The 288,358-nt window shown below is 42.1% G+C and overlaps 2 protein-coding genes, 1 long non-coding RNA gene, 1 other non-coding gene and 2 pseudogenes across 10 annotated transcripts; 4 read left to right on the forward strand and 2 right to left on the reverse strand.

The window, feature by feature from the left end:
• The first annotated feature begins 44,727 nt into the window (after positions 1 to 44,727).
• LOC120892608 (uncharacterized) lies at positions 44,728 to 206,889 on the forward strand. 7 transcript variants are annotated; one of them, XR_013433607.1, is made up of 13 exons: positions 44,728 to 45,165; positions 64,429 to 64,525; positions 83,976 to 84,127; positions 87,850 to 87,923; positions 104,499 to 104,595; positions 105,091 to 105,170; positions 114,060 to 114,155; positions 115,248 to 115,415; positions 135,287 to 135,399; positions 198,772 to 199,627; positions 199,960 to 200,151; positions 204,125 to 204,389; positions 206,503 to 206,889. It is a non-coding gene; the product is annotated as an uncharacterized LOC120892608 (long non-coding RNA). The 7 variants fall into 7 exon arrangements; XR_013433603.1 differs by having other exon boundaries at positions 204,125 to 206,889; XR_013433606.1 differs by lacking the exon at positions 64,429 to 64,525 and having other exon boundaries at positions 204,125 to 206,889.
• Trnaa-agc (transfer RNA alanine (anticodon AGC)) lies at positions 96,338 to 96,412 on the forward strand. Its single transcript has one exon. It is a non-coding gene; the product is annotated as a tRNA-Ala (tRNA).
• On the reverse strand, positions 112,559 to 113,086 carry LOC144374112 (coiled-coil-helix-coiled-coil-helix domain-containing protein 2 pseudogene; annotated as a pseudogene).
• On the forward strand, positions 157,115 to 167,311 carry LOC144374111 (potassium voltage-gated channel subfamily A member 6-like; annotated as a pseudogene).
• Positions 206,890 to 222,725: 15,836 nt separating the features above from the next.
• Positions 222,726 to 268,519, forward strand: LOC110597374 (single-minded homolog 2). Its single transcript, XM_078037063.1, is given in 10 exon segments — positions 222,726 to 223,865; positions 232,625 to 232,707; positions 242,886 to 242,994; positions 246,029 to 246,120; positions 248,032 to 248,231; positions 252,432 to 252,541; positions 262,211 to 262,358; positions 263,740 to 263,908; positions 264,578 to 264,986; positions 266,949 to 268,519. Coding segments are annotated over 10 exon segments (1,935 nt in total). The 5' UTR covers positions 222,726 to 223,690; the 3' UTR covers positions 267,389 to 268,519.
• A 1,916-nt stretch (positions 268,520 to 270,435) lies between these two features.
• Positions 270,436 to 277,902, reverse strand: LOC144374103 (biotin--protein ligase-like). Its single transcript, XM_078037049.1, has 3 exons — positions 277,809 to 277,902; positions 275,249 to 275,462; positions 270,436 to 273,740 (listed from the first exon to the last, which is right to left on the reverse strand). The coding sequence occupies exons 1-3, from the start codon at positions 277,870 to 277,872 to the stop codon at positions 273,569 to 273,571; spliced, it is 450 nt and encodes a 149-aa protein (XP_077893175.1). The 5' UTR covers positions 277,873 to 277,902; the 3' UTR covers positions 270,436 to 273,568.
• Between the last annotated feature and the right edge of the window lie 10,456 nt (positions 277,903 to 288,358).

Here is a 288,358-nt window from a genome sequence, read left to right on the forward strand (position 1 = left end):
AACAAACAAGTAATGTATACAGTATGTTCGCAGGTAACTGCCAGGAGATGGAAAAGGGCCAGAATAGATGGAATGGGACTGTAGGGCAACTGTGACCATAATCAGACTGTATGGCAATGTGACGGGGAAGAGACTCTGCCTCTGAGGGAGGAAAGATCCAGCCATGTGTTGGTACTTGAACGTGGGGAACTGTAGGCATAGAGGGCAGCAAAGGAAGGGCAGTGTGGCTGAGCAGAGCAGGCTAGAAAAGCGAGTGAGAAGAGCTGTCTAGGCAGCCTGGACAAGTGGAGACTGGGAAGAATGGGTCATGACCCTGTGCACTTAGAGCCACGCAGGACTTTTCAATGGTTTGCACAAATGTCAAGAGACCAGGGACATCTTCCAGGTGGCTGATCTTGGCATGTGTTTTTCAACAGAGACAGGGAAGCCTGAGGAGCAGGTAAGCCCTAGTCTGTAAGGTCAGGTGCATTTGGACACATGGATACAGATATAGAGCTCATGCACAAATCCAGAGACTGGGAAGGAGACCTAAGCCAGTGATACTAATACCCTCAGAAAGCAGGGGCCGGGGGTGCAGTTTGGTGGAAGAGGATACTTAGCATGCATGAGGCCCTGGGCTCAATCCCCAGCAACAAAATACAAGCTCCCAGCAACTGGAGAGGCTGAGACAGGAGGACCACCAGTTTGAAGCCAGCCTCAGCAATTCAGTGAGACGTGCAGCAATTTAGCAAGACCCTGCTTCAGTAATAAAATGCCCCTGATTCAATCCCCAGTACAAAAGTCAAAACTAAACAACAACAACAACACAACAAAACACCCCACACAACAAGCAGAAGGCTTACACAATCACAAAGCCCCAATCCAATCTCTTGGACCAGAGTGATTTCAAGGAGGGATTTACATAAGCATCATTTTTCCCATTCAGACATACAATCATCTCTTCTTTTTTTTCATAACCCTGAACACCTCTATTTCTCTATTCACCCACCAATTTTCACCAGCAGGGACAATATCATTGTGTGGTTTAGAGAGCACAAGGTTCAAATAAAAAAGCCTAAATTTAATTATGTGTATGTGGGGTTTTTTTCTGTTTTCTTCTTTGCAGTGCTAGGGATGGAGCCCTTGCCTCCAATGCCTGAGGCAAGTGAAGTAAGCCAATCCCTAAACACTAAAGGTCAAATGTTTTCTCTGATGCTGATCCCTAATGGAGGTGGGGTTGGGAGAGCATGGGAGGAATGGAGGAACTTTGGATAGGGCAAAGGGAAGGGAGTGGAGGGGAGAGGGCATGGGGGTAGAAAAGATGGTGGGATGAGATGGACATCATTACATTACATACATGTATGAAGACATGAATGGTGTGATTCTATTTTGTGTATAACCAGAGAAATGAAAAATTGTGTTCTATATGTGTACTATGAATTGAAATGCTTTCTGCTGCCATGGATAACAAATTAGAATAAATAAATTTTAAAAATATAAATAAAGTATATGCATATCTTGTCACCCCTTGCTATTGTCTATTGTTTTTATTATAGTTGCCATCCTGGTGGGTGAGAAGGGGGGGTGTCTCCTTGGGGTTTTGATTTGCATTTTCCTAAGGATTAATGATATTGACTATCTCTTCATGTAGTTAGCCCTTCATATACCATCTTTGGGGAAATGTCTTTTTGGAAATCTATATTCATATATTCAAAAAATCAAATATGTCATGGCATCTATTCTTGATTTTTAAAAATTTTAAATGAAAAAACAATTTAAAAAATAAGGTAGTTTACAGAGCTTAATGGGAAATCATACTGCATAAAAAAATATTAGATATTTCTTTAATTCTGGGAGCAAATGGGTATCTTCCTTCCAAATTTAAAGAAGTTTAATTTAAGAAGTTTAGGCAATGCAGTAACTACCACAGGGTAGTTCCATTTGAGATAGTATCAAGCTAGTCCAGAACCCTCTCATGGGTTAATGCTTAGGAAGAGGGGTGTGGATCCATGTGCATACCATGAGATCCTGGGGACTGTGAAAGGGGGTGAAGAAAATGGAGATATCTGGTTTCCACATAGCTTTTGTCTTCCTGTCTCAGCACATCCTTTCAAGGTACTTTGTTATTCATATGGGCTAATCAGGGCGAGTTTCTCTTCTTCTTACCAGGCCTGTCATCCCAGTTAATCAGGAGACTAAGGCAGGAGGATCATAATTACAAGCTAGCCGGAGCAACTTGGTGAGACCCTATCTCTAAATAAAGAAATAAGGTCTGGGGATGTAGGCAGTGGTAGGAAGAATGCTTACCTAGCATGTGTAAGGCCCTGGGTTCTATCCCCAGTACATACAGATGCACAAATGCAAAAAAAATTAAATTATCATTAATTATCATTATTAATAGATAATCTGATGAAAATGTCAACCCCCACAAAAAAAACTGCATAAAAAAATTGTAAGAGCAATTAAATAAAATAGTGGTTATAAAAGCCTATAAAAATGAACAACTTTCAAAAAAGAGAAGTAAACACTTAAAAAATAAATTTCACCAATATTTCCATTCACAATAGAGATAAAACTACAATATAGAAGCAATAATTTCAAGATTTGTTAATAAGACATTTTCAAGACCTATTTGAAGAAATTATAAAATATTACTTAGGACTGCTTTTAAAATGAGATACATGATACAAATATATAATAAAACTGAACGGTAGGGCTGGGATTGTAACTCAGTGGTGGAGCATTTGCCTAGCATGTGTGGGGCACTGAGTTTGATCCTCAGCACCACATAAAAATAAATAAATTAAAGATATTGTGTCCATCTACAACAAAAAGAATTTTAAAAAAATAAACAAACTGTAGGTATATCAGCACCCAATTTAAAATTTTAACATCTTTATTATGTATAACAACCTAATGTAATGTTCTTTACACCTGAATTTCATATGAAATAATAAATATATCAGAATTTTCATTAATATTTTGAAACTAAAGAAATATTAAGAGATAACACCAAGTATATATTAGATAGTTTTAAAAAGATGGAACTGGGAATTAAACCCAGGGGTTCTCTACTACGGAGCTACATCCTCAGCCCTTTTTATTTTTATTTTTGAAATTAGGGGCAGGTGTACCAGGTTGCCCAGGCTGGCCCCCAATTTACAATCCTGCCTCAGCTTCTGAGATAACATACATTATAACCCTGCACTACTGCATCAAGACCTGCAACCTATTCTTCAACCTCTTTGTTTGAATGCATTGCTTGATGAAATATTTTTTTTTAATTTTTAAGTAATACAGGTTCATTCATGAATTGTATGCCTATTTTACCTAAGCTATTAATGGAATCACATCTTTTCCCTTGCTTTCTTTGTTCTCCATTAAGCTTCTAGTTTTTGAGACAGCTTCCATGATTTATTATTTCCATTTTGCAAAAGTGTAATAGACATATCATAAAAAAAGCACGTTTTCTACACTTTCAAAGCCTAAACACACCTAGGACACACCTAGGATGGATGGAATTCATGTGTCTCCAGCACAGTGCTAGCTCTGGTGACTAGTCAGCTTACAGATCTTGTTTACAAATTAACATTTATAGCCCCATGGAGTTTGCAATTACAGAAAATAAAAAAGATACAAAATTTAAAATAGTGCTCAGGAGTTTCCGCTTCCACCCATGTAGAAACAGGCAGTACAGGGCTGGGGTCCTTGAGAAAAGGGAACCAAATGAGGGCAGAGGTTGGAAGGCTGGCCTGGATGCATGTTCTGGTCACAGCTCACAGAGGGGAAGCAAGAGGAGCACATCAGTTTGCTGAGTTGAGGAGCCAGAGAGTTAGGTTAGACTGACATGGCTGGAGTTGAGGAGTCCAAAAATTGGAAAGGAGAAATGTACACCAAGAAAGAGCTCCAGAAATCTGAAAGGGGTTCCTGAAATCCATTGCTAAAAACTTAGTGTTGTGTGTGTAGGCTGAAACTTCACCCAGGAAGGAATACCACATATTTGTAAGTGCTGGAGAAACATGAATTCCATCCAAACATAGAAACAACTTCACTGACCACCTGAGATATCAGTAAAAATTCCAGAAGGGTCACACCTACGTGGTACGGCTAAAGCAGCCCTAGAATAAAGGCTCTTCTCATTCGAACACAGCTTAAAAATAATTCTTGAAAGGATCAAGCTGATCTGCAAGCAATTTAAGTGTTAACCAAAATGAAGTCAACACTCTTAAAGGAATCCACAAATGCAGACGCTCAACAGCATGATATCCAGCATCCAGTCAAGGTCACTAGTCAGTCCAAGAAGCAAGAGAATGTGACCCATAAGCAGGAGAAAAAGCAGTCAAAAGAAACAGATCTAGAAATGGCAGGGACAGCTGCAGCATGGAGGTGACCGGAGCACTTCTTAGGGACGCTCCTTCCAGACCTGATGTGCGTGTGTTTCATTCGCATATCTAAGTGGCAAACATCTGCCCCTTGGAACCCAATCCAGGTACCCTAGTTCTCAATCCTGGCTGCATGTTGGAAGAACCTGGGGTGGATGGGACTTCTAAAGGTCTGTGTGGGGATGCAATCTGACCAAGGATTGCAGTCACTGAGGCTAGAGCCCAAGGCTCCCCAGGAGACTACAATATGCAATGGGCTGGAGGAGCCCTGTGTTGGAGGTCAGGCATGGAGGCCCATGCTCTCGGAGCAGCTCTGTCACACCACACTCCCCTATGGAGCCAGACTCTGGGGAGCAAGGTTATCCTAGCCTGGGCCACTCCGTGTTGCAGGGCACAGGTGGTTTCCATGTGTTTCCTGGCTCTGGGCCTTTCATGGAACAGGTGCTCAACAAATGTTTGCTGCAGGGTCAGAATGAGAAGCAGGGCCAGGAGGAACCCACTGAGGTCACCGACCTGTGGTTAGCACAGCAGAATTGGCCATTGTTTTCAAAAACAGATGAGGTTAAATCCTAAATTAGCTCAACCCATTTTTAGTTAGTGATTGCATGTAAGTCACCAGGGCTGCCTCTGTGGAAAACAGAAAGATAAATCATCTCATCTGTAAAATGTGGATGATAACTCTCACCTTGAAGAGTTGATGGAAGGATTCAAACACCTGGCACAGGGCTTGGCCCATAAAAAGTGTTGGGCAAACAGTGGACATTACAGTTCCCTCAAAGCATGAGAGGAAGAGGTCAAACAGAGAAATTGAATCAACAAATATTTATTGGTCACTTGCCATGGGGCAGGCCTTGTGCTGAGGACTGGGGGCTACTATTCCCAGGCCTCTCAGTTGAAGGTGAGAGAGACTGTAAACAAAACAGAAAGTTACGGGGGGGAGGAAGAAACTTAGCTAAAGGGTCTTCAAATTTCTGAATTTATTTTGTAATATCCTAAAAATAAATTTCATTTTGTCCTTCTAGTTATTACATTCCAACTAATGAGGGTTTGGTTTGGTTTTGCAGTGCAGGGCAACTGAACTTGGGGCCTCACATATGCTTTACCACTGCGGGTTCTTTACCACCCAGATGAATTCCCAGCTAAGGGGTTCTCTTTATTTTTACTGGTATTGAGAAAGATAAGAAGGCAGGTGCTAGGCTCAGCAGTGCACTCATGTAACCCCAGCTCAAAAGACCAAGGCAGGAAAATTACAAGTTTGAGACCAGCCTCAGGAATTTAGCAAGACCCTGTCTCACAAGAAAAAAAAAGTGGGGGATGGGGATGTAGCCTAGTGGCAAATCACCCTGGTTCAATTCCTAGTACCAAAAAGAAAGAAAGAAAGATTAAAAGCAGCATAGAATATAGTTTCCTATGAAGCACACTGTTGTATAACTAGAAATCATTTCATTATAACACTATAATATTCTTTGAATCTTTAGGTAAATCATTAATGGCTCCACCATACTTTAAAGGACTTAGAGGGAAATCTTCAACAGAGGGAACTCAGAAGATGTAATTAGATCAAGACCAGGAATTGAATTGCAAATGGGTAAGAGTAAAGATCTGATATTTAAAAATAAATATTTGACTTATTAAGAAAAAAATGGCATTTAAAAAGTCATCCTACATGGTGGGAGATCTTTGCTGGGAGGACTAGGCCTTGTAAAATAATCTGAAGGCATCTCAGGTTTTCCACACTTTAAGAATGTTTGATGTGGCTTTGACATGAAAAACTAATCAAAGAGCAAATTATTTTTCTCTATACCTATAATACAGACCAGTTGTCTCTTAAAGAGATAAAGAGATTTAAAACCTCAATCCAGATCCCTTCCTCTGCTAAATGTCCTCCAACAGCCTTCCCTTGCCCCCAGCATTTTTATAACTAGTATTTCTAATATTTTTACTTACAACTGTCATTTCATGTTAACAATAGCCAAATATTAATTTAGTAACATTTATTTAACTATCTCCTATAATAACCTAATATTAAGCTAATGCATAATATAAGCCACCTTCACACATAAATTTTAGAAATCGACATAATACTACACTATGATATAAAGAAGAAATAAAGGAACATGTGCTTCAGTAGGTTGATTCTCTGGCAGGCACGTATACTAGAAGCTTCTAGAACACAATAGTGAAGCACTTAGTGTGTGAGCCCACAGACAGAATTTTATCATGTGCATAGTGACCAACATAGTTTATTCAGATGGGTGTTGTGTGTTGGGGACTCAAACACTTTGAACAGGAGAGTGAACAGATCTTGGTAAAGTTCAAAAAAATCAGAAATACAATCAAGTCTCAAGCCTCTACTTCTATGATACCAGCATTCCTGGTACCTTCAAGTACATTAAAACTCCTAAGATACTCAGTTTTGTACATAAAATGGAGTGAGGGCCTCAACTTATACTGCCCAATATGGCAGCCTTGGGTCACTAGCCACCTATGGCTATTGAGCACGTGAAATGTGGCTGACTGCTCTGGCTGGTCTAGACCTGGGACAAAAAAGAGAGTACAGTCTACCTCATTAATGATTTTACATTGATTTAAGTTCAAGTATATACATTCAGAAAATATTTTAGATATACTAGGTTAAATGAAATATATTGTTAAGATTTGTTTTACCTGTCTATTTTTAGTTAAGTAGTTATTTGAAAAATCTTGAAATCATGTATGAGTTCACATTGATGGACAGTGGTTCTGATGTTAGCTGAGCTTAGTGGGACTCTGGATCCCAGGTCATCTCCAACCAAAGCATCCTCGGATGGCTCATAACATCTAGCCCAGGGCCAGAGGTGCGGCACCACCCATGCTGAGAAATGTTACACCTTGGAGCTGCCTTTTCCTCCTCCGCCTTTTCTCACAACTCCTGCCTCACACCTGTGTTTCTGAAGCCCTGAATTCCTTGGGGGACTCTGAGTTTGCTCCAAAGTTGCTTCCCTCTTGGACAAGGTTTTGAATCCCACTGGTGAAACCACAAAGAATGAGGCCCCCTAAGAAAAATCCTCCCCCCTTCCCAGGACCCTCTACTAGTTGAATGTAGTATTAATCAACCAATGCATTGTTGAGTTACTATCAGGATGTGAATTGAGCATTATTAACAATTACCAAAAAACTTTCTTCTTGGGTTATTTCCCCACTTACTTTGTGACCTCACTGAAAGCTGAGACTTTAGATACTATGATTTCCAGGTGTTTAAGAAATCGTTATGGTTGGTTTGTCACAAAGCTATCAAAGTAACATTTTTTAAAAAATAAAGACCACTTGCAACACTCCCTCTTTTTAGCCAGACATTGGGCTTCATTGCTCCCCTCCCATCATGAGGTTAGTTCTCTGAACCTCACCTCATTCTTTCCTAACTCTTAAGGATTCTTACCAAATGCAATGGGTAGAATTATTTTCAGATGATTTCAGTTCACGAGTTCAACATTAACGGAGCGCCTACCTTATGGTTCTCAGTTTTAAACAAAACCCAGCCTCCCCAGCTTCACACGGCGAATTAACTTGTATGAAAACACATATAAGAGAGCACAAAACCAACCTATCGGAAGAAAAAAAAATTTTTTTTTTTAAACCGGACATGCCACAACTCATGTCAAAAGCTCAAAGCCCAAGCAACTCGCGTACAAAGCTAAAGGAGGTCCTCCCCGTGAAAGTTAACACCCAGATTTCCACCAGAACCGGGATAACGGCCGGGGGCCCGAGGGGGAGGGGCGGCGGGCGCGCCCCGCGGACGTCCACCGCGCACGGGGCACCGCTGGCTCCCGGCTCAGGGCTGGAAGTGAGAGCGCCCTTCCTTCCCCACCGCGTCCCTACCTTCCCGGCCTCGGGTTACGCCACAGCTGGCAGCCAGACTTTTTCAGGAGGAACACCAAGGCAGCGCACCGCGCGCTCGACCTTCCAGCCTCGCAGGGGCGGCGTTCCGGGAGCAGGAGGGAGGCCGCGGCGCAGACGCCCAGCCTCCGCCGAGCGACCTCCCCGCCCCCTCCAGCTCCGCTCCGCGCCGGCAGATGGCGCCCCCGGGGCTAACTCTGCCGGGGAAGAGGAAGCGACGCAGCGAGAACAGGCTGTGTGGACCGACGGGGGACGGAAGAGACTGTGTGTGCTCGCCGGCAAGGCCCTCTCACCTTCCCTCAGCCGAGCCCAGCCGGCTCCAGTCACTTGAGGAGCGCACAGGGACGCCGCCGCGTAGCTCTCCGGAGTGGGGCGGGCCGCGGGGCGAGAGGGCGGGGCCGCGCCAGCAGGAAACCATTTCCCGGCCCAGTACACCCTTTCCCTGTCCCAGACGCGACAGCGGTCTGCTCCGCTCCGGGATTGGGCGAGCCTACCTGTCAATCAAGTGCTGTGCTGGATGTTGAGGGAGCTGAGGCTGCGCTATCCTAAAGACAGAGGTTGAGGAGCCCTGGGCCTGGTGGTGTCTAGCGGTTTGCCTCCCGGACCCCACTGGCTCTGACCTTAACGCTCTTGCTTAGCGCTGCTGCAGAAACTCCACAGCAAAACCCGACTGCGTCCGGTCCGGAGTTCAGCCCTAAGTGCCTTTGTGGTTACCTCCTGATTTGTGCACCTGAACAGGATCCTCCCAGCTGAAGATTCGTAGCGGGAGGGAGCGACAAAGAAAAACAAACTCCTGGAAATGGAAAACCTTTTTTGTAAGACTTATGCTTAATTTGAGCCACAACTAAAATAAACTGAGTCTAAGGGTCCTCAAGGCGCCCTTGTGCGTGTTTTCCACTCTCAGCTTAACAGCCCGGTTAAAAGGACTGTTACCCTCCGATCTAGATCTGCCCATTCTTAACAGCCTGGCTCCAGCCACCTGCTGGGACATCAGTAAATTGCCCCCGCCCCCCATGGACACACGCACACCCCACTACTACAGTCCCATCACCTCTACCACCAAAAAAAAAAAAAAAAAAAAAAAAAACCTTGCTTCATTCCTTCCTAAAGATCTTTGTGATTTAGTTAAGGTGTCGCTGTTCGGGGAAGCCTGCAGGGTTAAGAACCTTTCTAGGAACAGGTATTGCCCCATCTGAACTGTAGCCGTTCCTAGATTGTAAACTCCATTAAGTCAGGAACAATGTCAGTTCACTTTTCCCCAGTGCTCAATTCATGACATGTGGTCAATATTTTTGTTGAAGGCATTAATATATTTTCTTTTCTTTTTGATCTTGGACCTGACTGTAAGTCTCAAAAGTTCACAGTTTTCTGTGTTCAAAACTATTCACTTGAGTGCTAATGGATATATGTGGTTAACTTGCCTTATGTAGGATCACAAGGAAAAGCACAGATTAACTATGGCCCCTACCTAGTCTCAAATTTGCTAGGACAAGTAGACTATAAAAATGGAAAGTAACTACTATCTGTCTATATTCCATCATTAGTATCCAAATTGAATAATGCCTGTGAATTTTGGATTTAAGGGTTTAAAGTTGAGGGTTATCATACCTACCATGGACTGAATTATATCCCTGCAAAATTCACATGCTGAAGCCCTAACCCCCAATATGATGATATTTGGAGATAAACTATATTTGGCGATAGACCTTTAGAAGATATGTAAGGTTAGGGCGGGGCATAATGGCATTGGCCTGTAATTTCAGCGGCTCAGTAGGCTGAAGCAAGAGGATAGGGAGTTCAAAGCCAGCCTCAGAAACTTTGCAGGCCCTAAGCAATTCAATGAGACCTGTCTCTAAATAAAAATACAAAATAGGGCTGAAGATGTGGCTCAGTAGCCAAATGCTCTTGAGTTCAATCCCTGGTACAAAAAAAAAAAAAAAAAAGGAGGGGAAGCCAGCGGTATAGGGATGTGGCTCAGTGATTAAGCGCCTCTGGGTTCCATCTCTAGTACAAAAAAAAACCAGTAAGGTTAAATAAGGTCATAAGGATGAGAACCTAATCATATAGGATTAGAGACTTCCGTCTTTAAAAATAAAAATAAAAAAAAAAGAACCAAACATGTTCTCCACAATGTGAGAACACAGACAGAAAACAATCTTCTGAAGCCTGGAAGAAAGCCCTCACCCAAAATCAACCATGATCTTGGACTTTCAAGCCTCCTTAACTGTGAGAGAAAAAAATTCCTATCATTCAAGCCATCCAGCCTGTGATATTTTGTTATGGCAGCCCAAATTAACACATGGTTTTCTTGATACACTTTATGAAGTTTATGGGTTGAGATACTATTATCAATTTTGAAGAAACCATTGTCCAGAAGTTAAAACTAGTTCTCCAAAATAGTGAACTTAGCAGAACGTGAGTCAATTTCAATTCTAGTCCCAGATTCAGCAAGTGATGGAAGCAGAAGGTATGAATACAAAAAACAAGAAATAAAATACAATACTTAACTTCACACTAATTAACCCAGAAAAAAAGTGTAAATCATAAATTTAGGTTTTATTTTGGAAGAGAATCTGTATTTTGAAGGAGCCAATGATCTAAGTAGACCCTTTATAAGATTTTGATCCAGATCTGTTGGCTATTATATGCCATCTATTTAAGCAATAAAAGATGTTTTGGGGCTATGTATGGGGTGGACTCTCAGTGTAGAGTGTATGCTTGGTTGCACAAGGGCGTGGTTTTGTTCCTCAGCACCATAAAAGAAAAAAAAAAACAGCTCCAAATGAGCCAGAGGCTCAAGGCCAGTCACCAGGACTTGGTGAGATCCAATCAAAAAAATATTTTGTTTTAAAAAACACTAGAGGCTGGTCACAGTAGTACACATTTGTAATCCCAGTGGCTTGGGAGGGTGAAGTAGGAGGATCACAAGTTCAAAGCCAGCCTCAGCAACTTAGCGAGACCGTGTCACAAAAATTTTATAAGGGCTGAGAATGTAGCTCAGTGGTAAAGCACCTCTGAGTTCAATCTCCAGAACCAAATAAATAAATAAATAAATAAATAAAAGAACTGGGGATGTAGTTCAATGATGGAGCACTTTGCTAGCATGTGCTAGACCCTCAATTCCCTGTACTGCCAAAAACAAAAAGACAGATGTGCATGTGCACACACACACAAGCACACATACACACACACACGCAATATATATATATATATATATATATATATATATATATATATATATATATATACATGCAAGAGGAGTTGAAGAAAAGGAAACAGTGAAAGAGAGAAGCATATATTGGAAGGATAGATAGTCAGAAAGTCTTGTTTGAATTACATTTAGAAGAAATAAAGTCGTGTTCTTATGGGGTAGAAGTTGTCTAAGAGACTTAGTTTCACACACTCTTATCTTCCCAGCTTCCAAACAGGCAAGTGGCTTAAGAATCATCCTTGTTAATTAGTGCTGAATGGACCAGAGACTAACTAGAATTAATCAACAACAAACTTGGGTCAAACTCAATGACTTGGGCTGGGGATGTGAATCATCCTTGTTAATTAGTGCTGAATGGACCAGAGACTAACTAGAATTAACCAACAACAAACTTGGGTCAAACCTCAATGACCTGGGCTGGGGATGTGACTCAAGCGGTAGCACGCTCACCTGGCATGTGTGTGGCCCGGGTTCGATCCTCAGCACCACATATAAACAAAGATGTTGTGTCCGCAGAAAACTAAAAAATATTTTTAAAAAATTCTCTCTCTCTCTCTCTTTCTCTCTCTCTGTCTTAAAAAAAAACTCAATTACCTACCCAGGTGTGATGATACATGCCTATGACCCCAGTGATTCAGAAGGCCAAGGCAAGAAGATCATATATTCAAAGCCAGCCTGGGCAACTGTGTGAGACACACAAATCAAAAAGTGGCTGAAAATACAACTCAGTGGTAGAGGATGCTTGGGCTCAATCTCCAGTACCACACACACACAAAAAAAACTTGATGACCTATGGACTGGATGTAGGTAGCAAATGTCTAAGATAAAGACATGCAGACAACTTCCTTCATTAATCCCAAAAGAAAGTATCACAGAAAACAAGGAAGTGAAAAGTGAACCTTCATGTCTCAAGACCTTTCCCAGGAAATTATTGAGGGCTTATAGTCAAAACTAATTGGAGAGAATAACTGTCAGACATAAGTATTTAGGGAAAAAAAAGTCCTATGTACCAATTAGCAAGGCTGGACTATAAGGTATAGAAATTACAGACTCCTGGTACTAAATTTAATTTTTAGATTCAGCACTGTTATGCTTTTATGGTAATTAATATAATAAAAATGTGTTAAGGGTTCACTCAGTAGTAGAGACTACAGTAGGTACTGGATATCTAAAAAACACTTAAAGTACTTTATAAGTGCTCGCGCCAGTGTCAGAAATTGAGATTTAAGTAGACATTATTATAACAATAAATAACAATATATGTGTATAAGGAGGACATTAAGACCCAAGAGAACAAATTGTGATCAAGCTAGTGAGACAATTAACTAGGCAAAAAGAAAGATTTTCTACTTAATAAAAGGCACTAAACAACACTATTTGCTGGAGAAGAAGATGATTAGAATAGTAAGCAATAGGTTATGGAAGTCAAGAACCTTAATGCTTATCCTAAGGACAATGAAAAGTCATTGAAGGGCTTTCTTTCAGTCCTTTAAAACTTCTCAGGACTGAGTATGTAGCTCACTGATAGAGAGCTAGTCTCATGTGCACAAAGGCCCCAGGTTCCATCTCCAGTATTACCAAAAACAAAACCAAAAAAAGTCACTCTGTTATTTTTTGGCCTCCAATGTGTCCGCTGAGAAGCTAATTGTAATTCTTGACATTATTTTCCCTATATCATGTGTTTTTCTCTGGTTGCTTTTAAGATTTTATTTCTTTATCTTTGTTTATCAGCAGCCGTACTGATAATAGTAGTTATACAGTTATCAACACTTACACTGTCTGTAGGTATTATTTCTCTTTGCATTTATGCTGCTTGGGATTTACTTAGTTCCCTGGATCTCTGAGTTGGTGAGTTTAACTTATTTTCTTTCCTTCTTTCTCTGCTTTTTTCCTCCTTTATTTCTTTTATCAAATTTGGAAAAAGAGTAGTCAATATTTTTACTGTCTCTGAATTTTTTTTCCTGCTTCATTCCCTCTCTTTTCTTCTTCTGGGACTATAGTTACAATTATACCAGATTTCTTACTTCATGTCATTCAGGCCCTGTTCTCAGCCCCACACTCCCTTTAAATCTTTTTCTGTCTGTGCTTCAATTTGCAAAATTGCTATTGAGAACCAATGTCTAGTAATCCTTGAAAAATCTAAATGTTGACATTTTCCCAAAGTACAGATGCCTTATAATTAGTGACTGTGAATTCTTTGGAGGAAGATTTGGAGACATATTAATCATGAAAACAAAAATCACAAGATATTATAACAGAGAAAATTTAATTTGGGCTGTTAATGGACAGGAAAAAAGGGAACATGGAGTAACCCAGAGGTGATAACTGCATGGAGCAGCTACCACCCCTATGGCCAGGGAAAAGGATAATCAAAGTTGGATTATCAAGTCTCAGAAGCTCAGAGGAATGAACCAGAGGAACCACAGCTCATACCCCTGAGAAGAGGCTATCAGGCTACTATTTTTTTTTCTTTTGATCCTGCTACTTCTGGGAGGGATTTGATAAGGCTAGTAGTTTGCAGGGAGGGGCAATGCCAAAAGAAGCTCAAGGCTAAATTCAGTACCTCCTTGCTGAAGCAAAGAGTGCTTGCTAATGGCTTGGGTAACAGTGACAGGAACTATAAGCAAAGGAAGTCCCTTCTCCCCTTTCATTTTCCAGTATCCCTCTAGGGTCCTTCATTGCTGGAACTTAGGAACACCAGCTAACATAGGAAATTTGTAGATTGTAGGTCTGTGCCATGGCATTCTACAGGAAAGTATAGAGAGGTGAGCTAAGAGAATTTGCAGCTAAAAGACAATAGTTTAAAAAACAGGCCCATTTCAACATTTGTGCAGAATTAATAGTGGTGCCATTGCTGGCCTAAAATAAAGTCAATGCTTTTATAGACTTTGGGCCCTTTTGAAAAGGATCTTAGGACACCATGTCAATTTTCTGCTATATTATGATTTTTGTTGGTAATCATCAAAAGAAGTAACTTTGCTGGAGCTCACTTATATACCAGCCATGAAATCATGAACAAGGGCAGATTTGAGAGATAGCTAAGGATAAACAGATCCTGTTCCAATGTTAGGTCTCCCACCATCAGGCACATGAATTATGTAAAGCTGGCAAGAATTCAGCCTTCTCCCTATATCTCTTTCCCATGCATTGCCTAATGTGGCTGTAGCAAGGGGAGGACCAATTTCCTGTTCTAACATTGGACCCTTGTCATTGAAAACCAGCTCCTTTCCTTTGTTCTCTCATTCTTGCTTCAATTCAAACTCTTTTACCCACCTCTGTCATCTCTAGTTTTCTAGTGCAAGTAGATGACAAAATAGCACTTAGTGTTCAACATTTGACCCTATAATATTCTTTTTGCAAATGAAGATTTTGAACATTGAAGGGTTTTGTTGAATATTTTTTTAAATATGCATGTAGTTCTTTTTGAAACTAATAGCTTTATTAAAGTATAGGGAAAGAGCAAGGACACAATAATAACAGACTTTCTCTTCCTTGTAGTTTTTTTTTTTTTTTGAAAGAGAGAGTGAGAGAGGGGGACACAGAGAGAGAGAGAATTTTAACATTTATTTTTTTTTCTTAGTTCTCGGCGGACACAACATCTTTGTTGGTATGTGGTGCTGCTGAGGATCGAACCTGGGCCGCATGCATGCTAGGCGAGCGCGCTACCACTTGAGCCACATCCCAGCCCCCTTTGTTGAATATTTGTAAAACTTTGGATGTGATCATTTTTCAAATTTGGGAGCTTGTTGGACCACAGAAGTTTCACCTGAAAAAGTCACTTCTTGGGGCTGGGGTTATAGCTCAGTAGTAGAGCACTTGCATATGTGAGGCACTGGGTTCAATTCTCAGCACCACATAAAAATAAATAAAGAAAAGATATTGTGTCCATCTTAAAAATAATCTTTAAATATACAGGGCACACATAAATTATCATGAGAAATAAACACATGCATACACATATTTAATCCATTCTTTCTTTAATTGAAGTTACATATAATAATTTATAGTATATAAATACACACAACATATAAATGCCTACTGTAGGCTATTCTGGACATTGGGGCTAGAACAGTGAACAATTAAGAGTCTTCAATAAGACAAGGGCTGGGGATATAGCTCAATCGGTAGAGTGCTTGTCTTGTATGTACAAGGCCCTGGGTTCTAGATAGGGAAGAGGGGTGGGAGGGAAAGGGAGGGGGCAGGGGATTAGCAAGGATGGTGGAATGTGATAGACATCATTATCCAAAGTACATGTATGAAGACACAAATTGGGTGTCAAAATACTTTATATACAGAGATATGAAAAATTGTGGTATATATGTGTAATAAGAATTGTAATGCATTTCACTGTAATTTTTTTAAAAATCAATAAAAAAGAGAGTCTTCAATAAAACATATTCAGTTGCATGTGGTGTCAAAAGGCATGTAATCTGACTTGTCCATTAGCATAATACTTAACCACTCGTCCAGCAGCTGGTTCAGTTATCTGGGTCTTTCCCAGTTTCCTTAAAAGCAGAGCCCAGGGTTCAACTGTAAGAAACATGGAGTATTTTATTTTATTCATGTGTTTTGGTACTAGGGATTGAGCCCAGGAGTGTTTAACCACTGAGTCACATCCCCAACCCTTTTAATTTTTTGAGACAGGGTCTCGCTAAGTAGCTTAGGGCCTCGCTAAGTAGCTTAGGGCCTCGATAAATTGCTGAAGTTGGTCTCCAACTTGTACTCCTCCTGCCTCAGCTTCCTGAGCCACTGGGATTACAGGTGTGCAGCACCATATCTAGCAACATGGAGTATTTTAAAGCGACAGCTATAAAGGGAGCAAGACAGACAAGGGGAGGGCGCCAAGCAAACACCTGATGTTAATTAAAATCAAGACTTGGCCTGGTGTGGTATGTGGAGGGAAATATTGTCTCTGAAACACAAATTGAATTACAGAGTTTTTTTCTGCCTTGAGTCAAGGCAACTGGCCTTTTGTAGTTCCTTATCTGTCAGTCTTCTGGAGATGGAGGCACCCCTGGGCTCTGGAGCTCTCAGCAGCCAAAGGCAAGTCTCATAAACAGACATCATGCCATAAAAAAAATCTAAAATCTGCCAAGCACAGTGGCACACACCTGTAATCACAGAAGTTCAAGAGGCTGACGCAGGAATATCACAAGTTCAAAGCCAACCTCAAAGGGCTGGAATTGTGAGGCTGTGGCTCAGTGGTAGCATGCTTGCCTAGCATGTGTGAGGCACTGGGTTCAGTTCTCAGCATCACATATAAATGAATAAAATAAAGGTCTATCCATCTAAAAAAATTTTAAAGAATTTGGGGAATGTGGCTCAATAGTTAAACATCCCTGGGTGCAATCCATTGTACCAAAAAATCTCCAACAAACAAATTTAAAATCTGGTTATGCATTTGGGGTTGCCCTTTTGCACCTCTGTTCTTGCCATGAGAAGAACTGTTCCCAGGTAACTATTGCCCTGGCAGCCTGAGACTAAGAATAAACACATATGGAGCAAATTTGAGCTCCACTTCTTAATAAGGAGTCAAGAACAGGTGAACCTACAGCTTGAGGCAGAACCAGTCAGCCAAATCTAGCCAAGATCAGCCAATTCCCAGATATAAAAGCAATAATAAATGAGTTTGGAATAATTTGCTATGCAGAATTATGTGACTCTAACTCACTGATTTATACACTGAGAATTTCTGGAGTATTCTAACCTGGTAATGTTATTGCACACTTCATACACTTACTAAAACTCTCTTGGCCTTTCCCGCCATTCATAGTGGAAACTGTGTGGCGGGCAAAGCTTTGTGAATTGGGTCTCATAGTGTCCTAGCTGTTATGAAGTTCTACCAGTCTCATGAATTTGATTCTCCTCAGGGCTTGCTCTAAGAATCTTTTTTTTTCTTGCCTTATTGGAGATTGAACCCAGGGGTCCTTCACCCCTGAGCTACATCCCCACAGCCCTTCTTGGTTTTTTTTGTTTGTTTGTTTTTAATTTTGATACAGGGTCTTGCTAAGTTGCCAAGGTTGGCCTCAAACTTGCAATACTGCTGCCTCCACCCCTCACGTGATTGGGATTATAGGCATGTCCCATTGTGCCTGGCTAAAAATCAATATTCCTCAAGCCCATGGCTCAAACCCACTATGCTAGTCAGCTCATTGTCACTGTAACAAACATCTGAGATAATTATCTCATAAAGAGAAATGTTTTTTTCTTGGCTCACAGCTGTAGAGGTAGCAGTCCATGATCTTGGCCCTGTTTCTTTTGGGCATGTGGTGGCACATCATAGTGGGATCATGTGGAGAAGCAAAACTACTCACCCTCATGGGTAGGAAGTGAGAGAGAAATAGGAAGGGCTGGGATCCCACTATTCCCCCAATGACCTTAAAATCTCCTAGAAATTCCTCTCTCTCTCTCTCTCTCTCTCTCTCTCTCTCTCTCTTTTTTTTTTTTTGTACCAGGGGTTAAACCCAGGGCCACTTAACCACCAACCCACAACCCTAGTCCTTTTAATTTTTTAAATATTTTATTAGAGACAGGGTCTTAGTGAGTTGCTCAGGTCCTCATTAAGTTGTTGAGGCTGGGTTTGAACTCATGATCCTCCTGCCTCAGCTTCCAAATGCCTAGGATTACATGCATGTGCCACTGCACCAAGCTGAAGGTCCATCTTTTAAAGGTTCTAAACCTCCCAATAGTGCCATGCTGAAGACAGGCCTTTAACACATGTACCTTCAGGGGACACTGAAGATCCAAACATAGCACTCATCAAGGTGGTGTTTACAGACAGAAGTTGCTGAATTTTGAAACCTAATAGCCAACCGATTGCAACCACCTTCTTTCTGCCACAGGCCAGAACAAAACCATTGCACCTTCTGTACTTTTCTGTTCTGGAAACCAATGGACAACCTCTCTTTTTTTCTCACCATTCTGACAAGGTCTATAATTATTAAATTATCAAATTGTGGGACCATTATTAACCATGGTGAAAGCAATTCCAGAGGAGTAAATCAGAAATCAAATTAATAGATTCATCAAAAATGACAGGTGAGGGTTGGGGGTGTGGCTCATCTGGCATGCGTGCGGCCTGGGTTTGATCCTCAGCACCACATACAAACAAAGATGTTGTGTCCAATGAATACTAAAATAAATAAATAAATAAATATTTAAAAAATTCTCTCTCCCCCCATCCTCTCTCTCTCTCTCTCTCTCTCTCTCTCTCTCTCTCTTTTTTTAAAAAAATGACAGGTGAGGAAGAGGGTACATTAGCATAAGGTTTTCTGTCTAAAACTTGTCCCTTGACTCTCTCCCTTCACAACCTGGACTCTTTTAATTTCATTCTTCCTCTCACAACTAAAATTAACAAAGTGTTCTACATTTTGCAAAGCTCTTTTTAGGCAGAAAAAAATTCATTTAATTGTCACTTCTAAAAGCTAAGTAAGAAAACCACCTGACATTAACAGGTAATTTACATAAATTATCTTATATTTTGTTCTCAAAGTCATGAAGTATGTTTTACAAAATGCTAGGTGGTCTCCATTTTTTCCAGTGGAGATTAAGAGACTTTGAGTGATATGCCTAAGGTCACCCAGTGGGTTAACAGAGTGAGATAATCAGGAACCACCAGGGTAGGACACAAGGCTGGAACAACTGAAATAAACCCATGGGCACAATAACTTGTCACTCTTCATAGCATATGTCCTTTCCTCTACCCTTGTGTAGAGGAAAGACTCGCTTAAAATCCTCATAAAAACCACAGAAGATAAATGCTTGCACATGATGAAATTGTAACTGGGGGACCACTCTTTCTCCCCACCAAAAAAAACCCTTTAGCTTCCCTTATTTCTTGTCAACATAAAAATCACTAATTTTGGAGTTCATACAGCAGGCTGAGACATTATTAGTCTCCCACTAACTTTGTTGTAGTTAACACCTCTGATATGTGGATTATGATGATAATGGTTCCTTAGGTCACTTTTTAGGGACTTGAAGGCTACTTTTGCTGAAGAATATTGACTCTTGGTTTGGGCCTGCAGATATCTGGTGGGTGATTGGAATGGGATCTCTGTCATTATATATGTCTGTCCCTTTTGCTCTCTTAACTTTTGGATTAGGCTGTGCCTGTAGACATGTTGATTGCTTGTTGGACCTGGTGTTTTCTTCTACCACACCCTTGTGCCTTTATAGTAGGTATTGCAGCCTAAGCACCCAAAGTCCTTCAGCCCTATCATAAGACCCAGATCAAGGTACAAGTCTAAGATATTTGCATAGGATAATGATGCCAGCCACAAGAACCCCAAGAAAGTTGATTATGACTTCCTGGTGGTTCAAATCTTATATAAGAACAAACATCTTTTGGAACTTTGCCCCTGGCTAACGGAAATTACCAAATCCTAGCCCACCCCAGCGAATCAATAAAAGCTTGTATCTTCCTTTGTTTAGAGAGCAGCCTGGTCCTTTGATCAATGCTATCTCCCTTTAGCCAAGCCCCAATTAAAGACTTGCCTCTATATTTATGTTCACTTGACTCTTTCATTTCTATTGTCACCAAGTCAAAAGTTTCTGTCTCTGGTATCAGAAGAATTGAACCAGGAATGAGGACTCCTTGATCTTGATTAGTATTCTTGCCTCTGCATAAAAGGATGTCCTCCCAACCCAAGGTGTCCAATTCTCTTCACTATTCAGTAGTCACAGAATCTTATTTCCTTACTTCAGAGGACAGATTAAGTGAGATTAATGTGCCAGAAGATCTAGGATTGGAATCCAAACCTTGTGACTCAAGTTGAAGGCATGTTCCAGAGTACCAGGCTGCCCCAGTTCTTGGCAGTTCTTGCCAAGGGAAGAATATTTGTTTTACAAGGTCAGCCACACACTGTAAAAGAAATCTTGCCTGATGACCATCCAGTGTATCCTCATTTACACATCTGGAGTATCCCTAAAGACTCCCATCAGCTTTGGAGCACACCAAGTTCTGTGACCTTTGTCATGTCTCCTTGGAGTGTCAAAGTGATCATGTGTTCCACTCAAAACAGAATTTGGACAAAATGGGGACCAATTTCTGTGCTGACCTGGTCAGTTCTGCACCCAACCACTTGCTGAAAGCAGCCTGAATGCCTGCTGCCTGTACTTGCTCACAACCCCTGTTGGCACTGTATTGCATCCATCTCAAGGAGCCAGCAGGCTACAGGCCAGAAGATCCCATTAAGGAACATGAAATGTGCCTTACTGCTTCTTTGTTGCTGTCAAGAAGATGAAACTAACTAATAAAGAATTTTTGGAAGTAGAGAATAGTGACTGAACCAAAAGATCAATAGAAAGCATCATTTTTTTTAAAGGTGATAAAATCCAAATTTTAAGAAAGAAGTTTCAAGTTGTTGCTCAGTTGGCTTTATGAGTGATGCCTCTTTCCTTTCTCAACACCCCAAAGTCTGAAAATGTTATTTCTGAGTATTTCCAAGTATTAGCAATATTTTTGTGGGTCTATTTAGCAAACCATTAGAAATTACAATAGAACTTTAAAATTTGGAATTGGAATTTCCTTTTTTTGGTACTAAAGATTGAACCCAGGGATTCTTAACCACTAAGCCACTTCCCAAGCCCTTTTTTGTACTTATTTCTTTAAGAGACAGGGTCTCCCTGAGTTGCTTAGAGCCTTGCTTTGCTGAGGCTGGCTTTGAACTTATGATCCTCCTGCCTCAGCCTCCCTTGCCGCTAGGATTACAGGTGTGCTCTACCACACCTGGCCCCGAAATTATAATTTTCAACTATACTGTTTTTTTTTTATTACAATGCCAAAGGCTACCTTTTTACATCTAGACTGCTGAGCCAGCTCTGTTGAGATTCTCCTTTGTGAATGTTAGGGATATGATGATCCACCATTCAAATACTCCTTCAATGCAGGATTATTGTCCCAGCTGCTAGGAATGCTGTTGGCAGATAATTCTTCAGCCATCAGCTTCTTCAGGGATTGTCTCATTAGTAGAAATTAGCCTCTCTCAAGGTCATATTGTTTCAGAGCTAGCCATTTCCAATAACTAAAGATGAAAGAAATAAAATCTGGCCCCTTAGCCCAACTTGGGAAAACTCTGAAGGGCTATTTTCACTCCAGAACATGTCATTACCACCCAAAGTGGGGGTAATGACAAAAGTTAGGTTTCCTCATGGTATTTGTTGTATATTCTGTGCATCTTGACAAATGTATGGTGATATTATATACAATATTATAGTATCATGCAGAGAAATTTCACTGCTCTAAAAATCCTCTGTGCTCTGCCTACTCATCTCTCTCTCATCTCCAAACTCTGGCAACCACTGATTCTTATTACTGTCTCCATATTTTGGCTTTTCTCGAACATCATATAGTTGGAATCAAACAGTATGTAGCCTTTTCAGATTGGCTTCTTTCACTTAGTAATGTGAATTTAAGATTACATCATGTCCTTTCATGGCTAGATATCTTATTTCTCTTTGGTGTCAAATATAGTTGCATTGTTGGGATATTAAAATTTATTATCCATTTATTGACTGAAGGACATATGAGTTGCCTCCAAGTTTTGGTAATTACGAATAAAGCTGCTATCTGTGTGTAGGTTTTTGTGTAGTCATAAATTTTCAAATTATTTGGGTATCTACCAAAGAGTGCAATTGCTGGATCATATGGCAAGAGTATGTTTAGTTTTATAAGAAACTCCAAACTGTTTTCTATGGTGTTCCTTCCAATAATAAGTGAGGGCTCCTGTTTTTCCACATCCCTTCTAGTACTTCATCGTATCTGTGCTTTGAATTTTGTTCATTCTAATAGGTATGTAGTAGTATCTCATTGTTATTTTTATTAGCAAGTCCCTAATTCCTTAATATGATGTTGAACATCTTTTCATATGATAAACAGGTGGCTTATTTGCCATATTTGGTGAGGTATGTACTAAAGTCTTTGACTCATTTTCTATTGAATTTTTTATTCTCTTATTATTGAGTTCTTTGTATATTTTGGATAAAGTCTTTTATTAGATATTTCTTTTGCAAATACTTTTTTTCAATCTTTATTTTCACAACAATGTCCCCCATGAAGTAGAAATTTTTTTATTTTAATAAAGTCTAGCTTTCATTGATCATAGCTTTGATGTTGTATCTAAGAAAGTCTGTCCTGCTCAAAGTCATCTAGGTTTTCTCCTATGTTGTCATTGAAGAATTTTATAATTTTCTGTGTACTTTTAATGGCCCATTTTTTATTTAATTTTGAGAATATAAAGGTCTGTGTCTAGATTTATTTATTTATTGTGCATGTGGATCTTGTTTCAGAACCATTTTTTGAAAAGACTATCTTTGTTCCATTGAATTCCCTTTGATCCTTTGTTAAGGCTCAGTGTGGGGTTGTTTCTGAGCTCTCTGTTCTGTTCCACTAATCTTTTTGTCTATTCCTTCATCAGTACCACACTGTCTTGATTACTGCAGTTTTGTAGTATGTTTTGAAGTTGTGTAGCACCTGTTCTCTCTGATTTCATTCTATTCCTTCAATGTTGACTATTCTGGATTTTCCTCTCCATATAAACTACAAAGTTAGTTTGTCAATAATAACAAAATAACTTGCTTTAATTTTGGTTGAGGTTGTGTTGAATCTATAAATCAAATTGGGAAGAAGTGTCATCTGGGTAATATTGAGTCTTTCTATCCACATGTACCAAATGTCTCTCCACAGTTTTCTCACATATACTTTGTTAGGTTTATTCCTATATTCCTTTTTTTTCAGGGATGGGGTGTTAATGTAAGTGTGTAATGTAAATTAGTTCCAGAAGCATGTTTCATTTGTTTGCTTTTGTTTTTTATTTGTTTTATGCTTCTTTTGGGTTTCTACACAGACCTGTCATCTCGGAACAAAACCAGGTTAATTTCTTCCTTCTCAATCTGTATACTACCTCTTCTTTCTTTCTCTCCTTTCTTCCTTCTTTTCTTTCTCTCCTCTTACTACATTACCTAGGATTTCCAGTAGAGTGTTAAAAAGTGGTGGTGAGAGAGACATTCTTATCTTGCTCCTAATCTGAGGGTCAAGTTTCAAGTTTCTCATTATTAAGTATGATGGTAACTGTGGGTTTTTGTAGATGTTCTTTATCAAACTAGGAAGGACACCTTCTATTTATAACAAGTGGATTTTGGATATTTTCAAATGTTTATTCTATATCTATAACTGCCTACAAATCAATAAGGGAGACCCAGAAAAGGAAATCCTGCTGACATCTTGTTATCATACTTCTAACCTCCAGAACTGTGACAAAATAAATTTCTCTTATTAAAGACACCCAGTCTATCCAGTCTATGCTGCTTTGTTGTGGCCGCTCTAGAATGTAATCTTAAATTCTTTTCAGCTTGTGATGTACCAATTCATTCATTGGTACATTGTTAATGTCTTAGTTGCAGCAATATGTTATCTTTGTTCATGTCAACATATAACATCAAATCATCAGGAAATTTAAATACAGCTGGGTGCAGTGGTGCATGCCTGTAATCCCAGTGACTCAGGAGGCTGAGGCAGGAGGATCTCAAGTTCCAAGGCAGACTCAGCAACTTAGCAAGGCCCTAAGCAACTCAGCGAGATCCTGTCTCTAAATAAAATACAAATTAGGGCTGGGGATGTGGCTCAGTGGTTAAGCATATGGGTCTAATTTCCAGTACCAATAAATAAATAAATAAATTTTTAAAATTAAATACAGACATTCTAATAAATTCTACCTCATAGAAGTCCCACCATAAATATTTTATAAGTGTATTAGATATTTATAAATGCAAATGTTACATCATTAAGAATATTTCCAACATTCATGGATCAGAGCAGAATTACCTGTCCAGGAGCAGTGGTGTGAACCTTTAAAACCAGTGAACTTGAGAGGCTGAAACAGGAGGATCAAAAGTTCTAGGCCAGGCTTAGCAATTTATCAAGACCCAGTCTCTAAATAAAGAATAAAAAGGGCTGAGGAAGTAGCTCAGAGGTAAAGCACTCCTGGGTTCAATCCCCAATCACCCCTCCCAAATAGAATTACCTGCTTACCAATGATTATGTGTAATGATCAGTAAAATATTCTGCAGACTAACATTTGGGTATATATATTCCAATCCATATTCTCAGTTCCTGTACACTTCCATTGCCAGGTTCTGTCCACAATTTCACATAGTGATGCATCCTATAACTCTGAATCTTCATTTGAGTAAGCACTGTGGACAATAAGGGTTTCCCTAGAAGCCACTGCTAACCAGGACAGCAAGTAATACTGTTTATGGAGCTCACTAAGGGGCACATGAATACACCTCACTAAATGCAAACTAAATGCATCCCCAACTCAACTTTCCTTTATTTTTTTAATATTTATTTTTTAGTTGTATTTGGACAAAATACCTTTATTTTTAAATTTATTTTTATGTGGTGCTGAGGATCGAACCCAGGGCCTTGCATGTGCCAGGCAAGCGCTCTGCCACTGAGCCACAACTTTCTTTTAACTGAATCCCCAAAGTGCTTTTGAGCACCCTGCACAATTCAAGAAATGTGACAGGAGAATTTCAAATGGAAAGAGAAATTAGTCTTTTATTTTTCAAGGCTTACCACAATATAGAACTATAAGAATACTACTGGGGTTCTTCCTAAAGTTCTTGAAGTCCTGAAGCTTGTGCTTTAATAGTTTTACAATAAGTCAGCCTTTGGCATTGTAAGAGTCTCATGCCTGATGCTAGTCAGGAATTTACAAGATGGTCCTCTGTGTTAGCTTTTTCTCATTATAACAAAACACATGCACACTTAACTTACAAGGATGGAAGTTTTATTTTGGCTCATGGTTTTGGAGGTTCCCATTCACGACTGAGCAGTCAAACTTCTTTGGGCCTCTGATAAGGCAGCATATCATAGCAGAGAAGAATGTTCACCTCATCAGCCAGGAAACAAAAGAGAAAGAAAAGGCCATGGTCTCACAATCCCCTTCAAGCTCATGCCTACAATGACTTAAAAGCCTCCCACTAGACCCCAAGTCTGCTGTAACTCACAATAAACAACACCAACCTGGGGACCATAACTATAACACAGAGATCTTTGGGGGCTTTATACAAACTATAATATACTCTCACCTGTTTTCTCCTACCATCTCATGATGGTCTTTTCTCACTCAGATCAATGTTATATTCCACTATAACAGTATCCAAATCAATGGATATGTCAAGAATTTGTGCCTTTGTCTTTACCCACAGCCTCTTTCTGGTTGGGTTTATCAGTCTTCCCTCTGAACCTTTCTAGTTTTCATCCTGATCATCCCTCACAATTCTCAAAATAGGATGTGACACCTTTGTCCCTCACTTTCACACTTGAACAGACCCTGACAGGAGAAGAATCATGAAGGAGTCAGAGTCGCCGTGACCAAGGATGGGAAACTAGAAACAAAACAGAAACAAAACAGCTCAAGTCAGGAGGAAATCCTGGCTGGGTTTAAAATATGATCTTCTCTTATTTATTTTATTTTTAAATTAATCTCATGTGAATAAAAAATAATGTAGTCAGGATTTACATGGAAAATAAGAATCTTTCTCACTCCAAAGACCTAATCCTTTATCCCAAAGTTAATCATTAACCACAGTTCAGTGATTTCCTGTGTGTGTATTTGAAGGATTAGTTTTAAGGGAGAGATGATCACTCTGGTTTGAGACATTAAGTTGAGAATAATGATGATATAGCTTGGTGGCAATGTTCCAAGAAACAGTTAGATATTTTAAATAGGCAATTGGAAAAGTGAGAACTAACAGGTAGATCTAGACTCTTTTATTTTTTTGCATTGCTAATGGTGTGTGTGAGAGAGAAATGAGAGGTAGTGAGGAAAAGAGGACAATTCTTATCTATAGGGAACACCAACATTTAGGAGACAACCAAGGAAGTAAGTCCCTTGAAGAGACAAAAGCAATAGTCAGTGAAGTGAAAGAAATTGAGAAATGCTTCTTTGTTTTAGTAGCATTGGAAACTTTGCGTCCCTGAGAAAATACAATATACAGATAGCTAGGAGCCAGTACTTCTAGCAACAAGAAAACTTAGAGCAACCATACTGTTTTGTGCGATATTTTATGGTAAAACTTTCTGTTCCTTGCCCTTGGTCACTAGTCCCCTATTAATTTCTATGTGCTAGACTTTGAGCCTTTTTTCTCTCTAGAGATGTGAAGACTATAAGCTCTCCTCAATCCTCAGCTTTTCTTTACTTTTTCTTTTTTTAAGTATTTTTTTTAGTTGTAAATGGACATAATGCCTTTATTTATTTTATTTTATTTATTTTTATGTGGAGCTGAGAATTGAATCCAGTGTCTCACACATGCTAGGCAGGCACTCTACCACACTGAGCCACAACCCCAGCCCACCTCAGCTTTTATTTTCTGTTCTACCACCATTGCAGAACGTCCCTCCTGTTTCATATGGTAGAAAGACTCCTAAGGTGGACACATATGGTCCCCAGCTCATAGTATTCAGAGCTGTGCATAATTACCTGCTTTGAGTGTGAGCTGAACTTAGTGATTTGATTCTATGGCAAAGATTATGAGATGCCACTTCTATGATTGTAACAAGGGTCATAAATTTGGTTTTCCTAGCTGATTGTCACTATTGCATTTTGGGTTGACTTTTAAAAAATGTTTTTATTAGTTATAGATAGACAGAGTACTTTATTTATTTTTTAATGTGGTGCTGAGGAGTGAACCCAATGCCCCACACATGCTAGGCAAGTGCTGTACTACTAAGCCACAACCTCAGCCCCGGGTTGACTGTTTTGATGAAGTAAGCAGCCAGGATGGAGAAGCAAGGAACTGAGGTCAGCTTCTGGCAAAGAGCCAACAAGGAACAGAAGCCCTGAGATTAATAGCCCAACAGGAACTGAATGTCGCTAACAACCACTGAATGAACTTAAACCTTCAGATGAGAGTACAGACCTCAGACCAATAGTCCAGGAGAATAATGCTGAGATCCGAATTGAGACAGTGGCTGAGGGAAGAGAAGAGCAGTATATACAAAACAAGACTAGCTGGACTTGATGATCAACAGGATGGTGGGGAATGACAGAGAGGAGTTGACCAGGGCCCCTAGGTGGAGAGTGGGAATGTTTGCTAAGCAGTAGTGCTTAGGGATGAGGCAGGTTTGGGGAGATGGATTGGACTGTATGATTATGTTCTTAAGCTAGAAAGAAAAAGTTTATATTTTCCTTGTCTGTTCAAAAGCATATCTGCTGGGAAAATGTGCAGGGGTAAAATAAATCTGAAGCTGGCTCATGGGTGCATGAAATACAATCTACATCTACAAAATAGGTAGGTCATTTAAATTGACTTAAAGAGAAGATGGAGGGAGAGAGGAAGAGGGAAGGAAGGAGGATAAAAGGAAGAGAGGAAAAAAATGAATATCGTCTTTAGACAATGGAGCTGAGCTCTGTGGTACACACCAGAAATCTCAGCTACTCAGGAAGCTGAAGTGGGAGGATGTCAAGTTCAAGGCCAGCCCTGGACAATGTAGTGTGACCCTGTTTCAAACTAAAATAAAGTTTCAAAAGGACTGGGAATAAGCTCAGTGGTAGAGTGCTTTCAATGGTAGCATGAACAAGGCCCTGGGTTCAATCCATAGTACCACAAAAAGAAAAAGAAGAAAGAGAAGGAGGAGGAGGAGGAAGTGGAGGAATAAGAAGAAAATAGATAGAAGTGAATGCAAATACAGCATAGTAATTTAAAGCAAATGGAACAGGGGGAGTCTGGGCAATACTCAGTTGAAGAAGGCAGTAGCTAAAATTTTGTTGTTGTTGTTCATTGAACCCAGGGCCTCACAAATGCTAGGCAAGCATTCTACCACTGAGTCACATCCTTAGCACTTTAACAATTTTCTTACATTGAGATAGAGTCTTGCTAACTTGCCTAGGCTGACCTCAAACTTGGGATTCTCTCTGCTTCAGCTTTCCAAATAGGTAGGATTTCAGGCATGCTCTACCTCACCAGGTAGTAGCTAGAAATTTTAAGGGAATCCTGTGCCCTTGCCACTAGAGGCCCTGAGCCAGCCTGAACTCCCAGCTACAAGGATAGACCTATTCTATAGTAAGAGGCTTAGGACATTTCACAGTAGCAGTATCACCCAGAGCAGGGTTATTGTGGAAGAATCTGCAAACCAGACAGGTAAGAAAATGCCAGAAAATAGGCCCAATTTTAGGAGAAGCATTCAAGTAGGTTCCGATAAACTTCTATGGTGCAAAACTGCCTTGGCATCACTGGTTGAGGAAGGAGAAATGGGAACAGAGCAGACCTTGTAAAATTAAGTGAACAGCACTTACTGCACTCAAAATACACTTGCTTCTGCCACCTCCTCATCCCACCTCTCCTTTCAAGTGTGAATAGCATCTGTGCTCTGCAACTGAGTCCTGGCCTTAGCAAAATGTATTAGGAGTGAGTTGCTGGTATACTTAACAACTAGATCCTAAGGACAGGGTTGGGGAGAATTACTGATTTGCAGCACTTGCAGTTATCCATCATGTAAATAATCCAGACTTCCGCTTGATGTCATAGAATACAAAGTGGGGAAGAGATGTGCACAATTAGCTTTTATGAACTGGTGAAAGCCAGCTCCAGCATGTCAGGGTAAGGCACTATAAAACATTTTGCTGAACCCAATCATCTCTTGGAATTCACATTGCTTATTCTTCATGTATTCTAATGGTTATAGTGAACATCTGTTGCTCTTTGCACAGTATACCTCAACTTCTTTGGTTACTTCTCTTCCCTTACTGCTAGGAACTTCCCCTCACACACTATTTATGGTGTTTCTCAGTGAAACCCCTTGACCTTTGGGGTAGATTCAAGACTCAGGCTAAGATCAGTAAGTACTGTTTACTTAATTTTACAAGGTCCAAATTCTTAATTTTACAGGGTCAGATTCTCTCTGCTTTGTAGAAGAAGACTGAAGTCAAATCATCATTTAATGCAAGCTTCCCAAAAGAGGATATCTGAGATATGTTGGCTCCTGCTGTTTGTGACAACAGTATGTTCCTAAGTTCCTTCCACTCTGTGAGCTACTATGATTTTTTTCTATAAGTAAAATGTTATTGTGAAAATAAATAAAATGGTATTTTAAAATTCTAGCTAGAATTTCAGTCAAAGGTCATGTCTTGTTAAAAAGGAAATCAGCAAGTACCAACTATAAGCTCCCAGCAAACTACAAGTTTCTCTATATAATTAGGATTGAAAGTGCATGTCTTGTGTTTGCACTCCTGAAATTATTCCACATTCCATGCTTGCAAAAACATTGAGCTAGATAATGCACACTCTCAAATGAGGTGTTTGGACTGGCATGCCACCAGTTGGTCCAGCCCGCTTTCTTCCCCTGTTGCTGCATATAAGCAGAGAGGGATAGGAGTCCTTTTGGCTGCTGTCTCAAACTTAAAGCCTCACTTTAAGCTATAGTTGAGAATGACTTTTGGATTTCATGAGCAGTGTCACAGACAATTTATTTCTTTTTTTTAACGTTTATTTATTTATTTATTTTACATGGTACTGAGGATCAAACCCAGGGCCTCACAGCTAGGCGAGTGCTCTACTCCTGAGCACAATCCCAGCCCCATTTCATTTTCTTTTTCTTTCTTTCTTTTTTCTTTTCTTTTTTTTGTTGTAGATGGACATAATACCTTTATTTTATTTGTTTATTTATATGTGATGCTAAGGACTTTTTTCTCCAATCCAGGGCCTCACATATGCGAGGCAAACACTCTACCACTGAGTCACAATCCTAGTCCCGGCAATTCATTTCTTATGGAACGACCATGGATTTGATTAAAAGGACAATGTGTTATGTTAAAGTAACATTGAAAAATTGAATTTGCAACTGTTTCACTGATTATGTTGGCTGTTGGCCATTATAGCCATGTCCTGCGTTTGATAACCCGGTTGTGTGCTTCACACATTGATGTATTCTGGTTGCCTGTTGACAGTTGAGTAGCAGCATATTCCCTCTGTCTTCTTAAATCTCACCAATTAATGGCTTTTAGAAATGTGAATGTAAAACTTTTCAAGTTTCTACCTTTAAATTTATTGTGTAAATATAAATTTAGCCTCTTTTGTCAGATACTCAAATGTTTAATATAAAACAGTAATTAAAGTATATAAAACATAGTGATAGGAGGAGAAATACTGATGACAAAAAAATTACGACAAAGTTCTCCTTGTTTCTACTTCATATCTATTTAGGCATCTAGTTCAGGCTGCAGACCCAGTGCAGACAGCGCTGTCTCCTCTGTGTATATCCTTAAAGCCTGGGCCAGGGGAGCAATATCCATCTACTTCTGAGTGGAGGACCACTCTTTCTCCTCTGGCTATACCTGTGCAACTCTCCACACTATGGAAGGGTTTCCACAGACAAGTCCATCAATATGTATGGGTGACTCTAGCAATTCTCTCACCTATGTAGTTCCTCTCAAGGGACAAAGCAGAGGAGCCTGCCTACCCATTTCCACCCCAGCATAGACTTTGCTGTTCTTTTGGAGCTGGGTTCTTGATGGCTCATTCATACTGCCATTGCCCAAGACCACAGCTGCAGTCACTTGTGCTGGCTCCTCTAAGTGGACTATTCTGGCTGTGAGCACATGCTTTAGTGCTTCCTTGAGTAAGAGCCTTCTTCCCCTCTGTCAATCACTTGACTCAATAGGAAAAAAGGAAAGATTCCATCTTTTCATTACTTATAATTGTCAAACACACCACTGAATATTACTGAAAGAAGTGACTGTTATGATTCTAGATAGGCATGACTGTCTACTGCCTTGACAACCACCAAAAAAGAAAGAAAAAAGTCTGGTTCTCCTTTTGTGCCTCTTTCTTAGTAAATGATTTTACTCTCCATTAAGTAGCACCAGTTAGAAATTCCAGAGTAATTCATATTCAAATTATCTTGCCTCTGGGAGGTCAGTTTACTGCCAGATCATCTCTTGAAACCACGTACTGTTTGGTATCTCCTCTAATAAAATACTAGTCCATGCTAGCCTGACCTACATCAAAAAAACTTTTCCAGAAGCCAGGTGTAGTGGTGGTACATACCTGTAATCTTAGCAACTCAGAAGGCTGAGGCAGGAGGACGGTAAGTTTGAGGCCCATCTCAGGAATTTAGTGAGACCCTCAGCAACTCAGCAGGACCCTGTCTAAAAAATAAATAAATAAAGCCAGGCAGGGTGGCTCATGCCTGTAATTCTAGCAGCTTGGGAGGCTGAGGCAAGAGGATCACAGGAGGCTCAGGTAGTGGTTTGAAAGGCTGATGCAGAAGTTCAAAGCCAGCCTCGGTGAATTAGCAAGACCTGAAACTTATTGAGATCCTGTCTCAAAAAATAAAAAGGGCTGGGATATAGCTCAGTGGTTAAGCTCCCCTGAATTCAATCCCTAATACCTCAAAATAAAATAAAGAGGTCTGAGGATGTAATTCAGTGTTAAAAATGCCCTAGTTCCAATCCCCATTATTCAGGAAAAAGAAGAGAGGCAAATGGGGAGGGGGGAGACTGACTTCTCACTTTTACCTTGAATTCATTATCCACACAGCAACTAGTGATCTTTGTAAATATAATCAGATCACTCTCCTGTTTACAACCCTTTGACTTACTCTGTTGTTAGAATGATAAAAACAAGACAAATCCCTCACATTCACTAGATGGAACAAAATGGATGCCCACATACCAACTTTCTAAACACTAAAAGGCCATAAAAACAAGCTGATGATCAGATTTTAAAAAATAGTATCTTCCTCTGTGACAAAGAGGAGGATGTATCTTCATGACTGTATAGAAGAAGTCCATGTTTCCATTTTGAATTCTCAGACATGAAGTTCCTGAGCCAGGCAGAGCTAAGCACCAAGCCCCAACTCTCTCTGCTTTCCTTTCTACCCCAGGTTCTAGACACTCTCACGGGGTGTCACCTGCATATATGCAGTCACCCAAGTCTACATGTTTCATATTTCTGATATAAGTTGTCCTTTGAACAACTTTTTTTTAGCTGTAGATGGATACAATACTTTATTTTTGTTTGTTTTCATTTTTTTTAAATATGGCTCCAGGGATTGAACCTAGTGCCTCACACATGCTAGGCAAATACTCTACCACTGAGCCACAATCCCTGCTCGCTTTTGAAAAACTTCTGAATCCAGAAGTGTGTATTCTAGTAACTAGGTCAACACTCAAGAGAACAGACAAGGGACAGGCTCTGGGAGCCAGGCACAGGGACATTTGCTCAAGGGATTTCAGAGTACCTTGAATATGTTCTAAAGAGTAGGGTGGTACAGGCTTTAGGTGGGCATGTCCCTCTGATCTTGAAAATTCCTTACCTCTTTGGAAAAGTGAAGCTAGAGAAGGGCCACTGTGGATTCAGAGCTGTTTTTTGCATTCTTTCATGACCTTCTGCCTTTTATTCATATTGAGCTTTTAGTTCTTTAAATCTCCATGTTCCCTTCTGTTATAGGGCCTTTGTAGAAGGGGTTACCCCCTCCTTGGCAACTCATTTTTTTCAGGTCTCAGCTGAAACATCTTTTCCTTGAAGTTGGTTTCTGATAGTCCTCATATCACTCAAGTGCCTCCATTCGGTAGGCTCGTAGAATCCTGTACTATTTCATAGCACTAATAACAACGCTAATAGAATAATTATTACTTGCCTAGTACTCATATAATTATTAAGTTATTATATAAGTAGTTATTACATAATGAGAAGTTTAATGCTTTTATCCTCTGCTAGAATGAAAATCTCCAAGAGGGAAGGGACACTGTGTCTAATTCATCACTGTCTCCCCAATACCTAACATGGTACCTTACATAAAATAGCCAAATATATTTGTTAAATGAAGAAAAGCATGCTTTGTGTGACTGTCTCCAGTCTCAGGTTTTCCCTGCCTTGTTATAAGGGAAATCCCTTTTAAGATTCACAATCTTGGTCTCGGCCTCTGTGAAGCACCTGCAGATCCCCTGAACCTTTCTTTCTAGTGGGGGTCCTCATGGACATTGGCATTATGGCCTGTCCCCTTCTAGTTCTAGATGTTTGCTCATGGCATGTATTTTTAGAGACCATTCATTTAAAAGGATTATTCAAATGCTTTAGCTCTATTTAAAAAGAATCTTTTCAGAAATAAAAGTTAAATGCAATTATTTATTATTATTATTTTGGTATTGGGGATTGAACATGAGGGTTCTTTATTACTGAGCTATATACCCAATCCTTTTTATTTTTTATTTTGAAACAGGATCTAGATAAATTACCCAGGCTGGCCTCTAACTTGCAATTCTCCTTCGTCAACCTCCCTAGTAGCTGGAATTATGGGCATACACCACTGTGCCCAGTTGCAATTATTTCAATAGATCTTTCATCAGTTAAAATATCAATGTTAGTATTTTAATGTCATCTCTTTATATTGTATGTTTTAAAATATTAGATGCAACTGTTTTGCAGCTTTGGAAATAAGTTAAAAATGATGTTTGCAATTCTATTCAGTTTCTAAAAATAACTGCATCAAGATATATAATAGTATTGTTTAGTTTTAAAACATGTTTTCTGTGATTCTAACAGTGTATGTTTACTATAGAAAATTTGGAATGAGCACAAAAATATAAAGAAAATAAAAATTATCTATAATTCCAATACCTTAAGATATATACTGATGATCTGACCACCTCTCAGAGGCCCCACCTCTTGAAACTATCACGGTAGGGATTGAGTTTCATCATAGGAATTGGGAGTGGGGCACAAACATTCAGACCTTGGTGTTATATACTGTTCCCATATGTACGTACTCTAACAGAGGGACCATGATTATTCTTTTGATCTCTAAGTAAGAATGTCAATTCAGATTCTAGGACCTATGGTCCTTGAAGTGTTTAGGTATTCCCATGTTCCCAGTGGACAGTTATCTGAGTAAATGGCTTTAGGTCTAAAGGTTCTGAAACAATCTTTGGGGAAATACTGAGGAAATTGATACTATGCACATTCATCATGGTATTTCAAGTCCATCTTCATGGGAACCTATCTTTCTTTGAGTTCATGGTTTTAGATCTAAAAACAGATTCATGTTTGGAAACTTGTCAAGGAAACATTATTTTAATTGAGGAGACTGCTTCACTCTCCTGGTTATAAATCCTAGAATTCATCAAATGGTACAAAATGAGTAGTATCCTCATTAACTGCCCATTTATTTTTCCCTCAGGATCATCATATTAATTATCTTCATATTATTTTCTGTAGTTCTCTTTTTCCTCACTGCACCTGGGACTTTATAATAATTGTCCAACTTGACTTCTGACAGTGAATAACCACTACGTGGCCTTGATCACTTTAGGACCCTGTTATCCCTATTGCTATCAGTGAAACTCATTCTTCCATGGCTTCTTTTACCATCAGTTCTGGCCTACAGGGAGTCACTAGTCATCATCTTAGAGATACTGGTGCTGCAACAATAGCACATCTTTTTCTTTTTCTTTTTTTTTTTAACCATAGTGCTGGGAACTGAACTCAAGGCCTCATGCATGTTAGGCAAGCACTCTACCACTAAACTATGTCCCCAGTCCAGCATAACGGTGCATTTCTAATGGCCTTGAAATATGGTGTAAATAATGGCCTTATGTAAACTAGTCATCTGGTGGGGTTTCCATCTTTATAAAGTAAATATTCTTCAGCATAATCAAATTCCTGATCCTTAAAATTTATTCTTCTACTCTCTGCCATGGCAATGGTGACATTTTAGCCTCACTTGATATGGCTCATCAATTATTTCATGCTTCTGGAATCCATTCACACTAACTGTTGGGGGTCTTGATATGGTTTTAGATCCTTAGTACTGGGAGGGTGTTTCCGAATATACTTCTCCCTTATCCAATCTGATGTTCCTTTCATTATCATTAAGCACTCTCAAAATTTAATTCTATACATTTTTTTCCAGTTTATGCTGGCTGGGTATTAAAGATCTTTTGGGATATAGGTCCTTTCCTGAATGACAATATCCAGCATATTGAGACTTAACACTAGTTAAGGCCTACGGAAAGAGAGAACCTGTGAGTAAATCTTGAGGGCAAAGAGGAGACACTTATTATTTTAATGAAGAGACATGTCTGAATCATCTCTGAGTAATGGGGGACCATTTCTGGAAATGTCCCCATCTGATTGTCAAGCCCCATTCTTTCTCAACTAAGACCCTGCTCTTAGCTTAATATACCTGTCTTGACTGGAGTTTAGTTCACTCTGACTGAATTCATTCTTTGGCTTATTATGGACTCCTACTTCAGGAGATTTTTTTCTCTTCTTTTTTGTGAGGTACTAAGTAGTCACTTTGAGCTTTCAGTTGGAGATTAATCACTCTCAGCTTTTCATTAACTTATTTCCAGTCCATTCATCCAGCTAAACAATAATCTTAATCACCATGAGCTATTACAATAAAATGCCATAGACAGGGGCTGGGGCTGGGGCTCAGTGGTACAGTTCTTGCCTCATGCATGTGAGGCACTGGGTTCAATCCTCAGCACCACTTAAAAATAAATACATTTTAAAAAAGATATTGTATCCATTTAAAATTAAAAAAAATATATTTTTTTAAAAAGCCATAGACAGGGCTGGGGTTGTAGCTCAATGGCAGAGTGCTCACCTTACGCATGCTAGACCCTGGGTTCAATCCTCAGCACCACAAAAAAATAAATAAATAAAATAAAGGTATTGTGTCCAACTACAACTAAAAAATAAATATTTTTTAAAAATGCCTTAGACAGATTGCTTCACAAAGTGAAATTTTTCACAGTTTCAGGGTCTGAGAAATGCAAAATCAAGGTGCTGGCTCATTTGGTTCCTGGTTAGGGCTCTTTTCCTGGCTTGCAGACCACCATCTTCTTGCTTTGTTCTCTCACATTCTTTCCTCAGTTTGTTCACAAAGAGACACAGCTCTCTTCCTCTTTCTGTATGGCCATGAATCCCATTATATTAGGGCTCACTGCTACAATCTAATTTAACCTGAATTATCTCCTAAAAGCCCTATATCCCAGTACAATCACATTTTTAGTCCAGAGAAATACCCAATTCCATTGTTCTTATAATTTTCATTTTCCCTATATGTACCATTCCACTGGTGTACCAATCCCATTAACCACCCATAAAAATTTTAACACTTAGACTGTAACCTTGTGATAGGAGCCCTCAATGTCAGGTAGGCATCTAATGGTCATATGCAAAACCTCATCTTATTGCTTGCTCCTTCAGACCTTATTCTTGCCCTCAACAGTTATAGGTTGGGTTTCCTGGGAAGGTGACGACAAGACATGAACAGGTAGTGTGTTTGGAGAGTGCCCTTTGGATTAAACGCTTGTAGAAGAGTGGGAAAGAAAAAATGATTGGGGAGAGAGATTGTGCAGGTCCCATAGGGAGTTTTGGAGGTTCAAACTGACTATTATAGTTGTCCCAAGTTGGGCAAGTTGGCCAGTCTCTTATATTCCCACTTTGATCCCCAATCGATATGTGGACCAGGCTGGGAGAGGACCTTAGCAAAGGTGACAGTCTGCAAATGCAACAGTTTTAAAGGCACCAAAGACTCGGTCAACAGCAGGCTCAATAGCTGGGACAAATCCTTACTCGAAGGGGGATGGTGGTAGCATATCACCATGTTCATGAAACATTTAAATCTCTTATTGTTTTTGTTTTCATATCAGGGAGAAAACTTCCACTCCCATGAGGAAAAAAAATGGTAAGAGCTTAATCCCTTACTTTCTAGGGAAGTAGGAATAATTTCACTAACAGTTGAGATCAGAAGAAGGAACCAAATTTGAAACACTAAGCCCATTCTGGGCTTTTTGTTTTGGTCTCACTTTGTTTCTCTCTGTTTTTTTTTCCCCTCTTGTCTGTAGGATTTAACAAATTTTCTGTTTTATGTGGCAGGCCCAAAATCTATGAAGTTGTCCAGTTCTGCTTTTGACTGGGTGATATATCTGGTTGTGGGTAACAAGTACATTTGCTAAACCTTACCTCTTTGTTTAATTGGCTTTATGCAATGTAATTTTTTATAAATTTTATTTATTATAAAAATTTCAAACATGATCAAAAGCAGAAAGAATAAATCAAGGAATGCTGCTTATATTTAATACCCAATTAAGTATATATCAGGATTTTAAAATATTTTTCAGTTTTAGGTGGACACAATATCTCTATTTTACATTTATGAGGTTCTGAGCATAGAGCCCAGTGCCTCATGCATGCTAGGTGAGCACTCTGCCACTGAGCCACAACCCTAGCCCCCTTTATTTTATTTGTATGTGGTGCTGAGGATTGAACCTAGTGGCTTCCACATGTGAGGCGAGCGCTCTACCACTGAGAGGATTTTTTTAAAAATATTTTTTTTATTCGTTGATGGACACAATACCTTTATTTTATTTGTTTATTTTTATGTGGGCTGGGAATCGAACTCAGTGCCTCACACATGCTAGGCAAGTGCTCTACCTCTGAGCAACAACCCCAGCCCAATATCAGGATTTTTATACAAGCCAATATTTTGATTTCTATCTGTCAGATTTTTTAAAATCTTATTTTTCATTTGTTTCCATACTTGGGAATGGAGGAAAATTATATTATCTTAAATACAAACACAAAACAAAACACCCTGAGAAACTTCACATGAAATCTGGATTTGTGACAGCTCTTTGGGTGATTAAAAAAAAAAAAAAAAAAAAAAAGGTCTGGCAACACTGGCTAGGGTGGCGACTATCAGCTGGCTCTGAGAAGCAGCTGCTGGCTTTAGACAGGTGTGAGCTCTCCTCTTTGAGATCTTAGTGTCCACCCCTCCCAGTGTGGCAGCCTAGTGCCAGTTCACCATTCATCACAGAGCTTAAATTGTTGCTTTTATTATGTCTGTCCCTCTTCCCACTTTTGTATGTTACCTCTCCGGCTTCTGAAGGCCCTAGCTCTGTAGACAGCTATTTTAGTTTACCTCAAGACCAGATCAGGTGATGCACAATCACAATGTCTAAGTGTTTGCAGCAGCTTTACTATAAGACAAAGCTGGAATACAAACATCCATCAGTAGGTACACTGACAAACTGTAGTATGATCATACAAAGGAGTACCATAGCAATACTGGAAAGGAATGAATGTTTAATACAACATGGATGAAACTCAAAATAATTATATTGAGTAGAGAAACAATACAAAAAAGCAAAACCAAACCAGACCTAATACATGTTGTACTTACTAATCCATTTTTTTTAATTCTAGAAAATTCAATTAACCTATAATAACAGAAAGCAGATCAGTGGACAGACAGTGGATGAGTGGTTGTCTGAGATGAATAGAGGAAGAGAAATGGTTTACAATGGCCAATGAGGCAACTTTTAGAGACGATATATTTGTCATCTTGATTGTGGTAATAGTTTAATGGTTATACATACATGTTACAGCTCATCAAATTATAAACTTTAATTATATGTAATTTATTGTGTTAATCCTATATCGATAAAATTGCACTAAAAACAACAAAATAACAAATGTCTGTCATAAATGGCAATAGCTACTGAATATACATCTACCTAAGTGTCATTGACAGAAGGTATTTATATTTAATTTTATTTATTGATTGTTTACATTGATTTAGAAGGAAAGGTCTGCAATTCTGATCCTGATAACTTGTTATTATATTTTCTTTCCTAGGAACACTAAGATTAAAGAGAAAGCCTAAAAGCTTTTGGAAACAGATAACAGTGGCTGCCTCTGGGGAGAATTAAGAACAAGAGTAAAGATATGGGCAAGTGTTTTAGTCATCTTTTTTTTTTTTTGCTGCTGTAACTAAAAGACCCAACAAGAACAATTAGAGGAGGAAAAGTTTATTTGGGGATGTACAGTTTCAGAGGTCTCAGTCCGTAGATGGTCAATTCCATTCCTCATGTATGTATACCTGTTAAACCATTATCACAATCAAGATGAAGGCTCTCATAATCCAATCATTTCACCTCTAAGCCTTCTTGCACTGTCTCAGAGGTTTGAGCTTTTGGGGGACACCTAACATCTAAACCATAACAGCAAGTAACTTTTTATTGTTTCAATAGGTCATTCATATGCATGTGATATTTATAATAAAAGTTCTTTTTACAAAATAAACCTGGTTATAATATATATGCAATGAAAGATCATAGGAAAATCATTTAGTATGTTTCCATAAAATATTTTACCCAGAGATGATTTACATTGGGTGGAAGGGTAAACATCTGATAATGATGAGGAATTAAGAAACTAATCATCTATTAAATCCAGGAAAACAGGTTGAACATTCCTGCTGTCAAGCTCAGAGAGGGTTGTTGGAATGCTTTTGTTGTAATTGTTCATCCTCTCATTTATCATACGGTACACAGTAACAGATTTATTTTATTGTTTGTTAACACTTTTTAATCCAGGGCTAGGTAGAGTACTTGTGTATGAGGCCCTGAGTTCCACACCCAGCACTGCAAGCAAGCAAACAACAACAAAAATCAATCCATACTTTCATTCAGTTTCACTGAGTACTAGACAATGCCTTGGGACTTCTGAATGAAAGTAGACTCAAACTTAGTTATACTGACCAACTAAACTTAATGTTTCTTTTTTTCAGTGATAATGGGGGTTGAACCCAGGAGCAATCTACCTCTGAGCTACATCCCTAGCCCTTTTGAATTTTTATTTTGTGACAGGGCTATGCTAGGCTGTCTGTTAGATTGGTTTCTCTGTGTGTATGGAAACAATGTCTTAGACATTTATTTGATCAAGGATGATTTCCAAAAGTGGGCTAGGCCTTTTGAAATTAGGTGAAAATTCCAAGGACACCAAGAAACTTGGACTAAGCAAATTGTTGTTCTACTGATTCTTTAATCTCTACCTTAAATAATGTGTAGAAACCGTTAGTTTCTTCCCATGTTAGTTCCAGTCTTATGCCTATGAATTTTTTTTTCTTTCTCTTTTTCTTTCTTTTTTTTTAATATCTGCATAGTTCTGGTCCTCTACATTTTTAGGGATAGAACTTTGTCTACAACCATGTTATTGACTCTAAAAGGAAAGGTAATTTGGATACATCTTATTATAAACTTTGGGGCAGAATTAATTTGTCATCTTTGGAAGGAATTATGTTCTGAGTTAAAAAAAAAAAGGAAAAAAAATTCATGATTTAACCCAATTATGGACTGGTAGTAGGACACCATGGCATATTACTGCCACCAACTGGCATCACATCTTAATTGCAAGAGTAGAAAAAGGAAAATAATTTCTGATTTTTAAAATATAAGCAACATCAAATTTCCTGTAACCAAGTGAAAAAATTTTAAGTAAGAATACTTCATTTGCGAAATAAAAATGAGGAAGTTGTCATGATCCCTAAAACACAGGGTTTGTGAAAGTGATAAAAGTGAAGGGATAAGGAAGTAGGGTCAGATGACAGAACACGTTTCTTTGGTCTAAATATTCAGTAGCTGCATCTGGAACTATATCTGCAAAAAAGTAGTGGAAAGGAAGAATAATTCATAAAAATATTTCTTTAAAATGCCTTTATGTGAAAAGAACATAACCATTATCATCATCAAAGTTGACTGAATCTTGGGCTGGGATTGTGGCTCAGTAGCAGAGTGCTTGCCTGACATGTGTGAGGCACTGGGTTCGATTCTCATCACCACATATAAATAAATGAATAAAATAAATGTCTATTAACAACTAAAGAATATTTTTAAAAAGTTGAATTTTAAGCAGAACTGAATTGTTTTGTGAGCTAACATTATCTAGAGAGGAAAAAGGCAAAAGTTTAGCTAAAATTTCAAGGAATCATACTCTCTATAGAGTCACAAACTAGTTCTTTGTGTTATTAAACAAAGTTCCTCATGTTATTGGTTAATTAGATCGAATACATTGTTAGACACATTTTGATTTGGTATATATGCAAGGAAAATATCAAAGGCAATTTAAGACAATAGTATATAAAAAGTCTTTTTAAAATAAACTATAGAAACTCCTCTTCAATGTCTACCAATTTCATAGAATATGGAATGCATTTTTTTGTTTGTAATTTTAAATGTCAACTTTGGATGAGGTGGGCCAAGAGACTGAGTTGAAATAAAGGTCTAATGGCATGTATTTTAAAAGGCATATCCTTCTTTTTGATATTTCAAGCATATCTATGACTTGTTAATGAAAAAAGCCGTGTTTGAAAATCTTTGCCAAGGGATTTGAAATCTTAAGAAATTCTTAAAAGCAGAGGCTTCTGGGAAATATGTAATCCTGCAATGAATTCATCATGTTATGGAATCTCTATTACTTTACCAAATAGCTAAAGGATGAATGAATCTGCCTTTTGTTTACATTTATGATTGATCAGACCAAATCAGCTGATATGAAGAATTTGTGACAAAACAGAGATAAACTGGAGAAAACATCAAGGCATTCCTTGAATGACATTACATATTTTAGATGATAGTTTATAATCCATAAGAAACTACAGAGACCTTTTGTGTAAGTATATAATATTGCTTTTTTTTAAAGGAGGAAAATGAAGGATCTGAACTGTTCAGATGACTATTACAATAGTGGTGTAAGGCAATGGGAAGAGATGGGGAGTGAAGGGCTTTGATGAAGATGGCTGCAGAAAAAAAAACAAGGGATCTGAATGAATTAGGATATGATGGGACTCAGGTTAAAAAAATATAAGTCAAGTATGGCCTTATAATTTAGACCCTGGGGACTACATAATTATTTACAAACACCAGTTCAATTTGTGTGAGGGCAAAATAAAGTGTTAGGTTTCTACATACTTAGAAAGTTGACTATTTATGCTCTTGGATAATTTTTAAATTTTTTTTAAAGTGCTAGGCTGGGAATATAGCTCCGTGGTATAGCACATGCCTCAAGAGGCCCTGCCTGCATGAGATGAGGGGTAAAGGGCTGAGGGGGAGGAGAGAAGCTAAAAAATACTTAGCAAAATATTACCACTGTAATAAAACAATGGATTTTTTTGATGGTGGTGGTAGGTGGGGACTGAACCCAGGGCCTCACACATGCTAGGCAAATACTCTACTGAGCTATACCCCTGACCTGTTCATTTTAAATTTTTGGACAGGGTCTCCCTAGGTTGCCCAGGTTGGCCTTGAATTTGTGATCCTCCTGCCTCAGCTTCTGGAGAAACTACCATTACAGGTGTGTACCACCATACCTGGCTACAGATGACATTTTAATATATTAAATAGTTTAATACTCAACAATCTATTGCTATTTCCATGTTACAGATGAAGAAACTGAGACACAGAGATCTGCCCAAAGTCATACAGCTTTCCAGAACAGTCTGGTTCCAGAGTCCATGTTCTTAATCACTGCACTATGCTGAAATCGCAGTGTTATTAGATTAGAATGTTCAAATAAGAGAGATAAAATGTCAGTTTATTTATTTTTCCAGTATTGATGATTGAATCCAGGGGTGTTCTACTGCAGAACTATATCCCCAGCCCTTCTTTCATTCATCTGCTTTTGAGGCAGGGTCTTACTACATTGTTGAACCTGGCCTAAAACTTGTTATTCTCCTTCCTCACCCTTCCAGTAGCTGGTATTACAGGCAGGTAACACTGAGCCTGTCTTAGAGAATTAATTTTAAATGCTTAATTTTGCAATGGAGCTTCCTGGAAAGTACCTGTAAGGAAAAGGTAGGAAGATTAAAAAATTAATTTTGGGGAGACTTTCAAGAGAAAGAATGTATTACATAACAGAGAGCTAGGGGTTGAACTACAGGATGGAAGACTGAAGTGGAGTTAGAAAAGGAATCAGAGACCAGTAAATCAGGTAAGTATAGATCCAGGGATTGAGAAGTAAGTGTTAACTGTGAAGGAAGGATGATAGTAACTGGAGGGAACTGACAGCACTGTTTTTTTTTTCTTTAAGACAATGGAAAGTTGAAAAACAGAAGGAAGAAGCCAGAGAATAGAATACTGAATACTGAGGATGTAACACTATAGGAAAATAGTAATGGTACAAGGAACTTGAAAAGCAGGACACACACCATTTAGACAGGATAGACTGTGGAGAGAAGGGCAGAGGGAATGCCTTAATTCGCTGAGAAATTTTGAGATCCTGATCGGAATCATGGTTACAAATGTCTGAAGATGGAGAGAATGTCAACCCATTGTTGGAATTGCACAGCTTTTAGCCCAGGAAACTAGATGAAGTCATCTATTAGCCTAGTTTGGGACTGGCACTTTTAACAAGGAAAGCTAGAAACAGGCTTTGCAGAGTAACAATAGGAAGTCAACCAGAGACTAGTAAATATATATCTATAAATAGTGTTATCTAAAAATCTCTGCAAGTCCAGTCACAGATTCATACCGGACTTCCTTCAGTGAAAAGCCACCACACACCACCTTCCAACGCCTAACAGAAACCAGGAACAAGGATGATAACTAGAGATTAGCCCTCAAGAATATAATGGAGTTGAGCGAGTATAAGGTAATACTGGAAACAGAGCAGTCTATTCTGTTGGAGAATCGAGTCACAAATGGGCTGATGACCTGGGAGAGTAAGGATTCACTTTTGTTGAAAAAAGTTGAAAGCAGGTGAAAGGTAGAAGCCATGGTCAGGGATAGGCAGGTAGAGAGCAAAAGGAAGCTGTGAGATCCAACAAAACAGCTGGGTCAAGATTTCACGGTAGTGACTTTGTCCCTAGCCCACTGGAGGGCTAAGAGTCTCACGTCCATTTCAGAACCACTGACAATACTACTAGGTTGCAGTAGGAGAAACCGAATCCCAAAGCTGAGTCTCTATTTTCCCAGTCTAGCTGCATTCCCGGCTCACTAACTAGCCAATGCTGCCGCCTTATGCAAAGCCGGCACCAAAGCCCGCACCACGGAGAGACTGCTACACAGAGGCAGGACGTCGCCTATCGGCCTGGAGCGGGCAGTGTTCCGTCCAGAGCCGTGGCGAGGGAGGTCCCAAACAGTTCTGGGAACCTACTCCCCTTGGCTCGAGGTAAGCACCTCCCCAACAATAAATCGCTCGGAGTTCTCCCTAAGACCGGGAGGGGCTGGAGCAGGGCTCCGAGAGATCGCTCCCTTCCGTTTCCGCAGCAGGCCAGGCGGGCGGCGGGAAACTGGAGCTGAGGGAGGGAAGAGCTAGCCCCCGACCTGGGGAGGGGCCTGGGTGAAGAAACGGGGGCGGGCTCCGAGCAGCTCTAAAAATGGCGGGCGGCAGCTCTGCGAGTGGGACGCGCAGGCGCCAGTGTTCCTCCTTCCGCCCGCCGCGGGTGGCTCACGAACAGTCCACAGCGGCCTCATCCAGAGCTCTCCGCCACTCGCAATTGGCGGAGCTGGGCAAGCGCTCCATGTGGGGGCGGAGCCGCCACGCAGCGGCCACGTTTCCCGCCCCACTGGTGCGCGTGCTCGCAATCCCCTCAGGAAAGCGTTTGCGCGCGCCCCCCGCCGAGGCCCCAAGCTCGCGCCTCAGCTCCCTCCCCTTTCCAGGCAGGCCAGTCCCGTCAGCAAGGCAGTGAGCACCGCGGCCAGCAGAGGGCGGTCCGGACCCAAGTCTGCAGCGGCGCCATTGGCGTGTGGAAAATGCCACCAGATGGCGGGTTAGGATTGCAGCTCCGTTGAAGGCGCGGCCCCCGCTCCCGAACCCCCGGCGACCACCCCGTAACAACCCCCCCACATCGGGAATAACACACGGGAGACTTTTGGGGGGAAACTAGGTCGACGGCCGTCAGCGCCCGGATGGGCAGCTGAGGTGAGTGCGGGCGGCGGCGACGGCGGCGGGGGGCGGGAAAGAGGGGGAATGCGGCGGCAGCTTTGGCTTTTCTGGGTCTTTTAGTCTTTCAAATGAATTTTAGTACTGTCTCCTTACATTTAAACAGTGTTATTGGCATTTTAATGTTATTGAATCTGTAGATTGCTTTTGAAAATATGGTCATTTTAATAGTATTAATCTTTCCTAGGAGAATTAATACATAATCGGTGATATTTATTTTACTTCTGATGTAGTAATTGCAACATAGTTGTTTCCATCTTGTAAAGCCTTATTCATTTTCATTCTTTGGTGTTTTATAATTTTTATTGTTAGAGTTCTATCATCTCCTGAGTTAGATTTATTCTTGTTTATTTTTCAATTGAATGAAATGATTTTTTGATTTCTTTTTTGGCAGATTTATTATGGGGATATAGGAAAGCTACTGATTTTTTTGTGTTCATCTTGTATGCTACTTCTTTTGAGTGTTTTTTTTTTATCAGATCTACAAGACTTATGCTGGAGATTTTTGCATCCTCTTTGTATAGAATCAGGTCATCAGTCAGCAGAGATAATTTGACTACTACTTTTCCTATTTTTCTTTAGTTTTCTAATGTTGCCTGGTTGCTCTGGCTGGTATTTCAACAACTGTAATGAATAGGAGTGATCAGAATAAATAACCTTTCATTGTGTCTGATTTTAGAGGAAATGCTTTCAGTTTTTCTCTATTTAGTATGAGGTTGACTTTGGGTTTGTTGCATCTAGCCTTCATCATGTTGAGGTATGTTTTTCCTATCCCTGATTTCTCCTGTGTTTCTAACATGAATGAGTGCTGAATATTTTCAGATCCTTTATTTTTTTGTATCTATTGAGAGAATGTATTCTTAATTCTATTTATGGTATGAATTATATTTTTTACTTGTGTATATTAAACCAACCTTGCATCCCTGAGATTAATCCAGCTATTCATATGGTCTACTCTTGTTAATGTGTTTTTGAATGTGGTTTGCCAACATTTTATTAAGGATTTTTGTGTATATGTTGATTTAGTACATTGGTCTGTACTTTTCTTTCCTTGATGTGTTTTTGTTGTTGTTGTTTTTTGGTCTTTGTATCAGAGTAACACTGGTTTCATAAATGAGTTACAGATTGAGTCCTACCTTTCTATTTCTCAGAATAATTTGAGAAGATTGGTGTTAATGGTTCTTTTTTGGGGGGGGTATATGCACTTCTTTGTAGTAAATTTTGAAGGAGGTGTATGTGTTTTTTTATTTTTTTTAGTTGTTAGTGGCCCTTTTTATTTTTTTATTGATACATGCTAGGCAAGCTCTCTGCCACTGAGCCACAATTCCAGCCCTGGTGTTAATGCTTCTTAAAGGCCTGGTAAAACTGCCAAGAATCCATCTGGGGGGGCTGGGGATGTGGCTCAAGCGGTAGCGCGCTCGCCTGGCATGCGTGTGGCCCGGGTTCGATCCTCAGCACCACATACCAACAAAGATGTTGTGTCCGCCGAGAACTAAAAAATTAAAAAATAATAAATAAATAAATAAATATTAAAAAAAAAAGAATCCATCTGGTCTTGGGGTTGTCTTCCTTGGAAGGCCCCCCCTTTTTTTCTTTTTATTTGGTATTATGGATTAACTCAGGGGTACTCAACCACTAAGCCACATCCCCAGCCCTTTTTTGTATATATATTTTTAGAGACAGAATCTCACTGAGTTGCTTAGTACCTTGCCATTGCTGAGGCTGACTTTGAACTCACAATTCTCCTGTCTCAGCCTCCCAGGTCGCTGGGATTATAGACGTGTGCCACTGCGTCTGGCTTCTTAGAAAGCTTTTAATTAATGCTTCAGTCTCATTGCTTGCCATTGATCTGTTTAGATTTTCTATTTCCTCATGGCTTAATTTTGGCAGATGATATATCTAGAAATTCATTAATATCTTCTTGGTTTTCCTGTTTATTATAATATGAATTTTCAAAATAGTCTAATGATCATATGGATATCAAAAGTGTCTCTGTTGATATCTCCTTTGCCATCTCTAATTTTGTTGATTTGGGTCTTCTCTCTTTTTGATAGTTTGACTAGAGGTTTCTCAATCTTGCTTATCTTTTGAAAGAATCTGCTTTTGGTTTCATTGATTTGTTGAATTTTTTATTCTTAATTTCATTAATATTAGCTCTGATCTAAATTATTTTTTTCTACTGGCTTTAAAATTGTTAAAATGTTGGCAATGAATACTATAAGCTTCCTTCTTAATCCTGCCTTTATGGTATCCCAGAGATTTGGGTGTGTTGTATTGCTGTTCTAATTTGATTCTAGTATTTTTCTTTGTCTCATTTTTTCAATGATTCATTCTTTATTTAAGAGAGTATTGTTCAATCTCCATGTATTTATGTGGTATCTATATGTTTTCTGACTTCCATTTATTATGATATTATAAGTCATGAGATAAAATTGATTTTTTTTTATTTTAAGAGCACAAAGCAAGCTAAGACTTGCTTTGTGCTCTTAAAATAAGATCTGTTTTGGGAAAGATTCCATAAGTTGCTAAGAAGAAATTGTAGTCAGCTGATGTTGGTTGAAATATTCTACAGATGATTATTAGTTCCATTTGGCTTATCATATTATTTATGTCAGAAATGTATTTATTGATTATATGTCTGGAAAAATCTTGTTTTTGGAGGGGTGGGTTGGAATCAGCAAGTATTAATCATACTCTGTAAATTCATGAAGTATTTATTTCATGTAGAAAGGTGTATTTACATTTGAGGTAGAAATATTTGTAATTGTTATATTTTCTTGTTGGATTTTTTCCTTTAACAGTATGTGCTTGATTTTTTTGTGATTAAGTTTTGCCTAAATTTTTTTTGTCAGATATAGCATCTCCTTTTTTTTTTTGAGAGAGAGAGAGAGAGAGAGAGAGAGAGTGAGTGTGGGGGGGGGAGAATTTTTAATATTGATTTATTTTTTAGTTTTCGGTGGATACAACATCTTTGTTTGTATGTGGTGCTGAGGATCGAACCTGGGCCGCATGCATGCCAGGCAAGCGCGCTACCGCTTGAGCCACATCCCCAGCCCCTTGTTTTGTTTTTTTAAAGCTCCATTTGTAGAGAATATTCTTTTCTGTCCTTTAGCTTGCAGTTGGTGTATATCTTTGCCTATAATAAGATGAGTGCCTTGGAAATTTCATATGTTTGATGTGAGTTTTTTTGTTTGTTTGTTTTCATTTTTGTTGTATTCTCCTTGTAGTACTGGGGATGGAATCCAGGGCTTTGTGCATGCAAGGCAAGCACTCTACCATTGAGCCATGTCCCCAGCACTGAGTGTGATTTTTTTATTATTATTCAATGAGTCAGCTTTTAATTATAGAGTTTAGACTGTTTACATCAGAGTTACTATGGTAAGATATTTATTATTTCCAATTTTTTTATTTTGTTTTATAGTTTTAATTCATTATTGAATTTAATTTGCTTAATTGCTCTTCTGGAGAACTATACATTTGAAAGTTCTGGGGCTTGTTTATGATTTCTCTTTGTGTAGTATTTCTTTAAATAATTTCTGTAGTGTATGTTTAATGGTCATGGAATTTTTAAATTGTATCCTTATCATGAAAAGTTTTTGTTTTATCTTTGATTTTAAATGATAGATAATCTAATAACCTTTGTTGGCAGTTGTTTTCTCAGTATTTCATTCCACACTATCTTGTTTTTGGGGATCTCAGTTGAGAAATCTGAAGCAACTCTTACTGTTCTACTTGTGTCATCTGATGTTTTTCTTTTTTGTGTTTTAATAGTCTTTTGTTATTATCTGTATTAGACATTTTTTGTGTTTTAATAGTATTTTGTTATTATCTGTATTAGACATTTTGATTATGACATGGCTTCGAAAGATTAATTTTTTATCTTGGCTATTTAATGTTCTATATGCCACAATATGCGAATGTACATCTCATTTCTAAGGTTTGGAAAGTTTGGGGGTATTATTTCATTGCAAAGGTTCTTAATACCATTAAGCCTGTTTATCTCTGCTCTTTCTATCCCAGTGACTTCATTATGACTGTGAAGTTTTGTTTCTTAAATCTTGTTCCCAAGTTGTTATATATTTTCATCACGTTACTTTCCTTACCTTAGATATGTGTCTCTTAAATATTCCAGCTTAAACTCACTGTCAAGTTTCAAGGTTCTGTTTTCTCCATAGTCCAGTTTGTTGGTGATAATTTTCAAGTGATTTTTTTTAATTCAATTTCATTTTGTCTTTCATTTTCAGAAGTTCTGATTGGTGTGTCTTCAAACTCTATATTTCTTTAAGTGGTCATTCAATTCTTGTAATTGCTCTCTTAATTTTATTTCTTAATTAGTTTCCCACATCCTCTTTTACTCATTTATCACTTTAATAATCAATTTTTAAAAGCTTTTCTTTGGAATTTTATCCCCTTCTCTGGTTGTGTATCCTTTTTTGAACGGTAGTAAGTTTTGGGGGAAGACTATTTTCCTGTTTACTCATGTTTGCAGAGGTCTTGTATTTGCACATCTATTGAGATGAATTCTTTTTCCTCTCCTGTGGATAGCCTATGGAGTGTAGTTGTAGATTTTCTTGGTATCTCTAAGCTTCAACACATAAGCTCAGTGTAATTCAGTTGTTTCATCTGCCATTATCTTCCAGTTTGGTGCTGTAGAAATGCTAAATTAATTCATTCTTGTAGAGCTGCTATAATACTATGGGCTTTTTACATCCTTCTTTTTGGAGTCTTTCTCTTATATGTTGTAGGGGTAGGGGCCTGATGCTCTCTTTATTTGTTGGTACCTGGGATTTAGTCTTTGATTTGACATATTTGTCTACCCTATTCTATGTGTTAAAATATTGTTGAAGTTTAATTTGGATTGGTTTATGTATGGAGGAAGATGTACTGTCATGTTCCTGAATTGTGGGTGTATTTCAGTCTCAGAGTCTCTACTCTGTGAACCTGTAGTGTACTAGACATTTCCTAGCCCTTCTCAAAGGTAGGAGAAACAAGCAAAAGCAACAATCATAGTGATCAATATTCAAAATAAAGATAAGTGTACATTGTCTACTGTGGCATGTACACTTTTAATTATTGCAAAAAGAGGAAGGGCAAGGTTAGCATTTAATAACAGCAATAATAACCAATAACTATGAACCAGATCTTGCATCTCCCAGTATGAATAACTTGAGAACAATATGAATGATGAGGTAATAATTATATAAATTATTGTTAAAGACAGTATAATTATAATTCATTAAGAAGAAAGAAAATAGGGACAATGTAAACAAAAGTTTAAAATACTCAAAATTCAAATAGGGGTACAATAGGAGAGAAGAGATATCAACTGATGGCTGTAAAGGAGGAGGAATAAAAGGGAACTGAAAGAAATAAATAACAAGAAAAAGAGAGAATAAGCAAACTTGGCTGTTAAAGAGGGAAGAAAGGAGAGAAGGAATAATAAGGACCAGAACTAAAAGTCAAACCAAAACACACAAACAAAAAACTTTACTCCTCTACCGTCATAAAAAGGTGGAATAACCTATTTTGAGGGGGAAAAAAGTAGAAAAATTATAAAGGAAGAAGTGGAAAAGTGATAAAAATGAAGAGAAAAAAATAGGAAAGTGTGTATCTGTGTGTCCGTGAGTCATTCAACACAACTAGAACATACACTCCCAGAAGAACATGTACTTTGACACTCATGCTCAATTCAAAAAGGAGAAAAAAAGGAAGAAAAAGAATTCTGTTTCTTCACTAATTTAGTCTTTCTTCTTGTGTTGCCCTTCCCCTCCACAGTAGGCCAATGCCATGCCTTTTTGGCTGCATTCCACATGTGTTCTTTCCTATCCTTTGTTTAGAACATCTGAATTTCTGTTTCTTTGATTTTAGTATTAAGATTAGGTGAATTCCTTGTGTCACCCTCCTTGCTGGGAAGCAATGTTGTGCTGCTTGAATCCCCAGTCACAATATCTGGATACTACACCCTTCCTCTACTCTGTCATCTTTCACCTCTAATTAGTGATTGTGATTTTAAATGTCAATTTGATGTTAATATTACTTCCTCAGCCTTTTGGTAAGTTACCAAGTATTTATTGATTCACATTTTTTAAGGTATAGTTGGACACAATGCCTTTATTTTATTTACTTATTTTTATGTGGTGCTGAGGAACGAACCCAGGGCCTTGTACGTGTTAGGCAAGTATGCTCTATCTCTGAGCAATAACCCCACATGTTTTTAATAAACAGAATTTTATCTTAAATAAATAATGAATGTATATGATTTTTAAAAATAAAACAATATTTTGATCAACATCAACCCACTATCCTGCCCTCTTCACCTGTAGTCCTCCTGCTTAGAGGAATTCTTTTATTTCTTTAAACCATCCCCCAGTATTACATGATTATTTACTGCATTTTGGTGGGGGGCGGGTAGTGCTTGGAGCCCAGGACCTTATGTATGCTGGTACATACATACCCTAACTTACTCCTCCTTTTGACAACATCATGATAATATTTTTGGTGAACAAAAAGTATATCTAATTCTTTTGTAAAACATACGCAATATAGAGAGGGTAAGATTTTCCCCTACTTCAAAGTCAGTTGTTTGTGGCCATTGTTAATAAATTACTGGATATTCAATGATTTGGAACATGTCCTAAAAATATGTGAAATTTTGTGGAATATAAAGACAATAAATATACATCTATGGAGTATTGTGGAGGACAGACTCAAGTGTGCCTCCTTCTGAGCATCATCTACTGATACTCATCTTTTTGTGTTGTCCTCTTGAGTAGGTTAAAGCCTGTTACTTGCTTTTAAACAACCAACATAATATAGCAAAGATGATAGGGCAATTCTGATTAATAATGTTGTGAAAAATTTTTCTGCTAACCTACTTTCTCTAGGAATTCTCCTTGCTGGCTTGATAATGTGAAAATATTGGAGAAGTGTATATGACACAGAACCATGTATAATTTCTTGGCCCTTAGGGGCACTTCTTTAGCCATAAGTGGGCAGAATATCAGTGGCTTCGATTCTATAACAACTGAGAAATTAATTCTGCCTTTGACCTTAGCGAACTTATAAATTGATTCTTTCCCAGTTGAGCATCCAATTGAGAATGCAGAGAATGCAATGCAGCAAACAACTTTTTGTATCCCCACCCATGTCTCTGTCTCTGCATCTTTCTCTCCCCCTCCATACTGTGAGGTTTTTTTTTTTTTTAACTCATTCTAGATTTAAAAAAAAAAACCTGTATTGAGTGATTTCTCCTAATTGGAGTAAAAGGCCTGTGATGAGATTTTTTTTTCAGACAATGTTTTCTTTATCTGTAAGAAAACCCATGAGGTTTAATACAAGCTGTTTCAAAAAATGGCAGGAATTCTTACACAATTGAAGCTCTCTTCTATGACTGTCCTCTAGAAATGGAAACCTAAAGTATAATATTATAAATCAAAGAATATGTTCCCTGAGTGTTTCTCCCACCTTCTCTTCAAACTTCGACCACCAACACCATTATTTCAAAGTTACACAGTACAAGCCAGTCTCATCCAAAGTCCTAGCTACTCTGCAGTTTGAGGTGGAAGGATCTGCTGGAGCTCAGGACTTCAGGGCCAGCCCCAGTAGCAGAGGGTGAACTTACCATTTTACCATAAGAGTTGTCTGATCCTGTGATGAGATTTTGAAGTTTCCCCAAGGATGCAGTATTACTTCTAATTTATTTTCTCGGTAGGGAAAGGAATTTTCATTACATGTCCTTTAGCTATTCTTTCCATAATGACCCTTTTCCCATGGATCAGTAAAGCTGATGTGGGGATTCTGACATTTTCAAGTATGTCTTTTGCAACTATATATTCAGAACTGAGGAAATAACCACAGAATGTGTCTATGGTTTGGGGTTCAAGTTCATTGGATTTGAATTACAATTCCATCAATCATCCAGCTACTATAAGTCCATAATTTAAGCAGTTGATTACAATGGCATTTTGAATCTCCAGAAACTGTCAATTCAGACAGTGTCTCTTAATACATGAAAGGTCCTAATGTTTGCTTTTTAACAATGGATAGTACCTCTAATTAATGGCTATAAATTATTTGAGGGAAGGATTAGAGGAAGATATATGGCATGTAATTGCAGCTGTTGTGCTGGGGTCCTTCTTCAAAATGCCTGGTCTAAGTCATAGTAGAATCTGTGAATTGACCTAGGTCTGAAAACTATGAGAGGTTGTAACTCTTCACTGTTGTCTCCTAAGTCATGATTCTAGCTACTAGACCTAGAATTTCTCTTTTTATATAGTATATACAGTACTCTAGATTGCTCGCCTATTTTGTTACTAGGGGCATTGTTAATTATCTATTGTTGAAGATCTTTGTATAATGACATAATAATTGTGTGTGTGTGTGTGTGGTGTGTGTGTGTGTTGCCCTTTAGAGATTATATATCCACTTTGCTTTTGATGGTTAAGTATGGCCAGTTGGAATGTTTTCCATTGGAATTCCATTATCTCCATTGAAATCTAGAAACTCTTCTTAATGACCACATCTCATGTACATACCTGGCTTTTAAAAAAAAAAAGAAAAAAGAATAACCACAGAGCTTTATAAAGATGTATATGTATTTTCTTTCTTCACTAATAAGAGTTTTCATTGTTTTTGGTCCCTCTCATAGAGCATAGAGAGGAGTAGGAGCATAAATATGCAGTTTGTACATGATACATCAAATCCAGCATTCCTAATTCTCTAAATCATTGATCTGTGTCACTGCAGGGAAGCTCTGGCACCTCAACTGTTACATCCACTTCCAGTGCACCAACTAGAAAATATAGCCTTTACCAGCTACACGAACTACTGCGTTAAATCTGGAATTTTTAGTAAGCACATTAATATTAATGAATTTAGCATGATGTACTGTTATATTCTACCCTTTGTGGTCAGATACATTTAGAATCTACTCCCACATGTGTTCCTCAGTTATCTTCTGGGTTTGTAAAGTATTTATTTCTTCCTGGATTACCAATATATACTTTTCCTCTTAGAACACGCTGATTTGAACTCAATTATGGATCAAGTGTCAGCAAGAGCTGGATTACATCTGCTCATATAAACAGAATTTTCAAGCCAAGAAAGGCCCATCTTCTCAGACACTGGAAAGGAACTTTATTCCATTGGTGTGGGAGGCTCAAAATTACTTGGGAATGAGGGAGAGTTGTTTACAAAGGTTAGTTTCATCTGAGATGAAACAAAATTCTTTGTTCCATGTTTCAGGATCCCATTCTTTGCCAATTCAGGTCATAATTTTCTAGATGGGAGAATTTGGTGAGACTGAATCAATTACTCAATAAAAATTTTAGGAGTTGGGGATATAGTTCAGTGGCAGAGTCCTGAGTTTAGTCCTCAGCCCTAGGGGAAAATTTTTTTTCCAGCTTGATTTTTCAGCAGTTTTAAACCCCATAACTATAAAGGAGGAAAAGATTCTTCTAAGACAATCATGGAAGTTCTTTGGTTCTCAGATTGTGATTTAGGCTGAGATTTAAGGGACTTGAGCTTGTCATTTGCTCTCTGTAAATGCTGTAATGTACTTAGTGGGATCTATGTTATACTATTGCCCTAACACTTGTTATTACTGCCATAATATTCAGCTACACTAGCCACTAAGCTCCCAAGGTATGTGCTTGAGTGGGCACTTCATTACAACCAACCACAGATGACAACTTGGTTAACACTTTTTTGTGGTATGAGGGATTGAAATCAGGAGCACTGAACTACTGAGCCACATTCTCAGCCCTATTTTGTATTTTAGAGACAAGGTCTTACTGAATTGTTTAGCGCCTCACTTCTGCTGAGGAGATCCTCCTGTCTCATCCTCTGGAGCTACTGGGATTATAGGCATGCTCCATGGCACCTGGATTTGGTTAACTTTTGAAGTTACTGTTTCTCTACTAGCATTCTGTTTTCCCTAGCAAGAAGCATAGTCTTGTCTTTAACCCCAAGGGTATGACTCAGCTCCTCAAATCTTATTTCTACTGTTTTATATCCTGGAAATAATTATCAGTTTGAATTTAGTAAGGAGCCAGTCATTTGAGTTAATAAAACTTATTATAACTAATCACTAAGTTATAGAGGATTAACTTTATATATAAAAATAAAGATAATTCTAAAAGGCTTGAAGCACCTTTCTCAAGGAAAGTCAAACTTGAAAGGAGGAGCCTCAGCTCCTTCATGGTGAATTTCCAACTCTGTTGGGAAAAGATGAATTGCAGTTCCTTGGATGGTAGATTGCACTAGGTTGCCTTGGCAAAACTGGGTTGCATTTGTGGGCAATAGGGAACAACACTTGCAGTAGTACACTTGTTAAAAATAGTGGATAGTTGTAGAGAGATGGGATACTTGCTGCCATCATGAGACCTGGAACATACCAGTGACCATGTTCATGGGATATCAAACAGATAATCATCGGGGCTGAAGTTATACCTCAGTGGTAAAGCACTTGCATGCATGAGGCCCTGAGTTCAATCCTCAACACTATATAAAATAAAAAAAATAAAAGATATAGTGTCCATCTACTAATCTATCTATCTGTCTACCTACACACATTTTTTTAAAAGGATAATCATCAGTCTCAGGCTAGGCAGAAGGTCAGTGAAGGACTGTATACTTATGGCAGAAAACTGAGGTAGACCATTGTAGTATTTCCTTATATATACTCCTCCTGGATAGACCATGCAGCAAGAGCAAAAATAATAATAATAATAAAAACTCAGCATATCAGAACCAGGAAGAGAAGTTTCTTTCCTTTTCTACTATCCTCCCAAAATTATACTGATAAAATTTATATACTTCTTAATGTAAAGGGAAAATGTCCATTATAACAGAACTGATACTGAAGGATAATTTTGGAACTGAAAAACAGTAGATTGATAATAAATTCAGAGGCTTTCCTTATATGTCTAGGATTTCTTGGCTATTTGTTTAAAGGTATTGATTGCTGATTTGGTGATCCCTAAGAATAGTTTATAAACATTTTATCTGATTTATTTTTGGTCCTCAATGTTGTAAGGTTTTTACTTTTTCCTTGGAATTAATGAATTTTACCTGGGTATGTTTAGAGTGTATGATTTTCCAATTAATTCTGGCTGTAACTAGATGAATCTTGTATATGTTCAGATTCTTGTATATGTTCAGATTTAAATCTTTCATTGATCAGGGTATTCCTTTTAAAATGATTAATTTATTTTTCTTCCTTTGTTCTTTTTTTTCTAATTCTCAAATAGTTAGATCTGCTAAATGCATCTGCCAAATCTTTCACTCCTTTATTCATAAATTATTTGTATTTTTGTTTTATGTGTTGGCAATCCTCCACCCACTCACACAAGTTTCATGCCATTACATTTGTTCTTGGTGATTATTCTTTCATTTCAGGGCATATTTAAATTGGAAATTCTTTTTTTCTTAAACTTCTTTTTTTTTTAAGCTTCCAGTCATTGTTTTTTATGCTTTAATTTCCTCATCGGTTTCATATACAATTGATTTGCTTTTTCACTTCTTGATTACTGAGTCTTTTAGGCACATTATTTTGTTTTGATTCCTTAAGGAGTCATATTGTCAAATTACCAGGGCCTTTTAACTGACCCAAAAACATATGCAGTGAATGTTGCTGTAGTCTCTATTCCTGTATCATTCTAATCAATTCTGTTAATTGGTGCTTTCCCACCTAGTCTTAGGAGTGGGAAGCAGCTAATTCATCCTGTGACCCTGTGGTTTCTTTTGGGCTAAGAATTTGCAGTAGGTTTTAGTACCACACATCTCAGGAATTCTGCTATTCTAAAGAAGATTCAGCAATCTCTGAACATGCCACTTTTTAAAGAAATGTCAACAAGAAATTCTTGTCTTTCCCTGAACATTCTTGGCTGAGAAGAAATCTTCATTTTGTGCTGTTTCTCTTTTCTAGAGATCCTTGTAGAACCCATATCTTTGCTTGCATCCTCCTTGTTCATTGCAGTTACTTTGTTTTGAATGGGAATGTGATGAGAAGAGCATCAAAAATGGAAATTCAGGTTGTCATTTTGCCAAAATGCCTATGATGAGACCTGTGAGATAAATATTGTAAATATTTATTATTTACAATATTACAAACTGAAGAGAAACTATAAAACCTGACATCAATATTAAAATACCTTTCTCTGCCATTTTTATGTAAATGGCTATTAGACCACTTAGCTTTAATGTTACCATGTTAAATGAAAAAATAATTTGTTGATAATAGCTTGGTATTTCATAAAAATAATAGAAATGGGAAAAACTAAAATTAGTATCAAATGAAAGTGTGAAATATAGTGGTCATGGGGCTTTATTTATTTTTCTGGAAATTGGTGTGAAATGATATTATAAACTGATTGTAAGGTAAAATGAAAATACATCCTATCGTATGAAGGACCACACTATTCATCTAAGCTTAAAAACTAAGTAGTAATATAAAAGGACAACAGTAAGATCACTTTGGTCAGAAACGTCAGTAGTACAAATGAAAAGAAATAGCATTGTGTATAAGAGCAAATATCAGAAGAGCTACATTAAAATATTAAAAATATATTTAAAATAAGTGTAAAATAGTAAAAACAGACAAACTCAGACTTGCTTGTGTTCCCCTGTCCCACCCTTTGTGGTGCTGGGGATCAAATCCAGGGACTCTAACATGCTAGGCAAGATTGCTACCACTGAGTTGCATCCTAAACCCAAAACTCAGTCTTTGAAGAGCTATAAAAATAAAGAATGTTTTAGGGATATAGCTCAGTTGGTAGAGTGCTTGCCTCACATGCACAGAGCCATGGGTTCAATCCTCAGCACCACAAAAAAATAAATAAGTAAAATGAGAGTTATTTGTATGTTAAAAAAAGTTTTAACTTACACATCAAGATAAGCCTCAGGTAGTAATAAGATAAGTCTCATGAAGTAATAAAAAAATTCTCACTATGTAGAACTTATGCATTTACACACAAAAAAATGCTTGTGATTTGCAGGGGGGAAAATTTCATACATTTATTATACAATGATTCTCAGTTTAGAAGAGAATGGGAATGTTTTCTCTGATACAAGGCTGATTCATAGTGGGATAGGGAGGGGATGCATGGGAGGGATGAACTCTAGATAGGGCAGAGGGGTGGGAAGGGAAGGGACGGGGCATAGGGTTAGAAATGATGGTGGAATGAGATTGACATCATTATCCAAAGTATACATATGAAGATACAAAGGTTTGAATATACTTTGTATACAATTAGAGATGTGAAAAATTGTGCTCTATGTGTGTAATATGCATTTTAATGCATTCCACTCTCATATATAACAAATTAGAATGTTTTAAAAAAAGGATTACTGTGGTTAGGTCTGCTTCCCCGCTTCCGGCGCACCTGCCTCGAAACATGGTCTATTTGTACCCCAGAGTGACTTCTGTCTCCTAGGCTCAGGCAGTCCTCGAGCCTCAGCCTCCAAGTAGTTTGGACCATAGGTGTATGCCATCATTCCTGACCCAGATTAGAGTTTACATGTGACTGTATTTTCTTTGCCATCTGCTTGTCTTTCTACAAAGCAAATGAATCTATAATATAGGATACTAGTTCTCTGTGCCTTTGTGTGTTTAACCAACATTCTGTCAAATGCTACTGAAAAATATATTTACCTAACAGTTTAAGAATATCAACTTAGTACACTGCATAGATAACCAAATTGAATTGATCTCTAAGCCTTATGGAGAGATTAAAGGCAAGATTTAAAATTCATTTTTAACATTGACTATTTTGTACCATATATGTAATTTTTCTTCCTTGCTTTAATTTTTGTTGTTGTTGTTGTTGTTGTCTTCTCTTTATTTTCTTTCTTAATTTAAAAATGTTATTTTTTGAACTGCCTCATATTCCTTATGGAGAAAAACAGAATATTAATTTCTGCACTGTTCTCTAGTACATAAGAATCATGATTATAACAAATGTCATGATATTTGTCATTTATAATCTGTAATTTTGAGTCTTCTAATGGTCTTCTTGTTGAATATCTGTGGCTGAGCTCTCAGAGATTTTCTTTGTAGTAAAGTCTTATAATAAAACTCTTTATGTTGAATTGTGGATATGAAAACTATCAGTATCACAGCTTGAATTTTTCATACGTTTTTCTATTCTGGAGGTATGTATGTGAATTTGCTTTAAAATTAGTATCATACATTTCTCTTTTCACTTAATGTCACAAATAACCTTCATTATCATTAATGCTAACTGTAGATTCAGCTCATTTGTATTACTATTTACATTTCATCCTAATGTATGAATATATTAGTTTTATGAAACATTCTTTTATAAATATTTAAATTGATTAGCTTTTTTTTACTAAACAAAAATATCCATGCAGGAAGGAATAGTCTCTATGTGGTAGGAAGGCTGCCACAATTATTGGAAGTTGGACTGATTTTGGCAGAGATAACAAAAATATACCAAAATTTAATTTTTCTTCTTGGTAGTAGAGAATTTCTTCACTTCTCTAATATCCAAATATTTAATATGGCTACTGATGTTTTGTCAATGAAGTACACTTCAAATCTGAGTCACAAAAACTTACTATGAGATGCTTTTTTAAAAATGATTTTTATGTTCTGTCAACTGGATATTGATACTGAAGGCTACTTACTTAGGATTATAGAACCTTTGTCATATTAAGGTCCCAGAGTAATTGTGTGTTTGTGATTTATGATTTAGGTATTCTAAAGTTATAGGATTCTCTTTGAAGATCTAGGACTATCGTATCCAAAATGTTTTTTGAAATTATCCTGTGTACCTTTCCTACTCCACAAATAAGGGCAACCCATATTGGAATATTATTTTTCTTAAGGTGAAACCCTAGACCATTTATTTAGATCTTTTTAAATAAATGTGGAATTTGTAAAATATAAGTGTGTATATGTAAGTATGTATGTAGTACTGGATTTGATTGAGCCTTGTATATGATAGACAAGCACTGTACCAGTGAGACACATTTCCAGTCAAATTATAAGTAACTATTTAAAGGTCTGATGTTTCGTCTCCATAAGCACCACTTTAGCTGTATTTTCAAACTTAGATGTTTTTATTATCTTTAGTTTAAAAAATTTTCTAATTACCAAACATTTGGGGATATTTTGTTATCTACTTCTGACTTGAATCTGTTATGGCCAGAGAATATGTTCTTTGTTATTTCAGGCCCTTAAGTACTTAAAAGATTTGATCCATAACATGTTTTGGTGAATTCTATGTGTGTTAGAATTTATATTCTGTAATCATTGACATTATTTTTTATTCATGTCAATTTGGTCACATTTGTCTTATTCAAAACTATATACTTACTTTTTTGGTCTGTTTGCTTCTTTCTTCAGCTACTAAGAGATGTGTATTAAAAATCTCAGTATGATTATGAATTTGTCTATTCTTCTAGTTCAGTTTTTGTTGTATATGTTTTGAGACTTGTTATTTAGTGTATCCAAATTTAGCATTGTTATATCTTCCTAAAGAATTTATTATTATGGAATATTCCTCTTCATGTTTGATAATATTCCTTGTCTTTATTTCTGTTTAGTGTAGCCATATTCTTACAATTACTGTTTGCATGGTATATATTATTACCCTAATATTGAAAGCTACTTGTGCTCTTGTATTTAAGGAGTATCTCTTGTAAATATCACGTGGTTAGATATTTTTTCTCTTTTAAATAGCAGTGTTCTTTATAATGACAGTATTGATAAACTACTTAAATGAATATGTTATATTGGGCTCAAATTCAGGGCCTGGGAAGAGATATAATTGGACTCTAATAGTTCTCAGACTCTTAAAAAAGAGGAAATTTTTTAAGGGAGTGGTGCTGCTGTAAACACAGCCTAAAGAAGCAGAAAGTTGGTAAAAATCTTAATATAAGTGACTTCCAAGGAGTAATTATTGGATGTATGAGGCTAATATCATTTTTCCTTCTCTATAATTTACTTGTCTGCGTAATGGTTGGGTCTTGTTGACCAGTCTAAAGAAGAGTGTTTAGTCCATTTTCTTGGTTTTATTTATATTTTTTGTTGAGTGTTTTGTTTTAAAAGTTATTTTGCCTTTATTTGGAAGATTTATTTTGGGTAGATTCTGTATTAAAAAAAATCTATATGGACATATTTTTTTCTTTCTTTCAGTATTTTAACTAGATCGTTCCATTATCCATGAGCTTGCATTATTTTTTGGTGTGAAATATACCATCCTTCTTGTCAGTCGTTCCCACATATATATCCTCTGGCTCCTTTAAGATTTTTTTTCTTTTCCTGAAGATTTCCAGCAGTTTGATTATGAGGCATGTTTATGGTTTTCTATTCTTTTTCTCTCTTTAAACTTTTATCCCACACAAGGTCCTCTGTAACAGGCTGCATTATCTACCCACCTATGCCCATAGTAATACTTCTCATACATATATGTCTGTAGTTTCTGTCTACCAACGCTTCTTTATTGCTTTATATTCTCATGTTCTTTTGTCCCCACACTTTTCTGGTAGCTTTTATATTTAATTTAATTAATTAATTTGCAGTGCTGGGGATTGAACTCAGGGGTACCCCCATCCTTATTATTTTATTCTGAGACAGGGTCTTTCTGAGTTGCCCAGCGTGGCCTTAGACTTTCGATCCTTCTGCCTCAGCCTTCTGAATAGGTTGATTACAAAAGTGTGCCACTGTGCCTGGCTTCTGAGAGCTTTTAAATAGTATGATTTTTTTAAACTCCTAGATGAATAATCAATTATGTTAATATAATTTATTAATAAATTGATGTTTGCCTTCTAAAATTGAAGTACTTTCTGCATAATGTGTTCTGTATATCTGAAACTACTTCTGTACTTTGTTCTTTTATGTTACTTGTCTGTTATTTTCTGATTTATATTCAGTACCTTTGTAGTAAATTTTAGTACTTCTAATGCAATTTCCAGCACACAGGTTTTCTCAGAATGTTTTGAGCTCTTCATGTATAACTGGTGGGAATATAAATCAATACCGGGGAATGAAAAATTCTGTCACCATGTTCAGAATGCTTTCACAATGGTGGACCCACATAGAAATGTAGAAACAGATTCTTCCTCAGCCTTGTGCCACACTTTTTTAACAAGGTCTCACAAAGTTTTTTGCTTGGGTGCTAAATATTTAAAGTTTCTGCATTTACTCCCTGGTTCTCACCATTATCCTGAACTAGTGATGAGACCCAACTCTCAGCAGAGCTGAACTTTCAACAGATAACCGTACAATACTTTTTGATTTTTGCCCTCTCCTACCACCATAATATTTTTCTTAGTTTCTGTTCATTTTTAAAATAAAACCTCCCAAACACTGTGTGATAATATAGGAAGATAGGATTATGTACAAAAAAAAGTCTTCTCTTTTTACTTAGAAGAAATGAAAGTGATTCTTTTCAATAAAAGGTAATAAAAGAAGGTTAACCCAGCCAGAATGGACTACATTAAAAAGACTAAAAATACCTAGTATTGATTGGGACATGGAGCATCTGGAAATCTCCTATATTGTTCCTATTCTGTTGGTGGAAGTATAATTTACTATACTTGTTTCTGGGAAATTGCTTGTCATAGTCTGCTAACCCTTGACATGTATATTCTGTATACTAACAAGTCTACTGCTGATTATATAGAAAGTAGAAAAGAATGTGTATGTTCATCAAAAGATGTGTACATTTAAAACAGTTTGCTTGTAATTATCCTAATCTGAAAACAGCTTTATGTCCATTAACAGTAAAATGGATAATAAATTATTATCAATTTATAAAGTAAAACACTACTCAGCAATACAAAAAAGGAATTACTAATATGAAAAATAACATAATTGGATCTTACTAATATAACTTTGCTGAAAGGAAACACAAAAGATGAAACATATCAAACTAATTTTTGGTAATAACTGTCAGAATAATAATTACCCTTTGGATTAGAAATGATTACTTACAGGAAAGTATCAGGAAGGAACATGTTTCAATTCTGGAAATATTTTCTTTTTCTTGTTTATTACATAGCTGTATTGGTCAGTTTATTAAGGTGTAACTTAAGATTTATGCATTTTGCTGTGTACAAACATACTTCAGTGCACAAATAAAATTTTAAAAAATGTATTATGTTTTATATATTTATTCTGATTCCCATCCTCAACTCCCACCAAAGAATATCCCAAACAGTCTTGCTAACTAGAATGCCAACTAAAATCTCATTAATTTGCCTCAGAAGCTGAGAAGACAATACAGTTTTGAGATAAAACTGAACTTTTTGGTGGTGTTGTTTTTAAATTCAGAACATATTTATGTCATTTTTTTATATCCTGTAAATTTTTCAAACATTTTCCTTATTAGTGCTTGTACTTCTCTTGAATTTATTTTTGGCATTTTTAGTTGTGAACAAACCTCTCTTCCTTTTATGTTGTCTAGTTATTGTAATGCTCAAGCCTTTTTTTTTATCAATGGTCTTATCAAATTTTTCTATTTTATTAGTCTGTTGAATCACTGTAGCAGAGCCTTAAGTTTCTTATTTGTAGCAAAAGAGACTTGTTTATATTAGTGGTTTACTAATATTTGCGTTAACAAAAGGTTCAAACCTGTGTTGAATGGCTACAAGGGGTATCCTTGCTTTGTTGCTTGTTTAGTTGAAATGTCTTAAATATTTTAGTAACAAATGTATTTTAGTCTTTGTCTTTATTTTCTCTGAGTAGATTCCATCTTACTCTGGTTTTTGTAGAAGTATTTTTTATTGAGATTGACTTAATTTTATCAGACAGTTTTGAAATCTAAGAAGTGCAACCATTTAATTTTTTCATAAATTTGATTTCGAAATATTGAACCCTCCTTTTATTTCTGAAAAAATTCATTTTGTTACATATGTTCTGCACTCTTTAGTAGGTTTCCTGATACTCAGAAAACATTTATCTGTAAGGAGTGAAGTTGGCTTAATTTTGAGGTTGTTTTTATAATATAGTTTTTGAATAATTATATTTGCTTGACTTCAAGGGATTGGTAAAGTCGAGTTTGTTTGGTGTATTGTGAATGAGAACTAGTAATGTACATTTTATTGACCTTTTTAAAAAAGAGTTATCTTTGCTTTTATTTGGCTACAGAGAAGTAGTGTCAGATAAGTAGTTTTCTTATTCAAATAGACCCACAAATACAAACTTTTTGAAAATTTATTTGCTATGATATCAAAATTTTTTGAAGTTTTCATTTTTATATTTTTTTTCCACAGTCTGTGGTGGACGACTGGATTGAATCATATAAACAAGACAGGGACATCGCACTTCTGGATTTAATCAACTTTTTTATCCAGTGTTCAGGATGTCGAGGTACAGAATATTAAAATAAACGATGTACATTGAGCCTGTCAGCCCAGCAGGGTGACTTTTTACTTCACCTGCACTACTCAAATATAATTCATTCTAGAATTATGTACTAATTTTTTTCTGATAGAGAAAATAATTGGTAAATTATTTAAGGATATTCATTTTTGTTCTAGTTCCATTTTGCTCCTATAAAATAATGCGTTTCTGAATTTTTTTGAAACTTTAGGGAGGAAATATGAATTTTATGCAATACCTTTTTGAATTGAATTTTTAGATCATAACATTTTCTTGTTTTTACTCATTTTTGTACATAAGCTTCATGTTAGAAAGTGTGGTAGTTGCTAACATTCACAATTTTGTGCATTTGCAAAATCCATAAAACAATTTAATTAAAGTGATATTTTTATCATTTTAACAGGTATTTACTAGATATTTTTCTCATGTAGAATAGTTATAGCTTAGATTAAAAGAGTCTAATATTTAAAGGTGTCTTTATTCTAAGGAATAATAAAGGAAATATATGACTAGTTCAGTGAAGTGTTACGATTATAAAAACCAGATATTATTTAATGACTGTTTAGATATGTCAAACCTTGTGCTTTTCTAAACTACATTAGTTGATTTAATCTGTGTTAACAGTCTTATCAGGTAGTTGTGATTCTTATTTTATAGATCAGAATCTGAGATTAAAGGTGTTAGGTAAGTTTATCTGGATTCATACAGTTAGGGCCAAAATCAAGACTCAAGAGTCAGGAAGTTTCATTTATTGTCTATATCCCTAACCCAAAAGATCATGAGAATAATAGGGATGAGCTTCTGATCCAGCTGGGCTGTACCTGTATATATTAATGTGGGAAGATGGTAAAACAACAAAATAATACATCCTAGAGGAAGCAGACCCTGAAATGAATATAAGGATGTTTGAAGAGAACAGCAAAAAGTAGCAGTGTACAAAAAGACAAGAAGCCACAATTGACTCCAGGACAGAATTCAATGGCTGAACCTTAGAGTTTAGAGACTGGCAGGGAGTAGGTAGAGATTAGGCTATTTAAAACTAAGAAAGTTTGTTCATTTTACTCTGGTAAAATTGGTGGAGCAACCACTGATAATATGTTTTTCATATATTATCTCTTGCACTCCAAGAGTTCTGGGTTTTTACTTTAAAAATAGTAAGTAGTCTTTAAAATTTTACTCCTGCAATGTATTCCCATGGCTCTTAAAATAATTTTTAAGTTATATAATAAAAAGTCTTTACACTTTTTGTCTTCTCATTTATCTCTGCATAATAGATGGCTCCTGTCTAAATTATTATATGTCCTCCAATCTATTTTTCTTTCTAGCCTTCTAATTTCCACACTTATAGGTTGAAATGCATACAATTTCTTCTAAATACCTATAACACAAAACATATTAGTGTATAGAGCTTTCATGCCCCCTCTTTTTTTAGGGAAAAAATATATTTATTTTTTGTTATTTTATTTTTTTTTGTTATTTTAAACAGTACTATATTTCTCAAAATTTTCAGCTTAATGATTTAAAAATGGTATCAGTGTGATTTTTTAAAATATGATGTGAAATTTATATGACAGCCATTTTTAAAAATTGATTTTTTAAAAAAATAAATGATAGTGGAATGCATTACAATTCTTATTACACATATACAGCACAATTTTTCATATCTCTGGTTGTATATAAAGTATGTTGACACCAATTTGTATCTTCATACATGTACTTTGGATAATGAGTCCATCACATTCCACCAACCTTGCTAACCCCCTGCCCTCTCCTTTTCCCTCCCACCCCTTTGCCCTATCTAGAGTTTGTCTATTTCTCTCATGCTCCCCCTCCCTACCCCACTATGAATCAGCTTCCTTATATAAGAGAAAACATTAGGCATTTGTTCTTTTGGGATTGGCTATATAATAGCCATTTTAAAGTATACAGTTTATATCGTGCAGCTGTCTTAGTGTGGGTGGCTTTAACATCATGAAAGATTGGTTATCTTATAAAAAGCAAAAATTTATTTTTGGAAGTTTAGGATAAGAGTGCCAGTATGGTCTGGTCCTTGTTTGGTTTCCCTTCCAGGCTGTAAATTACTGATTTCATGTTGTATCCATGATAAAAAGAGGGTGAAAGAACTATGCAGGGTACCTTATAATGTCACTAACTCTCATAACCTAATTATTTCCTTCGTCCCTGTCTCCTAATACCAGTGCACTGGGACTTAAGATTTCAGCCTAAGAATTTTGGGAGGACACATAAAGATGTTTCGTACTTACCGTATATTTTTGAGGATTAGATAAATTGTAGCCTGTATCAGTAGTTCATTTTTCTTTCATGATTGATTAATACTCCATGTTATATATGAATTTCACAAATTGTTTACCAATTCATCTGTCTTTAGATATTCAGGTTCTTTCTACTATCTTTGCTATTGTGATTACTGAAAGAGAAAGCATTCATGAACAGGTCTTTGTGGTATAACTACACACTGGGCTTTTGTGGCACTTTAAACAAATAAAATGGGGAATATCTGTGCTAACATGCATTAATAAATTTTTAAGGGCAAAGTGCAAAAGAAAATCTGAAGTATACATCCTTTTTTTCCTAAGAAGAGAGAAATTTAGATATACACATGTATATGCTTATATGACTGAAAAGAAATATAAAAAGAATAAACCAGAGATCAATGAGATTGGTTACAAATAGGGAGGGATTGTGGGGGAGGGGGAAGAAAGGGAGGGAGAGTGAGAATGAGAATTAGCTGGAAAAATATAGAGGGAATTGGGGTGGGGATGGATACTTAATTTGAAAATACCTTTTTTTTTTTTTGGTACTAAAGACTGAACCCAGAAGTGATTTGCCACTAAGCCACATCCCAAGCCCTTTTGTTATTTTATTTTGAGACAGGGTCTTGCTAAGTTGCGTAGGGTCTCAGCCTCCTGAACCACAGGAATTATAGGCATGCACCACCATGCCTGGTTGAAAATGCTTTTTGAATAGTCCTTAACTTTGAATGCTATCTCAAAATTTCACACACTCAACAAAAATAAAATGGAAATCAAGAAAGATGAAGGTGTAAGTTCTAAAATTGAATGCAAACGAAACAAATTAATCATATCATTCCATACAGTAATTAAACTGTACTAAAAAGAGAACTGAAAACTTCTATATAATAGGCACAGTATAGTGAAGGTCAACAAAGGACAAATGAACTATATTTCTAATATGTTGAGGTAAGATTTGTATCATACATACAGACCTTTTTGTTATAAATTAAATTTCTAAAATGCAGGTTCAAGTTTTATTGTATCAGTTATTCCCCCTAAAGCTGCATAAGATCAAATGACTAATCTATGTTTACATAACTTGTCTTGATGGAATAGGGACTATTTAACAAGGGGACTATTTATCAATAAGGACTATTTAGGAAAGGGAAGAGTTTGGGAGAAAGGGTAGAAGGGAGGATTGGATATGATCAACACATGATATAAATACATGTATGGAAATATCACAATGAAACCTGTTAGTTTGTACAATTAATATGTTAATAAATAAAATTGGCTTGAAATAGGAAGAGAGTAAGGGTATCGAGAGGCTTTTTTTTTTTTAACCATTAGTTACAGACTAGAAGGATACCACAACCAATGACAAGGCAAATGGAACATCTTACCATGACTGAAGAACATGGGCAGTATTGTTTTCTCATCTTGGATCTTGAACCCTAGGATACAGTATTGGTTTCCAACTTTAGCTATCTTAGATTGCATCAGCACCACTGATTGCCTCCCTAACTGCCCATTTATCTTTAGTCTTTTCACAAAAGTCTCTTCATTTGAACCATTTAGAAAGAATTCTATTTACTGTGGGAGCCCTCCATCAAAATGGGCCAACTAACTCAATAAAAGATATATTTAGTATTAATGAATAGGGAATGATGACAAAGGAAAAGTTTAAAACTGTTAATCTTGTGTTGTAGTCTTAAGTTGTATAACTTTATAAATGTTTATAGAAATAAATTTATGAGGGGGCTGGGGATGTGGCTCAAGCGGTAGCGCGCTCGTCTGGCATGCGTGCGGCCCGGGTTCGATCCTCAGCACCACATACCAACAAAGATGTTGTGTCTGCCGAGAGCTAAAAAATAAATATTAAAAATTCTCTCTCTCTCTCCTCTCTCACTCTCTCCTCTCTCACTCTCTCTTTAAAAAAAAAAAAGAAATAAATTTATGAGGAAGCTAAAAGGGCTTTTCATAGAACTATAGGGATAGATTAATAGAATTATGCTTGCCTAAATGAATGTGTTAGCCATGTTCAAAAGTATTATACTTTATTAAATACATAATATTGATGAATATATGCATACATTCTGGTTTACACCAATACATAACATTTCAAAGTGTTTATGTGGGGTAATGATAAATATTTTTCATTGACAAATGTCTTTTTATATAAAGTATATGTTTGAGAATTGATGATTAGAAATAACCTTTCTTATTTGGTTATCACAACTAATATTTCTGTTTTGTAGTACTTATATTGACTTCCAAATGCTCCTTAGGAGTGCAGGATTGCCAGAGAATTAAACCTAGGAGCAGTTAGTCAGTTCCTTGAACTTTCCTAATTTGTGAGCCCATTAGTGTCACAGGAATTTTTTTGTGGCACCTCTAGGCCAAAAGAAATACAATGGTTCCTTTTATAAAATAGTTATATCCAAACTAGTTATTTATGTCCTCACAATTTAATAGCTGCTGTTAAGAAAAGTGATATGTATATAATTGAGATAAAATAAAAATTATGTTACTCTTAGATAACCATAATTAATAATGTATGTGTGTACCTATTGGACACCCAATCTTTGGATTCACCCTCAATTTTGCTTCCATATTGGTTTTCTGGCAGTACTTATGAAAACTAAGATTCCTAAACATAGGATATTTTCAGAAGGAACTTAATTAGGTTCTAGTTAATGAGAGTAGTAATGGGCTACATAAAACACTTCTAATTCTGATTTTTCCCCTTATTTTATGTCCCTACTGAAATACTATGATTTATTGTCTTCTCCCAAGTAAATAAATGGCACTGGTATCCTTATCTGTGTGTGTGTATATATGTGCCTGTGGCTTAGAAACTAACAAGTGTATATTTAATGGGTTCATTATGTATTAATCAGTATTCTCTTTTGAATTTAATGAATCCTTATCTCTAAACATGTACAAGTACATTATCATTTTTCTTAAGTTTCTTTAAGTTGTGACATTTTATACATACAGAAGATATATAGAATATGTAAGTATAGGTTTTATAATTTAATATATTATGAATTCCAGTGTTACCAGTACTCCAGTCAAAGAAAAGAATATTGCCAGGACTTCACAAGAACCTTCCTTTCTGTGTTGTATGACCCTCCCCATCACAACTGTTTCCATTTCCCACAGAGATAAGTGTTACCTTGATTTTATGAGAACTATTTCTTGGCTTTTCTTTATAGCTTTATAATTAGTAGTTATGTCCTTAAATAAAATAGTTTTGCCTGCTCTCCTTATTTGGATAGTTAACTATACCTACTCTTTGTGTTACTTTTATGTTTCCTGTACTGTAGTTATTTATGTACAATAATATGATAAAGACAATTCTTTGTTGTTTTGGTTTCTCCTGTGTATCATAGAACATTTAGCAATATCTTTTACCTGTAACTCTTAGTTACCAATAACACATTTCTCTCTTTCTTCTCTCCCTGAGTTATGACAATCAAAAATGTCTGTAGAGGTTGCTAAATGCCCCTGGAGAGGCAAATTGCCCTATTTTGAGAGCTTCTATAAAATATCAGTTTTATAAGCATACCAGTTTATTTATACTTCTACCCTTGAAAGAAATTAAATTGTTTCTAGCTTGTAGGTAATATAAACAATATTACTATAAACTATCTTTTATACATGTTAGTTAGTATCCCTGTACAAAATGGTGTGATTTATATACCATGGAGTCAAAGTTCTTGCTGGGCTTGAAAATATAATGGCCATACTTTGTTGAAATGGTTGTAGTTAATTTTAATGCTCTAACTAGTCAATGTCACTGAAATCAGATGGCTTCATATCTTTGCTCAAACATAGTATTGACAATATTTTTAGATTTGTCTTGTGAGGTAGCTTCCAAAGTCTCATGTTATGTTTTTCATTTTTATTTCCTCTCCTGCTTTTGAGATTGTGTACTGTTTCATATATCAGTTGATTATTTTACTCTTGCAATATTGGTCGTTTTTTTTAATTGATTTGTAAGATTTTTCTGATAAAACCAGTCTCTTGATGAAAAAAAATATATATATATCTATACACATATACTCACATGCATATGCTGTCCTTTCCCACCTTGCAGTAGGTTCTTTTTTTCTCCTCATTCTCATAATTTGATATATTATTATTTGAGGGAAGTGGTTTCTATCTGTTTTGTTCTCTGTTATATCTCTAGCACCTATAAATATTTGTTGAAAGAATGAATGAGCCTAAGTTCTTAATTTTAAAATGTAATGAAATTTGTTAGTCTTCTCTTTTATGTGCATTTTGTGTTTTATGTGGGAAATTCTTGTTGTTGTTTTTTCCCCCTTTTCCCTTCATCTTTTTGTAGTACTAGAGATTGAGTCCAAGGGCATTCTACCACTTTTATGTCCCTAGTTCTTTTTTCAGTGTTTTTTATATGATAATGTCACTAAGTTGTCGAGGAATAGTATTGAACTTATGATGTTCCTGCCTCAGCTTCTCAGGTTGCTAAGTGTATAGGTATGGGACCCCACATTTAACTTATTTAAGAAATTCTTTACATGATAGTCAAGAAAATATTCTCCTGGTTTTTAAATAAAAACTTCTAGTTTATATAAAGTTTATTTATATTCAGTTTAACCTTGGAAATTTAGGTTTTTACTCCATCTGGAGTTGTAGATTTTTTAAGTGTGAAAAGTCCCCTAGTTTTTTTACTATTTGTACAATGGAACCATTAGCATATGCAAAGTATTTGCTTACAGGAAAGTCTTCTGGATTCTGTATTCTAATAATTAATTTGTTACTTTAAAAAAATCCCTTGACTAGAAAATTCTTGGTGTGCATGTGAGATTGTGTGTTTTGTAATTAGTTCTACCAATAAACTTGGTAAAACTAATTAGAAAACTTGTTAGAATCTGTGTATCAGAGTTTCTCAACTGGGATAGACACTATTGACATTTGGGGCTGGATTATTCTTTTTTGTGGAGCATTTCTCCATCATAGGCTCTACCCACTGAATGACAGTGGAAAGTCTCCTGTACCATCATTGTTCATGTCAAAGTAGTTCACAGGTGGAAGTGCAAAGATTAATGGTACTTTTATACATCCGTGGTTGATATATTTACATTTTTATGAAATCAGATCTTATAATTCACAGTCATTTTATTTCTCCATTTAGGTTTTTTTTTCACTATGTTAGAGGGTTTTTTTGGGGGGGTTGTACATCTGTAATTAAATTTATTTTTGGATTTTGACCATTTAAAAGCATTCATTATTAATAGAACCTTTTTTTTTGTCAAAAGACTTAATTTTTAGAGCAGTTTTAGGCTTATATAAAAAATAAGCAGAAAATATAGATAGTTCTCATTTATCCTCCTTCTACCTCCATTTCCTGTTTTAAGATCTATCAATTACTGTGGTAATTGATGAAATCATATCAATACATTATAATCAGCTGAAGTCCATGGTTTACATTAGAGTTTACTCTGTGATGTAATATTCTGAGTTTTCACAAATTCATGATAATCTATATACTGTTACAGTATCATATAGGATAGTCTCACTGACCATAAAATCCCCTATTGTTTTACAGCTCTCTTCTCATTCCCCCATAAAATTTTTAAATTTATCATGAAGTTTGATTTGTTAATATATTTTGGGGGATTTAGTATGTGTATCCTTTTTGTTTGTTCATTTGTTTATGGTACTGGGGATTGAAATCAGGGCCTCATGCTTGTTTGGCAAGTACACTACCAGTGAGCTACATTCCAGGCTCTTTTTAAAAACTTTTTAAAATTCTGGATCTAGGTAGGGTCTCCTGAGTTGTCCAGGCTGGCCTCAAACTTCTGATTCTTTTGCCTTGCCTTCCCAAGTACCTGAGATTGTGGTTATATACCACAAATCCAGGATATATCTATATTTTATCAATGAGATTACCTGTACTTTTCTCTTTTTATTCTTTCCATTTTTAGTATCAAGGCTTTCTTATCTTAACAAAATGCATAGTACACATCTATGGATTATTATCTTTATTAATATGAAATGACCTTCTTTGTCTCTTTACCAAGTTTGGCTGTATTCTGTTTCATCAGATATGAATATAAGTACTCCTCTTGCTTTTTTTCATTCCATCTTCTTCAAACATCATTTTCCATCTTTTCACTTTCAATGAAGTTAGTCTTTCCTAGTAAGGTTACTTTTTTTTTTTTTACAAGCATTATATTACTTTTTTGAGTCTAGAGTAATTTAAATTTTTTTCTTTTTGTTGGTTTTTAGATTCCTTTTGTTTTTTTTTTAACAGTTCTGAAAATCGGCTTTATTTTAGAAACCAGTTTCTTAAAATAAACCTTGTTTTTAAAAATCACTTTACAAACATTTTGTATCTTGTATTTATTAACTTAGTGACTTTGGACAAGTGGTTTAACATCTGTGCTTCATCTGTATGGTATCAATACCAATGATCCTTTCTCAGTACTGGCATGTAGTTAAAACAACGTGGAGAATCAGAACTCTTACAAACTTAAAATTATGGTCGAAATTAAGTTAAATAAAATCAAGGAAATAAAATAAGTGTTAAATTTATTTAACAAGAATTTTAATGTGCTTTTAATTTTTTTAAATCATAACCTTATTTGCTACAATTGTAATGTCCCTCAATTTATATAAATTTTCTGTTTTTCCTGTTGTTTGGATCCTTTATCTTTTAGATCCCCTATTATATTTTTTCCCCTTAATTTAGTCTCCTTTTCTGGTATAGGATATTATCTGATACATTTATGAATAAAAGGATATCAGGGAAGTAAATATTTGAGATTTTGCATGTCTACAAAAATATGGATTTGGCCTCTTATTTAATAGTTGACTGCAATCTAGATTTAAATATTACAAATTATTTTCTTCAGAATTTGTCTCTATCTTCCAGTACTGCTCCTGAGAAGTTCTTCGCTATTAAGATTTCAAGGGCTGGGATTGTGGCTAAGTGAGAGAATGCTTGCCTAGCATGTGTGAGGCACTAGGTTCGGTTCTCAGCACCACATATAAATAAATAAGATAAAGATTCATCAACAACTTTACAAATAAATAATTAATTAAAATATTTCAAGCCTCTCTCCTTCCCTCCCTCCCTCCATTCCTTCCTTCCTTCCTTCCTTCCTCCCTTCCTTCCCTCCCTCCATCCCTATTGAACTCGGTGTGGGGGGGTACTTAACCACTAAACCACATCCTTAACCGTTTTGATTTTTTTATTTTGAGACAGCATCTCACTAAGTTGCTGAGGCTGGCCTCAAACTTGGAATCCTCCTGTCTCAGTCTTCCAGCCACTGGGATAACAGTCTTGAGCTGCTCTGCCAAGCAATAACCCTGTTTCTTGTCTTTAGAAACTTTTACATTTTGCTACTTGTTCCTAGTATTCTGAAATTTTTCGGTGCTATACTCTGGTGTATGTTTTTTCCAGATTGGTGGGTATCATTGTGGGGTTGTCTGGTGGTAAACTAACGTTTTCATTATAGGTCCTCAGATGTTGGCTTTGGTAATATTTTTTTTTCTCCTGTAAAAGATCAGCTTCTTTGCAGAAGCATGTAAAATGGCTGTCTTGACATTTTGGAGTTGGGTAGGGTGAGGATGTGCTTGACATTCTGCACATCACATATAATTGTGAATGTGAATCACATATGTGTGTGTGTATGTATGTATGCATATGTATTATGTATATATACAATGATTCCAAATCTCTGGTTTATTTTCCTCAAGAAATAAATGTCTGGACTTCCAAAATAAGTATGTGGTAGAAAAATTGCCAGGCTGCCTAGGTTTGGTGAGGACATGGGAATTTAATTGAATATTTTACAGACTATATCACTTTCCATCTTCTGTGGAACAGAAGCAGTCTGTTTCTGCATTTTACAGAGCAAAATGGCTTTTTGTTTCACAGATAATAGCTGTCATGATTTTTCTACCCCTTTCTTTGATTTGAATGTTCCCTCCTCGTCTCCTTGCTATTCATATATTTGTGATTTGAGACTGCAGGTATTTTCTGGATTCTTTGAAGATGAAAAATCTTTTCTCCTTCCTATTTTGCTTCAAATTTAAAGGGATAAAGGGATTAGTTAAATCTTTTTTTTAAAGTTTTTTAGTTGTAGATGGATACGATACTTTTATTTGCTTGCTTATTTGTTTGTTTGTTTATTTGTTTTTATGTGGGTGCTGGGGATTGAACTCAGTGCCTCAGGGATGCTAGGCAAGTGCTCTACCCTGAGCCATAACCCCAGTCCCAATTAGTTAAATCTTTATCATTTGAAAATGATGAAGTTTATCATAGCCCCCTTTTAACCAACGCTTTTTATAGTAAGGCTTATGCAAAATTAAGTATTATCAACCCTCTCCTAATAATCTAATGTGTCCCATTATCAAACATTTTTAGACACTAGATAAAGTAACATGTGCCTATAGTCCCCTCCCCACTTTGGAAGATCACTTGGACCTATGAGTTTTAGACCAGCCAGGGCAGTGTAGTGTTTTTTTCTGTTTTCCTACTCATCTACTGTTTTTCTTCTATTTGGTCCTGAAATACTTTTACACAGTATTTTTTTTTAAATTTTTATTTGTTTTAATTAGTTATACATGATAGTAGAATGCATTTATGTACTTTGATATCTGTAGATGGGATATAATTTCTCATTTTTCTGAGTGTTCATGTTATAGAATCATATTGATCATGCAGTCACATACATACATAAAGTAATAATGACTGTTTCATTCCATTATCTTTCCTATCCCTAAATCCCCTTTCCTCCCCTTTTTTTCACTTCCCTCTACCTAGTCTAAGGTAACATTTTTCTTCTCTTATTGTGAATTAGCATCTTTATATTAGATAAAACATTTGGCCTGTGTTTTTTTTTTTCGGATTGGCTTATTTCACTTAGCATGATATTCTCCAACTCCATCTATTTACTAGCAAATGTCATAATTTCATTCTTCTTTAAAGCTGAGTAATATCCCATTGAGTATATATACCCCCTTTTTAATCCATTCATCTATTGAAGGACACCTAGGTTGGTTCCATAGTTTAGCTATTGAGAATTGAGCTTCTTTAAACATAGAGTGGCTGCATTACTATAATATGTTGATTTTAAGTCCTTTGGGTATAAACCGAGGAGTGGGATAGCTGGGTCAAATGGTGGCTCCTTTCCAAGTTTTCTGAGGAATCTCCATACTACTTTCCATAGTGGTTGCACCAATTTGCAGTTCCATCCCAGTATTTTTAATATTCTTCACACAATATCTATCTCTTTTTTACTTTCATCATTTGTTATAATCACATCCTTCTTTATACCCTCAATTTCTTGCCTCTGTCTCCCTTCGTCATACTCCCTAGAAAACCCTGTATCACCACATGCACCACACTTGCATCAGAGTACCTGAAAGTGACTGGGGAGGAAACCTAACTATAATGGCTGGATTTTCTGTTAATCTGTCAATGGAACCTTTTTAATGCTGCTAGTAAACCCTATGATATTTCATTCTAGAGTTATTTGCACTTCCTTACAAGGGTATGCCTTACCTCAAAACTATAAAACCTCCTGTCTTATCTTCACACTTAGTTGATTATCTTGTTCTTTAATGGAAACAATCAGAAGAGTATTATTCAAGGATTAAACCTACCTGTCTGGCTACAATAGTTGTAATATCTATACGTTCTGTTTTTTCTCTTACTACAATGCCCTCTAAGGCCAGTCCTTATATTTGTACAATGAATCTAATCCCCATTCACTTTAGAACATTGTTTTTCAGATTGTTCTGTCTCTCTTTTCTGACTTCAATTTGTCCCCTGGGATTAGATAAGTTTTATCATTATGCTAACATGGTGTAATGGCTCCCATCTTTTAGAAATCCTTTGCATTAATCTGGATTCCTTCCAAATAACAAAACCATTTAGAAATATAGTTACCTATTTACATGCGCGCGTGCACACACACACACACACACACACACACACACACACACCCCAATACATACATACTTAAGTAAATTGACTCTATGCAGTTATGAGCTGGCAAATTGAAATCTGTAGAAAAGCCAGCCAACAAGTTGGAAACTCAGTCAGGAATTATACTGCATTGAATCAGATCTGTAAGGCAGGCCAGAAGCTTAGTATTTTATGCTGCAGATGTCAGAAATTTCTTTTGAGAAGTTTGTTTTTTCTTTTAAACCTGCATCTAATTGTGTGAGGCCCACTCACATTAAATCTCCTTTGTTTAAAATCAGCTGAATTTAGATATTAATCATATCTACAAAATACCTTCAAGGTAATAAGTCGATTAGTGTTTGATTAAATATCTGACCAAGGTAATCTAGCAAAAATTGACATATAAGACTGATTATCACAAATCCCTTGTTTTGTCATGCCCCTCAGCTACATTCTCATCGCTCCTTTTCTGTGCTACAAATCACAAAGAATGATTTATATGTACTATTTTACTCAGTATCCTCATAACTCTCTTTGTACCTACTCCTGTCAGGTTTCTGTTTCTAACACTGCACTGCCTGTGTTGTCGCCTGGTTAACAGTTACCTTCTCTGATTGGTAGATCCCCCCTTTTATTAAGTTGCATTATAATATACATAACAGTAGGATTTTTTGTTACATGTTCATGCACGATTGCCAGTATCTCTTTCCCTTTCCTTTTCCTTCCCCTGGTCCCTTTCCTGTGTTTACTGGTCTCCTTTCTAATTTCATACAACCTCCACCACATTTTTTTCTTCTTTTTTTTTTCACAAGCATCTACATAAGGGAGAAAACATCAGACTTCCTGAGTTTGACTTATTTCACTCAACATGATGTCCTCCAGTTCCATTCATTTACCACCAGATTACATTATTTCATTTTAGTCCCTGAATAAAACTTCATTGTGTATATATACACATTTTCTTTCTCCATTCATCTGCTTTTATTCTGGTTGTATAATTTGGCTATGTGAATTATGCTGCTATAAACAAGGGTATGCATATCTTGCTGTAGTAGATGACTTTAATTCTTTGGCATAAAAATCAAGAAGTGTTATTGCTGGAACTTAGGGTGGTTTCATTCCTAGTCTTTTTGTTTTAATTATTCGTTTTAGTTCCATATAATATTAGGATATATTTTGGCATTAATCACAAAAAATGGAATATAACTTGCTTTAATTTAGCCCCTAGTACTTTTCCCCTTGACCTTTCCCCCTCTTTTTGTTCCCCTCCCTATCTCCTACTGATCCATCTGTAATTTATAGTTTTTTTTTTAAAATTAGTGTCTTATAGATGTACTTGATGTTGGGATTCACTGTGGTATATTCATGTATGTATACATATGAAAGTTCAGTCGATTCATTCCACTGTTCTTCCCTTTTCCTATCCTTCTTTCCTTTGATTTTTGGAGACTGGCTTATTTCACTTAGCACGATAGTCTCTATTTTCATCATTTGCTGGCAAATGCCATAATTTCATTCTCTATGGCTAGTACTCCATTGCATGTATGTATATGTGTGTGTATGTATATATATATATATATATATATGATTTTTCTTGAGCCCTGTTGAAGGGCTTCTAGGTTGGTTCCATAGCTTGACTATTGAAATTGTGCTACTATAAACATTGATGTGGCTGTATTCCTGATGTATGCTGGTTTTAAATCTTTTAGATATACATCAAAAAGTGAATAGCTGGGTCATACGGTGGTTCTATTCCATAGTCTTTTGAGGAAACTTCATACTGATTTCCATAGTGGTTATACTAATTTACAGTGTTACCAAGAGTGTAAAAGTATTCATTTCCCCACACATCTTTTCCATTTGTTGTTTTTTTTTTTAATTCTTGATGGCTGCCATTCTAATTTGAACAAGATGAAATCTCAGTGTATTTTTGATTTGCATTTCCTCATTGCTATATTTGTTGGCCATTTGTACTACTTCTTTTAAGAAGTGTCTGTTAAGTTTATTTTTTTCATTTATTGTTTGGGTTTTTTTTTAGTCCTTTATATATTCTAGACATTAAATCTTCTGTCAGAAGAGTAGCTAACAAAGCTTTTCTCTTTTCTCTTCACACTCTTGTTTTCTTTGTTGTGCAGAAGCTTTTTCAATTTGATGCTGTTCCATTTATTATTTCTTGGTGTTATTTTCTGAACTTTAGGAATCTGTATAAAAAGTCCTTGCCTGTACCTCTATGAGAATGTTGACCCTACATTTTCTTCCAGCAGTTACAAAGTTTCTGGTCTAATTTCTAGTTTTTGGTTTCTTTTGAATTGATATTGGTTCAGGGTAAGAGATAGGAATAGAGTTTCATTCTTAGACATATGGATATCCAGTTTTCTTAGCACCATTAATTTAAAAAGGCTATCTTGTCTCCTGTGTATGTTTTTGCTATCCATGACTATATCTTTTTGGGTTTGTCTGTGTCTTCTATTTTCTTCCATTGGCCTATGGGTCTGTTTTTATGTCAGTACTATGCAGTTTATATTACTATAACTCAGGTATAACTTGAATTCATTTATTGTGATTCCTCTCCAGCATTGTTTTTTTTTTTTTTTTGGCTTAGAATTGCTTTGACTATTCTGTGTCTTTTATTCTTCTAACTGAATTTTAAGACTTTTTGTTTTTCCTAATTCAATAAATGATGTCATTTGTATTTTGGTTGGGATTTCACTAAATCTCTACTTTGATTTTGATAGTATGACCATTTTAACATATTAATTCTTCCTTTCACTGGAGCTCTTTCTACCTTGTGTCTTCAGTTCTTCAGCGTTCTATAATTTTCATTGTAGAAGTCTTTCACTTCCTTGGTTCGATTTATTCCTAGTGCTGGGGTTTTTTTGGGGGGTGGGGTGGGGGGGAGTATGGGGAGTATTATAAATCAAATTATTTTCCTGAGTCTCTGCATATTCATTATTGATATATAGGACGGGTTATGTTGATTCTGTATCTTTAGCAGTTATCTTCTCATTGCCTAGGTCATTGAGCAACTCACAGATGTCACCTTTCTTTCTTCTTGGAACACTGTCTTTGCATGTTTTCTGGAAACAAGTATTATCCTATAGGTTTTAACTAAACTGCACATATTGAATTATCTTTAAGACTCAGTCTTCAGGTTTTTTTATTAAGTAATGAATAAAGTGTAAAATAGTTTGTGTTAATTTTTTTCTTTTTTTTTTAGTTGTAGTTAGACACAATATTTTTATTTATTTTATTTAGTGCCTCACCAATGAGGTACAGCCCCATCCCTTCTGTTAACTTTTTGTTCACTGTGACAAAGTACCTGAGAAAGTCAAATACAAACCATTTTGACTTATGATTTTACAGATGTGAGTTTATGTTCAGACAGTTCAGTTGTTTTGGAGCTTATTGAGGCAGTACATCATGGTGAAAGGGCACGATAGAGCAAAGCTGCTCATCTGCTGGCAGCTAGGAAGCATAGACAGAGTGGGGTGCTTGGAGAAGAGTGTTGGGGAAAAAATATACCCTTCAAAGTTATTCCCCCAGTGACCTACCTCCTTCAACTAGGCACCATCTCCTAAAGTTTCTGTCACTCCCAAAGCTACAGACCAAGCTTTCAACACATTACCCTTTGGAGGAACATTTCAGATACCAACCATAACACAGTTCCATGGTTTAATTATTTTTCTGAAAATATAATCATTCTGAGAGGCATAATATTCAAGAGTTCATATTCAAAGTAAAAAATGTTACATGGTGACATACTACTTATCTATCCCAATCTCAAATTCTTTTCCCTGAAGAAAACTAAAATTTCTAGTTTCAAAAATATTTTATGTGTATAATAGCAAATACAGGTTCAGTGAGAGGCAGTGTGGTATAATGATTGGGAGCTTGGAATATGGAACAAATCTGCTTGTAATCAAATTTTCTACCAGTCACTGGCTGTGTAACCACTGTCTCTTAGCTGATCTGAATACATACGTGCAAAGAGCTTAGAAGACTGTTTGGTATGTGAAAATAAATGACATATTTATTCTTTCTGCTAAATGATTTTGTAATATAAATAACATCAGGCATTTTGGCTCTCCCCCCTTAAAACACACACACACACACACACACACACACACACACACACACACACACACACGGCAAGCTTTTTTTAAAAAAAATTCTTTTCTTTCTTTTTTTCTTTCTTTTTTTTTTTGATGTTGATTGACCTTTATTTTATTCATTCTATGTGCTGCGCTGAGAATCTGACCCAGTGCCTCACTCATGTTAAGCAACTGCTCTATCACTGAGCCACAACCCCAGCCCCAGCACAGGATATTCTTTACAACAAACAAATCATACCTGATATTTTTTCCTTTGGCCAGTAATTTTTCATCAAATATTTTTGCCATCCAGTTTTATAGCTCTAAATACCAATGTCTTTGATAGCAACTTCCAAACGTTTTACCTACTGGACATTGCCACTTAAATACATAATTAGCCGGGGTGGGGGCACTTTTTAGGTACCTTTGTTGCTTCTATTTCTCTGATTTCCTTTATTATAATTTTTAAATTTCCTTCATTATAATTTTTAAAATTTGTTCACCTACAGTGTTAAAATATACATTATATGTAACCATTTTTTCTACCTCTTGCTGCCACCTTAATCTAAGCCATCATCACTTTACTTTTAAATTATTGTTTAGCATTTTAAGCAAAAGATTTTCAGCTCTCCTTCACTCTTCTCCTATTTGGTTTTTTTTTCCTCCACTTTTACTCTGAAGTAGAGTCAGGTGCTTTGTTCTTTTTGTATCTCTAACACATCAACCAATGTTTAGTATATATTGGGTTGATATGTGAGTGAGGAAGCACTAAATAAGTGCTTTGTTAACTATGTGGAGTAAAAAAAGAGTTTTGTTTACCAATCTGTCACAAACTAGTACTTTTGTAAAATGCAATCAAATTGAATTTAGGAAAAATGAAATATGTATTTATTAGTGTCATTTTATTAGCTACAACATACTGTCAGATTGCTATCAAAATTTCTAAGCACTTTCAAATTTGTACTTACAGTATCCTTATAAGAAAACTTTTTTGGTAAGCAGCTGTTTGCTGACCATACTCTCAGCACAGTACTAGATAATGTTCATCATTCTATAACCCACAGTTAAAAATGTAAAAACTAAATGAAATATTACTCTCCTTGGTAGAGAAGAAGAAGGCACTTCAAACCCTCTGTCATAATATGAAGGCTAAATCCCGTTGGATTACTACTTTATTAAAAAATTTTTTTGGTAATACTAGTAAAATTTAATAAATACTCTATGCATTAATCAGTTGTTTTCAGGGGACTAAAGAAAACATAATTGTCAAGTTGTATCTATCTCATAAAAGTAGAAGACTATTCTCGATCTATTTGTTTATGTGTTGATAAGAAAAGTAAAACTTTTGGTGAAGTCTTAAATTTACAGATTTAGAAATATTTTAACTCAAAGAGTAAATTATATTATATATGGCACTTTCCTGAAAATGTTTGCTCATTTTGCATTTTTTGTTTATTGTCGTAAGTTGATTATTTTCTTGTTTATATATCTGAGCTGAGAGGAGAGTCATTTCATAACAGAGTTTAGTATCAGGATTCATAAAAAGATACATAGCTGAAAGCAAAAATGACTAAACTCAAGAAAATCTGTGCCTCATTTTCCACTGGTAATTCCAGGCGGAGTTTATGTGTTAGTTTTAATACTTTCCAAATCCTTGATCTTCAGTTCATTTTGCTTTAGAGATCCAGAAGTTTATACTGAACCCCTGTTGGTTATCACTTTGTGTGCTCAGAATGCCTCACTCAGATAGTTTGTCCCAGATCCTTCTGTCTTTGAGCTATTTTCCTTTCTAATATAGATTAATTAAAAAAGACTTTTTTTTACCTTTATTTGTAGAGTCACATATTCTACTGTTGACAATGTATAAATAAACCTGCAAAACACTAGCTTGTATTTTGAAACACAAGAATGTTTCTCAGTGTATTATTTGCAATATCATATCTCAGGAAAAGAAGTATTAGATGCATATCTAAATTGTCATTAACTTAAATGTGTTTGTTTTCAGGATTTTTGTTTTATATTTTGGTTTTAGGGCAGCAACAGTGTTGACATGAAACTGGCCAAAATATACAGTTTAAGAAGAACATTGGGAGTATGCAGATAGATCAATAATAGATTAATAGATAAGTAAATAGACATCAATCCAGCATTATGTATGTTATATATGTAATTAAAAGGAAATAGAATTTTAAAAGAAATGTATGCTCATTTTTAGTTAAATTGATATGTTAGCAGATATGTGAATCAGTTCTAAAGCACTGGACAGCTCATTTTTTATTAGTGAACATTTATATTTGGGGATGAATTACCTAAAAGGAACAAAAAGGGAAGTTATTTACCAACACAGAGTGTCTTATTTCTTTACCAGTATTTCCCATACTCTGTCTCAACAGTGAAGACAAGTATGAATGAATAGACAAATAAAAATTTGAGATTCATGTTCATACTGTTGAACAGATGATTTACAAACAGAAGTTTGAAAATATTTAATAGGATTTACAAATACCAGGTGAACATTTAAGAGTACATTAACACTGTGACTGAAGAGAGTATCTTAATTGGAAATTCACAGAATGCATTTTTTAAAGAGTTCAATATGATCAGTGTTTTTTTTTTTTGAGTTGAAAATTGTGCAGCTCACTGAAGTGAGAAAAAGAGGGAGAAGACCATCTTTGGTGTTACAAGGATCATAAATTGTAAACATTTAAGGGACCTTGATGTATGTACATAAAGGCATTAAGGAAACATTTGTACACACAGATCTGGTGGTCAGAAGAGAGATATAAGCTTGATATAAGCTTGATTAGTATGCCAACGCTAAGGTGTTTGTATTTGGAAGTAGAGGGAAGAGATTGTTTAAGATGCTGCTTAAATCTTTCTGGCTGATAATTAGGATGAAGCTCTTTTTAACTAGGCAATGTTAACAAGCCCAACAGATTTTTTTCTTAAGGAAGAGAAAATTATGTTCAAGACTAAAAAAGATGAGTTTATTTCTATAAAATTACCATTTTGAAAAGTTTAAATTTCCCTGAGTTATAAAACAAATTGTACTTTTATCTTTTATTCATTTGCTTTATAAATTTGTAATCTTTTGGATGAAAGTATGTTTTGTAGGTGAATATTATAATATTTCTTATATTTCATAGCCATGAAGCTCATGACTGCTCTGGTGAATGTTGCCTTAAACCTCAGTATTCATCAGGATAATACACAGAGACAGTATGAAGCTGAGAGAAATAAAATGATTGGGAAAAGAGCCAATGAAAGGTTGGAATTACTAATTCAGAAACGTAAAGAGGTAAGTAAATTTCATTGTAACTGATGGAATATGTAGTAAATGTAAGTAATTTTTCTTTGTTCTCTGCAGAAAGGTTTATATTGATTATTATTATTAGTTGTTCAAAACATTACAAAGCTCTTGACATATCATATTTCATACATTTGATTCAAGCACATTATGAACTCCCATTTTTACCCTGTATACATATTGCAGATTCACATCGGTTACACATCCACTTTTTTACATACTGCCATACTAGTGTATGTTGTATTCTGCTGCCCTTCCTATCCTCTACTATTTTTAAAATTTATTTTTAATTTGTTTGATCTCAGAGTTCTCAGATAAAACTGGAATGTTCATTGCTGATTGGCTAAGTGCCTTCTGAGGTAGACAAAGATCATAGACAAATCAATTTTCAAAAGAAGGCTGTCTGAAACTTAGGCAGCTCAGAAAGGTTGTCAGGGTATAGACTCAGAAAGCACAGTAAATAATTAAGTCATAACTGTAGGCCAGAAAAGTTGTGTTTCTAGGAGACAGCCAAAGCCTGCTTATATATAAGGTATTACTGTAAATTAGGTTGGTCCAGATTTTGTTTGTTGTTGTTCATTTGTTGTTTTCTTTTGTTTTTTGTTGTGCTCATGATTGAACCCAGGAACTCATGCAAGCTAGGCAGGCTTTCTACCAATGAACTATACCTCCTTCCATTGGGCCCAGTTTTAGACTGTTTTTTTTTTTCTTTTGGGTACTGGAGATTAAAACCAGAGATGCTTTACCACTGAGCTACATTCCCAGCCCTTTGTATTTTTTTTATGTTGAGACAGGGTATTGCTAAGTTGCTGAGGCTGGCCTGGAACTTGTGAGCCTCAGCCTTCCAAACAACTGGGATTACAGGTGTGAACTACTGCACCTGGCTTAGAATAACATTACACATATATTTTGAAACATTTTAAAACTGGATTTTTAATAGGAACATTTTTATCATTTAATTGGAAGTAAAATTTTTAGATTTGTAATAATCTACCTTGTAGCTTGAGAAAAGAGTATCATATTGCTGAAAAGGAATTGTGTGTGTGTGTGTGTGTGTGTGTGTGTGTATGAATAATGTGTTATTCATGGGTAAGAAAAAGCAATGTATCTCTAATATATTTTTTAAGAGAGAGAGAGAGAGAGAATATCTTTTTAATAGTTTTTTAGTTTTCAGCAGATACAACATCTTTATTTGTATGTGGTGCTGAGGATCGAACCCAGGCCACACGCATGCCAGGCGAGCACGCTACCATTTGAGCCACATCCCTAGCCCTCTCGAATATCTTTATTATCCATTTTGTATAAGTTTTATAGGACTGCTGGAATGATGTACCACTATCTGAGTAATTTGAACAAGTGAAATTTATTTTCTTGTACTTTTGGATGATAGCTGTCCAAAATCAGGGTGTTGACAAGACCATGTTCTCTCAAGGCGTTAGGGAAAGATATGTTCTAGGCTTCTCTCCTAAGAGCATGACTCCAGTCTTCATGATGTTCTTCCTGTGTATGTTTGTCTGTCTTTACATCTGTTCTATTTATAACCAGTACAAGTCATGTTGAATTAGAGGCCTGCCCTACTCTAGTGTGACCCCATTTTTAAGAATTGTTTTGTCACAACCTTGTTTCTAAATAAGGCCATATTTTGAGTTACTGTGCATTACAACTTAATTGTACAAATTTTTGAAGAACATTTTTTAACCCCTAACACATTATGCTTGAAATGTTGTGGAGGTAAATATTGGAACAGGGCTTTATTAAGTATTGCCAACTAAAATGTAGGACTCTTCTCTTTTTTTAATGCTTTTATTAATTGTTGATGGATCTTTATTTATATGTGGTACTGGGAATCAAACCCAGTGCCTCACATGTGCTAACCAAGAGCTCTACCACTGAGCTACAACTTCAGCCCATAAAATGTAGGACTCTTATGAATCAGTTTTCTATAGTAATTAATAAAGCAAAAGGAATTTTTATAATTTACAATAAGTTACCATAATTTGAATGATTTACTCAAAAAATACAAATGGTGCCCTATATGATGAATTACTTAAAATTATTCTTACCTTACAGTAGAGCAAAAGCCATATATATTTAGAATAAAACTCTGCTTCAAATTTTATTTTTCTTTTTTTTTCAGGCTAGTAGTACATATATTCTCCTGATGCTGGACAGTAGTGGTTCACATTCAGCTACACAATCATAATACTCTCTGAGGTATACTGTATTGCCAGTAGTTTTTTTGGATATTGTGTTGTCAGTTTTTTTATCCCATCATGGCTACAAAATTCCCGTCTATGTGTATACATTAGATGTTCAACACTCTATTATAAAATAGGCTTTGTGTTAAATGATTGCCCATCAGCAGGCTACTAGTTTAAGTGTTGTGAGCACATTTAAGGTAGGTTAGGTGATGCTGTGATATTTGATAGGTTAAATGCATTGCTGACTTAACAATATTTTAAACTTAAAATGGATTGATCAGGATATAATACTATCTTAAGTTAAGGAACATCTTTCCCTGTTCTCAAACTTAGTAAAATCTGAAATAGCATACAGCAAAGAATAAATCTGAAGGAATTTTATTATCATGTTTTTAGCAATAGCAAATATGTCACTGGAAATTATTACACAGCAAATGATAAGATAAATTGGAATAATAAATACCATATCAAGGGCTGGGGATGTGGCTCAAGCGGTAGCGGGCTCACCTGGCATGCGTGCGGCCCGGATTCGATCCTCAGCACCACATACCAACAAAGATGTTGTGTCTGCCGAGAACTAAAAAATAAATATTAAAAATTCTCTCTCTCTCTCTCTCCTCTCTCACTCTCTCTTTAAAATAAATAAATAAAGAAAGAAAGAAAGAAATAAATACCATATCAAGTGTCATGTTATAGCACTGCTTTTGAGTAGTAAATAAACTTTATCTCTAATCACTGATGTTGCCTGAAACTTATCTTTCCTGTAGTAGTTAATTTTGTTCCATTACACCACTGTTTTCTCTTATGCCTCCTAATTGAGGAACTTGGCCTACTTTCAGTTGTGAATTACTCAGATGGAAAGTAATATTTGGATACTTTAGATGGAGAAGGAAGTTCTTATAGAATGACAGATATATTGATCACTGATGATCCCTTATCTAAGGAAAACAACACCAAGCCAAAGACCTGATTTGGTGAGATGTGTAGAAATTTAGGCCTAATCACAAAGCAGATGATACTTTGGAGATAGGAGCCTGATCACTTTACCTTGTTAGTCATTGTGTAGTATATATCTATTTTTTCTTCTTGTTTCTTTTCTCTTTAATAAATGGGGACTGAATCTAGAGGCACTACTGAGTTCTTTTTCAATCCCCAGTAGTTCTTATTTTTTAATTTTTAGACAGGGTCTCACCAAGTTGCGGAGGTTCTTGCTAAGTTGATACAACTGGCCTCAAACTTGAATTCCTCCTGCCTCAGGCTCCTGAGTCCTTTAAATTACAGATATTCACTACCATTCCTAGCTAATCCGTGTCTAGATAGAGACAGCAAGAGATTTAAGGTGATAGAGCTGTAGAAATAATGCAAGTATACTGGTTATTTCAAACATCTATTGCATAATGAGAGAAAGGATAGATAATAACCAGGATTTTAAAACAGTTGGAAATGTTCATTCCAAATAAAATGGCCAGTTTTTCAATTTGCATTTTTTACTGTCTTTTCTCCCCCCACCAGCTACAAGAAAACCAGGACGAATTCGAAAATATGATGAACTCTATTTTTAAGGGCATATTTCTTCATAGATACCGGTAAGGGATTTTTAAAGTCATTTAGAAAGTCTTTACCTTAGATAATTATTGCTTATTTGTAACAGACTAACTGTAAAGCCATAATACTCTACTAATTATTACTTTTGTTTTCTGGAAAACAACTGTGGCTATAAATGCTATGTAAATGACATGTGGAGAATATGCACTTATTACTGCCACATTCTTCCAAACTCAGACTGTCTACTGTTGGAGGCAGCCTATGGACTTGGCATTTGTACTGATATAATATTTATGTAATTATTAAATTAATGTAGCCTTAATAAGATATGTTTTTCACATTTGAAAAAAATTAAATGCTTTACTTCTTGATCTGTGTTACTTACTGTCTTGTTTAATAATCAAATTAATGACTAATCTTTTTTGAACATGTCTGTTAAGAAGAAAGAGGACAAGAATAAGAAAGGAATTGTTAGCGAAATATTTTTTGTCATACTACATTACGAATGAGTTTAGTTTGTCTTTCTGTGAAGTCATAAAACTTTGAAAATACTACATTATAAAAGCATATTTGACACAAAATTAATAGATTGTATGTGTACCTGTATTTCTGTTACTTAAATGCAGTATATGTATAGGTAGATACACTCCAATGGAAGCACTGTTTTCAGATAGATTTGAAACTGTAGTTGATAAATTCATATAAAGCAGTAGTTTAACGTAAGAAATTTTGTGTGTAGGTGTGTGTTTATATATAACTTTGAGATTTTAGCAGAATTTAAACATTTTAACTCAAAAGTATATAAATATCTTTTGAAACAGGACCAAGGCCTTAGTTTTAGTATGGATTCTCTGGTTAGATCTTTATATCCTCTTTTTTGCATAAACCTTGTATATAACCCAATACTGACCCATTTATTTGAAACAACAACAAAAAGAGCTTACATGTATGTGGCATGCAGTCATGTAGTCTTTAGTTCTTTGTGAATGTATAATTGAGGTAAAACTGCACATTTAATTGTATAATTGAATGGGTTTTGACATATTATGTACCTGAAAAGCCACAAGATAAATAATAAGTCCATCAACCTTTGAAGATTTTTCTTGGCACTTTGTAGTTCCTCCCTACCTACTTTCTCAGCACTTTACCCTTGCATCATCCTGTTCTGCTATTTGATTCATGGTTCTCTTTTAGACTTTTGCAGCAATAGAATTATACAATATATACTTCTCATTAGTCTTGTTTTTTTGTCTAAAAAAATTAGTCTTTCACCATTAAATGTATTGTTTACTGTAAGGTTTTCATAGATGCCATCTATTAGACTGAGGAAGTTTGTTTGTTTCTGTTCTTCAGAAAGTTTTAATTCAGAATGTACATTGGATTTTATGAATTGCTTTTCTGCATCTAGAGATCATTGTGTAATTTTCTTTTTGAATATTGTTAATGTGATGAGCTGAGCTGTTTGACTTTCATATGTTTACATTTATTCATGGGTCAAAACCCACAGTCATGTTGTAGTTTTTTTCTTTTTATTTTTAATGCTATATTTTTAAATATTATTGAATGTGGTTTGCTAGAATTTGTCCAAGAAGTTTTGCATCTTCAAAATATATTAATCTCTTTTTATTTTAATGGATGTATCTGACTACTTTAGGTATAAAGATAACAACACTGAACTTGTAGATTGATTTGCATTTGAGTAAGATTTTTTTTAAATGAAGTAACTTTTTTTTCTATAGCTTTATTTTATTCATTTATTTTTTATGTGATGCTAAGGATTGAACCCAGGGCCTCACATGTGCTAGGCAAATACTCTACCACTGAGCCACAGCCACAGCCCTTGAGTAAGATTTTTAAATTAGGTAATATAGTATTTCTACTTTGTTCTTCCTTTTCAAAGTTGTTTTGAGTATTATAGGTCCTTTGCAGAATACAAATTTTGGGATAAACTTGTCCTATTTTACACAAAAGCTTCTGAAGTTTTCATATGAATTGTAATGAATCAATTCTTTTCTAATTGTTTTCATATTTTATCTTGTAACTGCGATTTTATTATTTTGTGTTAGATTGTTCCCTGCTATTACACAAAAATACAGTTTTTAAAATTTGTACAAAGTAATTTTATCCTAGCAGTTTTGGTCAGGGTGTGGTGAGTTTTGTTTTATTCTGTTTTTTTTTTTTTTTTAGGTTGTTTAGAACTTTTCTACATGTGAGATACGGTCATTTTTGAATAAAGAGAGTTTTACTTTTTGCTTCTGTTATCTCTTCATTCTTTTCTTTAAAAGTATCTTTACTTCTAATTGATGCATCGTAATTATACAAACTCATGAAGTATAATCTGACACTTAATACATGTGCACAAATGTAGATAATGTCAGGGTAATTAGCTTATCTGTCACTTAAGGCATTTATTATTTCTTTGTGGTAGGAATATTTGAAATTTTCTCTACTACCTATTTTGAAATATTTTCAGTTAATTGTTGTGAACTATAGTTAGGCTGTTGTGCTGTAAAACATTAGGAGTTATTTTTCCTATCCAGCTGTACCCTTCTACCTGTTAATAATTCACTCTCTGTCTTCTTTTCCCCATGTCCTACTCAGGCTCTGGTAACCACCATTCTCTTCTCCACTTCTTTGAGATCCAACTTTTGTTCTATATATGTCAAAGAACATATTCTTTCTGAGCCTGACTTGCTTCACTTAATATAATGTCTTCTACTTCATCTCTCGTCTCACAATGGACAAGCTTTCATCCTTTTGATGACTGAATAATATTTCATTGTATCTACATATCACATTTTCATTATCTATTATTTTGTCAGTAGGTGCCTAGGTTGATCCTTTATTGGCCATTTTTTTACTGTCTTTGTGAAAAAGTCTGTGTCTTTCAGTCTTTTGAAAACTGGATTGTTTTTGTCTTGAGTTTTTGATTAACTGGTATATTCTAAATATTAGTCCCTTGTCAGATACATGGCTTGCAGATATTTTCTCTGTTCTGTCAGTTATGTCTTCATTATTTTGATGGGTTTCAGTATCATGAAGAAGTTTTAGTTTATGACTTTTTTTAAATGAAGTAACTTTTTACTTCATTTACTTTTTACCAATTTATCACATATATTGTTTCCTGTGTTTGTGAATTGATAGCAAAAAAATATCTTTTCCCAGACCAATGTACTGAAATATTTCTCTACATTTTCATCTAGTAGTTTTATAGATACGGGTCTTACATTTAATTTTTTTATCATTTTTTTGTAGTTTTCTTTTATATGGTGAAAGATGGGGATCTAGTTTTCATCTTGTGGATATATATATCCAGTTTTTCTGGAACAGTTCAAGGAAGAAACTTTCCATTCCTCAATGTACACTATGGATACCTTATCCAAAACTGTCCACTGTTATTTGTGGATTTATCTCTAGGAACTCAATTCTTTTGTACTCTATGTTATCACCATGTTGTTTTGGTTACTATATCTTTTGAAGTCAGGTATTATAGTACCTTCAGCTTTTTTTGCTCAGGACTGCTTTGGCTACTTGGCACCATTTGTGATTGCATAAAACTTTTAGTTATGTTCTGAGAAAACATATTTGCTTTGTTAGGAATAATATTGAATTTGTAGATTGATTTGAGTACTGTGGATATTTTAATAATAAAGATTTTTTTACTCCATGAACAGGAAGTGTCTTTCTATTTACTTTTGTCCTCTTCAATTTATTTCATCAGCATTTTGTTATGTTTGTTGTAGAGATTAGTCACTTGTTTAAACTTATTCCTAGGTATTTTATTTTTACTTCTTTTCACTTAAGTTTGTAGGTATTGCGAATGGGACTATTTTATTGATTAGTTTTTTAGCAATTTTGTTTTTGGCATGTTTAAATAAAAAAAGCTACTGATTTTTGCTAATTGTTATATCCTACAACCTTAATGAAATTTATCATTTTTAACAGTTCAGAAGAATCTTCAGTTTTTTCTATATATCAAATCATGTCCTCTATAAACAAAAATAATTTACTTTCTTCTTTCCTATTTGGGTGCCCTTTATTTCTTTCTCTTGCTTTATTCCTCTGCCTAAGATTTCCAATATTGTGTTGAATGAGAACAGTGACAATAGACATCATTATCTTTTCCTTCATCTTAGAGGTAATGATGTCAGCTTTTACCTATTCAGAGTATTGGTTACAATTTTGTCACATGTGGGCTTCATTATCTCAAAGTATCTTTATCTAATTTTTTGAGAGTTTTTATCACAAAGGGACATTGAATTTTATTGAATACAGTTTTTCTATTCACTGACCTAATTAGATGATTTTGTCCTTTCTTCTATTAATGTATTACTGTGCTAAGTTTATTATTTTGAACCTCCCTGTATCCCTGGGATAAATTTAATTTGATCATGGCACAGGATCTTTTTAATGTACTTTTGTGTTTGATTTGCTAACATAGTTTTGAGAATTAATGCATATTTGTTCATCAGGGATATTGATCTGTAATGATCTGAGTCTTGGGGGGATCAGAGAGAGAACTCGCAGCAGTTGATCACAGAGCCACATCCCCAGCCCTATTTTGTATTTTATTTAGACACAGGGTCTCACTGAGTTGCTTAATGCCTCAGCCTCCTGGGCCACTCAGATTACAGATATACACCACCACGCCTGGCTATAGTCTGTTTTTGCTGTTGTTTGTTTTTGCCTGGTTTATTTATCAGAGTAATGCTATCTTAACAGAATAAGTTTTCAGGGGTTTCCTCCTTTTCATTTCTTTAAAGTATTTAGAGGAGAACCGGCATTATTCCTTCTTTAAATGTTTGGCAGAATTCAGGCATGAAGCCATCTCATCCTAGGCATTTTTTCTTTGGTAAATTTTTGTATTACTGGTTATTGATTACTTCTGATTTTTGTCGTTGTGATTCAACTTTGTTAGGTCATATGTATCCAGAAATTTATACTTTTCTTCTAGGTTTTTCAATTTATTCCTATATAGTTATACATCATAATCCTTAATGATTCTTTGTATTTGTATTCCCTGATGTTATTTACTTGGGTCTTCTGTTTCTTTTTTGTTGTTGCTATTGTTGTTTAGTTAGTCTACATAGTAAAGATTAGTCAGTTTTGTTTATCTTTTAAAAAAATCCCCTTTTTATTAATCTTTTGTATTTTTTAAGGCTCTCTTTTATTTATTTTTGCTCAATCTTTGTTATTTTTTTTTCTTCTACTAACTTGGGGTTTGGTTAATTCTTTTCTAGTTCTTTAATTTACATCCTTAATTTGCTTTTTTGAAATCTTATTTTTATAATGTAAATACTTGCTACTATAAAAATTACCTATTTTTTCTGCTTTTACCATATTGCCATAAGTTTTAGAACATTATTTTTATATGTTTGCAAGAAATTTTTAAATTTCCCTATTGGTAATGAAGAGAATATTTTCTAATATGCATGTATTTCTATAGTCAGTGTCTAAAATTCTTACTGTTTTTCTAGTTATATTCCATTGTTTTCAGAGGAAGATACATGCTTTGGCTTCATTTTTTTCAAATTTGCTGAGACTTATTTTGTGACCTAACATGCCTGTCCTGTGCTTATCATTCAGAATTGCATTATTCAATCTCCATGTATTTATATAGTTTCTGTAGTTTTCTTGGCCAATGAATTTATTTTGTTATGATCTGATATTATGCAAAGAATTATTTCAGTTTTTGAAAAATGTTTTCAAAGACTTGTTTTGTGTCCTAAAATAGGGTTTACCTTGGAGAACATTTCATGAGCATCTGAAAAGAAAGCATATTCAGCTGTTGTTGGATGAAATATTCTGTAGATGTCCCTAACTCCATTTGATCTATAGTAGGTTTTATTTGTGTAGTGTCTTTGTTGATTTTATAGTTGGATGATGTATCTATTGGAGAATTATATTGAAGTTATCATGATTGTTGTATTGGAATTTATCTGAGTCTTACTGTCAAATATTGTTTATTTTGTCTCATTCAGTGCATAGGTATTTGGGGGATAATATTTTCAATCTTTATTTTTTCTTGTTGGACTTTTTTCTCTACCAGTGATCTTTTTAGCCACTTTTTTTTTGGATTAAAATTTGCTTCTTTCTGATGTGAGAGTTACCACCCCTGCTTCTTTCAGGCTCCATCTGCATTAAATATAATTTTCCATCTTTTCATTTTCAGTCTGTGGATGACTAATATACTCTTCTAATGAGATTTATTCCTTTCCGAGATCTCCTTATTAAAACTTCTATCATCTTCTGTGTGTAGAATTTTCTATTTTTCTATAGTATTTGCTTAGTGGTCATGATTTCCTTTTGTTTATGCTTATCACATAAATTTTTTATTTCTTCTTAGAGTCTGTCACATAATTACTGGAAATAGCAATCTAGGTTTATAATTACATTCTTTCAGGGCTTGAAACAATTTGTTACAAGCCTTCCTGGCCTTTAGAGTTTTTGCGGAGAGATTTGCTGTCATTGTGACTGGTTTTCCTTTATACATGACCTTGGCATTTCTGTCTTGTAGCTTTTAAAAATTCTTTACTTGGTCTGTATTTTTGGTATATCAGTGTCATATATCTCTCTTGTTCTATGAGCCTTGTTAGGTCTTTTAATGTCCCATATTTCTTAGATACTCTGCTCATGTAAAGTATTCTCATTAATATTTTCTCTTCAAGGCCTAAAACTTTGTTTTCTACATCACCTAATCTATTAGTAAGACTTTCAAATGACTTTTTTATTTGATTGAGATTTTTATTTCCAAGATTTCTGTTTGGTGCTTTTTATGAATCTGTATCTTTAAATTGAAATGCTCTTTTATAGCCTACCTTTCTTCCTTTAGTTTATTTGATAGATGTTCTTTTACTTCAGTTATCATTTTAACCAATTTTTGAATTTTTAAAAACTATTTTTAGATGTTGATACCTTTATTTTATTTGCTTATTTTTATGCAGTGCTCAGAATCAAATCCAGTGCCTGACACTTGCTGGAGGAGCGCTCTACCACTGAGCTACAACCCCTGTCCAAAAACTTGTTGAATTCTTCATCTGACATTTTCTTGACTTCAGTGTCTATGAAATCAGTTATTGGAGAGGTGTGAATTTTGAAAACTATCTTATTACCTTGTTTCCTCACATTTTTTGTATTTCTGGGTTGATATTTTCACATCTGCTAGGATGATTATCTCTTCCAGTGTTATGTAAGGAACTTTTTAGTGAGCTGTTTCTCTTAATTGTGTGCCCTGAGTTTGGAATATGTCTATGTCAAAACTCACACCCAACATTGTTTTTATATTCAGTCCCTCACCCTGTTTTGAGAGGAGATACAATCAGCTGTGATCAATTCAGAACAAAGCCATATACTAATAAACCTTCAAAAAATATTCTGAACATGTTCTTCTCAATCTCTTTTATCTAAAATTGGAAATGTGGAGTAATTCTCTAGCATAAGTTAAGAAATTAGGTATTAAAGAAAGTACATTGCTATTAAACTGTGGGGTCATGATGAGGAAAGAGGGAAAGGAAATGGCAGTTGAGAGACAGGAGTAGAAAACACAAAAAGAAAAAGAGGGAGAGAATATAAAGTGAACGAGGAGAAAGAGGAATGAGTAAATTCATTTAATTCATTAAATATATATATATATTTATATATATAATTGTGTTAATGAATACAATATTAAATAATAGGGAGAAACCTAGCAAATCAATATAAAAATTATATCTGTGAAATAAAAAAAACTATTTTTAAATTATTTCTTACTAAACTAATTGAGATGGAGAGATTTCTTATTGGGCCTTCTGGATTTGAATTTCATTGGGTTTTGGCAGGCTTAGTAAATGCCCTCACCTCCTAGTTTGCCTGTAAGTTTCTCTGGATGTGGAGGTAATAACCTCTCTAGCCCACCTCGGATCCTGTTTGGTATGCTGTTGTTTGGTATGCTGGGTGTGCCTATGGCTTTCTGGAGGGTGAGAGAAAGAACCCCTAATTGTCTGTAGTTTAGCATCCAGTCTCTTCCTGGTTGGGACTGCAGTTTTATGTGCCGGCCTATAAAACTTCGAGTCATTGGCCCTTATATAAAGAGTTTGTCGTATTTAGATGCAATGCTATCTTAAATCAAAATGACGTGTTATATCTGAATTTACAAGAGAATGCATATTATATCCCAAGAAGATAATTAGCTCTTTTTCTTACTGGAATAAAAAAATTTCTTGTCTCTTTTAATATGTAAAAACTAAATACCTTTATTATTTTTTTCCTTGTACCAGGAATGGAACCTCTGAGCCACATCTCTATTCCCTTTTTTAATTTTTTTTTGAGACAGGTTATCACTAAGTTGCAGAGGCTTGATTTAAATTTGCGATCCTCTGGGGCTTGGGTTGTGGCTCAGCGGTAGACTGCTTGCCTAGCACGTGCGAGGCACTGGGTTCGATCCTCAACACCACATAAAAATAAATAAATAAGGGCTGGTGGTATAGCTCAGTTGGTAGAGTGCTTGTCTAGCATGCATAAGGCCCTGGGTTCAATCCCCAGCACCACACCAAAAATAAATGAATGAATGAATGAATGAAGGAAGGAATTTTTTTTTTAAAAAATTGTGATCCTCCTGCCTCAGCCTCACAGGTTGCTGGGAATAAAAGTGTGCATCACTGCCCCTGGCTAAAAACTAAGTAACATTCATGTTTTGAATTTTCCAGGGTTTTATCACAGTAGAGTGTTTTAAAAGAGTTAAATAGATTTGTTGAAATCTAGAATACTTGGTCTAAAAATGTATTTCTACTTCTAATCTCTTAGAAAGGGTCTGACTTTGACATGAATCCTATATCATCAAGTCCTGAATAAGTAATCCTCAAAATAACCAAGGGTACGAAGAAAAAACTATGGAAATTTTTATTAAAAAAAACAAACAACAACAACAAAAAAAAAAACCCTGACATTCTATAGCTCAAACTGCCAGGTATTCATAAACATGAAGATCCACCCCTATTCCTCCACCCCACCCCCCAATACTGGATATTGTTTACCTAGGGCAATACCCATGGTAGGCAGTTGCTCTACTACTAACTTATCCTCTTTTTTTTTTTTTTTTTTTTTTACTTTGAGATAGGCTCTCTTTAAGACATCCAGTCTAACCTTGAATTTGAGATCCTCCTGCCTTAGCCTCTCAAGTAGCTGGGATTGTGAGCATGCACCACTGTGCCAAGCAGCAGCATAGAAATTTTATAACAATTTAAATCATTGTGTTAGCGTAATAGCTATCAGAAGCCTTTTTTATATATACTTTTATTTATTTTTATGTGGTGCTGAGGATCAAACCCATTACCTCACACATGCTAGGCAAGTGCTCTACCAATGAGCTACAACCCCAGCCCAGAAGCCATTTTATTTTTTAAAATGCAATTATAAGGGGCTGGGGATGTGGCGCAAGCGGTAGCATGCTCGCCTGGTGTGCGTGCAGCCCGTGTTCCATCCTCAGCACCACATACAAACAAAGATGTTGTGTCCACCAAAAACTAAAAAAATACATATTGAAATTCTCTCTCTCTCCCTCTCTCCCTCTCTCTCTCTCTCTCTCTCTCTCTCTCTCTCTCTCTCTCTCCCTCTCTCCCTCTCTCCCTCTCTCCCTCTCTCCCTCTCTCCCTCTCTCCCTCTCTCTTTAAAAAAATGCAATTATAGGGGCTGGGGTTGTTGCTCAGTGGTAAAAAGCTCATCTAGCACATGCGGGGCCCTGGGTTTCATCCTCAGCAGCACATAAAAATAAACGAGTGGAATAAAGGTATTGTATTTACAACTAAAAAAATAAATATTTAAAATAAAATTCAATTATATTCTTAGATATTTATTTATTTATTTATTTATACTGGGATTGAACCTAGGGGCACTTCACCATTAAACTATATCCCTAGCCCTTTCTAATTATTTATTTATTTGTTTTAATTATATACACACACACATATTAGTTGTAGATGGACACATTACCTTTATTTTATATGTTTATTTTTATGTGGTGCTAGGGAACGAACCCAGTGCTTTATGCATGCTAGGCAAGCTCTCTGCCACTGAGCCACAACTCTGGTCCCATCTAATTTTTTTATCTTGAGACAATATCTCACGAAGTTGCCTAGGCTGTCCTGGAACTAGTGATCCTCATGCTTTAGCCTCCGCAGTAGCTGGGATTACAATCATGCACCTCCCATGCCTATCTTTTTTTAATTGATGATAAAAAGAGATTCTTACCTCTCCCTGTCCCCAGATCATCATTTGAAGGGAAATCTAATTAGCATGTAGTGAGTTTTTTTCCCGAATATATATCTTCTGTAAGTATTTTAACACCCTTTTCTTTGCAGTAATAAATCCCAAGCTAGACTCTGTTTGTTTTATTTTGTGTTTACTCCCTATATGAAATTGGAACCTTTGCATCTAAGTCCACCTCAAGTTAATCCAACTAGATTTTACTTCACTACGAGAATGTAGAATTATACAGTGCACACTCATCATACATACACACACTCCTATATTCACCAAGACAGTCTCTTTTGTAGGATTGGATTAAAGTTTTGCACTTGTATTCCCCACCACTACCATCCCAGTTCTTTCCCCTATTCCCGCAGTAGAGTATTCTTCTGAATGTATGTGACGGTTATCAGTTTTAAAAGAACTTAATGTATGACCACAAAGTCTTGGGAAACCAAATTTTTGGTGTTTCTTACCATCAGTTTTTGTTTTGTTTTGTTTTTGTTTTTGTACCTGGAAGTGAACTCAGGGTCACTCAGCCACTGAGCCACATCCTCAGCCCTTTTTTGTATTTAGAGACAAAATACAATAGCAGTAGTGAGTTTCACCTCACTGTTGCTGAGGCTGGCTTTGAACTCACAATCCTGCTGCATCAGCCTCCCTAGCTGCTGGGATTACAGGTGTGCACCGTCGCACCTGGCCTCTAACCATCAGTTAAAAAATTATTAAACTGCTTTTATAGAAATCCATTGTCTAGGTGAAGGAGGGGAGGTTGATTTCCCTTGTACATTGTTGATAAAAACATATGAATATTCAGTGAAATTATTTCTTAAATCTCTATCAGCCTCAATTATTTTATTTTTTAAAGATTGCAAGTATTAAGTAATCCCCTCTACATTTTTCTTTTATCATTCCCACTCTAATCTCTTTGCGTCTGTTTTTCTGAGAATGAGTCGTTGTCTTCCTGTTTCGTTCATCTGATTGAAACTGCACCCTCTTGAACCTGTAGCCTCTGTCCTCAGATTCATCTTATGCCTCTTCCAAATGAGCTGATGAAACCTTTGTCTTGATTTTAGAACTTTGGAGGTTATAACCTCATCTGTTCTCCTGAATAAAACAAACTTTTTAAAATTGTAAGTTTTATGCTGTAAGTTGGTCAACAGAAAGAAAATCTCTAACAACTAAAGTAGTTGTTTCTGTAGGTTCTCTACCTAGCCATTTTATTTCTGCCCTTCATGGTGATGCAGAATGTGCCTAATTTGCCTAATTTTGAAATTGCATTAATAATTTATGTATTTTAGACTTAAATATCTTAAAATCTTTGAGGATTTATGCTCATAATTCTAATTGCCTTGCTCTTATAGTTTATCTGTATTGTTCTATACTACTTTTGCTTTTACCATGCTTGTTACTCCATTTTTGGTTACTACATATGAGTCAGGATAATTTAAAAGAAAGGGGTATTTTGACTCACAGTTTAAGAAGCCTAAGAGCATGACCTTGGCATCTGCATGGCTTCTGGTAAGGGCTTCACAGCAGTTGGTTTGTAAAGAAGAGGAAAAGCAAGTAGAATTCCCACAATAGCTAACCCATTTCTGCCAGAGAAACATTCATCCACTTATAAAGGCAGACCTTCTCACCACCTTTCAAACTCTCACATTAGAGATCAAGCTTCCGCCTGAGTTTTCAGCAGGAAAAAACTATGCCCAAACCATAGCACCTGTGTGTACATTTATTTTTATACCTCTTAGTATATGCTAATCCCCATATCAGAATCTTTGTAGTGTTTAACAATCTATATTTCTTTAACCCACCTCATTTCTTCTCTTTTTTTTGACTCATCCTGAATCCTGTATCTCATAAAGTTGCCAAAACTGTCCCTCTCAAGGGAATCTTCTCTCTACCCCTGTACTCCTGCCACATACTAACACATACCTTTTTGGACAGTCCACTTGAATTTAGTTCTTCTTAACTCTTTCACAGTATTTCCATTTAAATATTCTCCTGGGAGCATAAATTATTGTCCCTTAAAGATATAACTCATTACAAACCCACATTTACTGTTATTTATGCAATATTGTTATACCACTTGATGTTTCTTACAGAAGTATTTTGCACAAATGTTAAAAAAGAATCTCTTTGAATAAAGAATCTCTGTTAATACCCAATTCTCTCCTCTAACAAATCATTTTATCCTTGATGCTTTTATTTTCTTATTTATGTAGTTATTAAAACATATTTATTGAGCAGTTAATAAGCATTAGATGCTGTGTTAAACAGCATTTATATTTGAATAAAATTTTCTTGTAATGGGAAAACAATAAAACATTAAGTGTACTATAATAGAAATAACTGAAGAGCATAGTAGAGCACTTAGCAAAAAAGCAATTGAGAATTTTCATTCCAGCAACAGGTTGTTTTCCAGTTTTCTGGAGTGCTTTCATGAATACCACCTTACCTTATTTAATTTTTAAGGTCCTGTGGTATAGGCAGGACACATTATAGGTGAAGAAACGAGACTTGGGAGGAGAGATGGTTGCTTGGGAATTTTGCTGGACAGGTGAAAATGAAACTCAATTCATGTCCTCACTATATCTATATCCATAGGTAATGGTATCAAAAGAATTTTTGAGCAGCTAATATGCACTAGGTGCTGTATTAAACAGCATTCATATTTGAAGATTTTATTTTATTTTTTAATCTGTGGGGTTTTTGGAGAGGATATTGGAGAATGAACACAGGAGTGCTTTATCACTGAACTATAATCCCTTACCCTTTTTATTTTTGGAGACAAGGTCTCGTTAAGTTTTTTAGGTCCTTGCTAAATTGCTGAGGCTGGCCTTGAACCTGTGGTCCTCCTGCCCAGCCTCTCAGGTCACTGGGATTACTGACATGCACCAAATGCCCAGCTTATAATTTTTACTGTGTGAACTTGGATGTATTAATTTCATTTTTCTTGGCATTGATGTCAAGTCTATGGTTAGGGAAAAGTCAGTCATGCTATCTTACATCTGAGGTTGTGACTGTACATTGAGACAACTATCTTCAGCCTTTTGCTCATCCATTGTTGATCTTTTCTCATTATATATGTTATATAATACTTTCATCATTGACTTTCCACTTATCTTCCCTCTCGGAAGACCATATCCTTTGAGCCAGTTCTGTAAATCCCCAATTGTTACGCTTGAACCTTGCAACTCTTTACAATACTGTGCTCTGTCCCAGTTCATTTTTTGTTGCTATAACCATACTCGATTCTGGGTAGTTTATTTTTAAAAGTGGGTTTATTTAGCACATATATGGGGGGCTCAAAGTCCAAGATCAAGCAGCACCATCTAGTCAGCCCCTGGTGAGGACCTTCTTGTTACACCATGGCAAATGATTGCATAGTAGAAGTGGGTGTGAGAGAGTTTGCAAGGTAAAAGAAAAAGGACAGGGAGGAGCCAGACTCTCTATTACAACCCAGCCTCTTAGGAACTAATCCACTCCTACCAGATCAGCATAGTGCTTTCACAAGGGTGGACCCTATTCACTTAACCTCCCACTAGTCTCCACTTCTTACCTGTTTTACCACCTTTTAATACCATTACATGGGGAACTGCGGACCAAACTCCTAGCAAATGAAGTGTTAGGAAAGAAACTATATCCAAACTATAGTATGTTCCTCTTGCATTGAATGATTAGGTGATACTGCCTTATCTGCTATTTTGTGATTTTATCTATGAAGAAATTTAACCTTAACCTAAGTGGAAATTTCTGTAGATCATGATGAGGGCTGCTAGCATTGTCCTTAAGATACCTGCCAAAATTTAACCTTCCACAGTCTTTCAATAAAGGGATGGATAGGGAGGAATCATGCCTTCTCTACCAAGGGGTATGAGTCATTTTTAGGCTCACAAATTCAGAAGAAATTAGGAATTAAAGGTCCTCACCTACATCTACCCAGATATTTTTTAGACCCCACTTCTTTCCTATCGTAGTTCTGATTTTGTCATAGGAAAATTGATTAAATTTCCAAAAAAAAAAATGGCAGCACTGTCCTTGAACTGGAAATTTAATGGCCTGATCTTATTATTTTTTTCTCTTTAGGACCATAGTGCAATATAGCAGCAAATACTTAGTTCCACAGTTCTTATAGTTAACTGTTATTCACCCTGCTTCCTCAAATGTCAGAATGGTGTACAAGTTAATAGTGCACATTCTTTTTCACCCACAGGTAAAAACCCTAGCAAAATACAATACTGTTCTATGTCAGGAATTGTCAGTACTTATCACCGTTGGATTCTTCCTCATAACAATCCAGTCTTCAAGTAATCCAACCTCAGAATCTCATCAAAAAAGTTAGGTCACATTCCCTAGAAGTCAAACCTGAGGAATTATTGTGCTAACAGTATAGTTGTATGTCTTAACAATGGGGATATATTCTGAAAGATGTGTCACCTGGCTATTTTTCAGTGAATAAACACAATAACTGCATGTGACTAATCACAAGATTTTGTAAAGCTGCTGTGAGCTAAACATAGTATATTATTTTATAATAAACTTTTTGCCTATAAGCAGATATATATACTAAAATAATGATAAAACATATAGCAGATGCATAAGCTAGTAAGTCATTTACTATTATTGTCAAATATTATATACTGTGCATAATTGTATATGCATAGTGTGTTTGTTTACACCAGCATCAACACAAATACATGAGTAATAAGTTGTGCCATGATGTTATGATGACTACAGTGTCCCTAGATACTAGGAATTTTTCAATTCCATTGTATCTTCTGGGATCACCTTTGTATATGTAGTCCCTGATTGAGCAAAACATTGTTTTGTAGCACATGATTAGGTTTGTACTCAGGAGTATCCTATTGGAAAATATGATAAAGCAGGAAACAGCCCAACAGGTGGTTTCAGAATAAGTCTAGACTCTGCACAATCTCACAACAAACTCTAGAGAATAAATTACATCTCAAAGTTTGTCCTGCCAGAGTTAAGACAGTTAGGCTGTTTTACCATTATGTCTTTCTACTCTGGTTATGGGCATTAGTCTGGGAAAGGTGAGAGTGGAGTGGAGTGAATAGGAGAGGAAAGGTGAAACATAATCTCTTAGGAATTTCTGTGCCAGGTGGGTCTTTTCAACCATGGTGGTTTCTTCAGAGAAAGGTGTGTATAGGAATCATTAGCAGTTGACAGAGGCTGAAGAATTAACAAGTAAAGGGAGTTTGGGTGGAGTGTTAATTGCACCTGGTATAAACACTTCAGATTTCTCCTACATGCTATAACTAACCTTAACAGATAATATCACCTCATTCACTGCTGTGCTATAAGTAGTTGAATTAGCTTGCAAGAGGGTGATTATACACACTTCTCCATGAATGAGTTCAATGATAGTTCATTGGTAGTTCAGTATCATCTATGGAAGGTATATTTATGTTATGGATCTTTGCATGCGTAACACAGTGGGCCCTGTTCCCCAGAATGAGTTACTAAATCTTTTACCAGCATATCCCTGTACTTAGACGTGTGTGTGCGCATGCTCACGCATGTGCATGTGCTTTTGAGATTTTGTTTTGTTTTCTTTTGTCTTGTTTTGTTTTGTTTTGGTTTTGGAGGGGCAACTGGCATTGAACTGAGAAGCACTCAACCACTGAGCCACTTCCCCAGCCCTAATTTGTATTTTATTTAGCAACAAGGTCTCATTGAGTTGCTTATTGCCTTGCTTTTGTATATGTAGTCCCTGATTGAGAGATGTGGGATGTGGCTCAGTGGTTGAGCGTTCAATCCCCCGTACCAATAATAATAATAATAATAATAATAATCCCTTGAATCCTTTGAGAGTGTTGACTAAATTTCTAGATGATGCCATACACATTCTGTTTACACTGTGCCAACAACCTTTACTCTTAATTAGTGACTTTATATTAAAGATATTCTTCTGGTAACTCACACCTTTAGGACTTTACACTGTGTCATTTTCCCAGTGTTTTAAACATTCTGCTGTTTCTCTGTTTCCTTACTACTCTCCTTGGAATGTAAAAGGCATCCAGTAAATACTTGTTGCATGAATAAATGATAACTTTAATATGAAATTAAGTTTTGCCACAGGATTATTCTATAATTACATATAGAACAAATGAGCATTCCCTTCTCTAATTATGATCATAAGTTAAAAATTCTAAGTATCACCGAATAATATGAGAGATACTCATTATATAGTCAGAGTTGATAAATGTTTGACACAGTTATATTCACAAGAAACTAAGGGATTTTCAATGTATTTTTAAATGATTAAACTGAAATTATTTTATTCTTCATAAAGACTTCAGTATTTTTATTATAATCTTTTTGGCATGGAATTAACTGCTTCTTTTGTGTTTTTATTTGTATCTCTGAAGCAAGGGGAAGTCAGACTGAAGTGTTTGAAAGCTCTACAGAGTCTATACCAATAGAGAATTATTTCCCAAACTGGAGCTATTCCCTAACCGATTCAAGGTAAGCATTAAGAACAGTGAGCTTATTATTTTCATAGTACCTACATTATTTCTCATTATAACCTTGTACTTATAGCTAGTTTATCAAATGACATTACTGTAATAAGTGTTTAATTCCTGTTCTTTACTACATATTCTTTAAATAAACCTGCCTGAAATAAATGAGTATCTACTTTACCACATACACACAAGAGTTCTTGTTTCCTTAAAAATATCTTTCTTGTTTAAAATTATTTCTTTATATATCTTCTTTAATGAATATATTAATTTTGTAACTAAAGGTTTCCCTGTCACAGTGTTCTGGGAATGCCAGTTGATGAGAAAGATTTTAAATTACAAACATTCTAGCATCTCCTTTGTGAGAGTAGAACTATGAGAATATGATTTCAAGAATAAAGTTTTGCATTTAACCTATCATTAGTGTGGCACATATGCCTCAGAATACATAATCTTAAGTCTTTCTCAGCTTTTTTATATTTATGGTTTATTTTTTTAGGATCGCATTGTATCAATGACACTTGACAAAGAATATGATGTTGCTGTGGAAGCTATTCGATTGGTTACTCTAATACTTTAGTGAGTTTATTTTTTAATATTTTGATATTTTAATGCCCTTTTCTCTGCATTATTGATATCCTTTTGTATATAAAGCCCTTAAATATATTTATCACTTCAGGTTCTACTTTTAATACCTTAAGGTTTTGTTCCAAACAAAGTATTCTTTTTTTTTTTATTATGTGTGGATTTGTTTTGTTTTTGTTTTTCATTTTGACTGTTGTCTCTTTCCTCCATATTAAAGTTTTTTCATGCAATCTACAGAAAATCCAATGAAATATCTTCCTCTTTAAACAAAAACAGAGAAAGAAGTCTTCAAAAGGAAGGTCTCTCAAAAGGGATAGGTTTTTCAAATAGGCTTTTTGGAATGTATATATAACCAAAAGATAGGAAATAAAGCAGGTAATTGTTTTATTTACAAAATGATCAAAAATAGATTTTAAAATAACAATTTTAAGAAAGCTATTTAAGAAAAATAGCTTTTTCGTTACAAGTTTGACTATAAAAGTAGAATCTGTAAGAGAATGTGATTTCTAGCAAAATTGTTACATATTCTTCTCTATATACTTTATAATGACACACCTGTCATGAACTAAATAGCTATACAGGGGTCTACTGATGTTTGAGTTCTTTATACCTTTTTGCCTTTATACCATGATTTTTATTATTTTGGCTTTATAATATATTTTAAAATCCAGCCTATTCTCTTGGTAGATTCTCTGGTCTATTTAAAATCCTTTTTTCTATGATAAGAATTTTTAAAATATACTTGTCAGTTGCTTCAAAATTTTGGTTAGTATTTTAAATATTAGAACTTCATGGAATTTAGGAGAAAATGGAAGTTTTTATTATATCATATCATTTATTCATGAAAAGATGCATTTCTTTGTTGAGATATCATTAGGTCTTATACATAGAGCTCAATTTTCCATGGTGATCTTCTGTGTTATTTAGTATATGTTAATTCTTAAAAACTTTGTAGTTTCATTGCTATATAATTGGTATTTAGTATTTTCTATTTATTGTTTTGGTGGGTTTCTTATGTTTTGAGACAGGGTCTCACTAAGTTGCTTAGGGCCTCACTAATTGGTTGAGTTTGGCCTCAAACTTGCTATCCTCCTACCTCTGCCTCCTGAGTTGCTTGGATTATAGGCCACCATGCCTATCTTCTACTTGGTTGTTGCTGAGGTACAGAAACCTTCAATTTTTATGTTAGTTTTATAGGTATACTGGATTAGAACTCTCATTTCTTCTGATGTTTTGTTAATTCTGTTTACTTGTACTAAGTAAGTTACATTATTTGCAAACAATTTCAGTTCCTAACCTTACAAGTTTTCATCTCTTGTCAAATTGCATAGCCAGTTCCTTTATTACTATTAACAGTGTCACTGATAGAAGACAGTTTTGTTCTTGTTCTGGGGAGGCAATTAAAGTTTTTAGTTTCTGTGATTTCTGTGGTATCTTTTCGTCCGTGATAAAATTTTCCCTTTGTATATGAGTTTCCTGAGATTTTCCTTTTATCCACTAATGAACCTGAGTTAAATTAATAAATTTGTCTAGTGGTAAGCACCCCTTGCATTTCTAGAATAAATTCTATTTGAACATGATACAGTTCTGTTTTGTTTAAATACAGTATTATATACACATCTGTTATCATTAATAAATTTGACATTTTAGAATTAAATTTATTTTTTAAGCACATACATAAAAACAAAAATTTTATGGGGCTAAAGATATGACTCAATTATAACTCAATTATCTGCTCAATGGTAGAATGTTTGCCTAACATGTGAAAGGCCTTGGGTTTGATCCCCATCACCACAAAAAAGAGTATAAATAAATGTAAATAAAATTGTACATAGTAATGGGGTAGCATGATATTTTGGTACATGTGTAATGTTGAAATTAGGTTAAATATGTGGATCCCCTCAAACATTTATCATTTCTTTACTTTGAAAATCCTTTCCTCTTTTTGAAGTAAATACATACATTATCCTTATCTATAGTCATCCTGCTGTCCCATGTTAAACTTGAACATCTGTGTAACTAACTCAGTAGCCATTTATTGGGGTCTCTTAATCTCCCCAGCCTCTCCTAAATACCATTCTGCCCTCAACTTCTACATCAGGGTTTTATTTTTTTTACATTCCACATATATGCCTGGCTTATTTCACCTAACTCTAGTTCTATCATCCTTTTTCATGGCTGAATTGTTTCCTTTTTGTATATATATCACCTTTTCTTTCTCCATTTATTAGTTGATAGACACTTTGATTGCTTCCATTTCTTGGCTATTGTGAGTAGTGCTGCAGTGAACCTGAGTATAGACGTCCTCTTCCATGTAGGGATTTTATTTCCTTAGAATGTATACTCAGTAGGGGGTAGATATATGATCTATATTTGTAGATCATATGGTAGTTCTGTTTTGAATTTTTTTTTGTTGTACTGGACCAAATATCTCTATTTTATTTATTTATTTATTTTTATGTGGTGCTGAGGATTGAACCTAGTGCCCTACCAATGCCAAGCAAGCTCTCTACCATTGAGCTTTAAGGATTTTATTAATTTACATCCTACCAAGTGTGTTAAAGTTTCCCTTCTTTCAATCCTTATCAGAGAAATCCTTTGTCTTTTTGATAATAAGTATTCTAAGTGAGGAGAGGTGATGTCTCCTTATGTTTTGATTTGCATTTCCCTGATGGTTATTGATGCTAAGCATTTTCTTCTAAGCACTTGTTAGGTTCTTTCTCTAATCACAGATATTAGAAAACGTTAGAGCTCATGAAGTGCTTTTTCCTGACCTCTAGTGGCCATGGCCATGATGGTGCTCGTGGGTGTGTGTAAACAGAGATGATGGGTAAAAAAGGACAGCTAGTATGGGTTGAAAACCTATATGTAGGCACTGTGCCAGAGATTAACATGGGAATTGCCTGAGTTCAGAATCCAGTTCTGTCATATTAACTGGCAAGTGTGGACAAGTTACTGACATGAGGCTAACAGTAATACCTGCATGGTGAGAGTTAAATTCACAAAAAGTACTAGGATGGTGTGAGACATGAGGCTGTCTATTATTATTATAAGCAGAAGCTTCAAGTCTGTGTGTGAGTGGGGGGGTTGGATAGAGCGAGTGAGTGAGAGAGATATGAATGAAGTTTGGCAAGTAAGAATAAATTGGACGGTAAAATTTGAAAACTGTTGAGTAAGGATAATCAATAACATTATTTCATAAATAGAAATCCTTAATTTGAATTTAAGATTTCCCCCTAAATTTCTGTGGGTTGGAAACCTCCATCAACTAGAAAATTGAAATACAGTTGTATTTATATTTTTAAATACTTGGCTGGAAGAAAAACAAGCTGGATGGAACCCCCACATGATTAGTTTGGGGACTGATGAAGAAGATAATAGAGGAAAGACGTGTTTCAGGGCAACTTGGAGGCTGCTGAGGTGAAGGAATTGTTATGTTGTTGATGACTCCTGACAACCCAAAGGGTGGGTGAGCCCTTTTTGCAGAAGAGTAAGTCAAGGCTCATGGAGGGTGGGTGTTTTGTGCCTAGCTGCTAGGCATGCAGTGACGGAATCAGGATTTGAGCACAAATCAGTGTGACATCAAAGCCTACCTTTTTTTCACTTTACTATCCTGGGGTGTGGGATGCTATTAAGAGGATCTTTGCAGTAAGAAGTAAAGAAAGGAATTTTAAAAAATGAAGGTCTCACAGTGGAACTGACTCCTCAGGTGGACAGTCTTGAAATGTCAGTTAATCAAACCATCAGGGCACAATGTGCCCAGCCTTGTCTCTGGGACTCCTTTGGCACGAGTGTGGTAGGTCATGGCATCCTGCATGGCCAAACTCACATCCCTGGGAGGGGCGATTAGAAAATAAAAGACTCACACAGATTTTGAAGATAAAGCTGGGATCAGGTGGAGTGCTGCTCTCTGATGGAGAAGCAGATCTAAAGAGTTACACCAGCAATCTTTATTTATATATGTTTTATTATCAGGTTAAAGACTATGCAAGCATTATTCTTTGTACTCAGAAAAGTTATAGAACTAAAACATCTATGCAGCTTTTCCACAGTTGCAATGTGCAATGTTAGGAACTTTGGTAGCACTCAAGGAGATCTATTGATTAAAGTTACTGTTAAGCAAGAAGTCTCAGGAGTAGCAGAGCTGGAGAAACATTATGATTGTCTAGCATGAGAGTTCCTCTATACCTGAGAGTTATGTGCCTTAGATCAAGGTTGAAGCTCATAAGACTCCTTCATGGAACATCCTCAGGCAGGGCATAGCAGCTAGGCATCCTATGTCCATGCACAGAAACTTTCCCAGGCACCAGACCCGCCACAACCATGAGGTCATGAGAGACCCCCGATCTCAGTCACTGTGCTCCCATTCTCATTAACCACTCTCCACAATAGGTTACTAACCACTACCAGATGGGCTAATTAGCTCTCAGAAACTGCAACTCACTTAGGCAACTACGAAGAGAAGATTCTGGAGACCTGATACCAATCCAATATGAGTAGATAGTTCTATTATCCATGGGAATGAAAATCATATTTTCTGAGTTAAATATTAGAATGCATGTTCTGATAAGCATGTTTGTACTCATCAGGGTAGTAAAGAAAAACATTTAGAACTGGTAGCTTTTGGTCAAGAAGTACCTGAATTGACCAAATCTAGGGTCTTAAGCAAGATGCATTCTTTTCCTCACAATTTCTAGGAATCAGGTTTGTAGGTACAGCTTAGCTGGGCCCTCTTCAAGAATGCATTCAAGGTGTGCACCAGGATTAGGTTCTCATATAAACTTGGCTAGAGAAGGATCTGCTTCCAAGCTCACATGATTGTGATTCCATCAGGTTCCCTAAAGTCTTACAGACTAAGGAAGCATTCAGAGTTCACACTGGCTACCAGTGGGAAGCTACCCTTAGTTTCTTGTTAACTGTATCTTCCCACATGATAGCTCAAAAAATGGCAGCTTGCTTCTTCAAAGTCAATGAAAAAGAGAGCATATCCTAACAAGATGGGTGCTACAGTCTTAAGTCATGTAATCAAATACACATAGTCAATTACATCCTGTAACCCCTACCATGTTCTATCAGACAGAAAAAGGCTGGGTGTTGGTGCATGCTTATAATACTAGAAGCTCAGGAGGCTGAGGCAGGGGGATCTCAAGTTCAAAGCCAGCCTCAGCAAGTTAGTGAAGCCCTAAGCAACTTAGTGAGAACCTGTCTCAAAATTATAAAAAAAAAAGAGCTGGGGATGTGGCTCAGTGAATTCAGTGTGGCTCCCTGAATTCAATTCCTGGTAGAGTATATAAATAAATAAAAATAAAAAATAAAAAAGGAAGGAAGAAAGAAAGAAAAAGGAGGGAGGCCACACTCAAGGGGAGGGGATTAGGTAAAGGGTGAGCACCAAGAGGAAGAATCATAGAAGCCACCTCAGTTTCTGTCTGCCATTTGTCCTGTGTCTGGCTTGAGACAGAGAAGGGTCATGGGAAGTTAAGTCTAGTGAGAGGGCATGGTACCTCTCAGGACTTCGCCACTTTCCTTGGTGATAAGGGAGCAGAGGCAGCCTCTTTTGTCCTTTCACGAGGACTTTGTGAAGGAAGTAGGAGTTCAGTTCCAGGACTGTTTGACAACAGAGGGGGAGCAGTTTGATAGTCTCCTAAGGATGGACAATTTGAATAAGAAGTCTGGGGTAGGAAGACCAAACTTAGAGTCATTAAAAAATGGTCCCCAAATGGGGCCTTCTTGTGAGTCATCAAGCCATGCAATTCATTGACCGCAGGGCCCAGTCTATGCAGGAGATAGTTCCTTCTCTTGCAGGTGTGGCAGTGTGAAGGGAAGATTGAGATCTTACCCTGCTCCCGGGTGGCTCATCTAGAGAGATACCCCAAGCCCTACGTGTGGGATCTAAGCATTTTCTTGAAGCGCAATGCTCTGTGAGTGGCTGAAATCTGGATGGATGAATACAAACACATAGTCTACCTGGCCTGGAACATACCTCTCCAGGTTTTTCATGGACTGAACAGCATCAGGGGGAAAGCTAGCAGCAGGAAGTGGTGGTGGCAGTGAAGAATGAGAATGAACAGAAAAAATATGCTGTTGTGTCATAAAGAATTAAATTCCCAAGGTATAATAATAGTGACACTTACCGTCTGTGTGACAATATCATGTTCTAGATAGTGTTTTATATACTGACCCATTAACCATCAGAACCACCTTTGGGATATGTTTCACAGATGAGGAAGCCAAGGCACAGATAATTAGAAGAAACTTGTTTAACACAGGAACATACAGTAATTAGACCACATAAGACTCAAAGCAAGAAAATCTGGCTTTTAGATTCTGTGTTCTACATCCGTCTTCTATACTGGGGCAGTCCTTGCAGAGTAAAATTGGATATCATATATTGGTTAAGAGGACATAAACATAGCAAGTGATACATGGGGTGGTGAGAGGAGGTCCTTTTATCTTGTTAGATGCACATACATGAGGACAACCTTGGCTGAGCCTGCATCTTTTGACCTGGCCACCTGAGGTTGGTGTGATATGCTGTCTTCTGTCCCTAAGCGCTGGCTTTGAGTTTAAGCATGGTTAGCTGTGTTTGGCACAGAGAGAAGAGGAAGACTCTCTTTCCATCACAGTGGATCCTAAAGTAACCTCCAGAAATCAGAGGGTCAGGATGGTTGGGAAACTGTGGAACAGATCTAGGAGGAAAAGTCTGAAGACAAGGTGGAGTCGGGGGTCAGGTTAAACTATGGGAGCACTATTTCTGGAGAATGTAAAAATAGGCAGAGAAGCCCGAGCCTTCTTTAGGATTCAAAGTCATGAAAATCATTCCTTTAACAACTCAAGGTGCCAGTAGTCTGCAGTTAGCTCATTGTTCATACAAATTTCTTCTGGTGCCCCTGTATGCCAAGGTATGATGGGAAAATAGGTACCCTCCAGGATATCCTTAGCTCTTTTATCTCTATTGTGACTGTGCCAAGCTATAAAGAAAACTGTCCCTAAACAAATGAACTTCTGCAAAGGTGATTTGAAATGAACCACATAGGAACATTCTGGAAAAAAGGCAGATACCCCATATGAGTTCTGCATTTCTGCCTTTTTCTCTAGTTAATATTCATTTTTAGAAAGTCTTCAAATCTTGGTGTCAGAACTTTTTTTTTTTCAGGAGAAAAATCATTTTATTCTAATACTCAAAGAACATCAGAACAGCTGACTTCAGGAGGCCACGTATTTGCCAGTCCCAACTCTGTGAACTTCCATACAGTTAGAATACTTATTTGCTGCCATTCACAAAAACTGAAGCTATTAAATGAGGCTTTACATTGCAGTTTTATATTCATACTTTCACTATCAGTTACCTTTTTATGTTAAAGTAACTTGGTCATCAGAGCTGATTTTCCAATTCTTCAATTTGAACTTCTTGATTAGACTAATCCATTAGCAATTCTGCACTGCTTCAACACCTCATTGAAACCCTCACAGAGCTTAACATCAGCTTGGTTCTGGGCACACTCCAAAAATTGTTTTATCTCATAAAAGCAAGGGTCACTAAGCTGCTGCTGTTGTGCTGGCTGGGTTCCCCGAGGCTCCTGGTAAGTGATATCAGGCTTTGCGGGCTCTCCTCCACTGAAGCCTCCAGTGATGGCATGGCCCAGTGTGTGCCCAACAGCAGAGCCCACTGCCACACCAGCTGCAGTGGTTGACATCTGGGCCATCAGACCTGGCTGCCGGGGTGCTACAGCAGGAGACCCGACTGTAGATGGTGGGGCTGCAGCTGGTGGCTCAGCTTCTGGTGCTGGCCTGGGCACAGCCCTCATCTGAGGGGCCCGGCTGGCTGGGGGCGCCATGCGCGAAGTGCGGCTCCGGCTTCCACGCGACATGGTAAGTTCCCGACGGCTCGGCGTCCAGCGGTGTCAGAACTTTTAAAAAGCCTTTTCTGCCATGGTGAGGAATATTTTATACCTTATTGATGTGAATATCATCTCAAACAGGAGCAGTCTGCTTCGGCTTGCTATAATGAGAAATGTACTGTGGTGACCCTGCCTGCTCCATGCCGGGTTTGCAAATGTCTTTGAAAACCAGTAGAGGTCCCCAAGGTTGCTTTTCTACATTCCCTGGAAAATAAAATATCAAGGTTACCTCTAGGCTGCCAGGAAAATTCTCAATCCATTCATGCAAGGTCATACTTATTAGTGGAGTCAGGAAGGTCTCATGAACCAAAGCATAGAAATCTTGGTGTTTTATCTCAGAACTCTGGAATTGATTATGGAGACATTTCTTCCAGAATTGCACTCTGGAAGAAATTGAAATGTAAAACTTTTGACTGGTACCTGAAAAATGTTTATCCACTCTTGAAGCCGACCCTCAACATTGTGGGCTATGGAAGAGTACGTGCTGTGAAATGGATTTAGAATTTGAATGCTTGTTTGTGGAAGACAGTGAAACCCAAACCATATATTTACCTGGCCAAGGGTTTTCCTGCCTAGTGTCCCCTTCCTGCCCCATGCCTTCCTCAGTGCTCTGCTCTTGAGAGACTTCCTTTCCTCTTGTTCCCCAATCCCTGTTTCTTTTCCTTTTGCTGCCTCTAGTCCTTTTGAAAACTGCAGCTCTTGCCTGACACTGTTGGTTCCTTAGCCAACTCATGTCTGTAGCAGGATGGGTTCTTCGGTGTTCTCTGTGAGGGTCTGCAGGGGACAATGTTCCCAAAACGTGGGCAGCACAGCTGCACCTCACCTAAGCTCTGGTTTGTTTCCCAGTGCTCAGCACGTGGCTGCCAGGATCCTGGTTTCTGCTTCTTTTGGCTGTTGGCTTCTTGGTGTTTTAAGGAAAATGCAGGTCCTGGGGAGGCTTTGGGATTGTCTTTCCAAAACTGCATTCATGTTTTTTTCCCTTCAGATGAAAAACTCATTGGATAAGAGTATCTGCCTGGATCAAGGACCTGTGCCAGGCAATACCCCCATCATGCATCCCTGCCATGAATTCAGTCCACAGGTAACTTCCATCGTCTTCCCTGCCTGACAGGGTGAGTCTATTTTGGCTCAGCTCCTGGTAACCTCTGTCAGATTTAAACTTGGTGTTAGACGATGGGGACGCAAGAGCAGAGTATTCTGGGACACAGGTAAGGGTGAAACCCAAACCTACACTTTTAAGTAGGGTTTGTTGTTGTTGTTGTTGTTGTTGTTGTTGTTGTTGGGGATGGAACCCAAGGCCTCCTGCATGCTAGGCAATCATTGTACCACTGAATTATATCTCTAGTCTTTAAGTAAGCACATTCTGGTTCATTCTAAAGGTCACAGCAAGACAGCTCAGTTTCAGGGACATGTAGAAGGCTTTGCTCTGTTGTGGTCATTCTCCAGGGGAGATTTTCATTGGTAATTGTCTCTAATCCTTTTTTTTCCTCTCTTCCCACTGTCCCACCATCTTCCCTTCTCCTGTGCATCCCAGAAATTTGACGGGTGAAGCCACCTGTTCTTCTCTTGCAAAGAAGGAAGCAGAGGGCTAAAGAAAACAGAGGTGGAATGGAAGTTCCTCTGTGGCATAGAAGTGGGCTGGCACTAAGTTCAGGGTGCAGCCAGGGGACTTTTTATTAAATGGAAAATATTCAAATCTGCCATCTTACTTTGCATGTTGCCATTACAGGAAGGTTTTGAGGTATTCCTGGTAGATATCATTCCCTCTTAGGAGATGAAAAACCTGAGGCGTGAAAACAACCTATTTGTCCAAGCTCACTGAGCAAGGCACTATCAGATGGGAAATTTGAAAGGCTTCTTGACAACAGGCTCATACTGGGATTTATAGTGACAGCTTCTCAAGTTCAGCTTGAGAAGCTTTGGGAGAAGCTTTCTTCAAAGATCAGCTCCCTCATCCACACACACCATGATTCTTTTGGAGACATTGTAGGAAAGAGGGTGGGCCAAGTGCCCATCCCTAGGCCTGGCCTTCTCCCTGGAATCTACTGTCATAGGGGAGGAAGGGTGCAATTACTTTATGTGGCCAGGAAATTCATGATCCAGGGCACGAGAGCCATCCTTGGGCCTCTACACGGCTGAGTGTGCCCATGGCAGGTCCCTTGCTATTTTCCAGAACATCTATTACCACCAAACTGGGGAATTCTACATGGGAAATCTGATTGCAGAGGCAAACTCTGATGACCGCTGCCTCACAGATCCTGGCCATGGGGAAAATCCTACTTTAGAGCCATGTTCTACGGCAGCCCAAAGTGGACTACACATACATTGGGATTTTAAACAGGTGAGTCACATGCCTTTTAAAGGGGAGGTACTTACTAATATAGTTTGAGAGGTTTGACTTGATTTGATAACATTTTTAGATTAATTTTTGTGGCAGCAGGTAAGGGAAAGACTGGAAGCTGGGAATCAGGTGTGAACCACAGAGTCTCTTGACTAAGGCAGGGGTGGATGAGGAGGGAGAAGTCCTGGAGCTGCCATAGCTTCATAGAGTTTGGGCTCAAATCCTGGCTTAGTCATCTTTAGCAAGTTTCTGACTATCTCTGATGCTCAGTTTCCTCGTCTATAAAACCAAGATAATAGTATTTACTTTGTGGGCCTATCGGGAGGATTAAATGAGAGAAGATTGTGAAGCATTTGGCATGGTGCCTGGCACATGATTTTTAATGATTGTCAAAGTATAGAGGACTAGGGTGAAATCCAACAGGGACTACTGCAAAAGTCCTGGCTTTCACTTCAATATTAAATGGCCAAGAACAGGATAGCGGGAATCTAGCAGAATCCATGTGTCAATGACATGAAGGACTTGGCTGATCACAGTCTACGTGTGAACCTGCCCCATGTTGGGGCTGCTTCAAAAATTTTTGTGTTCTTTGGCCAATTTCATTAGTCTGTGATGTCCTGTTGGAAGGAGGTTATGGTTTGTGATTGGTACTGCATAAACTTCAAGTGCTGCATTTTAAAAATCACGGACAATCTATTTCGGCAAGTCCTATTTTTTTAAGGCCAATAACCTCTGTAACGATTTTCTGCTAGCTATGCAGTTTAAATGTATAGGCACCTATGTGCAAAAATTTCCTTATGATTTCAGAGAGGTTTTTCGTTCCAGTCTCCCTGCAATATCAATTAGAGGGAGAAGGAGAGGTAATGCCTTCCCAGTCTCTGTCACCTCCATCTAAGCTACAATGACATGGAACTGGCATGCTCCCCCTACCTTAGGCCCATTTCAGTTGTCATTCCCTCTCCTCCAACCTCTTCACCAGAACAACCTCAAAGTGCATCCCTGGCTTCAGACAGGGCCTCTCTCTGGGAAGCTTCCATGACCCTGCAGGAATAGGCTGGGTTCTTCTGTGCTCTCAGGCTCCCCTTGTCTCATTATCTCTTCGACCTGCCTGCTATCCTGTTTCTTTTCACCACTCATCTGAGAACTGGAGGGCAGGGTCTGGATTTTGCTTGTTGTTTTCTCTCTATCATCTGTTATAACATCTGGAACATTTCAGGCACTCAATAAGTGGTTGTGGAACAAGTGAAAGATTGGCACTTACGAGAGCTGAGCTTGGAGAAAAGAGGATGCTGTTTTCCTAAGGAAAAGGAGCATGCTAGTCAATTTTCTGTCATTTACATCAAGTACCTGAGGTAACCAACATATAAAGAGAGGTTTAGTCTGAGTCACAGTTTTGAAGATTCCAGTCCATGATTGATTGGTCCAGTTGATTTGGGTCTGTAGTGAGGTATTGCATCAGGGTGGGAGCATGTGGTAGAGTAGACCTCACTTATATCATAAGTCAAGAAGCAAAAGAGAAAGAGGAAGAGACTGGGGTCTTGCAGTCCCCCTTGAAGGCACATCCTCAATCACCTAAAGACTTTCTGCTAGACTCATTCTCTTAAAGATTCTACCTTCTCCCAATAGTCCCAAACTGGACTTCTTGATGGCCAAGGGGGGACTTCTTGATGGCCCAGCAGCTGCCTCACACAGTGCTGAGTTCTCTGTCAATAGTAGTCACCAAGCACAGCACATCAGAGTATCTGGTGAGCCTAGTGTGCTAAATGTGAATTTTTGATGTCTTTAATGATCTTAGTACTTCAAGCCTAGCAAGTTTTAATAATTTTAATAGGGCATTTTTTAAAACAATTTAATAAATTTATTTAACTGTTGTAGAGTATATTTTATAAATTTAAATTACATAAAATACATAATACATTAAATTGATAAAATTAATTTAAAACATTAAATTTACTTTCTTAAGGACTTTGATTATCTGACTTTATATTTAGTGAACCTGAATCTCTTAAATGTTTTCCAAAGTGCTTATAAAGTCAGTGAAATCTCAACATGCAATCAGAAATTTAATTTGTTACACATTTTAAAATTGCTATCAAAAGATTAATTTGTAAGATGCTAATTTTCCATAAATATAACAGTACTTAAAAATAGCAAAAACACATAGAATATTTAGCCAATATTACCTGTTTCTTCCCTTAGTATCTATACTTTATCCCAAATATCCTAGGAATTAAAAATACCATTTATTCCTAAGAGCTCTTTTGGAGGTTCTAGCAGGGGAGTGCAGCTACTCATATATCCTTGACCAAAGAGCAGTCCTCCTCTATTGGGGAAGGGTGTCCTCTTCAACAGAGCATGCAGCTCTAGGAGGAATGCACTAGGCATGGAAAAGAGGAGGAAGGGGACATCTGCTTATCCAGCAAGATCAGTTAAGTCACTGTGGTGACAGATGTGTCGTAGCCAGATCAGCCTCACTATTTATCCAAAAGAGATAATTATGCATCCCAAATATTTGAAAAGTTGTCTTCCTAAGAGAAATTTGGAAGGTTGCCTTCTCAGCTGACTGAGGCCGATGATAGAATGGAAATTTGGGCTGAGTGTAAGGTCTGCTCTGTAGCACATCCAGGGATGGGCTGCCTGATGCTCTGATGTCCAGGCTGGGACCCTTTTTATGACCATTATGCCAAGAAATTCAAAAGTTAAGAGGGAGGTGATCAGGTGGTTCCTGGTATATTATCAAACTTTTGGTTCATCTTGAGTCAATTCCTATCTAGTCCTTCCTATCCATTTTATATCTGAATCAAAAACAATATTTGGCTGAATGTTGGGGCTCTCTTGTGCTCTATTTACTTTGTAGCACAACTTACACATTCATTCTACTAAAAAGTTACCAAAGTAAAGGATAAGCAGAATCTCTGTATTATTTATTGTTTATGAGTGGGAATCTTGAAAATAAATCCTGAGCATGAAAAAAAAAATCACTAAAAATATTTTCTGGAATTGAGAGGGTGATCAGACTAGATAATCCCTCTATTTTCTCCCAATGTCATGATTCTGTGTTTTAAATCAACCAGAGGAGGTTACACTCTCTGTGAAGCACAAGGGAGCCAAATCGAGTGACTGAGAAGGGACCTAATTCAGAGATGGGGTGTTTACAGCCACATGGACTTTGATAGGAGGAGCCTAGCATTGGCGGTAGTGATGCAGTTGAAACAGTGGGTATTTGGGTGAAGGTCAAGACAGAGTGACAGCCCATGACACAAAGAGGATTTCTAGAGTTGGTAGTGAGGAGGAGGAGAACACCCATCCTAAAGGTTCCAAAAACCACTAAGAAAGAGAGCCCTGTGGGTGCTCACACCTTGCTGGTGGGTGAGTGAACCAAAAAGGTTCCAATAGCAATTTGCCTGCACACAGGTGTTATAATTGAATCTGAAAGGCACCCCCCCAGGCTTATGTCGAAGTCTTGGTTTTCAATGCAACAATGTTCAGAGGTAGGGCTTTTGGGAAGTTATTAGATCATGAGGGCTCTGATTATATTAGTGGATTAAGCCATTGATGAAGTTATACTTTGATGGACTATTGGGAGATTATGGAAATTTAGAATATGGAACCTAGTTGAAAGGAGTGGGTCCTTGAGGCATGACCTTGGGGACTATATCTTATCCCTGGACTTTCCTCTCTCTTGGCCTTCTGACCACTGTAAGGTGAGCAGCTTTCCTCCACCATGTGCTCCCTGCTGTGATCTTCTTCCTCATCCCAGGCCCAGAAACAACAGAGTCAAGCAATCACAAACTGAAGTCTCTGAAACCATGAACCCAAATTCTGTTGAGTTGTTTACCTTGGGTATTTTATCAATAGTGTTGGAAAGTTGACTAACACAATAGGAAGAGCTCTGACACCAACAACTAACTATGACCCTTTTAAAGGAACTGATTAGTTTTCAGGATAATATCTTAAGAAATAATATAGACTGAAGTCCATGATTAATGTAGACTATATCCTGATATTTTCAAAGCAAAATGTTAGGAAAAATGAAATACCCAGTAGTGGTAGGGATTTTTGCTTGTTGCTTAAGTGAATATCATATAGCTATTCAAATGATATTCTAAAAGTTATTTAAAAATGATGAAAGGAGAAAATATACATAATATTAATTTAAAAGAAGTAAAAACCATATATAAAAACCATAAGTACAGTGTTATACCATCATGAGTGGTTCTAATTTTTAAAAATATCATTTTTACATTAAAATAAGCATATATTCCTTTTGTAAAAGTGAAAATGAAACAAAAACAGAAATCCGTTAAAAATTCTGGCCGCACTGTTCCTAAATAAACACAAGAGAGAAAGTGCATAAGATCCAGATGAACACAATTAAAAGAAGCCAGGTGCTGTAGGGAGTGCTGTCAGAGCCCAAGTCACATGGAAGTTGAGAGAAAATAGAAAATAGGCCACTGAGTTTATTTAAAACATCACAGTATAATAGCCAAGACTTATTGAGTGTATGTTATAAGCCAGGCATTGGGTTAAACATTATCTAATTTAGTCCTTGTAAGACAAAGGTCTTTTATAAGAGAAGTGTTACTGTTAGCTCTGTCTGAACCATGAAGAAACTATGGCCCAGAGAAGTCAAACCGTTTCCCCAAGATTACACAGCATAGTAATTGTGCAGCACTGAAGCAGAGAATCTTACCACTGTGTGTTACTTCCTGGTTGCTTAGGTATTTGATTCTCCTTTTTTTCATGTTTTTTATTGGTGCATTATGGTTGTATGAAATGGTGGGACTTGTTGTTATGTATTCCTACATGCACACAATATAACAATGGAATTTGGCCAGTATCACTCCCTAGAAGTTCCCCTTTCCCTCCCTGTGGTCCCTTTCCTCTACTCCTGATCTCTCTTTTTCATGAGACTCCCCCACCCAATGTTTTTTGTTCCTTTTTCCTCTCTAGCTTCCACATATGAGAGACAATATATGGCCCTTGGCTTTCTGAGTTTCATTTATTTAGCTTAACATGGTGTTCTCAAGTTCTATCCACTTTCTTGCAAATGACAGAATTTCATTCTTCTTAATGGCTGAATAAATCTCCATTGTGTGTATATACCACATTTTCTTTATCCATTGGTAGATACCTCCACTGGTTCTATAGTTTGGCTATTGTGAATTGTGCTGCTATAAACATAGGTATGCATGTCTCACTCTAGTCTGATGACTTTTATTTTTTTAAAGGGGCAAAACCACTAAATATTAGTTAAGCAGGAGAGCTTTGGGTTTGTGGTCCTCCCCTTCTTCTAACATTATGACATCTTTAAAGCTAGTAGAAAACAAATGTGCAGAGAGGGAGAAATAAAATAAGGGTGTTAGACTGGAAGAATGTTGGCTAGCATCAAGGATGGCTGATTCAGAGCACAAACAGGCTACTGACTGGCGAGACAGGGACAGGCAGCTCCTTTGAGATGATCCATGAGGCAGCATCCTGTGGACCACTGGTGGTTTTCAGGTGAAGATATAAATGGAGTGTGATCTTCTTGACATTTGCTGAAAGTGTTGGGGTGGGGATCCAGGGACAGAACGTGCTGTAGAGGCCTAGAAGAGTGACACAGAGGGGCAAGCGAAGCCTGAGGCCAGGCTGCTGTAGATGCCTTGTTGAGCCGGGTTGGTGGACTCTGTACAGGAGCCCTCTGTGGTTAGGGGCTGAAAGCAGGGAGTGGCGGGTGGTGGAGAAGTTCCAGAACCTGTAGAGGAACCCTGCGTGGCCGACACTGGATGAATGCCCTGAGAATGGGGGGTGGAGGATGGGGTGGGACACCCAGGGAGTATAGATCAGATGGTTTGGGAGACCAGGGGTTGTTGGGGGCAGTTTGTGATTGTGAGAGGTGAGAAGCAGGGAGGCAGAGGTTTGGAGATCTTAGAGCTGCAGCCCTTACTGTTAAAAGCCCTGGTGACCGTGTATCTGAGGGACAGTGAGATCAGGTGACTCACCGGACCTCTCATCGAATGCATGAACTCTGACGATGGTAGCAGAAGGTTGTGAATAAAGGAAGAAGCCCCTGACCCAGGAACTAACACAGATTAGGGAGTGATTCTAGCAAAGATTGGAGAGGGGCATGGGAGTGAGAGGGGTGTGGGGGTGAGAGGGGCATGGGGGTGAGAGGGTTAGGAGCAGATGCAGGCTCAGCTTGGACAGATGGCAAGTTTGCCAAGTGCTGAGATGTGGAGTTCAGAAAGAGGTGGGGCGAGGGGTGGGGGTCAGAGGGAGAACATAGGAACAAGGAGGAGGACCCTTCTTCCTTTTTCCCTACGAGAAGGGATAGGGCCAAGATGGTCTCAGATTCATCGTGCATCTTTCATGTATCAAGCACCAGATGCTCAATTAATATTAACACAAATTTTAAACTTTAAAATTTACTCAAAACCTATTTTACAGATGAGGAAATGGAGACTTGGGGAGGTTAGGTGCCCAAGGCGACCTGGTTTGTATATGAGGGAATCAATCCTGACTGTTGAGCACTGATGCCCATGGTGTTCCCAGTAGTGAACTTTGTTGAAGCCCCATGACAGGAGGCAGGAAGTTGCCACCCAGAATGGTGGAGAAGGTAAATTGAGTTCCTCCCAAGTGGCTTCTGCCCCAGGTCCTTGACAGAGCCCTGCTGAGGAGGGAGAGGAAGGCAAGGGAAGGGCGAGCCTGAGGGGTTCCATGGGCTCAGGTCTGGAGAGACAGAAAAGACGGACAAATTTGAAAACAAGATGTCATGGTGTTACGCCTGTCAGCGTTGGCCTGCTGCTTCAGTCTCCAGGGAGGCCCATGGTGCTTATGAACTCAGTACTGTGGGCTTAGCTGGCTGCCAGGCTGGTGCAGAAAGCACTGGGGGGTTGAATTCCACACATTGCTTCTCATTCTCGCTGGGGAACTTGCAAAGGATCCAGGGACCCTGGCAGACCACAACACAGAGAGTAGGCCCAGTGGGATGCTGTGCTATTGCTATCACCTTGACTCTCCCTCCTCCCACCCAGGGAAGAGCCATCATAAACAGGGACACCAAACAGTGTCTGGAGATCAGGAAGCACTCTTTTGGTGCCTACATGCTTGTGCTGCAGAAGTGTACCATGCAAATTCAGTACGTCATCAGAAACTGGGATCAGACCGATGTCCAGTGAGCTTGCAGAGTCTGAATTTGGGACACCAATTCTCACAACTGGAATGGCATCTACCCCCAATGCTGTGCAATGTGGGAGAGGGTGAAGGAAAGGAAATGTGTGTGTGTTTACTGTGATCTCAGTGTGCAAGACCCAGGACATGGAATCCTGTGCACGTGTCAGGGCACAATGGCTGAGGACCGGAGCAGAAACTGATGCCTTGTGCCCAGCTTCCCTTGGAAGATTGTGATGTCTATCAAATGCCATTCTTGGAAACTCCTTGAAATAGCCTGTCTCATCTGCTTGTTCTGTGGAAAGTGGAGGAGGAAGATGGAAGTTTATCTCTGACTTCCACCAACGCTGTTTAGCCGTCATTCCAACAGCTACTATCGCCACCTGTCCCACACCTCCTCCCCGACTCAGCTGCTTAGAGACTCCCCAGACTGTTCCACGTGAGAGGCTGGGTCCTCCTCATGCCAGTGGCAGTGTGATCACCATCCAGGTGGCATGACCTCCCTCTCCTTTCTGGACTGTTCTGAAAGATACAACAAGTAGACCAGTCACTTTAACAGATTCCTCCATTTGTGTGCCCCCTATCCCATGGCAGCTTTATTGGAATTACCAGTCTCTCCCATGAAAAAGAGATTGCAGAGGCTGAGGAGAGGAGGGAAAGAACCTCACCCAATCATAGCTTTTCAAGGGCTAGTTCACAGAAAATGGTAGAAAAATCCAATTCCTTGTGAATCTGTTCATAATGTCTGATGATTAGATCTCACCTATTTCTTTCTATTGCCCCCCGAAAATTATGGAGAAAATGAGGATTACAACAGATAGCCATCACCTATTGGGGCACAAAGAAGGGATTTGCAGGCAAAAACTTTAAACCAGGATTCTTATGTCTGTTCATTGGGTAAATCCTTCCCTGTAGTTATCCAGGGCTACCAATTTTGGGTGAGATCTTGGGGACCCAGGTGTGTGCTGTGTTGTGGGCTTACCCAGGAAGTATGGGCTCCTGGGTTACCTTCCTAAGAGGCTGCTTTTTCCTTAGTCCCATGTCAGGGGTCCCTGGGAATCATGAGGTTTCCTTTAGGTATTAGGCAGGAAAGACACTGGTAATCTGGCACAGAATTAAATTGGCTAAGACTTTTAGAAGTGTATCATAAGTATGCAGCTTGATCAAAACTTCACAGTGAACAAACGACAAGTAAGAATTATTGTGAATAAGATCCTATTGTGTTATAAATTAAATGTTAAGCAAATGTATTACTTCTGGTTTCTTCCTGGCAAACTGAAGGGAAAATAAAATTGAGAGCAAAGGTTTTAAAAAGCATGTACGTGGGCTGGGGATATGGCTCAAGCAGTAGTGCGCTCACCTGGCATGTGCAGGGCGCAGGGTTTGATCCTTAGCACCACATAAAAATGAAATGAAGATGTTGTGTCTACTGAAAACTAAAATATAAATATTAAAAAATTCTCTCTCTCTCAAAAAAAAGCATGTACGCAATAGAAAAGCAGGCAAAAGACACACTAGGTTTACATATATAAAAAAACATTTGACCTCATTCACAGAGAAATGAAGATTAAAAGTGAACTGAGATAATTTTTCATTTAAATTGGCAAAAGTAAAAAAAAAAAAGAAAACAAAACAGAAAACACAACAGCACATTCCATGGGAGGAATGTGGAGACTGGCAGTCTCGTGTTGATGGGAGGACGTAAAATGGCACAATCTCAGTTGATATTTGGCAATATCTAATTCTTTGCAGAACTGGGTGTTTGTGAAACATGTTGGAGATAAACTGTGTACCCAAACTTCAGAGAGTGCTAAATAAATCCACACAGTGGGGTATTAGGTGGCTGTAAAAAGGACCAGGAGCATCTCTCTGAACTGATATGGAGTGATTTAGTGTATATTTTGCTCAGTGAAAAAAGAAAACTAGCATGTATAAGTATGTATCTTTTAGGTAGAAAATAAGGAGAAAATATACATGTGTCTGTTCTTTTCTGCAAAATAAAACCTGAGAAGGATAAACCAGAAACTATTGAGATTGTTACAGTGGATGGTGGTGGTTGGGAACAGGGTGCCAAGGACTGGGGAACAGGATAGAAGAGATGCGGGGGGAGTGGCATTCTCATAAGTAGACTTTTTTCCCTGTGGATTTGACATTTAGAATCATGTTTCATATGTTCAAAATAAAAATACATAAAAATCAAATATAGAAACCAAAAATGGATTATAAACAAAGTAAGCAAATCTAGCCATATATCTCTACTTTAGATGAACAATTCTCTGCACTTACACACATACACCGAGCATACCTAGCATTCAACATTCAGTCCTTCGTTTCTAAATATTTAGAATTAGGACTCCTTAGGGAAATAGCTAATTCTAAGGTTCTGGCTCTAATATCTTCCTGTGTTGAAAGAAAGGAACTTCTCAAAGAATGGTAGGATATGTTACAACCCACAGTAACCAAGTTGAAAGGGGTTCCACTGGCTAAATCTGGGACAATTTGAACATTAAAATTAATGTTGATCACAATAGCCAAAGAATAAGATAAGAATACATGAGTTCTTTCAAATAAATAAAAGAATGAATGAGGAGTAGGGAAAGTTCTTCCTTACAATAAAATGCCAATTTAATAATTGTTAAAGGGATTATGAAATTAGGAAATCACAACTTGGCACGCACACAGTTAAAATTGTTTCAGGCAAGACTCACCAATGGATGTTAAAACTAGTGGGTGATGAGAAATGGGAAAAATATACACCACAAATGTATGTACACAAAAATATATAATTAAAGTAACTTCCCAGAAGATATTTATCCATTACAGCAGTGGAAAGATAGTAATTTTATGGGTGAGAAACCTGGCATATGCCATGTTACTTGAGCAGTCAACATAAACACCAGTAGCTGGACAAATGGACAGCTTGTACCTCTTGATATGATGTGCCAAGAACATAGCATCACTTCTAGGCTATTCCTGCCCAAAATGCAGAGCCTGAACTTATAATCTTTGTGAAACTTCAATTAAACCCAAATCAAGAGACATTCTTCAAAAAAAATAGTCTGTATGTTTCAAAAATGTTAAAGTCATGAAAGATGAAGAAGTATTGAGAGGCTTTCAGACTAAAGGAGATGAAAGAGACACAGCAGCTGAATGTGATGTGTGGTTCTGGACCTGAGGGGATTTCTCTCCTCTTTCATTTATAAGGAACAGCAGTAAGATAATTGCTGAAATTGGAATCGGGTTGGTTGATGAGATAATAGTACTGTATCTATGTTATTTCATTGTACACTGGCTATATAAGAAAATGTCCTTAATTTTATGAAACAATCACTGAATGGATTGGGGGGTAGGACATGATCAGATTTTACATATGTGGATGAAAGGTCAAGCAGGGTATGGTAAAACAAATGTAGGTAAGTGAAACTGGCTGAACATAGTAGAGGGTATGCAGGAATTCTTTGTACTGGGTACTCACAACTTTTCTGTAAGTCTGACATTATTTTAAAATAGAACACATTTAAATTTAAAACAAACTCAAACAAAAAATTGCCTACCTAGATAAACTGTTGAAAGCAAAACTCCATCCACGGTTTTGCTTTCTACAGTTTCAATTATCTGAGGTCAATGGGGATCCAAAAGTATTGAATGGAATATTCTGGAAATAAAAATTCATAAGTTTCAAATAACTTTTATTACATTGTATCATTATACTTCTTCTATTTTGTTATGAGTTATTATTGCTAATTTCTCATGTGCCTAGTTTTAAAATTAAACTTTAGTATAGGAATATATAGGGAAAAATGTCTAGATATGCTTTTCCCATTTCTCATCACCCACTAGTTTTAAACAATTTTAAATGTGTGCGTGCCGAGTTGTGATTTCCTAATTTGACAATCCCTTTAACAATTATTAAATTGGCATTCTATTGTAAGGAAGAACCTTTACCATAGGAATATATAGGGAATAAAATGTCTAATACGGTTCCAGGTATCTCTTGAGAGTTTTAGAATGTATCCCCCTTGGATCAGGAAGGACTCCTGTACATTAAATATCCCTTCCCACTAACTGCAGCTTAAATCTAAGAAATAGCAGCTTAATCCAACGTTGGTGTCTTTTGTTCTTAAGGGGAAATCTGTAATTCTCTCACATATGTAGTTAGATGGTCTGACAGACCTGAGGCCCCCACTTTCCAGAGGCTCTGGTCCAGCAGGCCAGCTATGAGGAGGAGGGTGTGGGATAGCTTCCTTCATTCAAAAGTCTGACCATCACTTGTTCCTCTGGTCACCTGCTACCTCCAGTCCTCATTGGTCAGGACTTGTGAAGGTTGTCTCTGTGATGGACTTTAGCCCAGTCAGGAAACTGTTCCCTTGGTAACCACCAAAAGATTGCAATTTGCAAGTCTATCGTCCCTATTCACTGATTCACTAATTGTTCTCCCCCACCCCCTTTCATTTTTGAGAATGATGGAGCTCTACATAAGTTAGCGCTATCTAAACGTTGACAGGTGTTAAACTTGTTGATGATGCTGGAACTTCAAAGGTCACCAAATCCCCACAGAGAAGTCCTTCTGTGTTTGTTACTAGGAGTTGGATTTCTGGAACCATGGTCCTGCCCATTCCCTCCCTCTGACCCAGACAGTGGTAATCCCTGGAGTGTGTTGCAATGCTCATTTTTCTCTCCATCCTCTTTTACCTCTGGCTTTTCTGAAGCCTGTGTCTTATGTTTCCCTCATAGGCCGCAGGGGGACACTATGCCTGGAGGTCTTGGGGAGCCACCGTTCACTTTACAATATGGCTCTCTCTTTTTGACCCCAAAGTGAGAGGCGTGGCTCCTTTTTTCATTCCACCTGTCCCAAACCAATGTGACAATGTGACTGTTTTTGTTCTTTCCCAACCCAACTTCAAGCAGGAACCCCAGGGAAGCAATTTGGATCTGCCATTCTCTTTATTACAGCAGCTATCACCCCAGGATTCTGTCACTTTTCCAAAGGGGGCCTAGAGACTGGGTCACTGCCATCATGTGCCTGATTGTCCTTCTTCAGATCCTTTGCATCATTTGCATCAGGCTTACGTATCCCAACCTCAGGGTGCACAACTTCTGATCCACGTGAGACCTAAAGGAGGAAGGGCTGAGGGCCGAATTGTAACAAATGGAGATTCTAGCAGATTTAATCTCTTACAGAGTCCCTTTATTGTACTTATAATACATTTCCACAATGGAAAATGTGCTTTAGCTAATTTCCTAAATTTAAGAAAATCTGTAAAGTCCTTTTATAGAGATTATCTAAAATAGGTGGATAATACCATAGTGAGTTAATTATCACCTGAATTTGTGGGTAAAATCAACTCATGACTATGTTATAATTTCAAAATCATAGTTTTTTTCTCCTCTAAACATTTTAACAAATATAATTTCAAGGAGTGAATTTATTTCAGGATTAAAAGGCTAGCCAGGTACATTAGTAAACGCCTGTAATCCCAGCAGCTTGGGCGGCTGAGGCAGGAGAAATGCAAGTTTGAGGCAATCCTTGGCAATTTAGTGAGACTATCTAAAAATAAGAAGGGCAGAGGATGCAGAGATCTCTGGGTTCAATCCCCATTACCACCCACCCCACCAAAAGACTGCAATTTGCAAGTCTATCATCCTTAAGCAAAAAAAACCAAATTGCTCAATATAACCATAGAGCTATTGTCCTCTGTAGAAAACAAATACCTAAAACAACAACGAAAATCCCAGGCAGAAGGGTCAAATTTATGACAAGAAATATGTATAGTTTAACTTTAATTGGTGAAAGCAGTTATGCCAATATTCTCAAATGTTTTCCTTTTCTAACAGATTATACTGGCTAGGTCAGGACTTGTCCTTTGAAAAATAACTTGTTGATCTTCTTTTGTTCTTTAAAAGTTCTTCATGAACTGAGCTGGTGGCTCTGCTTCAAATACATTTTCTAGTCAAACCTGGGTGGAGGAGATGAGACTGTCCTGTTCACACAGGGGCCTTGTCCCCCAGTCCCACTATTCCTTATAATCTCCTTATCTCTCCTCCAGAGTCGTGGGGCCTTGCCATGGGCCTATAGCACATCTTGTCTAGTCTTTCCCTATAAAAATGCCTTCCCAGTATGTGTACAAAATTCCTTTTTGTGAAGATTTGGGAGAACAGAAAAAAGCTTTATAATCTTCTGAGATTTAAAGCTTTGCAAGTGACATAGAGATGTTACCAGTTTGAAGGAATCCATTGATGTCAAATTGAACACAAGATTAGGACACAGGAGCATTTTAAGATTAAGGTCACTATTTTCAGAAACCAGGACAGGAATACAAAGAGAAAAGCAGTCATAAGCTCATCAGTTGGTCATCCTTAGGCACAGTAATTGCCATGTTATCAATGTGTGTTTGAATCTGTCTGCCTCAAATGCCACTGATTCCAAGGTGCAGCCACTGTAGGCACAGATGCTCTGCTTTCTAAATTTGGACTCTGTCACTATCATGGGGACTCTTTTGTTTACACTGCATCAGGTGCACAAGAAAGGGGGGGGTGGCTGGCCTTGGATAGTGCTGCTGCCCTAGCAGTGGTCACTGCCAGGTCTTGTTTGCTCTTCTGAACTGGAATGTTTTACTCCTGAGTTCCACAGCATGGCTTGGGCTATAGAGGAGGTTGACAGAGAGGACTGAGAAGCACTGGCTTGGGGACTACAGAGTGGGCCATGCAAAGCCAGCGTGGGTGCTGTAGGACACTGAAGACTGGGTGTGATTGGAGGTGCAGCTGTGTGGGGACCAGCAGGGCCAGCAAAAGTACCTGCAAGCCCTAGAACAAGTAGCAGATTCTGAGGGTGACCGAAGGGGAGGGATGGATCCTGTGGCCCTAGATCACCCTCAAGGAGCTCTGGCAGCAGCAAAGAACGGGTTTGTGTGAAAATAGCCAGAGCTAAGCCTGGGCATTAGCCAGGCAGGCGAGCTGTGAAAGAGCCATGGGAGGAGGCCTCTATCTGGGGCAGTCACTACCTTTATTCCCCTCCCTGCAGGAGAGCTCTGGTGGCTGTCTCCCTGTGCCTGAGCTTTCCCTTATCCTACTTCTCCTCTGATGTTAAGGCCTTTGTGTGTAGGATTAACGGAGCTCCAGGGGAGCACTGCTGCACTCATCAGTAGGATAGTCCACTGTTTGCATCTTTCAGCAGGAACAATAGGGAACACATGAACACATTGTCCAGTGGAAATTCAGTCATGAACAGGGGATTCTTCTTTGGTGTCCTCCTGCAGCCTTGAGATCTGTAAAGGGAGTAAGTTTCCCACTTACAGAACTCACCTTTCTCTCTGATCCCTTTGGGAATAGGGATCTTAAGATCTTATAAGAAACATCCACATGAAAATAGAAGAGAGACCAGAAGAGGAGTGGAAGGAGACAAAGGGAAGGGAGGAAGGAACAAAACAGACTCAATTATGGTATGTGCACGTATTAGCACATCACACTGAATCCCATCCCACTATTATTATAATCGTAATGCATAATAAAAATTAATTTCAAAAGAAATAAAAGTAGTATGGTTTTAAAAAAGCAAATTGCATCTTGTCTGTCTTACCTCTACCAATATGAACTTCGGTAGCCAGTTCAAATTCAGAGAGAGAAAAAGAGACAGAGAGAGATACAAAGAAAGAGTGATTGGCTCCAGCAATCTGAGATGTCTGGGCAATATCCAGAGCCTCTGGAAGCAGTTTCAGAGAACATACCACTGCTGTTTTCCAAGTGAGAGTCAATAGCCATCGTAGCCAACCCTGGCCATCTTGAGCTTTTCCAAGCATCCTGTTTATTCACAGAGGAGTTTGGGGTGAAGCAAAAAAACATCCAGGGTTGCTTCCAAAAGTCCAGGAGGGGAGGTTCTTAAGAGAACAGCCAAGGGAGAGCGACTCTGTCTGGACTGGGCCTCTTCAGGCAAGTAGACCAGTTGGCCAACCTCCCCCTAAATGCAGTGTGGTCCAATCAACAGGCAAAAGTTCTGAAACGCAGCCCCAGCCCTGGACTGGAGCACCCTGGCAAGTTCAGCTGTGGAGAGAGACCCGCTTTGGACCAGCTCAGCCCACTGAGCTCTTGGCCAGCACTCTGTCTGTCTCCATGCCATCTCAGATCTTTTTGGCTCCAGACAAGTTCAAAGCTTTCCACTGTAGTTGGCCAGAGGCCTCAGGGAGAGACATTTGTAGGAGTCATTTCATAATGGGCTCCTGGTTACTGGAATTAAAAAATCTGACTGTGAACACTTATTTCAGGCCAGCTGTTGGCACTGATGTTAAAATAAGGATCAGCTTCAGCCCCTGCCCCCTTTTAAGTCCAATACGGAAAAACTCCATTTGGCAGCTCTTTTCCCTAAAATAGCAACAAGAAGAGAGACAAATATCCCAGGTCTGAAAAATAAAACCTTGTACAGAATTAGGGATTCTCTTATAATGTTGTTTTAATAAGTAAGGCCTTTAACACGGTCATCATGCCCCTGATGTTCCAGATTATAAATGGGCCTCTAATATGGGTGGTGTGCAAGTCAGTTCTAAAGCCACAGCTGGTATTATTAATAAGAAAGACACATAGACAGAAAGTTTAATTAAACCCATGAGTCAGAGAATGTGAAAGGCCAAGGCAAATACGCTTACCACAGGTGCGGCTCTGGGGACAGGAAAGGGGAATCATTGCCTGCCTTGAGGCTGGGTCCTGTCAGAGAGGACCTTAGGATACAGTGTTTTTCTTTGAAGACTCTATTTACCCTCAGATGCGCACTCTTCTGCCTCCAACTACAGGGGCCAAAAAAAAGAGAACCCCTTGAATTCCTTTGTGTTGCCTTCAGAGAGTTTGGAGTTGCTGGAAGAGTGGCCTAGATACACCAAGGTTATGCAAATTTAGTCCTGCTTCTTTTGAATGTTACAGGTTTCCTCTCCTCCTTTTTTTTTTTTTTTACTCTTCCCACTTTCCATCCTAATTTTCATTATTCTTATCTCACTTTTGGCAGAATCCAGTTGAATGATACGCAAACAAAAGTGGGACGAGGGGGAATCAGGGATGGAGTTGGCAGGGGGTGGAAGACAATTCCCATTTCAGGCCTCAGGCCTTGGAGGTCCCCTGAGGAAGAGGGGATTAGAGGAAGTGAATGAAGAGAAATGGCTGCTTCTTGTTCAAGAGCCCTGAGACTGTTCTAAGGGGGTGACTATGAGTGAACAGATATGTGGAATTGGAGCAAAGACAGCCAAAGTGAATTTGGCAGGATGGAAAAAAAGCCAAGCAAGAAATCAGAGTGAGCCCCAGGAGAGACTGATGTTGGGCCTGTAAGTAAGCAAAGCAGCCACCTGAACTGTTTTTCATGGTGCCTTCTCTCTGAGGAATAGCCAGACAAGCAAGTCTCCTTACATTTGTCTTTGTAAATTTAACAAAATGCAAATTTTAAACATTTCCAAAATACATAAGCACAAAATCAACCAGTAAAAACCATGCATAGGGCTGGGTTTGTGGCTCAGTGGTAGAGCGCTTGCCTGGCATGTATAAAAGGCACTGGGTTTGATTCTCAACACCACATAAAATAAATATATAAATAAAAGAATCAATAAATAAACTAAAGTAAAAAAAAAACCAAAAAATTAAAAAATGATTTATAAGAACACAAGAAATGCATACTTTTACCACAGTGAGGTAATAATCACATATTTGTTTCTTTCCTGTTTTTCTCTTTTGAACCTGTGTACCTGGATATATTTACATTTTTATAAGATTAGAAGCATACTTTATATACAGTTGTAGCTCTTTTTTTGTTTTTGTACCAGGGATTGAACTCAGGGGCACTCAACCATTGAGCCATATCCCCAGCCCTATGTTGTATTTTTATTTAGAAACAGGATCTCACTGAGTTGCATAGCACCTCACAGTTGCTAATGCTTGCTTGGAACTTGTGATCTTCCTGCCTCAGCCTTCTGGCTGCTGGGATAACAAGTGGTTTGACTTTTTAGTTTAACATTTTATGTCAAAATCCAACCTCACTAGTGACTCAATTACATATTGATGCAAGGGAGTCATCTGCCGAGAGACAGGAGTTTCCTGCACTTTAGGTTATCTCTGCAGATAATGGCTGGGTGAATCTTTTATCAGGCATAGGCTTTAAGTGGATCAGGGCACTCCTTCTGCTTGTCAGGACAGCAGAGGTGGCTGCAGCTTCAAGCAGAAGGAGGGTGGATGGAGATTTCTGCTTTTGCAGCATGTACCAGAGGGAACCTGGCAGGTTAGAGCAGCTCTATATTTATGGAGTCACCACTTCCCAGCTGATCGCAAAGGGTAGAACCCCAACCTAGGAGGATGTTCTGAAGGTTTATCATTTATTGGGCATCTACTGTGTGCTAGGCATTGGGGGACTGTGCAAATATTATTTGCCATCCTCCAAACAATCTGATAAGATAGGTTCTATTATCCACACTTTCCCAATGAAGAAAGCAAGCTCTCAACAATCAGCATACCACTACAAGGTCACACAACTGATAAGGGACTGGATGAGGACCACAACTTGGGATTCCAGGAATGTTGCAGAATAGGAAAATATGGTTTTTGAAATAAACAAAAAGCATGCCTTTGAATCAACTTGTTAAAACTGAACTTTCTTTTGTGTGATAAATATTTACTAAGGAAAAATGCTATTTCTCTCTCTTTCCTCAATTTGGGAAGTCTATCTGATTTTTCCTATTAGGATCTTACATCCATTCATTCAACAAATGTTCAGGTTTTGATTACTGTCACTGCTAAAGGGAGTAAAAGAATGGATCAGATTTAGCCTCTGCCTTTGATAAATGGACAGTCCAATGGGATTAGGCAGCCACAAACACACTAAGTATGACACCGGTGGTGACTGCCACCACAGAGATTGAATCAAGGACATGGCCTTTGAAATGAGGGTGAGATTCCTCTATCTTAGCTTGATAATTCATCTGTAGAATAATGGGATTGGATAAGAGTGACTCTGACTTTAGCAATTCCATAATCCTGATTTCCTTGTCTTCTGCAGATTTGTCACTGGTAGAACAGCTTTTTTTCCATATGTAAGATGCTCTGGGCTCCTCAGACAGCCTGATCCAGAGTCCACAATGGACTGCCTTCAAAGTCACCTTATACTGGAGAGACAAGTAGCCTCCTTAACTGTTTCTCTATGCCTCTGTTGGTCAAGAGAGACCTTCCAGCAACAAGTTCAAGTTCTCTTTCCTTTCTATGCAGCTCCTTCCTTCTTTTTCTACTCTCTTTTAATGATAGACAACACTGCTCTACCTCCTCCACTCCAATTCCTTGGAAAGACAGACCTCAAGGTCAGGATTTGTTCTGATGCAGCCCTGAATCTATCCAGGTCCTTACACAGCTCTTTGCACACAGACGTTCAGTTAATGTGAACGAATGAACAGCAGCTGTCTCCTTTAGAACCTTTAAAAGGGCCGAGATTAGTTTGACTGCATGTGTTACAAATGACCCTGAATAGTGACTTAAAATGAACCCATCATCTTGCAGTTATATTTATTTATTAAATATATCATCTTACAGTTTTGGAGGTCAGAAGTCTGAAATGGATCTCACTGGGGTAAAATCAAGGTATTGGTAGGTCAATATTTCCTTCTGGAAGCTCTTCATGAGAATCTTTTTTTGTTTTTCGTTTTTTGCCTTTTACACCTTCTTAGAGGCTACCTGGTTTCCTGGCCGTGTGACCCTCTTCCATATTTGATGCAGATAGTGGCTCAACAAATTGTTCTCACATTTCATTATCCTGACATTGAGTGTTGGCCTCCCTCTTCCATCTTCTAGTACCTTGTGATTACATTGGGCTTGTCTGGATAATCCAGGATCATCCCCCTGTCTTAAGGTCGGTTGATCAGCATGTAACATAGTTCCAGGAATCAAATGTTGACATTTTTGGAGAGCCTATTATTCTGTCTACCATAATATCAATGACTTTTCTTTAGGATCCTGCTTATTCTACCATGTCTCCATGCACCCAGACAATAGTTGTTGAACTGCTACTGTGTTCCATGTGCTATGATTGGTTCTGGGAAGTAAGATACACACATTGCATAGACTGGTAGGAGGCAAGAATGAACCATGCAATGCATTCTGATCAACACTGCAATGTAGGAGTGTAGAAGGGACTGTGGGGTATAGAGAACAGCATCAAATCCAGACAGGAAACAGAGATGATAACAGACCTGAGCCATATGGTGCTAGGACTATGGATGGGGATCTATGCAGAGGAAACAGCATTTTCAAAGAGCTGGAGCTTGGTGTGCCCTGAGAATGAAGATAGTCCAGATTACTGGAGCATAATATGCCTCTCCCCCAGCTTCTGTGCCATTCTTAAAGAAGAGAGTTGAAACTGCATAGGTAACAGTGGGGATTATGGAGGAGCTTGAGTGCAAGTTAAGGAGTTTTTAATTGTTGTTTTTAAATGCTACAGCAATTGGGAAACAATTGAAAATTTTCAAATAGAAAAGTGGGTCACCATGGGTTGGTATGTTGCCTGTGCATAATGATTTCCCAAGTGCTGTAGTTTGTATCTTACATGACCCCTAAAGGATCATGTGTGAATGGCTTGCTCCCCTGGGTGAAGGTATTGGAAATGATGGAACATTTAAGGGATAGGGACTTGTAGGAGTTCTTTAGGCCATTGGAGTTGTGCCCTTGAAGGGGATAGTGTGACCCCAGCTCCTCTTCTCTTTTGTTTCCAGGCTCCTACTTAGTTGTGCAGTTCTGCTTTGCCATGAGGTCCCACCATGGTGCTGTCTCACCACAGGCCCAAAGCAACAGGACCAAGTGATTATGGACTACCACTTCTAAAACTGTGAGCCAAAGTATACTTTTCTCTTTATACGCTGACTGTCTAGAGTTATTTGTTATAGTGAGGAAAGCTGACACAATATGGGTTCTTCCTTACGTTTTCACAGTTGCCTTTCTTCCAGGGGTCACATTTGATCGACATTTTTCTAATGAGTAGTGTAGCCATTTTCTACCCCTGTTGCCAACCTCTGTGGGCTTTCAGTCTTAGCTAAGGCTGCTCAAAGGTGACTTTGTAGCATCTCGTCTCATATGATGTCCAGGATCTGGCCCTGATTACCTCCCTGCATTAGGTTTCTTTTCCCCAGAGCCATCTTATTAAGGTCCTAATTAGGACAGCATCAATGAACTGTAAATGCACTCATATAAAATGATTGCTTGTTTCAGCAGATTTTTTGCTCCCTTGAAAGCAACAGAAGCAATTATGAAGCAGCTGTGGTATGATGGCAAAAGTAGTGGTTTCAGTCAGAAGATCTGGCTATGAATTCCAGCTCTGCCATTTAATAGCCAGCCAACCTAGGGAGAATCACATAGCTTCTTGGAGTCTCAATTTTATAGAGTAGTGGTTGTAGAAGTTAGGTAGACTGACTGCTGTAACCCAAAATTTAGTAGTATAATTCAATAAAATCTTATGTCTTGTTCACACAACAGTCTAACCTGGGTGTTCCTGGCCTGGTGGTACTTAAGCATAGCCCTCATCTATCTGTAATTTGGGGACTCAGGATCTCTCTCTCTCTCGTGGCTCTCAGTCCCTTCCCATCTTGTAGTCCCCAGAATCCTTCCTTTTAAGCCAAAAGGAGAAAGGATATTAAGGTTTGTGTAGTTTAAGGGTCAAGCTACAAGGTAACCCATAATACTTTGGGAAGAACTTCAGGCGCATGACCACACCCAATTAGGTGCAAGGGAAGCTGGGAAATGTAGTCCAACCATGTGTCCTGGGGGAAAAGGCAAAATGTTTTACAGAACAACTTGCCTGTCTACCAACTGTCTAGCTATACAGATAAAATTATTTCTAGAATTAAACTATGTAAGTAATTACTAGTGCTTAGAGATGGGTCTAGTCTGTGGTAAGTGTTTAGTGCAAGTGTGTGTGTGTGTGTGTGTGTGTGTGTGTGTGTGTGTGTGTTGCAAAGAGTGTCTCAGAGATCAACAAATGATGCAGAAAGAAAATGTAAATTGTGAGTTGTGAGAGCCGTTCTCCTTAATGTTTTCTTCTCATTGAGGATTACAATGGGAGCTGAATCAGCAATGATTAAGGGGGATGGATTAGATCAGACAAGATAATTTAGAGGAATAAATAGGGCCACATAGATCATAAGGAGAATTAAATGGATTCTGACCTAAGAGTAAGGTCCAGATTAATTTGAACTCTTGTGCAAGTTAGTATGCAAATGGAGTGAACACAGAGTACAGGTTACACTAATAGCAATGTTTTATAATCAAGTAATGGTTTGCCTATCCCCAGCATTAAGGCCCTTATGCTTCTAATCTACTTCAATTTCCTGTCCCCTCCAACCCCCAATATAATACGATCAAAATCAGGAATGAACAGCCCCACCTCTTTTCCTGTACATTACAGGGACGATGATTTTATTTGAACAAGTATTTATTTTAGGACATAATAAGGAGAGTATTTCTTCTTCCTTTCACCAGTTCAATCCCTACCTTGGAAAAAACAGCCGGAAGAAACTATTAACTGTGTGCTGCTTTTAGAGCCATCCTGGGGGAAAGATACATCTCCATTAAATGTCCAGTTTCTGAGAGCTGCTATAGGCTCAGTAGTGAAGCCTGTGATTAGAACACAGGGGGCTCTAATGGTGGCCCAGGAAGCAAGTCCCCCTCTGAAGGTGTCCAAGAAGGGTCATTAGAAGATAGCCACCGCCATGAGTGAGGGCCAGGGAGCAGGCTGCAGAGAGCAAATAGGGGTCATTTAAAATAAGGGACATGACAAGCTAAAGTGAAATAATGACTGCGGCTCTGGACAGAGTTTTTACAGAGCCACAAGCTATTCCTATTCTTGGAGGAGGGAGGGCTGCAGGTTTCCTCTGGATCACAGTGAAAGCATGAAAATGGTCTAGAGTGGGGTAGGAGAGAAAAAGGAGGCTGGGGCTTGGCTCAGGAGCTAGGAGAGCTGGAGGAGGAAGAGGATGACCAGAACGCCAGGCAGGCTAGGGCAGGAAGCACAAGACTCAGGATTCAGAAAGGAGAGGGGTAAGGACCAGTGCATAGTCTTCTTCCCCACTAGAGTGAGGAAGAACTCTATGGATGGTCTTCCTTAGACTAGGTTTGTTTCTCCTTGTGGAGAAAGGAACTTATAATGGGGATTTTCTCACAGGAAAGAGTGGTTGTTAAAAACTGGGGTTTGAGTCCCAACTCTATTCTTTACTAGCTGGGTAGCCTTGGGGATGTCCTTTAACTTCTCTGAGCCTCAGAAATCACTAAAGAGTAGAATAATAATGTATGTAAAACCATGCAGAGTCTGACATAGCAATAACTTATCAAAAATGAACAGATATAAAAAATGTATAGGTTGACAGCAGAGGACTGGAAATTTGGAAATTTCTCAGCATGAAGAGAATATAATTCAATTTTCCTTTTGCAAAGAAAAATATGAAGAACTTTGCTCATGAGAATTGTTCCTGTTTGGAGACAGAAGATCTGGGTCTTGGTTATAGTGTTATCATTAACAAGTTATCATTAATTTGTAGGCAGCTTGAGTACATCTTTTAGGTTTCAGGTCAACATTTTTAAAATAATGATAATACCAAGAGTGAACAACCTCATAGGGATTTAATGGGAATCTCTAAGGCACCTGGTAAAAAGTCAGAATCTAAGTGAACCTCAGGGGTCATCAAATGGTAGGTCCAGGTGATCTCTGGAGGGCAGAGTGGCTCAGGGAGTGGGAAGATCCAGAAAAAGAAGAGAAACTGGGGAGGGAAAGAGAGAGTGAGAACAAGTACTTGGAAGCCTGCAGACAGTAGGTGATGGGCTGAAATGACCCAAAGGTCCTTTGCATGACCAGGGTTATAACCAGGAAGGACCAGATCTGGTAAGAAGAGTCAAGGTGAGAGATTGTTTAGTCTTTGGAATGTTAAGCTGTTGGAGTTGAAAGCCACAGGGGTAAAATAATGATAATAAATAGCATTTGTTGTTAATTACCATTTATTTACTCAACAAATACTGAAGGCCTACTATTTGTCAGGTAGTTTTACATGCTGGGGATAGTTACAACATTGAGTAAAACTGAAAAAAAAATCCTCTCTTTATGGAGCTTTAAAATAGAGAAGTTTTAAAAAAATAAATGTTTAGGTTGGGATGACATTTGGCTCTGTACCTCAAACCATGTACAAAATTTAACTTAAAATGGATCAAAACCTTAAGTGCAAGAGCAACTATCACACTCTTAGAAGAAAACATAGATAAAATCTTTGGAACCTTAGACTTGGCATTGGATTCTTAGCTATGACATTACAGGCATGTGCGCACATGCGCGCGCACGCACACACACACACACATAAATATAAATTTTAGTTCATAGGGTTAAAAGCATTTTTGTTTCAAATATGCTATCTAGAAAGTAAAGAGGCAATTCATAATATTTCTGTAAAGCTAAAACTGCTATTAAAATAGTATATTAACTTTAAAAAGACAATATGCAAAATAAAAGAAAACACTGAAAATTATATATCTAATTAGGCTGTCCTTGTATCTAGAATATATAAATAGCTCTTTAAAATGGGCAAAAGGTCTGAATAATCATTCTTCAAAAGGAGATCCACAAATGGTTAATAAGTATATATGCCCAATATTATTAAACACTAGGGAAATACAAATTGAACTGCAAAAGAGATTCTACTTCATACTCACTAGCAATGGTGATAATTTTAAAAATGGAAAATAACAATTGTTGATGAGGATATACAGACTGGAATCTTCATACATCGATGGTGGGAATGTAAAATGGCATAGCCACTCTGGCAAACAGTCTGGAAAATTCCTCAAGTGTTAAGTACAGGGCTACCATACAACCCAGCAATTCTACTCCTCGGCATATACTCAAGAGACATGGGACATGTCCACACAAAAATGCTGTGTATGAATGCTCCATGTACTAATGCTAGCACCGTTATTCATAATGACTAAAAGGTGTAAATAACCCAATATTTCCTCAATAGATGAATGGATAGATAAAATGTGATATATTTTGTGCTGAAATGTTATTTGGCCATAAGAAGAAATGAAGTATTGATGTAATGCAGATGCATCTCGAAAATATGTAAAGGGAAAGAAGTTAGTCCCAAGAGACAACAGACTGTGTGATTCCATTTATATGAACTATCCAGAATGGGCAAATGTATAGAGACAAAATTAGAAGTTATTTAGGGCTGGTCAAAATGGGGGTGCTATGAGGGACTTCAGGAGTGATAGCTAATGGTAGTTTTATGGCTTTTGGAGGTAATGAAAATGTTCTGAAGCTGAGTGTGGGGATGGTTGCACAACTCTGTACATATACTATAAACCATTGAATTGCACACTTCAAACAGGAGAATTGTATGGTATGTTAATAATAGCTCAATAAAACTGTTTAAATGTAGATGCATTATGTTAGGTAGTGATAAGTGCTATGAAGAACAAGGGATGGGCAAAGCACAGGTGGTGACAAGAAAGAAGGGAGCAATGCCGATGACATCATGTACTATATAATGACATTTCAGTCAATGACAAGCTGCATACATGACAGTGGTCCTGTAAGATTATAATGGATCTGAAAAATTCCCGTCTCCTAGCAACATTGTGGCTGTTGTGATGTTGTAGCGCAATACACCATCCATGTGCTTGTAGGGGTGCTGGTGTGAGTAAAGCCATTGTGCTGCCAATCACATGAGAGTAGCATGTCCAATTCTGTGTGGTACATAATCCTCAATGCTAATACATGACTGTTACTGGTTACTGGTTTATGTATGTACTATCCTATGCCTTTTACCTTCAGGTTAGAGCATACTGCTTCCACTTACAGAAAAATAGTTTACTTTAAAATGATGTGCTGTGTCATTCTGGCAGCAGCCTCAACATGGGTATGACATCTCTCTTTCTCACTTATTTATTTATTTATTGGATTGAACCCAGGAGCACTTAACCACTGGGCCACATCCCCATCCCTTTTTATTTTTTTTTATTTTGAGACAGGATCCTGGTAACTTGCTTAGGGTCTTGCTAAGTTGATGAGGCTGGCCTTAAACTTGTGCTCCTCCTGCCTCAGCCTCCTAAGTTGTTGGAATTACAAGTATGCACCACCATGCACCACTAAAATTTTTGTTTTAATTTTAACACAGAAAATATCAACAGATAAAAACCTACTTCATCAAAAGGCTTTTTTGTTCCTCGGTAAGTTTTAGGTATAAAGAGGTCTGGATACCAAAAAGTCTGAAGAAAAGTTCTACTCTTTTTTTTTGAAAAATAAAAGCATATTTATAACTGTTTTTCTCTGTCATCCATTTTTTTTTTTTGGTACTGGGTATTGAACCCTGGGGTGCTTTACCACTGAGCTACAGCTGCAGTCCCTGTTCTAATGCCCTTTTTGTATTTTTGTTATTCTAAGACAGTGGATCACTAAATTGCTGAGGCTGGCTTTGAACTCTGATGCTCCTGGGAGAGCTGCTGGGATGACAGGTGTGTGCTACAGCAGCCCACAACGTGTGTATGGCATCTCTTGATCACGTCATTTCTCTTGCTTGATTCAGCCTCATATTTATTTTGTTCATCATGGCCCTAGGATCAATAACACACATGTGTGCTCAGTGTAGTCTAGGTGAACCGTAGGCTATGCATCTGTGCTTGTGTGGATATACTCTACAATGTTCACACAATGACGCACTTCTCATAACATGTCCCCCTAATTAAGCGACATGAGGGTAGCCTGGGGAAGGACCTGCTTGGCTGAAGAAACCAGCGTGAAGCTCCTGAGGCTGCAGAGAGCTTCAGGGGGCAGGAAGCGGGGAGGCCAGTGTGGCTGGAGTTGCTGGAGGGAGGGAGGGAGGGGGTTTAGCAAGCTGGGGCTCAGGGCTAGGCATCAGAGTGGACAGGCCATGGTTGAGAGTTTGGATTCTGTACTTCACGGGGCGGGAAGCTATAGGAGTCTGTGAAGTAGACAAATGACACATGTAGGTTTATGGTTTTAAAACATTGCTCTGCCTGTGGGTGGAGAATAGTCTGAGGGAAGGTTGGCGTGAGTGGTGTGCTGTTTTTACAGCTCTCTGGAGGGATAAAGGCCTTGGTTTGTAATGTTTGCTAATTTCTGGGATGTAAATGCTCCCTCTGTCGCCAATTTTGAACTACCAACAGTTTGACAACTGGGTCTCACAACTCCTGGAAATTTGAGTAGTCAGCTCTTGGGAGCCACTGTGAGTCAATTCCAGCATACCAACCGCAGGAGACTGAAGGAGAGCTTCTAGAACTGTCCAAAGGAATGAGAAAATAATTAGATTTGGGGTATATTTTAGAAGCTTTTTCCTGTTTTGCACAAGGATATGTAGCGGTGATGTTCTCACTGTATCTCATTCAATTCTTCCACCAGCCCAGGGCTGCCTTAGCTCATTGAGGTCTTTGTGCAGATGAGAGAAAGGTGCTTTTCCTCTGGGAGTCAACAGCCTCCCACCAGGGAGCACAGACGTCACTCACACTAGCTGCACTGTGCAGGCACAACCTGCCCATTCAAGGCCCATCAGCCCCATGATGGGCAGGAGGTGATTCTGTTCTAATGCCCTTTTTTATAGAGGAGAAATTGAAAGCCATATTAGTTAAGAAACTTGCCTGAACCAGGAGAATGGGATTTAAACCCAAGCTACTTTAAGTCTTGGACAGTTTTCCCTAAAACTTCATAGAGGTTCTCTCTCATTGGAACAGCAAATTCACTCCAGGGTAACTTCACATCCCAAAGTGTATCTGTAAACCTGGGCCGTCAGTTACACCAGACTGCAAAAACAAAATGGTGGAGAGAAAGGGAACGGACAGGGAGATGTAGGGTTATACATTTCTGTGGCAAAATTTTATTCCCGGAGTTGTGATAAACTCACAGTAAAGAGAGAGAATTCATACTAATCTTAATAATAAATTATGGATAATTCACAACTTTTTTAATATTTATTTTTTAGGTGTAGATGGACACAACACAATGCCTCTATTTTTATGTGGTGCTGAGGATCGAACCCGGGTCCCACCCATGCTAGGGGAGTGCTCTACCGCTGAGCCATAATCCCAGCCCATAATTCACAACTTTAAAGCATCTACTTCATGTAAAACATTCTAGATATCTTCAGGTTAATTTGAAAAGAAGAAAAACTTTAACTTCATTTTAAAGATGGGAACAATGAGGCTCAGAGAGATTAAAACATGCTCAGGATCACACAGCTGGTGAGTGGCATTTGGGGTAATCTCTCAGCAGGTTGAACTCTACCAGTAGGCAACCTCTCCTTTTTGTGTTTTCATTCTTCCCCAGAATATCTTGGGTATGATTCTGAACAGTGAGCAATCAGGCCACTTCTGGGAGAATTTTAGAAACTTGACATCAAACTAGTTCATTCAACAAACACTGAGTCTTATTTACCAGGAACACCTTAGGCAGTGGGGCTGTGCTCATGAATAAGACATTGTCTGTTACCTTGAATATGACTCCACACTCAGAATTTTCTATGTTCCCTTTATGATATGGGGGCCAGGTCCCCTTTGCTTAGTCCCAGTCTATCCATGGCTTTAAAGGAATCCAGGATGCTCACTTAGATTGCCAAATTCCTAAGAAGCTGGGGAGTATAGATCTGGATGTATAAAAGAGGTCAAAAATTGCAGTTTCCCTTTCCTGTGCCCCTGAAGTGGCTTTGCTCCTTTCTCTACCAGTTTCTGAGCTGGCAAAATCAGGCATGCCCACTGCAGAGTCCCTGGATGGCCTTGGGTCTGCCCTCCTTCTTCATTCTTAGCCTCCCTCCTTTTGACAAAGGAGCAGACTGTGCCTTGCGGTGAGGTGGGGCACTTCCCTAGAGCAGGCCACTTCCTGGCTTTGGGTAGGAACAGAGGATTAAGCTGGAAGGTTTCTTTTTTCTTTCATGGAAATGGAATTCAAATTGGAACCTTATGTCTGGTTTCTCTGAGCTGCAGAGCATGGCTAGAGTATGGTCTCCAGCTAGCATTCTGGAGGACTGCTGAGTTAGCTCAGCTGATCCCTTCTCCTTAAATGAGAAGCTGCACTACAACCTTGTCATGGTAAGAATACTCTACTTGGGATGAGACACCGAAATGCAAAGCCCAAGTCTGTGTCTGTGTCTGTGTGTGTGTGCATGTATGTACCTGTGAAAAGGGAAGCTGCAGAGGGTTAGTTCTGCATTCAGGAAAGCACTTGGACAGGTTGCCCACTTAGGCCCTCTGGACTCTAGCATCTTATGCACGACCCAGGAGGCACTCATTACAGTAGCTCAGCTGGGTTTGAGTCTATGCTCTATAATCTATCAGCTGAGTGACTTTTTACAAGTTATTGATGGCTCTGAAGGTATCTGCTTAAGAAGGTACCAGCAATGAGGTAGCTTTAAAAACTTCTTGTAATTTAAATATTTCCCAATTCTGTGGTTTGGGAATTCAGATGAGTTGTAGTGGCAATATTCTATACCTGTTCCCTGGTGTCTTAGGCCTCAGCTGGGATGACTTGAATGGAGAACACTGAAACAATTGAGGCTGCTTGGGGATTGTGTATGTGTGTGTAGATGTAATGGCTGTGTGTATACAGGTAGAAATTTGTATGTGTATGTATGTAGTATATGTATATATGTGTGTATAAATCTGCATAGGTGCATGTGTGTGTGTGATTATATACGTAAGTGTACATTTGAATGTATGTATGTGTGCATATGTAGATGTAGGTATATGTATATATACTTGTGTGAATCTATGTATGTTATATGTGTGCTTATATGCACATGTACATGTGTGTGTACATATATCTAGATACACCATCGTTGGAGGTAGTGGCCATGACCATTTTGTTCTCCTTTTCATACCCACTGCTTAACACAATATCGGTTACACAAAAGATCTTCAATAAGTGTCTATTGAATAGATGAAAAAATTCTTGTCAAGCATCCAGTATGTACAGGCAAAATACAGGAAGCAGTGATAACAGGACAGAGCTTGGGTAAAGGAGACAGTCTTCTGGAGGTGCCTTCTTTTTCTCTTTAATTTTTTTTTAGTTGTTGATGAATCTTTATTTTATTTATTTATTTTTATGTGGTGTTGAAAATCGAACCTAGTGCCTCACACCTATGAGGTAGGCACTCTACCACTGAACCACAACCCCAGCCCCGGGGCCTTTTTTTTGTTCTCTCCATATGCAAAAATACTGCTCACCCCTTAAATGAGTATAAAATTCTATGTATTTTGCAATTAATAAAGGTCGGGGAGGTCAGGGTTCTCAGATCCTTAATGATACTATGATAATATATAGTTGCATTAATTGACTGGGGCTTTTCTGATTAATAGGTTCTAAGAATAAATGGGAGATACAGAGTACTTTGAGATTTTTAGATCACAAATCAGTTGGAAATGTCCTCTTCTGTAATTTCCACCTCCCCATATTTTGGCTGTTAGTATAAAATTCTTCAGTTTCTACCATCCTTCATCTTCTCCTCAGAAATGGCACTTCCCAATATAGAACAGCGCAGGAATACTTCAGAGGGGAACATGGGGAAATGGCACTGGGTGATGAGTGTGTTTGCATTCTCTCTGCCTGTGCTGTAGATAATGCAGCTTCAAGGACGGGTCCCCCTCTGAGCGCCTCTGAGAATCAGGCCCTAGGCTCTGCAGGTGGCCGTGCATAAACCCTAGTCCACACCCACAGAAAGGAACTGGGTGTTGATATCAGGTGTCACCATGAAGGCCAGAAAAGAATTGGAAGGACTCCCCAACAAGGAGTTGCCTCTGCTGTTCTTTGGGAAAATGTTCTGCCAGTCAAGAGGCAGGTGCTCAGACACCCTAGTAAGCAGTTTAAGCCTAGAATTAGGAGCACATTTCCAGACTCTGAGGGTGACAACACTAGCATTTTAAATAATATTGAACTTCAGGTTTTTTGTCCAAGCTCCTGGATGCGTAGAAAAGGAAACTGAGGCCCAGGAAAGTTAGGTGACAGGGGACCCTCAGCAGCTGAGACTGGCTTGGCTTCTGGCTCCAACTGTAATTTACAAAGCTCAGATCGTGAATGTCCTTAAAAATTGTAAAGTATCTTCCAAAGAAGGTCATCATTCATGTAGTGACGTTCATGTACCCCTTGGTCACTCTGATGGGAAATGGAAAGGAATGGCGGTGTATGTGAGAATCTCACCCTCTTCCCAGAGCTCTTCCTGCACCCTGCACACATGGGCCCCCCGCTTCTCTGGGTTCCCGTCACCTTGCTGTGGCCCCAGATCTAGGTTTGGCTGGAATCAGCATGCAACTGTCAGAGAAGAGCGTGGAGAGGAGAAGGCAGGTCTGTGGAGGGTGCTGGGCAAGGCTTCCACCTGTAGGGAGACGTGGAGAAAGTGTTGGTGCCCCAGAGAAGAGCAACATGGCGCCCATTCACTGTCTGCCTTCCATCTTCCCTGGACCCAACTCTGAATTTCCACAAAGTCGGGGTGTAGGGGGAGCTGAACGCTGGGGGCCTTTCTCTCAATCTGTCCTGGCATCAGTGCCCCTCTGTTGCCGGGAGCCTGGCTGGCCTCTGTAAATTGTGTCTGAGAGGAAATGAGATCCAGGCCATTTGCTGGCTTCCTGAACCACTGAGAGCGCTAGGGGAGGAGGGAATGAATAATTGATAAAAGACCATAAAACATAATTCATTCCTTTGAGTGAATTAGAAACTGTAGTTAAAAAAAGAGAGAAGTTACCATCAGTGGACCAGGAGTGTTGCATTATTTAGTCCCAGCTATTTCATTAGATGGGTAATGCAGGAGAACCAGAACATTAAAATCACATCCTTTGCTCCTCAGGAAGGGAAATAGCATCACTGAGGCCCCAGAAGATGCAATTTCAACTCATTGGGCTCAGTTGCCTGGGGCCTGGAGTGTGCTTACAAGAGTGACATAACCCACCTCTGGGTGATGGAAGGAAACAGGCAGTGGCCGTTTACTCCTCCCATCTATCTGCGCCAGAAGGGGAAGTGTAGAGTAAGAGGCTTCTCTTTCTTTTAGGATGCCCTCCAAGCTCCCCTTCATCCCCTCCTGAAACACTCCCTTTTATTCTTTAAGACTGGAAGGGGAATTCAAGTCTAGTCCAGAATAGAAAAAGTAGACATCAGGTATCACTCAAATTTCTGCATCCACATTGAGACTATATCTTATAGGTGATGTCTCTGAGAACTTGGCAATCCCACTCTATTTTGGGGACCTATTCCATTCAACAGAGAGCTTCCCTTTTACAATTTATAGACTTTCCCAAATTCCTTTCCCTAGGGGAAAAAAAACCCTGAAATTCATTTTATTTTTTTGAAGCAAAGCAATTTAATTTTTGCCTTAGGTTCTCCATCACAAACCATACCCTGGGCTTTCCCATTCTTAATCATACAGCTCTTTGATTCATTTTCAGAACTAAAAGGGCTCTCTACCCCATCTAACAAAATAAACAATAGATGGAAAGTTTGAAATTACAATATCTTTCAGTGCCAAAGGTTCAAGGCCAATCTCTTCGGAATCATGTTCAAAGCACTTGTCCTTCATTCCAGTGGTAGAAGAAGCAGGAAAATATTTCCTCCATCTCACCAGAACATACTTTCACAGTCAGAGCTTTTTGTTCTTCCATTGCTGAACGCGTTTTTTTTTAAAAGAGAGAGAGAGAGAGAGAGAGAGAGAGAGAGAGAGGATTTTTTTTTCATGCTATAAGCTACATGCATTGCATTTTATTGTAACATTAGTGACAATAAAGAATAATTAGAAGGAGAATAAAATAAAAAACCCCTGAGGCATAGAGAACAGTAGCCTTGAAATCAATTGCAGGATAGGCTGCTGAAGTTACAGGCTTAAAGGTCTAGCATTCCAAAGGTTTTTTTTTTTAATTTTTTTGCTTTCCTGCATCTCCTCACTCAAATAATTCACCAAACATCTGAAGAGGGATTCTTTTTTTTTTTTTTTTTTTTATTGTTGGTCGTTCAAAACCTTACACAGTTCTTAATACATCATATTTCACAGTTTGATTCAAGTGGGTTATGAACTCCCAACTTTACCCCGTATACAGATTGCTGTATCACATCAGTTACCCTTCCATTGATTCACATATTGCCTTTCTAGTGTCTGATGTATTCTGCTGTCAGTCCTATTTTCTACTATCCCCCCTCCCCTCCCCTCCCCTCCCCTTTTCTCTCTACCCCTTCTACTGTAAATCATTTAAAGGAGAGGATTTTTTTTAATATTTATTTTTTAGTTATTCGCGGACACAACATCTTTGTATGTGATGTTGAGGATTGAACCTGGGCTGCACGCATGCCAGGCGAGCACGCTACCGCTTGAGCCACATCCCCAGCCCTGAACGCAGTTTTGGTTACCCTCTCCCTAGCGCCTGCTATTCAGAAAAATATTTGTCTCATCCAGCTCCCTTTTTCCCCACCACCTCAACTTCTTCCTTTGTGTATGTGCACACACATACACACATTCATAGTCACGTATGCAATGATGCAGAATTTGCTTTTATTCCATCAGTACCTCAAGAAGGACCTTGTGGATTTTTTGTAGGGAGAGCTTTTTGGGTCTTGTGGCATTCTTTATATTACCGGCTTAGTAACCAGTGTTCTCTGCATAGGCCATCTGATCCCTTGCTTACTTTATCCTTTTTTCTGATTCTTACTGTCATTCATCAACTAACATCAACTGACAAAAATTGGAATCTAAAGAAAACTTGTTCTCCTCTCTGTCCTGCCCGAAGAATTTGTCCTGGAAGAGTTTGCTATTTATAATCAGGGAGCATCATTATCTTGCAGAACAGGGAATCAAGAGATCTAGATTTTAGTCACTGTAACCACAAGACCATGGAGAAGCTATTTATTCATTTTACATCCCCATTCTGGCATCAGAACAATTATGTGGTTGGGTGAGATGATGGTCACCATTTCTCCTAGAGCTTGATTTCTATGATCTCATTTCCTAAAGTGTGTTCTTCTGTACACAGTCTCTCAGAAGGTAAGGTTTGCTGACAAATAGGTTTCCATGGTTAAATCCATTTGAGAAATATTGGATTAAATAATCATAAGGAATGTATCTAGAGCCTTTATGATTTTAAAGTCTATCATGAACCTCTCTGTGAGAAAGTATGAGTCCCACACTCATTCTACTGTGTATGTGTGTGTATGTGGTGTGTGTGTGTGTGTGTGTGTGTGTGTGTGTGTAAACACCTGCTAGCAAGATGTATTACAGTGAGAAAGCATGTGTTTAGTATGTGCCAGGCCCTGGGTTCCATGCCCAGCACCAAAGAAACACTCAAACAAAAACATGATGTACAACTAGAATTGTGTAAAACACAGTTTGAGAATAAAGAACAGAGTGTCTCCAATGTGGGCTCTGCACTCATTGCTGGTTGTGTTTGGTGCCTGGTACCTACCAGCTCTATGTCCTGGGAAATGATTAACTTCTCTGTGCTTCTCTTTTACCATTTTTTAGAAGAAGAAGGACTAGGGGTGTAGCTCAGTGGTAAAGCATTAGTCTAGCATGTGCAAGCCTTTGGATTTGATCCCCAGTGCTCCCAGAATATAAATATAAAATAAGATAAAGGAGGTTAGGAAAACACCTATCTCAGGGCTCTTAACAATGTGCTTAGGACCCAGTAGAACACACATTAAAGCTTATAATTATAAATATTTTTATAATTAATTATAAATAATATAAGTATAAATATTTTCTAAGCTAGCTTATAACTAGCTTAGAAAATATTTATCATTAGTTTAATAAGCAGAAAGAGCTTATAACATTTTATCATAAAGACTTGGCCAAGTCTCTGACTCTACTGGAGGTGTCAGACAGAACTCTGAAGTTAGACAACAGGTGGCTGCTACCTCAGTGGTACAGAGTTATGTCAGAAAATAGACAAGGAAGAGGAAAAATTCCAAACCAGCTCAATACAACCCACATAAAGATACTTACAGAATGGCATAGTAGGAGGAAAAGTAAGCAGTAATGAGAACAAAACACTGTCCAAAGCTAATTGAAATCATGATATCTGTTCAATTTTCTTTGTTAGCAATAGAAAACAGAACATTAATCACCTCTGTATATATCTTCTAAGCAGGAATGTGAGTAGGCATATTGGTGAGGAGGGATTAGGTTTTGCTGCAGTAACAAACAACCTCTAAGTGTCAGTGGATTACAACAAAGGACTGTTTATTTTTCAAACTACTTATTGCATATTCGTGGCATTCTGTTTTATCTTTCAGTCTGGATCATAAACTTATGGGGCTGCCAACTTCTCAAGTGCTAGGGATTATTATGGTAGGCAAAAAAATTCTAGCAATTGAATGCTGCAGGTCAGATATAACACATGACACAACTTATCCTCTGAATCTGGGCACACAAATCCTACTCAATCATGTGATCACCAGGAAGAATCCTACAAAATGCTCAGGAGGTGGAGAGCTGGAAATATTTGATGAACAGCAATAATTACTTCATTCTACCCTTTTGACCATGGAAAGTTTGGCTCCCAGTTGTGGTAGCTAACCCTAAAGTTTTACCCAGTATTGGTGGTATCACAGTGAAGTTGTAGGATCTCTCATGGTGTAAGTAAGTAAGTAAGCTGTACATTAGGAAGTTGTATTTCTAGTCTCCACATTAGTTATGGGTGTAGATTTTTCTAATTCAGAGATTTATGAATGGAAAGGACAGTGATCCGCCCCTCTCTCACAACACACTATGCAGTAGTTCACTTGGAACAGGGAAACTGCATTAGGCATTCTTATTCAGAAGTCGGGAAAATGGAGGAAACAAAACAATCTCTGGTCCATCACAAGTCTAAAGTCCTGCTAAGCAGAGTTCAGTGTCATTCCGCTGCCCAGGAGGGGCTCCCAGTCCACTGTATTCTGGCCCTTGGCTTCTCCCTCTGAGGTCCTTCTTTGTGTTATCCTCCTGGATTAGAGCTGAGATGAGCAATGAGATGACATCTTCCCTGGGACCTGAGCAGCTTCATCTTTCTTCCTGTCCATAAAAATTTAGGGACCTACAGGTTCTGAACAGTGGTGGATGGCTACAGGTCATGGTTCCTTTGATGGAGTGACTGTTAGAGTTCAGATCTTGAATGTCCCCCAAAGGCCCATGTATTGAAGGTCTGGTAGCCTTGTGTCACTATTGGGAGGTGGTGAAACCTTTAGGAGTGAGGCCTAGTGGAAGGAAAGTAGGTCATTGGGATGTCCACTGGAAGCGGATATTGGGATCCTGGACTCTTCCCTTCTCTTTTCTCTCTCTCTCTCTCTCTCTCTCGCTCTCGCTCTCGCTCTCGCTCTCGCTCTCGCTCTTTGCTTTTCTTGTACCATGAAGTGAGCAGCCTTCTCCATCATGGGCTCTCAGTATGATGGATTCTGCTGACATAGGCCCAAAATGATGGGGCTAAGTGATCATGGTCTAAAAATTCTGTAGCTCTGAGTAAAGATAGCTTTTTTTTCTGTTAAGTTGATTTCTCAAGTATTTTATTACAGTAATAGAAAGCTGACTAGCACAGCTTTTCCTTCTCTAATCCAGTCAATTTGTGCCAATAGCCAATAATCACACTTATATTTTTTTCTCAATGAACTTAACAGTGGGTAATACAAGTCTTATCTGTTTTCTGTGAGAAGGTACAACTTTGTCTCAATCTTTCTCTGTTTCCTAATTCACTTTTTCCAGTTCAAAGTACTTTTCTGGAATCCACAGCTTCAAAGTTTTGCTCTAATCTACCTTAACCCATTCAGAAGATTTGTTCTATGAAGCAAGCCTGGGTCCTAGTCAACCTATACTACACAAAGATGTTTTAAATCTTATTTACTTATTTTGGGTGATGAGAAGCAGTTACCTTTGTCAACCCTGAAAATGCCCTACCATTTTGGACCCTCCTGTCCTCTTCATCTCTTCTTGTTCACTGGCCAACTCTATTCTGAGTGCATTGTCTTTTTACCCACAGCCAAGAGTAGCCACTGTATGATAGTAACAATCTGTTTTTGAACCTCTTTCTAGATATGCAAGTTTTAATCAGCCTTCTAAATGATTATAGGCAACAGTTTTTAAAAATATTTTGTTACTTTTGACAGGGATTGCATGCAGTGGTCTATAATAAATTTCCTTCACTGTCCATCATCTGGCCCCTGAGCCAACATCACAAATTTTAAGTATGGTTATCGCAACTTCTCACTTCTGGGCACCAATATCTAAATCAGTTTGTACAGACACAATTACACAATGGTAGTAAATCAATCCCTGACTGCCAGAGGCTTAGAACTACAAAGGGTTGCTTCCTAGTCATGCTACTGTTTCTTTGGCTGGGAGTCCCGCTTCATGTCACCTCACCCTAGAACACACTTCTGATGGATCAGCCGTCATCTCGAGTGATGCTGGTTAAGAAAACTTTGGGGCCCTTCCCAAAAGTCAAATTACAAACAATCCTTCTGTTTGTAATTCACTGGCTGGACCTACTTGTCTGGTACCATCCAGGCATATGTGAGCTAAAGAGCCCTGAGAGCAGCTAGAGCTGGAGAAATTTTGAAATCAGCACTCATGACTATAGCAATAAGGGGATGGCAGGAGGAAGCAGACTGCATACTTGTCATGCTAGCAAGCTCTCTTGGAATACTTCTGAAAGATAAGGGTTTTCTTATAGATGTATTTCTTGGCACACAGAATCCTTTCCTAAGGCTGTCAATTCTCATGGCATGGACGTCTAATGCATTCCTTCCTCAATATACACTTCACTTAGGTGAAAGCTGTTAGATTTTTCTCTAGTGACTTCTGGAGCCTCATTGTCATTGTCACTATTTTTGTTATGGACATCCTCATCATCACTGTTAAAAACTCTGATTAAGCAGTTAATTATAAAGAGTGCTTATCTATAGAACAGGTCTTTGCAATTATCCTTCCCCCTGTCCACTAGGTCATGGAGAAAGCCCATGAGGAAGGAAGTGATCACACTGCACTAAATGGAAGGGGACATTAGGTCCTAGAATGATACTACTAAATATGTGAAGGGGACTTTAGTTTGTGGAAACAATGGGTGTCATCAACAGGAAATTAGCCCTCAAAGTAGAGGATATCTGATTTTTTTTAGTGGAATTCTTAGACAACCAAAATTTGGGACAGTGTGTGTGTGTGTGTGTGTGTGTGTGTGTGTAGGGAGGAAAAAAAAAGACAAATAGCAAAAGTTGTCTGCAAAGTATAAAACCATCCAATCACCAGGTATTGTTCCCCAGGATTCCTAGGGTTCAAAACTTTCTTCCGTCATTGCCCCAGTTGAGAAAGTAGGAGAAGATTAGGAGAAGGAGTGAAAATGGCCTAGTTCCCCTTGGGTAAAGGGGTAAATGAGGTACAAGAAAGAGAGGCTGGGTCTTGTGGATCATGATTGTCTTCTGTCAGAGGAACTTCCACATAGTACATCCTGAGGAACTGAAGCATAGGACAAGAGCCTTACCCAGAGATGAGACAGTGAGATGAGGGACACATGTCTGCATCCAATTGGCTTTGAATGGTTTGCATTCCATAGTGAAATGCTTAGGACTGGGTGATTTCTTAGGGAGCGTGTCCTCATGCACAGGTGATCACTCAGCAAGTGGCCAGGGATCTGACCATGTGCTACCCATTCTTACTGCAGGGGCCTGTGGGTAGGAGGCAGAGAGAAAAAACATTCCCACAGAGCCCTTGAAATAATGAAGCTGAGACTATAACCACTGTCTTCCTCTCCCAGAACACAACTTTAGGGGTTTGACAGCCAGGATAATGACCAGTGCGTGTGCACATGCGCGTGCGGGCGTGCGCACACACACACCACACACACACACACACACACACACGTGCACACAGAAAAGTACTAAAGGTAACAAAAAGAAGCCTGGAAAATAGGGTAGACTAGGGCTGGGGATGTGGCTCAAGCGGTAGCGCACTTACCTGGCATGCGTGCGTCCCGGGTTCGAACTTTAGCACCACATACAAAGATGCTGTGTCCGCCAAAAACTGAAAAATAAATATTGAAATTCTCTCTCTCTCTCTCTTTAAAAAAAATAGGGTAGACTAATCATTTATATACCTGGGATAAGTACATTCTAGGGCCTGGGGCTGAGTTAAGAATATCAATGATCATCAAATTATGTACCATGCTGTGCACTTATCTCAATTGGTACATACATCCAGGTGTCTATATTATCTTTCTTGAAGGCTTTAGTGTAATGGATTTAAGTTTTTCTTGATTTTTAAATTAATTCATAATTATAGATTTCTTGTCCCCATTCCAGGCTTGAATAAACAATTGCCTCATTGATGTCTTCATTTGCACGTCTAGTTCTTCTCTCCAGTTTAACATGTAAAAATGAGGTCTTGATATATCCCATTGTTTAACCCTTCATGTTACCTTTCTCAATCAATAGCACCACTAGTTGCTCCAACTCCAAACCTGGTATTGCTTATGGATTATCAATTCCTGCTGCTTATATCTCCTAAAATCACCACCCTGATGCTCCCTGAACTCCCCACTCTGTCTTTAATCTCTTTTCATTACTCTAATCCAACTCACCACCACCCCTTCCCCAGACAACTGCGATTTCCTGGTCTTTGCCCTCATCTGTCTCCTCTACTTATGAACTGTCACTGACTTCACATGACCCTTAAGACAAAATCTAAACAGCTCACCCCCTAAGACCTTATCTCTTGCTTCTTCTCCAACATCACCTTGTACTTCTCTTATATGTGGTCTTATTTATGATCCTTCGACATCCATGACCAGTATAGCTCAGGGCTTTGATACTTACCTGCTCAGAATGCTCTCCCCTTGCTTGTTAGCATGGCTGCTGCATTCCCATCTTTGAAATATCCATTGAAATACTACTTCTTCCGAAGGAACTTCCCTCACCAACCTGCCCTCTTCAAAACTAAATCCCAGGTTCATTTCTGACATAGCCTCCCTTTCTCTAAAACATTTATACAATATGTAAATATCTTCTTTATTGTTTATCATGAAAATGTAATGTAATTGTTTATCATGAAAATGTAATGTAGTTGCTCCAATACAAGTTAAGTAAATGAACAGCCCCATATGAACATTGCAGACATCTGAATCTAGATACAACAACACAAGAAAACAATCTGTGCCGGTATGAAATTGTGCTGGGTGTGTGTTGGGAAATGATCACCTGTCACTAGAAGCAGCATTGCAGTGTCTATGGAAGGAGCTGAGCCTCCTGTCTTCCTTCACCTGGGAACTGGCACTTCTGAAGGTGTGATTTGATTCATCCTTAATACATACTTAGGAAGAATGATCTAGGCATAGGGATTTTCTTGAGCTAAGAAATGAGTCTATTTCACAAAAGAACTAAAAACAGAACTCTGATTCATGAACTTGCTAATGGCTTTTCCCTCTCAGGGGATCCTCCCCGTGCACAATGAAACCTTTCTTGGGGCTCAGCCTTATGCCTGATGTGAAGGTTGACCATAGAACATCAGTTTTGCCTGTAGGGTGGCAGGCAGCACTCGTCAGGCTTAACTGGCTGTGTACCCTTCTGGCAGAATTCAAGGTTCTTCCCATTCTTCTTTGTTTCAAAGTTACTGACCTAGTTGACAATCTCCTGAATAAAAGCGGCAATGATTTAAATGAATATGCCAGTGAATAATTGATTATAAAATTTGAAAACAAAACCAAAAAGAATCAAGGGCCAGCCAGTTTATAAACCAGAGAATATTATAGAAAATTGGACAGAGATAAAAAGTATCTCCTATGTTGTGTTTATTGCTGTTTCCCTTTATTTTTTATTTTTTTGAATGGAACAATTTTTGCATGAAGACCAAATTGCTTAATTACAAAGGCTGTAAATGGGAAAACTGGGTAAACCAGTATACTAGCTTTCTCACCTTTCAGTGAAACATGCAAGGGAGAGGAGGAGGGAACAGATACTAACAGTGTAGAAAAGAAGCAGAAGCTGTAGCATGGAAGACCTGGTGAGGAACAAAGCAGAGAATACAGTGAGTTCTAAAGCTAGCATCTCCCTTACCTGCTCACCTGACCTCTTCCCTAGAGGTCCAGAAGCCTTAGTTCCCTCCTCCCCTTCACCCCCTCTGGGAGCAAATGCTGCTGAGAACAACTGCAGTTTTAAAACACTTTGTGCAATACAAAGAACTCTTCCATGCATCTTGTGGTTTGAGAGTACATTTATGTATCGTTCTCATTGCTATCTTCAATGAACTCTTACTAATATAGAAGCAACCACACAAAGACACCTTGTAGTTGTTAGCTAATTTTGGCCACAGCCAGGCAAAAAGGAGAAAACTGAGGCATAGAAAAGCAAATGTCAATCTACCTGGAAGTAGCAGTTTGAAAAGATGAGCCCTCCCCCTATAGACCCCCAATCAGCTGGTGTAGTAAAGAAAGACTATTTGGTGAAAGGCAGAAATGGATAGAAAGCCACTCTTGTATGCTATTAGAGAGTCAGGGAAAGAGTTAAGTGGTCCCTAATAACAAACTTTGTCCTATCCAAATATTGGTGAATGGGTCTTCATTGTAGCCTGGTCTAGGAGCAGAGGCCATCCTTCTGGTAAAGCACTTAGAATGTGGCTGGTACACATTAGATGCTTAATAAATGTAGATTTTTTTAAAAAAAATTAAGCCTCTGACATACCTTTTCTTCCACCTTTTCCTCCCTTTTCTTGGATATGCAATAAGCAGAAATTCCAGATGCATTCCAGGGAGGCTGGAAGCAAAGGCTTCCCCCAGGTTTATTTTCCTGGCTGTGATGTCTTTGATGCCACCATCTTCTGGTTCTTCCTTCACTGGGGCTGCTACCTAACCCAGGACTCCCTGGGAGAAGGAAGACTTGTGATGAGAAAGGCATTGGCAGGCTTCCCAACCCTTTCCTACTATCACTTTGCCATCCTGGGAGAGTTGCAGCCTCGCCTTCCCAGGTGTTCAAAGAGATATTCCCTGGGGGAATTGCATTGGAATACAATCTAATTTGGAAGCTTTCAAGACATTTAAAAAATACTTCCTTTTTCTTTTTCTTCCCTCCCCACCCCCGTCTTTCTTTCTTCTTCTTCTTCTTCTTTACAGTAGGATATTGGAGAAACCAGCATATGGGTCTTTGTAAATACAGAGAGACAACATAGGATTTAATTTTTTAAATTAGATGTCTGGATGACTGGAGGCACACTGCTCTGTATCAAGAAGTGGGAGGGGTGTGTTGAGGTGGGGGTGAGGTGTGATTTCTTATTGATCGAACACTGCGCAGGTCAACTCGGTAAACCCATATGAGAAAAGCTGATTGCGGCAATTGAGGGGGTGTGGTACTAGGGTACTGGCTCCCGTTTAGGGGGACCATGAATGGTGATTGTGTGAAAGCGAGAGGCGTGCCAAGAGAGCATGGGGAAGATTACTGGGGAGGCAAGTGTGTGTCTATTTCCACAGCGCCCGGGCTCCCTGCAGCCCCTGGCTGGGTGAGGGGTGTGATGTGGGAGTGGGGTGGGAGGGGCAGCAGGGGGGGCCTGCCACGTCACTTGGAGAGTGTGTTGGGAAGGAAGGGCAGAGCGGGAAGCCGAGCCGCTGCTGCTGCGGCGGCGGCAGCGAAGGCTAGAGTCGTGGGGAGGTGGGTCCCCGCGCTCCGGCGCCGGGGCAGCCTCAGGGCTCTCTCCGAAGCTTGCGGAGCAGCTCCTGGGGAGGAGGTGGTGTCTGTGGCGGCTTTAACCACGACCTTGGCCAAACCAAACCCCGCGGTGTACCTAGGGCGGAGGCGGAGTCCAGGCAGGAGTCTGCCGAGCTGGAGGGAGGCGCATCTGGTGCTTCGGTACCAGCGGCGGCCAGGTGCTTGAGCTGTTGGAGAAGCGCAGTGGGAGCTGGGAAGAGCCAGCTCGTCTGGAGGGCGAACCCCAGCGTCCAGGAGCCCAGCCTCAGGCACAGCAAGGGGCGAAGCCAGCGTCTTTTCAGACTGCCAATTTCACGCGCCAGTTTGAGATTCCAGGCATCCCAGTAAGCACCAGCACCGAGGCGCGGGTATCAGAAGCGCGGAGCCAAATCCTCTGCGCCCAGGTCAACTCCCAGACCTATCCTTGCAGAGATCAGGGATTCAGGGCTCACCAACCCAAACGCCAGGTCAGACCACTAGCCTGCAGGAGCGCAAGCCCCACCCTAAGGAGGGAGCGCCACCGGGAACTGGGAAGCGGGTGCAGCGCTCGCAAGGTTGGGTCGTGGGCGCCATCCTAGTGGCGGGGAGCGCACAGCCAAGAGGACATGATATCGGAGAAATCCCTTACGCTGGCGGCGCAGGGGAAGGTCCGGAGCAACAGGATGGGGGGAGGGGGAGCAACAGGATGCCGGAGACTTCCCGGAGGCCGCTGGCGGTGGGGGCTGTTGTAGTAGCGAGCAGCTGGTGATCAATATCTCTGGGCTGAGCTTTGAGACACAGCTGCGCACCCTGTCGCTGTTTCCTGACACACTGCTTGGGGACCCTGGCCGCCGAGTCCGCTTCTTTGACCCACTGAGGAATGAATACTTCTTCGACTGCAACCGGCACAGCTTCGATGCCATCCTGTAGTACTATCAGTCGGGGGGCTGCCTGCAGAGGCCGGTCAACGTGCCCCTCGACATCTTCATGGAGGAGATTCACTTCTATCAACTGGAGGATGAAGCCTTGGCGGCCTTCCGGGAGGATGAGGGCTGTCTGCCCGAAGGTGGAGAGGACGAGAAGCCGCTACCCTCCCAACCCTTCCAGCGCCAGGTTTGGCTTCTTTTTGAGTATACTGAGAGCTCCGGGCCGCCAGGGGCATCGCTATTGACTCCGTGTTGGTCATTCTCATCTCCATCGTCATCTTTTGCCTGGAGACCTTGCCCCAGTTTCGTGCAGATGGTCGCAGTGGAAGCAATGATGGTGGTGTGAGCCGAATCTCCCCAGTTTCCAGGGGAAGTCAGGAGGAGGAGGAAGAGGAAGATGATTCCTATACATTTCACCCCGGCATCACCTCTGGGGGAATGGGGACAGGAGGTTCGTTCTCACTCAGTACTCTTGGGGGCTCCTTCTTCACAGATCCCTTCTTTCTGGTGGAGACTCTCTGCATTGTTTGGTTCACTTTTGAGCTCCTGGTGCGCTTTTCTGCCTGCCCCAGCAAGCCGTCCTTCTTCCGCAACATCATGAACATCATTGACTTGGTGGCCATCTTCCCCTACTTCATCACCCTGGGCACTGAATTAGTGCAGTAGCAGGAGCAGCAGCCAGCCAGTGGAGGGGGTGGCCAGAATGGGCAGCAGGCCATGTCCCTGGGCATCCTCAGGGTGATTCGCTTGGTTCAGGTGTTCCACATCTTCAAGCTCTCCTGCCATTCCAAAGGGCTGCAGATCCTGGGAAGACCTTGCAGGCCTCCATGAGGGAGCTGGGCCTGATCATCTTCTTCCTCTTCATTGGAGTCATCCTCTTTTCCAGTGCTGTCTACTTCGCAGAGGCTGATGATGATGATTCACTCTTCCCCAGCATCCCAGATGCCTTCTGGTGGGCAGTGGTTACAATGACCACAGTGGGTTATGGAGACATGTACCCCATGACTGTGGGGGGCAAGATCGTGGGCTCTCTGTGTGCCATTGCTGGGGTCCTCACCATTGCCCTGCCTGTGCCGGTCATCATTTCCAACTTCAACTACTTCTACCACCGGGAGACAGAGCATGAGGAGCAAGGCCAGTATACCCATGTCACTTGTGGGCAGCCTACACCAGACCTGAAGGCAACTGACAATGGACTTGGCAAGCTGGACTTCTCTGAGGCCCCCCGGGAACGGAGGCCCAGCTACTTTCCCACTCCACATCGGGCATTTGCAGAGAAAAGGATGCTCACAGAAGTTTGACCCAGGCGGGCAGAGCCTGCATGAGAAGGGGTGTACTAAGTGAACTAACTATTAGGCTTCTTTCTCATCCTCACAACTCTCACCCTAGATCCAGCTGACCTCTTGACTCCCTCCCCCTACACCCAGCACATGGCAACCAGGACCAAATACCTGGACTGTCAACCTTGTTGCTTGACCTGTACAGCATTCAAGGTTTATCCATCTAAGTCACATTTTTGAAATTGCAACGGTGCCACCCAATTATGTCCATCTTCTGTCCCGTGGATGAGATATACTGTTCTGTCTGACCTTCCCTCAAGACTCTGATTTTTCCTGTCTGGAACTTGTCTTATCTTTAGGAGCAGAAACGTTAATAGGATGGAAATCAGACATACTTGGGTCCTATTACTCTCCTTATTGTCCTTTACTTTGGGGGGCCTGTACCTGTCTTAGCTTCTTGATAACTGGTGGAAGCTGGAAGATGGAAACAGTACTCAATGTGCTGTTTCATTCCATGAACTGTAACACCTGCTGGTCATCCTGCAGAGCACCCTCTATAGAGACTTAGTTGTACAGCCTCAAAATATGTTATCCATTTCTAATCTTGGATGGAATGAAAGAAAATGCAATTAAAGTGGATGATCTGGAGGACATGAGGGTCAGTCCTGGACCAAAGGGGCCAATGGATTCTCCCAGCTGTGATTTGGTATAGGAGACACTGGTCTTTGGTCTGCATTTAGTCCTCCCCACTCTTATCCCTGACTCTCTTGAGCTTCCAGGAAGGTTCCTTCTCAGAGCCAAATACTCTTTTTGAGCAAGTGCCTTCCTGTGCAGAGGAACTAGAAACAGGTCCTACAGAGCCAGGAGAAATGGCTGAATATAGTCAAGCAACTGGCTTTATCACAAACCAGAAGCAAGGAACCACTAAGCAGAGATTGCCATCTTGGAGGGGCAGAGGAATCTTGTTGCAGATGTTAGTTTTTTTCTCCCTTATTTCACCAGAACTCTCTCTGGCTTTCCACTCTTCTTCCTGGGAATTTGATTTAGGATTGCAGGTGAAGGCTTTCTAAAGCAACCCCAGCTCAAATCTGTAGACAGGTGAAAGCACATATTGATTGCCAGTTTCTTCTCATTTTATGGGTAATGACATATGTGGCTTAGGTTAAGGAACAAGCATTATTTCTTTGATGACACTGGTAGAGGTTTTTGCTGAGTCAAGCAAACATTCACCTGCTCTGCCCCCTGGAGCTGCATCTGGCCTGCTCTAACTGGTAAGGTAATCTGGCTGTTTCCCAACTGGACTCAGCCATCCTCTTCCATTGTGAAACTACTGCCATCCATCCCATCTGCCCACTTCCCTCTTTTCTCCCCAGTCACATTACCATTTGTTTCTTGCCTTTGATAAACTGTGATGTACTGTTTAAATCTCTTCTGAATGCAGTTCTGAAACTGAAAGGACTGTTACAATGCTTTTAATTTTATAACTATGCTTTAAGACTCTTAGATGAAAATTTTAAAAAAATAAAACTTCCCGAAGAGCAACTTCTGAGGGATAGCCTTTGAGGGTTTGCTTGAGAGGCAGTGTAGCTTCTGTGAGTGCCAGACTGAAATCTGGATTCTGCCACAGCTTTATAGGGTAGCTCTGGCTCCACAGTCCCTCTTTGTGCCTCAGTTTCTCCCCATTAAATGGGAACATTAATGTCTTCCCCTCCCTACTCATGGTGATTGTCAATGAGCTCATCTGGGAAGCTGGGGAAGACACTATGCACATGTGTGAATTATAGTCATTGATTTGGTTTTTAGTTCATTATCCTGTCTCCCCCCCTCCCAGAAATAAGACCCCCCAGATTTTCTGCCTCGGAACCAAAACCCAAGAATAGCCATTCATTATGAGCTCTTCACTTCCTAAATCCCTCCCTGAGCTCTTGGGCTGGGCCTCAGTCTTTTTTCGTACCCTTCGGAATGGAGAATCTTCTTTAGACAGGCTGAGTACATCCTTTTTAGGGCTGGAGGTCACCTTTCCTAGGAGATTGGCTTCCTTAAACCTGAAATCCAGTAGGAAACAAAGATATTTATGATTCAGAAACCTGTTCCAAGATCAGGAAGTGCTATTTTTTCCAAATCTCTTCTGTTACTCCTGGCTATTTGGGAAAAGAAGGGCCCATGTCAGTGGCTAAAGGGATGCCCCATGTTGGGCCATGTGTGCATGTATCTGTAGATATGTGTATGTGATCATGCTCATCATCATCCCTGAGCACACATTGCCTTTTCAAATCAGAGCATGCCTGAAAGTAAAAGGTTTGTGGAGAGCTGGGATCTCTAGGGACTCTGGTTGCCATAGCAACCTTCCAGACTGTTCTCTCAGTCTTCTGATTCGGGCATCAAGGGAGAACAGACTACATATCCCCAGCTTCTCAAATGGGAGCACCTTCTACTATTGGTTTAGGGGTAGGTAGAGCCAGGACAGGGACACAGGACCTTGGAAAATGTGGAAGAAACTAAACTTCTTGAACTTCCTCCTTGGATTCTTCCTGGTTTCCCCTACCCAGTCCTTGAAGCTGCCTAATCTTACCCCTAAGTCTTCAGAAACTTGAATGCTTAGTAGCTGCCCAGTTAAACCAACATCAATGTTATGCTTTTAAAAATGACCAGGGGAGCCCTCAGAAAGGACAATGTGTTCCTCCAGAAGCAGCCAGGCTGGGCTTTGCTGAGAACAGTCCTAGCCTTAGGTGTCATGGAGTTCTCATCTCCTGAGACAGAGGATCTTCCCAGCTCTAAGAGAGACTGAGGGAAATGAAGCCCCTTCTTCTTGGGGAGCAGTTGAGCTCCTGGGAGGGATCTCACAGTTCTTCTTGAGACATGGAAGAAAAACCAAAAGACTGTGGCCCCACCTAGTTTCTGTGAAGGATTTTGTCCAATGGCCCCCTCTCTGACTCTGAGCCTCTTTATGTGGATGTCGTGACCTGATCATCAGGAGAGTACGCACTGTGTGTGGCTGGCCCAGCTGGGATGGGGACTTCCAGCTGCCAGGAAAGGTGGACTCTTTATACCAAGCCATCTTTATACCTGATTGGAGCTGGCAGGGGCTCCCAGAGGATTTCCTGGGACTGTCAGCCTCAGCCTGGACTGAGGGATGCTCCTTCTGCCCGAGAGTGTCCCTGAGGAGTGAGGACGGACAGCTGGCTGTCTTTGTACCTGAGGTAGGTCCTACTGTGGGGGAATTTTGCTCCTGGATCAGCCTCCATGCCAAATTAGAAATCTGGACGGCAGGGAGAGAAAGTAGGAGAAGATTCAGTTGGGTGGGGGAGCAGGGTTTCATTTGCCTTTTCTCTGTGACAACCTTGCTCCATCTCGGTGTATTTTCTGTGCCTCCATTCATTTCCTTTTCCTCTGTCTCTGTCCTCTCAGTGCCGCTTCTCCCACACCTTTCTTACCATCTCTTTCCCTCCTCTCCTTCCTCTCCCTTTTCTCCTTTTTTTAAATTCACTTTCTGTGCCTTTTTTTTCCTTCCTTCTCTGTTTCATTTCTCCTGCCCCCACCCCATTGTTTTCAACCTCTTCTTCTTTCTCTGTGTATTTTTCTTCCTCTTTCTCCCTCTCTGTACCTTTTGGGTGGCTGGTAGCACCTATGATGTTTCTGTTGAATTCTAGGACAGCTGTGATCCTGGGTGTTTTTGAAAAGGTCGGCCTCCAGCCAGAGGATTCCCTGTTTCCTGACATCTCAGTTCCCCATCCTTTCTTGCCACACTCCCCTATTGGGGGATGTCCTGCACTTACCAAGGAACTTGGGATGCTCTAGGTTTAGAAAAACATCCCCTAGTGATTTCCTGAACATATAAAGATGAAAGAGGGAGGGGGAGAGGGATGGGAGCAGGGGAGAGAGAATGAGCTTGATGCCTTATATTAACATTCTGCCATATAGTACTAGAGTATGTCATCTTAGGGTTCCTGTGCCTTAAGTGCCTTGCAGAGATGTTGAAGACAAAGGAACAGTAGGAGTAGTAAAATAAACAGAAAAAAAGAGGACTTGGGAGGAAGGTATATGATTGAAGTTAGAATGGAAAAGTCCTTCACTCAGGGTCGCCTGACTTGGAGGTTTGCTTAGCCTGTGGCTGGCTTCCTTGTGCACTAAGGGCAGAATGAGAAGGAGGGACACCATTCCCAGTGGTGTAAGGTGCAGGAGATGCTCCTTGGGGATGTAGGTTAAGATTCCCCACCAGTCCATAAGGAGACTGTGTGGTTGTCCTACTGGAGGCCGTGGCACATAGGGTTAAGTCCCATCTGCATCAGGACATCAGAACATTGGGACAACCCCCAGGCTCCTCAAGGGCCCAAGAGTGGGATGTTAGCTAGCACCAAAGTACTTTTGGGGGTGATGGAAATGTTCTGAAATAGGACTGTGGGGACAATCAATATTGTCATTATCAACTCCAAAAGTTAACAACAACAACAGAAAACATTGCAATTTTGGGGAAAAGGAGACACCAGTCTAATAACCTGGGAGTCTCCCACTGCAATGGGAGGAAGACTTAGTTTTATAAGTTAAGGTTAGCATCTTTAGTGATGGACCAGATTGAAGGTCTGTAATGGAATGACAGTTTTTTTCTTCTGCCACATGGGGACACTTCAGAGCTTTCATGCAGTTGCACCTTGCGATTTGTGTACAATACCAAGAACTGATAGTGTGTGTATTTATTTTGTCAATGAAGCTACTGTAGGATTTATATCCTTTTTCTTTCTCCAAAATTATGTCAAGCCATTCTTTTGGTAGGTGCAGAGTATGATTAGCACATTCTGAACTAATGATAAATGTGTTGGACATATTAATTATATAGGAGTAGGGAGGTGAGCTTGCTTAAAGAATGTGTTTTTTTGGGGCCACAAACAAACAAACAAATAAATCCTCTGCAAACAAACCAAAAGCCCCACCTAATTCTTGGACCTGTAAACTCTGACTTCCTTAAGAAATTTCCTAGAAGCCAAGGTTTTATTTCTCCCAGCCTCCAACCCCAACTACCCACTAAAGTAGTCATTAACCCTTCTTTCTTTGCTCTAGAACGAGGACCAGCAATCTCTAGTGCTTTGGATAAACCAAAGAAGTGGGAGATGACAACCTTCATTCATCTTACCTTTGCATTGTTATCTGTGAGCCAGTTCCTTCTCTTCTTCCTCTGGCCTGTGCCTCAGGATCTCTTCCTTCTCTCCCTTAGGGCTTTTTGTCAGATGACACTTTCTAGTCCTGCCAACTTATTATTCCTTCTCCCTACTAGTTGAGCTCTTGCTTCGGGCAGGATTTCTGTTGCCCTGCATCTCTACATAAATGCCAAGCTAGATTCCCAGAGAACATTGTCCTCCCAGGACAATGTGGCTGGACTTGCCATCCTGGCTCTGATTGGTTTTGACGGTGTGCTATTACCATGGGAAGGAAAGTGTGGTCTAATTCTAGTGTGTCATGATCACTTAGAGGAGGGAAAGAAATCCATTTATTCAACAGTAGGGTTCCTTTCTGTGTTCCTCTTTATACCAGGCTGCACAGATATCTCGTGGCAGAATAAGGTCTGGCGCTTGGGGGTTTGGAGGGAGAGAACGTATCTTCCCACTCACGGGCCACTGGGAATAAGGACAGATGGGCTCTTAGTTCTCATGTTGCTGGGTTTCCCAATGCACCACTTTCCCCTTCTGGGCTTGCAGTCCCTGCGGAGTTGCAGATTGTCCTGTTTTCATGTCCCTTTGTTCTGAACTTGAGGAAGTAGTTTAGCCTGCTTCTTTGTTCCTTCTTGGTCCTCATCCCCTTGCTTCACATGTGACCCTAAAGGAGGAGTGGAAACCTATCAGTGACACTTAGGAAGTGTTATCCCAACAGGAAGCACTGGTCTAGCCTCTGCTATCACTTGACCTATTTGGGGCCAACCCTGCTGCGGATTATGGCAAATTTTTTCTTCTTCTTCATTTTACCCAACTCCAACCATATCATTGTTACTATATGGAGAATTTTCTCTCAGTTGCTCCTGTGCCCTGGATGATACACTTTGCCTGCCCCTGGGAAACATTTTGGACCCTTAAGTTGCCTCTGCTGCAGTTTGCAAGGAAGGTAGACAGACCTTGGCTCTTTGGCGAGAGCAAAGCCGACATTTCAAAAGGAAATTGCAGCCCCGCAGTCTGCTGGTGCTGGTATTTTTGACATGCTTGCAGTTCTCTCAGGGCTTGACAACCGCTGTCTCCAGGAGACAGACAAACCCGGTCTTGGCAGCAAAGACATCACTTTGAAAAAGAACATAGCAAGACAGTCCCTTGGCTGGGAGGGGCGGGAGAATGCCCATTCCTTCCCTCACCTCCAGGAAGCCTGCCAGGCACCTGGCTAGCATCTGCCACCCTCGACGGCAGCTTCACCCTCCCCTGTGAGATGGACCCTGCTGTGCAGCCTCCCCTCTGAGGGGGGTTCTCATAGAAACAAGAAGGAGGCTCTCCTCTGAGAAAGACCCACCCAGCGCTCTCCTCGGGCAGTAAGCTCTAGAATAAAATGGTAAGGGCCATGAACGCCGGAGCCAGGTGGTTAGGTCCAAGTCCCTCCTCTGCTGGGTGACACTGGGGCAAGTTATGAAATTACTCTGAGCCTCAGTTGCCCTCTTGGTCAACTGGGGGGGGTAAAAATAGCTCTGATAACATAGGGCTGTTTTGATGATTAAATAGATTTTTTAAAAATATTTATTTCTTAAGTGTAGATGGGGGACTCTACACAATGCCCTTATTTTTATGTGGTGCTGAGGATCGAACCTGGTTCCTGCTGGTTCTAGGCAAGCACTCTACCGCTGAGCCACAATCCCAGCCCCGATTAAATAGATTAATACACGTACAATGTTTAAACTCACAAGCACTATATAAAGATCGACTATGATGATCATGTGCCTACTACCACAAAACAAGGCAGGTAGGCGGGTTGTTTTCCTCTTTGGTGGAGAAGAGAAATTGAGGCTCAGAGGGGTGGTGACATGTTCAAGGGCACATGGCCATATGTGGTCTGTCACAGATGGTGTGTGGAATGGAGTGCAGTGAGCGTCTGACCCATACTGAGAAGAAGAAAGAGCGAAGCTGTGGCTCCTAATTGCATAGATAGATTTTTGTTTACGTGCCAATTTGTCTGTGATGGAGAAGCTGCAGGTGTGCTAAGCCCCTCCCCCATGGGGCTCTGAAAGCACCTGGAGATCTCTCCTGTGTCTGTGTGGACGTCTCAGATAAATAGAACGTTGTTCTACAGAGCCCTTTGTTACTCTGTTCCAGTCTTCTCCCTCTGGTCATCATCCTCACTCCCCATTTGGTTCCCGACCACTTTCATGTCCTCTCCACTTTGCAGGCTGTTTCAGCTTCCCTGTCCTTCTCAAAGGTGGAGGGAGAGGAGACCCTGAAGTTGGAAGAAGCCAGCTTCTTCTACAAATGAGTCTCATTTGCCTCCTCCTGGCTGGAGAGCAACTCCTGCAGCTTTCCTTGGGGGTCTCAGTGCAGCCCAGAATGCTCTGCATGCCCTCATCGCACTGCTGTGACCCTTTCAGCTTCTCTTGAAGGACCCAGACCAGGGCAGGAAAGCATGGCTGCCCTCCTGTTTCTGGATTCAGAGCTTGCCTGCCTTTGGAGTTGAACTTGGGCCTACACCTAATTTGACCTTGCTAAGCTCTAGTTTTGTCATCTGCAAAACAAGGAAGCTGATATCACTTGCCTCTTAGGATTGTGGTGAGGGTTACACGAGGCTGCCAGTTAAAGGGCTTAGCAGGAAATGAACTCTCAGCAAAGCACAGTTCTGATGAGTGACACTGAATGTCCACCTGAGAGCAGGCCCAGGCCTACCTGCTCTCTCAAAAGAAAGGCAGGGTCCTCACCTTTCTGTTTTGTTCTTTGACACAAACATTCAAATGAAAAATGATATAAAAAATAGACTTTGGTTAGCTCTCTGCTTTACCAGAAGGCTCTTTGCCTAGAAGAATCACAGCAGAATTTCTTTAAATAATTGCACTTAAGATATGAATGAATGTATAGAAATGTCATATATATATTACCAGTATATCCATCCTATTCCTCCGATAATCATTTGGATGACATTTCTATACATTCTCATATATGTATGTATATATATATATATATATATATATATATATATATATATATATATCCAACAAGGTTCATTTCCAACCAAAATAAAAAGGAGAAATTTTACTTAAACCTTTCTCTGAGCACCAGAGCATTGCCAAGGGCAGTACTGAAGGTCACAGACAGATGGGATGTGAGAGCTGGAAGGGGCAGTAAATGCCTCTTTTCATGAAGGAGGAAACTGAGGCAGAGAAGTGAACTGATTAACTCAAGACCCCACAGGTATGTGGGCAGAGCTGAGTCAGGAACACTGATTTACTGACTCTGATCCCAGCATCCTTTTTTCCCAGAAGATGGAAATCTAAGGATTACTTGAATATTTTCTTTTTAATGAATGACTTTATTTCCTATCCAACCAAACTCCTTAGCAGAACTTCCCATAGGAAATGGAATTAAATTGTTTGCAATTTTATCTTTCCCTCCCCAGACTTTCCAGGTTACTGAAGCATCAGGCTTAGCTAGAGAAACCCCTGTCAGAAAAGCAGGGGGTCACTTGAGGCTTCTGTTTTGGATTCAGGAAGGAAGAAGGAATGCAAAAATTTAGCATCTTACCCAAGAGTGCTGACTTCAGATGCTCTGGGAATTAGAAACTAGCGTCTCCACTCTTCCCTGCACTTGCTTGCCCTGGTAGAGAAGGAAAAGTTGCTGCTGGGTTATAGATGTCTTTTATAAATCACAGGACTAGGGCAAGAATGAACACAGATTCCAGAAGCCATGGTAGTCGAGCCATAAATCAGACAAGCACTCCCCAGCTGCCTTAAGGCAATTTGGCATTGCTGGAAAGAGAAGAAAGGTCTGGAATGATGGGGAAAATAGCTTGTGTTCCCTGCAGTAACTGCTTTCTGTGCTTCACAGCAGGGACCATATTCACCCAGGAGAGCACACACATTTGCACCTGTAGGAGACCAACACACGCACCTGGAAGTGTGTGTGTGTGTGTGTGTGTGTGTGTGTGTTGTTATTTATTTATTCATTTATTTTCTGCATATGGAACCTTCTTGTACATGACTTTAATGACTATAGAAGGAGCACAAGCAGAGTGCCTACCCTAAAACTGTAGGTTACTCCTTTCAATAGGTCCTAAGTCGTCAATTGGGTATGACAATAATGATGTGATATTAGGAAGTATTGGGAGATTTCACTCACAGTTCTGTATTTTTTGTATTGAAAAACAAAAGGTCTGGGCCTGATCTGCTTTTCAACAATCATCAGCAGGAGCTGGGTTATAGTTGTTCCCTTCAGAGTGAGTTGAGTCTCTTTTTGCTTCCAATAATCCTCATTCCTGATTTCCAATCCATGACGATTTCCTTTACCAAGTCAGTAAATTTAACAGAAAAAGCAAGTCTCTGAAAGGTAAAAGGACCCTTAATCCATGAGACCAGAAGCCTGGGGTCCTGCTGCCAAGGCCAGAGGCTGTCTGTGAGCCTTCTGAATGCGGAGACTGGGGCTGTTGGTCAGCTTTCATTATGCCCATGGCCTTATTTTCCTCATGGGTGGAAAACATTTCTCTATATGTCCATTTCTGCCAAAGGTTATGAAGCGAAAGAGCAAAGGGTGCCATGTTTAGGGAAACTATACTGACCTCTGTCATCCTGTGACCCTGTAGACTTTGGTGACTGTGGCCTCTCTGCAGAGCTTTCCTCTGTGATCTGACTTAACTGTGTCTCTGGTTCAGAGGTAGCAGGTTAGATGAGGTGGGAGTGCATGTGGCTGATAGAAAAGACAATGAGCATGGAAGTGGAAGCTTGTATCTGGGAGAAGATGATCCCTGTGACCTAGGAGAGACAGGATCATGAGGCTGAATGAAGACAGTACCACACAGTAACAAGAATGTGCTGTGTCCTCTGTCCAGTTAAGCAGGCAGAAAAATATGTGATGCAATTAAGGATTTCCAACTAAAGTGATTAACATGGCTTGTCAGGCCATGTTAGTCAGTTTTCCATTACTATAACAAATACCCCAGATAAATAAGCTTATAAAGACAAAAAGGTTATTTTGAGTAACAGTTTTGGAAGTTCCAGTCCATGACTGGACAGACACATTACTTTTAGGCCTCTAGTGGAAGAATAGCAAGCACATCATGGTAGGGGCTGGGATATGGAAGAGAGAGAGACAGAGGAAGAAGAAGGGACCAGGGTTCTACTATCCCCTCTAAGGTCATATCCCCTGATGACTGAACGCCTTCCCTCTAGGCTCCACCTCTTAAAGTTTTCACCATCTCCCAATAGCACCAAGCTGAAGATTCAAACTACACGGCAGGGCAAAATTCAGTATTTGGATATTTTTGATTTGATAACTGCCTCCTATTTCCAGGGTATCAGATAATGAGACACCACTCTATTCCTTCTCGCCAGCACCAAGAGGGCGTGAGACAGGGACTCGTCACTTTCCTGGATAATGACTGGCTGTTAGCTCAGGTTCTGCACTTGTCCTGTTGGGGGAATGACGTCATCATGCTTCCCAGATCCTTTGTGTTCCCAGATCCTGGGTGGTTCTCAGTATTTTGGCTTTGAGGTGGACTCTCCTGCCTTGGAAGTTTATTGGTCGCAGATTAAATGGTCATAGATCTGAACCAACTGCTGTTGGAAGGAGATCAGAAAGACCTTTCTCAGCTTCTAGTTTTACCTGTAATTTCATTAAAATATTTCAGGGCCAGAATTCAAGAGGTCAGTTGCCAAAGCAATTAGAACTAGAGTTAGCTCCAAATCCTTGGGATTCCAAGAGATCAGTGACTTCATGTGGGTCTTCTCTCCTTGGGGATATCTTTTATATCTGAAAACCAGAATTTAAAAGGATCCTGCTGGATGCCCACCTGTAATCCCAGGGGCTCAAGAGGTTGAGGCAGGAGGATGGTGAGTTCAAAGCCATTTTCAGCAATTTAGTGAGGCCTTAAGCAAGTCAGTGTGATCCTGTTTCTAAATAAGATATAAAAATGGCTGGGGATGTGGCTTGGTGGTTAAGTGTCCCTGGGTTCAATCCTCAGTATATAACAAATAAAAAAAAAGGAAAAGGACCCTCTACTTTCATTTCCCCCCAAATATATGCCCTAACTTAACTTTGTCAAAGTTGGCTCTGGTTCAGATGTAGCAGGTTGGATGAGACAAGAGTGCAAAAAAAGTTAAATCAGGCTGCAATTAAAAGAAATCTATCCTGAGCCTCCATTTCAATGTCTGTCTGCTTCAGTTTTTCCAGTATACACCTTCCAGAAAAGTTGTGTGTGTATAGTAGTATCATTTTGCTATCAGAGATGCTTTTTCATATAAGTGGGCCCAGAGAAAGCAATGAGATGACTTGTCCATTCTGAATCTCTGGAATCATTTGAGAACTTCTATCATGCTTGGGAATTGACTGAGAGGTTGCATAACCAATTGTGGACAGTGTGCTCAGATCAGAAGTCCCTGGCCAATCCCTCTCCAGGGTTGGCCCTGGGGAGAAGAGCTCTCAAGAGCTGCTCAAGGACACAGGTGGAATCGCCTCCTCTACGCCTGCCTTTGATGATGTGTGAGGTTAACATGCTTCTTTGGAATTGTATCAGTGGAAAATATGACTCCATTTTCAAATAATATATTTGCTTTATACACAGCATTTCAGGAATGTGCTTCATTTGCAAGTAAGCCATCTGCACTCACTTAATGGTACATAAATAGAGAACAAAGCAAAGTGACAGAGAATAATGGAGCAGGAAGAGACTTAGGTAAAACTCATGGAATCCATCATTCTGCATTTCTAAGTTATTACAGACCTGTTCTGAATATTCCCCAGAGAAGGAGCATCCCAGCACAGATAACTTTGAACTCTTTGTGTTTGAGCTTCATGATCTTTTTTGTTGAGTTGTTTTCCTCCTGTCTTAGATATACATCACCTGTCGCACTTTCGACTTCCTTTCTCCTATTTTGTCCTCTACTGAGATGGATGCTTTAACTGGCCCTGCTACCTACAATGACTCATGCCAGAGTTCCCCAGATGTGATTTGCAGAACTCTGGTCCTACATGGGATTCTCATGAAAAGCCATCCCCAGGCACTGAGCTTCAGAATGTTGCCTCTGGGAGACACACAGCACATGTGCGCCTCAAATTAAAGGCTCTGAGAAGTCTTGCAGCAAGTAAGCCCAGGTCAATTCTTTAACCCAGTAAATATTGTGACTTTTTATGTAACATAAATTAATAGATTGAGAGTTATTATGATGGGTTGTAAAAATTATTATCATTATTATTTTGCCTGTCTCTCAAGTTACCCTATGGAAAGTTTAATCCAAGAAATACATTTTGAGAAAGTCAAAGAGATCTGAAACTCCTTCCAAGGGATTTGAGTCCATGGAGTTTCTGCCATAAGAGATTTTTTCATATGGACCATGTTGTGGCTTCAATCCTCTTAGCGATCTCCACACCCCTCTTCAGTTGGGCAGAAAGTGTTTGTTTATTCTTGGTCTTTGATTGCCCTGGGGACTGAACCAAGGGCCTTGTACATGCTGGGCACATGCTGTACCACAGAGCCACGTCTCAGCCCCTAATAGGAAACCCATTGTGAGTCTCCCATTCTTCTGTTTCCACTAGCCATTCTTGTTTACAACCTATCACAATAACTCTCAATCTATTAATTTATGTTACATAAAAAGTCACAATATTTACAATTATTGATAAGACTCTGGATAATGTGAAAGGAGACACCCTCTCCCTATGGCCCTTTATAGCCTTCTTGAATAGAAAGTCTTCTAAGAAGGTAGATGTGGGAGCTGGTCTTTGTAGATTCCGTTTCTGATCTACTTTGTTAGCAGTTGTCTACAATTTGGATGCTCTTCCGGGTGAATGAGGATGCCTGCATCACTTCGCTGTGGTGTGGTCTTAACTAATCTATGCATGTTCTTAACGAAATCAAAGATTGTCACATGTTTGTTTTCATGAGCACTATTCTAATGAACTAAACCTACTAATGAGAACATAACCTTACTAATGATCATATTACTCATTGTCATATTTACAAAAATCTTTTTTTGTGGGTGAGGTACTGGGGATTGAACTCAGGGCGCTCACTCCACCACTGGGCCACTTCCGCAGCCCCATTTTGTATTTTATTTAGAGATTGGGTCTCACTGAGTTGCTTAGGAGAACTTTTGTTTTAGAAGGAACATTTGTTACAAAGAGCTCCAAGCCTGCATTTCAGACAGCCTTACTTTAGTAGGCTTCACGAGGGAATTTGCCACAGTGCTTGGGACTGAATGTCACCTTCTCTTTAGGGCTTCCCCCAGACATCCTATTTATATGCACCTACTGTTTTGATGACTTATCTATCACGTAAACTGTCTCCCCTGGATTACATAAAGTTCCAAGCACATACTGGGTGTTCAAAAACGTCTGTTTGATAAATGAATGGATGAAAATCAGACTGCACGTGGTGTAAAGGAGGAGGACAGACTCCCCTCATACAACCAGGGCACGTGGCCAGGGAGCTCTAGTGCTCTCTGACTGGCAGTGCCATGGCCTGCCCTGCAGCGATGCCCAGTGGGCAAGGAAGCACACCACCTCTGCCACTTTTCAAAGTTGAGGAAGGTCAAGTATACCCCCCACCTCCCTCCCTATATCTTTCATATGCCTGAATACTTTAAATCATCTCTAGTTAACTCAGAATATCTACTACAATGCAAATGCTTTTTTTTTAAAGAAAGAGTGAGAGGAAGGGAGGGAGGGAGGGTGGGGAGAGAGAGAGAGAGAGAGAGAATTTTAATATTTATTTTTTAGTATTTGGTGAACACAACATCTTTGTCTGTATGTGGTGCTGAGGATCGAACCTGGGCCACACGCATGCCAGGCGAGTGCGCTACCGCTTGAGCCACATCCCCAGCTCCCAAAGTAAATGCTATGTAAAAGTTTTACACTGTATTGTTTATGGAAAAACAATAAGAAAAAATGTCTTACATGTTCAGCATAGATTTTTTTTTTTTTTTGGCACTTGGGATTGAACCCAGGGCCGTCTACCACTGAGCTACATCCCCAGCCCTTTTTATTTTGAAATGGGGTCTTGCTAACTTGTCCTGGCTGGTCTTGAACTTGTGATCTAACTGCCTCAACCTCCCTAGTCCCTGGGATTACAGGTGTGCACCGCTGTACCCTGCCAGATGCAACTTTTGAAAAAATGTTTTTGAACCATGGTTGCTTGTACCCAGGGATGTGGCTGGGGCTGTGTACACACACACACACACACACACACACACACACACACACACACACACACACACACACACAGAGTCACACATGGGCTTGCCTGTGAAGAGATTGAGAGAAAGCGGTAATCCGTATTACACAACTTTCACTGATTCACATTTTTAGTCCATTTTAAAAACACGTTTACAGTAACATGGAGATTGATGTTTGAGCTGCCAACTGGGCTTAACCAAGTTCACACATAAGATTAACCATCAGGGAACCTCGTGTTTGTTTTATATTCTAAATGCTTTAAAAAAAAAAAGACACCTTTTGAGTGGGATAGATGAGTTGGGAGGGTGAGCCACGAGAAGCAAACCAGAATCTCTCTGTGTCTCAGTGCCAGGGATGTTGCTCCTGGTGGTGGCAGGCTGGGGGAGGCATTGTGTCTATCTGGCAGCTGAGAGCCCCCTGACCTGGAGGTCTGGGAGGAGTGAAGCTGAAGACAGAGGCAGGTGACAAACTCTGTGACAAAAAGCTCAGAGAAGGAGGAACAGTGTGACCTGAGGGGCAGCCGTGTCTCCATGGCTCCTGGAAGCAGGACAGACCTATTCAGAACGTGGTGACTGCAGGACTGGTGCCCTTTCCTGGGATCTCTTCAGCTTGGGAGGGCATAATGGTAAGTTCAAAATTATTAATAAATTAATCATTTCTTAAGACATAATTTAAAAATAATAATTACATCAAACCATTCTTTAGTTCCGAGACATTAAAATCAACTTCTATTTTCTGACAACTCAACGAAAGTGTCTTTGGCTTTGAGTCAATGAAATGTGGCTTCTATCACAGGGAGTGTTTCCTGGAAAGAAAGAGGAAGGTTGTCCGTAAACCTCTGCCAAGGGACAGCAACCTGGGACACACAGGGCTTCAAACTCCTGCAGAGATTGTCCAAGGTCTTCAGTGGTTATAAACAGCCCAAGTCACAATCACTTATTTTCCAGATGATTAAAAACTTGAAGGCATAAAATTTAAGACTGTGTGTCTTAAGGACCGCTGTGTCCTTCCTCTCATTGTTGGACAGTCACCAGCCCGGATGCCCCTCCTGTGTTCCTGGTTGGATCCTGTCCCCACATGCACACAGCCGGGCCAGCAGCTGGCTCACCCATGCTCTCTCCTATCAGGGCTCAGCATGTGGTGCACTGCTGTTTGACTGCCCAGCTGGATCAGAGCTCAGCAGGGCAGAGGCAACTGGAGTCCGCACAGCACTCAGGACATGTGAGACAAGGGTGGTGACCAAGCTGGCTGTCCATCAGAATGGCCTGTCCCCTCCTCCTCTGTCTTCCAGCCTTTCTTGCAGGGAGGTGCAGCCATGAACTAAATTCCTGCAAATGGAATGTGGGGCCTGTTTCTGGCCTGGGACCCACATCCCTGTGTAGGTCTTGTCTCCTCACCTTTCCCTTCCTGCTGCCTGGATTCCAGGCTTGGTGGCAACTCAGCTACATTCTGTGCACAGTGAGAATGGGCTAGGAGACCAGGCTGTGTCACAGAAGGGACCCTGCTTCCTAGGTAATGATGTGGAGCTGAGCCACACTGTGGACTTGGAATGCTGGGTAAGACAGAAGTGAATTTCCATGATCTAAGGCCACTTCAAATGTCTGAAGAGCTCACCAGGACACACACGTGGCGCACACGGGTTTAAGGAAGCATACCCCTGCACAGGGAGTGTGCAGGCTGGACAGCGGACTCCCCCTAAGACCCGGAGGCAGGTAGAAAGTAGGGAATGCCCTGCTCAGGCAAGGAAGCCACCTTTGGATGTCCAGAGGGGCAGGAGGAGCTCAGCTCCAGGTCCTCTTGTACATAGGCCCACATGTTGGCCAGAGGTTTGGCAGTCAGAGCTCTCAGGCCAGGCAGCTGAGGGGTGGGCTGACAGGCTGAGTCCATTAGCAAGCACCCAGACTCGGACTAAACAGAACCAGCCTGTAAGATACAAGTCCTCAGGCTGGCCTGGGTCCAAGGTGTCCATGCAGCAGGCGATAGCATCTAGAGACTGCTGTGGGTGCTCTATTCAGAGAGAAGGCAGGAGGGCAGGGCAGGAGCGTCCCTGCATGCCTATCACATACCGGCTCGATGCTCTTATGCTCTCATTTAATCGTCAACAGCCCTGTGAAGTGGGCCAATAACCCTGCTTTACAGCTAAGTAGACAGAGGCTCACTTGCCCAAAGCCACCCAGGTAGTAGGACAGCTGTCACCCAGACCTTGGGTCTAAAACAAACTCTCACTCTCCTGTACTGCATGGCCCCAGCATAAGCCACAGGCATGAATGCACTTTCAGTCAGGATCATGTGGGACTTTCTGCTCTGCATCAATGGTCCTCCCTGGTCCTTCTCCAAGGCCATCACTGTCCACATCTTATAGCAAGAGCCCCTCGTCCATATGGCCTGGGGTCTCAGGGCGGGGTATGTATACCCCCGAGGGCCAGGGCCTAAGGTGTCAGCCTTCTGGGGGATACTGCCATCAGTCTGCAAGGGACGGGAAGGGCTTTGATGTGAGGACTCTAAACTGTTCCCAGGTTTCAGATCTTGTCCCGTGAGCAACAGCACCAGAGGGTGCTAGCACCTTACCACATCCTGGTCACAGCAGGAAAAATTATATTCCATGCCTTCTGTCCTGCACTAGAGACCCCAGGAACACATCAAACAAGGCCACTGGGTGCCCCTGTGGACCCAGCACTGGGAGTGACACGGGAGCCAGACAATGGCCTTCAGAGGGGCCATCAGAGAGACTGGCCCAGAGACTGGGGATTCTGATTTGACTTAAAGAAGGGTAGGGGAGGCAGGGCCTTCAAGGGTTCTTGGATGGACACCTGGAGAATTCTGGTTTTACTTATTGTACCCTCTCGCATGACATATCACCATTAGAGCTTAATGCCTTTAGATAAGGAAGACTTAAGATTTTGAGACTCCCCTTCCCCAAGACAGTCCTAGAGTCCCCAAGGAAGAGCAATGCCACAAGCTATCGCTATTTGAGGGTCAGAGTTAGTGACCTCTGGCATCCTGGCCCTGTGGCAGGGGACACAGGATGGGTACCTAAGATGAACAAGCAGCAGAAGGAGGAGGACGGAGACAGAGGAACAGGGTCCTCGGGACAAAACTCCCCCTCGTTCAGAGGCCTGGGCTTGGGTTCAGTTCTCCACTCTCTGGGGAGAGTTTTCTTTTCTTGCACATTTGTTAAAACACGTCTGCATTTTGTTCTGAAGGCCTTGAATTTTCCACTAACGAATAAAAATTATTCTCCTTTGAGTAGCACAGTAGAAATCAGTCTCCTAAAAATTTAGTCCAGATTCAAGTTTCTGCTGTTGCCCCAGCAACATCATGCCCGCCTAGTGCCTCAGACTCACTCAGTGCCGTAAGACATTCATATCTAGGTGTCCCCTAAAATCAGTTTTATAAGTGTAGCCAGAACTGAATAAGCACAGACAATTTGCTTTGAAATTCCTCCCTGGCCACCATACCACAGCTGTACACTAACTCTGCCCAGGGGCTGGGAGAGTGTCCCTCTCCCACACCAAGCCCTGGGAGGCAGGGAATTGTCTGGGGAATGATCCCAGCTGGCCACCCCACCTCTGTCCTCAGAGGCCCAGAAACTGCTTGGTTCTCTGCTGTGACCTGGGGCCAAACTGGGAAGAAGTGGAGGAGTGCTCCTTCTCCCTATGGGCTCTGGGATCAGGCTTTTGTGGAACATACCTTGGGATTTCCATCACGAGCACCTTTTGCTATTTTGCAAACACCCCCCGCCCCATCTTGGCTTGGACATTCCAAAGCCTGGGCCATGTGGCAGGGACGCTTCAGCCTCTGCTCTCTGTAGCCCTGTTGCGGGGGAGGCTGGGCAGGGCAAGCAGAGGCCAGGGTGGGCTCCTTAGCCCCAGCTGGCCTGGATTCCATCCCCACGTCCCTTTCCAGCCTTCAAGATGGCAGTGTTTCCTGGCTGCTGGGCTCTGCTGCCAGTCAGGAGAGACCGTCCACCTCTCGCCATCCGCACACATGTGCAGACATGAAATGCTTACATAGCAAATACTGGGCCTGGCAGAACCAGGAAAATATTGATACAGCCAGGCAGGAAGCAGCGCTCATTCCTTCTGTCAGCATTCACAAAGCACCTACCGAGTGCCAGGATCCTCCAGGTGCTGGGCAAAACCAACACGGCCCTGCCTCCTGGCAGAGGGGGCCGGCCGCCTGGCTCGAAGCACATTGAGTTCTAATTTTTTAAAAATGTTTCAGTGGCACAGAGCAGAGATTCCATAAAGATTTTCAATTGTGTGAGCAAGATCAGAGCCAGAGGGCAAGTTCACGAGAGCAGGCTCCTGAGCTGCCTGGAAGAAGGCATTCAAAAGAAAACCAGCTTCATTGGGTTTTCCAGCAACTCTTTCAAACACTTCATGGGGAGGGAAACAAAAATAATAATAATAATAAAATAAAAAATAAAACCAGTTTTCCTCTTGGAGATGGATACAGTATTGTTTTTCAATGTTTCAAACCCCGAAACAATCAGCCCCAAGGACAAAATGGGGATTTTGCTCCAGAATCGCCTGTCTTTATCCCAACTCACCTTTACGTTTCTTGGGCAGAAGAAAAACACTAACCAGAGTTGGGTGCCCATCCCATTAACCCTGAGAGGAAGGACGGGGAGGCTCAGCTTTCTGATGTCGCATTGGAAGGGGCTCGGCCTGTCACCCGAAAACTTTTACCCAGCACAGGAAGGGCTTCCTGCTGGCCGGGCGGCCCCTCAGTAGGGATATAGGGAGGAGGAGCCAAGGAGGAAATTCTGAGCAAGACTTTGAAAAATGGAGCAAAATCCTTTATTGTCAAAGTGGAATAAAATTACTAACGACCTTCCCGGCAGTCCAGAGCAAGGGATCCTCCCCTCTGCAGAGACTGTTCAAATAATTTTGCTCTAGCAAGAGTTCCACAAGTTGGAAGCTTCATTCCAATTCTATTGGCCACTTGTGTTGGCTTAACCCAGTGGGGTCAGAATCCATTTGCAGCCGTGGATAACCCCGAGCTCAAAATGCCACCCCCTGCACCAACATAAAGCACAGCATCTCTTATTCTTAGCATGCTGCTTGTGAGGTGCTACAGGCATTTCTCTGAAGATTTACACTGCCCACTGAAGTCCCAGAGAAGTTCACAGTGCTACTGGACCATTTCCCTACCAGGAAGCCACATTTCATGTGTACATGAAAGCAGGGATAAGACACAGTGGCAAGGTAACTAGGCTTCCTGACTACAGAGGACCAAGACGATATAGACAAAGCAACTTGTAAAAAAAGAAAAACAACAAGAATAACTGCCCCCAACACACACACAGTCTCCATATAATGGAATATTATTTAGCCTTAAAAAGAGTAAAGTTCTGATACTACAGTGTGGATGAACCTTGAAAATATGCAAAGTGAAAGAAGTCAGATCCAGGAGACCACATATGGTATGGTTGCATTTATGTGAAATACCCAGCACAGGCAAATCCACAGAGACAGAAAGCAGAGTGTGTTGGCAGGGGCTGAGGACACAGAGAAATGGGGAGAGACCACTTAAAGGGAATGGTATTTCCTTGGAGGGGTGACTGCCCAGCATTGTGAGGGTACTAAATGCTGCCCAATTGTTCATTTTCAAGTGGTTAGTTTTGTGTTACATAAATTTCACCTCAACATACACACAGTTGTTATTTTGCAACCCCAAAAAATCCATGATTTGAGCCTTTTGATTTCTCCTGATGGCTCTTGAAAGCTCTATTTATGTTTTTAAAATAAAACTTTTCCAATAACACACAATTTCTAAATTTTGATAATGTTTTCTTAGAGGTGTAGGGTAACATCTGGTGTGGGGCCCCAATTCCCAATTCTCTACCCACAGAATCATACATTGAAAGAGGCTTGATAAGAATAGTTTGCTTGATGCTTGATAAAATGCATCATGCCTTCATGATTAAAAACAAAAACAAAAAACCAGAAATTCAGCAAGAAGGAAGATACCCCAACACAATTCAGGACACGCGTGACAGACCTACAGCTAACATGTATTGAACAGGGGAAAGTTGAAAGTGTTTCCTCTAAGATCTGAACAAAACAAAATGACCACTTTCACCATTCTTTTTTGGTTTTTGTTTGTTTTGTACCAGGGAGGGAACCCAGGGGTGCTCAGATACTCAGCCTTTCTTTTTACTTTTTATTTTTGAGACAGGGTCTCACTAAATTGCTTAAGGCCTCTCCAGGTTGCTGAGGCTGACTCTGAATTCAGGATCCTCCTACCTCTGGGATCACAGGCATGCACCACCCAGCCCACTTTCACCATTCTTGATTAGCATAGTACTGAAAGTCCTAGCTAGAGCAATCAGATAAGAGAAAAAACTAAAATGCATCCTAATTGGGAAGGAGAAAGTCAAACTACAACTGCTTGCAGGTTACCTGTTCTTACCTGTACATATGGAAAAACCAAAAGACTTTAAAACATTGTTAGAACTGATTAGCAAATTTAGTAAAATTGCAAGATATAAGAGCAACATATACAAATTAATAGTGTTTATATAAATAAATAACAAACACTCCAATTTACAATAGCTACTGAAAATAATTACAGTCTCTATAAATAAATTTAACCAAAGAAGTTCTATTAGCTTTCCATGACTATAACCAATTACCTGAGATTATCAACTCATAAGTAGGAAAGGTTTATTTTTGCTTGTGATCTTGCAGCTTTCAGGCCATGGCCAGTTGACCCACTGCTTTTGGGTGTGTGGTAAGGAGTGCATCATGGTGGGGACACATAGTGGGCAAAGCCATTCTCTTTATGTTGGCCAGGAAGCAAAATCGAGGAGGAGGTGGGACCAGAGTTCCAATATCCCCTTCAAGGGCACTTCCCCCCAACAACCTAACTGCCTCCCACTAGGCCCCACCTCTCGAAGGTTCCTCCACCTCCTGCTGGCTCCACAGACTGGTGACCAAGCCTCTAACCACATGAGTCTTTGGTTTGCTTACACAAACCCCAACCAAGGTGAAAATTTTTAGAATGAAAATTTAAAAACACAGATGAAACAAACTGGTGAGAACACACACATACAAAACATGAAAGACCTCCCACCTGAATGGATTGGAAGAATCGTAATGTTAGAATGTTCCTATTCCCCCAAATAATCTACAGATCAATGCAATTCCCAACAAAATACCAATGACATTCTTCATAGAAATGGAAAAGGAAATTCTAAAATTCACATAAAACCACAAAAGACCCCAATAACCAAAGCAATGCTGAGTAAAAAGAACAAACCTGGAGGCATCCAAACACCAGACTTCAAAACACACCACAAAACTAGAGTAATCAGAACAGTATGGCACCAGCTTCTGCCCAGACACATATATGGGCCAGTGGAATAAAAAATAACCTAGAAATAAATCCACATATTCATAGCCACGGTGCCAAGAACACACATTGGATAAAGGACAGGGAATTTAGAGATATAGAAGCCAAAGAATGAAGCTGGACCCTTATATCTACCATTTACAAGTAAAAAAAAAAAACTCAAAATGGAAAAAGATTTAATGTGAGACCCCAAGCTATGAAACTTCTAGGAGAAAACAAGTCAGGACAAGGTGTGGGTAACAGTCTTTTGGATAAGATTTCAAAAGCACAGGAAACAAAAGAAAATGGAATAGACAAACGGAATAGTAGATAAATGGATTAATACCAAACCCCAAAGCTTCTGCACAGCAAAGGAAATGGTCAACAGAAACAGAAGAAATGTTTGCAGACTATTCCTCTGACAAAAGATCAATGTCCAGAGTACATAGGACCTCTAACAACTCAACAGAAAAAAAGAAAAGTAAGAGGCCACACCGTCTGATTTTAAAATGGTCAGATTATTGGAACAAACATTTCTCAAAAGGGGGCATACAAATGGCCAAGAGGTGGATATTGAAAAACTGCTCCCCATCACTCATCATCAGGGAAATGCAAATTAAAACCACACTGAGATACCATCTCACCCGAGTTAGAACAGCTATCATAAAAAAAAAAAAACAAAAAAAAACATTCTGGTGAGGATGTGGACAAAGGAGAATTCTAATACACTGCTGGTGGGAATGCAAGTCAAACAACCATTATAGAAAAAAGTATGGAAGTTCCTCAGGAAAGGTTTTCTAATTACCACATGACACAACAATCCCACTCCTGGGCAAATATCCAAAGGGAGGGAAATGGGTGAGCTGGAGACACATCTGCACCCCTGTTCATTACAGCACTATTTACAATAACCAGGATATGAAACCAACCTAAGTCCATCAGTGGATGACTGCATAGAGAAAATGTGGTACATTTACACAATGGAATATTATTCAGCCTTTAAAAATGGTAAGTCCTGCCTTTTTTCAATGTGGAGGAGCCTGAAAGAGTCATGTTAAGTGAAATAAGAACACAAAGACAAATACTGCGGTTTCCCATTCATGCAGAATCTGACAAGTAGAAAATAGAATATTGGATACCAGAGGCTGTGGGTGGGTTATGGAAAGAAACTGATTACTGGTTCAAAAAATACTGTCAGATGAAAGAAATAAGTTCTCATGTTCTGTAGCACAGGAGAGAGACAGTAACTAAAAGAATTGTCCTTTCCAAAATAAAGATGGGGTTTTGAGTGTGTGCAACACAAAAAAATAACGGATGTTTGAGGTGATGGATATGCTAATCATTCTGATATGGTTATTATATATTATAAGCATGTATCAAAATATCAGCACTGTACCCCATACATGTATGTATGAGTTATGTCAATCAAAAATAAAAGCACAAAACTTTTTAAAAGAACAACTTACTGGGGCGGGGTGGCGGGTATAATTCCAGAAAGTGTGGATCTCTCCTTTCCAAGAGACGTACCATCCACTCAGAAACAAGGGTGTGAGGCAGAGTCCCTGACCCCCAGGATTCTCACCAGCCCAGGGCCAGTGTCCTTTAGTGGAACGTGCCAATGACCACAGCTTCCTGGGAAGCCATGCCTTGCCTCTTCACTTCCACATCTGTGACAGGTTGAATGACATGCAGCTTCTTGTTTAGGTGCTCGAAGTGATACAGTATGTCAGATGTCACAGGACATTAAATGAAGCCATACCAAGATGGAAATTGGTACCATATTAATTTGGAAGTGCCAGAAGCTGCTTAATTGCAATTTGCAGCAACAAACTATTGATGGAGCACTCGTCTGACAGGATTATTTGTTTCTGCCATTTCTAAGGGGAGCTGTAAGCACCTGGACATCCTTTCCCAGTCACGGACAGCCAGAGGGGAGCCTGGGTTGGGTCATTCTTTCAGACTCAGGAATCATTCCAGGGCACCGGCATGGGCTCAGCATGTGCGAAGCCCTGGGTTGGATCCCCAGCACCTCAATTTTTTTTTTTTTTGAGATTTACTCACCACACAGCTGAGGTGATTTATATATTATAAACAATGTCAGGCTTGGGTTTAAAGTTCCGATTTTTCACCCAGAGCCTTGGATGGAGAAAAGCTTCCTTGTCATCTGAGCCCCACACTCAAGAGGGTGTTGCTCGGACCTGCAGCCTCTCCACCCTGCTGCCCTGGCTTCTGTGACAACTGCTCTCTTCCTGCTGCTCGCGGGCCCTGTTTCTAGCACTTTCTCCTTGTGTAAGCTTTGCACCTTCTATTTTCATGCAATGGTTTTCCAGCTTCTGTAGACATTGCATCCAGAGCTGTTCATGTCACTCAGGGTCACTGCCAGAAGTCCACAGCAGATACTTGGTAAAACACTCTAAAAATTAAAATAATACAGAACTGCATTGACGAACTACCATCCCAGAGAAACTGAGACTTCCCATCTACAGTCAGGTTGGCCAGCCCTGCATGTCTCTGGTTGTCTGAAAGACAGACAGAGGGCTGGGATTCGGCTCAGTGGCAGAGCGCTTGCCTCTTGTGCTCGAGGCCCTGGGTTCCATCCCCAGCATCACAAAAGAAGACAAGCAGATACTCCTCAACTCACAACGAGGCCATGCCCCAATAAACCCATCCCAAGTGGGAAATACTGTAAGCCAAAATGCACTTCATACTCCCGGCCCACTCCCTGGCCTAGCCACATGGCAAGTGTGGAGTGCTGGCTGTTCACACTTGGGACTGTGGCCAGCAGGAAGCTGCAGCTGGCTGCTGCCAGTGTCTAGAAAGAGTATCATGTACATGTCACTAGCCTGGGAAAAGGTCAAACTTTAAAATTCAAAATAGGATTTCTACTAAGTGAATGTCCCTCTCAGGCCATGGTAAAGCTGAAAATCCTGCCTAACCATGCCAAGTCAGATGTCTGTATAGAGAACATCCCTGGTGCCACTCACCTTTTTCCCATTTAGATTGCAAGTTTGTCCTCGTCAACTAAAGAAAAAGAACAATGATCTTGGCAGCAATCGATTGCCAGCCTAGAAGGTATTTATGTGCCGAGCGCTGGACTGCATAGCAAGTGCTTTATACACATGATCTCATTTGATTTTCACCCCAGCTCTGTAGGGTGACAACGGTGTTATCATAAAAACTTTCTCAATGCTGAACTTGTATGCTCCTGACGTATTTGCCTTGACTGTGTCCTCAGCTACTAAACAGGTGTGGGGGGCTGAAGTCAGGTCATTCCAACTTCAAAGTCTATTTATTTCCACTAAAAGAAAAGGAAAGCAAGATGGCAGAACAGGTGGAAATCAGTGCCTCTCTTCTGAGCTCCATTGCCTTGGCATCCACAGAACCCTGGCTGTGAGAAGGCAGCCACAGTCATCTTGTCCTTTAACTTGGGTCCCACTCACCCCTCCCACCTCCTTTCAGCACAGAATTGCATTCACATTATTGGATGCTTTCTTTGGCTCATTCACAGCCCCATTCCACCTCCACCCATCACCTTCATTTCCCTTGTACCAGGTTCAGATTGCTGAAGCCCACAATCTCTCATGCTCTGGTTCGTGAGTCTAGGTTTGCCACTAAACACTTCACAGGGTATGAATATTAATAATGCCTTTCATCTCCCCCAGCCCCCAACCTTCTTTCCAAGCTGGGTCTAGCACAAGAGCAAACCATTGGTTCTAGTTCTGTTCCCTAAGGTGAGCTGGGTCCGATGGCATGTTACTGCCCAGAGGCATACACACGAGTGGCCTCTTCCTTGTGGCGCAAACAGCATTAAGTTTGCCTTCCGCAGATCATGGTCCAGAGACAGCTCAACATCAGCATCTGATTGCCCCACACTTCTTCCCAGGGAGGGTGGGATCTACTCTCTGCCAATCTAGGGCCATTCAGAGAAGGGCAACCTTTAGAGTTCCTGTACAGGACATTTTAGGGAGTGAAATGAACAAGGGGATAAAAGAGATCCTCAAGAGAGTGTCATGATGTTTGACAGATCCTGGTGCCAAAGCATGCATCACTTGGCTGGAATCCTATGGCAAAGCTCATGAGACCACTGTCACCTGGCCCCCTGTTCTCAGAGCTGCCCAATAACTTTTCCAATAACTTTCCATTTTCTGGTTTTGTTCTCCTGGCAAAACTTTTATTCCTTCCTCATCAATGTCCCAGATCTGAACCTGAAAAAAAAAGACAAGTATATCTACTCCCCCTCCATATCTGCAGAACACCCCCCACACCTGACAGCTGACAAAGGTGAATGTCTGTGTTTGTCATTTAGTAGGAGACCAATAGTGACATTTTAAAAGGTTATTTCTCTTACAGTAAACCGTACAGCCCAGGGACAGTCACCTTGTGAGCATCTTTATTCATAAATCCCCACTCCTCTTTCCAGGATTGATGAGTGACAGCTCCTCACTCCCAGCCTTTCCTCTATATATTTACAGTAGTCTCTGAAGTACATCCTTAATCAAAGGGGCCATGACTCACTGACACATCTTTGGAATATTACTGAGTAACTCATTAAAATGTTAATAGCTTCTGTCCAGATGTATTGATCTTGATGTCAACTATTCTTGGAATAATAAATAAAGTTGAGTTTTAAAATTTTATCTTCCAAACATGCTGAGTGATAAGTGAGCCAAGGAGTGTCTGAGAGGAAATAATTCACTTTAGACGCCTCCAGCTCAACAGGCATCAAATAAAGAGGGTTCAATCAAGCAGCATGATGAAAACGTTATGGCAGGCAGTTGAGCTAAGTAGTACAGAGAGGGGGGAATGCCCCAAATCCAGAGACTATGGGTTTCTTTTTCTTTAAACAAATCAATCAACAAGGGTGGCTTGGAACCACTAATTTGTAACTATCTCCTGGCCTCCCCAAGTGTTCCACAGTAGGGACATCCATAAACCCAGACTGCAAAGGACCAACATTGGGGAGCTCTTTGGGGTGCTCCAAGACTAGAGCCTGCATGGGCTCCTTCTAGCTTCCAGCCACATGCCCCCAGCTTCTCTTCTTCCATGCTCACCTTCCCACATTCGGATATGGAGCAGGTCCAGGCCATATCTTACTGACATTGTGTCTTGCTGTTCCTCTGCCTGGAACCTTCCCCCAGCCTCAGATGTTCCCGGGGCTCTGGAAGGCCGGAGCCTTCCTGCTCTCCAGCTCTGAACACAGCTGCCCTCCTTGATGGGCTGCCTGGACACCCCATCCTGAAATAGCCCCCAGCCTGTCTCCCACCATGAGCCTGCGACATGAGCCTGCTTGACCTGTAGATCACACACCCCTCTTTGAGGTAACCAGTGCTGTATGCCCATCTCTCTTTCCATCTGCCTCCCCCCAGGACCAGCAGGACTGAGTTTCTTCTTCCCTCTGCCTCATCCACAATCTTACTCCTCACCATAACCCAGCACCTGGGTCCACTTTGGGCACCTGGTAGGGCTCATAAGCACTGGTTGAATACATGAAGGAAGGAATAAATAAATAGAGGAAGGGATTCTGGGAAGCCCAGAAGGAATTCAGCTGGAAAGGTCTCTACCAAGGAAAACAGGGCAGAGGCTGGGAGGGTCAACCACTCAAGAAATGCTTCCTACTCAGGCCAGAGAGGAGGAAGCGGCTCAGTTGGGAGGCGGGTCTGGACCCCCACTTGCTACCTGGAGCTCAGTTCCACAGGGAAAACCCTTCACATGGATCTGTGACTCAGGACCTGGGGAGCCGGGCTGGAGGGCGCACTGGAGCCCTAAGTCAATGTTTCCAGAGCAAACACTACCACCTGAAGTGGCAAGGTCACTGACACACCACATGGCTCTCCCCAGCCAGGACCAGGTCCCTTTAGGAACATTGTTATCATTCCTGGATCCGCCATCCCGGCCCTGGCGCTGCCATCCCGGCCCTGGCGCTCTGATACTCCTCAATGGGTCCGTTCAAACAGAGCCCCATTTTGCATATTATTCTTAATAAACATTCATAGTTCAAGCCATAATGGCCCTTTCAAAGCTCCTGCTTTGAATGCATGTTAACGACAGAATGTCTTTGTATACTTACATGTAAAAATACACTGACCACCCTGTGGATATGCAGCATGTATATTTATAAATATTTATCACTGAGTCATGGCTGACATTTTCAAAGTGCTGTATTTGAACTAGACCTCGTTTTTTTCTGTCTCCCAAGCTGAGAGGCCAGATGAGGTTAATTAATCCAATTTTGCCTAATAATGTGTGGCGTAATGATCTCCATACCCTGGTTTATTTGTCAAGGGGGAGGGGGCTCCTAGGGAAGGCCTCAGTGCCTGGGAGAGGAGGGGTCCTGGCTCCAGGCTGGATCTCCAGACAGCCTGGGGTGATGGAGGGTACTCATTGCACCGACTAGGGCAAGAGAAGCAACTGGTCGTGAATGAGACCTGTGTCCAGACACAGGTTGTCCTTGGGGAAGGGAGGGGACATAGAAGTGGATGGAGCCTCTCTCCTGGGTCTATCCTCTTTCCCTGCCCGAGGCCCTGGGGGATGCTCTGAGTATTCAGAAATGACATTCCAAGTGCACTCAGATGAATGGGGATGGGACTTTAATGCTGGAGTCCACAGGGGACACTTCACACCAGGATCTCGGGCAGACTGAGCATTGGGTTGGTAAGGACTGGCCAACAGTACTGCCTGGTTTTTAAAAAGTGGGTGCAGTGATGTCAATGGTTTTGGCTTCTTGCATTAGCTTGGTTTCATGGGGGAAGCAAAAGATGCTTTTGCAAGCCTGACCTCTCTCCATCATCCCCCAAGGGCCTCCTGACCTGTGTATTTTGGTCCATACCCACACCCTCTTCTCACTGGCAGAGGGAGGCAGCTCAGCCAGGACCGTATCTGGGGAGGAGGTCTTGACGCCGCCATATCTAGTCCCCTAAACTCTCTCAGTCCCACTCGGTTCTGCTCAGCTCCAGGTGGGACACAGCCCCTCCGGGAATGGCAATGTGTCTCTCCCCTGAGGTGGCGGTCACAGCCATCTTAGGAATCTCACTGGCCAGCCTCTGCTCTCCAGCCCCAGGTGGCTTCCCTGGTCACAAAACAGACCTCCCAGCTGACTACTCATCCTGCCATGTCACCTCTGGGCTGTCATGGTCCAGCTCTGGAGGGCCAGCAAGGTTTTCCATCCCATGCCACCTTCACCCCCTGCCTCCCCCATTGAGCAAAGCTGGGCCGACGGCCCGAGCAGCTCCCACTCTACATGGATCCAAACAAAACCTACGTAACAAAGTGAAACTACTTTTTTAAAAGGTCAGTTGGCAGGCCAAAGCCATGGAAGATTTTAAACTACCTCTTCTGGGGACCACTTGTGTGCCATGGGACTCATCAGCACCTGCAGCTCAGTGCTGATGGGGTCTGAGTCTCAGTAACAGTCACTCAACTCACCCCCCCAAAGGCTTGGTGCCCAAGTGGGTGTTCCCTGCACCCTGTGCTCACTTCCTCCTACCTTGTGGTCAGAAACCACTGACCATGTGGTCAGAAACTACTGTGTGGAGACTGGTGACCTTGCACCAGTTACCTGCTATGACTAAACTATAATTTCTTCAACCATGAAGCAGGGCCAGTCAGCTAATTCCACAGGGTGGTGGTGAAACTAAGTAAGAAAAGGTAAGAAAGTGCCTAGCACATGGCCTATTGAATCAGTGACTAATGGAGTGAATTTAGAAATGGGTTTATCTGTGTTATTTTAAATATGTTCAATGATACGTAAATAGATCCAGCTACTACGCCTTCAACCTCATAGAGATTATGGACATTCCTAGACCTGTGAATGTATCCAGCGTTGTCCAAGCCAACATCACCCCTCATCTGGATCCCATGGTACCTTATTTATGTTCTCAGGATTGTGTCTCATTCCTGGACCGTCCTACCAGGCTGGAATACCCTTCTTTACGTGCATAAATAATGCTCCCTGTGCATTATAAATCCCAAGCCATGGAGGCCCTTAATGAATATGTATGAGTTGGGTCTGAATGGGCTTGTGTTGGACACACCTAGCACACCCTTCAGATTCTCTTAGTCACCCCTTCCTCCAAGACCCTCAGTGCTGGCTCTGCATCAGTGGCAGACCAATCTCCTGGGCCTGTGTGGTTCAGCTGTCTGAGGCCAATTAGCTCCATGCGCAGAGTTCCTGGCTCATCCTCACCTCTCAGGCCCATAGGGCCGGCATCTGCCTCTACCTGGATGGAGAAGGTCATCACCTCATGGGCCCAGGGGGCTGGCATCTGCCTCTACTGGGATGGAGAAGGGGCCAGGGGAGGCAACTGAGGGTGAGGGGAGTTCATCCCCAAAGAGTGGGCTTGGCCCAGTGGAGACCAGAAGGCTGGGGAAGCCAGGCTGATGCAGTCTTCTCTCTTCCCCACCCAGAGAACTACTCTTTCTTGCTGCTCCACGGAGCCCCTCTGGAGACAAACACCTCTGCACAGTGACTGCCTCTGTGGCTCGCTGTGCTGTTTCCCATCCTGCTCCTTCCGTTCTCTGTTCCCTCCCTCTCACCACCTGGGATTGCACCTCCCATATTCCATATTTGTGCGGGACCCTTGCCTCGGGCTCATTTTCTAGGGATTCAGTGCCAAAACAGGTAATTCAAGGATGTGAAAGTCAAAGAACAGGAAGGAAAACGTTTTCTGAATTGAGACCACATAAGAGACAGGCCACGACTGTGAATAAGTCCATTCGTCGATTTCATTAAGCGGCTTCATTGACATGATCATGCCAGCTGTCCCCTTGGAACCTAAGTCACCAGAAAAACAGAGGTATCAGGCTCTAGTGCTTCGTGCCAGCTCGCCTAACTGTGCCCCGGCTCATCCCAGACTGATGCTCCAGCAAGGTCTGTGTCCAGCCACTTGGGGTCTAAGACTATAGCCTCTCATGGGCTCTCAAACTTCAGCCCAGGAAATAAGCAAGGGTGGAGGATAGAGCACCTCTCTTCTTTGCCTTGTGCTGTATTTTAATAATGAACGCAGCAGACATGGGCGCGTAGAGAAGCTTCACTGTCAAGCAGTGAGGAAAACACAGGTGAACAAGTCAGACAGGTAGTAGCCCTGCCCCCAGACACGCCTGTCCTCTCTCCGGTAAGCTGGTCCCCAAGAAAGATCTCATTCTAGTTTTGTCCATAGAAGAGTTCAAGGGGACACAGGCCCAGTGTGCTTGTGATGACCAGGTTCCACTTGCCATCCCACACAAAGATAAAGGTTGGCTCCCTTTGAAGGATCTTATTGAGAACTCTTCCAAGTAAATTATAATTTAAATCCACCAAGAGGTAGCCACTCGGACAAAACACACTCCTTAGACTCATATCCTGCAGTTTCCAAGAATCCTCAACATGGATTATGCAGCTTTATAACAACCGCACAAGCTACATATCTCTGTGCCAGCCTTGTGTTAAGTCAAACCATGTAAAATGGATAATTTCATAAGTTGGAAATAGTTAAATATCAGCAGTTTGGTATGTAATTTAATTTATTACACAGTCCATGTCTAAATTCTGGGGGAAAGACCAAATGAGTGAGCAAGGGCGCTTGGAGAAGACTTTCAGGATTCAGGATGCAGGGAGAGGATGAGGAATGGGCATTAAATCAAACTGTACCAACAATCTCTGCTTTTCCTAGTAGGAGCTCAGTGCCATTTCAAGGTCAGAATTTGTTCTGTGTTCTTCCAACAAAAGAATCTTATTCCACATGTAAAAGTAGGTGTTTAGCAAGTATTTGCTGGCTGATGAATGAATACAGAGGTCAACAAGAGGACTACCTGCACCCCAAAAGGAAGAAACATAGAGCAAAATCATGGCTTGTTTGTCTAAGCAACAAGGGAGCTGGAACATCTGTGATTTCCAATAGGAACTGATTTGTCAAGTGACCTTGGATGAGAATGTTAACTCACTTTTTATTGCCATGAAAAAGGGAGATGATATGTATTCCATACAGTGCAGTGCTAAAGGAGGATAAAGGTAATTGATCACCGTGACTGTGAGGAAGGAAGACGGCATCATAAATACTAATTATAATAACCATTCCTGGCTTTTAAAAAAACTGCCTTTAAAGAAGAAGAAGAAAGTAAAGTGAAATTCCTCCAGAAGGGAGCCTCCTGGGCAGCCTTGTGTGTTTGAATGAACCTGAAGGGGAAAAGGCTTTGTGGCAGTTTGCTGCAGCTGAGTAGGCAGAAAATCTTATATTTTAAAATTGTTCTTATGTTAATGGCAAAAAAAAAATTGTTCTCATGTGAATTAACTTCATGCTTCAATTGCCAAATTTTCAGAAACTTAGATTAATAAAGTCAGGATCAAACTTGCAAATAATTATGTATTTCTTCACTTTCTTTACATAAATGCTAAATATGAACACTTAAAATGCCAGGTCATGGATTAGCCCCCTGCAGTAACGCTGTTCTAGTCCATGATGACTGTCTCTCTGGCATCCCCCAGCCCCTAGATCCCCTGGTTGGATCCTGGAGGGGATATCTCAGCACCCTGAGGTTTCGGGTGCGCTGTTCCATGTCCTAAACCCTCTGCAGGTCATCAGCAAACAAACAGGAACACATGGCCTGATTTTTTTCGAGGTGGATTTATCAACCCTGAGTCCTTTCCCTCTTGGTTCAGCTCCTCCCTGCTTCTCGCACGCATGTTTACAGTGTGGTTTGCAGTGCTTTGAACCCAAACAGAACACTCGGGGCAGGGCAAGCACTGGCTGCTTTAGTCCACAGCCAGCCACATAAGCGGTGGTAACTGACGCTCGAATGCAGGACATGGAGCATTCCTTCATATCATGGCCGTAATTGAATACACATGAACCACCCCTGCATGGGTGACCCTGGAGTGTGCCACACATCTGGAATTAGTGAGGTTCAATTAACATGTCACCATCACTAATAGCAGCTACTGGTGAGAACCACCAGTCGGCTGCCACAGCCCAGCAGCCTGGGAACAGAGTGTCAACAAGCAAGCCCCAGGCTGCTGCTCCCAGCCCTGCTGTCCCCACCAGCATGTAAAACCTGCAGGTTTTTTTTCCAGAAAAACTTATTTGCTTTTAATTACTCTAATTAATTTTACTTAATGGTTTGGCCATATCTCACTCAAAGAGTTATTTGGGAGCTAAAATTACCCCAGTAGCAAAATGAGAAAAGATGGCAGAGACTCAGCAAAATTTTTGTGACAACATATTAAATATAAAAAAAAAAGACAAGAAATGGAATATGGCCTGAAAGATGGGACGGAAGGCGAGGAAAGGCAGGATGTGTGCCATGAATTCCCCTTTTCCCTTCTTTCACTCACTCCCGGGGTGCTGTGCACTGAGAATGGCCCCAGACACTGCCAGGGTTGGTGCCAAGAGCTCACAGGCTCCGGTGAAAGAGCCTGGTGAGATGGCGGGGGACTTGGGGCCCAGTGGAAGACAGGGTGGCCACTGAGAGCAGGGAACAGCCTCAGCGGTGCCTGCCCTGGCCTGGAGTCTCGGATGGCTTCCTGGAGGAAGTGGCATCTAAACTCAAGGAGGGGCCTGGGGCTATAGCTCAGTTGGTAGAGTGCTTGCCTTGCCTGCACAAGGCCCTGGGATCAATCCCAGCACCACACACACACACACACACACACACACACACACACACACCTCAAGGAGGAACAGGAAGCAGAAGGAAAAGGGCCAAGGCGAGAGATCTGAGAGAAAGCGAAGGAACTTCAGGGGTGGGGAAGGTGGGGGAGGTAGGGAGGAGCTTTATGCCAGTGTCTTCCAGAAGTGATGGTCTTCCCTTCCTTTAAGCAAGTGTGCACACACAAAGAATATTCAGATTCAAAAAACCACAAGGTGTGATTTTGGCATATTCTGGGGAAAAAAGAGAATTGATATTTTATAGTTTATACTTCCATTTGTATTTGATAAATCCCATTTAATTGAAACCTCGTAGCACTGTTTGAGTGGCAATAAGAGGACACTGTCCTCCCTGACCACGCCCCCAGCTTTGCTCTGCCTGGCCCCGCCCACACCCTGGTTGCTTCCTGCAGACTGGGATCTTCAGGCCAGGGTAGTTCTCTGGCTTCCTCTGAAAGGAAGGAAGGTGACTTAGGCACAGGTTGCTTTAGCACTTTGGTTGGCCTCCAGGGGAAACAGGGGCCCTCGGGACCTGCCCTGGGCCCTCTGGACACACTCCAGGCCTTTAAACCTCCTGAGGAAGAGATACCTCTGGAGAGGGGAATCAACCTAGGTGGCCCTGGGGGGCACTTCATTCTAGTGGTTGGAGCAGACAGGCGTTAACTTCTCCTTAATTCCCACACAAATGACAGTAAAGCCAGAAAAAGCACAAAAAGACCAGGAGAAGAAGCACAGAGACAGGAAAAAAATAATAACAACAGTTTGAAAGGGAAAAGAGGAATGGACTGATGATATTTAACTCAGCAGGAGGAAAAGAGAGGGCCCCTCCCGCTGGAGTGAGGGGGAGAAGGTTCAGTCATTGCTGCAGAACCTCAGAGAGGCTCAGGAATTGGGGTACTAGATATTTCTGACTGCGAAGGTACACTGCCAGCTGCAAACCGGGAGGTGGCCAGCGATCTGGGAGTGTTGTAACCTCCAGCCCCCTCCGCAGAGCACATCTGTGGTTTGCATTGCCTACTCTCTGAATGTCCACCCTTGAGCACTTCTCCCTCATACTAGAAGTTTCCTCTCTGACCAGTGGAAGCAGAGACTCAGCACTGGACCCAGATGAGGGTGGGGGACATGTAGAGCCCACTCACCTAACAGGAGCTAAATCCTGCCCTGTCAAATGACACTGCAAAGGCCTTTGCATTTTGGAGTGGGAGATCATTCCTAGAATTGCAGAATTTTACTAGTTTCCAGGTTGGAATTCATAGTTTGGCTTCTTTTAAAACTGGTGAGCCAGCTGCTATTCTCACACCCATCTCCATTTTTTTTTCACTGACTGAAAGGGAGAATCCTGTGGAGGGGCTTGCAGAAGGGAGGAACATAACAGGGGGGGACCCAGCAAGGAGGGAGTACCCCATAGGCAGCTACAACCCCCCAGTCTCCTGGGCTGGTGCAGAGATTGTGAGACTGAGAATGGGCAGCGTGTCTTCAAGGTCTTGCTCTGTCCTTAAGGTATTTGCTGTCCCTCCCTGCGGAGGGCTACACTTCCTTACCCTGTTGGCAGTGAACTTGCCACATGGCTTCCTTGACCAATGAACCATGAGTGGAAGTGATGCATGGTGCTTCTGAGGAGTAGCAATTACACAAGGCTTAGCTCTGTTAGGCCACCGCTGTTGGCTCCTTCTTCCTCCTCCACTATGAAACCAGCTTGCCCTGATTGTTATAGCTTGAATCTGGAATGTTCCCCCAAAGTCTCATGTGTTGAAGATTTGGTCCCCAAAGCAGCAATGTTCAGGGCTTTTATGAAATGATTGGGTCATCAGAGTTCTGACCCCATCAGTGGATTAATCCATTTAATAGATTAATAGTCTGAATGGAGTATTGGGAGGTAGTAGAAACTGTAGGCAGGTGGGACTCCCCTGAAGGAAGCAGGTCTCGGGGCCATGCCCTTGGAGACTATATCTTGTCCCTGGACCCTTTCTACTGTCTTTCTCTCCTTCCTGGATGCCATGAATTGACAAGATTTCTTCTACCACCTCCTTCCACCATGATGTTCTGCCTCATCTCAGGTCCAAAGCAATGGAGCTGGTCAACCATGGACTGAAACCTCTGAAACTAGGAGCCAAAATAAATCATTTCTCTCTTAAATTGTTTATGTTAGGTATTTTGATACTGATGGACACTGGGTCCTGGATCTTTTGTGTGTGTCCAGGGGTGAGGAGAACTAAACCTCTGTTGAGTTGTGTATCTGTGATTTTGGGGGCTGTTTGTCACTGCAGCATACCAGTAGCAAAAACTCTGAAAGAGCTCTGGTGACAGTGCTGTCAGGATAGGCAGGAGAGGCATTCTCTGTCTCCTGCAGGGATGATCACCTTTCTTGGCTCCCCAAAGACAGCTGTGTGGGCCTGATGATGGCACTCTTGGCCCAAGCAGGACCACCTTCCCGGAGGGTGCCAGCAGTGGTAGCATAAAGAAGTACCTCCTTCTCATGGACTGTGGGCTATTGACGTGTACAAGGAGGCCAGAATGGGAGGACAGGAGGAGAGCATCTCCCTTGGGGAATCCTAACCATGTACCAGAACTTTGCAAGGCCCGGAAGCTCCTGTGTAGGAATGTGGGAGCAATGAATGACCCCGAAAGAATCTGGACACTAACGATGCCAATTATGAGTTTCCCTTTCTCTATTCTTTTTTTTAACTTTATTTGTTTATTTTTGTGTGTGATGCTGAGGCTCAAACCCAGCGCCTCCCGTGTGCAAGGCAAGTGCTCTACCACTGAGCCACAACCCAGCCCCTCCTCTCTCAACTCTGAATGTACTTCTACATTGGGCTTTTTGATGCTTACCACAGCAGGGGACGTGGGAGGACACTGAGAAACATGGACAATGACCTCAGAATGTCTGTCCCAAGCCCCAGGAGCCAGAGGGTTGATAAACATGTACTCGTTGAGTGCCAGTGTGATGCTCCAAATTGTATGAGTGTTGTGAAAGATACAAGATACATAAAATAAGGTGCTGCCCTCAGAGTGCAATCATAAGAGGGCTCTAGGGGACAACGTGCAGATCCAGGGAAGGAACATGTTACGAAAGGCAGAGGGTTTGAAAGGACCAGACTTCTGCCCTGCACAGGCTCACACCAGCGATCCAGGTGTCCCTGGGGCTGACACAGGTGCCAGGTCTGACCTCCTCCTGGTGGAGAGGTGGGGCTGCAAAGAGTTTACCCCTTTTGCAAAGTCACGGCAAATTACAGATGTCAGAGACTGGGGCTGGGGGTGGGGCTGAATGGCAGAGCGCTTGCCTAGCATATAAGAGGCACTGGGTTTAATCCTCAGCACAACATAAAGAGAAACAAATAAAATAAAGTCATTGTGTCCATCTACAACTACAAAAAAAATTAAAATTAAGAAGAAAAGATGGCAGAGCCTATGTCAGATTTCCAGGAACCAACACTTTTTTCTCCATAAGAGCAAACAGAATAGCTGAAATTAATAGGATGGAGAATGTCAAATATAAGTGCCACCCAGGGACCAAGTTTTGAACACACAGGACTTTTGGGGACACTCAAGAGGAAACTGAAAAGGTGTCCGATATAATTAATCCTGGACTGAGGAGGAGAGAGTGGCTCATTACATATTCACTGCTGGCCGTCTTGGGACAGAACTGTAACCCACTGGCCCCTGGGACAGCAGCTGCTGTGACGCTTCTTTGACGTGGCAGTGGATTCTGTACTCACCCTTCCCTGCGCTCTCTCTGGGCCACTGTGAAGCCAGGTGTCCAGTGTGCGGGTGTCCCCAGGGCCTCTCCTGGGCCTCTCCAGGTTTCTGGCCTGCTTGATCCTCTGGCACTCAGGAGCCTTCAGAAGGACTGACTTCCACAGGGTCAGAAATACACTCGTGCAGTGAGTTCAGATCCCCCGACATTTGGTTTGGGGAAGGGACAGACCATCTGCTTTTATCTATGACTTACATGGGTGCTCCAGGCCATTTCTGGGGTGGAGGGAGTATTAACCTTGCCAAGTGGAGGTAAAGTCCAGCTATTTCCCATTTAAAACCTTTAAAAGTAACTGTTCATTCCAGAACCTCCCCTCCCTGTCTTCCCACTTGGGCTGCCCTCTTTCTTTGTGTTGATGATGCTCCCTGCCAAAGTCCCACCCCTGTTTTGGCTGGATCTGGCTTCTAGTTGATCCCACAGCCCAGGCCCACAGAGCCCACTCAGGGCTGGGGCCCACTTCTGCTCTTGCCCTCCCTGGGTCCTGGGGCTTCTGTGTTTCATCTAGGTAAGGAGGCCATCCCCTCATGCCTGGCTTCGTGGACCAGACGTGAGACCCCACGAGGGGCCCTGCAACTTGACTGTGCACACATGGGTTACATATACATGACCCAGATCCATCCTTCATCCAAGGAAATTCAATTTTAAATCTGCTTCAGGTCTCTTCTAGCCAAGAAGTCTTTTCTTCTGCTTGTCAAATCAAAGAAGTGTCTCTGGAGCCTATTTTGTCTGTCAAAGAACCTTCTTTCTCTTTCCTCTTTCCAATTCTCTCTGTGAAGTATAACTGAAGGAGAATTCTCTTTGCAGTGTCTAATCAAATGCAGAAACATAAGAGATATCTCAAACCCACAAGACAGCAAGTTTGTTCCTGCAAGCTAAGTAACATGGAGAGACTAGAGTGGGCCCTTCGTATCTGTGGGTTCTACATCCTGAGATTCAACCAACTGCAGAATACAACATTTAGGGGGAGAAATTGCATCTCTACCAAATATGTGCAAAGATTTGTTTCTTTATTCCCTACAGAATATAGTATAATGACTAATTATAGTATAATGACTAATGGAAATAGTCATTATACTATAATTACATTATACTATATTTACATTGTAGTAGGTTTATAAGCAAAATAGGGATGATTTAATTATGTAGAACAACGTGTACAGATTATATGAAAATACCATGCCACTTTTTTTTTGTACATGGATTGAACTCAGGGGCACTGGACCACTGAGCCACATCATAGCCCTATTTTGTATTTTATTTAGAGACAGGGTCTCACTGAGTTGCTTAGTGCCTTGCTAAATTGCTGAGGCTGGCTTTGAACTCAAGTTCCTCCTGCCTCTGCCTCCTGATCTTCTGGGATTACAGGTGTACCATGCCATTTTATGTCAGGGACTTGCACATTGAGGCTTTTAGTGTCCAAGGGGATCCTGGGCCAATCCCCCAAGGATACCGAGGACAGCTGTCGTGTAAATGAAGAGACAGACAGGAAGCAGATGAGCTAAACAGCCATGCATGATAAGCAGAGGGACTGGAGGAAGAACTAAATGAATGGGGAATGACCAACAGCAGAATTACGGCCGACAAGTTTTGGCAGTGGGGACTCTGGCAGGGTGTGTGCTTGGGGCAAATGAGCCTTCAGTCCCCCATCTCTGAGAGTATACCAGGTGGGAGGAAGAGGGCCCTAGCCACCAGCTCAGAGCCTCAGTGACACCTGGGTGAGTTTCTGTGGCCCTGACGTCCTCACCCGCCTGCTTCCCAGCTGGACTGGCCCCAGGGAGGACCCTGTCCTCCCACCACCACAGCCTCCTGTGGCTCTGAAGGTGCAGCTGCAGCAGCCTGGCACCCAGGCTGATGCTGGAAGTGGGAAGGCAAGCCCACCCAGGAGAGACGGGGAGGAGGCAGCAGTGAGTGGCTGGCCCACCTCCCCACCCACAGCTGGCTCCAAGCAGCAGCGGTTCATGTGGCTTTTCCCGAGGTGTCTCCTGTGACCATACAGCCCTGGCATCCTGAGAAGACGTGGTCATGGGAAAAAGTCTCCCCTGTATTCATTGACCTTCCCTTGTTCACACCCCCCACTCTGACTTCCCTGGGATACACCACCAAAATCAATGTCAACACACATGCTTTCCTGCAGGCCATTTCTTAGGGCACTGCTGGCCTGGCCCCTTCAGGGCATGCCTCGGCAGAGCCATGAGGGCCGAATACTGTCGGTTATGACCTCAGTGATTTTCTGGGACTGGTGCTAGAGAGTCACCTGGGTATCTGTGGTAGTCTCTGCCAAGCTACCACATGCTGGGTGGCTTAGAACAACATAAATTCTCTCTCTCTCAGTGCCGAGGCCAGATGTCTGGCGTCCAGCTGCATTCCCAGGAAGGCTCTGGGGAGGTGCCTGCCTCTCTTCTTCTAGCTCCTGGCAGCTTCTGGCAGCTCCTGGCGTCCCTTGGATTGTGGCCACATCACTCCAGTCTCTGCCTCCGAATTCACCTTATCTGAGCCTCTGCCTCATTCCTTATCAAGACACATATGGTGGCACTTAAGGGGCACTCAGAGAGTCCAGAATCTCCTCACCTCAAGATCTCACTTAATCACCTCGACAACTTCTGTTTTCCAAATAAGTCTGCCTCCTCAGTCTCCAGGGATCAGGGTGGGTCATATTTTTGAGAAGCCTTTTTTCCACCTACTAGACTCTCCCTGCTCTCCTGGCTGAAGTGTACTGCAAGGAAGGAGGAAAAAAAATCCAGTGAAACTCTGACTTCACCACCCAACAATTCTGTGGAGGGAGAAGCTTTAGCAGGGAGAAGCCTAATGTTTCCACTCCTGATGACTTCTGGGACCCAGGAGGGACCTGACAGTCAATCTTCATGTCAACATGTGCTATTTCTTCCCCGAGAGAAACAGAATGGAACAGTCCAGTGTTGCTGGGTGGAATAGCGGGCTCGTGCAAGACCAGAACGGGCTGTGAGCTCCAGGCACCTGGAGCTGTGACTCGCACACCCAGCCTCTCCTGCCTCCCCTGGCTCATCTCGGCTCCTTTGGGTCCAGCAGTCCCAGCCTTGCCAGAGCTGGGGAGAAACTGACAGAGCTCCATTTGCAATCCACCTGTGGCAGGCTCATAAATCACATCACAGAAAACTAGCTCCTCACGGCAGCAGGCGGAGGAAAGCTCTGCTCAGAGACTGAAACACATGTGAGTGGATAGTAGGTTGTTTGCTTTTTCAGCAGGGGGTCATGTGTAAGAGGGTTTTGCACCATGTTCTCTCAACTTTTAATGTTAATAAAACCAAGAATAATCATAGGCTTGTCCCCAGGTGTACAAGTCTATGACTATGAAGTGTGACTTCAGGGGAGAAGGGACGGTCGTAATCCCCCATACTCCTCCCCTGTTGACCCTGAAAAGCCAACTAAGTTAAAACCTCAAATTCTACAAATCCTCCCTTTGAATTTGCCCATGGTCTAAATGTTAATATTGCTGGATAGAGTCGCACTGTAAGCATGGCTCTGTTTGTACTCTTCTCCCAGTGATTTCCAAGAATGAGGTGAGTGTGACCTGAGACACTGCCGCAGATGGGACAAGGAGATGCTGCTGAGGGTGGAGAGGAATAACAAGCCACAGTCGAGTCTCATACCTGGAGAGGGTCTATATGATTCTAACTTCACAGGAAAACCAACGTGTTATAAGTGAAACCCATAAGCATGTGCATCCGTGTGAAGGTAAGTTCCCCAAAGAACTGTGGGTGATAGCTTCTACTTCCCCATCATGAGAAACCAGCAGCTGGAGAACTGGCTAGAACACTATCTCAAACAGGACTATCTCTGCAGCTGAAGAGGGCTCTGGGGATGCCGTGAAATAGACACAGATGGACAGAGGAAAGCTGAGCCTCAAAGGGCAGGGGTGGCCAGGGGAGGAAGGGAGTCACCAGTAACTCCAGAAGTAGAGCAGGAATCACCCAAGATGGCAGAGGCTGGATGAGAAGGAAGAGGCTGAGGGGCAGGGAGACGGGGTGTGAGTCACTGAGAGCAGGGAGAGTTGTCCTGAGACCTGGTCCCTTGCGAACCTGAATCTGAGACTCTTACTTGGGGGATTCTGAGGTGATCTTTCATAGAGGAGAGGGAGTTCCTCTAGCTACTGGCGAAAACAGAGGTAGAGTCTCTTTGGAATCATAGTTTGTCTAAGTTGGTCCAGCCAGAATCCTACAAATAAAACATACTGTACTGATAACTTCACAAAGAAAAATTGACAAATAAATGGAAAGGTAAGTCATTGCTAATTAGAGCTAAGAGAAACAAGAGTCAACAGCCTTAGATCCCCAAGGATTACAGGTGTTTCTATATTTGCTACAACATGCAGAAGAGGTAAGTACAAAATGCTTAGAGAGAATACACTTATAAAGACGGGTAGGCAACAAGAAACTGTCAGGCATGAATAGATTGAATCAGGAGGGAAAAAATGGAACTTCTAAAACTTATTACTTTAAATATCAAATTTTTAAAAAGCTCAATGGATCAGATAAACAGTAGATTGCAATCAAAGAGAGAATTAATGAACTGGATGATAAATCTGAAGAAGTTATCCAGAATGCAGCAGAGAAATAAAGAGATGAAAATGTGACAAAGTACAAAGGATACAAAAACTAGAATGAGAAGGTCTAGTAGAGAGGTTGGCCTAACGTCCCTGGGTTATTCCTACTTGGCCACTTGATTCTTTAAATAGTTTTATTAGAATACAACCACACTTGTTTGTTTATATATTGCCTCTGGCTTCTTTCACACTATAACTGAGTTGATTTGAATCCGTAGAGACTGTGTATCCTTCAAATTCAATAAAATATTTACTCTCTGGCCTTTTCAGAAAAAGTTTAGTCCTGCCTTGATATATGTCTGGGAACCCAACAGGGATGAATGGAGAAGGGAAAAAAATAGAGGCAATATTTTTAAAGAGAATGACTGAGTTTTCTAGAACTAATTGAAAACACAAAGCCAATGATCCAGATAGGACAACATATTCCCAGCAGGATAAACACAGGGTTATGTCTGCTTTAGTGCATTGAATTGTATTTCTCTAACCCACACCCAGTACCTGTGAATGTGAACTTACATGGAAATCGGGTCTTTGTAGATGTAATTAAGCTAAGGTTTTTGTTTTACTTTGTTTTGTTGTTTTTGAGGGCCTTTTTGTTTTGCTGTGTGTGTTTGTTTTGTGGTGCTGGGGACTGAACTCAGGGGCATGCACACTAAGCACTGAGCTGCATCCTCAGCCCTCAAGTTAAGGATTTTGAGATGAGATCCTCCTGGAATTAGGTGGGTCCTAAATTCAATGACTGGTGTCTTTCTAAGGAAAAAATTAAAAAGTGTGGGTAGAAGGAGATAAAGAGGGAGTGGGAAGGAGGCCAGTGATACAGAGATTTTGTCTCTTGTCTAGAGACAAGAGCTATCCAAGCCAGCAGAGTCCTGGAGTCACCAAAGTTGTAAGAGGCAAGGAGGGATTCTCCCCTAGAGTCTTTGGAGGGGATAACTTCATTTGAACTGTGAGAGAATAAACTTCTGTGTTTTAAGCCACTCCGTTTGGGGTGATTTGTTATGGCAGTGATGAGGAACTCAGATTGTGTTGTTTAGTGTGGTAGAGTGAAAACAATTCCAAGGTCTTCTTTGTTCCCACATCAGAGATACCAAGTTCCTCAGCTCTTGAATCTGGCCTGGCCTGCGAGTGTTTAACCACAGAATGTTCAGAAGTGACGCTCCCCCAGCTCCAGGCCTAGGAAGCCCCAGCAGCTTCTGCTTTCACACTTCTGGGAACTCTGAGCTGCCACAAGTTCAGTGACCCTGCTGAAGAGTACATATGGAGGAGCCCCAGGGGAAGAAGAGACTGTGGGTCGTGAGGAGAGAAAGGGCAGCCATCAGCTTCCAAACCTTCTGGACACCCCTGGCACCCAATGCTTTAGAGCTTCCCTTTGGTTCTGTTTCACTTCTGCCTCATTCCAGAGCCTGGCTCTCAGGACTAGATCCCCTAGTGCCTTCTGGACCCCAGGGCACTTCTTTAGAGGCAGCTCAGCCTCCACCAGGGGTCCTGTCATATGTGGGTGAGCCTCTTGGTAGTTCCAGCCCCAAGATCACTGCAGCTTTAGGTAGCTCACAGAGTCACCGGGCGTTGGCAAGCCTGAGAAAGAAGAGGCCTTACAGTTATAGGTACCGTGGGCTTAACAGGTGGAGACGATTGTTCTTGCTCCTGCTTTCAGGAGATGAGCTGATAATAATGCTCAGGCAAGTGCAGGTAGAGCTTCCAGACAGGAGCCAAGTCTCAGTCTCACTGCAACAGGACTTATTTTGTTAACATGCACAGGAACGTTTTATTGCAATCATCATTATCATTAATATCTTTTTTACACCAAAATAAACAAAAACTGAACAAATAAAACAAAATGTTCAATTAATCTTGTATCAAAACAAACTCCTGGTTAAATATGTGCCTTGGGGCCAGAAACTTAACCACTAGGTGGAACTCTAGAGGCAAAGTGGGATGGAAACCATGCATATTCCAATCAGAAAGAAAAAGTAAAGGAAAGAAGAGACAGAGGAAGGGAAGGGGCTCGGAAAGGGGAATGAGTTCACTGTCCTGAGACAAATGAGAGTTACCAAAATAAAGGAAAGCTTTTGCACTTTCCGAGAGCTAACTAACTGCCTAACAAAACCTGCACCCCAGGCGTTGGCAATGCTGCTGCCCGGAGATTTGCCGGATCCTTTGTGAATATGACAGTCATATTGGCTGTTTCTCAACCAAACACAGTTTAACTGTAAACTCACCAGCCTTGGTAATTTTGTGGACTTATTTTTCATTTAATTACCTACTTTTTCAATTAAATACCCAATTTTCTTCTTCTTCTTCTTCTTCTTCTTCTTCTTCTTCTTCTTCTTCTTCTTCTTCTTCTTCTTTTTCTCCTCCTCCTCCTCCTCCTCCTCCTCCTCCTCCTCCTCCTCCTCCTCCTCTCCTCCTCCTCCTCCTTCTCCTTCTCCTTCTCCTTCTTTTTTTTCCCCAGGATTAAACTCAGGGACACACTACCACTGAGCCACATCCCCAGCTCTCTTTTGTATTTTTTAGAGACAGGGTCTCACTGAGTTGCTTAGTGCCTCACCATTGCTGAGGCCAGCTTTGAACTCTCAATCCTCCTGCCTCAGTCTCCTGAGCCACTGGGATTACAGGCGTGGGCCACTGCACCCAGTTTATTTTATTATTATTATTATTTAATGTAGTGTTGGAGATTGAACCCAGAGCCTCACACATACTAGGCAAGTGCTCTATCACTAAGCCACATCCCAGCGTCTGTTGTAATTTTTAAAATATTTTTTAGTTATACACAGATACAATATCTTTATTTTGTTTATTTTTATGTGGTGCTGAGGCTCTGTCACTGAGCCACAACCCCAGCCCCTCTGTTGAACTTTTATTTCATGATTTACTCCTTCTGAATCTGAAATTTTTGCAGAGGGGTGTGTGTGTGTGTGTGTGTGTGTGTGTGTGTGTGTGGTTTCATTTTGCAGTACTGGGGATTGAACCCAGGGCTTCAAGCCTGCTGGGCAAGTACTCTACAAATAAACTACCTCCCCAGACCTTTGCAGATCATTTTAAAGCAATCTTTTTATTTTCCTTTTTTCCCCTATATGATTTTGCCTCCAATTCTTTCATTTCCAGAGGCCCTGAACTCAGGGAGAGAACCACAATGAGAGCCAGGAGTAAGACCCTGTGTGCAAGAGAGAAGCAGCTGAACATTCACTGCTGAATAGCCCCACTCAGCTCCCAGCCCTGGAAGTAAGATGTCTTTTCTCCAATCAAGAAACTGGGGGAACTAGAGAAACTAAAAGCCCCCAGTAAGAAGACTTACAGAGAATAAGAGCTGAGGCCCCAATAAGGAAATCCCAACCACTTTCCAGTGGCCCTGCAGAGAAGCTGAGCCACGGTAGGTCCCACCAAACACCATGAGCTTCTGGCCAGCTCCTTCCCATCTGTGCCCAAGATCTCCCCTTTTCCATTTGTTTGTTCTGGTTTCTGTTTGTTCTGTTAACCCTTATTTAGATACCACCCTCCAACGTCTTGTGATGGACATTTTTTCTGGCATTCTAATGTGAGGTGGTCTCTAATGTGAGGTAGGAAATAAAAAACAGGAAAGAAAGGCGAATGTCAGCAGAAGAAATCTTCAACAACGACAACAAGAATCCCCAGGAGAATACCCGTGCAGAAACGACGACGGAACGTGGAGGCAAAGACAGCCCAACGAGCAAGGCACATTCCTGGAATACAAAGATGCATGAGCTGGAATGAACACTTTGATAGTCTGGTTTGAAAACAGTTGGAAAATCACCCCCCGGGAAATAGGAGACAATGATGGAGAAAAACGAGAGGAGAGAGATGAGAAAATCAGTCAACACAGAAGCCAATATCCAACAAAAGGGGTTCTTGGAGACCATGTGGAGAGGAAGGAGCTACCAAAGAAAGAAGACCCACAAATGTCACCACCGAGAGGCACGATCCCCCAGAATGAACAGGCAGGGAGCACCCGGCACAGTGAACAGGGGGAAAGGGCACCCACACACAGTTAAAAAAATCAAAATATTTCAAAGAAGACAAAAATAGTTCAGATTTTTAAGATTTAGAGTGATATCAACTGGGTAGGACCATTGGGTGCTGGAGTTATAATGCAATGGCTGCAATTCTGGCTCCCTCAGAATTCTATAGCTAATCTGGCAGTTCAGGAATAAGGGGGACAGATAGGCCAAATCTCAAACTCCAGTCCTCACAGGCGTCCTTCCTCAGGAAGTTCATTGGAGATGGGCTTCACCAAATGAGAAGTGGACCAGGTAAGACAACGGGAGAGAAAGAGAGAGAGAGAGAGAATGAACACATAAACACACAAGCTGGGTTTAGGAAAGGCATTTTATATCATCTCAAAGCCCCACAGAAATACTTACTAAAGGGAATTGGAGTAAATTGTCATAGGAAGTCTGAGAGATCCCACCTTCATCAAGGGATGAAATTCAACATCAACAGGGACGGGGCAAATGGAAGCCCTGTGCCATTTGATAGGATGCAATGAGCGCGAGGTGTCCCCTGGAACTAATCCCAAGGGACATCAGACAGGAGGGCTGAGGAGCCACTTCAGAATAAAGAAACTAACAAGACCGGACAACTAAATGCCGTGCACGTTCCTGGGTTGGATCCTGGGTTAGGTTACAAAGAACATTAGAGGGAAAATGAATGGAATTTGAATACAAACTCTTGATTAGATAGTAGTGTTTCAATAGCAGATTTCCTAATTTTAATAATTTCATAGAGGTTATGTAAGGAGTATTCTTGTTCTTACTGAAGTATTTGGGGCTCAAGGGGCATGATGTCTCCAACTTATTTTCAAATGAATGAGAGAGAGAAAGTAATCAAATGGGAGGAAATGTAAACGCTTTGTGAATCTAGGTGAACGGGTGTGGCTCCTCGTACTATTCTCGCCACACTTCTGCAAGCTGGAAATTATAGGAAAAGCTGCAAAATGTTTCTTCTATTCCATTAAGAGTTCACGTCCTCACAGTTTGCCCTTGATGGTTTTACTAAAAGCATAAATGAACTAGCTGGGCACAGTGGCACACTGCTATAATCCCAGTGGCTTGAGACTAAGACAGGAAGTTTGCAAGTTCAAAGCCAGCCTCAGCAACTTAGTGAGGCTCTAAGCAACTAACCTAACCCTAACCCTAAGCCTAACCCTAACTAATGAAATATAAGAAAGGCTGGGGATGTGGCTCAGTGGTTAAGTGCCTGTGAGTTCAATCTTTGGTACCAAAATAATAATAATAATAATAATAATAATAATAATAATAATAATAATAGAACTAACAGAGCTTAAGTAAGAGCAGCTATGCAGAGATAGGTTGGACATGAATTAATTTCCCTTTGTCTCACTTTCCTCAGCTATGAAATGGACTAAAAATAGTATTTACAACCCAGATTTTGAGGCCCACATAAGAAAAATGCAGTGTTCACACTTTCTTATTCAAAAGCTCACTTGTCCTGTTTCACTATCTCAGAAGTATCCACGCTCCAGTGGCCATTTATACAGAGAAGAAAGGCAAGCTGAGAGGCACATCCCTCTTTCTAAACACAAGAATAATCTAAGAGGCACACCCCTCAACAACTGGGTGTCCAAAACCAACACACCTGAGACAGTCGCCACAGGTCTGGAGACACAAGCCTGGAATCAAGGACATGCCGTGTATGACTCCTGTCCCCATCCATGAAGAAACAGCAGAGCGAACCTTACCCTAAGAATAAGCGTGAAAGCTGGGAAAATACCAACAATGGCCTCCTTGTGAGTTGAATAGTGTCCCCAGAGACTCCTTTCTTCCCAGAGCCTCAGAAAGTGATCTAATTTGTGTATTTAATAAATAAACAATTTGAGATGATATCATCCTAAATTCTGAGTGTTCTCTAAATACACCGGTTGGTTGTCACATCATGTGACAATGGAGGCAGAGGCTTGAGGGGTGCAGCCACAGGTCAAAAAATGCCTGGGGTCACCCAGAAGCCAGGTTGGAAGAAGCAAAGAGAGAGTCTTCCCTGGAGTTTTGGAGGCCGCATACCTGCCAGGGCCACGATTTCAGAATTCTGGCCTCCGGAAGTGTGAGAGGACTTATTTCTCTTTGTGTAAGCAACCTAGTATGTGATCACTGACAGCCCCAGAAAACTAGAACAGGTCTGGTGGTGCTGAAGGTACGAAAGTCAGGATTCAGCACCTTCCAGAGAGGAAGAAACCGGTAAGTATTCCAGGCGTCTAATTGAGACCCAGGAGCACTGGCCCTAAAAGAAAGGGGGATAAGATCCCACCTGGACACCAGAGGGGTCTTCTGACGGATGAAGACACCAGGGCCTGCATCTGGGTCATGGGACCCAGTGCAGAGATCTACGTATACACGTATGTATAACTGGTGGGGAGAAGGGACAGAGAGAGGACAGGGATGAGGAGAACCTCCAGAAACACTAACTGATGCCAGGTGCGGTGGCACATGCCTGTCATCCCAGCAACCCAGGAGGCTGAGGCAGGAGGATCACAGTTCAAACCCAACCTTGGCAACTTAGTGAGGCCCTAAGCAATTTAGTGAGACCCTGTCTCAAAATAAAAATTAAAAAGGGTTGGGAATGAGGCTCAGTGGTAAATTGCTCCTGGTTCAATCCCCAGTACTGAAAGAAAAAACCAAAATGATAAACTTCTAAAGGACAAGTCATTTTTAGGAAAAATCAGTAAAACTGATGAAAACCAAGACCAGAACAACAACAACAACAACAGAAAAATCTTCTTTTCTTCACCAACTTTATTGAGGTAAAAATTGACAAAATAAAAAGTATACAACACGATTTGATATAGGTATACATTGTGAAATGATTACCACAATCAAATTAACTCCTTTGCCACCATTTCTTATCATTTGTGGGAGGGAGAACACTTAATAGCTACACTTATCACATATTTAAAGTAAATAATACAATATTACTAACTACAATCACCATGCCATACCAAAACAAAACAAAGAAACTTAGAAGTGCAAAGGGCCCATGGGTTAAATCATCACTACAAAAATCAATCAATAAATGTTTGTGTGTGTGTGTGTGTGTCCTAGACAATGTGATGAGGCAACAAATAACTAGAATGAGAAATACAATGGATTGTAAAGGACCCAGATAGGTCATAAAAACAGCACAGCATTTTCTTCTTCTGGGTAGTGGTGAGACTCGCCCATCCCTGATGCAGGCACCGTGTGTGTGCAGATACCAAGGCCACCGTCCTGTGGGGGTCACCCATCCATGTGGGTTGAGGTGGCAGACTCAGGGGAAGGAGGGATGCCTGGCTTGCCTTAGCTACCTCTGGCCAGGTGCAGGACATCACTCTGGTGGCTGGCAGGAGGAGGAACCCAGCAGCTGATTGCAAGGTGGGGCCCTGGAGCATCTGTAAGAGTCTGAATTTTCCATGAAATAATTCTCATACCTGAGCAGCAGTGACACTAAATAACCAAAAAATAAAAACAAAACCAACCACCCATGACAATCAAGAGACGATGGCAGGAGAGAGGAGAGGTGTTGCACGTTAGTATCTTCAGTGTCTCTTCTTTCCTGCTTCTTGGACAAGAGTCTCATGATTGCATTTTCCTGGGTGCAGCTAATGATGGGCTTAGCTCAGACCAGGTGCCCTCAGTGTCCACCAGAGGCAGAGTTGGGGGAGCTGCAGGAGGAAACTCCCAGCTGAGACCGTCCTCTTGCTGGGGCCAAAGGAATAGAGCTGGGGAAGTTTGCTCTTGTCTATTATTTACTGAACACACCCAAGGGGGGCAGACGGAGAAGTCCTAACAATGGACGTACATGTGGGAGAGGGGGGTGTCATCCTTGGAGAACTAAAAAGTCTTACAAGACTCTAATACACACGGTCTCATTTAGATTTTCTTTTAGTTTCTAAGCAGTTGGTATGCATTTCTAAAAAACAAGAACGCTTTTCTTAAAATATACATGAATCATATCATCATTCATTGTACCTAAAAAAATTAACACGAACTCTTTGATAGCTTCAAATATCCAGTCAGTTTTCATATTTTCCTGATTTTCTTATAACATTTGCTGGAGCTCAGATGAAAACAGGTCCCTGCTTTCATCCAGCACCAGCTGATATGCCTCTGAAGCGTCTTCAACTACAATTTCTTCCTCCCCTCTTTTCCCTCTCCACTTAGCTGAAGAAACTGGGCTGTCTTTCCTGTAGTTCTCCACTTTCTGATTTTCCAAGAGCATTCTGGTGTGGTTTCAGTTATTTCTACATCCCTGGATTTCCTGAAAACTGGTACGTTAATCAGCATGTCTAGTTAGAGACTGAATCCACTTCAGCATCTCTGTTTTTGGTAAAATATTTAATAAGGTGTGTGCCTGGCATGGTGGCACACTCCTGTAATCCCAGAAGCTTGGGAGGCTAAGGCAGGAGGATCTGGAGTTCATAGCCAGCCTCAGCAACAGTGAGATGCTAAGCAACTCAGGGAGACCCTGTCTCTAAATAAAATACAAAATAGGGCAGGGGATGTGGCTCCATGGTTGTGTGCCCCTGAGTTCAATCCCCAGTACCCAAACAAAAAAAGATAAAAATAAAAGGGCTGTGTGCTCCATCGGGAGGCAGGCAAGATCTCCATTCACTCTGGAGAGATCCCTCCCTCTCCTACTCACCCCCGAGATTAGCAGCCCCTGACGGATGCTGCATGATCAGGAAGGAGATTCATGATTTCAGCAGAGGTTTACAACATACATGCTGTACCCCAGTTCTCTAGCTTTTGTTTCTATATGAGGTGAATTCTTCTGTTCACCATCTGTCTGCCCTTGACGTGAATCTCACACATGTTCTTTACCATTTTCTTTTCCTTCAGTCCCCATTGGGCCATGTCTGGTGGAGCTGGAGTCACTGTTTCCCATCACGATTCCCTTCTAGTTGTATGGACTGGTGAGATCTGTGATTGCCTTTCTCCATTTTCCACTAAGTTTTCTAAATTAACCAGGAAGGAATGCAAAAAAAATGATCCAGGGTTCTGCAAACTGCACGGAGCAGGCAAAGAAAGGAAAGTGCTAAGCTCTACTGGAGACTGAGAGTCCACCATTAGGCAAGAATCCAAAAGCGTCCTTCACTGATGGGATGCACCTGAGGCCAGACACGACAAGCAACAGGATGCCAGTAAGCAGTGGACAAGACCAAATCAGAGAGCGTCAAGGGTGCTCGGGCACATAAGGCCACATAAGGAGCCAAGCCTCACCCTTCTCCCAGGAGGGGCACGGGTCCTGGGTCTGACTCCAGCAAGCCCAGGGCGTGTTCCAGCTGAAGTGGAGGCATCTGTTCTCAGCATGGAACCCCAAGCCTCCAGGGGTACAAGGAAGAAAACAGGCAGACACAGGGAAAACCTGTGGGTACACGTCTCCCCAAGTCAAGGGCCTGGTGCTCAACATGTGTGCCTTTCAGCCAAGGAAGACATGTGGTTTTGTTTCTTTTGTGGTTATGGCTTTCTAGCATTGGACACTGTGAGTCACAATCGTGTTTAACGCATGAACTCTGGGCAACTTGACCGATAGGACAGACCACTACTATTTTTAGGGAATGGCTCACAATTATCAGAATAGACTCAAAACAGCAGAAATTCTGAGTAAACATGCAGAGAACTAGTCTTTAAAAACCAAGCAGCTCACCTAGTGCTCAACAGGAAAGGAAACCTCTTTGGCTTTGACCCATGCTCTTCCTGACCCATTAAAATATACAAGGGCATCAGTCATTGAAAGCTAAAATTAACGCCTCATGGGTCTTGCCAGAAAGTTCTGGTGTCTCTAGTGGGGATTTTCCATGCTCTTGCAACAGTCCAGCCTCCGCTGCTGTTGGCTTGCAGGGAAATAAAAGCTGAGTTTCTTGCCTGGTTTTCACAGCCCTTGACACATGGGCACCCTGCTTGGTCTTTGGTGAGAACTCCACTCTGGTCCCATTCACTCAAGGGCACCTATGATGTGCCTGATGCAAGGAGGTACACAAGACAGGCAAGAGCATCCGCTGGACCTGGGAACTCGGGCCTTCTAGACCTTCCACTCCTCACTGGCCACAAGATCCCAGGTCAAGTCTCAAAACTCACGTAGCTTCTAGGCTCTGGAGGGACTCCTAGTGAAAGCAGCATGCGCCTAGTCAGGTTGCTGGATTAAGTTCCCAGCCGAGCTCTCCCTCACCAGCTGTGTGACAGGAGCCTGCAGCCACTTAGAAATGGTCAGGAAGGAGCAAGTGGCTGGAATGGAAGTTTGAAAGGAAGATCAGAAAAAGACCATGTGTGACCATTCCCTCCTTTAATCCGGCTGTAACTTTCACAAAGTGAAACATAATAACATATAGACTCTTAGGAGTACTGCCCCGTGAACTCTCCACACAAGTCCCAAGTTGAGATATAGAACATTTCCAGCAGCCAGTAAAGGGCAATTTCAATGTGCAAATCCCACCAGTCAAGTCATGTGACTTCCGTGATGTTGCCATAATCGTCCTCCTGCCTGGCTTCAGAGCTGCTTCCTGAAGTGGAGATGGGTTGACAAGTCTCTCATGTCATTCCCTGGAGCCCAAGAGCACCACATATAGACTAGTCATTGGTTGTGGGGGTCACAGATAGAGTAGGCAGCATACAAGACCAAATAAGTGGGAGTCAAGGACACCAAGGTCACAAAAGGTCATGTAAGGGGTAAAGCTTCACCTTCTTTTGGATGGGGCACAGGTCCCCTTGTGCATCTTGAGTCTGTCTCCAGTGACCCAAAGGCAGCTTGGCTTGGAGTTTCAGTGTGTGCCCTGTTTACTGGCCAATGATGCAAGGACAAAATCTACAATATTGTCTTCCTCCTAATGTACTATGTAGACCAGATTTTCTTTGTTATTTTTTTTCAAAATACTGATAAAATTAGTACATGGTCAATAAAAGTTGGGCAATACAGCAGCGTTATTTGAAACAGCCAAAAGGTGGAACCACCCAAATGTCATCGATAGATAAGTGGATTACAAAATGTGCTCGCCCTGTGCAGTGGAATGTTACTCATCAGTGAAAAGGAATGAAGTAGTAATACAGGCTACAACATGGATGAACCTCAAAAACATTACATAAGTAAAAGAAGCCAGTCACACAAAAGATCTCTACTTTATGATTCCATTCATATGAAAATCTATAGAGTGTGGGAATATAGAGAAACAGAAAGTAGAGGAAATGCAGATGAAGGGTTAACAGCCATGCGGTGTGGGGTTTCTTTGTGAGCTGATGAAATGTTCCATAATTGACTACGGTGAGACTGGAAATATCTGCAAATATTCTAAGACCATTGGATTGTACACTTTAAATGAGTAAATTGTACAGTACATGATTATGTCTCAGTGGTATTTTCTTTTTAATTTTTTTTAGTTGTAGATTGACACAATATCTTTATTTTAATGTATTAATGTGGTATTGAGGATCGAACCCAGGGCCTCATGCATGCAAGGCAAGCACTTGACCACTGAGCTACAACCCCAACTCATAAAGTGGTATTTTAAAGAAGAAAAAAGAAATTGGGGTATAGTTAGGGGGTAGAGGGTATGCTTAGCATGTGTATGGGTTCAATCCCTAGCATCTCTCCAAATTTTTTTTAAATTCAAGTTTTTTTAAGTTAAAATGGAGGCAAGAAAAGATAAATTGAAAGACCACTCCCAGTCTTACTACCTAAACATGCTCATGGCCAGCACCGTAAGGAACCTCCTTCTGGTATACTCCTATATATAGTTATGTTGTTTTACTTAATTATATTCATATAATATAGAGAGCCTTATAGGGCTGGCATGATTTCAACTTGTATCATTCAGGATTTAATTGCCAATATTAGGAATCACATGAGCTATTTGAAGAGAAAAGGGATTGAACAGAGAAACCTCAGCACTAACAAAATTATTGGGAGGACTGGGGAGAGCAGCCAGGCTGGTTCACCAGAAGAATAACACATGCAGGACTGGCCAGCCAGGGAAGCTGTGGACAGTGCCATAGCCAACGTTAGCAGGATAGGAAGCTGTCACTGTCATTGTCAATCCAGCAACAGCCTTGCTAGCTGGGACTCAGGATCAGCAAACCACCTCTGGGACTCTTGGCTTCACAGCAGTATCATTGGGACCTCTGCCAACACAGCCATAAATGCATGTGTGCCCACATGTCACACTCACACACAAAAAAAGTGTTCACTTCTTGGGCCTCCTGGCAGAAATCCAGCAGCAGAAAAGTGACTTCCACCTTGATTCTTGAATAAGTTATTCAATTGTCTGCAAATAATTCACATCAGGAAGCCTAGCTTCAAGGGATTCTTAGAAGAGTAATTGTATATAGGAAGGTTTTTATCGCACCATCTTGTTAGAAACTTTAAAAATCTTTTTATTAGCTGCTTAATTTTTGTTGAATATCTGTATCAACATTTAATTAATCACCCCCACCCATTTATGAAAGTTTGCTTCCAGAGTTTAACATTGTAACTATTCCAGGCTTGGGTGTAGCTCCGGGTAGAACCTGCCTAGCATGTGTGGTCGCTGGGTTCCATCTCCAGCATGTCAAAGCAAATAAGTAAGATTCTACCATTCAATATTACAAGTCATAATGTGATGATAATGCCAATAATAACAGCTAAAGTTTATTCAATCCTTGCTTCTCCCAAGCAGTGTGCTTGGCCCTTTATATTCATTATATTTATCAATGATTTTTTTACTTAAAACTCACAACCTCCTTATGAAATGGCTATTATCCCCCATTGAACAGATAACAAAACCAAAGGGCTTACGAAGTCAAACCTTGATTTGACACCAAGTTTTGCACCCTTAACTACTATACAAATACTCAGGCAAAAAGGCTTTGCGGGGGTATTATACATGATTTCCTTGGACACATAACCAGAAATAGAATTACTAGTTCAAAAGTGGTGAAGCTTTCTAAGGCCTTTGATACACATAATCAGGCCAGATTCTCACAGTCATTGTCAGGACCAAAAATATCCTCAGTGGCAGAAACTCAGTTTTATCATGCAAATGCCTGGCTCAGGGGTTTGGCATACTGTGGGCACTTGATGAATGTCTCCTGAATGAATAACAGTGTGTGTAGGAGGACACGAGGGCTCTCCAGGCCAGACAACTGCATTCCTTTGGCCACAAGAAGTGTAAGCTGCTTCTAAGTCAGTCCAGCACCGATTGCACATGGAAATGAGCAATGAGCCAGAACATGCAACCCATCACATTAGCCACCTTCACATGCCAGGGGAGTCACTACACCAGCCCAGGACTGGCTGACTGTGAAAGGACTAAAATGATCTGGCAAGTCATAAGTCAGGCACATGTGTGACCATGTATGGGGCTGGAGATGGCCTCTATTCTTTTAGGTAGATAAATGGGGGGGGATTTTTTGTTTTGTTTTGTTTTTAGCAGGTACAACCACTTTGATTTGGATTATTTGATAAGCTGATTGCTCTATTAAATGCTGGTTCTCTATATACATACTAGACACTAGCAACTAACATAGATTGTCACAGTCCACCAGGGCCCAAGGCAAGTTAGACTGGGAGGCCAATGCATTAGCTGCTGCTGACCTAAATACCCTTTACAAGCTCTGCCCTGCTTCTCTACCAGGAAGGGGTTTAAACCCACATAACCAACCACCAGCTAAATGAGTTGATATTGCCAATACGTTGCCACCTCCATGTACTGCTTTTCCCTGCAAAGGGTAGTAGCAGGAGAGTGGGTCCTGGGGATGTCACCACTAATGTGCAAAACACCTGCCACAATCAGCTGGCTGATAACAAGGTGGGTCTGGGTGGCAATGAGTGTGCTGTCTTTTGTCATGTGGGGGTTTCCATATTCCTTTTTTTGCAAACTTATCACCTTTTGAACTGTGCTATTTAGGGGCTTTTGAAGAAATACAATTGTAACTTGCATCATCAAGACTTTAAAAATACCTGAAGAAAATGTCCGTGTCATTTGATTCCTATTACCCAGGCTGTTCTTAAATCTGAGCATCTGTATCAGATCCTCCTGGTACAGTCAGAGGAAGGCTGGGAGGCAGTATTACCCAACCAGACCCTGATTTTATTTATTCCACATGGCCTAAAAACATGTTTGAACATAACATGCCATAATTTTTCTGGTGATTTCTATGAATCATTTTTAATTATGAACAATGTTTTTAGAGACAGTCCTGCGAAATTTTACCCAAGGTTCCCTTGACAACCATCCCATAAAGTATCTAAAGTGCAGCAGCTCCCATGACCCACACAGAAAACCAACCTGAAAGCATGGATTCCTAAAAGATTCATAAGTCATCTTTGCTTAGACCCTGTCTCACAATTCACACATGCAAAGGGTGACTGAGAAATTTAGATCAACAAACATAGCCAGAAAAAAGTTCATTTACTGTCAAATGATTGTTCAAAGGGTTTTTGTACAATATAAATTCCCAGCTCCACTTGGAGCCTTCATTCTTTTCTTAAAGCTAGGAATTTTCTATTTTAAATTATTGCCTTCCTGAGCTTCATTCTAGGGTTTTCAGCTTCTAAGAGATCAGCTGTGATTATGGCAGGATGCGTTCTTGCTCCGTAGCTCAACCCAGGTCACTTCCAAATTAAAATGTTTGATGATGAGTATGATTTCCATTTATGGGATTTACTTTCAGAAAAATATCCAGCTGCTCAAATCAAGTAGGGTCCAAATAAGGTATCCTTGGGATGGAGGGTGCGCTCAATGGTAGAATATTTGCCTAGCAAGTATGAGGCACCAGCACTACAAAGATAGATAGATAGACAGATAGATGAATGAGATACTCTGAAAGAACAGGATGGGTGGGGTTAGTCTAGGAATTCCAGCACTTTTTACAGGTGTATCTCTCCTGGAGTCCACATTCCTTCATTTGACAGTTGACAGCTTCTCTTTAAAAACAAAACAGGGAGGTGTTTTCTAGTCAATTACTGTAAGTAGACTTCAAAAAAACATTTTGTAAGTTATGCTTGTGTGCTAACAATGACATGGTGTTGATCTTTTTCCTTCCCAGCCCCCAATTATACAAGAATCAAAGCAAATTCACACATGATATTTCCAAAACTGGCAACCTTGTTTAAATTATTTTAAAGGTATTTGATGCTTTGGCTCTATATGCAGACATTGGGGGAAAAATACAAGACAAGTGGAAAATGGCTGTTTTGCCAGGAGAAACTAGCACTGAATGGTGATCTCCCCACTCGAACACCTGATATTCTTCCCCCAGTGCCTGGTTGGATTTACTCATATGTTAGATGTCTCAAAACACTGATCCCCTACGCCCAGCTCAGGACCTGGCAGATGGGAAGGACTCTCCAAAATAAATGCAAGGTTGAAATTGAAGCCTCTCACACTGCAATAAAACTGTTTAATTGGCTAAGACTTTGGGAGAGAAGTAGTACTTGCTCGATTCCAAAACATGGAACCGCGCACCCTGACCTCCTCTTGGGAAAAGAGTACAGCAACAAATGTGCGAGCCCAGCTGAGGAAGCCTCCAGAAGGCACACCCGCCTGGTTCAAAGGCTCTGGGAGAGAAAGCAGAGAGAACTCCCTGGTCAAGTTAAAGGATGCCTTTATTCTATACCGCAGGGTATAGAATGAGTTGGTGCAATAACCAAGATTATTTTTTCCGCCCTCAAAAAACTGAAGAGGGTGTTGGAATTGCCTCCTCCAAAATACATATATACTCAGAAACCTCACGGTCTGAATCTACTCTGAAATGATGCTTCTTCCTGGGAAAATAATCTTGAATTAAGGAGAAGTGCTTATTTTAAAAAGGCTTTCGTTTTACACGAAAACGTGCTCCCCTCTGTTCCTCATCCCCAGGGTGCTGGCTCTGGCACCTAGAGGAAATTCTGTCTGGGGGCAATTTAAAAGGGGAAAGGGACAAAAAGGGGATGCTGGACTCTCTTCCTCAATCCGAGAGTCTCCCAAAACTCTGCCTCCAGCGCTAGAATTCCAGATCCGAGCTGTGACTAGCACGAAAGAGCTAGGGCCAGCTCCGGAGGTTTTGGAGACGCTAAGAAGATGAAGTCCTCGCACCAGATACCCCATCCACAGGGCCGGGTATCGCTGGCTCCCGTCGCGATACGGGCCTCGCTCCCTCCTTCCTTCGGGTCCCTACCTCCCTTGTGGAAAGAATCTGGGGAACAGGAACGGAGCCCGGCTGAGAGACTCGAGTGGAAGAGGATGCGGATGGGCCGGGCAGCCCACCTCAGGGCTGGCCGTGGCCGCTCTGCCCCAGGCTCGCCTGAGAGATCCGCTCAATCCCACACGACCCCACCCCGAGTGCCTAAGCCCCAGGCCCCCTCCCCGTGCATGCGTACTGCACGACCTTCCTGCTCCCTGCGTGGACCCCCAGGCCGCTGGGCACAGGCCCCTTGCGCTACAACCTGCCGGCCCCGGCTGCGGTTCTAGTCCTGTCGGCCCTGGGGGACTCTGATGGCCTCAATTCGGGAAGCCCAAAGATGATGCCATCCCTGAGATGGCACCCTGCTCCGGGGACGGGATTACCCAGGCCCTTCTGCGGAATTAAGGAAACCTCTTGCGACGGAAGCCTGACCTCCCCTCCCGCCCCCTCCTGCCCCTGCAGCCGGCCTGGCCGCGTGCTACACTGTGGCCGGCAGCTCAGCGGTCCCCACTCTGGCGTGGCCCCGCCGCCGCTCCGCTTCCTAGCCCAGCTCCGCTGGTCCCGCGGTGCTTAACTTCAGACCTGGAGTGAGTACCCCAGGCCCTGGACTTCACCCCCTTCTCCCCGAAGGCACGAGTGTGTTCCGCTTCAGACGCACCTCTCAGGAAACCCACCTTCCACGCCGGCTTCAAAAGGGAAAAATACAATCCGCCCGAAGGGGGAAGGTGCCCACACTCGGGTTTGGGGCAGCCACACGTGCCCAGGCCTGGCTGGAGGGCCCCAACCCAGCCCGCCCGCCTGCACACCCCCCCCCCGCCTGCACCACCCCCCCGCCTGCACACCCCCCCCCCCCCCCGCCTTTCCGCAACTTTTTCTCCATCAACTGGGAATGAATTAGCTAAATTCCTGAAAATTTGTTCAGAGTAGGCAAGACATTTCTCACCATAGCTTAGTTGTGCAAATAGATCCATTGTGCTAATTAAACGGAACGAGGAGTTTGTGTCCTTAAAGAACCGGGACTGTCCTATATTGTGGTCAACCCTATATCAATATTAGGCTGTCACTACTAGGTGCTGGAAAAAAAATTGAGCCCACTGTGTTCGTGTTTTCTTTGATGTGCTGAAATATTTATCTCAGGTGGATAGGTTTTATTTGGTTCTTAAAGAGATTTTTTGTTAGTTGATGTTTTTGAAGGGATGTTTCGAGGACGCCCTTAATGAACTAATCAGTTTTGAGATTTCGAGGCGATGTGTAATTGATGTAACCACCGAGGACTTTCAGTACACACCAGACTAAGAGGCCTCAAAAGCGACCCCGAGCTCTCTGAAAGCCATGGGGGTTGTTTCTAGAAGAAAGTAGGGCTCTGGTGGAGAGTAGACGGGCTGCCTCTCCCTAACCCGGGATTTCATTTAAATTAACATAGACCAATAATGGTCTGGGAGAAAGCCTCGGGTCAAGGGCAGGTGGGAGGATGTCTGCGGGGATTTCTGCTCTGCCCTCTCTCCATTGGGAAGGGCCCGGCTCTGATCTCAGTTCCAAGAGATGGGAACAGCCATTTCCCCCCAAAAGAACCTGCCCTTCCTGGAGGTCACGAGGTGTGTGTGTGAGCACGTCAGCCCAAAGTGCAAAAGCCCCCCACCCCCACCTTCTTAGATACCCAAGAGAAAGTAGAACTGAGCTTGGGAAGAAAAATGCAGAGGAAAGGGCTCATCCCTCATCTCAGGTAAAATAAAAGTGTGCCCTGGCTGCCTTTACCCAAACAAGGCGGGGCTTCTGTAACTCCCTGTGGTCTTCTCTCAGGAATTTTCTAATAGCTATAATTAATTTCCAGTGGCAATAACTGTTTTTGATCACCCAATGCATCCCTTAAGAGAGCGTGAGGCCCCCCTGGACCCAACCCACCTTATCCCAGGAATCTGTAGTCATTCTGGACAACCAAGTCCAAAGAGAAGGGCTTTTCCTACCAGAATTCCAGGGAGCTGAGTCCATTTCAAGCATCCCAGCCCCCACTAGCCACCTTAGAGGTGGGCATAATCTCCCTGCTTTCAGGCCTTTTTGCTCTCTCCTCCTTTCTCTCCTTGGGAAAGGGAACTGCTGTCCCAGTTTGGTGTTCCCCAGCCACCAGTCCCTGGACCCAGTGCAGAAAGGAGGATCCGCACAACATTACTGCGATGGAATCAGATAATCAGTCACCCCGACCAACCTAAAACCAAACATTTTCTCCAAAGGAGTAACTTCCAGTAAAAGAAGTTACTATATTAAAAAAAAAACTGAAAAGAGAAACTTCTATCCCTCAATTACTTTAGAAGGAGTGAGCAGAGCAAGTTACTGCCTTGACCTCTAGAGGAATAAATTATTAGGCAATGGCTCTGGCTACCTGTAATTAATTGTAAATGATTAATTTATATTAATATTGCAATTAATATTGAAATGGTCCTATGCTCCTTTCTAGGAGTAGCAATGACCCCAAAGAAAGCTGGTGATGTCTCCATGGGGTTTACACATGGAAAGCAGTGAAAACTCAAGGTATTCTTTCAGAAAATCAGACCAGAAAATCATATATGTGATGCTAGACCGCAAGCGGAGTTTCTGAAATAACTGAAGTAACCACATTGTACTAATTGCCTGTGTAGACAAGAGCTTATAAATCACATAGGATCGAATCTCAGCAGCTCTGAATTTCCTGTTGCCTCTGCTTGCTCTGGCTGCTGAAGTTCTCTTTAAACTCTACTTTGGTAGAGGTTGGAAATCCAGTGCCTGTAATGGAGGGTACCCCACACACACCACCCCAACCTTAGTAACCAGGTCTCTGATATGCCATTGCAGAAGCCTCTTTGGAGCCCATTCCCAGCGGAACATCTGCGGGTCATCCCCCTTGATCTCACTCGACAGTCGGTTTTGGCTGGAGATGGGCTTCTCAGGTAGGCGCGGGCCCCGCCTGGGGAAGAACAGTTGTGAAGCATCTGAAGCGGAAAATCCAAACACATGTGGGGGTGGCCTGGGACCACCCCTTTCCTCTTGGGGCCTGAATTTCGACCAGATCAGTTTCCTAGTGGAAAATTTCTAAGAGATGGGGTACGCAGGGCATGCTCCCGGGCCCAGAAGATTGGAGCATGGTGCCTTGCAAGTAGGCAGCTCCTGGGAAGCTATGGACCACATCTTGTGGAGACCCCTCTTGCTACCTGCCCTCTACAGTTTCCTTCCTGGCCAGTAGGCCAACAGCGGTTCTGGTGATACCCTGGACTGGGGTTGATAGGTGGGGTTCACTGCATCTGTGCCTCTCCTGGGGCCATGAGCTGGTCAAATGTGTGGACCAGGAATCTCTCACCACTTCAAGAGGGAGGGACACGTAGTAGGTGTCCAACTTAAGGTCACCACGGGATGTTCCTAATTACTCCAATTAGCACTTGTTCACTGCTGTACCAAGTTTAAGCAAAGCTTCTAACTTCATACTGTCTCACATCTAGGACTGTCTGGGTGTTGTCCTAATTGTTCTGATCTGAGGGCCCCAGGCTTTAACTCAGGTAGGGAGAGCCATGGGAAGGCCCCAACCAGAGACTGGGATTTTTTCCTTTCACTATTCCACCTTACTATCACTATCCTTTCCACTTGGGAAACCTCAAGACTCCTGCCCAAGTACTTGTGGTACTTTCGATCATGCTGTCCGGGGACTCTAGGCCCATAGCCAGTTGTGTGTGTATGTGTGCCCTGAAAGAATGTTTGTGCCTGCTGGGCATCTGCTGAGGCCGACTTTGGGCCTGGAAGCATCCCACACCCTGATAACTTAGAGGCTTCTAAAGCCCCATTTTGCTATCACTCAAAGGAGGCGATTTGATCCTGTCTTGAAGGTGCCTAAACAGTGGCTGCCACTGTAAAAACCCGGTCTGGAGAGCTCAAGTGCGCTTTTGGTAAAATCTGGGAAATTTGGTTTGAGCAAAGTTTCCATTCTTGTTACTAGTCGGGATTCTCCCACTTCCACTTAGCCATGTTTCTGTGATCTAGGTAATCCCCTTCAAGCCGGGGAGGAATTCTCCCGAGTCCATAATTTAGGGTTGGAAATCGTGGGGGTGAGAGAAGCGTGAAATCCTCCTGAAGCCTGGGAAGTGCTAGAGTGCGCTTGGGAGGGAGGCCTGCAAGATGCTCTGGCGGGACCGATCCGCAGCCCTGCTCTTGGAGCCCCTTCTCTGTGAGGCCCCAAGCAGTCAACAGCGCCGCGCGGCGCGGGATTCTGGTCACGGAAGTGGGCCGCGGACGCCTGTTTTGGGCACCTGCGGACCCGCGCCGCTGACGCGCGGCCCCAACTCTCCACTCAAACCGCTGAAAACTGGACAGCGTACCTAGATCCAAAACCCCAAAGGAAAGTGCGGGTTCCACTGCGCTCCTGGGTCGTGCAGTTTCGCGGTTTCCCAGCACCATTCCTAAGAACATTGGCCACAGTGGGTTTAGCAGGACTGGGCAGGCTGATGCCCAGACCAGGTTTATGCTATGAAGCCCAGGGAGGGAACCCACATCTCCTCCAACGCCTCCAAACTTCGGACCTTCAAAGGGGTAGGGGAAAAGGTCAGAGCGTCTACTGCTGGCACGATAGCCGGAAACTGGAGAGGAACACGACAGCGGCAGACTCCTCCCAGCTGGAGGTAGAGCGGCGGCACCTACCTATCCCCCTATCCCTGTCCCACCTCCTAACCAGTGCCCACCCCGAGATCGGAGGCCTCCCGGCCCCATAATTCTACATCTTTTAGCACAGTGCCAAGAGCTCCCTTAGGGCCCAGACACCCAGTAGGAACTGCCTTCTGGCCTGTCCCTGACCTGGTGAAGCAGGGAAGCTGGCAACAGAACCGTCCTGGGGCGTTCAGACTCCAGGAAGGACCGGGGTTTCGGAGATGACAGTGGCGGTGTGTGTGTGTGTGTGTGTGTGTGTGTGTGTGTGTGTGTGTGTGTGTGGAGGGCCCAGGAGCCCGAAGGAGGAGTTGGGGAGGAGAGGCGGGATGTGACTCTTTAGGTCCAGTGTGGCCCTGCGGGAGAGCTGTGTTCCCAGTGCCCGCGTCTTCAGCAGCGCCTCCCTTCTCCAACTGCCTTCTGCCGACCACCACGGATCCCACCAACGTTCCCCCAGTGACCCTAGCTCAGTGACACTCTCCATGAAACGTCCACCCAAAAGCGATTCCCGAAATTTAGGCTGCGTTGGATCAGGCTGCGAGACTGCTCTGGGCTGCTGGAAGCAGGGCAGTTGGGCCCCGTTCCCAGCGGCGCCCCGGAGAGGCCTCGCAGCTGGGCTGGGTTCCCTAGACCCTTCCCTTCCTCTGGCTCGTGCGCCCCAGCGGTCTCCCGCTCCTATCAGAAAAGTGTCAATCCGGAGTTTCCAGGAGGAGAAAAGGCAGAAGAGTGACTTCGGAGCGTGTCGGGAGGGGAATCTTCCCTCTAGGCACCCCCTTTCCGCACGCGGAACTGAGGAGGAGGGCGTGGGACCAGCGCGGATTGGAGGCCTCGATCCTCCCCACAGGGCACTTGGCCGCCTGGTCGCACCGCCTCCTCTTGGCCGCTCCCGCCGGTGACCAGCCGGGTAACCACAGAAGAGGCCTCGACACCCCTCCCTCGTTACTCCTTCGCCCCACCCCGCAGCCCATCCTAATGCCCACGTCCCGCGACTCGCTCTCCAGAGCCGGTCTCCGCACCGCGCAGCATTCACTCACCGAGATCTCCTGGAGCCCGAGCCCGGGAGCGCGCCCGTCTTTCTCGGGACAGTCCCTGGAGGTAGAGACGCAGAGATGCGCCCGTGACTCCAGGGCCGCGGCGGGGTTGGAGGCGAGTATCGCCGCCCCCGCCCCCGCTGCGGTCCCTCCTCCTGCCTGCCCCCCTTCCCGGCCCTGGCTGCCCAGTGCTCCGCCCGAAGGAGGTCCGCCATAAACAAACGGTGCTCGGTCGCACGTGGACTGCGGAGCAGCTGCGCCTCCCAACAGATCGCGGACTCCGGCGCGGGGTCTTCAGGCACAGGGAGCAACCAGAGAGGGCAGGAGAGCGCGCCCAGGCCTGGGTCCGGCCCAGCTGTCTCGGTCTAGCTCCCCTCGGCTCGGGTCCGCTCCATGACTCCGCAGCTGCCGCCGCCCCTGCCGCCGCCCCTGCAGCCCTCCAGATCGGAGGGGCCTCGCGGCAGCGAGTGCCAACACCCGGTTAAGGACTAAACTGCACCACCGCCTCTTTGCTGGACCTTTATACTCTAAGAAAAGCTGAGGCCGGGGAGACAGGAGGCTAGAAGAGTGAACAGGAAGCAGGGCTCGGGTCGCGGCAGAACAGTCCAGCTCCAGCCGCAGCCAGAGCACGGGGCGGCGCAGCTGGTTTGCACTGAGCTCTGGGCTGGCAGCTGCAGAGAAGTTCCTCGGTGCCCAGACTGGTCCCGCGCGCCTATCCGTGGCCGGCACCCGGGATTCACCTGGCCCCCGGTCCCCTTTCCTGGTCCCAGCTGCCGCAGCCTGAGCGGGACTCCGCGGGCCTGGAGCGCGGCCAAGTCTAATATGCCCAGAGCCAAGGCGCGATGAAGGAGAAGTCCAAGAATGTGGCCAAAATCAGGAGGAAGAAGGAAAATGGCGAGTTTTATGAGCTGGCCAAGCTGCTCCCGCTGCCATCGGCCATCACTTCGCAGCTGGACAAAGCGTCCATCATACGACTCACCACGAGCTACCTGAAGATGCGCATGGTCTTCCCTGAAGGTGAGGCCGCAGATGGGCAGCCTGGAACTCCGGGGAGTTAGGCAGCCTGGGCCCAGGCAGGAGCCGGCCCAGAGGGGGCCATCGAGGTCTCCCAGCCAATACTCGGGTGTCTTGGGAGGGCCAAGCCTGGGACTTCAGCTGGGACCAGACTCAGGGAGAGGGGCCAGGGCCACCACGACCCAGGCGACCAAACCATCTCTTGGCTCAGGGCAGCAGCGGCAAACCAAGGATTGTTCCAGGGACCAGGGGTCCCCAGTTGGTGTTGGCATGCTGGTCCATGCAGGTTTTACGCTCTCTCTCTTCCTTCTTCACGCTCTGCTCCTCCTTTCCTTCCTCCCTCCTATCCTTTCTTTTCTTTCTTCTTTGTGAATCCATTTTAGTTTTGTTTTTCTTTTCCTCTCTTCTTTCTCCTCCTCCTTTCCATTTTAAAACAATTCTTCTTCATCTTCTTTTTCTTCGGTCTCTTTCCTCTCCTTCTCTTTCTCCTTCTTCTCCTCTTCCTCCTCCTTCCTCCTTCCCTTTCTCTTTCTCTCCCCCACCCCCTTCTGCTCTGGTTTGGTGTGGTTTTGTTTTCTTATTTTTTCTCTGTTCCTTTACTCCTTTCCTTCTTATTTACCTACCTCTTTTCCCTCATTCCTTCCTTCTTTCTTTCTTCAGCTCCTGTTTCTTTTTCGGGCCTTCATCCCTCCTTCTCTTTCTGGAGAAAAGAGAGCAAGCAAGCAGGGTGCTCGGTGAGGCCACAGCCACTGAGCACTCGTGGGAGTCAGTCCTCGGTGCTGCCCTCCCAGTCCTCTGGGGATCGGAGGTTTGGGTAGAAGAGATCGCGGGTTGCTGAGCTGAAACACCCGTGAAGAGAAAGGTAATTATTTCGAAAATGGCAGGCAGGGCAGAGCTTAGCAGTTCTTTTAGTATTGAAAATACACTCCTGGCGGACGAGGACTCACCATCAGGCAGAGATCGTAAGAAATGGTGGCCTGCTGGATGAGCTTTCCCAGCACGCACACGTTGGCCTCCGCCAGGGACTGTGGCCACCCGGCCAGACCTCCAAACAGCAGGTCCGGGATCTCACCCCCAAGGGACCCCGACACTGCCGGGAAGGGCACTGTTCAGGGTTTTGATGGGCGCCCCAGGATTTCCAGGCCCTGGAGCCACACGAGAGGACTTCGTGGTAAAGAGACCACTTCAGCTGCAGGGCACTGGAGGGGAGGGTGGCTGCAGTACAGGCGGCAGGTGTCCTTCGGTCACAGGGCGCCTCCATTAATATCATCCTTGGCCAGGCACTCGACCCGGTAAGCTTTTGCGCTTGGCGCCTCCAAACGTGGTATTTGCGATGGTTTCTGGGTCTGCAGCTGCGTTTTCCACGGTCTTCCTCGTGGAGCGCAGCGGGTCTTGTCGGCAATTGCGGCCTGCAGTCCTGCGGCGGCCCGGGTCCGGAGCAAGCGCCAGAGCAGCCTGGAGCTCTAGGGAGCTGAGCGGCCGGAAGCGGTGACTGGGCCTCTGGGGAGCCTCCCAGCCTGGCCACGCGGTCCGCGGTCGAAGGGCGCTTTCCTCCTGTGCGTGGAAGCGCTGAACCTGCTGGGCTGGGGCCTAGCGCACGTTCCTGCATTTCCTAGTCCGATCCGCGGAGAACCTCTTCCCCAGCCCCTTGCTTCGCTGGGAGTTGTTCACCGTGGCGTTTCCTACTAGTCGGCCCAGCGATGAGTCCTTGGCTACAGAAGTAGAAATGATTCCTTTCCAGCTGAAGTTTCGGTGGACATTAGAAGCGAATTAGGTTTATAAGGGTCGAGTCTCCTTTCCACCCGGGAGTAGTGTTAGCTGGTTTGCTGGGATACGTCTATTCCGCTTGCTACAAAGCAGACAGGGTAATGGGATTCTATCCTCTGTCCTCTCTCTTCCCACCTTTCTTTTGGAGCGGGGGAGAATAAATTATCTGAAGAGTTGTTTGTTGCCAAAGATTTCTAATAAACCAGAAGTTAGCTAATGGGAGCGGTCTGGGGAAAAGGGCTTATTTTAAGCTATTCGTTGTTTTAGGGATTTCCAGGGAAGTTTGCTAAAATGTTGAAAAGTGGCAGATGTGCTGCCACAGCAGACATTTAAATATCTGTGGGGTGTACATCACCAGGCCTTTGGGTCCAGAATGACTGAAGACTTTGCCCCTTGTTGTGGGGTGGCGTGGTGTTGCTGGGGTTGATGCCTTGAGCAACTGCTGCCAGTGCTGTGTTCAGGAGCTGCCTACTCCAGGGGCCACCTGCATCTCCTGGGTTTTGATCCTGGAAGTTGGCTCTAGATTCTGTAGATGATCCTGTATCATAGTGCACAACTTGGGGAAGGGGGCAGTGGCCTAATCCCTTCCTACTACACTTCTTGAAGTCAGCAAGGGGAGCCATGCTGTCTTAAGCACTGTCCCACTGCTCATGTCTGGGACCTGAAGCTTTGGGCTGCAATGCCTACTCCCCTCAAGTCCAGTCCGGGTCTAAGGAGTTGGGAAGCTCAGGGCATAGGGCAAAGAGAAGTTGCGTTTAGGAAGAACTCCACCATGCAAAATAACTCTCTTGCCCTCAGCAGCTTTGAATCCGCCCCCCCCTCACACCTTCATTGATTTAACCTGGGTTCTTGAAGCACCCAGGTTGCCAGGGCCCTGCTGAGTTGCTGGGGTCAGGACAATGACCCCACGGAGGTCTTAGAGCCAGAGAAAGTCTAGATATCAACCAGAGCACTGAGATGGCTTACAGCTATTGGCTGAAAATAAAAGATACAGAGTGAACCCATTTGCCTGAAGCAGGTGGGATCCCTGGGTAAAGAAAACCTTTGAGACCAATTTAGTACTTTGGGATGCAGAAAATGAATGGCACAGTCTTAAGGACCGGTGGGATCATCAGGAACCCTTCATATCTGGGGAAATTGAGGCCAGAGAGGAAACTGGCCTCCCCAAAGGCCCTGCAGCAGGGGGGGGAGTAGGACAGTAACTGTGATGGCAGCCGGTTGCTGTATATCCTCCTGCTCTGCACTGAAGAGGCCAACAGGAAGAGGAACTTAGAGGTCCCACACCAAGGCAGAGGGAGGCACCAGAAACCCAGGCAGACACCTGCTGGCAGTCCGATTCTCAGGCTTGGGGAAGTCTTTCAATTTTTACATTTGGGTCCTAGAAGGCTCTGTCATCCTGCCCTGGTAGGCCTCGGTCTCTTTGTTAAGTGGCCCATTACCGACTCCACACCCATATAGGTGCACAGTGGAACCTTGTCATAGGTAGCAGTCCACTCTGGTTACCAGTCGCTGTAGACTCGGGGTGTTTCCTGGACCAGGCTAGGCTTAAATGGCAGTCGCAGAGGAAATCACTGCCCTGAGTCTAAATATCTGCCGCTTTCTGGGTGGCTACCTTTTCTCCCCTTCAACATAGAACTAAGATGTGGGAGGTAGATAGGGTGGGTAAGGGCAGGAGAGAGCAAGGTCGGCTTTGGAATTCGGGCTGGAAACTGAAAACTGGGTGAGGTTTAGCGAGTAGTTGGAAAGCAGGTAAACCTAGAGTTGCAGCAGATATGGAGTGCAAAGGGTCGCCTGCGCCCCTCACAGTCTTGTGACCCTGGGTTCTGGAGAGGAGGCTTCTTGGAAACCGCAGATGTACGGAGGCAAGAGACCTGTGGGTGCTTCCTGGCCGTAATTGCACTGTGAACGCACTCTTCAGGACGTAGGGTAGTTTCCGTGGGTCAGAGGGCCAACTTTGGCGATTGGATTTCCCTGGAGGAGTCCCGATTAGGACAAGCGATGAGGAAAGGGTGGCGTTTCCTCCCGGACCTTGCACACCCACGGCTAGCTAGGACGAGGGACTAGCCTCGGGTCCAGCTCAGGAATGAAGTGGGAAGCTGAAGACCCAGAACCAGGGTGTGTGGAGGGGGAAGGGATTAAGGCCTGAATTGTCCCCGTGACTGGGTTGAATTCAGTTGCAGGCAGCGGGCTAACCCCGCACGCACCCGTACACCTGAGCTCTGAGGGGAGGAAGCGCACGGACTGTGGGATTATTTCCTTGGATTTAAACTATTTGATTCGAAGGGTTTGGTGAGGAAAAAGTCACCCTATGCCAACATGGCATTATAGATCTTCCTGTACTGAAGCCCGAAATCACGTAGGTAATTTTTAATGGACTCGTTTTGGAGTGAGGAAGATTTCACAACCCTCCCTCCTCTCAGTTTGAAGCTGGCCAGGCCTAGGTCACCGTAGGCAGGGCCGTGCGCGGCGCAGGCCCTGGAGAGAGTAATGGAGCGCAGGAGCTGCAGATCCAGCCTCTGCGCTCCAGAGCCCTGGACCCCGACACCGACCCTGGAGCGCTGGGCGGCTCTGGGTGCGGCGCGCGGCTCGGTACCAGCGGCTGCTGGGACTCCATGTCGCACTTTCAGGACCTACGTATACAGTCCTGGGGCCGCCGGGTCTTCAGGGCACGCACAACGCTCCTTCGCAGCTGGCCCGCCAGGCTGGAAGCCGTCTCACGTCCTTTCCCCTGTCGGCCGCAAGGAGACTTTCTTGGGGAGAATCTCTACCTACCACCCCCTTCACACCTGATCCCTGGTTGATGTGAACCAGAGTCGCTAGAAGGGCGAATTTTCCAGGGACCCCGAAGAGAACAGAAAGATTCCAGGACTGAGAAGAACTCCTGTGCGCTGGAGAAGTCCGAGACCCCTGATAATGTACACGGATCGTGGTGTCCAGAGAGGTGCAAACTATGGGTTCTACTGGATCAGCAAGGCGGTACCCAGCCCCAAACTCCTCCCAGCACAAAGTGACGAGACCCTTTTAGCCCTGGAAGGGAGATACCAGAGCCCGCCGCTGAGCAGGGACTGCGGTTGGAAACGCTGTTGGGGTGACCGGCTGAGACTAGGCCTCCGCAGCCTGTGCTTGGGTGGAGGAGCAAGAGGATCAAGCCATTTCTTACTCCAGCCCCCACACACCCTACTAGACTTTGGAGTGGTTTACTATGAGAATGTGTGACCTTGCATCCTCAGATCTCCAAGGGCAAGAGGTCGCGCTCCCCCAGAGACACACCCTCACACCCCTCCCCCCCAGGGAAGTGGTAATTGGAGGAGGGGAGGCTGAGGCAGCAAAGGAGTGAGCTAGACAAAGGCGATAGCAGTACCCACAAACAGCGAGGCCTCACTCTAGCCAGGCTCAGTGAATCCCCAAACAATCCTATTTTAGAGGCAAGAAATAAAGGTTAGAGGTCGGGGCTTTGACTGGAGATCAGACCCTGAGGCCTGGCCAAGTTGGCTTCTTAAACCACAGAAGGCAAGATCCAGGAGGTGAGATGCTGGGACTTCCTCAACTGTCCTAGATTTTTATACCCTTATCTAATGTTCCTGTGGAGGTTGGAGTCAGGGACAGCCGCCTCCCTGTTCTTAGCCCCATTCAATTTTCACAAGAGTCCTGGGGAAGTCTTCCTGTCACTGCTTTTTTAGATATACAAGGTTGTCCCATAGGGAGGTGAGAGAATGGTGGTCTGACTTTAGTGTTCTTACCTAAGTCCAGGCCCTAACTCTCTGCATCCAGACCCACAGGCATCCTTCTGGCTAGTCCAGAGGAAGGAGGATGTCCTCTCATCTGAGCAAAGCAGATGAAAACGTCACAGCGGGAAAGCGATCACCCTTTCCCTCCAAATCATATTCTTTTTGTAGCCCCATGTTTATGGTCTGTGACCTACATCCAGAGATACCCCAGAGCCTGACTGAAGACCCACAGGACAGTTGCTCATAAGCTGTTTGCTGACTAATCAGAGAAGAGGAACCATATTTAGGTGGCTTCTGTAGACAGCAAGTCTGTGGGGGTTAAACCAGAGGACAGGCAGCAGGTGAAAACAGACCCTGTACCCATAAACCCCGGGAGCAAGCAGGAAAGGAGGTACCTAAAGGCTAACTGGCAGAAGTGGGGCATGTGGGATTGATTCCCTTTTGCCCTGACCTAGCAGCCCCAGTTTCTCCCTGTGGGCTCCCTATAGCCTGGCCATCCTTAAATGCCAGTGGCCAGAGGTCCGAAGCTTTTTCTGTGGAGGCAGGCAGGATTGGGGAAATCCAATCTGGGGGCTGAGAAACAACAGGTCTCAGCTCTGAAAGCAGTCAATACCACCAATAGCTCACCAACTTCTAACTCTGAAGGAGCTTAGCCCAGACTTCAATTCTACCCCACCCCCACTTTTCAAATAAATAAACCAATCCCTTTCCTGGGTTCAGGTAAGGGCCACATTCCTAAAGATTCACTTTTTCAGGGGTGTATATGGCTTTCTATTACCCAGAGGATGCTTTTTATTACAAACCTTAGTTTGTTCAGTCTCTGCTTCAGCCCAAAGTATATTTTTATGGGCTGAGGGAAAAAGGAACTCACCACAGTGGCTCCTAATGGAAGAGCTGGCAGAGCCACTGCCTTAGAGTGAGGTGGTCCCTAGGTGAGGAGTGCTTGGGGGAACCATTTGGTGACGCCTAGCTATCTCCAGCCAGGATCCTAAAGGGCAGTTGAAATCTCCATCAGCACATTAGAGGCATGGGAACTTGCAGAAAAATTATAGTGATATAAGAGAATAAGATCTCTCAGATATCTGAATATTTGAATAATGTGAAAAATCTATAACTAGTTAGCACATGCTTCATGGAGAGCCAAAACCTTCAGCCGGCTTTGAAACATTTGTGCCAGTGGAGCCAGGTCTGGAGACCATTACCACAGACCAAAAGTTTACTCCAAGTCTTTGGACCACTGACCCTGCAAGAAGCGAAAAGCCAGGAGGCCCTGCTCACCTTGGGCACTGTGTTGGGGCCAAGGCTGCTTCAGCTCCAGGGATCTGGACGGACTCTGAGCCAGGGAAGAGGAGGACAGTTACAAGGCACATTTGTTAGTTTTTTGGAAATCGGATTTCCTAGGTTCTTATTAAATTCTTTCTTCATCCACGTCCCACTGGTTTTAAATCTTGGTTCTTTCTATTGCCCCTATCAGGCTTCCTGCCTGGTGTGGGGCAGGAAAAGCCTGAGAGTGAGGGTGGTGCCCTGGTAGGATCAGGATGCTTGGGGGTGGGAGCAGTCTCCTGGGGTTAGAGAGCTACCTATGCTCACCCAGTGGTGGCTTAGGCGCCAAGAATAAAAAGCTTCGAGCATGTTATATTTGGGGAGGGGGAATGTCAGGATAAGTGGAAGTTGACCACTTCCTTATTAGACCAGGATAAACTCTGATTCTTAGAGTCCAGGAGGAGAAATGAAAGGTCATCCCTTTTCTAGTTGCCTAACTGTTTCCAAGAAAGATCTAAAAGCCAAAGTCCTGGGCCTCAAGCTGCGTTTTCAGCCTCCTGGGTGGAGGCCTCGGACTCCCACAGAGTCAGAAAGGAGACCCACGGTGCCAGCGCAGCGACTCTCCGGGAATTCATGCCAGGCTCTCGGTTTAGAGAGGACTTGCCGCCTAGGGATCCACACTGGATCCACCGCAGCTGACCAGGTTTTCAGCCCAGCACTTCTCGCCTAATTCAGCCGACTCCTGACCTACAGTCCCGCACTCAAGGGCGCGATCTGGGTCCGGCCCACGGTTTCCGGGAGGACGCGTAAACCCTGAAGGGGTCAGATCCGAAAGGGAGCTCCCGGAGTAGGGAGAAAGCCCGAGGGCATATTCTCTAAGAGGGAGGTTAAGGAGGCTAGGGCGCAAATGGAGACGGCGGTCACCTGCCTCTGTCTCCTGGTGCAGAGGCCGAGGTGCTAACCGGAGGGTCCCCATAACAGAAGGATTCTGGGGAAATTTAAAGGTTCTTCTATCCTTCCTTACGCCGCCTCCTCAGGAGCTTTCTGGCTTCCTCTGGAGTTGGTAGAGGCAAGCCCGGAGTCTCCTAGTCACAGCGGCTGGTCCGAGCACGCAGGGAAAGAGGACTCGGATGCGCAGGGCCCCCATTCCCCTGACGCATTTTCTGCACCACTGGTGGCTGTAGGGGAGGTGGTGGGGAAGAGCAGGAGGTTCTGGGGATGAGGCAGTTAAAAAGCACAGGGACTGGGGGGCTCCTGATTGTGCGAGAACCGCCCCCTCTCCTTTACCTTCGAGCCTACCCTGGGCTCTCCCGGCTCTGGGCCCGTCCCGCGCCCGCCGCTGGCGGATATGGAGGGTGTTCCCCGGAAACCCCCAGGTAAACCTTCCTGAGTTTGGAAGGGGGACAGCTCTTCCGGGAAGCCAGTGAGAGCCGAGAAGACTATGGGATAACGTGGAGGGGAGGGAAATTTTCTTTTTCTTTTTTTTTTTTTAATATGGGAAAAGCTGCCCCTGGACGGCGGGGCCTTTCCATCTGAGGCTTTCTGTCTTTGGGAAAAAGCAGAATTGCAGGCGACACCTGGGAAGGGAGGAAGAGAAGGTCCTTAGGAGAATATTTACAGGTCAAATCGATATCCCCATTCGGCTACGAGGATGGCCAATTTCAAAGCAGATTAGATTACTTTGTGGCATTTCAAATAAAATGGCAATTTCAGAGCTAGAGCACTTGGGCGACCCGAGGGAGCCTTCCACCTGCTTGGCTCAGTGAGCGCAGGGGCACTCTGCTGGAGCCCTCGAAGGGAATTCCTCCTCAGGTCTTTTTCTTTTAAACCGAGGGCAAAGGGGCGGCTGCGAGGGCACAGGCTGCAGCATGCTTGGCAGAGGAGAAGCAGGGGCACGCTCCAGCCTCGAGGAGCTCAGGGAGCTCAGGCTCTGAGCGCTCTGCGTGGCGCCACCGCCTCTTGCTGAACGCGGCCGTTTACTGGTTGTTTCATTTCCTTCTCCAGGTTTAGGAGATGCATGGGGACAGCCGAGTCGCACCGGGCCCCTGGACAGTGTCGCCAAGGAGCTGGGATCGCACTTGCTGCAGGTAGAACCACCGCGCCGGGGGAGGAGCGCCGCCGCCGCCAGTCGCCCAGGCGGGGGCTCCCTTCCGACCCTGCCACCCGAGTCTCGAGGTGCGCGGCACAAATCCACAGGCCGCCCCCAAGCTGAAGAAGTCCCAGGGGTGGGGGTGGCTCCCGCCCGGGAGGGTCAAAACCCAAGCGTGGATGCTTAGCCTGTCCGGTACAGCCTCAGCCCCAGCCCCAGCCTGCATCCCTCTCCCTCCCAGCGCCCCAGGAGTTTCTAGCTCACCCAGACCTAGGCGGAAAGGCGCCCCTGAACGTGGTTAAATCGTTTCAACCTTACTTCGGTTTGTCCCAGACACCGGGCCAGGCTCTGGAGCCAGAGAAGCACCGATCAGGAAGCATTGAGCCACAATGTGGCAGCGTTTAGCAAGTGTGAGTGTGTGTGTTTGTGTGTGCGTGTGCGTGTGTTGTTTTTGAAAATACATGTGCGAGGGAGAAGGGAATGGGGGAATATTTGAAACCCGGAACTTTCACAACTAGAGAGAACTGCGGTGGCATAGCAGCCCACCAGGTAACGCTCTCTGGGAGCCTGGCCCACACACCCTCAGCTCGCCGGCTGCCCGCCCTTCCAGCTTTGCTCTGGATGTTTTCCGTGTTTCATACTGTCCACATTATAAGTGACACTAATATCAGGGACAACTAAGTGCTTGCAGGGGAACTTCAGAGAAAGTCTGGTGGGCAAAGTCAACACTTCCAGAGGTCTTACATTTAATTAATTCCTGAGTGGTGTGTGGAATGGCTGTCTTTGCAGTTATTATACATGTAAGTGAATTAGGTAATTGAAGCTAGGAAAGCACACTCCATGTTTTCCATTAAGAATATTATTTTTTAAGCTACTGCTGGTAACGTTTAGAATTTAATTATGATAATTTCTTCAATTTTATTTGTTTTCCTAGATGTTGCAAGAGATCTGTTTTGTTAAATGTATCTCTAATGGTTTTAGAGTTTAGCAACTATGCAAAATACATCAAAGTGTCTGTAACTTTAGAAATTGCTTTATAGTTTGTCCCAGATTCTGTTAGGAAAATGTGTTGTAGCTGAGTTAGAAACCTGAAAGTAAGACATAATCAAGTTGCTGATCTCAACCTAGCACAGGGAAAGGTAGTGATAATTTAGTTAGCAAAGAATTTTTGCAGCAAACGGTATTTGAGACAGCAGAATGTAAGGATATCTTTCAAGTTTCATTTCTGCTACATTCTTTATAGCCCACCTCCAAGGAGGGGGGGTAGAAAACCCAAAGGTAATCTGGTTTCAATTACATGCTGTAAAAATAGAATTTGTGGCCATAAATTAATTTGGAATATTTTTTTATGGGAGTTGCACTGCGGATTGTATGGGTCTTTCACAAACTTTATTGCTTTTCTTTGGTTCTGGATATAAAATATGAATGATTAAATAAAGTACAGTTTCCTTTTTCAAAAGTTAAGTCTTTGACACAGAAAAATAATCATTACCTTTTTATTTGTCTTAATTATCTCTTATAGTTTTATCTTATTTTTAGAGGGATTAGGTAAAAATCAGAATTTCATTTGGGTAGTTTTAATTTTTTTGGAAGATACTTTTTCTCCTTGAATTTGGCAAAAGTTATTCAATCTCTTACAAAGTTGAAATAGTTAATTCTATAGACTTTGTCTGGTAAAATAATCAGGTATTTTGTTTTATTTTCTGGGGAGCAGCAGTGGTCGGAATTTATTATTCAAATGATACTTATGGGTAACTAGAATATGGTGGCAAATAACGAGTATGTCCTAGTGGTATAAATGACTGCCAATTATGACTTAAATGGTCTATATAGTAGTGGATGTTCCCCTAAGTACCATAGAACTCCGGATTTGTGCTAAGTGCTAAAATAACTCCAAACAATAAAGCTACTACATTTAAAGTGAGCATGATAGGAATTCTCAAATGTTTCACATGATTTTTGTGATGTGGATGTAAGGTTGTTTTTAAAGTGCTTTAAAAGCATTTCAGAGCCTGGCTTGGGAAATAAACCTTGAATGTTGTCACCTTTGGTCCTCATGGCCCTGGCTTCTTTTTTGAATTTAACAAATATGCGTTGATTTTTTCCCCAGTTCTGGGCTCATGGATGCTGGCGAACACTTCACCACTGAGCTTTATGCCTTCCTCCCACTTCACCTCCAGCCCAGTGACAGCAAAATTTCTAGATTTAATGCTGGTGTAGAACTAACATCTCTTACCCTGATACGTTTTCTTTTTCAAACTTTGGATGGATTTGTTTTTGTGGGAGCATCTGATGGCAAAATCATGTATATATCCGAGACGGCTTCTGTACATTTAGGTTTGTCCCAGGTAGGTATGGCCTAATTTTATGTACAATCAAAATATTCGATTAAATGGTAGCAGATTGTGACAGCTTTGCCTAGCCTGAAAATGAGTCTGCATTTGTGTATGAACATTATTCATAACTGCAAAATACCCCCACCCCCACCTAGTGCTGGGGATTGAACAAGCTCTATGACTGAGCTCTACCCCCAACCCCAAATTTCTCTTTAATAGGATTCCCATGCAGTTTTCTTCTTCTTCTTCTTCTTCTTCTTCTTCTTCTTCTTCTTCTTCTTCTTCTTCTTCTTCTTCTTCTTCTTCTTCTCCTTCTCCTTCTCCTTCTCCTTCTCCTTCTCCTTCTCCTTCTCCTTCTTCTTCTTCACATTTTTACCTTTTTCCTTTCTTTTTTCTTTGAGGCTTGTGACCACTATGTCTTCACTGTGGCCAGCCCTGTTCTGAGTCTGTCCTATGTATGCCCTGCCCTACCTGCTCACCTAGTGATGTTAGATGGCACAGAAAAGAGCTTCCCCAGGGGACCTCCAGTCAGTCCACACATGCTGGGCTGCACATGGTGTTGTGCGTTGCTGTGAGGTGAGAGGAAGCTGCTGTAGAACATGGATTTATGCGGCATGTGTTTTGGGGAGACAGAAAGGGAAGGGGTAGATTTATGAGTGTTCACATGGAATTCAAGGTCATTTTTCCTGAGTTTTTTCAGTTCAGTGGTTGTTTCAGTAAAGCATTTTATATGCTTGTGATAGAAACTCATAAAATTCAGTTTACTACTGTTTTGCACTGCAAGGTCCTGGTTTCTTTAGAACATTTAAATATTACCCATTTTTCTGGAAAAGTGAAACCATCTTCTGAAAAGGGGGTTCCTCCCTTAGAAGGAAGAGATGACCTCAGCTTGTGGACCCCCAGCCAGATGAAGGTTGGGTGGAGTGTCCGGCTGCTGTCTGGGCCTGTGGATGGCCTGGACAGGGAGAAGCAGACTGGGTTTCCCTTTCACATCTCTGATTTAACAAGTGTGGGACAGAGAGATAAAAGTCACATTTTTTTTATACATGCCAGGACTAAACGTTCCTTTATATTGTGAGCTCTCAGCGTGACTTTTCATCACAAGTGAGGACATACTTCAGTGAATGACAGAGACAGAACAAGGGCTCGCGAAAGGCGTGTGAGTGACCTGTTCTGTCCATCCTCCTCCCACAGTTAAGCCCAAATGGAACATGCCTATTAATGTTTCTTGAGTTTTTCTCATTGAAAAACAAAATTACCAAATTTAGGAACCTGAGTTGGGTGTATTCCTTTTCTTTTTCTGCCAGTACATAAAAAAAAAAACTTGTCATTATTCTACAGCCATCTCTTCCAATGTATGCACATCCTTCTCCACATCCAAATGGGCTTATGTGTTTCCTATGCAAAGTCTGTTAAAGGAGATTGCATATTAAAATAGTTTAGAAGGTTGTTTCTTACTCTCTCTTCTCTTATGGAATCTGCTATCCCAAATAGTTTATCAAAGCTTGATTCTTTTTTTTAATGTTTATTTTTTAGTTATAGGTGGCACAATATTTTTATTTTATTTTTACATGGTGCTGAGGATTGAACCCAGTGCCTCACATATACTAGGCAAGCACACAACCCCAACCTCCAAAGCTTGACTCTTGCATCTATGTGAACCGAGGGATAAATATGTGTACAGATTGAGAAATGTTTTGAGAAGATTAGATTTACTATTTCTATGGGATTGGAGATTGTAGCAGCTTAGTGGTAGAGAATGTGCTTAGCTGAATAAGTATTGCCCACTCCTCATCCCCAATCCTCCACAAGTAAATGGAAAGGAAAGAAAAAAGAAATTTATTACTTTACATTTTTTAGAATTAATCAGAATTATTTACTTGCACCTAGACTGGTTTCTACTTCTGACCTAATCTGTGGATTATTTACCTTTTAAAATTATAATTTACTTTTGATAGTCTTACAATATTGTCACAAATAAGATAAAATATTTCATATATTTTTAAGATGATTTGTCAAAAAATTTTTGATCAGGGGCTCACACTGGCATTAAAGTGTTTTTGTAGCTGCAGATGGAGGCTAACACAACCTCATCGAGGAATCAGAAGAAAATCAGTTGCCCTGCATGATCAACTTGACTTATTTTTTTTGCAATTGTCTTCTCTACAGGGAACAAAGAAGCTAAAGGAATCTACAACTTTCTTAGAAAATGGTAGTACTAGCCCTTCCTCCCTTTTAAAACAAGGATACAAAGTTTTATTTCTGCATATGATCACAGAAATCAATTTGACCACTATTTTTCAGTATTAAATTTATATCTGAGATCCCTAGCAGTCAAAACAAAATGGGAAATAAATTCAACTATCCAGGAATTTAATGTCCTGGGGTTATATTTTAAATAATATGGTAATGCCTGCTCTGTCTCTCTTTCAGATCATGCTGGGAAACAGATCAGAATAACTATTTTGTGTGATTTGTGAAGTGTAGGGAGCTATACAAAAGCCAGAAAGCCTCACTTTCATTAAACACAGTTTGCAACTAGAGTCCTTTGGTGGGCATCTCTTAGGGTTGCTCGGTCACTTGGAATATGTGGGCACATCTTTAGGTACTGAGCACAACTTAAGCAATCTGTCACTCAGGCAGCTCAGCCTACCAGCCTACCTTGTACTCCACACAGACTCTTTTTATACGGGAAAAAGAGTCTGTTGATTATGAACACAATAATTAAGAATGACCAACACACAGGAAAGGTAATGACTAAGCCTTCTGTCAAGATTAACTCCACATGAGGAAATGGAGGCAACATAAAAGCATGATGTTTCTTTTTCATCATATGCAAAAATACAACTTTGTATCGTTGTTTTAAAAGGGAAGAAAGTCCAGGTATGACCATTTTCTAAGCAAGTTGTAGAGATTCCTTTAGTTTCTTTGTTGCCTATGAAAGGACAATGGTAAAAAAGATAAGTCAAGTTGATCATGTAGGGCAACTGATTTTTTTCTGATTTCTCCATGGAGTTGTGTTAGCCTCCGTCTGCAGCTACAAAAACACTTTAATGACAGTGTGAGCCCCTGGTCAGTGGCTGGGGAGTGTTCCGCAGTGAACTGTTTAAATAAGCAACAACAAACTTTTCTCTTAGATCTGCCTTCTGTTCATGATTAACTCCATAGAAGGAAATCTAGGTAGAATTGCAATGTGTATTTTTTCTGTCTTCTTTACTTAAACAGTAAAATAAAGTATTGAATAGGATGTCAAATACCCAACTACTCTTTTAAAAAATGTTTTGCACCCTTTAGATTATTTTCATTATTAGAAAAGAATTGGACAAATATAATAAACCAAAAACCTTAATAAAATAGGCTTACGGACTGGGAATAGAACTCAGTAGTAGAGTTCTTGCCTACTCTGCGCCAGGCCCTGGGTTCAATCCCCAGCATACACACAAAAATATTAGTAAAATTTTACCCAGTAGACAGAGTAATGCTTTAAAAGGTTTTCTGGTGAATAGCAATTGTAGTAATAGCTTATATTTACATGGTGCTCGTCTGTGTTCCTAGAACTTTCAATTACTCTCAGTGACATTGTCTCATTAAGTGAGGTTCATGTTAAGTCAAGGTTACACTCCTTGGTAGAGGGTCACAGGAACATACCTTCCCCCATCAGTTCTGCCATAATCATGTGAAAATTCACAGCAGAAGGGAATTGTTCTGTTTTGTCCTGCTTTTGATCTGTACTATCTAAATACCTGAATTATACATTTGAGGATGTAAAAATGATTCTTTATATTCTTCATACCCAAAGCCTTTTTTTTTCCTTTTAAATGCTGGAGATGGAACCAGAGTCTCTTCCATACTAGGCAAGTGCTCTACCACTAAGCTATACCCCCAAACCATGTTTATTTTATTTTGAGGCAAGTCTTGCTTAGTTGCTCAGTCTGCCCTTGAACTTACCTCATTCTCCCAAGTAGCTGGGATTGTAGGCATGTGCCACTGCACCAGGCTTAAAAAGGATTCATTAAACTTTTTTTAATTCCAGTATTGGAATTTTTAAAAATCTACGTCTTATGACAGTGTATTTTTTTTTAAATCTTAAGCTAGTAAACAAGAGGTCATTGTTGCTAAACTGTGGTATTAAAAACGGCAGAGATAAGCAGAAAATACAGTTAGTTTGTCCACCTAGTCCAGAGGCTGAGCATTAGAAAACAGTTGCATCCAACCTGGGGATTCTGTCAGGTTTGCAGGCACAAAAACATACAGACATATTTTAATATGTTGGAAAAAGTAGTGCCGGGAAGCACTCTTACCCATAACATTCACTGAACATTTACCAACAGATTTGATTCCTTTTTTGTTCTTATTATTGTAATTATTTTACTTATATTTAAGCAAAAACAATCCCTGTATAGCTGCTATATATAGTTTTAAATATTCTTGTGGTTCAGATTTCCTTACCAAAGTTCCATGTTATATAACATTGAGGTTACTGGTATACATTTTCATATAAAATAGCTGTTTATGAGACACATAAAGAAAAATGTAATATTTGAGATTGATACCAGAAACACAATAATACAAACAGCAACCGTGTAAGTTAGAGGCACAAGACCAAATTCTTTCACTTTTGAAATAAAGAGAAAGGACGATGTTTTATATTTTTTGACATAACTTGAACCCTGAAACTCAAACCATCTTCACCATCTTATTTTTAAATGCTCAATTTACCATACTCAGCAAAACATCCAAAACACAGTAATGTGCATTTCCCCAGTGCCGAGTGACTCTGCCCTTCCCCACAGAATATACCCTTTTAGTGTTGTATTTATCATAGGCAGTTTTCTTGGCAGGAGGAAAAGCTATTCAGCAAAACATAAAAAATCTCTTAGTAGAAAAGTCATTCATTTTGTAGTTAGCAGGGTTCTACAAATAATAAGGGATCACATCGAAGTTCTGTTTTAATAAGTCTGATGTATGAGTCCAGGGAGTCTTATGGCAACAACTTTCTCTCCTTCTCTAGACAGACAGACAGACAGACGGACACACACACACACACACACACACACACAATATTTTTCCTGCAAGGTAGTCACATTTCTTCCTGCATTGAAAAGCATGAATAGATAAATAAATACAGGAAACACATATCAACCATAATTTTGAGTTAAGGTCAGCACTGTTTTATCATTCCAGAATTTGTTCTGTAAAAACATTTCCTTTATTTGACAGCTGTAAACTTCCTAGACAGTCTTAGTGTTTTCCTGTCCGTTTTATAATGGACCCAAGAACTCAGAAAATCAAGCCCTCCTTCCCTGCCTCTTGCCCCTCCTGGTTCTCCAATCTCTGATGAGAACAGCAACTTTGGAAATAGAAGAAAAGATTTGGGGATTAAAACACAAATCCCATCCCTAATTAGTAGAGATACAAGTTTTCCTGCAAGTCCCTGAAGGTGTTTCTCAACAGAGACGTTAGTAAAGTACTATTTTTTTTTAAATTTTTAAAATTTTTGTTGTAAATGGATAGAATATCTTTATGTATTTACTTCTATGTGGTGCTGAGGATTGATCCCAAGGCCTCACACTTGCTAGGCATGTGCTCTGCCACTGAGCTACAACCCAGCCCCGCAAAATACTATTTTTCTCTCAAAAAGAATTTCAGGCAAACCACAATGATCATTTTTTTCCCTTAAAACATGGATAAGGGTATCCATTACAGGCCAATACTAAAACATTATTATTATTATAATTATTTTAAAATAAGCTGGACCTCAATGGCACAGTGCTTGTCTAGCATGCTTGAAGTTCTGGGTTCAGCCTCCAGCCCCCAGAATAAATATATAAATAAATACATATATAATAAGTCATTGAAATAATGATTTTAAAAATCCAGCTCCTTTAGTGTTTAGCTCGAAACTCCCCATTTTGATAACACTCTATAATGTGCCCCATAGCTCTGTCTCATGTGGCTGACTTAAATGTTGCTGGTTTATTTAAAACTTTTTAAGGGGTAACAGGAATGACTTGAAAGAAGAAGGTTCATATCTCTCTCTCTCTCTCTCTCTCTCTCTCTCTCTCTCTCTCTCTCTCTCTCTCTTTTCCCAACAAAATGACGTAAACGTTTTTCACATGGGCCAATCTCCATTGAGGTCGATCACAGAGGCCCAGATTCGGGAGGTGGCTGTGAGGAGGTGACAGGGGGATATCAGTAACAGAATTCTCTCTGTGCTCTGCTTGCCTCATATTTGAAGGAGATGCTCCAGGAACAATGCCGAGAGTGGAGCCATGCAAGCCTTCTGAGGGGATGAAATTACTTAGCAGACCAGAAACAATCTCTTCTGAATAAAGAAGGCAGTTTGCCACATCTTGACAGATTAGGAGAACTGGCTGGGAGGAGCGGGATACATTACTTCACCTCTCCAGGGCCCTTTGGTTCCAAGTGAAGAGCTGAGGGCCCTGGAGGCTCCAGGAGAACTTCTCACTGAGCCACTTGGCTGGCCTTATGCAGCTGTGGGACCTGGCACATGGCACCTGCAGGGCTACCCCTTCGTAGATGACCCTCTGACTGACAGCAGGTAGTCTCCAAATGTGCCCTGGCCAGACACAGGACGGCCACAGCCTCCTTGTGCTCCCTAGGGTCACACCTCCCTTGGGCAGGGCTGTGAAGACTCTTCCGACCCACTCAAGGTCCTTTGCCTCCAAAGGGCACTATTTCAGCTGGGCTTTGGGGTTCCCACTGGCTGCGTTGAAATTACCATCATTCTTCCTGATGCTCCTCCAAACAATACTAGAATACACTGCCAACTGCCCTTATCTGTCACTCCCAACTCTACTAATAGGAGTCTTAAAAACAGGACTGCGCCCCAGTGCTCAGAAGACTGCCCTGGTGGCTCTTTCTGAAACTTTCTGTGCCTTTGCCCATTTGTGAAGGGGTGCAGGTCTCCAGGACTCAATAGCATATCCTTGAGTGGCATCCGTGCTTGGGAGAACATTCTAAAGATGCTCGCAGTCAGGAACAGGACCTCCAGGGCCCTCTGTGCAAACATTCCAGTAGTGGGGTTTTTCTGGAACCACCCATTCCTGCAGAGCCAGGTCCAGGCCAACACAGACACGGCTGGAGGGCTGCCATGGGGCCCCCCTGTGGGGCATGTCTGGAAGGAGGCGTTACACTGGTGTTGAGGTAGCAACCCCAGGAAATAACCACCACGTCATGTGGCTGGCTGGAGTGGCCCCAATCCCTCCTGCAGGTCACACAGAGACACAGCCGCACCCTTGGGCCAGAGCTGTAGAATTTTCACAGTCATCTTGGACCAGGAAAGCCAGAGATACATTTCTGGCAATGTGAGAGAGGCCTGGCAGTGCCTGAGGCACACGGTTCAGAGCTGCTGAAGAAAGGGGCTTTGTCAGAGTAGAGCCTCCCGTGGTCCCTTGGTCAGCTCTGAGAGGTGGAGTGGACGCGGCTCTGGGAGGGAGCACAGTAGGGCTGCAGTGGCTATCTCAGGCAGGCAGCATGTGAGTGGGGGTGCAGGACAGAGCCCAGAGAGTTGGAGTCCATTTTGAGCTGTCTCTGAAGGACGCTGCCCAGGCCCCTCCAAGGCCCCTCCAGGGCGTTCCTTTGTGCTCGGGCCTCCTGGGCTCTGAGCTCAGGCCTGGCCCTCTGGCTTCTCAGGCATGGAAGGCAGTTCAGAGCTGGGCTGTGGGGAGGCAAAGGTTCCACGTTTGATACAGGTGTGGGTCGTGGGCAGACTCCAGTCCTGACCCCAGCAGGGTGTGAGCATGTGACACACCCTGCACTTTCCCCTGGTGCCAACCCTGGAGAGATGGTGACATTTCTGTTCCTCCCACCCCTGCAGGTGGAGCTCACAGGCAACAGTATTTATGAGTACATCCATCCATCTGACCACAACGAGATGACAGCTGTCCTCGCCGCTCACCCGCTTCTTCACCATCACCTGCTCCAAGGTAGTTCCTTCAGGTGAAAGTAAACAAGGCCACATTCTTAACTATGACCCAGGGCTTGGATTCCCACAACTGCCAAGGTCTAGGGGTTACCAGGGCAACACTTGGCCCCATCAAGTGGGAGGTGCATTTTGGCCCCTGTCTTTTAAACCACATTATTTAAACCAGCCCCCATTACTGCCAACGACTATTCAGAGCTGCTGGGGATGAAGGTGCTCGTGATTTAGAATTGCAGGTTGCAGCCTCACAGGTTTAGACCTGGGCTGCAGCTTCTGAGGATACAGCCCAGGGGGCTGTGAAACTGCCTGGGGGAAACTACACCTGAAATTCCCCTGGGTGACAGCAGTTCCTTTGCTATGACCACAGACTGTAAACCATCCTGAGAGCAGGAGGACAGTGGCTTTGCTATTTTCCTGTTACCTTGTAGCCATGGTCAACATATCATTTATGCTTGTGGCTACTGCAAAATTCTGGAAGTCATGAGACCCACCACTGAACCTTGTTTTTTTAATGTAGTGATAAAATAGCACACTTACATCCATGTTCAGGGTGTGCCACTATGTGTTTAAATACTGGGATAACTACTTTCCTACATAGTTGGTTTGTTTTGTAACTATATGCATTTTATTTTATGCATTTAAAAGTGTTACTCTGAGCAGGGGTCTGGGTTTTTTTTGCCATAGCACAAATCAGTTAAGATGCCCTGGGCATCACAAAATTAGAACAAATGCTGGGAAGATACAGAAGTTTTCCGGGACCCCGGCCTTTTAACTTCGTGGACAGCTCAGAGAGGCCAGCAGGCTAATGGGTCTCACTTATGCCTTAGACTATAGTACCCAATGGGGCCCCAATTCCCCAGTGGAACAAAATGTAAATAAAAGACTTCAAAGTGGTGAGGACATTTAGCCATGGAGGAGAAATATGGCTTTCATTCTTATTGCTCCCTCCTGGGGAAGATTACCCTCAGGCTCGGAGGAGGGACCACAGAAGCGCATGCTCAGTTGTCCAGCAGCAGTTGATCTCGCTGTTCCTTTCCAAGGAGAGAGTCTGGTGTGCCAGCTTCTGAGACAAGACGGGGCCCGACTATAACTACAGCCTGTGATAGTCGTTGGGATGGGATGGCATCTAAATCAACATGAAAAAATGATGCTGAGAGTCATTCCCAACAACAATGACTAATCTTTCCACTCTGGTGTGTTTTCAAAGCTGGACACAGACAGCAGGAATCCTAGAGAATTCCTCAGAACACCATGTTGTTGCTTAAAACACCGCACAGGGTGCCCCCTGCTTGGCAGTGGTCTTCTGCTGCTGCCCTGGGTTTCATGTTCCCCTTCCTGTGTTGTAGCCTCTGGAAAAGTGGTGAAGGAATGAAAGTAAGTGAAGCTGGGGGGACATGAGGCCCGTCTACTCCTGTTTCTGTGGGGTTTGAGGCTGAGGTGGAGAGCAGTCCTAGAGGAGAGGCAACAAGCTGGGGGCCTAGGGTCCCGTGCTGACTCCCTGCAGCGCCAGCCCAGGGGTGCAGGGAAGGCTCCCGAGCACACGGTGCTCTTCTCTCTCACAGATTTTCTGCCTGGATGGAACCCCATTGTTTTATGGTGAAATGTGTGAGAAGTGCGCCATCCCCCCAGATGAATAAGACTAGGTGGTACTTTTGAGACGTGAGCTTCCACACCTCAGTGACATCTGTCTGGTTCAGACAGGAGGACTGTGGGTAAAGCACATAGCCTGTCCAGCTGGGGGAACCAAGGAGGCCTCTGAGTCGATTCCCAAACTTCCATGAGGCAGTGCCCTCAGGGACAGTAGAGGAGGACCTTGCTCCACTCCAGCCTTTTTTTTTTTGGTACTGGAGATTGAACTCAGGGGCACTCGACCACTGAGCCACATCTCAGCCCTATTTTGTATTTTATTTAGAGACAGGGTCTCACTGAGTTGCTTAATGTATCACAGTTGCTGAGGCTGGCTTTGAACTCACAATTCTCCTGCCTCAGCCTCCAAAACCACTGGGATTACAGGTATGCGCCTCCATGCCCGGCCCAATCCTTTTTTAATGATAAATTTATCACCAGGCAGAATGGTGCATGCCTGTAATCTCAGCCTCTCAGGAGGCTGAGGCAGAAGGATCACAAGTTTAAGGGCAGCCTCAGCAACTTAGTGAAACCCTGTTTCAAAATGGAAAAGGGTTGGGAATGTAGCACAGTGCTAGAGACTTGCCTAGCATGTGTGAGGGCCTTGTATTTATTTACAAAATAAATAAATAGATAAACTTATTAACCTCCAACAAATGTCTATTTAGAGTGGAGTGACAGCCCCTCACTCAGAGGTGTGGCCTTTCTCTATTGCTGTCTCTGAGCGCTGGTGTCCTTTAAAGCCAAGGAGGACTCCTGTATGTTTGCAAGAGTGAGAACTCTTTATGCACAGGGCCTTTCAAAGAAAGGAAAGGAAGGTCTGGCTTAGCTAAGCTGTGAGGGGTTCCCTGGGGAGGTGGAGACAAGGGTTGCTCCTTCCAGGGCCAGAAATGAGGGCCAAAGCTTTGCTCTGGCCATAGTGGTTCTCGGCACCCAGTGCCCACAGTGCAGGAGGTATGAGTGGCTGGCCCCCTCTGCCAGGGAAAGAGCCTACGCTGTGACTGACACTTAGCATCTGCTACCTGAGGGGAGTCAGACTCTTCTGGGCCTTCACGGTATCTCAGGCACCCACCCCAAGTCTGCCAGGAAGTTCTCCCGATGCCAAGCCACTCTGTGGCCTCTAGGAGGTGATGGTGGCCGGTGGAGCTCTGCCAGGCCCAGCCCTTGACTCCAGGCTGGCCTCCAGGCTGTGGCTGAGATTTGAGCTGCTCTCTTTTGGGGCCTGTGGAAGCCACACCAGGACAGGGCCAGTCTCTCCCCTCCTCACCCAGACCTTAGCAAGTTCTCAGAGTCAGGGTCAGGCATAGAGGAGCAGGCCTCTGACTGTGGCCCTGGGAATTTCATGGTGCTGTGTGTGGGGAGATGGGAAGCAGGTGGGACCATGGCCCATGGAACCTCGCTCCTGCTTTCAGAGTACGAGATAGAGATAGAGAGGTCCTTCTTCCTCCGAATGAAGTGTGTCCTGGCAAAAAGAAACACGGGCCTGAAGTGCAGTGGATACAAGGTATGAAGGGCCCTGGGGGGATGGAGAGCTGGTCGTGTTCTGCACTGGGTACTTGGTATTCCGCCTCACACTCAAGGATGTCTGCAGAAGGGAAGCCTCGGGAAACGAACATATCATTCCCACCAGGGCAAAAGTCTCCAGTGACTGGCTCATGGCTGCTTCTGAGGCCCATGTAAAGGCTGGTGCTTTAGAGGGATATTCCAGCCGGGCTGGCTTTCGTCCCATGAGACCAGAAGTGGCTGTGGCTCAGGTTAGACTTGTCTTCCAGACAGGTCGCTTGTTCTGGCTAATTCCAGCGTCTAGGAGCAGGTGACCTGCAGAGCCGGCTGGCAATGTCGTTCCACAATGTCAGAGGTAGCTGACGTGGGTTAAGGAAGTCTGCTGTGCGCCAGGAGCCTGTTACCCTCCGTCCTTTCTCTGAGCTCCCCACTGCCTCCAGGATCCTCTCTGCTGTCCTCCCTGAGAGGCCACAGCCATCAGTCACTCTGCAGTTGGAGACAGCTAGGAAGATTTTCTAGAAACATTTGTTCCTTTGAAGAGGAGGGAGGAGAGTGGGGAGAAGAGGAGGCATCTGTGTCTTTGTCCTCTCTTTCTGGAACACCCCTACCAAGCCTCTCCCAGCCCCTCCCAGGGTCTTCCTTCCCCTCAGCTCCTCCCAGTGCCTTCCCCATTCCAGGCTGACACTTCCCCTTGGCCCTCCTCGGCCATCCCACTCTGAGCTCTTCCCTTAGACATCGACCCCCTCATTTGTTCTGTTTTATTTTATTTTTGCCATAAAAGGGATGGAGCCCAGCGCCTGCCACCGAGAGGCAAGAGCTCTACCACTGAGCTGCTCCCCCAACCCCTGCTCCCTTGGTTTTTAATTGTCCCAGGCTCTAAGCCGCATTGGGCCAGGATGGGCAGCCACCAGCCCGGCCTCTCCCAGAGACATTCTTCAGGAGACTTGGCTCTTGACTTGTTTCTGCTGCTTATTGACGGTCCAGCTGTCTAATCTGCAGCAGAACATCACCTGTCTATCTTGTCCTCACTTCCCTGCTCAGTAAAATGGGAGAATAGACTACAAGGATTTGGAGATTTCTTCTAGCTCTTCAGACGATGAATACCTTGAGGGATCCTGGAGAAAGGGTTTATGAACAGAGAACTTGAAGGCTAAGGATGTTAGTCTGTACCACTGCAGTTATGATGATTGTGATTCCAGCACGATTTTACTGACTTAATATGTTTTTGCCATCCTGGATCCCAGAGTCTCGTGCAGGCCAACAAGCTATACCTTGCAGAGCTATGCCCCAGTCTGTTACTGACTTTAACTGGCATAAATGCTTCTACTCACCAGGCTCCAGGTGGTATAGAGGTTCCTGTTTGAACTTGGTGCGTTCTTGCCTACATGGTCTTTGGCTCTAACTGGAAGGCTTTTAGATAGCCACTCTGACTTGTTGATTATTAAGATCTTGAATTAAAATACATGAAATTAAAAGACATAAAAATGAAGATTTAAAAAAAATCTATTGAAAGGATTCTTAATTTACTGGAGTGTAGGAGCATGTCAGGTGAGGCAGAGGTCAAATTCAGTCCCAAAGGAAGGTGGGAAGCATTTTAGTTACTGAAGCGAGCATTAGTGAAACAAATGGCTGTCTTCCAAGAAGGTCTTGCTGTGTTCTCTAAGCACGACTCTCAGTGGGTTCCTTACATATAAACTCATCCTATGTCAGAGAGTCCTAATTTGTGACATTCCTTACTCAGGGTTGACAGAATAAGACAGCCCTTATATTTTACTGTGACACTGTCTGCTAACAAAGGCATCTGTCAGCCTATTGGCCACATTCTCGGTAGAACCTGGGTTGGGGACATTCCATGAAAGGAGTCAGGAGGAGTGGGTGCCACGGCCAGCTGACGTGCCCTCTGCTCCCCCAGGTCATCCACTGCAGCGGCTACTTGAAGATCAGGCAGTACATGCTGGACATGTCCCTGTACGACTCCTGTTACCAGATCGTGGGGTTGGTGGCAGTGGGCCAGTCCCTGCCTCCCAGTGCCATCACAGAGATCAAGCTGCACAGTAACATGTTCATGTTCAGGGCCAGCCTCGATCTGAAGCTGATATTCCTGGATTCCAGGTGAGTTGTGGCACCTGCCAACAACACTGCTGTGACATTCTGGAAGATACCGATGATAGAAATTGGCCCCAGAGCTCCGTGATGTTAAGCCAAACTATAACAAGGAATAAGTCCTACTTAGAATGTGGGTTAGAAAGGGATTTAGTGAAATCTAGTCATGAATGGAAAGAATTAATTCAGCTTTGGACTCTGGGACTTATTTTAATTAATTAAGTTATATTTGAATCATTTCAGCGGAGTTTGGAATGGGAATATGTGTTGTGGGCACAAGTTATCCTTTTCTGAAGGCCCACAATATCAGAATTATGTCTTGTCTCTCCACCAAGCCGGTAGGATTTTAAAAGCAATGGGTTTTCACACTGAGCAGGGTGAGAAGCCCTCAGATCCCCCACAGCCATGGCAGATTGGATGCTGGGAGCAGAGAGGTCGCCTTCCCTGGGGGAACACTTGACCAGAGCTCAGCCAGTGCCCTGCCTATGTCTGGGCTGGGGGAAGGGAGCGTGAGTGAGGCAGAGGCACACCAATTCTTGTCTCTGGAGGCTGTGCTAGAGAGGCCTCGGGTCTCTCCCAGGGCAGGCTGCTGGCCTCAAAGTCTTTGTACTTTTTATTATTTTTTTAACTAAAATTTATTTTTGCAAGTAATAACTGTATTTTTGTGGGGGATAATGAGATGTTTTTGCTCATGTATGGTCTTGAGGCTTTGGCTTGTGGGGCCTCTTCCATTTTATTATCTGCAAAATGAGAGACCTGTCCATGCACTGGCTACCACAAGACTAGAGAAGGATGAAATTAGATGAGAGATGAGTAACAGAAAACTCAGAGCCTCAGCTGCAAACCCAGAGCCTCAGTTGCCTGCAAGGCCACCTTGTTTTTCATCCCATAGATTCCTGTACTGTGCAGGCAGGAATGAGCTGTCAGATCCTTCTTTTAACTTGGCATATGTGATTGAGATTTCTAGGAGAGGGGATATATCCATTTTGGTTCCTGTGTGTCCTGAAGCTAGGATTTACTGATTATATTCCCCCCATATTTTTTGGTTGAAACAGGGTCTTTTTATGTTGTTCAGGCTGACCTTGAACCAGAAGTTCAAGAAATCCTCCTGCCTCAGCTGTCTGAGTAGTTGTGATTACAGGTGTGCACTACTGTGCCTGGCTACTACTTGTTATTCTTACTTTTTTACTTTTAAAAGACACAGCTAGGTAGGGGCAGGAGGTAGAGACAGAAATGACTTGAGCTTACCATGATTGTATCTCAGAACCATCCAAGACAGAGGAGCAGCAAGAGGTGGTGTTAGAGAGTCACCATTATTGTCACAGAAACTGCAAGCCAAGGGCAACTAGGACTCTTTGGGGGAGCTGATGACACCTTTGAGGGTGGCCCAAGGGTGAAAAATGCTCTTTTCCTGCCCTGCAGAAGGAGCCCCTATGGGGAGGAGGCCAGGCCAGCTGCCTCCTGCAGTGGGCCATGCAGTGATAGGAGACTTCTTTCCCAACTTAGGAATCACTTCTGAAAGCAGGCTGGAAATTGGCTGTCCAAGGTCATTACCGAGGGAACTAGGGAGAATCCAACTACTTTCTTCCTTGTTTTGCCTCCTAATATTTCTCAGACAATTAAAAACAAACAAACAAACAAAAACCGCCCTGAGATCCAGTGAATTCTCTAGAAGAGGAAAAAAGGGGTGTCCCAGAGGGAAGATGTGGAGTCTTTTCAAGTTGTTCAGCCCACACCACTGTGAAATGCAGAGGGTCTTCCAGCAAAGGGTGCAGGTGGTTAGCTGCAAGACAGGCTGCTTCCTGTTCCTCATATACGGCCTGTGGGGTACCAGTGAGGGCCTGTGAACCTCCCTGTAAGAGCTGCACCCCTGGAGAAACTAGAGAAAAAGGGTGAAGATCTCAAAGGCTGGGTGCAGTGGTGCACACCTCTAATCCCAGTGGCTCTGGAGGCAGAGGCAAGAGGATCGTGAGTTCAAAACCAGCCTCAGCAATTTAGTGAGGTGCTAAGCAACTCCATGAGACCTTGTCTCTAAATAAAACACAAAAAAATGGGCTGGGGATGTGGCTCAGTGGTCAAGTGCCCTTGAGTTCAATCCCCAGTACCCCTCCCCCCCCTGGAAGAAAAATGAACTCAAAGGAGACTTCCTGTCCCCACCTAAGCCCTGCAATACTTCCTGCTAATTATCAGGAAGCTTCTAGTAAAGCCTAAGTCTTTTCTAAACTCCTTCATGGAGGAGGGCTTCAGGGGCCAAAGAGCACTGGAGAATTCCTCATGGTCACTGTGGTCTTGCTTTGGTTGCAGTTCCTATGGTTTTTGAAAGGCCTCTGGGCCAGGGCATAGTGGCTTGGGCTGGCCCAGTACTGGGGGGACAGCAGTGGCCAGGCTGGGTGGAGGCGTCAGCTTCTGGTCCAAACCCCAGGAGCCACAGCAATGGCTTGGCCAGAGGCCCAGTGGCTCCAAGTCACAGGAGCAAGGGTGGTAGGCTTCAGGGGGCCCTCTGGCATGCTACCCAGGATGGTCCCAGGCAAAACTGAACTCAGCATAACCTGACATTAGGTACCTAGGGGTTTGTGGCACTTCATTTTGAAATTGTAACTGGAGCTTTTGCTAAGTATGGGTGAACCCAGCGATGTTTGGGGTTTGGCAGATCCTTGTGACAGGTCTTCAGACACTAGAGGTTTGGAAAAAACCAAGAGGGCATCTTGCCAAGCCCTTCCCCTTCCCTTTAATTTTTAAAGCCAGTATGTACTTTGATGAGAAACTCAATACATGTGTTTCTGATTCACTTACACGTTCAGGGCCCTTGTTCTATAATTTGACGTCGAGGAGGCTGTGGAGATGTCTGTTTTTCTTTTTGGGGGAAGCCAGACATCTCAATTTCCTGCCATGGAGTTTGACTCCGATGGGGCTTGAAGTTCTAGGTGGCCCTTAGACAAGTCCCTTGAACCCTGAATGACTGGACTGGAGGCAGTAAAGTCTCTGCCTCAAGCCCCATTCCTTTCCCACCTTGTAGGAACACCATGGGGATGTGCACAACAAATTGGGAGCCCCTCCTGGGAACCCAGAGGCTTCCAGAGATTTACCACCCAAAGCCCCAGCAGAGCTCAGCAGAAGGGGAAGCGGGCTCGAGAATGGTCTTGAGGTCATTGACCAGTTTAATTTGCAGCTCATATTTTACATATTTCATATCCTGGCTAGTAGGTCCATAGCCCAGGCCCTCCCGGGTGCCCTGGCCTTCCTGGGTGCTCCCTCTTCACTGCTGCCCCCAGGACTGATTCTCACCATAGTCTCACAGCCTTTGAAATCTCTTCTTGTCCTCCTCTTTCATCTGTCTCTGCATATCTGTCACCACAACACTGGCTTAGGGCCACCCCCTCTAAAGGCACAGCTCCCAGCTCGGGGGCTGCAGCTGGGGAACCCAACCATTGCCACATGCAGTTTCACCTACAGACAGAGCCACCCCAGGCCGTCAGTGCAGAGGTGGTCTTGGATGCTGACAGCTACTGTTCTTCAAAGAGCTGGAATTGGAAATTAATCTGCCCAGGGCTTGACGGAATAAAGAGGGGTGGAGTCCCACAGGCACTGGATAGAGGCTCCCATTTCTATGGAGAGCTTCGGGTCTTCCCTCTAGTCACAATATCCTCAGATGTTCCACTGCTCCTGGGTGGTCTGAGATAATCTTCTAGTGATATGAGGCTTAAACATCTGCAATTTTTCATAATTCCCATTAGTAGGAATCACTCAACTGCAGGGTCCCAGAGATCAACTGTGTCCATTAGGAGTGTCCAGCATGGAGTGGAGATTTAAGCAACCCAAGTGCCCGTCCACAAAATGCAAAACGTGATCTCTGCATGAAACAGAGGATTGCTCTCATCATAGCCTCTTCCTCCCCATTTTGGTATCAAAGTTCACTCCTATGTGCCCTCAGATAAGCTCACCCCTGAAAAAGCCCGCAGTCCTAAGCCATCCCAAACACACTTTGAGCCAGGGGTTTCAGAACATTCCTGCTCATAAATAGTGCTACATCCTGCACTGGGCGAGACTTCAAAGATTTGCTTCTTGTAAAAAAGATCACTCTCAGTTTCCAAAATCAACATTTTCCCCCTGAGCCTTTTAGCACTTGATTAGTTGGCAAAACCAATATTAGTTTAAATGAAAGGCAATCTGCAGAGCAGAGTGACTCACGGAGCTGCCGTCCTCCCCCAGGGTGACCGAGCTGACAGGCTACGAGCCACAGGACCTGATTGAGAAGACGCTGTACCATCATGTGCACGGTTGAGACTATGCGCACCACCTCCATGAGTAGTACCACCTGGGCCTGGGAGGCAGCTGGCCGGGGAGGGGGCATCCCTTGCCTGGCACGGTGTCCAGAGGAGCCTGAAGCCTCAGAGGGGCTTCCTCACAGGTGCCAGTTCTTGAGCATCCTCTCCAGAGCCTGCTCATGAAGCTGGCAGGTGCAGGGTGTTGGGGAATTGCCTGGATTCCAGATTGTGGACTTGGAATCCAGCTTCTCTATGAAGTCTGCACACCAGCTATGAATAATGGCAATAACCAGAGAAGAATTGACCCCTGAGCACTTAACTGTGGTCAGGGACTGGTTTAAGGGATTAAGCAGATTACTAACCCAGTGAGGGGGAGTCTCGTGAGCATGCTTCTCCTTCTACTGTTGAGGATGCTGAGGTCCAGTGAGGTAGAGCCACTTGCCTATGGTCACTCATCAGGGAGGTGGCAGATCTAGGAGTCAAACCTAAGCAGAGTCCAGTTGCTGAACCCCGACCCTGCTGGCGATGCTCATGTTCCACGATAGAAATCAGCTTGGAGTGAGTGAACAGAACAGTGTTTGATCGGCCAATGGAGGTGATTTGGGGATATCTGCATGTTTCAGAGGGGATGCTCCAGTCACCGAAGTATCACTATCAAAGTGACACTCCGAGAGTCCAAATGAAGCAAAGAATAATTTGGATGGAGTGGAACACCTCCTCCTCCTGCTGCTGTTTAGTGGGTACATACAGTTGGTCAGAGGAGCTCAGTCTCCTGCAGAGGGACCCAGAGGGCTCATCCTTTATTCTCACTTTGCTGGGTTAACTAAGAGATGTTAGAGGACAAGTGCTGGTATCTTGTTGGAGGTGGGCAGCAGGTCCCCGGGCAGTTAAGTCTGCAGCCACATTGTGCAACATAGAACATGGCATCACTCGGGTGTGGCTGCTGTTTTCTCCTCCCCGAGTCACCACAGGCAGAGGCTGTGGCAATCAGGACTTTCAGCTGGACAGACTCCTTGCTCCCGTGTGCACATGAAGATTCCGAGTTGTGAACCATCCTTCCTCCCTTCCTTCCTTCATCCGTACCTTCCTTCCTTTCTTTCTTTCTTTCTTTCAAATCACAATCTCGTAAGCATCCCTGTTACTCCTGAGACCAAGGTGGGTAGGGAAGCAACAGCTTAGCATCTGGATGGAGTCCGTAGGAGAGCCTCACCCCTGAGGAGCTGGAAGTGGTTCTGCCAAGGGGGCAGCCATCCCACGGGCTCCTGGGGAGGAGCGTGCTGGGAGCTTCTGCTGCAGCATTGAGCTGCATGGGAGAGAGTTGCTCAGAGTGTGGCTGGACGCTGCCCATGAGGCCTCCGAGCCTGGGGAGAGAGAACCGGTGGCGTTGAAAATCCTCACTTTTTAAATTTTTATTTTATTTGTGGTGCTGGAGATGGAACCCCTTTCCCTGAGAGAAGGTAAGAGGATTTGTGCTTTGAAAAATCATAAAGGTCCCAGTGACGCTAGTCATGTGACCCTGGCCAGGGCCAGAATGGGCAAATCAAAGAAAACCAGAAAAGGCCATCGTGGCCATGATGGTGACCATTCCGGGGCTCTTACGGTGGCTGGGGCTGAGCAGCTCTCCCAGAGACCAGGGGACAGCAACCCTCTTCCCGGGCTTGGGGAGGGCAAACATGGTGGGACCCACTGTGAGCCCTGGTGACTGCCCAGCCTCCCCTCTGCCAGGGTGTCCTGGTGCATAGAGGGGCTGGCATCAAGGAGTCCAGGCGTTCACCCAGCAGAGTGCCGGGAGCCGGCCCCGAATTCACGCCTCGCTTCCACATCGAGACAGGCCCTGTGCCTGGGCAGCACCAGCCCTCAGTGCAGCCATGACCCCAACCTGGCAGTTTACCCTCAGTGTCTGTCACTGTGACCAAAATACCTGACAAGGGCACTTAGAGGAGGAAAGATCTCTTCTGGCTCAGCGTGTCAGAGAATGTAGCCACAGGCAGCTGGCCTGAAGGCAGAAATGTCATGGGGGGAAAGGCGTGGCCGAGGAAAGCCCTCCCCTCATGGGAGCTAGGAAGCTGCAGAGGAAGAAAGAGAGGAAGGGCCGGGGACAGGCAAACCCCTGCCCAGTGAGTGCCTCCTCCAACGGCTCCATTCACCCATCAATGGACTGGTCCCTGGGCTGATCCACTGATGAGGTCAGGGTCCCCGGGATCCACTCACTGCCTAAAGCCCCGCCTCTGAACCTTGCTGTGGTGGGAACCAGGCTTTCACCAAGAGACTTTGGGGGTCATTCCAGATCCAAGCCCTAACCCCCTCCTCTCCCAGGCCAGACTCATCAGATAAAATAAGGACACATGGCCAGCAGCCGGGGTGGTGGGGTTGGGACTTCATGATGTGACACTTTGGCAACTTCAAAACCTCCTCAGTGTGTGGTCCCAGAGGCTCCCCTTTCTTCCCCAGGCCCAGAACTGGGGCAGAAAGGCCAGCGCCAGGCCTCCTGGTCCCAGCTCTCCATCCCTGGGTCCAGATGCACCTGTTATATTTCCTTAAACTCCAGTTACAGACACTGAGCTTGGAGTACAGGGGCAGTTGTTTAGTTGAACTGAAACATGGGTGGGGAGAGGGAAATGAGCAGGGAGGAAGAGTCTGCCTCTATGGGCTACTGCATGGGTGGCTCATGCTCAGTCCCCGGGACTCTGGAGCCTGTATGGCCCCTGCCCCAGAATTATGGAGCCCACAGGGAGAGGGAGCCCATGTAGTTAGATTCCAGCCCCTGACAATCACTGCCTGAGGACTGATCTCAGGGCAGGGCCTGAGGAGGGAGAGCAGGCAGGCAGCGGGAGTGGCCACCGTCTGTTGCCTAGGTCAGCCTCCCCCAGTCCCTCCTTAGCTCCCACGTCCCCTGGCCACCATCTGGGGCTGTGTGACGCAGTCCAGGCACTGGCCCTGCACCAGTTCCCCTCTCCTGCCAGCCCTGGCTCTCGACTTCTCTCTGTTTGGTGGGGCCACACCTCTCTCAGGGGCACCGTCACCTCTCTGCCTTCTTTGCCTGGGACCCTGTTGGCCAGCTGCAACGTCCTCCAGTCCAGCTCCTGCTTGAGGGCTGAGGGAGCCCCCACACAGGCCAGTTCTCTGCACTCCAGCTGGATGCCAGCGGCTGCCACCTCTCCTCCTGGGGCCATGTGTCCAGCTGCTGGCCCCATAGAGCCCACCCAGGGACCCAGGTCCTTTCTTCCCTTCACCTCATGGGGACTGGGCGAGATTGTGAGGGTGGCCATGACAAAACTTGCTGACGAGGTGGCCTTAGTGACAGACACTTATTTTTCCACAATTCTTAGTTGAAAAGTCCAGGATCAGGGTATCGGCAGGGTTGGTTCCTTCTGGGCCCCTCTCCTTGGCTTGTAAGTAGCGTCTTGCCCTGTGCCCTCACATGGACGTCCCCGTGTGCATCTGTGGACCCCATCTCCTCTTCTTGCAAAGATGCCAGTCACATGAATGATGTGACCCCAGGCCTCTGTAATCACCTCTTTGAGGGCCTGTCCCCCAGCACAGTCACATGCTCTGAGGTAGTAGGGTGAGGCCTTCCACAGGGAACCTCATGGCAGGGGACCCGATCCCTCCTGCTTCTCACCCATGTCGTGGGCTGGGCTGCCTCAGTCCAGCTGGCTGGGCGGCTTGGGGAGCATGTGAGAAGCCTGAGAAGGCTGAAGGCGTAACTGTGCAATGTGATTTTTCAGTCTTGTCACACGGTGCTAGGGCTCAGGGGCCTGGCCCGAGAGGAGGCCCCCAGGCTGGCCTGCTATTCTAGCCTCCTGCCCTCCCATGCTCCACCCAGAGCTGCATCATGGCTACTGCCGACCCTGCACTTGAGTCCTTTGCTCTGATCAGCTAGAGCTGGCCTGCTGGCTCTCTTAGGAACACAGGGACATTGGCAGCCTCTTCTGCTCCCGCTCCATCCTCCACAGATGGCTGCAGAGGCCTGACTGGACACGAGGGCCATAGTCAGCTGGTTTTCACACATTTTTTAAAGATGTTCTTTATTGAGAGTCCATGGGGTCTGCAGAATCGTGGTCCCCAAGAAAAATAACTCACAGCCTTCCAGAAAGGCAAGTGTGAGCAAAAGCAGAGCCTGGCACTGCTGTCGGGAGGCCTCTGGGGTCAGTGTGAGTGGCACCGCAGCCCAAGGGGGCTTCTGTGGGCCACAGTGGCAAGTGGGCCTGGTGTCCCAGGGAAGGTCTCCAAGTGAGGCTGTGCCAGGTCTACCTCAGAACCTTCCATGACCACAAGTGAAGACCTCACAGGAGAGACTGTGGCCTTCCCACCCACCCACCTCACTCCTGTGGGGCTGTGGAGTGCCTGGGGACCCCAGGCACGATGCAGTCATCTGGCTTCAGACCAGAGAGGCCCCGCTCCCCCAGACACCCTGACAGGCTGGTGGGGAGGGCTCCGTGTCTGCGCACCTGATGATAGGTGTCGAGGGACACCTGGTGGGCTTCTGTGTCCATGGTTCAGAAGAATCATGACCTTCCACAGGACTGAGAATTTCACCTCTTTAGGTAGGCCCCCAAGCCGAAATGACAGAAGAGAATGCAGGCCATGTCCCAGAAAGGCTTTGGGGCCTGAATGTGTAGTTTACAAAATTTTAAGCAGAACTGTTATGACAAAATTATAGGACATTAGAGTAACTTGTATAGAGCCGAGAAGAACACTCTCTGAAGGACACATGGTAGTCATAAACTCAGATGCTTAGGGGGCCAGGCACGTAGCAGGAGTGGGCAAGTTAGTATAAGGCAATAGAAAGTGGCAGAGTCTGGGCTGGGGATGTGGTTCAAGCGGCAGCGCGCTTGCGGGTTCCATCCTCAGCACCACATACAAACAAAGATGTTGTGTCCTCCGAAAACTAAAAAAATAAAAAATAAAAAAAAAACTCTCTCTCTTTAAAAAAACAGCAACCAAATACCACAGGTGGGGTGATTTATAAAGAACACAGGTTTATGAAACCCATGGTTCTGAAAACGGAGAAGGGCAAGATCAAGAGGCTGCTAGTGGCAAGGGCCTTCTTGCTCTTCCCTAGGAGACTCCTCTCTCCCCTGGGTTGGCATGTCTTCTTCCTGGTCCATCTACCTCCCAACTAGCAGGTGTAGTGTTGGTGGTGGGGGAGATTGTACTGGGAAATGGAGACCCAGTCCCAAAAGATGGGTTTCATCACCAGCTACATAATCTCTGGAGTCCCATCTGGTAGAGGAGTCCCATGGAGGGCACAGGGACTGCTTGTACCATTTTTTCCCAGCAGGGAAAGGGATTCGTTTCCTGCAGCTGCTGTAACAAATTACCACAAACTGGGTAGCCTGAAACAACAGGAAGGTATTGTCTCTCCGTTCTGGAGGCTAGAAGTCGGAAGTCAAAGAACCGCAGAGCCAAGCTCCCTCCAGAGGCTCCAGGGGAGGGCCTTCCATCATCCTCAGTTTTGGGTGGCCTCACGTGTCCCTTGGTTGGGGCCACATCACTCCAGTTGGCCTCATCTTCACATGGTGTCTCCTCTGCGTGTCTTATAGGGACACCTGCTGTTGGAAGTGGGGCCCACGGACCTTGTCTTGAGATCTGTCACTTGCTCACATCTGCAAAGACTCTTTCACACATCCCTGGTTGTAAGGATTAGGATCCAATATCTATCTCTTTTGGGGGAGACACTGCCCATGCAATCCAGGACAGGCATTGCAGCATCCTTTTCTACCCTTAAAATGTAAAACAGAGATGGCGTGCTGAGGTGGTGGCTCAGTTGCAGAGCACTTGCCTAGCACATGTGCGAGGCAGTGGGTTCGATCCTCAGCACCACATAAAAATAAATAAATAAGTAAAAGTCCCTCTACAACACACACACACACACACACACACACACACATATAAATATATATATAAATGTTGGTGAGGTGGTGCAGCCTGCAATCCCTGCTCCTTTGGAGACTAAGGCAGGAGGGCAACTTATCAATGGCAAGTCTCAAATTAAAAATATAGAAAGGGCCAAGCATATAGCTCAGTTATAGAACACGCCTGGGTCCAATCCCTGATACTGGGAGGTAAAGAGGAGTAAAAGAAAAAAAAATCTAAAACAGAATAGAAGTATGCCCAGACCTGCAGGAGGAATTCTAGAAGGACCAGGAAGGCTGCCTGTTTCTCTGGACAGTATATTTATGGAATTAGAATTTCTATCCCAGCATGGGTGGGAAAAAAAAAACAGAACTAGGGGCTTTCATCTAAGCGTGGATCACGCAGAATCCAGGACGTTGCCGATGGTGGTGTTGGAGATGCCACACACCGAGGGGTGCAGCGCGGGCTTCTGCCCTCGGGACTCATGGTTGAGGGAACTCCTCGTCCACCACCACCACAAGAAGGGATTTACTTTATAGTTCTGCAGCCTGGGATCATTTCAGGCAGCTAATCAAGGATGACAGACTGGAGGGAGAATTGATGCACACCAAGGAATGTTGTGACTAAGTGTCTAGGATTTCGATTTGGATTGATGTGTTGACTATTGCCATGGGTCATAGGGAAGCAAAAAAAAAAAATCAAAAAAACCAAATATTTGGTTGATTGGTCTCTGTATCTAGCCTGATCATAGCAGAGTCAAGAATTAGACAAAAATGATAGTTGGGGAAGGTCCGAGATAATCAGGTCTCAGCAATTTCTGTAATTTGATTCTTAAAATATGCAGGATAAGCTGGCTTCATTTTATCCAGCTTGACATGGTTACGAATAGTTTTTTGGAGTGTTGTAAGAAATAAGAGGAAGTAAAGTATAAGATCAGAGATAAGAAAAGCTCAGGTCGTATTCCCATGGTGCTTTACAGGCACTGCTACTCATGGATTTTTTTGTTTTCTGTACTGAAGATTGAACCCAGAGGCACTAACTCACTGAGCCACATCCCCAGCCCTTTTTTGTATTTTATTTAGAGACAGGATCTCACTAAGTTGTTTTGGGCCTCACTAAGTTACTGAGGCTGGCTTTGAACTCCTGCTTCAGCCTCCTGAGCCACAGGAGTTACAGGTGTTCACCACTGTGACCGGTTTAGGCATAGATTTTAAAGTCCAGGAGACCAGCAAGCATTTCTGTTAAAGAAAGAAGAGTCTGGGACTCCAGTTTGTTTAGATGGCATCTCTTGGTTATATGGGAGCCATCAACAAATCGGCTCACCCCAGAGATGGCTAAGAGAACCTTCTGGAGTCCACTAATTCTTCCTCCCACAGTTCCATGTGTCCTCAGCTACAGTTTGTGGTAATAGAGTAAACAAGGCAAGGCATTTGGAAAGAGCTGGACATAGAAACCTTGGGGATTTTTGTTAGTTCATTTGGGGTTATTATTGCTTAAAAAGCAAGCCCCCAGAGGAGAAGCGCTACAAAGTTTCTCTCAATCCTGCCTCTGCCTACACTCATCAGCACTGATTTTGCCCCTGCCATGTTGATTCTGGATAGAAAGAGTAGGTCTCTACAACATCCCAGAGGAAGCTGCCTCTCCAAGGGGATGGGATGGCTGTTACACAGCAGGACTGTCCTTAGGATGTGGCCCTGATGGATGTGGCCCTGTATTTCTAAAACTCACACCTCCTTCTTGTTGAAAATCTAGCAAATGAAGAAAAGCTGAAATGAGGAAAATGCAAATTACCTGTGGTTTTACCAGTCAGAGACAAGTGAGCAGGTACTGATCCTGTCATCTGTGTCCGCCACGGCAGAAATCTTCACACGGAGGGCCTCATCCTCCCAACAACCATATGACATAGGGCTAGGGTTATCCTTCTTTTATAAACGAGGAAACTGAGTCACAAGAGGGTCAGTAGCTGGTCCAAGAACACCGTTGGTTCGTGTGCAAACGCATGTGAGCTCATTCTTTTATGATCAGGGTTCTGCTCTGTGCACTCCTGAATCTCGTCTTAACACTATGTCATCTGCATTTCCCACTGTACCACAAATTCTTACGAATCGCTGTTTCAGTGGCTGCATAGTACTCCATAACTTATTTACCCTGTCCCTCATTGTTGGGCAGGTAAATCTCCCCAAAACTTTCTTCTTCTGTTTTAAGCAAATCGAATCTCTTTGTACATTAGTCTGTGTTTACATTGCTCATAATTTATTTCCATTGGATCCATTCTTGGAAGTAGAAACCTGGAAGGGGATGAGCCACCACATTGCTTTCCCAAAGGATCAGGCCGACTCCCTTCCATCAGCACAGGGAACACCTTCTCCAGAGATTAGCCAGATTGCCTGTTGCTATTTCTTTTTTTTTCTCTCCTTTAGATAAACTCACCTTTTTAACCATTTCCGTGGTTTTTGGTGAGTGTTGTGCTGCCATAACTTTTTTCTAATTCTGGAATATTTTCAAGGTCTCCAGAAGCAGCCCAGTCCTGTTACCATTCTTTCCCAATCCCCCTCCCCCTTCAGCCCCTGGCATCTGCAAATCTTCTCTCTGTCTCTGTGGACTTGCCTCTTCTGGACACTTGGGATAGAGGGAGTCCTACACTGTGCTGATTTGATGGATGGGCTCTCTATGAGTCAGTTCAGTGAGTTGAACACATGTTCATTACTTTGCCCATTTGTGTTTCTTCTTTGGTGAATTGTTTGTTAATGTCTTTCCCTTGTATTGCTTTCAGGGTCTGAGTGTTATAAATTGGCAGTAACTCTTTATATATTAAGGTTAATAATTCCTTGACTATATTTGTAGCATTTTTTCCTTCTGCACCAAAATATTTTGATGTGGGTGTTAAAGTGGACAGAAAGCACAAATGGCAGGGAGAGCCGGGGGAATGTTTGGGTGGGGATGAAAGGGGGGCTTTGTCTTGTTGGTACAATACCACAGCCGAATGAGGTGGTGCTGATAGCCAGTACAGTCACAGACTTAGCCCCTTTGGTCTCTTCCCCAGATCTCTGCTCAGGCGGCTGCTAGTTGGGGGCCTGGTGCTAGGCGTACCTTGAGAAACAAGAATGTTCTGGAGCTGGGGGTGGACAGATGGGGCGGAGCTTTACTCTTTCCATTTCCCACACACAGCTTCTGGCGCTTGCCTCCCCCTCCAGGCCGCCTCCATGGGCCTCCTTGAGAGCTATAAGGGAGAGTCACAGTTTGTGGGTCCACTGAGGCTTTGGGTGAGCTGCTCAGCACTGAGGTTTGCACCCATGCATAGAAGATGGGCCCACAGGCCCAATTTTCAGGAACTCTGTCACCAAGCAGAGGACTTTGCTACCCGAGCAACACAGGAAATGAATTGGCCCCAAGAAAGTGGGTAATTGGGAAAAAAAATTTAATGGCAACAGAGTAGCAAGCGATTTCGCTGTGAATACACAGTGTCTGGGTATCAGCAACATTTGACTCCTAGCCCAGTGCCCTGCAGTTACTTTATTTTGTTTAAATAACTACATCACTCACCCTCTCTACCATTAAAGATTGGGGGGATTAAGACATAATTGTGACATGTTGGATTCTAAAAAAGCAGATGGATGTTTCTGCCCTGCCAGGTACCGAGTTGCCAAGGGGCTGTTCCCTGCAGTGGAACAGTGCTGTTCACTCGGGGGTTTTAGTGGATTCCTTGAGGTTGCAGGCAGCATCTGGGTGTGAGTGTGTGTGTAAGCGTGCCTGACTCTTCCATCAAGTTCAGAGGGGTCCTTGGCCCCAAGGCCCAGGATGCAGGTCCTTGGTGGGGTGGCATCCCAGAGTGGGGCCCGTGGACTCGTCACCCTGTGCTTGCAGTGTTGGTGAAGGGCCAGGTCACCACCAAGTACTACCGGCTGCTGTCCAAGCTGGGCGGCTGGGTGTGGGTGCAGAGCTACGCCACCGTCATGCACAACAGCCGCTCGTCCTAGCCCCACTGCATCGTGAGTATCAATTATGTCCTCATGTAAGTCAGCCCTATTGTTCCTCCCCTTGCTCTTCCTCCTGTCACTCATTGCATCGCTCCAAAAGTGTCACCTAAGGCTCTGTCTCTTTCCAAAACTCTTCATTTGTCTCCTGTTTTGTTTTTATTTGAACAAAATAAGAGTCCAGTTTGGGGGGAGGGTCCAGATTTTCCCACGCTCAGCAGAGAGGAGTGAGTGCTGGGGGGGGACTCAGATCCCAGCACAGAGCCCAGGTGGGGGGTTGGGGGAAGGCCCCACCTTGAACAGGGTACAAAGAAGTGCACATCTGGATCAGGAATACAAGCTCACATAATCCATGTCCACAAACCTGGATCATCTTGAATGCTTCTACGATTTGGGACAGAGGAAATCTCTCATTTCCCATCATCTATCCATATAGCCTGTTGCAAATGACAGAGAATACTGAAAACTCCCAAAGGTCAAGTTCAGTTGCAAATACATTTAAGGCCATTGGAAGCAATTGAACATGAGTCACTCTGCCCACCAAAGCTATTGTGTATTAAACCACCTTGACCCCAGGCTTAGTCCTGTACTCGATGCACTCATGGTCCCCCAGCACCCCAGAAAAGAGTCCTCATTTGTGTTCTAAATGCAGTGGTGGGGCCGAGAGTGCAGAGCACTTGCCTAGCCTGCAAAAAGCCCTGGGTTTGATCCCAAAAGTGGAAGGGGAAAAAAGGCAACGAGGAGTTAGGTTCCAGGTTCTGCGCAGAGCGACCGCTGGGTCTCTGTGTGTTAGCTGCACAGTGGTCCCGGCAAAACTGTAAGGGAGAAATGATTCGGCCTAGTTATTATTCTCGAGCACCAAGGTGTTGGCTGGACGTGGAGGGCCGCCTCTCCTTCCAGGAACAGGATGCTGAGTTGGCTGCCAGGATGCTGCAGCTGTCAGGAGCCTCTGGTGTGAAAGCCGACAAGGCCAACTCCAGGCTCCCGGCCCTTACAGGGCCCCTCACTCCCGCTTCCCGGGTGCTCAACGGGAATCAGCTGGGTCACAGATGTGCACCAGGGATGAGATGATGTGATTAGTGGCACTTTGGCCCTCCCTTTTGCCTTGACAGCCTTAGTGGCCCAGGATGTCCCCAGGAATTGTGTTTGGGTTGTATGGGATTGGAGAGGGCTCTTCTGACCTCCCTCGATTCCTGCCAAATAGCACTAATCTTGCCAGCATTCCTGGGTCACCCTCTTGGGGCTTCAGGCAGCTTTTATGACAAGATTGAGCTGTCCTGTCCTCAAATGCCACCCACACCCAAGCTCAGTGAGAGGATCCGAGGAATTTGGAGAAGGAAATAACTCAGGGGACAGAGCCAGGGAAGCCACTCTTCCTCCACCACTCCTCCTCATGACAGGCCTGCTCTCCCTTTCCAGGGACATCGAATACAAGGAACTTCAGCTGTCACTGGACCAGGTCTCCACTTCTAAGTCCCAGGACTCCTGGAGGACCACCTTGTCTACCTCACAAGAAACTAGGAAATTAGCTAAACCCAAAAACACAAACATGAAGACAAAGCTGAGGACATACCCTTACCCCCCACAGGTAACCCACCGTGGTACGGGATGCAGCTGACGTCTGTTCCAGGGGCTTGGGACACCCTGGGTATGCTAAGGAGTGACGGCCCTCTGAACATGTAGCTGGATATCTCTACAGAATGGAGCGGGTCCCCAAGGATGTCCTGCCCACAGGGTGGTGACATAACCTGGGGACAGCTGACATCCAGGTGGACTTGTCAAGAATAGGAACTAGAAGACCACTGGGAGGGCACATGAGCCTGTTAGACTCCATGTAAATAGGGGTTAGAAGCACATCACATGTGTCATGTTTTCATAATATTTTTTTAAAAATGAAAGCCCTTATTTATTTTTTTAGTTTTAGGATAGAACTCAGGGGCACTATACACCTGAGCTGCATCTCCGGCCCTTTTTACATTGAGACAGGGTCTCACTAAGTCTCTGAGGCTGGCCTCAAACTTGTGATCCTCCTGCTTCAGCCTCCCAAGCAGCTGGGTTACAAGTGTGCTCCCTCTCCTCCCCCTTTGAAAGCACTTGGTGTTCTGTCAGATATAACAAGCGTCCATGTGCATTTGGGGTGGGGGTCTCTTTCCATCCAGAGGGTGGGTCACTGGGGAAGGCCCACCTTGGCATGGGGCAGGGATATGGCTTACCCACAGCCCCTCGGCTGGCCTCCATCCATCTTCTTTCCATGCAGCAATACAACTCCTTCCAAATGGACAAACTGGAATGTGGCCAGCTGGGAAGCTGGAGAGCCAGTCCCCCCGTCAATGCCTCGGCTCCCCCAGAACAGCAACTCCATTCAGAAGGCAGTGACCTTCTGTACCCGCCATCCTACAGCCTGCCCTTCTCCTACCATTAGGGACACTTCCCTCTGGACTCGCATGTCTTCAGCGGTAAAAAGCCAATGTTGCCAGCCAAGTTCGGGCAGCCCCAGGGATCCTCATGTGAGGTGGCATGCTTTCTCCTGAGCACACTGCCAGCCAGCGGCGAATGCCAGTGGCATTATGCCAACCCCCTAGTGCCTAGCAACCTGTCTCCAGCTAAGAACCTTTCCGAACCGCCCATGAACACTGCCCGGCACAGCCTCGTGCCAAACTATGAAGGTGGGTCCTGTTGGCAGGTGGGGACACCAAGGGGAGGACTGGGAACAGCTGGGGGCTGTGGCGGTAGGTGGTGGTGGGGGCAGACAGAAACGGAGTCCTCGGGATTTGGGTAAACCTTGCCCTTCTCTGCTCCTAAGTACAGCTTCCCTGCTCTCCTGTGCTTCACAAGAGAGAAAGTCACCTGTGCCTCGTGCACACCAGTGGCACTATAAAGGGGACAGGGTTCTGAACATTCAGACTCCATATAAATTCGGCATCCTCCACTCCACAGGGAGGCCTGTGATTTCCAAACCCCCTCCCAGGTTTTGAGAACCCCCAGTTCCAGTAATTTATTTATTACTTATTCTTGTTTTGCTGGGCTGGGGATCAATAGGTCTGTTGTTTTACATGATTATTTTTCACTTTACCCCAAAATGATCTTGAGAGACAAAGAGGCTTCCAATTTCCTTCTCATGCTGCTTTCAAAGTGCAGAAAAGGAGTAGTGATAACCCATGGGCTCAGGGACAAATGTGCCACTCACCAGATCTAGAACAATAACAAACTCTCCAGGCCTCAGTCTCTTCATCAGTCAGATGGGATCATAAGCCATGTGATGTGTCTGTCTTGACTTGCCAGTTCAAACCACAACAAAGATCAGAGTGGCTTTCTTAGCCTTCTCCCCCTGATGGCAGGTAAGCAGTCCTTAGTGGAGTGCCACCAGTTGCTCAGGACACCGGCCAACTCCTTTGACTTACTGGACCAACCCCAAGAAGAGGGTGGAAGGTGGGGACTGAGGGTTAGCTGCAGGAGATGTATACCTGATCCACCCAGACCTGACTGAGGCTCAGACTATAGACCAAGATGGTGTGAATGTCCTGTGGCTGTTACTAGGATAGCAGTAAATGTAGATGATGTGCCCAGGAGGGTGATAGATTTCATACCAACCTGAGATTTCATGGGAGAAATCTAACCTTCTTGATGATCATGAGGAAATGTTTTCAAAAGTAGACAATTTAAAAAGGACCACATCGGCCATCAGGGCCTGCCACCCTGTCTTGGGCCTGGGCCTGTCCTAAGAACCAGATATTCCTCAGATTTGTATTCCCAGTACCCCCTGGTCACCGGGTCCTTCACAAAGCCAAGAAAAACAAAGTGAAGGGTTTTGACAATAGTTGACAATATTACTCACTTGAGATGGACTTAAAAATAATTGTTTTTTCTTTGGGGTTCAGTATTGATATGATACACAGAATTTGATTTTTATTGATATTTTATTGATATCATATTTTATTGATATGATACACAGAATTTGATTTTTATTGATATTTTAAAAGTGAAGGAGGTTAATAACTACCTACATATCATAAGCTTGGTGGGAGGGGGGACACCAAAGATGTTAATTTGAGGCAATTTGGATCAACTTCCTAATCATTTGGGTATTAAAGGAAGACAAAGGTCCTCATAAAGTAAAAAGCCCAGATTGCTAATTGATGTCAGGCATGTAATTGAGAAGGCTGGTTTAATTATGATCCTCTCAGCAGGATCATAATAGCGCCTCTCCAGGGATAAGCAAAAACAAGGGTAGACTGGAGGGCCCTTGGTAGCCTCTAGACCCCTGTTGTTCAATAAGGTGGCATTAGCCGGCAAGGCCATCTATGGACATGGAAAAGCGGCCAGTGCTGTTCAAGAAAGAACCCTCTTCCCCACCAAAGAATAAACAGTTTTTAATCTGGGTCACCATCGACGTTCCCTGGTATGTTGCATTAGGTACATTAGTCCACACGAATCACACCTGTTTTTTAACACAGCTCGCAGGACATTTGCAATTGTCCCTTGTGGTTGTACAATGCGCGCCTGGAATGCACGCAAGAAGGACGGTGGCAGCCCGAGGGTTGGGCGCGGGTGGCCCAGGGGTGGCGTTGCTTGGGGCAGGCCTTTCCCTCCCTGGATGCCAGCATCTAACGTATCGCCTGTCCCCACAGCGCCCGCTGCTGCGCGCACGTTTGGCAAGGACACCGCGCCCCCGCCGCCGCCGCCGCCGAGCTTCCCGAGCTGCGGCCACTACCGGGAGGAGCCCGCGCTGGGCCAGGCCAAGGCCGCCCGCCAAGCCGCCAGCGACGGGACGCGGCTGGCGCTGGCCCGCTCGGCGCCCGAGTGCTGCGCGCCGCCGGCCCCCGAGCCCTGGGGCGCGCCCGCGCAGCTGCCCTTCGTGCTGCTCAACTACCACCGCGTGCTGGCCCGGCGCAGGCCGCTGGGGGGCGCAGCGCCCACCGCGCCCGGCCTGGTCTGCGGCCCCAGAGCCCCTGAGGCGGCGGCCGGCGCGCGGCGGCCCCGGCACGCAGGCCCCAGCGCCGCCTCCCGCCTGGCCGCGCCCCAGCCGCACTACCTGGGAGCCTTGGTCATCATCACCAACGGTCGGTGACCCGCCGGGCTGGCTCTGCCCAGGCAGGGCGGCCGCAGGGAGAAGCCATAGGCCAGGCCTTCTCTGGTTCCTAGTTCACAAAGTCCAGCGGAGGAGAGGGGCGAGCTGTGTAGGCACCAATAAATTAATTTATACAGAGACAAATATTTTAATAGAACGCAGCCGACCTTGAGGCGTGACCGTAGCTGCCCTGTACCCCCGTGGAGAGGACCCGGCGCAGCCTGAGGTCGGGACATGGCCGCCCATCCTTCTTCTCCAGGGGCCCATCTTCAGACAGAGCCCAAGGTCGCGGCATTTGACGTGTGACCTCAAGCTATCGGTGCCGGGGTCTCGGGTTCGCTCACCTTGAAATCCAGCTGAAGGCATCGAGCCCGGTCTCTGATGCTCAAAAACTGGGCCTTTAAGGCATCGCAACTCCATAAATACACTTTAAGGAGGGCGACCTCGCCCTGGCAGCTAGCATGCAGGAAGAGAAAGCCTACCGATTTCTGAGCCCCTTTTGATTCTTAGGTACAGGAAGAATGTGATCATTGTAAGTCCCATGAATGACAACAACTCCACTGTCTTTAAAAGTCATTCATGATTTTAAAAAAATTTTTTTTTAGTCCTTTCTTCAATACAAAACAAGCCAAGACCTAGGGGGTGTGTAGCCATGGGTGTGCTTCCCAAGTACACGGTCAAGCTCTTACTCCCCCTTCCCTTCCTTATGGACTCTTGGTAACACCAGGAATAGCACCTTCAGAATATATTGAATAGGCATTAAATGCAAAAAAGAATATATAGCCAGATATTTTATGAGAATGACCTTGTCAAGCTTAATTCCACAGCAAAGTCCCTCTGTCCCACACAGATCTATAATTCACTAGGATCGTGTTTGCTACAGGTAGTGCTAATGAAGTTAGTTAAATTGCATGTGCAATATGGAAAACTGTCATGGACTGCACCTTGTAGAAGACAAACTTGCTTCAAGGGTGTAATGAAAATGATGGACACATTTTAAACATTTTCTGCATTTTATACATAGCAAGAGCGCTTCATATGAATGTGTCATGTGTGTAACAGGTGAACAGAGACCCTTTTATAATGCACCAGGAGTATTTTCAAAATAAACTTCCAATACTTTTGGTTTCACTCTTATGATTTTTTTCCTTAAAGATATCAACATTGGATCTGAGGGAATAGATGCATTGAGCTACCACTTTTCAATTTGCTCTGCACTAGAAACAACTGTACCCCTTTGCTGCTTTTTCAAAGCTTATTTAGGAAATTCTTCCACATTTCTGAATAGAAAGAGGTTTCACATACTTTTAACTCATCCTTCTAGAATCAAAGTGAGAATGCATAAAGTGTTCTCACAACGTGAACTGATCTTTTGCCAACCCTGAGTCAGCAAGGGCCCTATGTAATCTCTTCAGGGTATCAGTTGGCTTTATAGTATGCAGGTTAAATTTTGCAAACTTAGGAACATGTGTCATGCACAAGGCGACTGGATCACAGATGGGTACACACACCTCTCTCCTGCACTGAGCTACACCTCACTAGATGCTCTGATGGACTGTGTACACACATAAAAGAAACCAAGGGTATTCTTTTTTATGGTCGCAAGTCTCATAATTAAACCATGATTCTTGCAAGGTATAGGTTTAATTAATGGGAGACATCACCAACATTTTTCAATAAAGTACCACAAATGTTTTAACATCTACCTGGTTATTAGCCTTGGGGCTATATTTAGTACACACAAATCAGGAAGCCTTCTGGAGCAGGTTAATAGCAAAGGTTACCGCTGAGGAAAATGGCCCTGTTATAGATTTACAAATGACAGTGTCAATAGACTTAACCAAGAGTGTGTACTTAAAGATAAAATGTGTGCTCGTGGAAAATTCCTCATCTGAACAAATATCAGAATTTTCACAGCCTAGAACGGGAAGGAGGATTCCTCTCAAAGCCCCTTTTAAGACGGCCTAGGGCTCAATGCAAAGTTGGCAAGCAGTTACTACGGCAACCTAATATTGTTCCCTCCATCTTCAAGAGTCTGCACACTGAAGCCATCGCGGTTCCCCGACTTCTGTGAGGCTCTAGCAGGGGAAGAGGAAGCATTTTAATAAATATCCCTCCCTTTGACAAAAAAAGAAGAAAAATCGTACTGGGCCCTTACATGTACCATGTTTACAAAAATACCAGATCAAATGGATTTGAGACATAAACCCAATTCAGGACTGGCTTGGCCCTCCAAGGGGCCTCCCAGGGAAAGGAATTTCTTTATATTCTTGGAAGCCCTTTTCTAGAAAAGCCATTCCATTCATACCTCTGCAGGGATGTGAGCGGGTATGAAGGGCCCTGAGGAAATCTGTAAGAGCCCCTATTGCCCCCACCCCCACCCTTTCATCCCTTTAAAAGTCCTGTCAGCCATGCCCCCCTCTCTCCCACCTAAGGAGGGATTTCCAATGGTCCATACATAAAATTCACCCAGGTTGTAATTTATTGGAACTGTACATTGGAGTAGACTGTGGGGGCTACTTCTGATAAGATGGAAGCCAAAGAACATTTTCAAATAAATGCCATAAAATTACAGTAGCTTAAAATTTTGGTGAATCATAGTCTGTTGGTTATTTAAAATGCATGGGTCAATGTGTTCCTGAGCTTAGGTATATGCTATGTAAGATTAAAATCTTGGGGGGAAAGCTTTTGACAAAAATTGAACAGTTTTCACAAAAGAGAAGCCCTAAAAGAACAGAATCTAGAAGTTGTTAGATTTCTTTCTCATCGCCACTAAAGCTTTGTTGTTGTTTTGTTTTTTTCTTTTAACCTTTGCTAATTTTTTTTCTTTGGAATAACAAGATTGCTCTTTTGTCAAAAATACATAAAAACAAAAACACATCAAGCTTCTTAATATTTAGAAATATATCCATATTCCTTATTACGTAAAACATTTAATTTATTTTTGTAAAAAATTCTTTAAATATAAACATAAAATACTGTAACTAAAACAAGTGCCTATTTTAAAAAATTAAATGTGTAGTAGAAATATGAACAAACTCAAAACATAGAGAAAGTACATAAAGTTTATTTTGGTAGACTCGCTTTTTATAGGCATTGGTTTAAAGTGATTCTTTTCACAGATGATTCTTTGAGAAGCTAAAAAAAAAGCAAAGGTTTACATTTCCTTTTATTTTAAAGATGCATAGTAATGACCTGGAAATAAGGATTCTGCCATTCCTGTCTGGGAGAGCCAGCAGATGGAGAGAAGGGAAGCCCCCTGGCCTCTTGGCCCCCTCTGGAATCCCCTTTACACTCTGTGAGGCTGGTCGCTCGCAGACACTAGAGTGAGAGGCCATCATACAGTATATTTGGGGGTCAGGGGCCACCAGAGGCTGCAGCCCCTTGGCTTTCACAGACCTGTGCATCTACCCCTCACCGAGGCTGGATAGGCAGGCTATTTGCTCCTGTGTCAGGTCATGCCAATGTTCTATGGCATGATCCACCAGACCCAAATCCTTCCTCCTTCCTTTACGTCCCTGCAGGATACTCACCTTGCTTCAGGGGGCCATATGAAAGCCCCTTCCCACTGTGTCCTGTTCTGGAGCATTTCCTCACCAGTCCAGAGGGGGGATACCTCACCTTTTAACAAAACCTGGGAGACACTCAATGAAACTGGGGGACAATCTAGTGATCTACAGTTTAGTGGCTACGAGTGAAAAGTTATGAGGAAACACAAAGTTTCCATAAAGACTTTAAAGCTCCTTGAGATGCCAGATCGCTGAGCACAGAAATCCCCCAGTTGTAGAGTGTGGGTAGCCTCTGGCAGACTTCCCCAGCTCTACTTTGCACCTTCATTCTCTACATATGGCAGAAATTCCAAGTCTTTGGTTTGTGTGAGGCAAAACCAGGTTTATGGAAAACACAGCATCTGCTTCATGTCTATTTTGTCTCCCTCAAGACAACTCGATGTCCTGATGAGCAAGAGTACCCTTAAAAAGCTCAACTACTAAGGCCAAGCATTGCACCCACAACATCTCCGGCTGCTTTGACATGGCCACACTTCATTAGTTTTAATTTACAGAAAGGAAATTAAATAATAACATTTTTTTCCCAAAGCAGAACTGTCCAGAATAGGCCTTCAGCTTAAAACAAAACATAGCATGTTTTTAATTAAATAATTCCCTAAAGAAATTCAAAATTCAAAATGCCAGCTCTGAGGGATGACTGGCCTTATATTACAAAGTTTAAGAAATGAAACTTGCAACGTTAGCTGGAGATCTTTGTCCTTGATGATATTCTGCAGACTCCCTCTCAAGGGTGAGTCCATTTTCCAATTTTGGGGCGGTGTGACTTTTATTTTAACTCATCACTAATTCCAAAAGAAGACCTGGGCATTTAAGAGAAAGTGATTTTTTTTAAAGAAAAATAATTCTAATCAGAGCCTTATTTGCAAAAATTACTTTTGAAGTTCTTTTTTTAAAAAAAGTTACATTTCCAAAAGACACATATTGGATTGGTGTACTTAATGAAACATGTTATTTTTTTCCTCCTATGGGGCTGTCTGTGTCTGACTACGTAAGACCTGGATAAAGACGGTGCTAGTTTACAATGAGGGGATTTTGTTCAAAGCTGAGGGCTCCATCAAGTTTTCTTTCCACTAGCTTCAATTGGGACAAAAATTGGCTCTTTAAAGCTGAAAAGTAATGGGTGTGATTCATATGCTCAACAGAGATAGGAGTTGTGTGGAAAAAGTGTGGGTACATCTGGAAATGGCCAAGGTACAAAGGCTTCCTTCCCTTTGTTCTTCCATGGAGACTTTTAGCACTTGGATTTTGAATGTTTTCTTTTAAAGCCACACACACATACACACACACACACACACACACACGCACACATGGAGAGAGAGACACACACACACACACACACACACACACTCCCTCCCTCCCTCTCTCTCTCTCTCTGAACTGATGGCACTCAGTATCAACATCATTTTCTCTCTTGGCAACATAAGGAAATGGGGGGCAAAACACCTTACAAACGCAATGTCATGGATTGGATCCTCTGTGTACTGAGTCTTGTAGGAATGCTACACATTTTGAAATGAGCCTGAAATTGGTTTAAAAGCTTCAAAAATCCTCCCTGAATGTGAGACTGAACCTTTATCTCCAGCTGTTGGAGCCCAAGCATCTACTCCTGCCTCTAAGCAGTGCCCCACCGATGCTTAAAAGATCTTGAACTTGATCAAATCTCTTCAGAATATGCAGTAAACTTGAACTTGGGAAGGAGAGCACATAAAATAATGTCAAAGTACTTGACTAATTTCCTCTACAAGTCACTGCGACCACGCCAGTTGGATGCCTCTCTAAGCCTGTAGACATGGTTACGGGGCCACCACAGCGGAGAGCAACTCTTGGAAGCCTGCCTTCTCTTTTCTTCACAAACACAAATGTGAAATAATTAAGTGCCACTGTCTGTTCTGGTGGAAAAATCTCTCCCTGGATGCTCAGGAACAGTGATCAGATACCTCTAACCCTCTGCTGGCCCGGGCTGCCATGTTTTGATTTGCCTTTTTTTTTTAAATCTATAGTATATATATATGTGTATATGTGTATGTATGTGTGAATGTGTATATGTGTGTGTGTGTGTGTATGTATGTTACATATGGACACCATACCTTTATTTATTTATTTATTCCTATGTGGTGCTGAGAATCAAACCTAATGCCTTCCTAAGTGCTAGGTGCTCCACACCTGAGCCCCAGCCCCAGCCCTTGATTTGCTTCTTAATAGCCTGGTGGTAAAGGTCTCCTCTCCTGGGAGAGTATCTGACTTAGTCCTTTGCTGTTTCCACATAACATTTCCCCCCAATAAACACAAATTCAAGCCCAAAGGGGAGAGTGATTTCACACCTGTCGAGGGGCTTTACCTACACTGAATCTTCCACCTGTCAACCCTCTATCTAGAAGCACCATCAAATACCTGATAAAATAACAACCACAAAATAACCAGAAAAGCCCAGAAATATAGAAAAAAATAATGAATTATGAAATGACTTGGAGGGAGAAAAAAAATCCACCTAGAACTCTACATTAGTCTTCCAGCTCCCCTGGTGAGGAAAGGCGGCAGCGAAACCCGCAGAGCACCTGTGTGTCTCTGCCAGGCCCTGCAGTCTGCAGACACGCGCCAACAGGCTCCTGCTCTACTGCCGCTTGGGCAGGATGAGGTTCCACAGCATGTCGAAGGTGTTGCCGTCTGGGTGCACAGTCACCATCTCACCGCCCTCCTGATGAACCTGCAGGAACCCAGAGTCATGGAGGCCCACTATGGACACCTTCGGCCCCTCGGCACTTCCCAGGCGAACTTGTTGACCGCTGAAAAGGAAGCACAGCAGGTCAGGCTGGCTGCGGAGAAGTAGCAGAGTGATTATCCCATTATGCAAAGGTGGGGTCCCAGGTGACTGGTTAACTACTACTCAAACGACAGGGTGGTTGGTGGGTTGGACTCTCTTAAGCCACTGACACTCCCAATTCTGATCACCCTGCTGACTCCCTCACCCCCTCCACCCCTCAAAGGCAACAGTGCCACTTCTCTGGGTTGTTGGGTTGAGACTTGGAGCAGGAAGGCTGAGTCAAAATAAAAGCCTGGTCTTACAAAATAAAGCTGAACAACATCAATTACAAGATAAATGAATTCTGATCTTGCTTTCTTTGAATATTTTCCAGATGTACCTGTTTATTACATCCTTGTTAATTGTTTTCAGAATGGAGAATTCCCTCATACCTTAATTTTAATTTTGTATCATTAAAATTTTTATTTACTTATTTATTTACTAATTTATTTTTAATGGTGCTGGGGACCTTATATGCTGGGTAAGCTCTTTACCACTGAGTTTCATCTGTAGCCCCTCAAATTTTTATTTTGAGGAATTCCAAACCTATAAAAAAATTGAAAGAATAGTCCAACAAACCTCATCTCCCTTCATTTATATTCATACCAAATAATAAAATTTTCTGTATTTGCTTTCTCTCTTCTCACACACACAAACACATTTATTTTTTCTGCATCATTGAAAATAAGTTTCAGGCATCATGATACTTCATGCTTAAATACTTTAACATATATCTCCTGTGAAGAAGAACAATCTCCTATAAAACCATATAACACCACTGTCACCCTTGAGAAATCTGGTCTTGATACACTAGTGATATCTAATGTACATTGTACATATTACATACATGCTATCTCATATATGTGTAGCTAGTCTTTGTTCAGATTTCCCCATGTTCAATGGCTATCCTCTAAACACAACACGTTTACCTATCACACCTCTTTAGTCTTCTTTAATCTCCAGCACATCTCGGCTTTCTCTTTGTTTGCCAGTTTGAAGACACTGCCTTCCCAAGGGTGGAGGCTGGTCATTACACCTCAAAGGTTCTCAAAGCTTAGCTGTAGGAGAGTCCCTGGAGCATCCATCCGCACACAGTGTGCAGCCAGGATTTAGTAGGTCCTGGCTGCGAATTTGCCTTTCTAACAAGTTGCCAGATGAGGCTGCCCCTGTTTCCTGGAGATCTCACTTTGAGAACCACTGTTCTAGAACATTCCACCACTTAGATGTATTTGATCATTTTCTCTCAGAACATAATAAACTGATTTTAAACATTTTCAACATTGTGTCCTCCTCTCACATCCTACCGGGAGGTATGAGATGCCTGTGTTGCCACTCCTGGCAACACTGAAACTTGGTCACAGTGGTGGTGCCCACTGGGATTCTCCATCATGAAAGTGAAAACTAATTACTCAGACCAGGATCCATGGCCTTGTTTTAAGACACTATTTTAACCAAGGAATTTTAAAAGAATGGAGACAAATGAGCACTGACCTGTGTATCCAGTATTTGTAATAAAGGGGAAGAACACCATTGGGCCCTTTGTCCTGGAACGTGTGGATCAGTGTCTCCAGCACCGTCACCACCCTGGCGATAAGGTAATCCGCTCGCAGGGGCTTTAATGCTGCATTGTATTGCTTATTGTATTCTGTGACAAGATCATTGATGCAGATGGTAGGATTATTTTTGGTTACATTGAATCCACAGCCTGGGCAAAAATAAACAAATAATTGATAAAATGAGCAGTTCAACATCTTGATGGTATCACACATTCCTCTCCACCACCTGGAAAAAGTTAGTGATTGTTTTGTGGTTGTTACTGCAGTGCTGGGGATCCACCCCAGGGCTTTGTCCCACGTCAGGCAAATGCCCTACCATGGAGCTGCATCCCATCCCCATAAAAATTGTTTCACTTTCTTATTGTCATTTCATATCTACGGTCTCTGGCTACTTAGATACTGATATATCTCTGAGACCATCTCCTTTTTATCCTTCCTATATAACTGAGGACCATCTCAACTTCAATAGAAAGAAGAAGTTGGGGGAAAAACCCACATCTTACTAAATTTAATTAAGCAGAAGCTATTATTGCAGCAGAACTTAGTGTTATTTCTGAAATAATGACTCTCATGTGGTCTAACTAGGAATTGTGTTCTGTATCCAGCCCAAAATGAAGTATCCATTTATTTTCCTACTTGAATAGAGAGAATACATGCTTGAAGAGAGAGAATTTTATTCAGGGCTTAAGGCGTAAACTCTGGATTCACAGATTTCAAATCTTTGCCATGAGACATCCCTAGAACACAACTAGTATTTTATCCTCGGAAGCCTCCGGGGCTGAGGCTCTGCTGTTGGAAAGGAACAAGTTCCTAGGTGTGGTGTTTGAATGTGCTCCTCTGTGCTTACTGCTCCCATCCTCTGGGGGAGGGGTGGTGACTTCAGAGGAACCCAACCTCAGCCTGCAGCAGGTCCCTGAATCAACCTAAGAGGTTTTAAATAAGAAAACAGGACTGCAAGAGCTAGACCAAGGCCATCACACAGTCAGTGCCTCTAAGGAAAAAGTCCCCACAACATTTGCTTCAGGTGCAATGACACACCTATAGTGATAGGACTCTTCAGGAAATGTTTGGCCTTTATTAATGTAAAGGGATGGATGGGCTAGCCTCTGATTTTTAAAAGCATATTTCAGTTATTAAAACACAAAGCAATGTAAACTGCACTGGGGAAAAAGACCCAATATTTATGGTAATGGGCAGAATCTGCAGCTGTGCCTTTGTCCACTCATCCAGCAACATATCTGAAGCACCTATTGAAAGCTGAGCATTAAACTGAGAGTGATCTAATGCTGAAAATCTCCCCTGCATTCAAAAACTTGAAAGTCCTAGGGAGATTAGTGATATTAACTACTGTCAACTTAGGCTCTGTCCTGCCAAGGACCACAGAACACCCTGCTGACAACTCTGAATCTTTCCTTGGTTGAAGATTGCCCCTAGCCTCCAGTGGCCTTAAGAATTTAGTAAAAGCTACGAATTCATTCCCCCTTGTAGACAAAATTCTTTAGCTCCAAAACTAAATTAATTTCTTCAATTCCAAAGCCATCCCCAGGCCTCTCTGATATCTGTGAACATCACTTGGAAATTTTTTGCATCTACCTCAATAATTCATTGAAAGATAGGCAATGGAGCTGTAAGCTATGAAGTAGCTTGCCCAGAATAATACCGCCAGTTGGTAGCAGAGCTGGAAACATAAGCCTTGTGTTCTTTGGCTGGCACTTTAACACATGGTCACATGTTTTCTGTCCATTACTGATTTCTGAACACCAATTAAATTCTACTGGGCATCAGGGGCATGTCAGCAGTTAGATGAACAGGGACTTAAGAACTTCTGGAAATGACTCTGTATCATTCTTCTTGCCTTATCTGAATATGCAGAGGTGAAACAGGGATTCCAGACCCCACCTTGACCAGCCTGCAACTGCTTTGAAAGGTTAAAAATAAGGCAACTCTTTCATGGCTGGAAAGGTGAAGGTTCTGTGGCACAAACCTGTAATCCCAGCAGCTTGAGAGGCTGAGGCAGGAGGATCACGAGTTCAAAGCCAGCCTCAGCAATTTAGTAAGTTGCTCTAAATAAAATACAGCTGGGGATGTGGCTCAGTGGTCAAGTGCCCCTGAGTTCAATCCCTGGTACCCCCTCCCCAAAAAGAATGTAAGGTCAGTAGGAGAACTCTTAGAAATTAACCTTCTTATTACATAATGGTATATTGTTTATTTTCATTTCAAATTCAATGATAAGCTGGAGTGTGTGAGGGATAAGACCACACCTGTTTGATGTGATACCATCTGGTGGTTTCCATGGCCTTAGACAGGAACTTCTAAGCCCTGGAATTGCTCTCGACCACCTTGGTCCTCTCTGCACATTACCATACTCTATAAGACCCAGAAAAGTTATCCCATTTGACAATCTGCTCTTCCCATTGTAGGCATGAATGAGCTGTTTTAATTTTTGTTGTTTTATTAATCTAAAAACTGCAAATGGAAAGGCTTTAAAAACTTACCGATAAGTATGTAGAATGTTTCTCCCATAAGGGTTGAGTTAACCAGAACTCCTCCCATCTTCATAAGGTCACTGTAATAAATATCGTTGGGTCACTTCACTTGTAAGTTGATATCCTAAAGGAAAATCTGCACATTAATGAAGCAATCAAGGACACAGAGGGATCAGATGGAGTCATTGAGCCGAAAGAAGATGAGCAGAATGCTTCTGAAACTACTGCATCAGGGGCCTCGCCTGGGCCCTTCTCCGTTTTCAGACAACTAATCACTTCTTGGGGACATTTCAATATTAAAGCAGCTCTTGGGGCCAGAGGTGAGAGACCTAGAGAACATACTTAGCACAAACCCCAGAATTCTCCCCTACACCCCATCACTGCTTTTCATCATCAAAGACACTTTCTGAAGATGCCTCCTGTGAGTCAAGTTCATCAATCACCTCAGTATCAAGAGCCTCCAGCGAGGTGTGCCTATGTGCCTATCTCGTGCTAGGTGCAGGGGGCAGGAAGAGAAGGCATTCTCAGGGTTCACTCCATTCAGAAGATGGTGCTCAAGAAACAACATGGCCCTGAATTACCAGCATCATGAATGTTAATTCAGGCCACATTGTTGAGACACTGTAGAAGTGTCTTGAGCAGAATGCTATGAAGACCCAGAGGAGGGACTTGTTTTACTGAGTTATTAGAGAAAACCCTGAAGATCTGCCAACAGTCAACTTGGACAACAGAAGTGGACTTGTCATTGGTCCATTGCCACTCCATCTTGGGGATCTGTTTGTGCCCTGGTCACAGTAGAATGGACCAAGAGGAGATACTGCTTTGAGCGAGACCACCCAGGCCTTCACCACCCATATGAGCAGAGACACGACTGGACCATGTGGACGTCATAGCCACCAGGCTCAGACCTGAGGCTGGCAGCTAGATCTGGCCATGTGGGGTAAAGGAGGCTCCTCTGGGGACTTGAAGCTGGGAAAGAGACACTGGGCACTATGAAGCCAGAGACCAGAGAGCAGCTGGTGGTCTCCAGGTTCCGCGGGGCTCATCATCCTGCACTGTGTCCCAGGCACAGCACCAAGCCCCTTCTCAGCACAAAACTCGCCTGCTGGGACTAGTCTCATCTGTATGGAAAAGATTATGAGGCTGACTGAGGTTCCAGCACTTGGAAGTGCGGAGCTGGGATTCAGACCAGGCCTCCCCGACAGCCAGGCCTGGGTTACAACACTGCGCCGTGGGGCCTGCTGCTCCTGTGAAGCCCTCCTTTCTAACAGGTTCCTTACCTCCATTGCTCTAGAAGCTCTGCTGTCCTAGCACAGCAGCCTGGGCTGAGAGCAGAAGTGCAGGAGCAGCCCAAGCACCAATAGGATGTGGGATGCTCACAACGGGACCTTTCAATGACAAGGACCTTTATGTCTCTTTTCTGCATCGAGTCAGGGTTCTCAATGTGGGGACGCATCTGTCATCCTGGTTGTCACAGCTTGAGACAGTGCACTGGCATCTAGTGGGCGGAGGCGGGGCTGCTGCTGCATGTCCCCTCAGGCCAGCACTGCCCGAGGACAAATATGTCAGCAAATTATCAACAGGCCTAAGGTTGAGAGGCTCCTCTAGAAAACCTGTGAGCTGGAGACTTGAGCCTTTGTCACTCTCCCAATTCTCCAAGGGATTTCTTTCTCTTCTCTTCCTGCCACCTGTGTCCCCACAATGGCACAGTCAAGCCTCTGCCTCCACAGGAGGACAAAAGAGTTCCCATAGCTCAGACATGGCTCCTCTGCCTGGTGGGCGGCAGCTTTTCTGAGCTGGCCCTGAGCGCCAGCTCTGGCTAGGCTTCATGTTTTCCGATTTTGTATGGGAATGAAGCAGCTTAAGAAATTCTGGGTTCGCATGAGGGCAAACAAGAACGTCTATCCCTAGATGAAGAGACAGGCCATGTTCTCAGTTTTTCTTTTCCCAATCATTTATTCAAACAGCTGCTGTGATCCTCCCGTGGCTAAAGCAGTGTGCTCAGTACTGTGGGGACCCAAGGTGAAGGAATCCTGCCTTCAAAGAGCTGGAACTTCATGGGAGACAGACAAGAGCCCACATGACTCTGCTTCAAAGCAATGTCATAAAAGTGTTTCAGACACTCAAGGTGCTCTCAAGCTGTGGAAGGAGTGACCGCTGAGACACTCGGGGAAGGCACCTCCCTGAGCTGGGTCTTAAAGGATGAGCAGAAGCTCAAGATGCAGAGGAGAGGGAGGAGCAGGGATGCGGGGAGGGATGGGCAAGAGCCCAGGCAGACGTCACAGAGAGAAGGAGCAGAGGGAGCCGGAGCAGGCCTCCCACAGAAGCTCTGGAAGGAGGTGGGCCCTGCAGTGATGTGCCTGGGTCTGGTCTTGGTTTCCACGCTGATGTGACATCTAACTAGGGGCCAGCTGAAACCCTGGTGAAGGTCACAAGATAAGTGAACTCTACATAGCTGGGGCCATTTCAACCATCGAATAGTGGCTCTATGTAGGTCAATGAGGCTATATTAAAAATAAATCCAATTCAAAATCCAAGTCACACACACAGGGGTGCTGAGGCAATGACTGTGGAAACAGGCTGGGAACCTTGGTAGTAGAAGTTTCTTAAGGTGCACCACGGAGGGCAAGCCTTCTCCCTCCCCACAGCCTGCTGCCCCCAGAACTTGGAACAGCCCTGTATACAGAAGGAGATCAAAGAATGCTGCTAGGTTAACCAGTGAGGCTACAAGGTCAAAGCCCTGAAAAGGTGAACAGATTCATTTAAGATTCTAGTCTCAGTATTTAACTTACTTTCCTAAGCCTCATTACCTGTTGCTCGGTTGACAATACTTCCTCCCATGATGGAGCTTTGGATTCTGAAGCTTCCTCTGAGAAGTGTGCAGCTCAGGTGCTGCAGACCTTGCTCCTGAAGGTCTGTGACTGTCTGAGGATCCCCCAACTCTACAGACAGTAGGGACACTGAGCGTCTGGTAATAAGCATACGTCAGCATAATGTGGGGAACACAGACTTTGGAATTATCTACACCCAGGGGACAGCAGAGACACATGTGCATATGAAGTCGTGGCCACAGGGGATGGCAGGTGAGAGGCAATGGAGAGGACTTTTCTTTGAATACCAGTGGAGGACCTCAGCTTCTCTGAGAGTCCTGCTCCTAAAATGTTGCTCCAGGAACCCATACGATCATGAGAACTGCAGGTGGGAGGGAGTGGGAGGACCTCCTTTCCATATCCATGTGAAATATTTGCAGGAACATTTAGGGGGGCATGCGGGGAGGCAGGGAAGGAAAGGCTCCAGTTATCATCATCCTCTTTTCCTTGTCTTTTTAATAACTGCCACCAAAGCATCCCTCAGTCACAATGACACAGGTACCTCTGTCCTTACTTTGGGAAAGACAGTGACTGACAACCCTGGATGCTGAACTCAGTCAACCGTAGACAAAGGGTAGCTCTGCTGAGCAGAGACAATGGTAAATGCAGGTTGGAAACGAGAAGGGTTTTTTTTTAGTCCATAAAATAAGACTTTTTAACAGAAAACACAGAAAAATAGCTCCCATCCAGTACTCCATCAGAAAGAAAAAAGGAAAGCAAGAAAGCTGACAAACAGGAAGGACAGAGCATTCTGGGGACACAGGCACTCTGACAGGGCTAGCAGAGACACCTGGTGGTGCTCGTAAAACTCCACTCTGCAGCCAGCAAAGGGCAGGTGGAGTTTCAAGTCCAGCTGCCAATTCTGCAAACATATGCCACAAACCAAACAGGCTGAGCTCTGCAGGCTCAATAAGAAGGTAAGAGGGAGCTGAACTACACGTACCTGATACTCGGGAATGGACCGCACTGCCTCCACAATGGCGAGGGACATCAGGTGCTGCACAAACGGAATCCTCTGTCCCAGCTGAGACCTCAGGGGGATGGAGACCAGCACAGTAGAAAGGGTACAGTCCATGGAGCTCAGCCAGGCATTCCGTCCCCGCCCTGGAACATAGACCATTGGGAATCTAGTGCTTCACCAAATGGACGCTCTGAGGTGGGAGAGTGCCCCACTTAGTACATGCCTGCATATTCTGGGGTGAACTCAATAATCAGAAGGGCACTGTAAAACTTGAAGCTGTGTTGATGAAAGGGTTTCCCTTAATTAGCATCATGCCCTGTGGCATATCATTTATGCTTTGATGACTGAATCGTACAGTGTCTGAACATCGGCCTGCCTCATTCTCACTGCCCGTCACAGGGTGAAGACAGACATGCTGGGAAACTGGAGCAATCTACACTGATACAGGAGAAGTTCTGCAAGCCACTTTTTCAAAGTGATCTTGTTATGGGGTTGTCCACACAATCCAGTTAACATTACTAAACACCACAGCAGTTTGCTTCAAGTGGGGGGACTGTATACCACATGCTGGTTATCTCAAGAAAGTAGTTTTTAAAAAGTGACCCCTAACATTAACTCTCTGAGTTGTTACTTTTCTTAAAATTTAATTTAGGAAAGTAAAATGATCAAAATGAGAAGTATGATTAATCAAAGTTCTTTTAGAATGTCTTTAAAAATCCACCATACTGAGTCCCATAGTTTGAATCATTTTTTTTCTTATTGAGCTATGTTCAAGAGGAATAAGTGTAAAATAACAGATTTTTATTTCTCTGCTTCTTCTGAAAAAGCTACATGAGCCTCTGAGAGCCTGGCTGGGGATCAGGAGGGGCAGGGCCTACCTGCTGGTGTCTCTTACAGACACTGGGCAAGGAACCTGGGGCAGACAGCACATGGGCTCTGGAGGATCCAGGCTCTTGTTCCACAATCAGCGGGTGGAAGAGGCCCAAGCAGCACTCTGCTTCTGTGGTTACTTTGCAAAAGATCATTGATCTAGTGTCCACCTCATGAAAATTCCAGTGCTGGCAAGGGTGGGAATCCACAAGCGAGAAGCCCTTCCACATGATACTTAGAGACACAGAAGGACCCTCGGGAGGACCTTCAGGAAAATAAATCTAACACAGTTATGATTTACAAATGCAAAGACCAGAACACATCAGAGAGAAGAATTTACAAAATGTAGGCCTGTGGTTGTTAAGGCCATCAGAAGCAAATGTCGAGTGACCAACCTACACGGCCGTTTGAGAGAGTATTTTGATTCTGCTGAGGCTAATGCTTCCCAACACAGTTTCCTTCCCTCTGGCCCCATTTCAGAGGGCTGTGAAAATGGGAAAGACTCCAACTCAAGTTGTCTCAGTGATCAGCACACAAGATCAGTGGGCTCTCTGGCCAAGAGAATCATAGATTTTAGCAAAGAAAAACAACAAAAGATGACTGACCTTTGCCCTGGGTTTGCCGGACTGCAATGGCAATTAAGCCCATTTCCTGTGGCATCTCAAACATCAACCTGCAAATGGTGGGAAAAATTGGTCAGCTGGAACAGGGAATCGTGCAGGAGGAGCACAGCTCCGACAGGAGGGGACAGGGCTTGTGTTCACAGTGTGCGTGTGGCCAAGGAAGTTGAGTCGCACAGCTGGAAGGGCTCTGCCCTCCTTCACAGCCTCTGCAGTGAGAATGCCCACAAGAGCTCAAGAAATGCCCGAGGGCACCGAGCGCAGAGGAGGGACAGAGGCACCTGTTGGTGTCCTCAAGACTGGGTCAGATGATCCATCTTAGGAATATTCCACCAAGTTCTTTCTTCCCCCTCTGGTGCATGCACTCTGCTCAAGTGACAACTAGCAATTGCTGTCATTTGTTTCTACTTACAGTGAGTTTCTGTTCAAACACCAGTACACAATCACAACAGAAGTTTCTGATTATTCAGAAAACCAATATGGTGGCAATAAAGACGTTTAAAAGATACACCATCCCCTGAGAACTAATTAGGCTTTAACTATAGTAAATAAATCTACACCTTCTGAGAACCTGGAAGAACCTGGATCATTTTAGGCTTTAGTCCCGTGTTCTAAAAATCCTATATCCAAAGTGCTTATATGCTGAATACATTTTAAGAGGTGACTATTTTAATATACAATTTTAAGCTGACTTTTACACACATTTGTTGTATTAATAACTTGTAATCATTTACATTTTTTTCTGTTTCAGTATTCCAAGCAAGGAATTGGGGATTTAATTCTATTTAGAAAAACATTTGTCTTATTTTAGTCTATTCATGGTTGTTGTCTTCCATCTTAAAATATCAACCTTAAAAAAGATCAATGTTTATTAAATATTTAGTAAAAAGTTATCCAGTCATCCTTTAAATGGAATTTCCCTGAATAACTTTAGTTTAAAAAATAAAATTATTTAGGTCTTGAGATAAATTTCAGAGCTTCCCTTAACAACACACCCATGATTTAATAATCCCATTCACAGAAAAAAATTGCTTAGATTCCTTATGTTATATATAAACTCTTCATGCTCCAAACAAAACACATGTCCCCTGGTTGCATCCTCTGCAGAGATTGAGAACAGTTGGCCACCAGCCTTTCTAATAAGAACCTTTGAGTACTTGAATTTCATTACTAAATTTCCACTTAGTCAATAAAAGAATCTATTTGTAAAAGTTCCTGTTGGGGTCTCTTAGGCAGCCCAATGTTATTAAAATAACAGCATTTCCTATGTACACAACAGAAAATACACTTGGATTAGAACTTTTGTAAAAGGCTGGTCTTGCCACTGTTGAGAAAGCTTGTTAAGGAATTTTACCTTTAAAGTAACACCCTTCAGGTTCTTTGTGTACTTTTGTCATTATTGTTGTTGGGTTTTTATTTTAATTTTAATTTTATTTTATTTTTTATTTTTTTGCTGAGGCTGGCTTTGAACTTAAGATCCTCCTGCCTCCCAAACTGTTGGGATTATAGCCATGCACCATTGCCCATTGTCTTTATGTAGTTTTGCTGTGGACATTTGTTCCTCTTGCACCAATCATTTGTCTTTATCTTGTTAATATTAACTGCTCCTTTCCTTCTGAATCCCTCCCTCTCTCATTCTCAGCCACAGATTTTGGGTGAGATGGATTCCATTGTTAACTCCAGGTGAACCCTAAGTGCTCAATTGGTTCTATTTCATTCCCCTTTAATTTACCAGAGCACTACCATCTTAACTGATGGAAAGAATGTATCCACACTGTTTTCATTAGGTGAGTGACACACAATGGGGGAAAAAGTGTTTTCTCTGTTGCCTGAAATAGCAGCAGAACAGATGCTCTCTTTTCCAAATGGTTTATGCACTGTGGCTACTAGGAGAATAGCCACACTGGAAATTAAGCTGCTGAGGGAGCCCAGAGCATAAAACCAGGGATCTCCTGATAGAATGAACTGACTTAGGCCTGCTGCAGAACTGGTACATTACTATATACACACATAGCTTGCTTTCTTGCTTTCTTTACTGGAGGTGGGAGGTTACTGGGGATTGAACTCAGAGGCACTCAACCACTGAGCCACATCCTCAGCCCTATTTTGTATTCTTTTATACACAGGGTCTCACTAAATTGCTTAGTGTCTCACCATTGCTGGGGCTGGCTTTGAACCCAGGATCCTCCTGCCTCAGCCTCCCTAGCCACTGGGATTACAGGCGGTTGCCACTGTGCAGGCCATGTAGCTTTATTTGTATAAATTATGCATACATTTATATTTTTGTTGTTTAGCTTAATTGCAGTTTTTGTAATAAAACAATTACTAATTCATGAAATAGTCTAGTTAAACTTTTTTAATTTCTAAAAAGTTTAATTGATAACAAGAGCCACCTAATAAAGGCTTGAGGGAAATAAATGTTTAAAATACATAAAAATTAATGAAAAAATATAGAACTACCATGACACAGCAATCTGTCTTTCGGAAATGTACCTGAAGGAAGTGAAACTACCATCTCTCTCTCTCTCTCTCTCTCTCTCTCTCTCTCTCTCTCTCTATATATATATATATATATATATATATATATATATATATTATGTATATATTATGTATATACGTATACATACATATACTATTAGTACTCTTTATTATCAGGAAATATTTCTTTTTACTTTAACCATAAAATCTTTAAAAATAATAAATATGATTGAATTCTCCAGAAAAACAAACTTTAATTCCCTCAAAAATGACAATCTTAAATATTGGATGTGCTAAAGACCTTTATGTGATTAGATGCAAATAAGAAAGCAATTAAATCATTATTCATCAGTACTAATGAGCATGTTATTCAGGCCTATTCTTCAATTAAAAGAAAATAAGGGCCTAACATGTGAGAAAGAGTGATTGTAAGAACAGAAATGTAAGTACAAGTCATGTTGCACTGAATGACTGGTGGGACCCACTGATCACTCCTTCCCAAATCCTATCAATGGCAACACTATCTGTTCAAGTCACTTCACATTTTATATTACTAATAGGGAAAAAACTCTTGAGAGTCAGGTGTGCATTTTTCTAAGTGAACGTTCTTCCTGTCATCTTTTATAAATATTTTTAAGGCCTCTATGACCTTGTTTTCTCAAAAATGTTCTACTATCTCTAAAAATATATTTAAAATTCTCCCTTAACTCTATTGTTTCTGTAAACATTCTTTTCCCAGGCATATTATTTTGCTATTATCACTATCTACCCCAACTGTAGCTCTCCTTTTCTTTATAAGATCTAGAGATCTCTCCATGCTTTATAAGATCTAGAGATCTCTCCATGCATTGACCTCTATCAAACTTTCCCACATTCCCACCACTTTTATGTCACACATATATGCTATTTTCCCCCATTAAATAATGTTACATAAAATTGTGACTACGATAGACTTGCTGATCAACATTCATGTGATTGCCTTTATTTCATATAGTACCAATATGCGCTATTCATACATTTATTTATTTAGCAAACATTTATTAATTTTTTGGTATGGGCAATGCTTTTGGCATTGCAGATATAATTGGAAATTAGAAATTTTAGGTAGTTTTTAGCTGAGTGGTTTTGTTAGCATTTTGCTAGTTTATATGACATGGAAACATTCCGATGTGGTGTTAATATGTTCAAACTAGATTGTGTGATCTTGAATTGTAGGGATATGTTTATTTCATTTGCATCCTGGGGCAAAATCTGGAGGACTCTATTGAGAAAGTATTAGGAAAGAAGGAATCTGAAGATAGGTTGTAACTGGAATTAGATTGGTGAAAAATGCTGCATTAAAAAAATCTTGATTTTGCAAGATTGGGGGCATGTGTTTTAGCTAGAACTTTCGGCAATACATTCTGGAAGAAAAATTGCTCCTTATCTCTTTGTCCTGACATCACTTTGAATATTGAAATGGCGAATTCAAAAATATTTTATAATTTTATAATATTTTATAATTTTATAATATAATTTTATATATTTATTTATAATTTTATATTTTATAATATAATTTACATCAAAGGCATAAATGCTTTAGAATGCAAAGTATATTTATGCTTTAGAATGCAAAGTATATTTCTTTCTTTTTTGACACCTCATTAAACCTTCATCATGTAATTTTATTTAAACACACTAGCCAGTGGTCCTCATCAGACATGCCACAGTGTCCAACTTGCATACATTCTTTCCCATATGCATACTCAGATATAAAGCCCAGGCCAGTCAGTGTCAACTCTGTGTTCCAGACCTTAAAACCCATGGCATCATTTTCTGATAGTTTTATACGAAACACTGATTCTGATACAATCAAGAACAGAAAAGAAATAACATCTCTTCTCATAAAGATGATTGTATTCTCCCAAATCATCTGCCACTGTCCAGCTCCCTGTTGGGCCACATGAGGGCACATGAAAACAATGACTATGAGACAGGTTCCACAAGTCTCCAAGTTTTCCAGGAAGACTGAGCTGTGGTTGCTCTTTGTAAGATGGATTTGCAACTTTCTTCACTTCCCTATTTCAACTCCAAATTAATTTCTTGAGCTCCAATCCTTATTTATGATTGGTTTCTGAGGAAAACCCAGGCCAACATAATATAAGATGATTTTTGGGCAGCACTAAAGTGGCTAAAGAAGTTTGCTAAAGAAGGCTATGTTAAAGTGGAGCTTTTGAAAGAGGACTCATTTTTTGTACCAGCTTTTGGTGGAGGATTAGATTTTTGTACTCTGTAGCTGCACTGAATCCCTTAACCTGAAGCCTAGTGGCTGAAAACAACCCTTACCTATACTTCTCACAATGCTGTGTCCAACTGGTTGCTCTGATGCCTATTGGGCTCCCTCATGCAGCTGCCCTGGGTCGGGGGAGGTCACTGCATGAGTAGTTTAGCAGCTGAGAGACCCTAAAATTTGGTACTGGGTCTTCTTCTTTTTCTGGGGGTCCAGAGTTCCTCAAGAGCTAGGGGCAGTGGGGAAGGAGGTTGTGAAAAGCTCTGAAAGCTGGTGAAGTCTAGATTCTGAAACTGCCCCACATAGCTTCCTGTCACATCTTATAAAAGCCAAGGCAGTTGACCAGGACAGCTCAGCATCAGAGGTGGGGGCAAATCCCACTGCTTTTGGCATAAGGTTCACAAAATTACAGCTATGTTTTTTAAAGACCACAAATGGAAACCTTTGAAAACTTGATATTTCATATTAATTCCCCACCAGAGAAAAAACAA

This window comes from Ictidomys tridecemlineatus, unplaced genomic scaffold (assembly GCF_052094955.1).
Source record: "Ictidomys tridecemlineatus isolate mIctTri1 unplaced genomic scaffold, mIctTri1.hap1 Scaffold_58, whole genome shotgun sequence".
NCBI classification, from domain to species: Eukaryota; Metazoa; Chordata; class Mammalia; order Rodentia; family Sciuridae; genus Ictidomys; species Ictidomys tridecemlineatus.

What these genes read in the sequence shown, in the direction of transcription:
- LOC144374103 (XM_078037049.1), bottom strand. Translation starts at nt 277,872, where the DNA reads ATGAAGATGGGAGGAGTTCTGGTTAACTCAACCCTTATGGGAGAAACA. An exon ending in AACATTCTACATACTTATCG is followed by an intron (nt 275,463 to 277,808) that starts GTAAGTTTTTAA and finishes ATTTTTGCCCAG; the next exon opens with GCTGTGGATTCAATGTAACC. An exon ending in TACAAATACTGGATACACAG is followed by an intron (nt 273,741 to 275,248) that starts GTCAGTGCTCAT and finishes CTTCCTTTTCAG; the next exon opens with CGGTCAACAAGTTCGCCTGG.